This window comes from Aulonocara stuartgranti (assembly GCF_965226115.1).
Source record: "Aulonocara stuartgranti genome assembly, chromosome: 7".
Lineage (NCBI taxonomy): Eukaryota > Metazoa > Chordata > Actinopteri > Cichliformes > Cichlidae > Aulonocara > Aulonocara stuartgranti.
In genome coordinates this window covers 59,012,124-59,295,888 of record NC_138945.1, presented here as the reverse complement: position 1 = coordinate 59,295,888, position 283,765 = coordinate 59,012,124, and the positions used below count along the sequence as shown (strand labels likewise).

The window sequence follows — 283,765 nt, the reverse complement described above, 5'->3', positions numbered from 1 at the left end:
ATACCTAGTTTGTTTCACACATTTACTTTAACAGTATTAGCAATTATTTAAAGTTGTTTATCATGCAGGTTACATTTTTAGCACTGTGCAATGTCTGACTGTTCATACAGGAAGCCATATAATCTCAGGTAATCTTTTCCTTCTCCATTTTATAAATAAAAGTTTCACTAATATTTCTGTTGTTTCTTTTTCTGTGTTCAGAGACAAACTTCATGTTGATATTTAATCACCCATTTGGCATCACTGTCCTTTCTGCACACATTGTATTTATTTGAGTAGAGTGTATTTTAGTGAGTACACATCAGGTCAGCTACACATATGAAAATGTGTGAAATAGCTTTACAATTCAACAAATATGGTAAGCAGTTTTCAATAATAAATCAGCTTATTTCAGGGTGATTCTCAATGATCAACTGCTTATAGACCTAACCACCTCATTATTATTACCTTTATTTGACCAAGAAATCCCACTGAGGTCTCTCTTTTTTTTTTTAGGGAGAGCTGGCCAGACATGTTTACATTCACTTCTTTCTCTAAATTGTCCATGGTCCAGGGTGCTTTGTAAGAAAACACTGGTGTCCCTAGATATGTCATAACTTTAAGCAAATCAAAAAAAGAAACCGGCTCATATCCCTTTGTTTTCCTCTTAACAGTGATGTTTTTCTACAATAAGACAAAGAAACACAGCCACTTTACAACACTATAGTCTGTATATAAAAGTTGTATGTAGCCACCATGATATCATCTATTATTTTCTGGACTCTGGACAATTTGAAGTTTCAACAGGTGAAATGGTTAAGTGCTAAGCTATCAGATAACTAGTAAGCTTGTTAAACAAGATATATAAGGTATATGGGTTCATCACATGGAAGCAGATTCCTTTTAATTATTGATAATCATGCAAATAGTATAGCAGTATCATACAGATAAAATACTAGAATTCTACACAACAAAACTGGAGCATAAACTTCTGCAAACAGAGGTGAGACCCAGGCAACGCATACCTGTCAATCACAGCACCCACACCCCTACATTTAAGGCTTAATAAAACCCAAAATGGTTAGTTTTTTTTTTTTTTAAGTTGATCCACCATACAGCTTTTGAAGAGAACAGAAGCCTAAATCACATACTAGGACTTTGTATGCCTTAAAAATAAAGTAAATAAATCATTTGACACCACAGACTTTAAAATAAAGACAACACAACACTAAAAGGCATGGAGCCACTGACTTTCACTACGTGTTAAATGTTACAGAGCACTACACTCAGGTGTAAAGCATCACGTGGTCATGTATCACCTTTCACTCTCTGACAGATACACTGTCACTTTTTGTTGCTGGTAAGCTGATCCAGCTGTTTCCCAGAGGACTGCCGTAACCATAGTAATATGCTGCATAATTTATCAACCTGAAAACATGGAGCAGGTAGGATACTTTGCTGTGGCTGTGTGAGAAATGCATTTGTTTTCCTTTTGTATGTACAAGGTTGAATTGAATGAACTGAAAATAAATGTAATTACAACCATGTGCTTTGCTTCAGGATTACATTGCTGGTCTTTACCAGTCTCTAGGTATGTCTGTTGGCGCAGAGTTTACCCCTGAGGATGTGAGTCTCCTTTACAGCAAAGTGTTTCATTTTTCTTCCAACATCACTGAAGCACATACAGCTATGAGGAAGGTACCAGCTCACACATAATTAGACACAAACACAAACAAACAAATAGTAACAGAATACTACAATGGGGCTGTTTGTGCTTCAGATTGCAGGAGGAGACAGTAGCTGGACCTGTATTGGTGAAAATGTTTTGGATGTTCTCTTAGAAATGGAAAGGGAAAGGGAAAAGAAGGAAATGGTACAATTTTTCTTCTTTAATATGATAATATCGTAGCTTAACTCCATAATCAAAATATTATTACTACTGCTCTTATAAATACTCTTATCTTCAGCTATACTGGGACCTCCTGCTACTAAATACTGGAAATCCCAATGCTTTTCATCACACGATGGATTCCCTGCTCCAGAATACAGACTTTAATACTTTCGAAAAGGCATACACCTCAGATTTAGGATCCCTACAGCAGGTTGGTACAGGTATGTACTTGCAGAACTGTACACTTTCTCCTGCATTAATGCAGTTCATTATTTGCCCTCTTTTGCTTTCCGCAGATCGGAAGATGGGGAGGGGGGAAAGAGTTCTCTGGGAAAAAGACATGTGTGAAAAGGCTCAAAAAAGCAGCCAGGCAGTACTGGGCTAGGTGAGCATCTTTTATTGAGGGTGAGAAGTTACTCAGTTTATAGCAAAATGTGTTATTTTAATATTAAATTTGTACATGTATTGATTTTTATTGTGTGTATGTATGAACCACATAGTACACCGTTGTTAGACTTACAGCCACATCACCCAGATTACTGTGTTGCATGTGTGAAAAGCCAAAGATTAAAGAACCTAAAAGGAGCAAAATTCGTAACTGCTTTTTCTTTAATACCCTAGTCCTTGTGGCAAATCTGTGCATTATTCAATAATATTAAATTGTGGTTTGCATGTAGCACATCAAATCGCTAAAGCAAGTAGAAAACAACTCGGTGACTGCAGCTTAACTGGGTGTACTGATGTGAGCAACAATTGTATTGCCAGTTAACACAGCTTTTTACTAAGGAGGATGTTTTATCTTTCAGAGGTTATTCAATATTACTTAACCTGAGTATTAAGGAGCAACTGAGCATTTCAGAGATATACAGTTTTCTAATATTACAAACCACCCCTTTATAGTGAAGTGCTTACTTGCAATAGCTATGTTGTTAATGTGTCTGCTTCTACTAAGATTGGCATCACAGGGTGTGTGGAGCATACTGCCCTCTACATGGCAGAACCAAAGTCAAAGGATTACAGGCCAGGCGTGGGGCCATGTCTCCTTGTCAGACGTCCTCCTCTTGGTGGATGTCAAGTATGATGTGGTCACTCAATTGCTGTATACAGAAATGCTTCAGGAGCACCATAGTAAGGAAATGTTCCTCTACACTGTCACCTAAGTACACCTTAATCACAATGAAGGAGTCTGCTTTGGATGCTTCATGTTTCTGTCATTACTTCTTTGTTGATCCACAGCTAAGAGCGTCTGGGAGATGATGCCGACATGGCAACAGCATCAGGAAGTAGAACAGTTGGAGGATCGTGCAGATGAAGCTTTGGCATCTGTTGATATGCTCAGCTTAGCTGAGCTGCCAGGAGCTTTCAGGATGTACAAGTAACACACATAGATCATGTTTTTGCTACTTTGCTTGAGTGTTTGAACTTGGCTACACTGCCACTGGTCGGGGATATAAAGAGTCAGTGTGTTATCCAAAAACTAAAAAAGGATGTGCATAAACAACTTTGTTAAATAGCACACGTAACGGCAAAGAAAATGGTTTATCAAAACAGATGGGTTAATTTGTAGATCCATCAATTTTCCTGACTGCTTATTTAACTAAAGGGTTGAAAAGGGATAGATCCCATCTCAGGTGGCATAGGCCAACAGGCAGGATACACTTTGGACAAGTTCAGCACAGGGAGAACAAAAAGCAACAGACGATTCACACTCACATTCATACGTACTGGCACTTTAGGGTCTACTATTAAGATGGCATTCATATATTTGTATTATGTCTGTATTATGGATGGAAAGCATTTAGTTTGATTCATGTTAAGCCAAAGCACCATGGTAAAGCTTATTTCCCTTCAGGGCCTGTATGAGTGCATCTTTTAGAAGTTGTCCTGAGCAGTCCTGGTCTGCCGTTTCTCTTCTGAATGAGTTGCACAAATTTTGTCAACAAGAACATGATGCACTTACAGTCCTGCATGAGAGGTAAATTATTTCAAGTAGTTTCATACATTTGACTTAAGAGAGTTTTTTGGGGGGAAATACCACCATGAAACCCTGAGAGGGAAAGGGTTGATTCATCAATCTTTTATCTTCCAGGCTCCATGGGGAGAGCCTGAAACTGTTGTGTCTGTACGTCAGGTTGGCAACTATTAGAGCTCAGAGAGAGAAACTTTCCTATACAGCTCTTCTGGCTGCTCACCAGTCCTGGGAGACATGGTGAGCCAAAACAACACTCAGAGTATACAACAGTTTGTATTCACAATCATCAAGTTTTCATATCCTTTGTGTACTGTCTGTCCATTCAGGCCACATGTTAACGGTCCACGTAGAGCAGAGCAGGCCTCCTTGTGGCTACATGGAAAAGCACAAGAGAAAGAGTATGACTTTGAGACAATAGAGCAGGTATTACAAATCAGACTGTGGACAGCAAACTCCTGTTATAATATTGCTCTCAGATTATATACATGATCTTTTTTAGTGGGTTAACATTACTTTTATAAGTAATAGAGCTACATTTTTGGTCCACTTATAGCAGTCAGTGCTGCAGCTGCTGGTGCTGACTCAAGAGGAGGAGAGGAAGCAACTTATCACATTAATACATGGAATCTCCATAAAGGATGTGCAGGCACCAGCATTCACAGTGCCTCCAAAATATGGTAATAAATAGTTTTATTTTTCCCAGCAGAATTTATTTAGAATTTACTTCTTTTTGATTTCCATCATTTCTCCACTTCATTATCTTCTTTCCTGTTTCCTCGACAGACAATCATCATCAAGTTCCTTTGAGGAATGGCTGTATTAAAAGGCTGCATCAAATTCATGCTTGGTTGCAGGCACACAGTGGTACTCAGAGCCCTCTACAGCAAACTAACCCTGAACCACAACCGATGGCCCAGCTCAAAGTGCAGGCCTACAGAGAATGGTCCCAACTTCTCCTGGAAGACTGTGCCCTGCTTCTTCTAACCCATCTAACAGAACTTCAGGAAGTCCAAGCTTCTGCTTTACTGCAAGCGATGATGGATGGGGTGAGTCGAGGCAATCACAACATACAAGTCAAAGCAAGAAAACCTACAAAAGGCTGTAATGTTAATAGTGGTGCATCTTGTCTCTTTGTTTAGAATGCACAGCTTCTCCAGGCTTTGCAGGATAAATATAAATCTGAATTTCAAGCTCAGTGCTTTAGCAACCTGCTCCACCTCCTGATCTCAGATGCTCCCCTTAGTTCAGGCTCTGTGTTAAATCCTTATCCAAACTTTACTGAAACCAGCAGCAGCAAGCAAATCATAGTTCAGTCCTCTTACACTGGACAGGCAGAAGTCCAAAACATGAGTGGGGGATCAGCTGAAGCTGAGACGGTTGATTCAAGCAAAAGTAGCAACGGTGTAGTGAATGAAGTCCAAAATGCGGATGGGACTTACAAACACGATTTCTGTTCAGGTATTAAAAACATTTAATAACTAATTATCCTAATAAAATAACATTTTCCTAAAACTGTGGGAATAATATGCTTTGAACTCCAACAGGTTGTGGAGCAGTCATGGAGGACCTGCCCTACTTGGAGATCCTGTGTGTGTCAGATGCTTGTGAGGGTCTTGCTGCAGATGGAGGAGCCAAAGAGGAAGCAGAGGGCAGTGAATTAAAGAGCCCCCAGAGCTGTGAGAAACAGGGCTCTTTAATCACCCTCGCCTGGAGCAAACCACCAGAGGATGACATAGACAGCGCAGCAGAGCCTGCAGATGGGTGTACAGGACAGATTCAGGATGGTGCAAGAAGTCTGAAGACGCAAGCACGGCCTACACAATGTGATGTGTCAGATCAAGAGAGAGGTGGAGAAGAGCTGAAACCTACTGGGTTGAAGTCTGGTACTCCAGATCACTGTGACACACAGTCTGCAAACCAGCAGTGCAGCACAGTAGAAGAGGTACTTCATAAGAGTGTAGCAGAACGTAATTCACTGTGACTGTCACTGAACTCATGTGTTCACTTTCTGAATTCTTATTAGCTGGCCTTCAGTAACAGACAAACAGCCGATCAACCAAATGAAGGAGAAGCTGTATTTGAATGTGGCTTACAAACACATGCTTTGGTGGCAGAGAGCAAGGAAGCCGCACAGCCACACCCTATGGCTGATTCCTCTGAAGCTAACCCACATGCAGACGACTTCTGCTATGGGACATGCAAGGACATAACTAATGCTGACAGGGTTGTGACTGAGGTGGAAACAGAGTCCAAGCAGTGGGACATGACAGACCCTGAACTTGATTGCTATAAGGAGCAGAAATACTGTCCAGAAGAAACAGTAAGAGTAGTCTTGACATATTCTGGTTAGATCGGTTCTCATTTAAAACATACAACCAGCTATTTTCCCACCATGTTCCAGGTAGACTATAGCCTGTCAGAGTGTAAGGCAAAGAAGGAAGCTTCTCTGATGGAGAGAGAACGAGTGAGCGAACCGGTGTCTGCAATGGAGAGAGAGAGGACAATGCGCAACCTAGTGGACATGCAAAGAAAAGTTGAACAAAGGCAACAGAGAGACAGAGAGAGGCAACTGCTCAGGGTGAGACAAGGTGTAGAGAGGGACACTGCATGCTCATGACTCAGAAATGAAAGCAGAATTGATGTTACATTGTTAGCATGTCTTTCAGGTTCAGGAGCGCCTGTCAATCATCCAGAACAGAAAGGCAGAGGAAGACCTGCTTGGCCTGAAACACACAGACAGGATAAAGCACCTTACTCAAGATCTACCACTGGTAACTACATATTGAGGAACTGTATACTTAAAAAAACCCTCAAAAACAATGAATTAGCATGCTATCTTATCATCATATTGGCTACTTTTTAGGAAGATAAGAACAAGCAGAAGACTGTTGTGAAAGAGCGTCTGGAGCAACTCAGAAGAGAGCGCTCTTATGTCATGCAGTCTAAAAGAGATAGGTAAATGACACCCTCTTGAATCTGCCAGTCAACACCAAATTAATATTGACCGCATTTATTTCAACACTATTTTTTAATCCTTTAGAAATACCACAGGGTTTAAAGAACTCCTGGGTCCAGTTGCCCTCCAGAGCAGAGACACGGAGGATGCAGAAGACTGAGTCACAACACAATCACAAAAATACCAACAAATGTACGCTTTTCTTATTTTGAATATATTGAGGCACCAATTGTCTAATGTGTTTAGGTTTAATGGTGCAGATTTTCTATCAGCAGTATTTCCTTTTGTTCGGGGTTGTAACAAAACTTATACAGAATGCTCAGAAACCAGTACAGGTTGTACATATGAAAACAGAACAGCTCAATGAACTTGCAGTCATTTATTGTACAGTTTAATCATAATCTCGACAACCATAAGCATCAACAATAATGTAATTTACCAATGACCCTTGTGTACAGACTATCCCGTGGGCTAAATTAAATACACAATGAGTCACAGAGGTGCGTGATAACAGTCTACAGTGGCTCCATTAACTTCTCTTCATCTGAACATAACATTTATTACCATTATGTAAGAAAAAAAGTTGTGGCTAAAGAAAGACACTGCTGTTGACTCTGAATGCACCTGTGGAGTAGGACTGTATTTATTTACAGGTATATGGGGGTGGGACTCTTATAACATGTTGAGGGACAAAGGTTTGGCTAACAAGAATAGGGAGATATGTATAACATAGAGGGTTTGGTGCAGGCTCAGTGGTTTTCCTGCAAGCCAGGAGAACTTCTCAGTCCTGGTGAGAATAAAACTGTCCATGTGGGGAAGATTCTCAGCAAATAAACATTTTTTCTCCTTCCCTAACTTTATATAATATCCACTCGCACTGCAGTCCAATATAAAGCAGGAATACCTACCACCCTAATAAGCCGGAACATTCCACAGCAGCTCCCACACACTGAGCCACTGCATAACACACATACAAGTAGTATACAAGTTTGACCTCCACTCAAATGAACACAAAACTTCAAGTTCAGAGGTCTCAAACACACTAACCCCCCGCTTCAGACATGCAATTGTTTCCATTAATCAACTGAACTTGTCGGCTTCATGTCTGAACATTGATCGTCTCTCTTCAATAATGGCAAGACTGTGAATGTGCATGTGTCTTGAATCAGTAACGACTATAATTTGAAGAGTTGTATATGATGCTTTTTTCCTGATCCAGAAGAGAAATGTTTGTCCCTGGGTGGATGTGTTAGGGGAAGGGTACAGCTCTCCAAGGAGCACCATGCAGTACAAATACAGAACCTGCCCCTTTTTACACTATTGGAGAGAACTAAACATTCGAAAATTTACTTGTCTTCAATTAAAGAACCTTAACTAAAGTGCTATACATCTGCACAGCATAATTTTCTCACTTTAAAGATTAATGAATGTTATCTCTGTCTGAATGTCTGAAAAGGGGCTTATCATTCACACCTACATAGACAAAAACAGCTTACATATGAGAAAAAAACAAAACAAAAAACAAATGTGCCTGGCAGGCAGGTAACTTTAGTCAGGCCTTTAATATGTGTGTGTGGCAGCTAGGAACTGAACAGAACCAGCAAATCCCATTTTCAAAATATGACACGTATAATCAGGTTAGCGCTGATGGGAGCAGGGCACTTTAATAGTGGTGACACACTGAAATCGAAACACCTGTGGTGCCAGATGTTTATGTAATGTCTGGACCCTAGTTTTACACGGGCAAGCTCTTTAGCAAACGGCAGCATGCGCTTGTGTGTAAAAGATTTTAAACTATATTTTTTACAAGACAGTCAACAAAAATTGAATTTTATACATTACCTTTCATTATAGGAAAGACGAGTCTAAACATTTAGGATGAAAACAAAGGGATCTAAATCATGTTAATTCAATAAACCTCTGAAAATGGGGCCACCTTCCTGCTGCTGGCTTTGAAGAGCACTACTGTTCATAAACATAAAATGATCATAACACATCCAGGATCACTGTCTTATGGGCACCATGGAGCTGAACGAAGGGGGGGGAATTTTGTGTGAGACTAAAAAACAAAAAACAAAAAAGAAATTATATATATATATATATTCTCTTTTTCATGTGAGTCTTGAGAGGAGGAAAATGTATGAGTCGCAAATCTTGAATGGTGTTAGCAATGGGACTTTTGTGTTTTTATGCTTCTATGTGTGTGCAAGTCTGTAGTCTTTCTATTGGTGTGCGCACTGCACTCCTGGGCCATGATGACCGCCTTCCTCATCAGAACTATCATTGTAGGCCTCTCTCCTGGCTCCGCTTCCTGAACCTTGACTTCTGTCAAAATCTGTTAGGTCAACTTCCTCGGCATCTGCTGCAATAACGGGAGTCTCCGCACGGGCAGGCAGCAAGCACTCGAGTTCCTGAAAGAAGACAAACATCCATCACGACATTGTATTCACTCTAACATTTTGCGAGTTGTGATTTTTGTTTTCTCTATTGCAACTCACATTCAGCTTTTCAGGGTTAATCCAATTGTTTTCAGGGAACTGGACCTCAAACTTAATGTAAAGATCTCCCTTCTCAAATGGATTTCTGTACTGAGGCATCCCCTCTCCTTTCACCACTCGAATGCAGCCTGCCACAAACACACAAAGGAGAAACGGCACACAGATTCAACAACAATTGTACACTAGAGTGCGAGGTCTATGTGCTCTCCAACAGAGTCTAAATATAAGATGGATCTAGCCACAGTGATATCATCCACTGACATCATCTCTCGCACTGAGCATTATCACAGTTGCTGTGTTAGTGAGGTATTGATCCGACAGTGAAACCAGGGGACACAGTAAACTATAGGGAACCACAAGGTAGGCTTGCCCTAAACCATACTGTGATTTATGGTCCTTTCAAATCTGATAGGTAGGGGTGCAACGATACACAAAATTCACGGTTCGGTTCGATACTTTGGTGTCACGGTTCGATATTTTTTCGATACAAAAAAATGTTCATGCTTTTTTAATTTGTCATTTATTAAAATTATAAATATATATTTGAACTCAAACGTACAGTTTTTTAATTTAATGTTGCTGAAACAACAAAGGGATAAAATAATAAATCTGATCGAGAAATCACTCATCTTTGGAAAAGAGAGTTTATTACAGAGAAATGGCTCTTTCCAAAATAAAAGCTATACTATACGCTTCTTCTGGGCTATATTCTCAGCAGCATATTAAACATATCAGGTCCCCATAAGGAGAATCACGTGCTAACGGCTGTCTAAATGACTCGGGTAAAGTTTGTAGCATGTGTGCTTGTTGTTTTTGTCTGCTTCCACTTGTCTTTGCACTATGGTGATGTCGGCGTAAATGTGCAGTCATATTCATTTTGTTCCCACTAGTGCTGTCAGCGTTAATCTGAAATGACGTTAACGCCACAACACGGCAAATCTCCGTTAATGAGCAAACTGCGCTAACGCAGTAGTTCCCACCCATGTAATTGAGCATTGCGTGGCACATCCGACATACTGTTTTACTTTTGTCCATGACGCGCTTGCCTTCAGGGTCATACTTCACATGAAGACCAAAATAGTTCCAAAGGCCAGATCTGAATGAGGGTGGGGGAGGTTCAATTTGCCATGTTGTAACGAGCTTAGCTTCTGTCTTGCTAGCTTGCGCTGCACTCAGTGGATCTGCGCTCGACAGTGCAGCCTAGGCGGAGTAGTCGAACGCAGATCCACTGAGCTGTCAACACAGACAGCATCGTCAGAAGAAAAGTTGATAAAATAAATTAAAAATTTTGCATTGTTCGATACATATGCGTACCAAACGGAAAGCACTGTATCGAACAGTTCAATATCGATACGAGTATCGTTGCACCCCTACTGATAGGGTCTAATATTTTCACATTTAAAATTTTTTAAAAATAATGAATGGTTAAAAGTAAGATTTGAAACTAGAGACACCAAAAGAAAACCCAAAACAAAACAACTTTATCACAAATTTCATAGCTCAACTTCGCTAATTGGTTGATTTCCTAATATAAACAGGCTTCTTTTTGGGAACAAGTGACGTCGCCCCCTGCTGCCCATTAGACAAAATTAGTTATACTATACATCAGCATTTCGACTTTTCTGACATGGAAGCTACATCTATCTTTTATATACAGCCTGTGGTTTCCATATTTATTCTGAACCTGGAATTTATAATATAATATAATATAAACTATGGTGCAAGTTGTCAAAATTGTCATGCAAACGATATTTTAAGACTTAGATTATACATGTGTCTGTGCTTATCATACATGCTAATGCCACAGTTTTAACTCAAATGCAGTTTTATAGTTACATGTTTATTTAGAAAACTAGTGTTAGATTTTACATTGTTAAGTTTGAAATGTCCCAAAAAAGTATATGTATTCTCAACAACTTGAAACAATGACAGCTTTTTCACAAGACAGTTAATTATATAGCACAACCTTGAGAAATTACCAGAAAATTCTACAACACCAAGGTGACTTGTTAAAACAATCTAATTTTGTTTTCAATTTGGTTCACATTAGATGTTTATATTCTCTCTTTTATGCTGTCCTAAAAATAAATGCTGGCACCAACACTTGCAGTAAAACATAAGTATTCATCCAATAAATTTCCTTCTGTCCAACCAAAAAAGAAAGAATGTCATAACAGAAAAAATAAATTAAAGTAAAGGGAAGATGTTTACCTGGCTCAATGACCTTTCCAGGTGGGTATTTAACAAGCAACTGACGTCCGTCGAGGTGTGTGACTGTGAACTGGAAGCCGCACAGAGCCTCAACCAGGCCGATACGATGAACCATGTGAAGATCGCTGCCATCACGGCGGAAATCCTATTTGAGATATAAAACCCATATTTGTTGCTTAGGTTCATTACATCAAATCGCTTGGATAAATGTAGACTTTATTCATTATCCAAGTTATTCTATTATTAAAAACAGTTTTGTAATCAATAGGAGCTGTCTGTTTTGGGGTACCTCATGTTCTTTCTCTTGCAGCACCAGAACTATATCTCCTGGTTCCATGCCTGGTGCTTGGTCAGCTTCTCCAGTGAATGTGATCTTCTGTCCATGTCTCATGCCTTTGTCCACGTGAACTTCAAGAACCTTAGTCTCCTTACAGACTTTATGACCCTCACACTTTCTGCAGCGGTCCTTTTCATTTATCACTTCACCTGGACAACAACCACACACACAGAATAGAAGACCTCAGAGAGCTGTTTTGCTGCGGTTTGTACATTAACTTTGTTTTTAATGTCAGTTTGCAGGTGTGTGGGGATACATTACCCTCCCCATTGCAATCTGTGCAGACTGACTGCATCTGCTGAACCATTCCTGGGGCCAGCTGTCTAATCATGATTCTCATGCCCCGTCCTCTGCATGCTACACACTTCTGCACAGCTCCTGCCTTACCACCCTGACTAAAAGCCAACAGTAAAGTATCAGCATTATTATCCATTTAGAGCAACTGCAAATCATTCATCAGACAGCCTTAAAACTACAAATCAATATAATTTTAACAAAAAGGAAACTCACCCATTACAGGCACTACACAGCACATTCTTACTGAGCTGCAGTTTTGTGGTTTTACCATTGTACAAGTCTTCAAGAGAAACCCTGTAACAACACGATTTGTAAGTACACATACTGCATTACATATGCACCATCCACTGAAGCATCCATCAAACAACAACACTTACTTCAGCGGGTGTACCATATCATCTCCTCTCCTCCTGCCTCCATTGCGTCCTCTTCCTTGTCCCCCCATGAACCCAAACAGTCCTCCACCAAAAATGTGAGAGAAGATATCCTCCATGCCAGGTCCTCCTCCTCCTCCCTCCCGTAAGCCTTGCTCTCCATAGCGGTCATAAAGCTCCTTTTTTTCTGGGTTTGTCAATACCTCATATGCAAAACTTATTTCTTTAAACTGGAAAATGAACAAAGCACAATCAGACAGGTTGAACTGGTGCATGAAGAAAATAAATTCAGTGCACCTCAACAACAGTTCCCTTTTACAAAGCACAAAGGACTTAAAAGAGGCTTTAAGATTTGAGTCATAGAGAAATAAATATATTTTTAAAAAGCATTCTTCTCTAGTGGAAAGCCTGTGTCACATTTTGTACTCTAATCTGTGCCTAGGAGTAATCCTCAAAGCACTGGGCTATGTGATCATTATAAATGGAGGCGACATCATTTCTGCATGCCCAATTGTTGATCAACTGAGCATCCTTTGGTGCTGTTGCTAACACTACTGTTTTGGTGCATCATACCTTGTCTCCAGCTTCAGGGTTCTTGTCAGGGTGGTACTCTTTGGCCAATTTGCGGTAGGCCTGTAATAAACCAAAAAAAATAAAAAATATCAGCGTGAAGAAAGCTGGGTCACAGACCTAAGCTCATGTGCCTGTAGCAAGACGCTTCAATTAGCTTGCTGTCTAAAACAACAGGATATAGTCAAGATCATGGTTGCATGTAACATGTCAGAAACTCAACAACACTGCTTCCAAATAGTCAGCTTTTGACTTGCCAGCGTTATTTTGAATCCCGATAGACGGAAATACAAGGTCTTTATTACGAGACAAAAATAAGATGAATACACAAGCTGTATAAGTTGTGTTATGTCGGGTTTTGCAGAGGACGCAGCAGTTGTCAAATATGAGCCATTAGCATCTGCTTGATGTTTGAATGGATTTTAAAGGGAATAACGCCTGGACGTTGGCTAATGTAGCTGCACGAATGGTGGCATGAACGTTAGCTTGTGACCATCACACACGTTGTTTATAGCGTTGCCTAACATCAATACTGATAAGCATGATCAAGTATTACACTGGGGTTGGCAGTTTATTAAGCTAAGTGTCTCGTTTAGCGAGTGTTGTTTCGTTACTGAGTTGGTGGAGACTATTTGCTGGAATTTAGCATTAGTAGCCGGCAAGCTATCACACTCGTGTTTACCAGTGTTATCTCTGTTTTCAAAGAGACTAACTTCATCCTTATCACGTATTTAGAAACACTTATAAGCAATCATTTAATGCCAATGTGTCGCTTAAATTATGTTTAAAAGTCCGGTGATGTATCCCGCTGTTATCCAGCTCATTTTACTGGCTAAGCTAGCTAAACATCCATTAGCTTGTTTGTAGGCCACATTTGCTCTGGTGACCTCTCTTCCTCTTTTTTCAATTTTGTTTGAACTCCAAGACATTCATTTCACTGTAGCATTTACGTACCTTTTTAAGTTCATTTTCAGACGCAGACGGCGAAACTCCGAGGATGTCGTACAATTTAGTATCCACAACGCCCGACATGACGCTAACCGGCAACTACAGAGAGACCTTCTCCGGAGGAGGTTCAGCTGTGCGACGATACGCGGATCTACCGGCTGGGACTGTCCGGACTTTTGCCAGAAGCAGCACAGACAAACACCCCATGACAAAAAGATGCTGAAACATGGCACATACTTATTATTCCAAAACAAATACATTTTCGTTTAATTTGTATGATATACGTGTAATTAATGACCGATTTTGTGTGTGTTTACAAAAAAAAAAAATACATTAGGGACTGTGTTAATCTGTTACAAAACATTGTTTAAAGCATGAAAGTCACACTTTCCACATTGGTAATCTGGTTAAAAATATGTCCCAGAAGATACATTTTCCGGACTTATTATATGTTATGGTTATTTTCTTTTAGAACTTTGAGTGTACCATAATACCACCACGCTCAACAGCTCTAAGCCTTGCAGTCTTTATTTAAGCTGAGCCTATCCTTAATAGCTGTTAGGCTGACACAACATAAATGTAATTTTAACAAGATCACTGATCAAATATCAGTCAGTGTGAAGATTTTCCATCCTTTCATGCATTTTCTTCTGCTTTTACTAGACTTAAATCTTAATAACTACAAGTGGCTCTAAGCCTGATAACGTTTTCTTCTTCTTCTTTTAAAAAAGAAGCCAGTAAACAAACAACGAAAGTCCAGACTATATATACAAGAAACCACGAGCAAAAAGAACTTATGGAGCATACTGCACAAAGGAACCGAAAACATGAGCTTTGGCACAGGAATGACTACCTGCACAACACAAGAAGGAAACCATAACACATGCTGACCAAGTACTCTTGCATTTGACACAATGCAGACTATCCCTCTCCTTTCTTCTGTATATTTATCTCATTCTATATGCACACATAAACCAGTCCATGCAATGGTATGATAAATATAAAAGAAACTGAGTTACTAGACAGATTGGTGTGCAGCATATTTCCTCAACCGTGGCTTTTAAATTGCCTTAAGAGCAGAATAAAGAAAGCTTGTATGAGAGTAACTCGTTCATTCATAATAAACTAAAGCAAAACTAAACATTTTTCAGCAATAAAACCTAAACTGAAACAAGCATACTGAAACAAGTGACTCCACCCTGTGATACAGCTCCACGGTGCAGCTTAAGACAAAATATAATTAATGAATATTCAGACCCGTAACCCTACACAGTGGGAATTCATGTGCAGGTAGAACAGGGACATGTTCAGGTGTGAGTTTTCGTAAAAAAATCAAGCCGGAAAAGACAGTCCCTGCACTTGTCGCTTACTTTACGTGCACAACTAAATAATTTTCCTGCAATATTAAATAAATGCTCATGTATGCATTATTGCATTCTTCACCCCAGTTTTAAACTTAAAGTGTTTAATTTCATAAAGAAAAAAAATGTTTGAGAGCATGGATGTGAATGTTAAATGTTGCTGCAGTGCTTGATGACAGCAGATAAATATGGACTTACTGGATGTTTACACAGTTGATGGACAGCCGAACTTTTTGATTACGTTTAGGTTTTAGGTAGTCGCCATTTTGATTTCCAAACCTGACTATTTTTATGTATTTTTTTTCCCCATTTGGTCCTTTGGACTCCTGAATAATAATTTACACCGTGTCAACACAGCCCTCCCAGCAGCAGCAGAGCTAGCCGCTGAGTAACACGGCTGTGTAAATGACATTGCAGCCGGTGGAAAGGGTAGTATCGTTAAGCTAACAGCGCAGCCCTGAATAGGCTGCGATGGGCCTCCGAGTGACCTGACAACCAAAGTCGCCGAGTTGCAGTTCAGCTTCCAGATGTCCACAGATTAAACAATGGCTCAAAGGTAACGGTGGTATGTCTTTTTGGGAGGTAAACATGTGTAGCCCAACGTAAAGCCTGTGCAAGCGATCAGAAGACGGTGACTTCAAGCTAGGTCTGAATCAGGAGCACGTCGTCCGACCACCTAGCTCACCAGCGGCGATAAATACTGACCTATATTAGCTTTAATCTGAATGTGGTTTGTCTCCAGTAAGAAATAATAATAATTTTTTTTTTTTTTGGGGGGGGGGGGGTTGTTAGCAACTCGACTGTGGCACTGCTTGCTTTGCTAGCGGGCTGCTTTACGATCTGCAGTCAAGGTACGGTAAGTGAAAGTGGTTAAGGGAGACAGTGATAAAGGAGATAAGTTAACGTGGAGTTAAATGCACGGATTCGCTATCTAACACGGCTCCACGCTGACTTGACTGTTACCCTGTTATAACTAAAATCCGCTAACAGCTCAGAGTAACCGTTTACAGCTGCTCTTAGGACGCCTTGGCAGGCCTGTCACGGTTATGCTGTTGTATTAAATTTTAAAATCCACAGATGGCAATGACGAATCTGTAAACCCAGATTCCCGAGACACTTGTTTATCCCCTGCGTGTTTGTTCAAGGGATGTGTGCACAAGGGTGGCGTACTCCGACACCGTTCAATGTTATGCAACTACTTTTAATGGTCTCTAGATATGTGTAAGTTATTTCCAGCCATATTTTGTGCTGTAAAACGATACGCTACCCTCTTGTTTTCTCGCGTTGACGAGAGTTTGTTTGTAAACATGTGTTTGCATCTAAGAGATAATGGACTCATGATGGATGCTTCGTACAAAGTGTGGTCTGATTTGGTTTAGTTTGCGGGGTGGGGTGGCTTTAGGTGAATATTTAAAGCCTTAACAAAGCAAGCAACATTTCCTGCCTCTTACAATATTCAGCTGTCATCACCACCACACCTAGACTCAAGTTTGCTAGCTCCCAGAAACCTCCCATACTCAGGCATTTCTGTCACCGAAGGGTCAGTGTGTGCATCTTTCTTATCTCCAGTCATTCTTTGCTGATGCAAGTGCATGTGTGAGTCCCTTCCCTAAGCAAAGTGGTTAATGTTAATACACGAATGAGCAGCAGTAACTCAATTACAGATGCATTGCTTCCTGTTCTTTCCAGAGAGGAGTCCAAGCCTCTTAGCCTGAGTTCAGCCCTTCATCTAGCTCTGAAGAAGGCAGAGGCAATATTACTGTAAATGATTCTCCAACATTTGTTGTTCATTTTGCTGCTTCCCTTTTTTGGGTTGAAGGCAACTCTGCTGGGTTGGTGTGTCTGGTGTTTAGAATGAGTAAAGTGGGTGTGTTTCCACCTTCGCTATACTCAAATGAATATTGTCTCTGATGTACAGGTTGCACAGTGTCTGTGAGGCAAATGGCTCTTTAGCAAGATCCAACTGAGTATACTTCTCCTTGTCCAAATGTAAGCATTCATAAATAAATTAAACTAAATCAAAAATTAACTTTTGCGTGCATTCTACACCATCCTGTTGCTTATCTCCGCACCACATCCTCTTTTGCTCAACAGCAGAGTGTATGCTACGGTGACGTCAGTCATGTTTTGGAAGTTTGATTTACACACATCTTCTCATCTGGAGGCTTTACTGGACAAGGAGGATGTCACTCTCGCTGAGCTCATGGATGAGGAGGATGTGCTGCAGGAGTGCAAGGCCCAAAACAGGAGGTCTGTTTAATGTCTACTTTGGTGTAGCTGCAAATTATTACCACATTTCGCATAATCAATCACCTTTGCTGTAATGCTTACTAAATTAATAAGTTGTGCATCTTATGTCACCGTTGTGGTTTTGCAGGCTTCTTGTGCTCTTGTGCCAAGACCAGAGCATGCAGGAGCTGGTTCGACTGATTACTACAGAGCCTCCTACTGGTGTAGAGGAGACAAAGCGCTTCAAGTAGGTGCTGTTGTGTAGAATATTCTAATGTAGTTTATTATATTCAGGGTAAAAATATATTCCTGGTGCTGCACTACATTATATCTGTTACCAGCCACTTTGTAGATGAGCCTGGATTTTAAGAGGATTCAGATTTGCTTAAACAATGTTTTTAATCCGACTAAAAGAACAGAAATGATTCCCCTAAATTAGCAAAACTATTTAATTGCCCGGTTGCCAGCAAACCAATGAAAGTCCTGTCCAGATAATTTTATCTTGTTTTGTTTTTCTTTGAAGTGGAAAATATAGCAATAATTTTGTTCCTCCATCATTTTACTGCAATATATGTCCATGCCATTTACAACAGGTATCCAAATATAGCATGTGAGCTGCTGACAAGTGATGTGGGAGTGATCAATGATAAGCTGGGTAATGAGGAGCCACTCCTGGAAAGCCTGTATGCCTTCCTGGAGCAGCCATCCCCACTTAACCCCCTCCTGGCATCCTTCTTTAGCAAAACTATTGGGAACCTCATCACACGGAAGACTGAGCAGGTAACACACACGTACACCGCTACATCAAAAGGGCATGCTTAATAAAGATGACGGTTACATTTTTGTGATGTTGTTTTCAGTTAATAAGTCTGAGGCAAGTTAATGGAAAATACTCACAAAAAATGTACTTTCACCCAAAATTGTTTTAAAATTCTGTTTCTTTTGAGGTGCCAACATGCATGGTTTATTTTACCCTTTTAGTGTCCGAGTTGATGATTTTAGTGTAAGATTGCTTGTTTATGAAACAACACATAATCAAAACTGTCCCGTATCAGAAGGGAATTATTTTAGTGAACCATTATTGTCCAAAACAACTTAACTCAAAAATGAATGGCTGGACTGCAGCTTATATAGTCTTCCATTTAAGGCTAACATTCCTGCTTGTATTAAGCCAACTAAAACATAAAGAAAGCTTATTACCTCTACATTTCATTTGCTCTGAACTTTGTATATATTTGTGTGTGTGAATAGAAGCTCATTTGATTCTGATGTGGGGTTTCAGATTTTTTAGAGTAGCTTTTTAAGACTTTAAGTAAGGCAACTATCTCACCTATATCATGACCATAAGGGACAGTCACTGGGGCAGCTGTCACCGGGTGAAACAGAGTACAACCCGAACAGTTGCTCATGATGAATTGAATCATAATTGAACTGAATCTGAATCAGAATACTTGAAATTATGTGGTTATAGTTGCTCCAACGAAGTTAAACAAATATTGCACAGGGAAGATGGCGTAATAGAAGCATTTGTTATGTGTGTGTGTGTGTGTGTGTGTGTGTGTGTGTGTGTGTGTGTGTGTGTGTGTGTGTGTGTGTATAATGGTTTATCTGTCTTTGTACTACGGTGTCACCCACAGTGTTAGATTTTATTGCATTTCAAGTTGTATTGCTCAAATAGCAGTATATCGTTTGGGAAATAGTGTCACATTTATGCAGCGCGAGTCAGTCTTGAGAAATAATACCACTTGTTTGACAGCAAGCTCCTTATCCCATTCTTCAGTTTCCTGTTTTGTATAATCATTATTTTCTCTGCTTTCTGTACTGTTTAGGTGATTAGTTTCCTGCAGAAGAAGGATGGATTTCTTTCCTTGGTCCTGAAGCATATTGACACGTCAGCCATGATGGATGTGCTCCTACGCCTTATCAGCTGTGTGGAGCCACCGCCTCTACGACTGGAGACACTTACTGTACGAGACAAATAGACCCACATTCAGAATTTCACATAAATCTGATTTTTTTTTTTTAATTATTATTATTTTTGTCTAGTTGTAAAGCAATATTTTTCTCAACAGTGGCTGAATGAACAAAAACTGGCCCAGAGACTCATAGAGCTCATTCACCCTGAGAGGGATGAAGAGGTAGTGGAGAATTTCATAATTTTTAAATTTAACAAATATTTTATTTTGGTCTTTAAAAGTGTGCCATTGCTTTTATTCACAACGAAACCATTCATAAGACTGAGTGTCCAGATGTGATTGTTGTTTGTTTGATTTTTGCCCAACACAGAGGCAGTCAAATGCATCGCAGACTTTGTGTGATATCATTCGTCTGAGCAGAGACCAGGCCAGCCAGCTCCAAGAGATTTCACAGCCTGACCCACTGCTGACTGTGCTTGAATCGTAAGTTGGAAAGACTCACATGCACGCAGGTTTATGCTCTCTAAACAGGATGCAGCGATACTAACGTACTCCGTTTTGTTTATACAGGCAGGAGTGCGTGGAGCAGTTATTGCAGAATATGTTCTCAGGAGAGAGAACTGAGAGCTGTATCGTCAACGGGATTCAGGTTCTTCTGACCTTACTGGAGATCAGGAGGCCTGTGTAAGTGAGAAACCTCAAACAATTTCTAACAGTGTGAAGCTATTCCAGCTAAGTTTCTCTTTACAAAGCTCTCTGACAAGCCTTCTCATTTAAAATTTGGGCATTTTAATCTCTTTTTAAACATTTGTTAAAGTTTATTTTATATCCCTATTTATTAAGCCTTCCCAACATCTATTTTGAGTTTTCTGTTTTTGTTCCTCTGTCTTTATGGCAGGGTGGATGGTGTAATGGATGCTCAGGGATTTGAGAGAAGCTACACTGTTAACAGCAGTATTTTGTTGGCCATCCAGCCACACTTGATACACTTCCACCAGCTACTTCTGGAGCCACCCAAGGTACATAAACAAGTCTTTCTATGATGAATGATAATGTAGCCGCTTGAGGGTATTTAAGATTGTTGTGTGAGCGTTTCCCTAGGTGAGAACGGGCTTTTAGGAAATCAGGTATCAATAAATTCAGTCTGTCCACATACATTCCATTTTGTATGGAAAATCAGGAATCCCCTGTGTATTTCATCAAGGTGTTAGTGCTCAGTTTCAAAAATGATGAAATTGCCCAGTATAAAAGTGCAAGCTCTTTTAGCTCAAGTCATGCTGCATGACGCAGGCTTTCTTTTGCTTGCTCCACCAGCCTCTTTCTTTATCAGGTATGTTTGAGTCTCTGCTGTTTACATGCCGTTGTTGTACAGTAGTCAGACCTGTATAACAAAACAAAAACCTCTAGATCGTGTTTCCCCAAATTCCTCTGCCTTTTATCCATGTAGCGAGAGCCTATGCTGACGACTTTGGGTGTGCTGGAGGAACCGCTGGGGAACACGCGTCTGCACGTAGCCAGACTAGTGGCTTCTCTGCTTTATACCAGCTCTGCTAGCCACGCAGTCGTAGCACAGGAACTCTGCAGACTCAATACACTGAACCTCCTTCTGGTGAGAAAATCTGCTGCACTTTTGACAATTTATTTATGTTGAGAAAACATTACGTGTTAAATACCCCTTTGAAAAATACAGGACCTGTTCTTCAAGTACACCTGGAACAACTTTCTGCATCTCCAAGTGGAGCTTTGTGTTGCTGCTATCGTCCGGCCCTGTGCCCACGAAATGAGACTTCAGCCTGGCTTGGTTACCCAGGAAAAAGTCAAGCCTCATCCAGATGCAGCACCAGAACAGGAGTTGAACGAGACCCCGACTTCTGAACTATCAGACAGATCTGAAAACTCTGCTCATAACCTAATGGTGACTCATGTGAGTGTCTCTGCTTGTATTTGTGAAGTAGAAGGGTTGATCTACAAGAATGGGCAATGTGGCATCTCTTTCGGAATAAATAAATAACTGATTGACTCAATGTTTTTGTTTCTCAAGTTGTTTCAGCACTGCCACCTCGTCCAAAGGATTCTAGAGGCTTGGGAAGGAAATGATAAAATTCAGTAAGTAACTTTGAGATCTTTACATGAATTTGTGGCAATTGGCGGTAATCTCTGGGTTTCTCCAAGTGTCATATCTATTTGTTCAGGTCAGATCGTGGTATGCGACGAGGCTACATGGGGCATCTGACCAGGATCGCCAACACAGTGGTGCACAATCTGGAGAAAGGCCCGGTTCACACCCAGATCAGTAGCCTCATTGCAGGTGTGTATGTGTTTGTGGACACATGGACTCATTTCTGTGTGGAAGAAAGCAGTAACTACCACGAATCACACCAAACTGGCTTATGGCTTTCATAATGCTGCTGTTGTGTGTTTGCATGTAGAGCTGCCAGAGGACTACAGAGGGCGCTGGGAAACCTTTGTAGATCAAACGCTGTCTGAGACCAACAGAAAGAACACCATAGACCTGGTAAATCCTAATTCGTGCACATCTGTAGAATTAAGAACCTGTTTTTCATTACACACACATTCAGAGTTTTAAGCACTGCACAAGTGTTGATCTTTCCATGTTAAGGTTGGCACTGGCAACCCTCGTCCTTCCTCAGAGGATGATATGGAGAGCCCCTTCCCCAAAGAACTGACAATACAGCAGGTATGCGTACACACACACACACATAAGCACATATTTAAAATATTTCTTGCTTCTCTTATGGGCTTTTGTGCTGTAATTATATTTGTTATGATCTGTTTTTAGGCCTTTTCAGACTACCAGATCCAGCAGATGACAGCTAACTTTGTGGATCAGTTTGGCTTTAATGATGAGGAGTTCACTGATCATGATGACAGCATTGGGTAAATTAGCTGACATTTTTCTCAAGTAATGGTTTATTCTTATTTCACTCGTGTGTGCGGAGGGTGTGAATCCTGGTTCTTTTTGCAGGGCAACTTTTGATCGGATTGCAGAGATTAATATCAATATTGATGCTGGCCATGACAGTGTAAGTTGATTTTAAAGGGGTTTTCTTTCTTTCCTTAGGCTGTAAATATTTTTGTTCATTCTTAACTATACATTGTTTTTTGTTTTTAGGCACTGAAGCTCAGAAAACAAACCTGACAGCTAATTATTTTGTTTGTTTTTTGTGCAGGCTAACACAGCTGTATTTGAGGCTTGTTCCAAAGAGAGGATTCAGCCCTTTGATGATGAGGAGGAGGACATCTGGGAGGAGAAGGAGATTAACTATGCAACACAAGCCAAGTCCCGGAACAGGTAACTACATGGCTTTAAATAAAGATGCTCTCAACATCTTTATTATTATCATTATTTTTGCTTCAAAATGATGGTTTTGTATTCCGTGCAAATTTCATATGTTTCAAGGTTTGGTGGGTCACAGTCCTCCCAAAGCCAAGCAACCAGTAAGACCTGTGACATGACAGAAACTTGTGAGAGCTCCAGCAGAGCAGCAGACTCAGACTCTGACGAGGGAGAAGACCCTAAATATGATCTGGACCCTTTTGCAAGTCCGGACCAGACCGAGGCAACAACGAGTGAGATATGATATATCGTGTAATCGTGTATAATTGTTTTGCCGTAGTTGTATTTTAGGTCTAAAGCAGGTTTTAAGTGTCACATGTCATGTATGTATGCTCTTGTTTGTTTGTTTTTTCAGGCACTGGATGGGTAGCAGACTTTGGAGAAGTGAATTCAAAGGCTCCTGCAGCAGGAGCGGGCTTCTCAGCCTGGGACGCTCCAGTGTCTCAGCCAGCTGCAACAGAGGCCGAGGAGAAGGGATGGGCCAAGTTCACAGACTTTCAGCCTTTTTGCTGGTGAGTTTGGGTGCATTATATGTAAGGAGAGTTCATTGTCTAAAAAGCATCTAATTAATATTATAAGACTATATATCTCGTGATGATTAATATTTTATTTAAAGGAAATGCTCATTTGGCATAATTTTTTCTATGATAGAAAGACGTACTTTTCAGAGGAAACTCGAAGTAAAACTAAAAAAAAAGGTGCAAAAATGTCTAAAAACCATGAGTTTTTCTTTTTTAAAAACATTACAAAATTTCCTCCCTGCCCAGTGACACGTTTTTTGAAGTGGTAGTGCAAAGGAGAACATTTGTGTTCAAAACTAACGACAAACCATTTTAGTCACATGACCAGTATTGTTAGGATATGTTCACCAACACTGAACACTGTGCATAATTTTTCTATTTGAAACTATTTAGATCGGCTCTTAAAAAAAAAACAAAGATATGGACTTCTCCATATCTTTTCCATATCAAGGTTTTTTCCATACAGTGCACATTCTGTTGTAGGCTATTCCAATCACTATAAACAGCAAGTCCAAGGCAGAGCTTTGCTTTACAGATGTTATATCTTCTTGAGACTTTATTACTTTTCTCTGGATTTTTGATCTGGATTGGTGGATTCTTTAAGAGGTGAAGTAGACAAGGTATTCATTATCAAAGGTGATAGCTAATAAGCCTTTCAACATTGATGCATCTGTCATTAGTGGCAGGGTCACTGTTTACAGCATAGTGGGGCAGTACAGATTAATAACATTAAAACTTTTGTTAGATTAACATTAGGGCTGTGCAATATGACCAAAATCTCATATCCCAATATAAAACATCTATTGTCCCGATAATGATATAACTCACTTTTCTGTAAATTCTGTGAATCTCGTGTAGGTGAAGTGTCTCCAGCTGGGCGTCATGTACCTGGAGTCGAGTGCTTTAACCGATGCATGAAGCTATACATTTTTAGACATAAGTTGTAACGGCCGCCGTTTTCTTTGTGAGTATTTATTGCACGGCGTGCTGCAGGGAAAGCCTGTTCTAACATTTGAGTCTAAGGTTTATTTTTTAGCACCTTTTTTTTTTTTTTTGCTTCTCATCCGTCAATACTCTGCATACTTTTTCACGTGATTCAGTTTCTTTTGAAAATTCTCAACAGGATCTTGAGCTTTATTGTGAAAGGTTTATGTGGAAAATAAACAAGCGGACATGCGATGGCATTACCGTCGTTGTTGGTAAGGACAACCCATAAAAACAGGCGCTTGTCTGTCTGTAGTGTGGTTATATTAAATATAAGAGAAAGAGAGAACTTTAAGAAATTAATATAGCCACTACAGTGACCACCAAAACGATGAAAAAATATTGCCCTAAACAGTTTATTTTGCGACACCACGAAACAAATGATAGCGTAAAATTAAACGATAGACGTTTTTATATCGTCATCCGATATATATCGTTATATCGAACAGCCCTAATTAACATGTTAACTTGTGTTAGTTTAAATCATTGAAAGCTTGAGCTGTTGTGGGGAACACAAATCGTTTATGCGATTTGGCTTCTACTCTACATTCGCATGCAGTGCCATACTGTGTTCTTTGCTAGCTGTTGTGAACAAACTGAGTGCCTTTTCCTAGTCATTGATTTTGCATCTGATTTTACAAGTATCACAGGTAAACAAATACAACCTCCACATACAAAGGGTGTGTGTAGTTTATTAGATGCAGTGCATTTTCTCTCTGTTTTATTATTTGTGTGACTTATGTCCAGCAGCTCTGAAACAGGCCCGAGATGCAGCTCACCTGTGGACTCAGAGCTCAGTGGATCAGACATCCCCAAACCAAACCAAAACCGTAAGTAGCCTCAGAATGACTGACTGAATATTTTGTAACACTTCACTCAAACATAAAAAAAACTACAGAAATGGTAAAAAGTCTCCACTGTATTTCTATTCAACTCCATATATCATGGTCCACAGGAAGGATATCTAAATGACAAGGCCTCTAACATCTCTATCAGTCAGTTGGTTAACTTTATGGCAGGTAGGGCTGCTCGATTATGGCAAAAATGATAATCACGATTATTTTCACTGAAATTGAGATCGCGATTATTTGACGATATTTATTTAACCCTTTAAGACCTACTATAGAACCAAGTCCGCCAGAGCTTATATTATTTTTTTACATGTTGTAGTGCCATTTGTGGGAGCATTTCAAGTTGCTAAATAACTGTTATAGCCCATATTTTAATAATATGTATGCATTAAGTCCATAGTAACTACATTAATTGCAAAAAAGTGCAATAAACTACAAAAAAATTTATATCGTTTTTGTTTTGTTTTTTTACATATATTTCTACTTGGAGAAATTTAAGAGGTTTATCCCTCAAAACTTTAAATACAATAAAGTTGCAAAAAATAGTTTACAACAACAGGAAATTTATTTTGAGTGTCTTCATAGTTTTATTTTGGAGATACACCAATTTTTATATACTGCAGGAAAAACAAAAAAAACAATCCTATGATGCAAATTTGCAAAGAAAACAGCATGCGCATCAAAATAAACTATTTCCAGCAGTGCAAGCATCCCAGAAACTATTCAGAAAAGTCAAACATGACCAGTAGATGTTTTTAAGGCCTACAAGTAAAAAAACTACATTTCTGCGAAAATGACGTCACTTCCGGTTTCGGCCAGGAAATGGCGGACATGCGACAGTTCGCGCTGACGTCTGTTTCACTGTGGGAAGTGTTACGAACAGCTGATCGGATCGGCAAAGCGTGTTTCTGGAATATTATGTTTTTGTTCCTGCAAGCGCTTTTTATGCAATTATTGCAAAGCTTTATGTGGAAGGAAACTCATCCGGTTTCATATGCAAAACAAATTATTGCGCTAGCTTACGTGGTTCAGGTTCTACAGGGATTTAAAAATAGTTACACAAAACGGAGCATGCTGCTCTGACCGGATTTAAAGGGTTAACAATGACTTTAAAAAATAATATAAAATAGTGTGCAACACCACTGAAGTTTTTTTTTTGTTTTTTTTTTACCTCTCTTTTCAACCAACAGCAGTCACTCTCCTCTCCAAATAACTTCTGCTTAGCTTTCCGAGCTTTCCGAGCTTCCCTCGGGTCCTCTTAATCAGCGGTCTCCAACCTTTTTTGCGCCACAGACCGGTTTATGCCTGACAATATTTTCACGGACCGGCCTTTAAGGTGTCGCGGATAAATGAGGGAGGGGCTAATAATCGGCTCCGTCATTTTTAATGATCGTTGAAAGCCCAGATCGTAATCGTGATTAAAATTCGATTAATTGAGCAGCCCTAATGGCAGGTAAGCTTTTCAGATAACCATGCATCAATTTTACAAACTGTTTCTTTCCTGTTAATCTCAACAGCGTGTGTGTGGAGTGTTTGCGTGGCAAGGAAAGCACCACTAGTGGCATCAGACAGCTCCTCCTCCAGCAGCTCCGACAGCGATGAGGAAGAAAGAAAGACAGAATCCACATCCAGTGAGACGGTCACCACAGAGACCATCACCACAGGTGCTGGCAAGGAGACCATCCGGCTCACCGTTGACGCCAAAAATGAGAGGGCAGTCTTCAGCAGGTGCACATTCTCTCACACAAATAGGGAGCTCCTGTTCTGTCTGGTCCAGTGTGCCAGGCTTTGATAAAGCCCTCCTTTCCCTTTGCTCTCCTGTACAATTTTGCTTCCCCTTCTCTGCTTTTTTTCTGATTATCCTCCTCCCCCTGTTTGTTCCCTCCTTTCTCATCTCCCCTTGACTCCAGAGTATTCAGACCTGCAGTCAGACGGTATGTTGTGCTTGAGGTCCTGTGCTCTGAAGTGTGGAATGCTTCCTGGAGTTGTGTTAAGGATTTAAGATGCGTTTTGCTTGTTGCCTTTAACAGGATGAGGAGTAATGATTCCTTATGGCATAATTCAGGCCAAGCCTAATTCATAAAAAAGAAAATCCACTAACTCCAACCTGGTGACTTGTAGAGTCTCTGTATTCTCTGTGATTCTCAAATATAACAGAAATTCACTGTGCATTTATGAAAGAAAAGATGGTTGACTATTTGTTACCTTACTTGTTTTATACAGTATAATGATGAGAGAAGAGTAGCATATTAGTGCTGATTGTAATGATGTGATATTTTGGTTTTATTTTTAATCATAACATTATGGCTCGATATGATTTTTCATTCAGAGAACCCTCACCACTAACGGTCTGTTGGATAGCATGCTATGAATAAAGGTTGCCACCTATCCAATTTATCAACATCCTAACAAACCAGTACATTAGCAAATTACTAACAGTGCACCAACGAGCATGCTGGAGTTAAAGTCCAATCTGAACTCAGTGGACAGCGGGGACAGAGGCCACAGATCAGAGCAGATGGAGACAATTTAGCAAGCAGCAGAAAGGAGCATCTACAGTACTCAGTTCAGCTGTCACTTGTTTTCGTAGCTAAAGCTGTAATTCTTGTTTTGTTTTGTTTTTTTCAGCGACGTGCCAGTGGAAGGGCTCGCTAACGATAAAGAAAGTGGCAAAGGTGAAAAAGGAAAGCAACATGAGAACAGTTCCAGCCCAGTTACTGCTGATTCGGCTAACCAGGCAGCTGCTGTTACACAGTAAGTTTGCATTTGTGTGTTTTGTATAGAGATGAATAGAGGGATGAGATCACCAAACATTGCATCAGTGATTCATCCCTGTCAAAGCACCTCTTTATGTGAGAGCTCTTTGACGAGTCACCGCACAACCTACGCACATTTCTGACCTCAAGAACAGAGGTGTAACCTGTCATATCTAATTGGCTGCATTTCTTAGAAGCTTTAAGGAGTATTAAATCATGAATGTTTTATCTACGTCCAGGGCAGCCAAAAATAAACAATTTTACATCACTTACAGGACTGTTGTGGTGATTTACAATTCCAGAAATGGGAGATTTTTGGCCTCTTTGTTGAATAATTTAGTTTCTGTCATACAACAACATACAGCATCATTGCATAGGCTGTAGATGGATACTCTGCTGTAGTTGAGCAGTTTTTCTTTCTTTAGTAAAAGTTACTGAACCCCAAATTACAGTTGGAACAAATGAAAGTTTATGAAGTATGTAAATGGTACAAATTTTTCTTTTTAAAGATCTATTCTTTAGAGACACGTGTCACATGTGACACAAGTGCAATATAGATTACATGCTGAAGGAATATGTTGTACACATGCAACCTGCTGAGCACTGAATAAATCCCAGTTGCAAAGTTATTACATGTATTCACCATGCGATGCAGAAAATATATAAATTAATTTAAATTTTTTAATTAAAGATTTGTAAAATATATAAGCATAAGTTAAATTATACTTGGTTCTAATCTTTTGTAATAACCCCTTTGCACAGCTGGAAAATCAATTAATAGAATACAGGTTAGTTAAGAATACGTATTCAACAAATCAAATTTATTTCACTTTGATCTCGCAAAAAAACTACAGTGAGGCCATAAGAGGATGTGTGGAACAATGTAAGAACTGTTTGTAAGGTTATATTTGTAAAGGTTTATAATGTTCAGCTGCCATGTTAGAAACAAACAGCAGCACATATTGTAGAGTCCAAGGAATGGTGCATTTGTGATGGTCATGAATTCACAAGATTAAGATTTTTCTGCAGCTTTACAATTGAATTTTCTTTGCAGCCACAGTGCATATTATAGTCCATTTTCCTACTCTCTTGTCAGTTTTTAAAAAAATATTTTTTATTAGATCATCTCTCCTTCCTTTAGGTGAAAATATGGGCTAGTGAACAAATAGACTGTACATAAAAGATGTACACACCCATCATGATATTACCTGTTGGTTTTGGATCTAAAGCCTTGGTGTTGTGCTAAGGTAATGATAACAAGCTGGATTTCCAAACTTGAATGGGCCAGTGTCGTTTGACATGCATAGCAACAGTAGCCACAAGGAAACCAACTCGTCTGAATTCTCTCTTTTTTTTTCTTTCTTTTTTTTAACTGACAGAGAGATGCAGTCCCCCGCTAATGGACCGGCCTAACGAAGTGGTGCAGGAACACACTTCATACCTGATCATTCAACACACAGCCACGCCACCTTTGCTTCCTGTTAGCAGTCCATCAATACCCTCGTTTGTGTCTAAAAGACGTGTAAGTGAATGGAAGATCCTTAGTGCAGAGCTCGAGCAGTATTTATAATGGATACCAGAAATCAACACATGGGTACTAGTGATGTCTCTAATGCGCCTTCATGACATCATTATAAATGAACCGCTTCAAAAAGAATTGTGTGTTTTATGAAAAACATTTCATTGTGCCAGGCACACCAAAGGCAAACTGTGTTACATACGAACTTTTTCAAGATGAATTTCTTTCCCGTTAAACTTGGAAATGTAAACACCTTTATCTGTCGGGATCTACTGATGTGCCAGCTGCACTTTTAATGTTAAGAAAACACCCTATTCTGAAATTTGACATTTTATTAAATTAAGCACCGGGATTTCAGATTATTTGGGTCTGTCTGCTCTCCAGGTATAAATATGGTCCAGTGGATTTTTTTCTGTTTTCTAGGAGAGCATTTGACTGTTTACACTTTAGTAACAAAAAGCATTCAAATAATCAGCCAAGATTACAGACGCCAAGATGCTTGCAAAGCGCTAGCTAGCTGCCATTTTGTGTACAACATTTCAGTCTTCGTGCCGGGCAGACAGGTCATTATAGCAAATATGCGACTTATCTGATCATTTCTCAGTCAAGTAAGTTTTTATCTCCTTTGATCACATGACGCGCAAGTGCTCTCTATTTGTTAGTTTGGAGCATTGGATTTGGGGGCCTCGCGTGTGTCACTTCCTCCTCCTGAAAGATTCAAGTAGTTTAGGGGTACGTGTGTGCACGCGTGTGTGTACTGTTGTGTCCATGTGTATAGACGTGTGTGCCGGCGTGTGTGTTTGAGCTCTGTCTGAGGTACAGAGTACGTTTCTCAGGTCAAAGGAGAGGTATGCAGATAGAAAGAAAGCACACCTGTGTAACACACACGCAGACACACAGTGCCATACACACACAAGTGTACACAACCATATCTAGATGCAAAAAAAAAGGAAAAAAATGGCAGCCCACGTATAAGTTCATACCACCCTCAGAGCTGTTTAAATGTAATATTGTGAAATTTGAACCTGTATTAGGTTGTGGCTCTTCTTGGTAATCTGTAAACGTAATATAAATGTAAACAGTATATATATAAACATCATATCTATTTTTGGAATAAATCCAGTGTACGGCAAGGCGGTTGTTTTGCAGGTTGCGATGTGTGTATCGTATGTGTGTCGTACTGTCGAAATGAGGCAATAATGATGTCTGTGTTTCGGTTAATAGGCCAGCATCAGTTCATGTTTCTTTGCTACATGCTTCCTACATGGCAGTTTAGGAGTGTTGTGAATACGAGTTGGTCGTCTACGGTACGTCTTCCATTTTGTTTATTTTGAGGATGATTCTTGTTAATGACAACTTGGGTCTTTTTTTTTTTCTTTTATTTCCACCCTGTATCAATTTTAAACCCATTTTGCATAATTTAAATAGTCAAATTCAGGGGGAAAATTATGATAAACAATAAAATAGTCCATGTACTGCTTTTTGATCATATCGTTTGTGTACGCATGTGTTTCCACTGTAACAACGGTGATTAATTTAAACTGGATCTGAACAAATGTGTTTGTTAGAGCAATAATAAATCAACAGAAGCACATTAGGCACAGGTTTTTATAATCGGTAAATTAATGTTGCCTAATTTAGCTGCTCCATTTCCTGCTTTAACTTCATTTTGGATTTTCAAAAGACCGGTCAGATCAAAACGCTTAAATTTACTTGGCAGATTAGAGGTGCCCAGTGGAGTTTACTTACAAAGGAAATATTGTGACCTCAGGTGTCATTCACCAAAACCCATTGTTCTCTAAGAAACGTCTGGAGTGCATTTCCTTTTGCAATGCTAATTCATTGGTAGATATTTCAAATCCAGCATTGTTTACGTTCTTGCTTACTTGGTAGCAGTCTTGTTCTTCCTGTCGATCAGTGTAGTGTCTGCAGCCACTTGCAGGAATGTGTAACATTACTCACATTCTTGCACAAGTGGAGCAATGGCAAGACGCAGAAAAAGGTGCGATAGAACTGCTAGAGGCCGAGAATTCCGGGGGGGGGGGGAACTTGAGTCGGTAATGAAAGTCAACATTAGTTGCAGCAACACCATCAGTGCTCACTGAGGTGGCACGCCATTAAGTTAGCTGTCTGATCTTTCCTGCTTCATCAAATCTATGCTTGTTATAAACAGTTAACCGGTTTAATCCAGTCTGGTCATAATCAGATTACATTAAACAACACAATACGTAAGAAAACGTGACCCAAGTTGTACTGAATTATCCTTTAAAATCTGTGTGTGCCAGACAGTCATCCTTTACGTCATCTTTCTCCTCGTCTCTCTCTTTCTCAGGGTAGGAGTCGAATTAAATTGCATTTACCTATGGAACGATTCTCTGAGATTGTTGTATTTATTTTAAAAGCACTTTTTCAAGAAGCACTTTTTGGTTTTTGGTTTTTTAATTTGGTGGCGCTAAGCGCCCCTACGTAATTCCCTCCCTCAGAGCGATGGGAATGTTTGACTTGACGAGTGAATCACGTAGACACTTTAGAATATCTTTTTGTTGTTGTTTTTTCTTCAATGCTTTCTGCCAAAGTGTGTCTTCCCACCAGTGTACAACTGGGTTTCATATCTGTGAAGTAGCCTCTTTTCTTGCAGTGGTCTTAGAGGTGTAGACTTATCTGAAGCAGCCTTTGTTTGATCCATTGCTCATGTTTTTTTTTTTTCTTTGTGAATCATGTGATGGAGTTATTAGCTGGAGAAGAGAATGCCACAAGTCAAAGAAAGACTTTGAAGATTCGTCTTAGATCACAGCTCTTTCTTCCTCCTCTGCTTTCATCTGTTCACCGCTTTGAGCCGTTTGAAGTGAAACTGCACAGAGCTAGCACCGCTTCGTTGTCAGGGTTAAAAGAGGAAAAATAGGGCTGCGTTTGTCAGGGTTGTTCACATGGTCAGAATATGGCATCCCACCCGTCACTAAGCCTAAGCAGTGCTTCTGGCCTATACCATTTGTGTGTATGTGTATTTAATGCGTGTTTGTGTGCCCCCTTCAGTTTGAGTGTTTTAGCTACGGGTATGTTGTCACATTATGCATAATGGTACGTTGCATTCATCTCTAAGTGCCATTAAGTTTGCACATTAGCCTCGTTCACCTCTTTTTGGGCATTCGCTGTATTGCACAGTGTGTGCCCCGAACTTTATTGAGAAACAATGGGTGTGAAGTTGTTACTTACCAATTACTTATTATTTACACTGAGACCATTTCAAAGTTTTTTCTCACATTATAGCTTATTATTATATTAGGGCATGTGTGTGCAGATGTGTGGGGGAGTGGTGGGAAAAACAGCCGTGTGGTTAAATGCCTTTTTTTGTAAAGCGGACTGATGCTGGTGTCTTTGTTTTTGGGTTCTTTTTTTCATTTAGAGTAATGTGTCTGTTACCTGTTGTCAATTTAGCTTGTACATTCAGATATGAACCTAATAAATATGTCAAAGATAAATACGCCTCTGTTTGTGTGACGCTTACTGTAAAACACACACACACCACACAGTACACAGAGAGAGAAAGAGTCAACAGGACATGGTCTTTGGAATATGTTTACCTTAAGGGAAGTTGAACAGGTGGATTATGTTGGGTCCCCGTCTCCCACACATACAATCAGTGCTACACCCTCACAGTGTCTCCCCTGCTGCAAACATAAACCTGCCTGTCAGTTAGATGTCAGTGTGCTGCAGGCATCAAGTAAAGTTGGTTCCCATAACAGCTGAGAAGGACCTGAAGAGCCTTCATTTGTGCTCATTCGCTTCACTTACATTTCAGTTTTTCAGCCTGTGGTCCTCTCTATATGTAGCTACCGTTTTACCCGTGGGTGTATGGCTTCTTTCCTGAGCTTAGATGTTTGTCATACTAATCCTGGAGCACAGATACTGTTAAGTCTTAAGAGGTAAGACTCTTTTCTACCATTCTCCCTGCCTTCTTCCCTTCTTACTTACTTTTGCACCAGGGAAAAAAAAACAAACACCTTTTTAGGTTTTGATCCACACCTGCCTGCTCTCTCTGCGCAGAGTGCATGAAGGAGAGTCTGTTTGCAGTGGGTGGAAAAGGGAAGAAGGCGGAGTTGTGTTTTTGTACTTTTAATGGGTTGTGGAGAAACCTGCCTGTCTGCTTGGAGCTGGGAGAGGAGGAGCCTGTGGGGTGTGGGACTTCAGACAAAGGAGACATAAACACACTGACACTGGATCACTGGAGCAAAAAAAGAGTAGGAGACGACTAAGGGAGACGATTCCCAACTCTTGGACTACTTTTTCGCTATATTTTGGAGAAAACAAACTTTATGTAGAGGAGATTTTTGAGGGGGGGTGTGATACCTTGGATCGGTTTGTGAGCTGAGACATGTTTGTGTTGGAGCAGTGGTGGCCATATGTTGCCCAGACTGTGTAGAAGTGTGTGTGTTTGGGATGGAAAAGTGGAGCTGGCACGATCAACATTTCTGCTCTTAGCTTCACGCCATGGGGGGGTGCCATAGTTACCCCTCGGCTAAAGAAGCAGACGGGAAGACCCTTCAGCCCTCTGACATCAGCAGTGACAAATTGTAAGTTATATCTCTTTTTCTCCTTGTTTTTTTTTTTAATTTTATTGCATTTCTTTGTTTGTCCTGTCAATCTTTTACTACTTCTGTATTTTTGATAGAACAAACACTCATGTTAAAAAGAGGACAATACTTATATCTGTTAATGGTGTGTAAGAAATGTGACTAGAAAGCTGGTTGCACATGGTTTACTCAGGAATGTTCTCCAGATAAGACTGTGTGCGTGTGTGTGTGTGTGCGTGTGTGTGTGCGTGTGCGTGTGTGTTACATATTTGCCTGATGCCATCAGTGACGGTGGATTCCTCTAACAGCGGGAACACATTATGAGCAGCAGTTAAAACTAATATGAGGAAAGGCACTGGGAAAATGTGTTTTATCTGAGTTACTAGGCAAATGTTTTGCTCCAGGTTGAATCTTTTACAGCCAGCTCGCTGTAGCGAAGAGAAACCCGCTCATGGACAAAGTAAAAGTGGACAGATGGCTGAGTGCAGGAGAGCAGGGTCACAGAGGAGAGTGTTTACACAAAAAACACAACATGACAACTAGCTTTGGGTTCTTTGTTTTTGTGTGCTGACAACCTGTAGCCAAGAGAGGAGGTGACTGAGTTAATGTCAGTGAGCTGTAACAGAGCAGGATGTGAGCAGCTGATGTTCCTGTGGACATTAGGAAAGTTTGTCATGGCTTGGCAAAGCTTTGCTCTACTGTACCTTTGCACAGCTAATGTTTACATTGATTTCTGACACTCTTCCTCCCTTTCTGACTGCTCTGACCTTTCACGTTTGACAAAAGACCTCCTGTTTAAACCTTTACACAAATGATCCCTGGCAGCCACTCTCTCTCACACACACTAACACATTTATACAGGGGGGAGTGAAACCCCATGGAGAGTACTGTGTTTTCCTTATCACAGCAGGCAAGGTCATACTAAGTAAACCCTCAGCTGTTGCGTGTGTGTGTGTGTGTGTGTGTGTGTGTGTGTGTGTGTGTGTGTGTGTGTGTGTGTGTGTGTAAGAAAGCTGAGCGTGACAGCTGCCTGATCCACTACACTTTTAATATTGCAAAGTCTTGACTAAAAGTCTGAGTTAGCCTGCTCTGATCAGGAGCAACTATCCTGCATCCCTGCTTTGAATAAAGTCAAATTCTGCTGCCAGGTTTGACTCTCCATCACACTGTAAACATCATACATTCCCAGTATTCTCTATCTATATTGTCACACCTTCCTGATTAATAAGCCCTGTCTGTAGCTTATCAGTAGGTGCAGTATATAAACCGATGTAGGAAAAAGAGATGTTTTCCCAAAGAGGGTTGGCCTCAGCACTCGGCTCTACATTATCCTGCACAATCTTGCTCAGTTATTTGCTTTCCAGCATTGACCGCTGCAGCAGTCTGCTTCATTAACAGTAATTACGCTGGCTCTGAATTGACTGCCTTCATTACATTAACTGCTGCTGTATTGGATGTTTAGGTCTGCAGTCACAGCAGTGCTCGTATGTTTCAATGTGTGTGTGTCAGCCAACACAGAGCAAGATAGATGAAAGAACTTAAAACATCATATCTACTGAGTGCAGCAGCAGTCATTAATCCACTGACCCGTTGGTCGTTAGACACAGCGATATTTTTCGGTCTCCCACTCTTTCTCTTTCTGTGTCGGCTTCATTAACTCTGAACTGTCTTCTCAAGGGGGATTAATAACAATAACCAGGAAGCGCGTCCATATCTGCAGCAGCAGTATGTGTGTCAGCGGATCACACATGCAGACATGTATGCCCTCATAGCTCTGCCGCCTGGCGTCGACAAGGCAGAGTGGCTTGCCAGCAACAGTAAGTAGTAACAGATTTGTGTTTGGACTCATTTCTCTGCAGCTCTTTAACTCCCAACACTTTTCTTCTTTCTGCAAAAACAAAGAAGAAGAGAGAACAGCAACGTGCGCAAGATATAATGTTGCTGTGCTTATTTATTTTCTTTCCAGCTGTGGCATTTTTCAAGCATATAAACCTGTTCTCCAGTGCCCTATCAGAGTTCTGCACTCCCAGCACATGCCCAACTGCCTGTGGACCAGGCAACGTGTAAGTTACTCAGTATTATACTGCAAATTGTGGCACCGTATGCAGATACAAAAGCTGTTCTTGATGTATAATATAATATTATATTCATATTATATATGGGTAACCTTGCACACTATATCTGTTGCAGTCATTGGGGTAAAGTGCAAGCAATCAGCATGTGCTGAAGTAAAATGTCCAAGCTCCTAAATTATGTTTATGTGAATTGTTTTAAAAGTTCGTTTTTCCCTTTTTCCCAACACTACTGCCAGCAAACGGCCTTTTTGCTAACAGCATTAGGAGAGCTTGCATGAGGTTGACCTAAATGTACTATAATCAGTCTTTAAGCTGAGCTCTGAGCAGCTTCTCAGTCTTTATCAGCCCAGGAGTGCCATCACAATATTTACCCTTTAAAAAACATCAAGTACGGATTCTGTTGTTTCCATGTTGTGTAAACTTTTAGTACGCTTTCGTCCTCAGGGTTTATGTTTGGACTGATGACCATGGCAGGAAGCTTAAGTGCTCTGCTCCACTTTACTTTGACTACGCCATGTCATACATTCAGGACCTACTGACTGATGAAGACGTGTTCCCTACAAAAGCAGGTAGAGTGCATTTACATCGTGTGTTACCTAATTGCACGGCACGTTTCAGTTTCAGTTTTAGTTTTAAACTGTCATCTCTTCCTTGTTTCTCCAGGTGCAAAATTTCCGACAGGCTTCGTGTTTATGGTCCAGAAGGTGTTTCTGTTGTTGTTCAGGACAATGGCTCACATTTATTGGTCTCACTACACACAGGCCCAGCAGGTGGGTCTGCACCCGCACCTCAACACGCTTTTCATGCACCTGACGCTCTTCTGCCGGCACCATGAGCTGCTGGATCCAGAAGACACTGAGCCACTGCAGGACCTCATCACAGCTTTGGGACGACAAGGGTGAACTTAAAGGGCAGCCGCAGATATTGTACAATCACATCATTGCACGCTTATTTATTTCTTAAATCTGATTGTCTCTCACCACTCTGGGCCAAATTTAAACGTATTCCCCAGTATAGATTTTTAAAGAAAGCTCTATAAGGAGAGCAATGCAAAGAAACAATGCTCCTGTTCTGTAGAATTGGACTGAAGTGTATGACTATTGCATGCTTTGTTTTGTTGTTGTTGGTTTTTTTTTTGCTTTTTTAACATAATGGTGCACTATTTTACTTTGATAAGGTCAAGATCTTCAAGGTCACTTAACCAAACAAACCCAGTTTGTGCCATTTTTGTATTTTGTGCACCGTGCAAAAATGCTGCATCTGCATCTTCATGTATTTTAGAGTACTTTGTAATAAATATTTGTGAGCCATTATCTGTACAGTGGAACTGAAAAGCATGCATACTTTATTTTGGAGAAATTAGTGAATGCAAAAAAGTGGGAAGAATTGGTTAAAGACAGGGAGGTACTTTGTGTTTGATCCTGAAGTGGGTGCTGGTGCTGTTTTATTTAGCATATTTTCAGGTCTTTGGTTTATAATCAGCGCCACCTGCTGCTAGTAAAGGAATCCAGCACGTATCACATTTTCCCTGCACCATCTGTAAATATTTGTTTACATACTGGATTTATGATTAAACTGACTTATGAGAGTTAAATGGTGGTTTTTCTGTTTTAATGTAAGGATGTTGACAAAACATCTGGCTGCACTGGTTCTCTCATTTCAGATGTGAACGCCGTTTGAGGCCCACAAAGCCAAGGGATCACATACTGTAAACACTGAATTGTATGAAAATTTTTGTTTCTTTTCAGAGTCGTCTTTTTTCTTTTTAGTGCTGCAAAACAAATAGAAAATGTGCCTCTTCAACATACAAACTCTACTGTACATTGTTCTTGGTTAACAGCGTTGTTTCTGGGAAGTGTCAGGCCACTCGAGCCACACTGCATTAAATGAGCCTAACGGGCCCTGTGCCATATGCAGTCTTGATCAAATGTTTAAGTTTAAAAATATCAAAAATTCATATTTTGCATATTTGTATCTTAACAAGGTTCCAGGTAGAGTTTCAACATGCAACAAGAAGAAATAAGAGTGAGACAAAACATTTTTTTAAGCATGCAATTTATTGAAAACAAAGCTTAAACTGAATCAAGCTGTTTGATTTCTGTTTTGGGGGAGTTTACAGGTTTTTTTTAAGGTGTGGTCTTAAACTTTTGATCAGCCGTAAAAGTTCTAAACATTAACTCAGTAATGAGTAGCTCCACTGTTATTGTTGATCAATTCAAAAAATTGTTGCGGCATGCTTGATGCAAGCGTTTCCATGAGGTAAGTGGGAACATTTCTCCAAGTGGTGAAGAGAGCCGCAAGAAGGGCATCTACTGTCTGGAACTGTTGCCCATTTTTGTAAACTTCCCTAGCCATCCATCCCAAAGGTTCACAGGGAACATGCAGGATGGTCCAAAAGAGTGATGTTATTGTCCTGGAAGAAGTCCCTTGTCCTGCGGGCATTGTGTACTGTAGTGTTGTCCTGTTGAAAAACCTAGTTGTTACCACACAGACTATGGCCCTGTCATGAGGGATGCTTTCTGCAACATGTGGACAAACCCAGCTCCCGTTTGATGCCCCTGCACCACCTGAAGCTCCTACTATTACTAATTATACGTAAGGATAATTAGTAATTTAAAGATTATGTGCTTACCCCTGATGGCATATATGTCAGCTATGCTTCCATTAAACAATAAGCTCTCACCTCACTGCCCCCCCTCTTCTATTTATTAACACTATTTATTTACATATTTCTATTTTTACCCGATTGTATATTTGTACATTTTATATTTTTTTTTCTCAAAATACTGTTCATATGTATATAGTGCTGCAGAAACTCTGCACCCCCCACCACGTTTGCACCGAGTAGGAGGTGCTCTGTAGCTCTGTATAGTGACAATAAAGGTATTCTATTCTGTAGCTTCCAGGTCATATGAAAATCTGTTTTCATCTCTTTTTCTCGCATCTCATGCCCCAGATACAAACATAATCAGGATATATTATTGCTTGGCTATTTTTATTTAAAACATTTTTTCTTTGCCCAATATGAGCATGTAGTCCTATATTTCTCCACAAAGAGGCAGCAAAAACCCCTACATTTTACCGACAGACTTAAAAATACAAAGAAATTTGAAAAATGATTAACCTAAAAGAAATGTATTTATTCATTTCATAACTTCATTACTGAACAACACTGTTGCAAAAAATGATTGATCTCTCATTTCAACTGCAAATTCTTTTCAAATTAAAATGAAAACATGCCTCTTTCATTATACAGGGTGGGCCATTTATATGGATACACCGTAATAACACGGGAATGGTTGGTAATATTAAAGTCCTGTTTGTGGAACATTAGTATATGTGAGGGGGAAAACTCCTCAAGATGGGTGGTGACTATGGTGGCCATTTAGAAGTCGGCCATCTTGGATACAACCTTTGTTTTTTTCAATAGGAAGAGGGCCCCTAGTTACGCCCCTAGTCTAGGCGGGTAGGGACGCACATAAGGTTGGAGGAGAGAGAGACAAATCCCCGCCCTGGTTCCCAAGCCAAACATCCAAACCAGTTGTGAGTAAAAAAAAGTGATTTTATTTAAGGACAAGAAGCATAGCTCCAGGGTGAGCCCAGGCCAAAATAATAAACAAAACCAACTAAGTCCCACCAGAAAAGACTAACTAAACCCTAAGAAAGAAAAAAGAACAAACAAATGACAGAGCTATCCCTCGCTCCCTGACCAAGAAAACAGGAGAAAACGATTCCAAAAGAAAAGGCAGCTCACCCCTTCCGCTTCAGCCCACGAGTGCCTAAGCTCTCAGCTAATGCACTAGGAGCGGCTTTTACAATTCACACTCCCACAAATACACAAGATAAACACAGGCTGGGAAAACCAGGGTCAGGACTGCGACGGCTGTCAGGCTACTCGCTCGTTCCACACACTCTCTCTCTCTCTCTCTCTCTCCCTGGAGCTGTCAGAGCGGCTTTTTGAATGTGGTCACCTGTTCCATGGTCCAATCAGCTGCTCACTACTCTTCATTAGGGGAGGGACCTGTAAAGAGTCTTAAACACAGTAAAGAGACACAGAACAAACAGCCCACACAGTGTTCTTATGGCCACAGCCGTAACACCCCCCTTCCCAAAATCAAAGACATCTCCTTTGTAGATGTTTTGGACAGTCATGTTTAAGGGAAAACACGGGATAGGGCATCCGCTAACACATTCTCTGTGCCCTTTTTATGACGGATTTCCAAATTGAAGTCCTGCACCAGGAGGGACCACCTCATCAGCCTTTGGTTCGAGTTCCGCATCCGCATTAGGAATACCAAGGGATTGTGGTCGGTATAAACAATCACAGGCGAGGGACTGCCACCGACATACACCTCGAAATGCTGCAATGCAAACAGCAGAGAGAGGGCCTCTTTCTCAATCGTGCTGTACCCTCGCTGATGGACATTGAATTTCTTTGAGAAATAGCCGATTGGGTGATCCACACCATGATGGTCTTCCTGCAGCAATACGGCACCTGCCCCGTTTGCACTGGCGTCCACTTCCAACTTAAAAGGGCGTGCAAAATCAGGGGCGGCCAGCACTGGCGCACTGCACAGGAGAGTCTTAACAGCCCGGAACGCACTCTGACACGCAGAGGTCCACACAAAAGGTCTCAACACACTAGTGAGGCTAGTGAGAGGTGCGACCACGTCCGCGAAGTTTTGACAGAAACTCCGGTAGTAGCCCACCATGCCGAGGAAACGGCGAAGCTCACGCCTAGTCTGAGGGGCAGGAAAATCCAGTATGGCCTGGATTTTGGCCGAGATAGGGCGCACTTGCCCCTGACCCACCTGCTTTCCTAAGTACGTTACCATGGCTTTACCAAAATCACACTTGGCGAGGTTGAGGGTGAGGGATGCCCTTTCCAAGCGATGGAACACATCAGTGAGTGTCTCCATATGCTCTGACCAGGTGTCTGAATAGACGACAATGTCATCCAAATACACTTCACACTTGCAGACGCCGCCCAGCACGATATTCATGAGCCGTTGAAATGTGGCGGGAGCGTTGCGCAACCCGAAAGGCATGACAGTGTACTGGAGAAAATGGTCAGGAGTAACAAAAGCAGAGATTTCGGCCGCACGTGATGTTAGGGGAACTTGCCAATAGCCCTTTAACAAGTCCAGCTTGGTAACGAAGGTCGCAGAACCGACCCTATCAACACAATCCTCCATTCTGGGCAGAGGATAGGAGTCAGGCTTGGTCACACTGTTCACCTTCCGAAAATCTGTACAAAACCGTGGGGTCTTATCCGCTTTAGGCACTAGGAGACATGGGGAACTCCACGCACTAGAGCTAGGGACAGCAAGACAATTCTCCAACAGATAAGAGACTTCTGTCTGGAAAAGAGCACGCTTAGTGGGATTCACCCGGTAGGCATGCTGTTTGATTGGAGGATGGTCCCCCACATCGATATCATGCTCCAACACTGTGGTACAGGATGGAGTGTCCGAGAAAAGATTAGGATGATTTTCAATCAACCGACACACGTCATTTCGGACATCATCGTCTACCCCAGTTAAATGTGACCTTAAATCACGTAGGATTTCAGAATTCCTAAGTCGTGCGCAGCCCACAGCACAACCGAAAACCAAATCGTCACCTACTGGGTCATACCGAGTTTCGGAAACCGGCACCCCCACAGTCGCAACTGTTGACACACCACCAGCAAAGTAGGGCTTCATCATATTAATATGACACACACGGCACTTTTTCCTTCGCTCTGGGGTGTCGATGACATAATCCGTGTCACTCAATTTCGCCTGCACTGTATACGGACCACTGAACTTGGCCTGGAGGGAAGATCCAGGGACCGGTAAAAGTGTTAAAACTTTATCACCAACCTCAAATTTTCGCTGCACAGCCTTCACATCAAACTTCCTCTTCATCCTACCTTGTGTTGCACTGAGAGCATCCCGTGCAATTGCGCACGCTTTATGCAAACGCTCCCTGAAAGAGCTCACATAGTCTAACACATTTTCCTTAGGGGCAACAGTGTCGGACAGGAAGTTCTCCTTAAGCAATCGCAAGGGGCCACGCACTGTGTGACCGAACACCAGCTCAGCAGGGCTAAATCCTAACGACTCCTGCACACTTTCTCTCACTGCTAAAAGAAGCAGCGGCAACCCCTCATCCCACTCCTTTTGAGACTCAAGGCAAAATTTCCGCATCATCGATTTCAATGTCTGATGAAACCGCTCGAGCGCACCTTGCGACTCCGGATGATAGGCACTAGATTTCCGATGTTTAATGCCAAGTGACTGCAAAACCTGAGCAAAAATCCTAGACATGAAATTAGAGCCTTGGTCAGTTTGAACAGCTTTTGGTAAACCAAAAATAGAGAAAAAGTTCACCAATGCCTTAACAACTGGTTTAACCTTAAGGGTGCCCAACGGAATTGCCTCGGGAAAACGGGTAGCAACACACATCAGAGTCAAGAGGTACTGGTGACCCGATTTTGTTTTAGGGAGCGGACCAACGCAGTCGATGAGGATGTGTTCAAAAGGTTCCCCTAAAACTGGAATAGGGTGTAATGGAGCGGGTGGAATGACTTGGTTAGGCTTACCACTAATCTGACAGGTGTGACAAGAACGACAATACTGAGCAACGTCATTCTTCAATCCTGGCCAAAAGAAATGACGCAGAATGCGGTGATAGGTTTTCCTAATACCTAAATGTCCAGAAAAACTGTCATGGGCAAGACCAAGAACTTTGGGTCGGTACTGTTGAGGCACCAGAACCTGTTTAAACACATTCCAACCCAAATCACCAGCTGTAGGCGGATACCAAGTACGCATCAACACGTCATCCTCGACACTATAAACACGAGGGTACTGGTCGCTAGAGTTGGCAGCGGAAAAACAACTCACAAGAGTTGGGTCACTCTGCTGTGCCGAAACCAACTCCTTTTTGTTGATTTCCAAAGACAGTTGAGGTGTCACTGATGGGCTAATAGGCAGCATCGCCTCAGAGTCGCCCGTCAGTGGAACACGGGTTTCAGATTCAGACTCCGGCCCACCACCAGCACAGAGAAAAGAATCAGATAAATCCACGTCACCGTACTTGCGCCTATGCGCACGAGTTACCGCGCAAGCAGGAAAAACAGAGGAGGAATGCTCCTCAGCGACAGGGTTAGGTAATGAAATATCAGGCACCGGTATCTCAACCACTCTCGGGGTAGAAAACACTTTTCCGTTAGCCAAATCATTCCCCAGAATCATCGCAACTCCGGGCACTGGCAACTGGTCGCGCACGCCAACCGGTACCGAACCCGAAACGAGCGGCGATTGAAGAAACACATTGTGCAGTGGCACACGCAGTACATCCATTTTTACACCCCAGACAAGAGCATCCGAACCACAAAAAGAGTCATCAGAAAAAGGTAGAATACCCTTCAAAATAAGAGTCTGCGCGGCCCCAGTGTCACGCAGAATCATGATCGGCACCCGATCCTCCTCTTTTTCATTCAACGAAACAAACCCCTCCGACACAAAAGGGCGGTAGCTCTCATCAAAGCCTTCACTTCCCACTCCATTGCTAGGTGAAGTGGAAGCTGACATAGAACGAACGAAACCCACACTTTTCGGCTTCCTCCCCGTGTTGGCCTGCTCCCTGCGCTGTAGTGATGGGCAAGCAGCAACGAGGTGCCCGATTTCATGACAATAAAAACATTTGCGATCTGACATAGGAATAGCAGCAGAACGTGTCTGGCGCTTAGGGGAAACCCTATAACTTCTGACAGGACGAGGTGAGGAAGTGTACTCACGGCGCTCTGTCGAAAGTGCAGCACGATGAGTTAACAAACTCGTCGGCAAGGACCGCGGCTTTAGACAGTAACCCCACCTTCTGCTCATTAAGATACACGACAATGTTTTCAGGGAGACATGTCTTGAACTCTTCCAGCAGGATCAACTCCTTTAGCTGAGTAAAGTCCTCCGCGTGACTGGCAGCCACCCACTTGTCAAATAAGACAGTTTTCTCACGTGCAAATTCCACAAACGTTTGACTATCAAACTTGCGACAGGCACGAAACTTCTGTCGATACGCCTCTGGGACAAGTTCATAAGCCCGCAAAATAGTGGATTTGACAACCTCATAATCCAAGCTGTCCGCAATAGAAAGACTCGCACAGACCTCCTGCGCTCTTCCTATTAATTTGCATTGCAGCAACAGACTCCAGACGTCCTTTGGCCATTTTAAAGTGGTTGCGATGCGCTCAAAAGCAGTGAAATATGAGTCAACCTCTCCTTCCCTAAAAGGAGGTACCAAAACAATCTGTTTGCTAGCGTTAAACTGGTCTATGGTGGGAGTGTCGGGGAGTGTACTTACAGGAACGGGAGCAGCGTCACTCGCTCGAGAACGATCAAGCTCCATAGCTCGAATGTGGAGATGCATGAGCTCGACTTCCTTAGCCTTAGCCGCCAACTCCACCTCCTTCAAGCGAAGGGCAAGCCTGAGATCCTCCGTCACCAAACCCGCCCCAACCTGGCCAGCCGGGTCAAATACAGGAGACTGAATGGCGACAGGAGCTTCCGCCCCCGACGGCATCCGCCCCTTGGAAGGCTTCGGGACGGCCCCAGCAGCTTCCGCCCCCACTGCCGTCTCCAAACTCCCAGACCCACTCGGCGAGGTTTTCTGCCCCCCAAACACCCCCCTGTCCACCAGTCTCTCCACCAAACAGTGTTTAATTTCCGCCTTCTTAGCATTCAACGGGACATCCACCGTGAATAAGTTAGCCACTACCAACAAATCTGCTTTTGTGCACCGCTCCAACTTTTCAATGGAGGGACGTTGCGCAAAATCATCCATGTCAAACGACATCACGAGCAAAGCGAAAAAGGAAAACACAACTCCGCAGACACCCAACCGCATCCGCGCACTCCAGAGCCGCAAAACTCGCGCACGACGTTTCCCCCCCCCCCCCCCACCACAAACGCAAAAAGGAAACGAACCAACCACACGAACGAAAAGGGACGAGCCCCCATTTAGAACAAACAAATGACAGAGCTATCCCTCGCTCCCTGACCAAGAAAACAGGAGAAAACGATTCCAAAAGAAAAGGCAGCTCACCCCTTCCGCTTCAGCCCACGAGTGCCTAAGCTCTCAGCTAATGCACTAGGAGCGGCTTTTACAATTCACACTCCCACAAATACACAAGATAAACACAGGCTGGGAAAACCAGGGTCAGGACTGCGACGGCTGTCAGGCTACTCGCTCGTTCCACCCTCGTTCCACGCTCGTTACACGCTCGTTACACGCTCGTTACACGCTCGTTACACGCTCGTTACACGCTCGTTACACGCTCGTTACGCTCTCTCTCTCTCTCTCTCTCTCTCTCTCCCTGGAGCTGTCAGAGCGGCTTTTTGAATGTGGTCACCTGTTCCATGGTCCAATCAGCTGCTCACTACTCTTCATTAGGGGAGGGACCTGTAAAGAGTCTTAAACACAGTAAAGAGACACAGAACAAACAGCCCACACAGTGTTCTTATGGCCACAGCCGTAACAGTGACACATCAAACTTATTGATAATGTCACAAGAAAAACAATGGTGTGCTCGGTTTCAACGTAACTTTATTCTTTCATGAGTTATTTACCAACATATTACTACAGCACATCTTGTGGTCACACCCACCCTTAAAAATAAATGTTTATTCAGCACATAAGCAAGCCTTATATGGAGTGCTGCAGATGCATTAAAATACTTACGACTGACTTACTTGGGACGTAAACTGAGGAGGAGAGACAGGCCCTTTGGCCTACATACTTCAGACACCCTTAGTACTCGTGTTTCAGACCAAATAAAGGGTTTTTGTTTTTAAATCTTTATCTTGTTTGATTGTAGTGATATATATATGACATTTAGACACATAAAAACTTGCAAATGTAGACACAAAAGCCTTGGTGGAAGTTCCTTCCATGATTTTTACTGTGATGAACCTACTGTGTGCCATAGTTTTGTGGTAATCATTCCACAGTGAAAAGAGAGCTCAACAGAAAATGGAAGTTCTGTATTGCAAGTGTGTATGCGATGTGAATTCTGATTGATTTGAGTTAGATTACAGCTCATAACTGCAGCCAGATGGCTGATTTCCACTCAGATTTCAACCTGAGGTGTTCAGCAGACACAAAAGACTGAAACTGAAACCCTTCAGAGAGGAGGCAGGATAAGTCTGGATACATGCACACACTCCCTCACACACGCATACACACAAAGGTTTGTTCTTTGGGTAGATAGGAGATGTGTTAATGCACATGTGGGACTGAGGTAAGGCTCACCGTATTGGAAACTGAGCTTACAAGGTAATACTGCAAACTGCTGAGTCACAGACAAGCACAGCCATGGCGCTTTAATTAAGACCTGAAGCCACCTCCACATACAGAGCATTCTTTTAATCAGGTTCAGACTCTGAGCTGCTCATCTGTGTCCTCCTTCACAGTAAAGAAGAGTTGTTCTTTTACAAGAAAACTGAAGGGAACAGTATCTGACAGCCTCTGGCCAACACAGAGACTGATTCTCTCTAGTTTTCCTTACTTTTTTGAACTTTCATAATCAGGGGATGACATAACAGTAGCCAATCTGTCTTAGCTGAACTTGTTACATGATGTTAATTTGAACATAAAAACATTGGGTTTGCATGCGTTTAACTGGCTCGTGCATCATGTCACAGCTGTTCAGATTAACTCCATGCGAGAGTTCTGACCCCCATGTGGGAAACATGTGGGTACAATTTGCACAATGTCATCTCTTTACAGGTCAAAAATATGAGCAGCCATAAAGCCAGGCACTGGGGTGCAATATGAGTTCATATACTGCTGTTGTACTCAGGTTTCTTCAACAAAACACATCTTTAATGGAGATGGTGGAGGTGTCATTTTTCAGGCAATGTTTTTTTTTCTCCTTAGATTGGACCATATTCGGCTGTAAAGACAAATGTCAGTTTTTGTTGATAACTTTATAAATGTCACAACAACCTGCTCTACACTGCAGGGAGAGTGATTTAAATTGGCATGTTGGGATAAAAACACTCACTAACCACTTTATTAGGTATGTCTTGCTAGTATCTGTTTAGACCCCCTTTTGCTTTTAGACCTACCTTTGTTCTTCGTGGCACAAGATTCAAGAAGGTGCTGGAAACATTCCTCTGAGATTTTGGTCCATATTAACACGACAGCATCACACAGTTGCTGCAGACTTGTTGGCTGAGACTCTCCTATTCGACCACAGGTCAAAGGTGCTCTATTAGATTGCAATCTGGTGACTTTGAAGGTCATCTGAGTACAGTCAACTTATTGTCATGTTCAAGAAACCAGTTTGAGATGATGTGAGATTTGTGGCATGGCACGCTATCCTGATGGAAACAGCCAGAAGATGGGTTCCCTCTGGACACGAAGGGATAAACATAATCCGCAGCAATACACAGGCAGGCTGTGGGGTTTAAATCATCTTCAGTTGGTGCTAAGAGACCCAAAGTGTACCATTACCATTATGCCATATTCTAATACTACAATCCAAATATTGCAGCAGAAATCAGGTTGCATTTGAAGTATAGTCTCAGATTTCTGTTCTTATTTGACAGAAGTAAGTTGCATCCAGTAGTCTTCTGCTGCTGCAGGCAGTCAGCTTCAAGGTTCAACATGACATATTTTTCTGCAAACTTTGGTAGAAATGAGTGGTTGTTTGAATTACAGCTCAAGCCAGTCTGGCCATTCTCCTCTGACCTCTCCCAGCAGTGAGGCATCTTCACCCAGAGAACTGGGCTCACTGGAGATTTTTTGCTTTTTTGAACCATGCTCTATAAATCAGCATTTTCTGGAATACTCAAAACAACAATGCCACTTTCTAAGTCACTTAAAATCAACTTTCTTCTGCATTCTGATTCTCATTTTGAACTTCAGCAGGTCATCTTGACCACATCTACTTGCCTGTGTATCTAATAAAATGTCCTCCGAGAGCTTACACTAACAAAGTTTTTATTGTATGTATACCAGAGGTGAGCAGTTAATTTTCCCAAGGGGTCACATCTGCCAGTTTTTCCCATTTCATCCCAAGCGTGTGGTTACCTCCATGAACAAATATTGTTCCTTGCAATCTCAAACACTTTAGTTTTCCCATCCATAAAGATGAGTAACTTGGCTGTGTCACAGACATCACGTCCAGTTCAAAGTGTCCACTTTGTCAGCGTAAGTTGCAGATTTCCCACAGTGTCCTTGATCAGTCTTGTTATGCTTCGCCTGGATAGAGACACATTCTCAAATGCTTCTTTTTTTCTCATGGGCATAATAACAGTTCACCAAATAAACTTCCCATCGGAGAATAGTTTACCTTTGTTACTGCTATTTGTGCAATTTTATGGGAAAAGACAAAGCTGGTCTTGACTGCTTCTTCCTTGGATGTGTAATGCTTGGTAAAAAAAAAGTTCTTCTGTCTTCACATATTAGTTTGCGCTCTCCATCATTCAAGTTCTTGTATTTTTATGTAGGTGCTTAGTCTCATAATGGCAATTCAAACTGTAATCCTTCAACATAGCAATCTTCTCACCACAAACTAAGCACACTGCTTTATCTCTAACACCATCTCTTGTTCAAAACGCTACATTCTGCATCAATCTGTACTCACATAGCAAGCAGGTCTGGCCCGGATCTGGTATCAAGCCGGCACTGCTGGCGGACTTCTGGCATGATAAGACGCATGTCATCCAGATATGGGCCAGGCCTGACATAGATGGCACTGTCTACGTGATGGCATGCCATATCTGGCTCGATTGTGGTTTGGTTTATGTGGCCCAGGCCCACAGAAAACAGGTCTGGCCCAGATCTGGAATCAAGCTGGCACTTCTGACTGACTGGTGTTTTGGCAGAGTGTATGTCAACCAGATGTGGGCCACGTCTGGCAATGATGGCACTATTTATGTTCCTATTTTCCTATTTTAGTTAGAAGACCCAAATGCCACTCTACTGCTATGGTAGCCAATGTTTCAAATGCAGGTTTGACAGGTTTGTGAGTGTACACTTTATCCAAAACCTAGTGAGGGCTTACTCATCTTTGCCAGTGGGAGGCTGTAGCTCAGGTGGTAGAGCAGGTCACAAACTGATTGGAAGGTTAGTGGTTTGATCCCTGGCTCCTCCAATCTGCATGTCAAGAGTGTGAAAGTAGTTAGGAAGCCTCAGTTAAGCAAAAGTATGTGATTGGGTGAATGTGGCATGTTGTATTGAGCACTTTGAGTAATCTGGGAGAGTAGAAAAGTGCTATATAATAATCAGTCCACTCACTGTCTGAACAGAGTTTTGGCATGTTACTTCTGCATGTTCTGGTGTTACGCCCCAGTCTAGGGGTACAGGAACGCAACATAAGTTTGAAAAGATTGCCCCGCCCTGGTCCCCAAAACCATACACAGAGGGAAAACCAATTTCTTAGTGAATGGTGGTTTATTTATCTACACTGCAAAATGAAGCTCCGGGGTGAACAAAGGCCAAAATAACAAACAAAACAAGCTAAGTCAGGAGGAGGTGTTATCTAAAACCCTATGTGAAATCAAACATCAAACAAAAGACAAGCGCTACACCTAACTCCCTAACTGAAATAAACAGGAGAAAACAGTGCAAGGAAAACGATAAGGCAGCTCACCCCTTCTGTTCCAGTGCTATTTACAAGGTGCTATTTACAATGAAAACTAATGTACACACTATATACAGAACTCAGAAAGTGGCACAAATGTCTCAGGTTTTAGAGGCCAGGGTCAGGTCTGCTGCTGCTGTCAGTGGCTGCCTGGGACAACTGCTGGTGATGGATTTTGAATGCGACCACATGATCAGCGGACCAATCGGCAGCCGTCAGCTCATCCAATCCGGGACCTGCAAAGACTTAAAGGCACAGACAAAGAAAACAACTACTAAAGCAGATTATGGCCAGGGCCATAACATCTGGTACATGTTGTTATTGCATGGCTTGTTTAAAGTATACATTAGGCTGACATCTGGGGCCAGAGCTGAAATTGTTCTGGGCCAGCAGTGTGTCTACAACTGGCCCGTGGCTGCACACCACCTACAGATGGCCCACATACCGCAAAGAATGACTGCCCTTTGGTGGCCCAGATCAGGTTTGCCAGAGGTAATCCACGCATGGGCCAGCACAGGACCACCAGTGTGTATGCAACTGGCCTTGTGCTGGCCCATGTGTGGGCAACCTTGGGCAAACCAGGTCTGGGCCACCAAAGGGCCGTCGTTCTTTGCGGTATGTTAGCCATATGTAAGCACATTGTGTGGGCCTGATCCGGGCCATACCAATTTTGCTATGTGGGTATGTGTATCAACTGAACACACACACGTCTAATAGCAGTCACCTTCAAAATAAAAGCAACAAAGTTGCATTGTGATTTCCCCAACCCACAAAACCCCCAGAAATCTCCGTTTTCAAAGACCTAAAATGGTGCTAATATGTGGGCAAGAGGCAAAAAGGCTATGTTTTCCAAAATACCTGTGTAGGTGCTGACCTGAAGCTATAATGTTAGCTTTTTGGCTTCTGCCATGTTGGTTTTTGAAGCAGATATTATATTATATGAACAAAAGAACAGACTGCTAATTTATTAGCTAATGCTAGCTAGATTCATAGCAAGCTATATTCATAAACTGTATGAGTGCAATGCAGCTAATCAGTGGTAACAAACAGAAAACACAAACACAAAAAAGTTACTCACCAAAACCGAAGTACGAACCACACAGCAAGCCATAACAGTAGCCAGTCTATTAAAGATAACACAAAAAGGATCCAGTTTAACAACTTGAGGTAGTGGATGAGGCCTAGCAGAAACTGTAGCTGCCCTTGTCAAGACAGCTATCAGCCAATGCAGACATGTACCTAGTTCAATTATCCAGTTAAGAAAGTCATTTAAGAAAAAATTTCTTAAAAAATTACCCTACTCATAGTTGTTATTAAGGGGGGAATTGTCCATAGACATTCATATTAATGTGTGTTAAGCTTTAAATATGCTTTTTAATGATGGTAAGTCGGACATTCTAACATGGGACTCTAACATGGGATAGCTGGTGAGACAGCTTTGACAGGTTTCGACAGCGAAACCTGGTTTCGACAAAGGATGTTGAAGATGGAGCTGCCAGGCCGGAGGATAAGAGCAAGACTTCAGAGAAGGTTAATGGATGTATTGAAGGAGGACATGGAGCAGGTTGGTATGACGGAGGAGGATACCAGCGATGAGGTGAGATGGAGGCAGATGATCCACTAATGCCAGCAGGTAGAAGAAGAAATAGAAGATTTATGCAAAGTAGAAAGCATTAGACTAATAAAATGCAATACCTTTTCAAAGTAAATTTTTTTTTTTTATAATGACTTTATTTCAGGTTTTATAGGAAGTTATTTGTTAGTTTTCCAGGCATGCATTGAGTAGGCTACTGTATGAAAACCCGTGGTTGTCATATAAGTGAAGTCCTGTTACTAAAAATAACATTTTCTTTGTATTCCAGGGGGTTTAATACGACTTCACTGTGTTAATAATAATCGGTTCAGCAGTTATTTCTAAGTGGGTCAGCCTAGGCTCATTGGCCACAAGGACACTGCTTAATGGGAAATGAAATCCAAAAATATAAGTTACCTTACCTAAAGCACAAAACAAATATGGCAGATCCACTTCATACCCAGGATTAGTGAGAGGACTGAAGCTCTTGAGGTTTAATTAGGTTGCGAGGTTCATTGGAGGTGAGGTTGGTGAGCAGGACACGCAATAAAACTTCCTCCTCCCTCCTCCTCCTCCTCCTTCGGACTTTATAAACCAGAACACTCCATTCGCTCCTGCTTTGCGCCCCAGTGAGCATCACATTGGATTACACCGCGGAGGTCAGTGTGCCGAAGATGCAGGAAACAGAGATGATGCTGACCGTGTCGTTCATGAATACGCGACATTTTACATGTTAGAGATCATTTTGTAAAAACAAAACAACAACAAAAAGACAGACCATATTCTCGGATTTTTTTCTAATCGATTCTTTTTAACATTTCCGGTAATATCAATAATATTTTGGTTTACTGCTCCCGGACAGTGTGCCTCCGCTACCCTGTCATGTGCACCCTCCGTCCGGCGTGGCTGTGCGTGCTGCTCGGGCTCTTGCCTTTGGAGATCCAGTCCCAAGCACTGACTCCGCAGAGAACTCACAGACCCAGGTACCCGAACCCCGAAACTTTTAGGGGGATTTATTTGTTTTTAAGTAAATTGTTAAATTCAGAATATCTTCTTAACTAATAACCTTAATGGAAAACAACTTTAATTTTGCTGCTTTACTTTGATGCACATTTTGTATTTTTCCTCTTTTCCCCCCATACAAGATAAAGTATAAAGCAATGTTAAAAGGTTTTGCGAGTAATTGTGAATAAATTTGCACCACATAACACCCTTTAAACTCTCTCTTTAGAAATAAAAAGCCTTTGTAAAAAGGTAACTTTGGCAAAACAATGACTACACATCACAGCATTTGAAGAAAAGAAAGAAAGAAATAAAAACATAAAAGAGAAGAAAAAGGGTCTAGTGACAGAGTAAGGTAATTCCTCTCAGTAGCAGCAGGAGGTGAGACAGAGGTGAAGGTGATTTAGTGGGATTTGGGACAAGGATACATGCGCATACCGAGGGGCCAAGCAGCAAGCAAGCAGTCTGAATAAGACACCAGCAGCTTGTAGGTTCCTTAAGAACATGTTATGATGTGGCTGCTTCAAGGCCAGCAGCACGCCGTTTAAAATTACCGTCACATGCAAACCCACAGGTCGTTACTTTGTTTTCTGCTACCTTGGTAGATCTAATCAGAGAAAACTTCTTACGCTGTTTTGTGTGTGTGAGAAAGAAAGCGTAAGAGAGGGAGAGGGGTTATGCTCCCTGAGTCTAAGTTATATAAGAGGGATTTCTCCCCTTATTTGCAGCTTTTATAAAGCTTTAATCCCACATTAGTGTTAATACACCTTATCTATTGTTCGAGAGCTAAATTAGTGCAATAACAGTGTAAGATAAAAAGGCATCAAGGCAATGCATTTCATACAATTATTTTTATTTTTATTTTTTCAGAACTATTCCTGCTTGTTTATTTGATTGTTTTTCCTCAACAACACCAATAAGAATTATCAATTTGATTAAGTTGTGTAGCATTATATACTAAACATCTCTGGCTAATGGGGGTGGGGGTTGTGGGGAACCCCATCTCAAACGTCTCAGTGTGATTCAGTGCTGTTGGATGTAACGTAATATTGCTGCTGGCTCTCAGCAAAGTGAGCCTAAAGAAATAAAAGAGGAGAGAAAGAAAAATGAAAGCATCCTGCTGTAATTTTAAAAAGACAGAGCCAAAAGGAGGGAGGGGGTCGTGCTGTTAGTGAAGCTGTGGGCAACCCATAGGGACAAAAGGGTGTGTGTGTCTGTGTACACGTATGTGTCTGCATGTGTGTTCAGTCTCTCTGTGAACAGCCCCATGCTGAGCTCTAACTGGGGAAGAATGTTGGAGACGCTCCTTTTGGTCTCTCAGATTCAGGTTCACATCCTGAATCACACATGAGAGGTGAGGGAATGGGGGTTGCAATAGAAAGAAAAACACAAAAGGGGGTTCAGCTTATTACATACTGCTATCATGGAGTGTTAATTGCTACCAGATATTATAGGCAACAATCGTTTCTGTTTTCCTTCCTGTGAGTTATGACCAAATTTCATTTTAAAGCATCTCAGCTGCTCAAAAAATAACTTTTTTACAACTTTACAGTAAGTTTCATTGACGATAAGCAATCCCTCTCTGTTCTCCAGCTAGTACCGCCATTAAACAGACCAGGTGGGCAAAGAAAACTGTGACTGGGAAATGGATATCACTATCATCAGATCTTGTCAACTCATAATAAAGTCGTACTTTTAATGTAACTGGCTGTAACAAAGCCAGGGTGAGATGCTGTCTAAAGCTATCCCTTCTCACATGTAGCACACAGCAGGCGATGTGAGGTGTGTTCTCACTTCTGAAGGAAGAAGGTGAGGTTGGTGCCTAAGAAGGCAGGACACATGAGGTCCTCTCACTCTCTGTTACATATATCTAACTGCGTCTGACATTTTTGTGCTCGCATGCACCTCTGGTGGGCAGTTTCTCATCTACAAGAACTCAGGATGCAGTGAATTCATGTTCACAGCTATAAATCTACAGCCAGTGGAGACTAAGGATGCACTTTAAAGAATGCAAGATGGTTTTTCACTGCACTCTGACCCATCCACTGCTAAACAGAAAAGAAAGAGTGGTATTTATGCAAATGTCTGAATGAGGCAAGGGAATGTGCTATGAAGACGATGAAACATGGAAAGCTGATTTGTCCAGATGGCATACCTGTGGAGGTATCGCCATACCTCCACAGGTCTGGAGTCTAGGAGAGAAGACAGGAGAGTTTGCTTATTTTTGCCAGATTGTTTAACATAATCTTGAAAAATGAGAAGATGGAAAAGTTGTGTACTGAATTTCAAGAACAAGGGTGATGTTCAGAGCTATAATAACTACAGAGCCACTCACAAAGATATGAGAAAGAGCTGTTGAAGCTTGACCGAAGCTAGTAATGATTAATGAGCAGCAGTACAGCTGAAAAGGAGCAATACGGAGAAGGTCAGGAGGAGTTGCACTGTGTCCTTGTAGGTCTATAGAAAGCATGCGGAAGGGTGCCAACAGAGGAACTGTGGTACTGCATGAGGAATTTAGGAGTGACAGAGAAGTGTGTGAGAGTGTTGCAGGACATGCATGAGGACAACGAGACAGAGGTGAGGTGCGCAGTGGGAGTTCAAGGTGGGGTTGAGCCCCGTCTATTTTGCAAAGGTGATGGAGAGGCTGACAGATGAGGTCAGGCAGGAGTCTCCGTGGACTAGGATGTTCACACATGGCATTGTGATCCATAGTGAGAGTATGGAGCTGGTGGAAAAGAGTCTAGAGTGATGTAGGTATGCTCTGGAGAGAAGAGGGAGGAAAGCCAGAGGAAGCAAGACAGAACATTTGTGTGCATGTAAAGGAGACAGGTGGAAAGGTGAAGAAGAACACCCATCCCCGTATCTTGTAGTACAGTGGATAAGCAAAACCTTTTCACCACAATGAAAATGCAGACACTAAAAATTACTGGAAGTAAAATAAAAAATAGGCATATGTGTTTACTGTATTGGTTCCTTGCTGTATATTAGCTTACCTGTATTAGATGTGTTAGAAACTAGCAAGTAGCTCAGTGGCCCAGATTTCTTGTTACTGGGAGGCAGTTTGGTGCCAAGTGCCTTTCCCTTCAGTGGCAGTTGATTTTAAACCTCACCACAGGGGGCCATTTAACCATGTATGTGTGTGAGTAAATGCACAAATGTGTGTTTTTTTGTGCAGAAAGAAAAAGAGACAGGCAACTACAGATGTCAGCACACGCATGTAAAGATGAATAAAGCCAAGAGTTTTCTTACGCTGTGTACCGCATGCATGCAAAAGTCTGCATCTCAGTTTGACAGTCACGTGTCACAGTCACGTGTTTTGACTAATTCTCCACCATGCAACATTATGCCAGTGTGTGTGTGTCTAAGTGTGCACGCTTCATTCACCATCCATTAAAACCAGTTCAGTTCACCTAGCCTAAAGTCAATGGTATAACACACAATGAATGTGTGTTCTCGTGTGTGTTGGCAGTGAGAGCTAAAGGTGTCCAGCCAGAAGAGTGATCAGAATACCAGTCAGGATTAGTTACAGGATAAAATGGTAATCTGGCCCACTTTTCACAACAAACAAACAAACATTATCTTACTTCATCCATCCCTCTGCCTTTATTCTTTGTTCCTTACATACTGAATATACAATATCATTTTTTGCAGTACAGAATTATAAGTCATGCGTAAGGCAGTGTTGTGTTTGACAAAACTATAAAAGTATTAAAGAGAATTAGGGACGATGAGGGTTTGCAGTCATTTGACTTAACCACTTGCTCCTGTCAGCAGTATAAAAGGGCTGGAATAAACAGACAATTGCTTTATTGCAAACCTTTAATTTACCTGTGCAGTATTATGTCATCGCTGGTTGCTTACATGACAAAACATACCCCCTCTTTGCACTTGAACTTTTGAGCATCTGGGAGAAAGTGGGAATTATTTTTTTCTTTTTTAAATAGAAAAGGTATTGTGATGATGTGAGGGGAAAAAAACGTGTGCAGACAGCAGGAGACTGAGAAATAAAGTACTTAAAACCCACTCAAGGGGAGTGGAGGAGGTGTAGGAGCCCCTCACCACCAATCTACATTGTGCTTTGTCACTTCCCGGAACTGTTGTGAGATTTGCCGACTTGCATACTGTTATTGATTAACCATGTCTTTTTTTTTTTTTGACTGAGCGGATGTCAGTGTCTTGGTTCTCGACTCTGTTGGTTTAAACCACTTTGGTCCGGTTGGGAGCTGGAAACAGAGCAGCCTTTAGATGTCGCTAGCAGAAATTTTAGACCGACTGGTTGCATTCTTTTTTAATTATTGACTAAAATGAACTTATCACCCTTTTAACTGTGTTTTGAAGATTAATGGGGGAAAGCAGTGCTTTAATGTTTAAGCAATGCACATAGACGGTTAGATAGCCACAGGCAGAACTACTACCTGTGCACCACTCTGTCTTTCTTTATCATCTCTTCTCAAAAATGAGACCTCAGACTGAGCACAGCAGACATTCCTGCAGTGCAACCGTGAATCCTGTAAGGCGTTTATCCAGTTTCACTGTGAAACTCAAGCAGGTGACATGCATGACTGCCAATCATCACATTTGAACAGGTATTGCTAATGTTGCGCGTTTACACAGTCACCCTTTCATATCCACACAGTTGTTCAATTTTAAATTGCTGCGTTAGGCGGGGATGAGGTTAATTGAAGTTATACTAAAGGATTCACTAAGTCTTCAGGAAATGAATCTGCACCAACGTAATGTACCCTAAAGTCATGGGGGCTCCATAGTAGAGTCAGAGATCCTTAGTTTGATCCTGAGAGGCGACATATATCCCTTTGGGGTTGCATCAATAAGGGAACCTGCCAAGTCAAACATGCAACAAACCCACTGTGACAACCCTTTGTGAATAAGGCAGCAGCTGAAAGTAGTATTATTACCCTAAAGTCACGTTTATATGACGTATGTGAATGTGATTCCCTGGAAATATTTTCTGTCTTTCTGTCTGTTTTTCTCAGGCTGAGTTTTCCCAGAACCTCTAAATTCCCAAAGTCCTTTCACCCCAGCATCGTGCCAACTGTGTCTGATCTCTCTGTCGCTGCTCCCAACCAAATTACAGAGGAAGACGGACAGATCATCTGGAGGGCCTTGCTCCCACACAAAGATCCCCCGCCAAAGCCCTTTGACCTGTTGGTCGACCAAAGCCACAACGTGCTACCGGAGGTGCCAGTCTGGCAGCACGGGTCACGGGGTCGTCGCCATGCTGGTAGAGGCAGGGGCCACCCCCACCTGATGAGGGTGGGGTGTGTCCTAGGCACCTGTCAGGTTCAGAACCTCAGCCACCGTCTGTACCAGCTGATTGGACAGAGTGGGAGGGAAGACTCCTCCCCAATTAACCCCCGCAGTCCTCACAGCTATGGATAAGGCCACACCCACTCACCCACACTCAAGACAACTTCATCAACACCTGCTGGCAAATTACCCAGGTCCACTGTTACACTAACTATATGTTCAGGCTCAAAAATATCGCTACTGCTGTCATTCCTTAACAGAGCAGTTGTGGGGTTTTTTACAGCTTGGGTCTTATTTTTATAGTTTTGACTAAAACTCTCATCAGTAATAAGAACAAGGTACTCACAGAGTAAACTGTTGAACGCTTTGAATGAGGCAACATCATGAAAAAGACAACAGCAAAGACTAAGAGGCCATTTGGAAAGGTCAGAGTCCCTTGACTGGAAACAGCAGACTGCTTTTTTTTTATGTCAGAGTGCTTTGGTCACTCAGGAGTCTTTCCCAAGACAACTTCCTGCTTCAACTCATTATCACCAATTTGAGATTGAATCTATCAATTATTCTGACGAGTACATTGCTATTGTAAGCTACAGATACGATTGTCAAATCTGTAAAAATAACACTTTTTAAAGATTATTACCTGTAGTGTGGGCTACAGCATTATACCGAGCTAAAACTAGAGTCCTATATGTTTTGGCATTTACAGCACGACTATCTTTGTAACCAGACAAGCCTCTCTCAACCAATCCCTACCTGACTAATGTCTGCTGATGAATGGTTATCCTCCTCCTCTTAACTTACCTGAGCTCAGTGTTAATCCACAATGTGTCTTGAAAGCACATTTATCCCTCTCTGCTTCAGTGCAGACAGAACCCGAGAATAACCCCCAATCAAACCCAATTAACCCTTCACCCAAAAACCCACAGTGCATATGATCAGCCAAAATAACCACTAACCCTAATCCGTAATCTGTCTGTACACTTAACAGACACCGTAGCAGGTCTCAACTCTATTAAACCAGAGGGAGGACAGCCGCACTCGATATTCTCTGCATCAGTTTGAGCCTTAATTGATCATTTATAAGGGCTTACAGTGTTTTGCCTTTCACCAGCGCAGATTAAGCATGCCAGTGAATTTAGACCATCATTTTTTAAGCTTTATAGTTTGTTTTATTCTTTTCTCTCTGTGTGCACATCAGCTCATTATAACTCCCGTTTTGGTAGTTCACACAGGCTATTATTAGGAATGCATGAAAGCACTTTATTATCCTTTACATTCAATATGACTTGAATTTTAAAGGTGTGTTATTTAACTTTAAATGAATGGGTCAGTTTTGCTGTAAATATCACACTTTAGTAAATCTTTGTTTTCATATACACTCCATTCAAAGACACAAGTGTCCTTTTGTAAACCATTGTGCTGTTTTCTTCTAACACTGATGTTAAATAAAACCTTTATAGTTATTTCACCTGTCAACAGCAAATCGAGGCGTCAGTGTGAAGTTTTTTGTGAACATTTCATGCTGTATTATACTGACAATATTTTACAAATGAAGTAAAGTTACAAACCAGCATCATTTTACCCTTTTCATATCCATGTTGCCTCCTTTATTCTTTCACTATGAAACACTTTTTTGTCCATTCCTAAAAGGTGAGTGTGACTTACATTCACGTTTCATTTCCTGTACATGCACAGAACAAAGCAGGTAGAGTTCAAATGTTCAGAAAAAACACACATTGTAAGTCACGTTCATAAACAAAGAGCAGAGGCAGGGGCTAATGAGGCTACCAGACTTGATCCAGCTCCTTCTACAGCCACAAATAGCTTTAGATATAAAACATATTTTACACAAGTATAATAAACCCCACGGTTTGCAACATTTACATCAGATGTGCCATGCTTGATCGCATGCAGGCTGTTGTTTCTCAACAGTTTTGGGAGGCATTTAATGTGGCCAATTAGATTTAAGAGTGGGCCAAGCCTCTACCACCCCCAGATACACCCCTTAAACGCAAATCAGAACTAGAAATATTTAAGCTTTTCTGAGAAGTTATCTTGTTTGTGTCCAAAAAATTATGCCCAAAAATGTTTTTTTATGCCGTACAGTATTATTAACACATAAAACAAAATGTAAAGATCTGTTGTACTCCGTGTCCTCTCCGAGGGAATGTAAAGGTTGCAAATCAAAATTCAAATCCAAATATCTCATCACAGCAAAGCGGAAAAATATGAAGGTTTTCCTGTCGTCTGTTCAGTCTTTACAATGTTCACCTTGTGACCTGGTAAAGAGGCAGGCATTTGGTTTATGTGACAGACAGCAATCAATAAAAAAAATAGAAGTCACGAAGTAACGCTTGTTTGGACATCTTTGTCAACTTTACCTCTGTTAATCTGCGTTTGAACCAGCTGATACTTGAAAGACAGGACCGTTGATACTGAAAAATCCCAAGTCAGAGCCTGCCTTCATGAGGACCAGTACCCATAGATTACAAGAAAGCAGAATTGTTTTGCTATTTAAATAGTTTGTGATATAGTTCGCAGACATGTAAATATGACAAATCTACTGTATGTAATGCATACATAGTATTAAAAACAGATCTACATATGTGTAAAAACTTTTTTCCCCCGATAATTATAAAAAAAATAAAAACAACTTAACTGTGAAAAGAAGTACTGAGTCATTCTACATAAGCCCAAACATGCAATCTGCTGATCACTGAAAAGCTCTTCCTGGAACGGACAGACACTCTGACATACAAAAACACACAAACAAGGCCAACGTGCAACACAGGGTACCCCATTACATAAAATTTGGTTAAAGTGTGACAGGACATTGCTGTAAACCTAGCCCCCAATGCACGTCAAAAAGGTTACAGTTTGAACCAGGAGGATATATATGGGCAGGCGGACAGTGACCACCAGAGCATCGACGCATCACAACCCATCACAACCCAACAGTAACTGTGATTTCACCTATCAGCCATGAGGATCATTAACATTGTAAGTGTAATTTTTGCCCATTCACACCATTCATTTGAAAGCAGAGTTGCTGCATAGCTTTGTAAAATCTGAAAATGTACTTTTTACTGCTCAAAGGGTCCGGACCCGTCTCTGGCATATCGGCCAAATTTGGAGACAAGTAAGGCGAAAGACAAGGAAGACTACAGAAACTTTGAGGTAATTAAACAAACCAGCTTAATTCCACATTAATTTATGAGTTGAAGGAAAAAACTGAGGTTATAATTACAGGCAGACATAACTGCTTTAAGTTAAAAAAAAAAAAAAAGCTGAGCTTCAGAGTGAGCCAAAACTTAAGCAAAATATCAAAATGTGCCTAACACTAACCCAAGGCTGACCACAAGGGGAGTTCAGGTTCTTATTTTCTACTCAATAGAGTCTGACTTCTGGCTAATTTGATCAGTTCTGTAACAGCAGATCATTCACTCAGTTCATTTAGTCATTCACTGAGTTTAAGCTTCCACAGTGGGGTCAACTCACTGAAAGATAGTTGAGTTTTTATCAGCAGAGGCTGACACAGTTCTGCATATGTCATCAGATTTTTAACTAATCAAACATTACAGTCTAATGCAGATTTTCCGAGAAGCTCATTGATTTGATGGTCTGATCTAACTAAACAACTATGTAACCCAGTGTTAAAAACGGGATTAAAAGTATAAATATTCATACTCTCACAATGGGAATAAATATTGATAAAAACAAAGTTAATTATAATAAATACTGATAAAAAAGCATGTAAATATAAGTTTAATTAATATGTACATATGTATATGTAATATATAAATGGTGTGGGGGCAGAACTTAGTCCTTTAGAGTGTGTTTGTTAGATCCACTGAGCGACCAATCATTGGCCGGTGTTGTGCCAAAAACTGATTGCTTGTATTTAAACTGCTATAAATAACTTGTTGATCTACAATATGTGAAACATATGTCAAATATATCTCTCGTGAATTATATCAAGTCCTCTTAACCAACAAACAACATTCCTGTAACAAGGTAGAAGCCGCAATCACTTTTTGGCAGGGACTTTTATGTATCCTTTATTTATGCAGTTAAAAAAATTATTGTTTATTGTAAGTGGACAAAAGGAAGCTGATTGATTACAATTAAGTACAATAACACAGCTACAAAGATAATTGAGAAACAGGTAATTTTTTTAAATTTTGTATATAACCCCTTTGCAATACCTGTTCACCGAAGTCTATTTAGCAACATACGTAACGATATTACACATAAAAAAACACACGGAAACATTGGAAATCAGTTTTTGCTTTTGAGAATCTGTTGGTGTTGGTCTGTGTTTTCAGAGCGGAAACCTAATTGACCGTGTCTTCAACACGTACAGCCTGATGCACACCTATCAAACAGTGGAGTTTGTAAACCAAAAGGTGAGAAAATTAGAAGGAAAAAAAAAACAGTGAGTAAAACCTGGTACAAAGAGAACATTTTAAAAAAGAGACCTGGATATTAAAAATAAGGTCTGTCACTATGTGAAATGATCAGTTACAGATTCATGAATGGCAGCTTTTAGTCAATCACACTGAACTTGTGCGACCTCTGGATTTGCCTCTGGATGAGCAAACTTGACTCAGACTGAGCAAACAAAAAAGAAAGAGGTCTGAATCACAGACCAGTCTCTGGCCTTAACATTGTTTACTTAACCTAATTCTCCTCACAAAGTTATACATTGAATATATTGTCATATATTTGACAACATGATGTGCTTTTGCTTTATTATAAACGGCAGAATATTAGTGTTAACTGCTGAATAGCATCGTGTCTGTGAAGGTTCTCAGTCATCCAGGTCATCGTAGTCAAAGGAGCTTGCAAAGAAAAGCGTCTGGACTTCTTTAAGTTGCTTGAAGACGTTTCACCTCTCATCCGAGAAGCTTCTTCAGTTCTAAGGTCAAATGGTGGAGAGTCCCAGATTTAAACCTAGTGGGAGTATCCCCCCACAGAGGGAAAAAAGGACCCCCTGATGATCCTCTAATCGCCTGAGCCAAGGTGTGGAACTGGGTGTGGGTCCCAATCAGCCAGGGTTTCGGGTGAGCTCATTGTGAAACCTGGCCCCACCTTATCATGAGAATTCCTGAGGTCAGATGGCCCAGGATGTGCGTGGTCGTTAAGGCGTCTAGGGGAGGGAACTCAAAACTGGATTATAGATGGCAGACAGTTGGTGTCGTAAACCCCCGCCTCTGTTCAAAGATGGTCGCTCACAGTGGACATAGATGGCTTCTTTCAAACCATCTGTCCTCTCTGTCCAAAATGTGAACATTGGCATCCTCGAAAGAGTGACCTTTGTCCTTTAGATGCAGATGGACTGCTGAGTCTTGTCCTGTGGAGGTGGCTCTTCTGTGTTGTGCCATGCGCTTGTGAAGTGGCTGTTTGGTCTCTCCAATGTAGAGGTCTGGGCATTCCTCGCTGCACTGTACAGCATACACCACATTGTTAAGTCTGTGTTTTGGAGTTTTGTCTTTTGGGTGAACCAGTTTCTGTCTGAGTGTGTTGCTGGGTCTGAAATGCACCGGGATGTCATGCTTGGAGAAAACTCTCCTGAGTTTTTCTGATACACAGGCAACCTTTACATGCGTGTGTTCCTTCACACGCATGTGCAAGGAACACACGCATGTAAAGGAAGCACTCAAAACGTGCAGCTATCCTAAATGGGCGTTCTTAAAGTCAGCAAAGAGGCACAGAAAAGAAGATCAGACACCAGCGAGGGAGGATAAGAAAGACAGACGCAACAACATTGTCATCCCCTATGTAGCCGGTGTATCAGAAAAACTCAGGAGAGTTTTCTCCAAGCATGACATCCCAGTGTATTTCAGACCCAGCAACATGCTGTGGGGAGACACTCCCACTAGGTTTAAATCTGGGACTCCCCACCATTTGACCTTAGAACTGAAGAAGCTTCTCGGATGAGAGGTGAAACGTCTTCAAGCAACTTAAAGAAGTCCAGACGCTTTTCTTTGCAAGCTCCTTTGACCGCTGAATAGCATCACTTCTATCTGTTCACCAGAGCATTTTTCACACACCGCTTGGAGTTATTTAACTGTCTAATATTGATGCAGCACACTGAATGGAACGGTTGTAACCACACCCGGATGGGGATGATGGATGCCATCATGTCTCTAGACCAGCTTGTGGATGAGTCTGATCCCGATGTGGACTTCCCCAACTCCTTCCACGCTTTCCAGACTGCTGAAGGCATCCGCCAAGAACACCCAGACAAAGGTAAAGTGCAGAGAGAGAATCAGAAATGCACCGAGACTGTGGAAAAGCTCATGCTATAGAGTAAATATCTTGTACTTACTGTACCTCTCAGAATGGTTCCAGCTGGTTGGTCTGATCCATGATGTCGGAAAGATCATGGCTCTCTGGGATGAACCGCAGGTGAGGGATAGGTCCAAGATAGGTAAAGCTGGCACAGCAGATTCATCTGTTCAAAGTTTTCAGAGCTGCTTTTCCTCAAACGGAAGTTTTAACACAGTTGTGTTCATTTAGTTTATTGCTCATTATTGTTATTATTACTATATAAATCCCATTTGTTTCATGTTTAATTTTAATAGGTTTCTAAGGTAACTGTCTGTGTCTCTGTGTCCTGTAGTGGGCTGTAGTGGGCGACACTTTTCCTGTTGGCTGCAAATTTCAAAACTCCATTGTGTTCAGAAACAACACCTTCCTGAAAAATCCAGATGACAATAATCCCAAATACAAGTTGGTATTCTGACGTTGACTCTGCGAATTTCACAAAATAATTGCACATATTTTACAGATGAGAACATTGGAAAAAAAAGTTAACGAAGTGTGCTTGAAAGCAAACTGCTCAGTGGACATAAAAACACACATCTGCATCTGTTCAGTCCACAGTCGGTGTTAATCAGCTGACCAAAAATATTTTTTTTATTTGTGCTATTGAAAATATGCTCCTTGTAAAATTATGACTGCTGACAGTAAATTGTAGTCTAATTATTAAAAGTGCAGGGAGTTGATCCTGTTATGTTTTTTCCCCCTTTAGCACTGAGTTTGGGATCTACGAACCAAACTGTGGCCTTGACAATGTCCTCATGTCCTGGGGCCACGATGGTAAGAAGCATCATCAGCCACGCATGACTTAAATTATTTTTAAAAGTTCTACTACTATAGAAGAGCATTTATCTATTACACTGTGATCTACACCCTTGCGTTCTTGTCTTCAGAGTATCTCTATAGAGTTATGAAGTTCAACAAGTGCCTCATCCCAGAGGAGGTGAGTTAATTATTACCTTAAATTGTTTTTATCGGGGACAATTAGCTTTATAGTTGGCACAAAAGTGTTAGGCAACAGGAAAGTCTTGGCTCTGAATTAACAGCTTAAACACTAATTCCTCTTTTCCTCTGACATGGTGCCAGTTCTGCTTGGTGCTCTTTGAGAACCAGGGTAGATTTCAGCAGGTTTAAGAACCAAACATTTAATTGGATTAATTTGTGGGGAAAGACTGATTGCAACTCCAACACAACCGGAGTAAAGGTCAAAGATTAGGCATCAGAACAAAAGGGGTAGAATAGAAGAATTAGTGGATAAATCCCGATTATAGTGGAAAAAATACATTTGTTTTTTCCATGCATACAGTGACTGGAGACACCTCTAATTTGTGTCTCCCTCCAGGGCTTATACATGATTCGCTTCCATTCCTTCTACCCCTGGCACTCCCATGGAGATTACATGCATCTGTGCAACGATAAAGACTTGAAGATGCTGCCCTGGGTCAAAGAGTTCAAGTGAGTATCTTAAACACACATGTAAAATGTGTTCAGTCAAGTTTTGTACCCAGGACTTAACTCTGATTCATCTACAGCAAATTTGACCTGTACACAAAAACCACTGATCTGCCTGACGTCAACAACCTGAAGGTGTACTACCGGTCTCTGATTGACAAGTACTGTCCTGGAGTACTGCAGTGGTAAAACGGACCAAAAGGAACGCTTAAAAAGAAAAATCAACGACAACACTGTTAGAAATCGGTTAGTGGAATGATTTTACATACCTATATTGTGACACTCTGACTAAATGTATAGCTGGACTTGGTGTCTTTCTGTATATAGTTTAGTTTTTACTGGATAAATCAATCTTATTTTGTATATTCTAATCATTATAATAATGCCTATTTTATACAATAAAGCATGTACAAATCAAAATTTCACTTTTATTGTACTGTTACATATATATAAAAAGATTTCAAAACACTACAGTGTTCCATGTGTTTAATTTGAAATCTTAAACAAAAACAAAACCCAAAACACACGTTTGTAGAAAAGGGGAAAAGTGCTTGTGTGATTTAGTTCTGTACATACAGCAAGACGCAAACAGCACAGGCGGGAGACAAACTGTGCCGAACAGTAGCGTCAACGCTAGACAAACCAGAGCCCACATCATCGTTTCTCGTTTCATTCTACATGATTTGTTTGTTTTTTTTAAACTGGGTTTCTCCAGGTGTTCAGCTGTATATGTCAGAACTGACAAGGAAGGCATTAAAATGTTTAAAAAACTTCTGCAAAGTGATGAAGCAGAAATACAGAGAGATACAGTGTGGTGCAGTGAAGTGTTGGTGAAACAAGGCAGGCATGTTGTTAACGAGTGGCTGATCGGGAAACACAAAAATACAGAAAACATCTTCTTTGGTCATCTTGGTAACATTTTATAAAGGCAGACGTGATAACAGTCTACGATGGATTACCAGTAGCTTTTTCAAGGCCCTCATCTTTTTTCTATCCTTTCTTCATCCTCATCTTCTTCATCAACTTCGTTCTCCTCTTCTCCCTCCTCTTCCACCTCGTCTTCACTGTCTGCTTCTTTGTCAGCCTCCTCATCTGCCTGCTGTTCATCAGACTTCTCATGATGGTCTGAAGAAGAGCCGTCGGCCGCATTTTCAGTACGATCGGTCGCTGTGGCCTTGTGAGCGTCTGAAGGCTTCTCTGCATCTTTGCTTTTATGTCGCAATCCCTGAAGTAGACAGAAGGTGGCACTGCAGGCAATCAGGGTCCAGATAAGTGTGTGCGCAGGGACACCTCTGACCTGAGAGCGCACCCACCTCACCGCTTGGGCAACAGTGGTGTTGGACAAACGGCGCGGAGGAGACTTGTCCTATAAACAGAAATCAGTGTGGATCAGTGGTGGTGCTAACACTGGATCTTTTGAGCTGGAAAACTAAGGCTTGTGTTTTTATTACATCACATCACCAATCATGTTAGTTTTGTTTTCACACTGAAATTATGAAACCGACTGCTTCCTATACTGGCATACGTCATGGACATGTAGTCTAATTCATGCAGGAAAATAGAACTGCATGCCGCATCTCATTTTCACCCTCCCCCACACTTTTGACCACTTGTAATATTCTCTACAACTCATCTGAAAAGGATGACACACTGGTGTACAGTGGGTCCTCTTTTCTCTTCTGACTGGTCTGCCTTTTTTGTCCCAGGGAGGGCTTCAAACACAAAAATCTGGTTCTGTGGAACAACTATCCAGAAGCCTAAATCTAATCAGGAGCGAACATTAAGCTCTTCGAATACAGGAAAGCATTTTCGAGAGTTACCTTAAGTCCATATTGGTTGAGCATGCCCTCTAGGAAACTGTTTCCCAGATGCACTATGGGATAGAACTCCTCATCATAGACCCTCCTCCACCAGCGCTCTGGGAAAGAGCTGCAAACAAAGAGTCGGTGAGGTCTAGTTTTAGGATAAAATAAGTAAACCTGCATTAAATTTAGTATGCATGTCTAAAGTCACTTTTTTTTTTTTTTTTTTTAAACACCAGAAAATGAAATAAAGGAATAAATCAAGCCGTGAAATGTTTCCAGTGAAGTTTCTTCAATGCATGCAAACACAATGAAGCACGAGAAGAACCAGAGAGCACTGACCCGTCAGCCTTTGATTCGGTAAACCAGTATCTGTAGCGGTGAGCTCGCAGATAGGCAGGCGGCTGCTGGTGAAATGGATACTGGGATACATCCGACTGGATCAGTTCAACAACTGCAGAACACAAAGCAAACTTTAAGAGAACTGTTTGTTCCTGACCAAGGTAATTGAGCACTGTAGAATAGTCTAAGTCAAGACTAAGGTAGAACATGGATCTCTGGTGGATTTTTATTTGCCTCCTGCTACTTTTTCTTTTGATTGCACCACCTTTGAAAATACCATAAAATGTGGCTTTCAAATAAAACCGTATAAACAAACAACATGGGATTTTTTCCCCCTAATTTGATTAACTGAACTTCCCATTAAGCAGCTGCACAAGGAAAATGCAGCTCTCCGCTCTACGTGTTCATACCGTCTCTTTTTCCTTGCAGGAGTCTGTACATCAGGCTGGTGAACCATGGAGATTGCGTATTGGGCCCAAGAGCAGCAAACCACATTTGCCAGTCCAGCCTGGGCTGATGGGGTGTCAGCACAGGAGGAGGTGCACTCAGATTCCCTGGCTTATACATGAACTCAATCTCCTATAAAGAAAAAAAGATTTAAATGAAAATAAGTTAATGTTATGAAATACGCAGTTTTCCTAATTTACAAATTAGAGAATTTTACATCTTGTTTAAGTTCTCACCGTCCATGTGACCCCATCACTGCTTCCCTCAATGACAACCTCGGGTCGCCCGCCAACTCCGGTCATCCTTCTGAACAAACCGTACGAGTTGACTACCTGATAGCGATCAACCATCTCATAGGCTTGGCGCACTCCTGGCCACAACCTGGAGTTGGAATCGTACTCTATGAAGGTAAACGGCACCTGAAAGAGAATCAGGCGATTTACAGCTGATCGCTTATGAGCTTTATCAGTTCCCATGTTTCCAACAGAACTCACCAGGCTGACAGCGAACATTGAAGCTGCAGCCCCTGCGAACACCGTCCACTGGACCGTTCCCCAAAACCTCTTAAAGAAACCAGACACACACGCACACCTAGAAATAAAAGTTAGATGTTAAGTTGCACAACATCTAAAAGGCAACTGCTCAACAAGCAACACATCACAACCATTTATAGGTCAATCTTACCTGAAGAGAGAGGTAACCATCTCCCAGGTGAGTGAGAGGACACCGATCCAGATACAGGGAATAGTGACGGTCTTCAGAAACAGGTTAAACTGGTGGTATGTAAATGCTGCCAAGGACATTTTAAGGAACATGAAAAAAGAGAAGCAAAATTGGTTACAGGCACATAAAAAGAAAAAAAAAAGAAACACTCACCTGTCCGCGAGGAGATGCCTTTCTTAGCTGTATCCAGCTGCAGGTCAAAGCAGATGATTGTTCCAACAATCAGCAGAGCCCAGACCACCAGCTCCAGCAGGTAACACAGCCACGACCACAGCTTTGAGTCTAAATACAGTGGAGAGAGAGAGTGAGCAAAGTTTGTCCTCAATATTTCTTTTAGTCTGAAGGAAGTTGAGATAAAACAAAATGTGCATTCTTCGTGACAAACAGCTACGCCTTAGCCTACGAAACATCGCCTGGGCTGCAGCTGTGCAATGAAGTTTCATACCATCATTCCCGTTATCAGTCTTGTATGCCTTGCGCAACCAGAAATAGACATGGCGATCATCCAGAAGTGACAGACAGAGGGTCACAGTCAGCAGGTTGAAGAAGTTGTAGTTGCCAGACAAAATGATGAAGACTTGAAGCAGCACCTACACGAGGAGAGAAAACAGACTGATTTCATTTTAGAGCTAACATTGAAGTTGATAATACTGCAGGTGAAACTAAAGCAAAACGTGAAAAAATTCATTTCTTTTCACCTGCAAGTAAAAAGCTCCAAGTCGGAGCCTCCGCAGTGGACTGAAGAACAGGAACGGAACAGCGATCTCGATAACGAAGGCTCCCACCACGCTCAGCTTCTGCCAGCACACCGGCAACTGGTGGGCAAACCAGGCCAGAGGGGTTGGGATACACTGAGTCTCGTAGTGATACGTGAGGGCTGCTCAACACACAGCAAAAAGAGGGAGAGAGTAATCAGATGGAGGAAAATGACAGAATGAAATGGGAAAAGAAAACATGACACCACTGTGTAAAGACAGCATAAATGGCATCCATACAGTCACTCATCCGTACCTGTGAGGCCCCACCAGGTGGGACAACGTGAGGTTAGCTTCACCACCCCGGATGCAAACATGAGTCTGAAGAGCAGCCAGCGAGTAAGCCAGAAGGTGACACGATCGTGCTCTCTGACCCCTCGTGACCCTCCGATTAAAGTCAGGGGAGCAACAAGGATACAGAGGAACCCCGTCTCTAGGAGCAGGTTGTCCCTGAAAAGCAAGCAATCAAAGCAAGAGGAGAGACTAGTAAGAAATTGCATCTACAACAGTGTTGCACAGCAGCAGAGACCTTGCAGCACACTGATAAAATGATCTCCTTTAAGCAGCTGCTGTTTTAGAAGCTGTGTGGTATTCAGGAAAAAAATGAACTGCATTGCACTCACCACTGGAAGTAGAGGAAAACCTGGCCTACCTGTAACAGACAAAAGTTTAGTGAGAAATACTGTGACAGGAAAGAACAGAAGAGCGCATTACCACCGTGCAAAATCACCTCATACATAGACAGGTACAAGACCCAGAGGCAGAAGAACACCACACTGTCTCGAAAAGCCTCCACCAGCGTGGCAGCAAGGCTCAGTGCCGCACCGATAAGACACAGCAGCTCCATGGCAGTGTGAGTGTCCAGGCCAAGCCGAGGTCCCAGCCACAACAGCGTGGGAGAGGAGAGCAGCTGCTCCACCAGAGGCTTCCCGCTGTATCGCAGCTGCCAGCGGGCAGGGAGCAGCCCCTCATTTCCATACAGACCTGCACACAAACACGGAAAGCAACAGTACTGATTATGCTGGTGGTGAGCAGTGGATTCATTATGTTACTCTTTTTAATGAATTTTACTTCTCAGTGCTGGAGATTATAATCTGAGTCATTATAATCTGGTGACCTGCTGGGTGGAATCGAAAAATAACAACACTGGTCATACATATGTGATGCAGTTCTATAAGTAAAATGAATGAAAATATTTTATTATAACCACCAGTTCTTAACAAGTTTAACAATGTTGCAAATATATGTACTATGGCGTAAAAATTAACGAAAATAAACAGTAGTAACCTTTGCAGTGGAAAGTCATGTTGCCATTGCGACTAAATTAAAAAATAGCCCAAATACATTTCCTTTCAAATATGGGCGGAGGAAATTTTTTTTTTTTTTTTTAACTTAACTGGGCTGCAGAGATACCCCTTACATTAAAAACATAGTTCGGGTGTGCTGTGACTCAAAATGCCACCGTATGTCTTTTTTTTTTACAACAGGTTGCTTGTAAATTTGGCCCAGTTGCAGGCTGACCGTGCCCGGGATGAAGAAACTTCCAGGCGGTTCTTCACCACGTCTAACGGCGTGGAAAGCAGAGGAACGGACACACAGGAAGCGCCAAGTTCCCAGCTAACAGGCTAACACATAACGCTTCTTGGGCTGCAGAGTTGAGAGGCTCACCTGGTATCTGCACGTAGAGGGAAACAAAAGCAGTCAAGTAGATGACCGCCATGCACCAGAGGAACATGCGGCGTGGCAGAACAACTTCCCCCATGTTTGACCGACTCCCGTTCTGCTTTTTTACCCCTTCACCTATCGCTGCTACTCCTGTGGAAGCTGGGAGCGGGATTTCACGTAGCTGGGGGACACGTAGAAACGAGCTGCTTACGCTAAATTCACCCGAATGGTCGCTAGGTGCCGCTGCAGGTGGCTTGAACGGTGTGGTGCGTTAAAGGTACACGGGAATTTAGATATTTAACCCGATTTAAGGATTAGCTTGTTTCTGACGATCAGATCATAATTAATAAAATACATTTTACAAGAACAAATCAATGTCGTATACATTTATTTTTTATATTTTCATATAGCTGATATTTTTCATCACTTATTTCGAGGGATACCTCACGTTTATTCTATGAAGCTGAATGCAAAATAAACAAAACGATACAAACAGAAGAATAAACTTTGAAAATGTTTAAAATAAAATAAAACGCAGGGTCACGACTTCAGAAGGTTGTTTCTACGGCTACAAAAAATAAATAAATACATTATTTATTGAAATTCTAATGAAATTTTTTTTAAAAAAAATTATGGTTTGGGGAGGGGTTTTTTTGTTTTTGTATTGGCAGAAATAATCTTTAAAAAGACAACTACAGATCCCGTTCTATTTTTATAGCTCATCAAATTAAACAAATAACAATAAAAACAAGAAACCAATAGCTGTCACTTTGACTCAGGTTTATTGTGCAAGACCTATCAGGCAAGCATACAGGGTCATGGCAATAAAAAAAAAATGGGTCTGCATGCTGCTAGTCAAAGAGCCAAAGCTTCCAAGTATTTACATTCAAGTTTTAGACACAAACATATGAAACTAATCACAAACAGCTGATCACACACAAAACAGAGTACCACTAATCCTCTGACACAGTGACACAAAAACATCATGAAACTCATTGCACAGCTGAATTAAGTAGTAGGACTCTTTAACTTACAAAAATACTAGAAATCTGATTTTTTTCTCCTTTTTTTTGGAGAACATTTACAGTCTGTTTTCAGGTGGCACAGACACTTGTAGCTGCTCCCCCCCCACCCCCCACAATAGACAGAAGACCAGCAGCAAGACTCTAAACATAAACACGAGTGCCCACGAAACAGCGATTAAGCTTGGCGAAGGTATGTGAAATTTGACACACACAGATAAATGCATCAAGAGGACGTCAGTTGCTTCGATACCCAGAGATCAAGGTTTAAATACTTCAAAACAACCTCATTTTTTATATTCTATTAAAGATCCCTGCTACGACATCCCAAAGACCCGCTTTATATCAACTCACCAGTTTTGTTTGTATTCATCTGACATCACACCTGTCACCATTTCCCTGCTCACTCCAGTTGCATGTGAATAAAAAGCATACCTGCTATGCCACTTGAATTTAAGATAAAGCAATATAATCTAATAGTTTTAAATAGCTTTATACTGAATATATGGTAATGGCTATTCTAAAGGGAGTTATTGCTCTACAAAAATATGTGCATATAACACCTGTAATTTTGGCTTGTGTTATCTATATGCATGTAACATGAGTTTCCTCCCAGAAATACAGCTGTTACACCATCGTTCCACACTTGCAGAACAATTTTGGACTTCCTCTGAGAAACACTTTAAAACTAATTAGCAAGATTCTCAAAAATTCAACATGAGCCCAGTTTAGACATAAAACATTAAAATTGGACAACAGTGAACGGATCACATGTCCACCTGGATTCTTTGGAATTAGCTTCAAAATTTTCCACTTCAGGCTATTTTTTCTATAGTTTAAGAAAGAGCACCACTCAGTTGAAATTTAAACACTTGCCTTGCCTGATGCATAATCTGTTCACTTGGTGCTCAACACATGGGATGAAAATAACTGAGTAAGAATTTGACTGTGTTTTAAAATCATTAGCTTGTATCCCTTTTACTTCAGTCATTGAGCGACATCTGTGATCCGTGGATGGACAAATCAGTCATAGCTGCCTTACTCATACCCGACTGGATGACCAATATACTGTGGCTGCGAGTGACCCCAGCATGGATGGCTTTAATATGAAGGTTAGGTGTAAGGAGTCGGTGACTGGTTTTAAATTAAATGTTTTTAAATACTTTGAAATTCCATAATATGTCCTGCAAAATATGTTCTCTTTAAACAAAAAAGAAACATCCCACACTCCTATATTAATATAGATTGCTTTGCATGCTTGAGCAATGGTTCTTTATTCGCTGTGTCCAAGCCTTTGGATCTTTTATAGAGTTTTAAGGCAAACATAAGTCAGTCAGATTTGGACGGCTAGACTTAAAGTGTGTTAACTTAGTGTGTGTTTCTTGGAGCCAGAATTGGGGACCAGTGTCATTGTCATGTAGCCCCATCAGTTTCACTGCCACCGGTCTGTCCAGTATTTGCCGTAGATGCTGAGGACTCCTGGTCTGTTTCGCTGATGCAGATAACCGCATCACCGCTTACATTTATGAGACACTGAGCCTAAGAGAAGAACAAGTACACAAAATTTAATCAATTGAACAGCCAGTATTGAGATAAACCGCCTGTTAGTAATGTGCAGTTTATATCACCTGATTTTTATTCGGATTTTCCATGAACACACATTCTTTCATGCTGTAAGACACAACTGCATTGCCGCCGAGGGCCGCTACATGGGCTCGAACCATCGCAAACACCTCTGCGATGAATGAGTGAAGGAAGCCGCTGACACCGCCTTCCTGCACAGAACAAAAACACACTTTACGTTTAAAACTGCGCAAAATGACCGCGGGACTTTGGATATTTTACTGACGTCGCTCGTACCTCCCGTAATGATGTCGTCTCTCTGATAAAAAACATGTTGATAATGCCAAGGTATTTAATGATGCGTGTCCCGGGAAGGAAGGAGAGCGGCGTCATCTTCACCACCGTTACCGAGCTGCCTCCAAACGAGCGACTGGAGCGCAGCGAGCGGGAACGTCCCTCTTGAAGCGGACTGCAGCGCTCCAAAGATGAGACTGCAGGTTCAGAGAGAGTGTAGGCAGAAGCAAGTGGGAGACGTGAAGAGAAAAATAAGAAGAGAGGAGAGGGGATATAAAGAAAAAGAAGAGATAAAACGGGAATGGAGATACCAGAAAAAACTCAAAACTAGTGGAAAGATTAAAAGCAGACATGAGCCTTGAAGCAGAAAGAAATGTCATAGTGGAATGAAAATGCAGAAACTCAGCTGTTAGGGTTTGCACAGCAAGAGTAAAATGTGCACTTACATGTGCTTAGGCATGTGTGTATGTTTGTTAGATTTACATGCAGCATTGAGAATGCAATAGACAATCACTTGGCGCGTGTGCGCTGCCATGCATATCATGCAGTTGATGCAAACAAACAATTACACATGTCTGCAGACAGAGAGACAGACCTGGGCACAGCTGTTTACAAGTGTGAATAGAGTGCTTACAGCAAAGTACATGAGAGATTTTATTCTATATGTTGGCATTTGTGAGGAAGGCTTCAGACATGGAGACAGACAGAAACAGCTGTGAGGCTGAGGCTGGGCACATGTACACAAGCCAGAGTGTGAAAGATGCTCCAATATCTTATTGCAAATTTACCTGATGTGGCTTACATCCATCAAACCAGGAACCTTCAGAGCCACATATTAGACTGTAGTTTACTTAACATGCACAGATCTGAAAAGTCACACGAGCTCTTGCAGAAAAGCTTTGACCCCCGCCCCACCGTGATTATCAGTGTGTTCCCAAACAAATCAGACATGAAATCCTTTAGCATTCATACAGTGTCTCCTCCTATCTTCCAAGCATAAGAAGAATCAGTGATGCAAAAGCAGGGGAGGGGAATAAAAGGAACCCTCCGGAGGTTCTCATGAAATTGCTGCAACCAACAAGCTATTTGAGAAAAATGCTGCACACAAAATGCAAAAACCTTTCTAATGTGACACACTGTTTTTGGCAAGCTGCAAATTGTGGATCCCTCTGAGGGGCGGGGCGTCAACTTTCACACTCTAGCCAAAAAAACAAAAACAAAGCTGGTGCTTGATTTACAATGCTCCGCCCCCCAGTGGCATGCATGGAGGGGTGTGTGCGCGTATGTGTGACCGCTTGTGAACCGTGTTCTGTATTTGTGGGTATGATCACCAGAGTGTGCTAGAGACTGTGTCCTCCTACTTGTCTTAACTGATCCTCGTCTTATGGTGTGAGCTTTCAGCCTAAGCAGCTCTAGCCAGGTGCTGCATCTGTCTGCAAAGGAACCGTAATCAACGGAGGCAGCTGGAGAGAACACACACGCACGCACGCACACACACACACACGCGCACACACACACACACACACACACGTGCATTCACAAACGCAACAGCAACAACAAGAAAAGAAAACGAAAAGACAAAACAGAACACAAAACAAACGAACAGAAAAGAACAAAACTGGATGAGGGTTGGGAGCTGTGCAGGATAACTCTGTCCGAGACTAAAGGATGAAAAGTCAAAACAGGGCAGTGTAGTAGTTTCGGTAGCGGGAGAAGGGGCTGGGAAAATAAAAGACAAGAAGGTAGCTTACCTCTGGGTGACATGTTGGTACTTTCTCCGACACCTGTCTCACACACACACACACACACACACACACACACACACACACACACACACACACACCATCACAGTCTAACTTTGTCCTTGTCGGAAGGTGAGAAAAGTTCAGTAACAACCGATTACTGCCACAAGGCGAACACAGCAGGCGCTGCCTAGCTTTAACCATCACCCCCACCCCATTATCCCATGGCTGTGTTAGCCTAATGCAAATGGGGGTCACCAACACAAAGTCTCTTCTAGACAGCGTCACAGACTGTTATCTAAGTTCACGGCAAAACAAACTCTCACTTGTCTACTACAGTTCATTTACCTGCTGATCGGACTATAAGCAGCTGGTTTTGGCGGAGCTTTGCAGCTGGGGTGAATAAAGAGACTGTATCTGATGTGTTAGTGGACGAGATGGGTGATACCTGTTTAGTGAAGCAGGGTAACGGAGGTAAGGGAGGTAAAAATACAGTTAAAGATACCTGAGATTTTGGATGCTGTCTGAATGTTGGAAGAGGACGAGTCTGCACACAATTCCAGGGGAAACTGCAGCTGCTCTTCAGCCTCAAGGCTCCCTAAAAAGATACACACAAAAACCACACTCAACTTTACACACAGCACTAGCAGGGATGTTTCTAAAAAGCAATACACTATTTAGAGCAGGGGTGTCAAACATAAGACCTCAGGGGCCAGAATCAGCCAAAGTGGGTTGTATGTGGCCTATCGTGTAAAATGAGTTTGACATCCTGGCTTAGATCCTAAAAGAATATTTGTTTTCCTACTTCACTAATAATCATGCAATAATTCTCAGCTTTGCTCAATATTGATATCAACTTACCTAAGCTGAGTTATTGCATTATTTGGAGTCAAGTAGTGGCTCACTTCATAGATACAGCTTGAATTTTTTTTTCCTTGACTGATGAGTACTGAGTGTATTAAACTGGACGTGAAAGCTTTCCTTCATCTGAGCAGAGCTTTAACTGAAGTAAAATTAACAGAGAGACTGACCTTTGTTGACGGGCTTCTCAGCTGTCTTCTCCTGAGTCTGTTCCTTGTCATAGGTCATGGCAACGGCTGTCACTGTGACCTGCGCAGGGAGACGAGCAGAGGAACAGCAGTAGATAAAAATTTTTCTCTCAATTACATTCACTGCTCTGGCAGCTTGGCAAATGAGTGATAGCCTGAATTGTCTCACCTGTATGAGCTCTTCTTCTGGCACTGCTACGGTGAAGTTGAGATGACAAAGACAGCAGGGGATCATAGAGCGCAGCTTGAAGTAAAAACTCTGAAACAAACATGATGAATTGTAGACTTGTAAAACCCAAAACTAAACACAGACAACCATAGCAAGTTCAACTAAGAAAAAAACCCCCAAAAAACAGTGCCAGTGTGAAACCTGCTCCATGATGGTTTCTTACCTTCAGCAGGTTCTCACAGAGGTCAGTAAAGATCTTGTTTAAGCCTTGGTTAGTAAGATTGGCATTGCTCAACCTCAAAACCCTCACTGATGTAAACATCTGTCAACATAAAGGATGACACAGATCTAAATTAATACTTAATTGTATTTATTTCTAAAATAATTATTCTGCAATAATGGTTAGTATTGCTACAACTACGTTCAGTACGTACCTGTACTCCTGAAGTCCAGTTAGAAATCCCAGGCATATTTTCAGTGTTGCAGCTGTAGAAACCTGAAGACATTGAAGCAGATGCAATGAAGCACAGAAACAATGGCACCTGCTAGAGCTTGGACTGAATTATTAACTTGTGTGCAGTGCATAACGATCCATTGTAACTGAACCAGAGTGAGTGTGCAGCATGTACCTGTGGGGGGAGGTGCATCGATCAGGAGGGAGTGGATATCCTCCACGGCATCGGTGTCATCAATCTATAGGAGTGATCAAACATTGTCACCATTTAAACTGGCATTTACAACTGGCGTGTACTGATTTGATTTGTACAGATACACACCTCCAGGACGAAGGCATCCTTTTTGCCGTGGGACAGATCCAGTTCTGATAGCTCGTCTGAGCTTTCCGAGTGGGAGCGAAAAAGTCTGGATCGATGCCTTGGCTCAGGGATTGGAGAGCCCACCCCTTCCTCTGCAAGCTCCTGCAAGCAAAACAGACGCAGCGTCCGAGCAGACGGGACGTCAGAGAGAAAACCAGAACACCGCAGAAGATCACATCTGTATCTAACATCTGTACATCTGTACTGTAACTAGTAGAATGACTGTGTTAGTAACAATCCACATGCTCTCACTCACCCAGTCAACTTTACTGACACACACTCATGGTTGGTGTTAATTTGGGAAAACGCACACTCGCACACACACAAATATATATGCAGGGGAGAGTGTGATTGGTCAGGGGAGATGGACATAATCAAAGTACGTTAACAACTTATAAAATGACTTTGCAGTGAGTCATCTGAAGAGGTGACTCTGGTGTGGGTTATGTATTATCCCCACACACAAAAAAAGTCCCCAGTTAAGAGCTGCAATTAATAGTGTGAGATTAATAGTGTGAAACACTTGTCATGCTTTGCTGCGTCTCACAGCTAAAGGTTGGCATGCTCAGTACCATGTTTATGCCGCAGAACACCTCAGGGTCCAGGGCAAATAATTTCTTTAATGATCAGAGAGAGACAAGAGGGGTAAGTTTATCACGATTCACAAAGAACAGAATATACAGCCCAGGCATATATGGACAGTTAGAAGTTGTTCAGCTTCAGCACAGAGGATTTAAATAAGATGACATGTACTACATTAAAGTGTCAAGTCTTAGATTTCACTTGAGAAGGTGTGCATCAGTATGGAAAGGACTGCTTCCTATGCACGGCAGACAACGTTTAGGGACTCTTTCTTTAATCTGACCTTCAGCAAGTTGAATAGGTCTCAAACAGATTTGGCTCAAGTGATTAACACAGCGATTGAAAGACAGCTCACTTCTTCACCCTGGAAGGCTCTTTGGTTGCTTCGGCTATGTGCCTGATGACCATTTTTAATGCATCTAGAGAATTCACCTACAGTGCACACCTGCACACTCGTCCCTATGCTTTTTTTCAGCAGTGAATTAATTAACAACTAGCAATATGACATTAGCAAACACAGCCATATGGGCTGAAACAATAACAGAGAGGGGGCTTTAAGTCAAAAGATCTATCTATCTAGCTATCTAGATCAGGGGTGGGCAATCTCAGTCCACGAGGGCCGGTGTCCCTGCAGGTTTTAGATGTGTCCTCGAACCAACACAGCTGATTTAAATGGCTAAATTAGCTTCTCAACATGTCCTGAAGTTCTCCAGAGGCCTGGTAATGAACTAATCATGTGATTCAGGTGTGTTGACCCAAGGTGAGATCTAAAACCTGCAGGGACACCGGCCCTCGTGGATTGCCCACCCCTGATCTAGATATATATACACATATGACTTGGCCCCTTTGTTCTTCTGATCCTTTAATCATGAATTAATCTGGTCACGAATTCTTCCTTTAAAAGGTGAGAACAAGTTATGTACTTGTGAAGCATTTCTGGCTTGCTTTTCAGCAAGTTTTTTTTTTTTCCTTCACCATGATTTTCAGATTTTCTGGAAAACAAATACCAACATGGAGTTCTTTCTCTTTCATGTTCAATTCCTCTCTTCTCATTTAATGACACATAACTTCTACTTGTAACTGAAGGTTAAGTGTTGATAGTCAGCTCTGAGCCATGACACACAGCCACCCAGGAAACAGTTTCCAGTTGGCCGGGCACTTTGAATCTTTGTAAATCTTGACCCTTTAATGTTGTATCCAATCAACAAAGCTTGGAGAACAAAATAAAAAGGTAACTGTCCACATAACTATAGTCTGGACTGTATAGTATGTCTCATAAAATGTTTTTTAACACTGTAAAATATCACCAAAATAATGGAAAACACTAGTATTGTCCATACAATGTAAAAGCCTGATGACAATGCACTAGTCTTTAATATTCTTGGTCATAGACCGTAGATATTTTTTCTTTCAAAGTAGAAACAAATGTGAAAACTGTTCCCACTTGTTGCAGTATAAAATGACCACAAACAGTGATGTTATAGCGTATTCATCAGGGTAAGTTTTTACCATGTCTGAACATCATAAATTTTAACTTTTTTAGTTCTGTTGTGCTAAAAGGCTTCATACATGACACCACAGCTACTGCAGTTGGAAACAAACCTACATTACCACAAACCTGCCCTGAAAGGTGAGACTTTTCAGGCTTTATCACAAAGATCAGCTTCCATAAGTTCACTGTATCAGCAAGTGTTGACTGTCTCACCGGAGGATTTATTTGATAGAGCTCTTTGTTCACAGCTATGGTGTCATTAATCCTTTTCTGAATGGATGATATATGCTCGCTGCTCAAGTCTCCTGGAGTCTTCCCTGCTATCTGGATACCCCCTGGAGCAGGCAGAGCTGTCAGGTACACACCTGTAGCAGACTGAACACACACACGTTTTCTTCGATTAAGATCCACCACACATAAAAGCGACATAATCACTTGTTAGCATGAAAGGTTAACCTACAGCCAGACCCAGGAGCATGTTCTCGCCAACACTGATCTGTATGTGCAGGCCAAACAGCGCGTTCATGCTCCGCAGTTTCAGCTTATTCATCAGCTGAGTGTGTAGCTCATATTCCATGAAAGGCAGCAGGTTAGAGATGGCCGTTGCATTCGCTTCTCCCTGGGCTTTCTTCTTTAGACGGCACAGCCTGACAGATAAGAGGCACTGGCATTGAAGGTGCATTGATTCACTCATAGAAAACCTGCTTGACTGAACCCAATTGAGGTCTAAAATTGACCTTGATTGGTCAAAATTGCTCACTTTGATAACTTCCTTTGATGTCAAAATGCATCGTCTGAGGTGTATTGTTTAGTCCACATGATACCACTGAAGAATATTGGGTCTTATAAATTATGTTATCTGAAATATCTACTGTAAAAGTTATAATTTATAGCTAGATTATAGAGTGAAATGCTTGTAATATTCTTTACTTTTATAGATTTGATTTGTGTGTTTTTTCCCTAAGTAATATTTTTTTAAAGCCTTTTAACTCCTTTTCTGCTAATATCAAGAAGGGTTTGTGGGTTTGTGAGGTGTTATACCTGGCCTGGATAAGGCAGCCCTTTCCTGCAACAGCTGCTTCTGATGGCAGGTCAATTGTTGTGAAGAGCACATCAGGAACCTTACAAAAAAAGGCAGTAGTTATTGATATTTTTAAAGAGCAGAAACCTTTTATTTAACCTAAAAAGAAATTAACTGTATTTGATACCTTTTGTCGTCTACAGTGGTAACAATAGGTGAGCTGTGCAGGGAAGGGCATGTTGAGCTCATCGTACGGGATGTGACAGAAGCCACAGTTCGGTGGCGATGGCTCCTCAAACCTGGAGAACAACAAAAACCAAAAAGGTGCATTGTCATAAACACGTGATGACTGACATTCAGACTGTCCGAGACTTTGAGCTGAACAATAAGAAAAAAAGAAACCAACCTGTGGTCGGTGCAGCCGATGTCCAGGCAGCCTTCACGCATGTACCGAGGATTCAAGATGGCTGCTGTGCCAGATGCGGACAGAATACACACCTCCTCGCTGTTTTGAGCCAATGGGAGAAATGAAAAGAGAAAAACAAAAAGGCGCAATGAGAGCAGGACACAAAGAGAGAAATCACAAGGATCCAAGTGTTTTGTACCAAACTCGGGATTAAAGTGCATCACTTTTCTGTGTGTTTACGCAGTACATACCAGATGCTTGTGCTCTCACTGTACCCTACAACCGCATGGCAACCGAGAGCTCTGGCATGAGATTTGATCTCCTGGCGAATCTCCTCCCACCAGGCATCGCGAGTCTCGGGCTCATCTGCGAAACACACAATTCTAAATCAAACAGCCTTCACGAGGCATTTCTAACTGAATTATTTATCAAAACACCTCACTGAACACTAAAATATAGGTTAAAAATGCAGTACCCTCACAAATCCAAACAACACTAACAGGAAATCTGTGCATAATCCGGTGCCTAATCTGACTGCTTTGACTTACCAGAAAATCAACAAACAGCCAACATTACAGTTTGTATTTTCTGATGTTTTATGGGTTAATCAGTGTATCAAAGCAGGCCAAAACCAACCGTGAGTTTGTAAAACAAACTGACACTGAAAATGGTTTGTGAGAATTTCAGAGAGATGATGATGATGAAGGCAGAGTCAATGGTCAGACAAGATTAGTTCATTAGTGGACATCATATAAATGTTCATGTCTCCCTTCTCTTTGTCTCCTTTCAGCCAGCTGCACTAACCGAAAGGACACAGCCACCAGCCATTATGTGGCTCTGCTAGTATAGATAGAAAATCTGGTATAAGAGAAGACACTACGCCTAATTTTAAACGTGCTTTCCTATCCTGGTGACAAAGCTAGTAATTTTAAAGCGATCGAGCCTTCATCATACTTATGCTAAACCATGGGTGTGTTTCAATATTCTCATGAGGCTTTGCTCCAAACATCTTTTTCTTTAAAGCCAAATCATTGCAAGTTGAGAGCTTAATCATAGAGCTGGGCGATATGAGATTTTTTCATATCACGATATGTTTTTTTCATTTCAGGCGATAACGATATCTATCACGATATAAGCCAAATAACTATATTTGTAAGATTTAAATGTGCCGTTGCTCACAAGTAAAATGTGAAATAATCAGCAGCTTGTTTTTAAATATTTATTTCCCATAATAAGTTCAACAGGGTAGATGTACTTAAGGAACATGAGACTTTTTCAGATAAATAAAGGCAAATATTGCAAACTACACAAAAGGCAGCCGCTAAAGCGTTTAAGTTTCAAAATAGAACAAATGAAACAGACTAAATTGTCAATTCCACTTAGAAACAAAATATTAATTCTAAAAATAAATCTTAGTTTGTTTTACAGAAGAACAGACAAAACTGACTAACTTTTGTCAGTATCAAATAAACTGAGAACTAAAAGGAAATTCTCAATCTCTCCTTGTTGTATAGCTTAGCTTTTCAAACAGTTTTAACAGTTACTTTAGTCTGACAAAAGCCGAATGACGAATTAGCGCTTCCAGTCAGAGACTGAGGCTACGTCCACACGTACACGGGTATTTTTGAAAACTGAGATTTTCCGTTTTCGTTTTAAAAAATAATCCCGTCCACACATAAAGGCAGAAATGAAGGAAAACGCTGCTATGAACATGCCAAAGCAGCAGGTGGCGCTAGATTCCTAACCGTGCAGAAATGTTGGCCAATCAGAAGTCTAGAAGCCTCGGTGGGAAAAAGTAAACAAAGCTGGGGCATAGAAGCAGAACCGAGTCGTATGTGTGGAGGGACAGTAACTGTGTGTATATGTAAGCATTTAAACACTGCAGAGAGTAGAATTAACAGTATTGTAGAAATTCATTTCACCGAAACAATAACGTGGCGCACAGTGTGACGCATGCACCAGTTTATTGTATTTCCAGACTTGCTTTCGGCACAATTTACAGTGCACGCTACTCTGTTTTTTGTCAGACTTGAAATAGCCGAAATACCTTCACACTACGGAACTTCTATGGCTCTTCCGTTCGACAATCTCTCCGGCATTGGAACCATCATCTGTTTTCTCTTCGGTCACGCTCGGTTGATTTTTCTAGTCGGCACACTCATTTCCTCCATTACGTGCTGGCTCCATTACCCGCTGGCTGCTTCCCAAACAAACACACGTGCGGCTTGGCACTTGTGCTGTACGTAACAAGTCACGCGACGTGACGCTGCGGCTGTGATTGGTTCGGCTCTGCGCTACTGAATTTGGATCGGCTGACCTTTTTTTTTTTTTTTTTAAGAGAACAAGAGCGGCGAGGTCTATCGCGATAGCTTAATTTCTCTATCGAGTAAAAGTTATATCGCGATACATATCGTTATCGTTCTATCGCCCAGCTCTAGCTTAATCTGACTCATATGGTTGTTTTAGGCTGTTGAACAAAGAGGACATGACCAAAAAAAAGCTACATTAGAGTATTGAGCTTCACCCCATGATTCCCTGGGAGCGCTACATGCTGACAGAGCCTCCCAAATACAGAGAGAAACTCAAATGGTAGGTGAGACAGGGGAGAGGAATGAATGAGGGGGTGAGAAGAATGGGCTGTGAAACTGAAGAGATGAAGAACAATGACTGATGGTCAGGCATTAGGCCCACGAGGTGGGTTTCTTTAAACCAGAAGCAGTTATGTCAAACAGGCACAGGCTCACCAACGTGCACACTCATGACCACGTGCACAGTCATGGGCAGAGAAGGGCCATATTCATTCACTAGAGTCCATCAAATCTACTCCATTATTTAAGTCAGCTCACCTCTTTCCCTCCATCCCCACCGTAAAGTCCCAGATCCAGTTAATTTTCCTCAACTGCACCCCCCCAACGACTTCTTTCCATGCATCCATTCATCACTTTTCTCTCTCTTTCGCTTTCTTTCTCTCAGTATGAATACGGCCCAGTGAGTTAAGGATGCACATGCCTCAGTGGCTCTTTGTGACAGAGTAAACCTCCTAAACCTCCTCTGGTCTAGACAGGTTTGACCACAATGTTCATTCAGGAAGCGTTAGAAACAGCGCTGGGACAACGTTAGTGAAGAGCAGGAGCTCTTCTGTGCAGCAGGATGAGCTGGGTGTGGGGTAGCCAGGCCAGGCTGGATGGGGTGGGGACGCAGGGCATGCTCAACTAAACTCAGCACACACACACGCAAACACACAGATTAGAGAGAGGAAGATGGCAGCTCACTGAAGTCAGAAGTTTTCAGCAATATGAGGCTATGCTGAATTCTACTTAAGCTTTCTATGGGGGCGTTATAGTTTAACACTAAGCAGACATGGGTTTAATTTCATTGAGCTGCCATCATTCCTGTGGGTGAGAGCATTAAAAGGGGGGAAAATACCTGCAGTGACACTATTCCAGTCTAGCAGTTTGTATGAGCGCGTGTTACCCAAGGCTGGGCCAGAACACACCGTTAGTACAGAAAAGAGAGAAAAAGAAAAGAAGAGACAGTCTAACAAACCGACACAGCACAACGGAAGCACTCCACAATCACTATGCAAAGACAGACACCACTTCACAGTCACTAATGCGACGACAAACTAAGTTAGGTCCTATTGAAACAATCTGACAGAGAAGAAAAAGACTGATGAGGAAGAGAGGAGAACTGAGATGAGTAAAAGCGTCAGGCTATATTTACTTATTTTGTTTTTAACATAGGAGAAGAGAAGCTCTACAACACAAAAAGGAGCATGCGGCGACTGTAAGTACATGTAGGCGCACTGTGGAGTTTTCACGTAAACAAAAACGAATGCGTCTCATCATAATGCACCGGGCATGTTCTTACTGTAAATGCCCCCCTGCTCCGATTTTAAATCATCAGTCAACAGGTTCAAACGGTGCCAGTCTGGAGCAGGCCGACCAACCTGAGTGAGTGATAGAAGTCATCTGGGTTGCCAACATTTAGCTGCAGTGATTCAACAACGACGGCCTTGGATGCATTTATAAAACATTACATGAAGTGCTTTTACATGCATTAGCTAATGTATTTTGCTAATAACCAGCAGATCAAGCCTGAGTTAAGCAGAGCATAACTGTTAAGTTATTGTTGTTATTGTCGAAGTAAAAACAAGCTAAAAAAGTAATGCACTTGTAAAAATATCGCTCCCCGGTGCTATTTTTGAAGAAAAACTCCACAGGGTACCTTTGATGTTTTTCTGTAGTAGAAAGGCAACAGTGAACAGGGCTCTTTTCAGACTGCTTTCCAAGTTAATCCTGGAGTTTCAATCAGGGTCATTGAGTCTAATTTAAACAAGACTACAGGTTTAATCACAGCACCTTTTTTTACAGTCTTATTTTAGTTCCCCTGTCCACTTCTGACAAGAGCCCTGCTTATCCTAACCCAGCCCACATTCATCAACACTCCCCTTTGATTAGATTCTCAGACATCCTTCATTCATATTGGTAGGCTATTAGTAAACTGAGCTAAAAGGTAAAACTACTAAGTCTATAAACTGGACTCAGGCATTTCAACACTGTTAACAGGCAGGTGATCACCTGACGAGCAAATGTCTGTAAATCTCATTTGAAGGTGTATTTATTATGCCCCTCTTAACACAAGAACAGATTCAACACACTGAGTTCAATAAAGACAGAGAAAGGCTGGCAGAGCTTAATCAAGACACCACAGCACCCCGATATGTTGCCACCTACAGCCAACCACACACACAACAGAAGTAGCAGGCAAAACACTGGAGCCATGCGCCACTACTGCAATTCAGCCGCAGGGGGCAGCACTGCACGACAACAACACAGCAACCACAGCACAGGCACACACACAGAGCCACCACATGACCAGCACAGACTATTAATTACATAAAGCCAGTGAGTCAAACGACAAGGTGAAAGTTGCCCCTATCCATAAAAATGTTTAACACATGTGATGATAGCCCATCCTAAAGTTTAGAACAAACTGCAGACGCAGCCTATCGGCGTGACCAGGAACAGCTTTCACCTGCTACCTACAGGACTTGCAGATAAACTTAAGTCTGACCGTCAACTTATTGTTTTTTTTTTCCTTTGCAAACAAATTGGGAGTAGGACCATACACTGGAAAAATTTGGCAACACAAGAGGATAATGGGTAGCATTGACTAACAGCCATTTGCAACGAGATCAAACACACACAACACTGTAGGGTCAATGGAAAAAGCTCACTCTTATCTTTTCATGGCACGATGGACGAGCTACGTTAGGAACTTGTGTGCTTTTGTGTGTTGAACTCACCGGGGTTGTGTATCCGATCCAGTAATTTGACAGATCGAGCGCTGACCACTCCACCAACATGAAGCAGAAAACCAGGCGGGAACGACGTCAAGGTGAAGAAGGGGAACTCCTACACATTTAATTAAAAAAAAAAAAAAAACACACACACTGGTCACTTACAGAAAGGGCCTTTCCAGTATTTTTGTGTCTCATGTTTACTTATACATTGGTGAATATTAGGTTCTCAACTCAAAACTGAGTTCAAATATTTACTTTTTGCTGTCAAGGCTAATTTGTTCTGCGTTAGGTAGGTGGTTAAAACACCACTATAAGATACAACACCTACAGTAGTGGGCAAAAGTCTTGAGTCAGCCTATATTTCTTTATATTTTACCAAGAAAATGGGAATTCTACAAACATAAATGAAATACAGTACATAAGGCAAAAACTGTTTTTACAATTCTAACTAGCCTGAAAGGTCAATAGGACCCCTTTTAATCTTCACTAAAGTGTGAAGTCTTTCAGCCAAGCGTCCTTCTCAGTAGTCTTCAGGAAAAGTTCTCCAGGCTTCTTAAAGAACATTCACGTGTTAATGTTTCACTTCATGTGTTTTTTTTAGCGATGTATGCTTTTAACTCTTTTGTGTTTGGAATCACTGTTGTGCTGAAAAATTAAGCCACAGCGAGGTCCTGTGTCAGGTCTTTGCTGGATTTTATTTCCTTTTTTTAATATATGAATTTCAATTACTGTTCATCTGGTTCTCAGCTAATAGCTCTTTAAAAATCACCTTGTTGGTGCAAAAATACATCTATCTAATCATGTTACATTTGCAATTTTTCATAGAGTCAACTAAATAAAAGTGAACAAAGTGTTTTTTTTCTCATGGTCTGCTAGTAAAAAAGTCCCTAAAGATACAACTTAAAAATGTTTCTTTGCCAAGTTGACTGTAATGTGCAGACATATGTGGGTTAAATTCCTTTTTATGTTTGCATGATTAAGACATCAGTTTTTAGTGGCTTGACAAAAACAATAAGAAAAACTATCACGTACAAGGACTGGACTGAAAATGAATGAAAAAGCAGCCAACATGCAAATCAAAAAACCTAGAAAGACTTTCAGAACACTGGAGAACTACTGCTCAAAACCACCTACTTCCTGCTTGGAGGTAATTTAGTTTAAAAAAAACACACAAAAAACCCCCAGAAAAAAACAAGGGCTAGCTCAAGACCTTTGCACACTACTAATAAGATCTTTATATTGCATAACAAAAAAAATTAATTTGTAAATACTTTGAATAGAGATCATCCTATATTTTTAATATTTTTCAACCCCAGAAACCTCACAGTATCAATTCTATGCAAAAACTGAGAAATTGGAAAATCCTAAAGCAGAACCAGATATCAAACTTCACATTTTTTCCTCTTCCAATACACACTGAAGCAGGTGATTATCAATCAAAACTGTTTTTAAAGTCTAAAACATGATGCATGTAGACTTAAGTTACAGCAGGTATAGGATAAGTGGAAACATGCACCAAGGACAGAGTGTGATGAGCCCCCCATGCAGGTTTTGTCCACTGAGATTCCCCACTACAGCCTACCCATGTAGGAATAAAACTCAAAAGCATTTCAAATACAGCTGGAAATGATTGAGAAAAACATCTATGAAAGCCTAGGTATTTAGTGTCACTGATGTAGTGATTGAATTCTTTTGAGTCTACTGTATACACATGCATTCATTAGGTCTGGAGCTGAAAGTGAAGGACAAAGACAGACAAAGTAGTTTGCGGCTGTGAATCATTACTCTGATTTACATGCTTGTCTCTGCCCACTAAGAACACAGCTGGTCTTCTGTCTCTAGCCAAGTAATGTGATGCAAATCCATGCATTCACTCACACGAGGAGCAGGAAACAAAGCCTGCTGGTATTCATTCTTAGTTGAAGAGACAACACTCTTACAGAAAAGCAGAGGGACGTAGTGATTCCCAGCCATGCAGGACCAGTATGTGATGGATGGCTTCAGTGATCAGAAATCAGGTGGGAATGCCACAAATTTCAATCGTATCCACTACTCCACAAAAGGAAGATGTCTTCCAATTTGTCTGACAGCTCCTCCCACTCTGAGCCAGGTCACAAGAATGAGCTGATGAGATGAGTATGCTCATTCCTGTTTTTGATACGGGAAACCAAAAGTCAAACTCGGGAAATTTTTCTGGAAGGAGGGAGGCACTTGAGATGAATATCCAGACGAAACACGAACAGTCTCAAACACACCCCTTCGAACAAGAAGGGAGCCCAACTCCTAACCTCAGGCACTCTGCCTTACATGTTTGTCAATCTTTTAGGGTTTGGAGGGTGCAGAGCAATAAAAAAAAAATTAAAAAAAAGAGCTAGGTTAGGAGTTGACTCAGGCTAGGTGGTGGTCATCCGCTTGGTTAGGGTTTCAAGGGAAAGGTGGAGAGTGAGAAGGTGTCACACTGATGGGACATACCCTGGCGTTTAACAATAACCCAGAGGAAGACGCTCCCTGAATAGCATAAGTGGTCGAGACACAAAAAATGGAACATTACTTGGTCTTACACAGACCGATCCCCATTAAACACCTCTCCAATGTCAGTTATGAATTTGTCACAAAGAATGCACCTGTGTTAAAACTCACCATTTGCACAGAGATCTGAGGCTGATATGCAACGCCAACACAAATGTCAAACCCTCAACTCTCCAAAATGGCTCGTCAGCTGTGACATTGCATTTCAGTCTCAGGTGTCTGCACCAGTAGTGAGCTAGTAATTAATTGTTTGTAAGCGTGGACGATGAGTGACACCATTGTCACCGTACCCGCTGCTCAAGAGCTGTCTGCGTCTGTTGTCTGAGGAGGGTCCTCAGAGGTCCCGCCTCCTTCCCGGCGCTGCCTCCACTGCCCATTCCTGATCACAGAGGAGAGCCTGGCTTCAGTTTTGTCATTTTAAACACAAAAGTCAGCCGAACACAAAGACAAACAAACTGTCAGGTGATTATTACATTGCAGCATTCATGTTAAAACAAATCAAGAGAAAGTTGAACTTGGATGAAAAAAAACCTAATGATCTTCAGCCTCATGAACCTCAGACTAACTTATTCTGATCATTTAGTGCACTAGAAAATACATCAAACCACATGCTGGGAGTTAAGGTATTCAGAATAGGACTCTCACAGTAGTTTTGTGGACTGTGAGCAGTTAGTGTTTCTGACAAAACCAGTCAAGACAATTTGGGTGTGAACAGTCCTGCTGTTGACCCATCAAATGAGTGAGATGCCAACACTTCACTGTTATAAGGTTCTGGCACTCGGTGACACACAGCAGGCCTACTATACCGGAGGCTGCCAGCAGCAGGTCCTCAGTGAAGGACACGCTCTTTCTCAGCAAGGCAGAGTCTGACTGGATGGAGGAGAGTGGGGCTGAGGTGGTTGCCCTGGGATTAGAGCCACGACCACAGCCCACTGAGCCAGAACCAGGAAGGGACAGAGTGTCTGTGGAAAGGATGGGGGAGCTGGGGCAGAGGAAGATCCCAGGTCTGCATCTCACTGAATGGGGCTCCTCTATCCAACAGCAGAGAAAAAGATGGAGGGTGCATAAAGAAAACAGATATATTGAGAATGGATAGGCAGAGAGCAATGAAGAGAGTAGGTAGAAGCACAACAACTGAGAAGATGGAGAAGAGCACGATGAGGAGGAAAGTGGACACAAGCATAGAGAAATGAACTATGCAAAGTAGGTAGCTAGTATTAAGTAAGCTGGGCATTGTACTGATACTGACCTTGGTGAGCGGATCAGCTGTCAATACATTACATGGCTGGTCCACATTTTAATTAAATTAGCATGCTAACTACAAACTGATGACTTTCAGTGTTGCAGAACCCAAAATATACTTTCGATTCAAATAATTTAATGACATTTATCAAATGTGCACTGTATGTACTGGTTGTAAGGAGAGAGAAAAAGGAAAAATGCTGAAGAATGATGGGAAGCAAAAGCCATTTTCACACATGAACTCCAGACAATCAATGCTTCTGATCATGAGTCATTTCTCTTGCTCTCCATAATTTTATCTTCCCATCATTATGGTACAAGTTGATCTTGGTTTCAATCTGTCCAAAGATTTTTCTAGAACTGTGAAGGCTCTTCTAGATGTTTCCCGGCGGTCTGATCTGGCCTTCCTGTCACGACCTGTGAAAACCTCAGTTCAGGCATCTCGTTGATTGTTCCAACTTTACCAAAAGTGCTCTTCACTCGGTTAGATGTGAAGCTGTTTTTCCTAAACATGGAAATAATTCTGTTATAGTGGACTTTACTTGTCTTCTGTGGTTTTTCAAGCCTTTCGATGTTGCTGAACTGGCTAGTTCATTTCTTCTTTTTAAGAATACACCAGAATGTTGTTCCTTAAAGCTGATGCTCTCTGTTTTCTTTTGGTCTTTCAGCCAAATGATGAGCACTTTAACTTGTATTTATACATCTCTTGATCTCATATTGAGGTCAGCTACTAAATGCAAGCTCTAAACTTGGAATCAGCCCTAGATTTTTTTATCTGCTTTTAAATTATCACGGAATAACAAAAGAACATTCCTCTGAAATTGGATGTAATGGACTATGTAAACAATTGGCTGTAATTCCTAACAAGTTAATGCAATAACTTTGTCAAATGCCTCGAATTAAAGCTTAAAAGTCTACAACTCAGTCAAATCTTATTGAAAAAGTGTTAAATCCTAAAGACTTAGCTATACAGTGCACCCAAAAAGTATTCACAGCTGTAGCAGTTTGCCATGTTACAGCCTTATTCCAAAAATTGATTAAATTCATTTTTCTCTGCAAAACTTTGAGTATGATGCCACAAGCTTGGAACACCTATTTTTGGGAAGTTTCTATCATTCTTCTTTGCAGAATCTCTCAAGCTCCATCAGAATGGACGGGGAGCGTTGGTGCATAGCCATTTTTCGATCTCTCCAGAGATTCAATCAGATTCAAGTCTGGACTCCTGCAATCTACATGTGAAAATGGCTTAAGAGGAAAAGAAAGGAGGCACAGAAGAGGAAACATGAGCAAGAAAGATAATGAAGTGGAAAGAAAGGAGGAATGTGGATTAGGGGAAAATGTAGGTCCAATCCTGAGGGCTCGGGAGGGCAGCTGTGGTGAAAAGTTCCTCAGTTTTTGTGGCATTTATTAGTGGCCTGCGTTAAAATGTGCTTAAGTTGTCCTTAGGGCAGAGTTCTACCAAAATTATCTCTTGCTCAATGATTAACCATAATGATTACTAATGGAGAAGTGACCTTCAATCAACAACAGCCCCCATGAGACACAGTGCTTCTAAAGCTACAACAACAAGGGGACGGAACAAATACAGAGATCTGGTGTGCCTTCAGGCTATGAAGCACATGTTTCATATTACAAATATTAAAAATGTTTTTGGTTTTTTTTGTTTTGTTTTTCAAAGTGTGAAACAAGAAGACACACCAGGCCACTGAGGACAAGTGGGAGACAAGGCAAGGCTTAATAAATATTTATAATAAAACTTACAACAGAAAATAATGTTAAAATATTCTTAAAAAATGAACTGAATAAACTGAATTTGAAAAACAAAACCACACAGCAGCACCAATATGAAGTGTAGGAGAAGGGAGGGATGAGAATGGGAAAGAGGGACGGGGCCAAGTATTCTTACCCGTCTTGGGCGTCAAACTGAGGTCTGTGTCTGATGATGAGGACTGGCGGCTGCATGGCTTGGAGGGAGAGAAGGGGGGAGGAGAGGAGGAGGTGGGAAGGGCTCTGAAAGGGGTTGGCGGGCCGGAGGACGAGGGCAGATCCTCAACAAATACCGGCCTGCCAGGAGAACATGACACACACACACACGTCAGTCACCACTGCACCCCTCTGAGCGTTTGTATGTGTGCGCATATGTGGGTGAGAGTGAACCGAGGTTGTTAAGTGGAAGGGTGACTTTTTAATGTGACACTTGTTTGCTTTGGGTGAGGTGTGTTGTCAGGTGCTACGCATGGCTGGAAAACAAAAAAACAAAAGCAAGCGTGAAAAGCAAAAAGTAAGGACGAAGAACAGCACACGCACACACACATAAATGAAACTAAAGAAAGCAATATGGCAAAACAGACAAAAAAAGATCAGATTAACAGAGGATGACGAGCTGAAGCATGTGTCCCAGTAGAGTGAAGCAAAGGTCAGGTGACTGTAGGGTGATTACAGGCCCTTCCTCAGAAATGCTGATGCAACTGCAAACCCGACTGCCCACCCCGCAGTAATTAGAAAATGAGAAGTGGAGGGATTCCAGACTAAAATCATTTTTAAGGACATAAGGGTCTGTCTACCTTCTTTGCCTTGATGCTTCTATCTTATAGCTTTATTGCTACACTGCATTTCTGATTTCCTGCCTTTCTCCTGCACCTATTTCCTTTCCTGCCTCTGCGTACCAGTGAAGATGAGTGTGGGTACAGAGACTGAGAAGTTCTGGGACAGTCTCTGGGAGCTGCAGACCGAATGCACTGGGCTGTTGTGGGTGGAGCGGCATCCGTGGGCAAGGGGAGACCTGGGCCAATCAGCAGAAAGAATGAGAGTGAGAGAGAGAGAGAGAGAAAGACAAAGAAAAAGAGAGAGAGGAAGACGAAGGGCCGATATGGACACGAGCGGTGAGAAACGTCCAAATCCAAATGTTGGCAGAAAGGAAGAAAGAGGTGCACACAAGAACCAACACAACACAACATTGCAGTAGAGTGAAAAAGGGAGACAAAAAAGGAAAAGAACAGCAAAAAGAGGTTGTTGGGTTTTTTTTGTTAAAACTCCCACTTTTTGCACTGTTATTCAATTTAAAGTCATGTGAAAGAAGCACAAAAACAACACGCAGCTCTCAGTTTGAAATCTCAGTCTCACACATATACAGAGCAGGGATGCAAACACGAGGGGAAAAAAAGGTAACGAAAGCTCTACAGCAGTACAGATAAGTAACCAAAAATAAGCTAGCCTGGAAAGAATTTCTTTTTATATGGCTCCCTGGGAAACCTTAAAATTCTCCATTATGGCTGAAATATTAAAAAAAGAAGTAAAAGAAAATAATCGGCAATCATTTTAATACATGGAGTAACTGTGGATATCAATTTTAAGCAAACTGATTAAGAAAGGTCCTTTATTTTATAATAGTGTAAAATATCCAACCGCTACATCTTGAACTGTTGGTCAAAAAAAAAGCAATCTGATGACCTTGTTTTCCACTTTGGCACCATTTTGTTCTCATTATGTCTTTTTTGTTTGTTTGTTTTTACTGAAAAGTAAGTAAAGGAGGCCTAAGCAAAGATAGATAGACAATTAAATAAAAAAGTGACTGTATTTTTTTGTAGTAACTAAAAGTGCATTTATTGAAGAGAAGGAATTGAGACTGTAAATGACTGGCAACTGCCAGCGCTACCCCTCAACCTCCTAGTGTTTGATATAAGATATATATCGGATGACGACATAAAAACGTCTATAGTTTCATTTTATGCTATCGTTTGTTTCGTGGTGTCGCAAAATAAACTGTTTACGGCAATATTTTTTCATTATTTTGATGGTCACTGTAGTGGCTATATTAATTTCTTAAAGTTCTCTCTTTCTCTTATATTTAATATAACCACACTACAGACAGACAAGCGTTTGATTTTAATGCATTGTGGTTAGCAACAACGACGGTAAATCCACCGCGTGTCCGCTTGTTCCACATAAACCTTTCACAATAAAGCTCAAGATCCTGTAGAGACTTTTCAAAATAAACTGAATCACGTGAAAGATGCAGAGTGTTTACGGATGAGAAGCAAAAAAGAGCAGTCAGGTGCTAAAAAATAAACCTTAGACTCAAACGTTAGAACAGGCTTTTCCTCGCAGCACGCTGTGTAATAAATACTCACAAAGAAAACGGCGGCCGTTACAACTTATGTCTAAAAATGTATAGTTTCATGCATCAGTTAAAACACTGCACTCCAGGTACGATGCCCAGCTGGAAACGCTTCAGGCAAGTCGAGCTGCCCGAGATTCACAGAATTTACAGAAAATGTTACATTTTTGTGATTTACATCGTTATCGGACGATACATGTCTTAATATCGGAATATGAGATTTTGGTCATATCGCACAGCCCTAGATACACCTATGGGGAAATTAAAAATCTGTTATTATAACCTTATCAAGTTATTGAATTCACAAGACTTGACCTCTGACCTTGAGGTCAAACCCAAAATTACTAAATGGATTTAATTTAGTGGAATTTCGCTTTATACTCACTACTGCTGAACAGTGTCAGTAAATTAAACAACAATAAATACCCGAAAGAGATTAAACGACAAGAATCCCGAATCATGGCAGCTTTAGCTCATTGAATAACCAGTTTAAAAACAATCAAGAATGTGTGTAATCACAGATAGCTGTTTAGATTCTGATAACATAGAAGAAATAGGGGTTTCTTTTACAACACTTTCTTAATTGCAAGAAAAACCAAAATGCAGGTAAGTCTTAAAGGAAAGATGAAGAAAGACAATCATAACAGAAAGAAGAAAATGAACTCCGGTACAATAATTACGCTCGCTTCGATTCATCACTTTGTCCTATTTTTAGTGGACATTCATGACTGTTCTCCTCACCGAAAAAAAAAGTTTTCCAATTAAATTCACACATTTCATCTCACCACCAGCAGATGTTTACATCCCCGTTACACAAAATCTCACACGCCGACACACAGATGTAAAGTTTGAAGAGAATAAGAGGCACACAAGCGCACCAAGTCGTTAAGGTTACAGGAACTGGATGTAAACCACAAAACAAATCACTTATGATGGGAAAAGCAGAAAAAAGTGAGTAACCACATAGTTAGAGGCACAGCAGAACATGTGTACTAGATACACACTAAAAAGATGCAGCACTAGAACATGCAGAGGCAGAGCAGAAAGCCATGCAAGAGGAGTCTAAAAGAGCAGACACAGACAAGGGAGGAGGAGGGGGTTGAGGATGGCTGTGTGTGTACTGTACATGTGTGTGTCTCAGGTTATGTCGTGTGCTGTTAGTTTTATGATGCACTATACGTGATACAATGGACACACCAAGTGCAAAGGGGAATCAAGAGATACTGAGACACACACAGGAGTGTGCACATAAACCTTTATACAGTACACGCTTTAATCCACACACTCTCCCTCTCGTGCACACACAATCATCTTTCCCAAAACTCACAGTCTTGCACATAAAAGAGGTAGTAGTGTGCATGCTCGTGATGTTGGTTCATACTCACTCCTTTCCATCTTTAGAGGGGGAATTGCAGGCATTGGAAGCAGGAGCTGTGTTTGGGTGCATGTGTGTATTGGTGTTAGGGGCACTTCCAGAGCTGAGTTTGTCCAGCGTGCAGGCGGTACCTATGGCCCGGACCACCAGGCCCGACTCTCCTTCCAGGTCGAAACACTGCAAGTAGCCCACTACTGCATTCCCACCCATCTCCAGCACTTTAAGCCCTATTTTTCTCTGTAGTTCTCCTGGACGGGGGGGGTAACACACGGCCATGTTAACAAAACAGGGAAAATTGGGGCACTCATTCCTCCACACCTGAATTTCCTTACCAGACATGAGAGAGATGAGCCTCTGTCGCGCTTCATTGGAGGCCCTGGGAGTTCTGATACGGTCAATCCACTGGTACTCTGGATCTTCATTTACCACGAGTTCCTCAACAAAGCCGTGCACCAAAGTTGCCCTGTAGCACTGTGGAATACATGTGGCTGCCATACAAAAACAGAGGGGAAGGAACTTAGATTTCACTAGAAAGGTTTGTTATAGCTGATATTCCATCTTTATTGCACAGTTTTAAGTGGTATTTCCTTGTTTACAGATGTGCTGATGGCACTGACACGGCTTATAATTTTGCTGATTAAGGAATAACCCCTTTTTTTGTTGGCAAGATCATTATGACACAAAAAACTTGATTACAATGCCATCTAATGAACTGCTCTCCCTCACATAAATCTGAAAATTGTGTCTTATGATGCATTTAGAATCAAAAATCCACCCAAACTTACTGCAGAAAAACTTGACCCCGCATGAAGACTGTCTGAAACGGTTCAAATCGTTGAAGAGTTCCACTTTAACAATGACGTTTATTTCCCCTCGAATTCCTGATGACAAACAATAGAAATATAGATAAGGCCATGAAGAAAACAAAATAAAATTAGTGATCATTGTGGATGGATTAGCTGATTCTTATACCATGGATGGTATCATAGATGGGAAACCAGCCAGAGATGACAGAAGCAGCCTCACTGTAAAGCAGTGGATCAATGTCAATGTAAACTTTCCCTATGGCATCATTAGCACTGTAAGTGTCGTGGTCCAATACTGTGATCTGCAATGGCTCATCCTGCAAGTCCTCATCATCGACCTACAGACAGCAAGGCATGAAGAGGAACAAGAGGCAAAAGCGAGGAGGAGAGTTTAGAAATCTACAGAATCTGATTGCAATTTAATGTAGTAATAACATCGGTCCCTCATGTTCAAAGAGAGGCATTTTACCTCAAATTTGAACCACTCCGAGTTCCATTGTGGATTGAGGGATTTGGGACAGACATCAGTTTTGAAGGTTGTGTTTCCAAACTTGACCTGGAATGTAATCAGACACCTTTTTAAAATGCCTAATTGCTTTTCTTGGCTCATTTTAGAGGGGAAGTGACTATCAGCATTAGGACAAACAGTTCATGTACAGCCACACTGCTGTAAACAAATTAAGTACATAAATTCTTCTCTTACCTCTACGAAAGCATCAGTAAGGTCACTGGCTCTGTCCATCACAGGCAAGTGGCGCCCTGCCACAATTTTGGCCTTCAGTTTCCCAGGCATGATTCAATTTTACGCTGATCTGTCAACATATATAATTAAATCTGTCAACACTGCCCTTAGCAACAGGAAACATCGAGGCGTCGGTAAACATGTTTTGGTGATAACGTGCAGAGCCCCTTCCTCTGTTTACAAGCTCACTAGCTAATTAGCTAAAAGCTAAACTAGAATTTGTATTTCTTGTTTTTCAAAAAGGTTGATCCACTCGGTTTGAGGTTGTCTACAGGATTGCCGTTTATCAAAACAAAACAAAAAACAAACTATCAGTGTGCTAGATTAAGTTAGCAACACGAGGCTAACACGAAAAGCCACTTAGGTTAACTGCATTGCAGTCAGAATCTCTTTAGCTCTAGTTACCTGATCGGCCATGTTTTTACAGTCACACGGCAAAGCCTCCACCTATGCAGCTACAAAATAAGCATGTTGTCTTCAGTGCAGACTGTAGCATCCTTACCAGTGCTAGAAGATTAACATACAGCTGGCCAAGCAGCAGCAGTCTCGTTTTACTCGGACATTATTGTTGACAGTCCACCGTTCGTCTGACCTCCGTGTCTCTCCCATAACACGAGACGTGAGTTCCCAGTACACCACACAGGAAAGTGTCGCTCAACTTAGAAATCATCCAGCCGCAGATATTGCGGCTTTACAGATACTGGCGATGCTCTACAAATGGCATTACTGTTCACTAACTATTTATTACACACGTCCCGCGTAAATACAACGGCTAGCTTGACAGCATGAAGCCCATGATGAATGAATTCTCACTTGGGGTTGTTGTGTGCTGCGTTTGTGTGTACCTCGTAAAGATGTACTTTAACATGCGAACGTTACGTCGACGCGCCCCTGCTTCAAATAAAAATAATAATATAAGAAATAATATAATATCTTTTTCCACTAGGATGATTAAAACGTGCTTATATGCAGTCAAATTAAGTTTAGCTTTTCAGTAGTTCAATTTCGCTTAATTTTATCTATTTCAATAGCAGCTCCCCCGTTAAGTGTATCCCTTAAAGGCATCTTAGAGATTTGGTTTGAACATGCGCAACTTTGACAACTTCGTTTACCTTCCATGTGACCGTAGCACGAGGAAGCAAACACTCCCAGTATTATTAAAATAAATGCAAAATGTTTTGCGTGCATGGGTACTGTAAGAGGTTACGTGATAGATTTTTTTTTTAACAATCCTGCTGTTGTATTTTTTATTTTATTTTTTTTGCGCACGTTGAATACTTTATCCGGAAAAAAATATATATCTTTGCAGAAATGACAACAGGAAAACCTATAATAGGAGGAGGCTTTCCTAATAATCAGGAAAACCCAACAAAAGACCTAAACTAGAAGTAGCCTACTGCCTGAACCGTAGTCCTCCAAACATCTCAACAAGAAACTGTTGCACTGTTGCAGGTGCTTTGAGTACTTAGAAATATTGACTGAAAATAAACCCTCAGCATGTTCTCCATTTGCTCAAGCTTGAATGTTATATGTTTTAAAACTACAGCCCCCGTGAATTTCAGGGAAGGAGTTGTGCCCGTTTTTTGTTTTGTTTTTCTAAATTAAAATTATACATTTTTTGTTTCATTTTTTAAAAGATTTACCATTACATCTCAACCTGAGAGCCTTTTATATATGTATATGTAATATGTTATGTGTAAGAACTGTAAAAATGTTCTGCAAAACAAAGCAAGAAAAGACATCAGGAAAACATTACACAGTGTTCTTTTGTAGTACACGTAACTCTTGTGCCAGGTGGATTAGTCTATATCAAACACAGCTTGTCACCTTTGTCTACTGAGGGGAGTCAAATGGTATTTTTAGTATGTATGATATGTGTGAAGACAAACACCTGTCACATAAAAAGAGATTTAGTTACACATGTATGACTACCTATATTTGTGGACCAAGGTTTAAAATTAAATCTCCCTTACACTAATAGATTTTAATCACAATACATGAAATAATCTGAAAAGGACAACAAAATAACTTAACAAAGTAGGGAAAACTAAACCAAGGGCACCAGAAGGCAGGAGCTATGGTTCACTAGGTTCATGGCTCTTTCTAACATTTATGGCTCAAAGAAGAAAAGTCCTGCAGGGTTTGATCGTGCCCTTATTATGTCTCCAACACAACAAAGTGGGTACTTGTGTTTTTTTAGTGGAACCTCTCAACATTTATTATAAGTCATAATGGAAGAGCACAGTTTCACAGTTATAGTTTTAAATCATAATTAATTTATATAGTCTGGACATACTGCTTATGAAATTATGTCTAACCAACTGCAACACAAATATGCAGTTTGGGTTGCGATTTGTCTATATTCTATTCCTGCAGAGCTGGCACAGTTGACGTTGAGCACACACAACTTTGTTGTAAAGGGCTATTCTATTCTATTCTATTCTATTCTATTCTATTCTATTCTATTCTTTTCTATATGAATTACTGCCTTGCCGTTTTATCTCTATCTGTCTAGACTCAGATACCATATCTAGTAAGGATTAAGTACATATATATAAATATAGTAAGGGATTTAATATGTTGTGGTCACATCTCTTTCATATTTTGACTTTTGGGTTGAATAGTGGCCAGAAATCTTTTGTAGAACTTTATGAACTTTGACACCTTTTTGTTGATAAAATCTCATCAACTTCTCATTTTATCTTACAAAATATATTTTTCCCCATAAATTATGACTTTATATAAGTAACCTGCATTTCATTGTAATATTGTTACACGAGTACAATGTAAAACATTGAATTTGATTGAATCAGGTTCAATTTCATTTATTTAATTGAATTTAAATAAACCTTTGATTTTACATATTTCAATTGCATTACATTTACTTATTGGATCATGATGTGTTGATGTCCAAAACATTTGGTGACAGTGATCTTGACAGTTGATCACTTAATAAAAAAAATAACTTTAACCACTTAACATAAAACCTTATTATTGAGCAATACAAAAAAGCAAAACAAAACAAAAAACAGTTATGTACTGGGAACTCTGTTCTCTGCACCCATGGGCCACTAACAGGTTAATCCAACCATGTGTTAATGTCTGAGCGGGTTTAACACATTGTGCGGATAGCTGAAATAGTTGGAGAAAGGGCACCAAGTTTTTAGTGTGCACAAGAATAAAGGACGTTTAAACTATGCATACATCTTACCCTGAAGAATACAGTTTCATAGTTGTGCAGCATTCACACAATGAAGAATATTGTATCTTTCATTCAGATCAGATTCTGGTTCTTATTCCAGACACCTAATAGTATGCTTTAGTAGGTGGAAATCCTTTTGGTTTATTGGTAGGCCAGGAACTTTTTGCCTTTAATAAATAACATTATAATACCGACGCACTGTAAACCTCTCTGGAGATGCCATCACTGTACCACAAATATGAAGATGAAAGCTACCAACGACCACAGAAAGTCACGCATTTCAGGCTGAAAACGTTCCCCACTCAGTCTTCCTCCCTTTGCCACGAATTTCTTTTATTTATTTATTTTATTATTTTATTTTTATGTAGAGTCTTATCTTAACAGTTTTTTGTTTAGTTTTGTTTTTAGCTAGGTGGCCAAAAATAAAGTGCTGAATTTGTATCTTGGTGAGAAACCTCTGTTCTAAAACAAAAAGAAGAAAAGGGGAGATTTATTCGTCACAATAGACGATCTTCGATCTACAGGCGCTGCTGTTTCCCGCTTGTAAAGTAACTCGTTCCTGACGTGAGAAGTGAGAACTTCAATTAGGCATCATAGTTTCTTTCTTTCTTTCTTTCTTTCTTTCTTTCTTTCTTTCTTTCTTTCTTTCTTTCTTTCTGTCCATTTTCCAATTTAATAGCATCCAAATTGTGTAAAGGAAAAACAATGTCTGGCGAGAATAATAATCTCATGCCTTTTTTTCGTTTGTGCATCTTTGATTTTGCTGAACAACAAATTGGGCACTCAAAGCGGTGTAAGTTACAGCCTGCATGACCATATACTTTCTCAGCTAACAATTATACAGATTTGTGTTTAACATAGTTTGAATTTCTTGTGCATCCCTTTCTCCTCAGTATACAGGGAGTGCAGAATTATTAGGCAAATGAGTATTTTGTCATGCATGTTGTCTCACTCCAAGCTGTATAGGCTCGAAAGCCTACTACCAATTAAGCATATTATGTGCATCTCTGTAATGAGAAGGGGTGTGGTCTAATGACATCAACACCCTATATCAGGTGTGCATAATTATTAGGCAACGTCCTTTCCTTTGGGAAAATGGGTCAAAAGAAGGACTTGACAGGCTCAGAAAAGTCAAAAATAGTGAGATATCTTGCAGAGGGATGCAGCAGTCTCAAAATTGCAAAGCTTCTGAAGCGTGATCATCGAACAATCAAGCGTTTCATTCAAAATAGTCAACAGGGTCGCAAGAAGCGTGTGGAAAAACCAAGGCGCAAAATAACTGCCCATGAACTGAGAAAAGTCAAGCGTGCAGCTGCCAAGATGCCACTTGCCACCAGTTTGGCCATATTTCAGAGCTGCAACATCACTGGAGTGCCCAAAAGCACAAGGTGTGCAATACTCAGAGACAGGGCCAAGGTAAGAAAGGCTGAAAGACGACCACCACTGAACAAATCACACAAGCTGACACGTCAAGACTGGGCCAAGAAATATCTCAAGACTGGTTTTTCTAAGGTTTTATGGACTGATGAAATGAGAGTGAGTCTTGATGGGCCAGATGGATGGGCCCGTGGCTGGATTGGTAAAGGGCAGAGAGCTCCAGTCCGACTCAGACGCCAGCAAGGTGGAGGTGGAGTACTGGTTTGGGCTGGTATCATCAAAGATGAGCTTGTGGGGCCTTTTTGGGTTGAGGATGGAGTCAAGCTCAACTCCCAGTTCTACTGCCAGTTCCTGGAAGACACCTTCTTCAAGCAGTGGTACAGGAAGAAGTCTGCATCCTTCAAGAAAAACATGATTTTCATGCAGGACAATGCTCCATCACACGCATCCAAGTACTCCACAGCGTGGCTGGCAAGAAAGGGTATAAAAGAAGAAAAACTAATGACATGGCCACCTTGTTCACCTGATCTGAACCCCATTGAGAACCTGTGGTCCATCATCAAATGTGAGATTTACAAGGAGGGAAAACAGTACACCTCTCTGAACAGTGTCTGGGAGGCTGTGGTTGCTGCTGCACGCAATGTTGATGGTGAACAGATCAAAACACTGACAGAATCCATGGATGGCAGGCTTTTGAGTGTCCTTGCAAAGAAAGGTGGCTATATTGGTCGCTGATTTGTTTTTGTTTTGTTTTTGAATGTCAGAAATGTATATTTGTGAATGTGGAGATGTTATATTGGTTTCACTGGTAAAAATAAATAATTGAAATGGGTATATATTTGTTTTTTGTTAAGTTGCCTAATAACTATGCACAGTAATAGTCACCTGCACACACAGATATCCCCCTAAAATAGCTACAACTAAAAACAAACTAAAAACTACTTCCAAAAACATTCAGCTTTGATATTAATGAGTTTTTTGGGTTCATTGAGAACATGGTTGTTGTTCAATAATAACATTATTCCTCAAAAATACAACTTGCCTAATAATTCTGCACTCCCTGTACATCATCCATTGCCCCCAAGGGAGAGGCGAAGGTATTTATATTTTTATATTATCATATGATTATTAAATTAAGTCTTATATTTCTAACCTGTCAAGAATGTGTTTTTATATTTGCAGACTGTATACTTTCATGCAGCAGAAAAAAGAAATAATTTCAGTGTCATTGTGAAATATTTATGTCAGTTTTATTTGATATGATCTGACATTTAGTTTCTCATTATAGAAAAAAAAAGGTAATCATTTAAATGGTTGATGAGCACTTAATTAAGCAATGTGGCATTTCAAGTCATCAATAATATGTAAGATTTGTATTGTTTCCAGCCTAAATGCAAGATTTCTGCGTCACGCAAGCTATCACTAAAGGTAAATAATTTGGCAAAAAATGCACGAGCCATAATAACTCCTGAATATATAATAAATAGAATGTCATTATTAGAATGTTCTTTCCTATAACAACCAATATTAAAATTATAAGCGATAACCAGATGACACAAATGAAAACCTCTTTGACTTTTTCGAGATCCTTCTCCTGACTCGTGCAACGGAAGACTTGGAGGCAGAGAAAACTGCAAATGAGGAAGCGAAGGTTCGATACCTGAGGGAGAAGCTTCCACCGCTGCAGCTCAGAGGGTTAAACATTGATGATCTGCAGGTGTGAGCTTATGATACTCTGAGTAAGCATATGGGCTTGACAATGTTTTTAAAGCCCATTAAGTGTCATGAATTGAAACTTATTTTTTTCTGTGTAGAAAGTCTGTAAGGAGATTCATGAAAAGATTCATGTGGTGGACGAGGATCGCTATGACTGTGAAGCAAAGGTTCTCAAGAACTACAGAGATGTATGAGCTCAGCAAACATCATAATACACCTAGTTAAACTAAAATATGTTGACACGCTTCCCCCCCCCCCCCCCCCCCCCCCCCCCCCCCTTTAACAATAAGCCACCAATAAAGCTTTTCCCTCTATTGCTAGATCAACAAGTTGAAGCTAAAGGTACAGGACCTTGGAGGAAAGTTTAAGAAACCAGCTCTCAGGAAGGTGAGAGTGTCAGCAGATGAGATGTTGAAAGCTCTGTTTGGATCGAAAACTAAGGGCTCCATGGATCTGAGGGCCAATCTCAAGTCTGTAAAGAAAGAAGACATCAAACAAGAGAAGGTTTGCTCTAGCAACACACATAATTGGTATCTAGGTACATTCAAATAAGCAGCCAAATAAAACTGCAGAATCTGATGGTCTGAATGCGGCTTTACTTTAGGAGCTGACGATGGAGGTGGGTGACTGGCGTAAAAATGTGGAGGCCATGTCTGGTATGCAGGGCAGGAAGAAGATGTTTGATGCTAGAGTATTTAAAAGTAGAATGGGAGGGAGAGCCTTCAGTTTTCAGGCCCCTCTTCTGTGGAACCAGCTTCCAGTTTGGATTCGGGAGACAGACACTATCTCTACTTTCAAGATTAGGCTTAAAACTTTCCTTTTTGCTAAAGCATATAGTTAGGGCTGGACCAGGTGATCCTGAATCCTCCCTTAGTTATGCTGCAATAGACTTAGGCTGCCGGGGGATTCCCATGATGCATTGAGTTTTTCCTTTCCAGTCACCTTTCTCACTCACTATGTATTAATAGACCTCTCTGCATTGAATCATATCTGTTATTAACCTCTGTCTCTCTTCCACAGCATGTCTTTTATCCTGTCTTCCTTCTCTCACCCCAACCGGTCGCAGCAGATGGCCGCCCCTCCCTGAGCCTGGTTCTGCCGGAGGTTTCTTCCTGTTAAAAGGGAGTTTTTCCTTCCCACTGTCGCCAAAGTGCTTGCTCATAGGGGGTCATATGATTGTTGGGTTTTTCTCTGTATCTATGAAGCGCCTTGAGGCGACTTTTGTTGTGATTTGGTGCTATATAAATAAAATTGAATTGAATTGAATTGAATGCTGCTGGTGGGGCCCAGTGAACAAATTCCTTCATGTGCTGACGCTGCAGGATGGATGGAGGAAGATTTAATGAAAGAACTTTAATTGAAAGTGAAAAAAAATTAACCAAAATTTAACATAACATTTATAAAATCAAACTAAAATGAGTCAAAAATAAAATGGGATAGTCAAAAACTGAAAATTACAAACCTAAAAGTAAATGAATTCATAAATTACTAGTGGAGACTAATACGCGATGAAGTTCAGAGCTTGACCATTACAATAAGATATACTCCATGGACAACTGGATTGGTTGGACTTAGATTTTAGGCATATTATCATATGGTGATAATACTGTATTTCATTTGTGAGTGTAGCAGATTTACATTGCTTGGCATTGTCCTTGTACACGGTAATGGAGCTGTATTTCTTCTGTCTCCACTAAGGAATGCCATAAACTTGCAGTGCCACCTGAGATATTTAGAGCAAGGATATACTTAGCCTTTCTTCTTCTATGGAATGAATTCCTCTCCGGTTAAAAACAGCAAATATTGTCACACATACTGATACTTGTCCTTGAACTAGCGTCAAACACTGTCAGCAAGACAGGGGGTTGAATAATCAAGGGTGTTGTGGATGGAGTCAGCAGCCTTTAAGGACTCTAAGGGTGATGGAAAGAATTTGTGTATGACTGACAATGCTATTTTTACTGCGTGAAGTTATTTCATTTAGTATAACAGTGGCCTATATGCACTACAATAGTACAGCTTCTGTCTATATGAGCTATGAAATAATCTGCCATAACCCAGAAATATCAGTCTAGCCTCAAGAATAAGAAAATCACAGAAACTGGCCTGCTAGTCTCTATTTTTACTTTTACAAGAATCAGGATGTATGTATAGATATGTACCTAATGCCCAAATCAGAGATTTTGGCCCAAAGTTTCTGCAGATTTGTCAGCTGTATATCCATAATGCGAATACCCCAAAGGTGCTCTGTTGGACTGAAATTTGGTGACAGTAGCAACGACAGTACCCTATTTATTTCCTATCCTATTCATAGTCTTTTATTTTAGGTCACAAGCAGTTGTCTAAGCATTTCACTGCATATCGTACTGTGTATGACTGTGTTTGTGACAAATAAAATTTGAATTTGAATTTGATTTGAGTACAGTGAACTCATTGTCATGTACAAATATCATGTAACATGATATTCTATTCTGATTGAAATAAGCAGAAGATTGGTAAAGTGTGGTCATAAAGGATGGACATTATTAGCAACAATACTCAGGTAGGCTGTGGCATTTAAACAATGCTTAGATGATAAAAAGGGGCCCAAAGTGTGGTAAGAAAAGAACTCCCATAACATCACACCACCTACAGCAGCCTGAACTGTTGATACAAGGCAGGATTTAATTCGTGCATGAATTAAATTACGACTTGTCAGACCAGGTAATGTTTTTATAGTCTTCTGTTGTCTAATTTTGATCCGCCTGTGTCAACTGTAGCCACAGTTTCCTGTTTCGAATTGATAGGAAGTGACACCCGTTGCAGTCTTCTGCTGTTTTAAGGTTTGACATGTTGTGCCTTTGAGGAAAAAAAAGCAGGACATGTTTTCTGCATACCTTGGTTGTGATGAGTGGTTATTTGAGCTACATTTGCCTACCTATCAGATCGACGCACCCTGACTATTCTCATGTCACCTCTGACATCAAGAAGGGATTTCCACCTAGAGAACTACTGTTCACTGGATAGTTTATATTTTTCATACCATTGTCTGTAAACCCTAGAGATAGAGATGGAAATTTTGTGTAGATGAACACATCCCATCCTTCACCAGGTTTTAACTTCAGCTAGTTAACTATGCCTAAATTCATTAGATTGGCTGATAAGATTGCCGACCGGCAGGAACACAAATGTCTTTCAAGTTTATCTGAATGAGTTTAAGAATAATTACTACTTACCAATTAGATTATTGTGAAAATGTGCAGAGATGTACCAAGGAGGAAAACAGTGATGATGCACCTATAAAGCTTGTTTCTCTCCAAAGGTAATTTAATCAATAACTAGAATACCTCTCTTTTTTTTAATTAAAGGTTGTCTCAGTTCATTACTTGCATCCTGGGGCAGTTGTGGCTGAAGAGGCAGAGCAGTTTATCTTCTAGTTGGAAAGTTGATGGTTTGATCCCAAATTTCTACAGCCTACATGTTGAAGTATCCTTTGGCAAGACACTAAACTCAGAGACTATTCTGATGCACCTATATGAGTGTGTGTGGGAATGTTAGGAAAACTCTTAGGCAGATAAAAGTGCTATATGAATAAGTGTGACTGGGTGAATCAAGCTTCCAGTAAAAAGTTCTTTGAGTGCTCAACTGAGGTACAAGTCCACAGTATACCTCAGTATATATCAGCTATGTAAAACAACACGGTAATCAAACGAACACATTTAAGAGGACTTTATTTGCCAGATTTGTCAAGGCAGCGTAACATGGAATAACCTGTCCCTGAGAGAAAACGCTTCAGAACATTAATGGAGAACCTATTCCCAGCATAAAGACAGTGCTGAGGTATTTTAAAAGTAAACCAAGAGCACTTTAAGTCATGTGAAGGAGTGTAAAGGAGGAAAGGGGGAAGTATCCATTATTCCAGCAAACTCACAAACCAAATTTAGAAAGAGGCAATGCTCATAAAAGGAAAAAACAAAAAACAAACACAACACACTACTCTTAGCAGTGTTATAAATTATAAATATCACTTTCAACTCGTCTTCTGTCTTCATTGCCCTGAATGACAAGTGAAAGAGTTCAGCACCTGTCAGTCATTTTTACAGGTTACGCTAAAAGACAACTCATTTGCTGACATGGAATGTTAATGAGAAAATGCTGCCATTACTCCAACATTAACTAACAACATAACAATGCGACAAAGCGACAAGAATTTTCACTCATTAATCACATTTTGAGGAATTTCTCTGCTGTCAGAAATGACAACCTAAGGAGAAGCATGATCCATTGATGAAAAAGTAGAGCAAAGGGACCATCAAACACAGGACTTAATGCTATGATTAAAGGTTATTTTGGTTATTTTTGGTTAGTGGCAGTGTAAGGAGAACTGGCAAAAGTGGAAAATGTACTTCCACAGTGGATATGATATGGTCATTAATTGCCTGTGCATTGACAAAAACAAATCTGTCTAAATTAAAGCCATTATTTTTTGTTTCCTTAAAAACAACTTAATGCTACAATTAAACATCACTTTAACATTAACTTATTATTTTCAGCTTTTTTGGATTTGCCTGTAAAACAGTTCTCATTACTTCGAGTCACAGCAGAGTAAGGACACTTAAACATAATGAGAACAAACAGGGAAGAGCACTGAGGTAAGTTCAACATTTCTAGCATTAAATATAAAAGGGGGAAAAAAGAACACCACAAATATTTATTCAATAAATAAAATGCTTTCTCTAATTTACAACAAGACAAGTAAGGCTGTGTTTTTATCATATAAACAATCTACAGTAAAAAGAAATTTTGGGACACAAATAAAATCCCCCCTCCCCCCCTCCCCCTCCCACTAGTTAAGACCTATGTGCAAGAGTGATGTTTATAATAAGGGACACTTGTGAGCTTACATATATGGAATCCAGCTTTGTCTTCAGGAAATGTTAGGAAATGTCTTAGGAAATGTCTTAGGAAATGTTCTTCCTGCCAGTAGTGCAGATCATGATCTTGGTCAGCATCATTGTGCACGGCGGTATCCTCATACATTGAATTTTATAGTCACTGGCACTCAGTAGCCAGTACCCTCTTTGGAGTCCACAGCATATTCAATGAAATAAACTCTGAGCATATCAGTAGTATCTCCTAAGCAATGACCTTCAGTGCTGCCACCTGCTTCCCAAAGCCTGAGTGAGCAAATACAGCACCGGCTCATGTGCTACTCTCTAACCGTCAGCAGGTATTACCATTACATAGCAGGAATCACCCTCCGGCTTTAAAGTGCTCGCGTTGCCTTGGTTGTAACCGTGGTGATGTCATTGTGCAAATGCAGGTGACAAGGTCACCTGGGACTTGTTGACATTCGCCGGTTCCACATGCCACGTTTGGAGTGATAGTGGTGGAAAAAGTTCCTCAAGTAGATCCTCTCCACTTCCAGACCTGCCTCAAGGATTCTAGATGAGAAAACAAGAGGAAGAGTGCTTACTCAACCTGGATCACAAACAGGAAAGAAACGATTTTTCGCCAATTAAGAGCTCCAACATGCTTTGTTGTCATTTCTTAGACACAAATCATGATTGGCTGAAAAAAACCCTTGCACTAATAAATCAAAATTTTTTTGAGAGTATGTCCATCTGTTCTTTGCCTTTACCAGCAACCTTTTAACCAGTCTGCGTCTTACTTGGAAGGTGTATTGCTTCCAAGTATTGCTATCTAATTTCTTTCAATGGATGAAATGGATGGAAAAACTCTAAACATATCTATCCATTTAGAAAAGATAGAAAGTGTGAGACAAACCTGTCGAGAAGCTCCCAGTCTTCTCCTCCCCAGCGATCAGTAAATTCCTTGGTGTTCATACCTCCCACTGTGTCAAGATCTGACTTATAGATACCCAGCAAGCCAAAGCCATTGATCTCCCAGTAACCTACAACACAGACAATCACATAGCCCAAGACATAAATACTTGTCATTTTAGTGGCTAAAAAAATAAAAAACAAAAGGAAGTGAATCTGGTCCCATTTCCCACCTCTGGCCTCTAAAGGTGTATTACCACAGCCCAGCCTCATGACAATGGGAGCAAAGGCCATGTATCCCTCTACACAGTGCATCCTGATGGTATCAATGATTGAAGGAGGGAAGTGGATGTGGAGGTCGCAAAGAAACACGATGCTGTGGTCATCCTAAGGAACAGCGAGATGGGAAACATTAAATTCATGAAATTTACTATTGACATCTATCGGTACACTTTTATGCTTCCTTGCCGAGTGATGCCGCAGTACTCACAGTTATCAGGTCGATACCTGCTTGCAGACCAGCAGAGCGCTCAAAGTTCCCATCCATCTTCACATACTGGTACCTGATCATTTCCACAAGCATACATACAGCTCAGTTACACCATGAATGTTTACAATAGGCTTGTATTGCCTGTAAAATTAACTCACAAACACAAACCTGGGCAGTGAGGACTTCTCAAGAGCCTTCCTCACATCCATGTCAGTGCTTTTGTAGTCAGTGATTATGAGGTTGAAGTTACTATCTCCAGTTATTTTGAACAGTTCCTCCATGTCAGTAATCAGCTGCTGCACCCATCTAGCCTGGTTTTTTACTGAAAAAGACATACAGGCCAATTATATGACAGATAAGTGACTTATCTCTATCTTTTATCTGGCAGAGGTGTTTTGACCTTTGCATTTTTTTTAAAGCTATTAATTCTCAAAGGGAACACAGGTCATTCCCACAGACAGTATAATAACAGGCTTGCCATGCCCATGCGGTGCTCGACAGTTAAACTGCATTAATAAAGGGAAGCTCTGTTATGTGCTTTACATACCAGTATTAATGCATTACTGCCAAATTTACATTAATATTATATTATGCTGAATTCATAATGTGATTCAATTTCTGTCTTCAGGTGATAAGAGTTTTACATTTTACCGTTAAGGACCTTGTCTCAGAGAGATTATCCTTTATTTCTGCATAGTTTAGAGACATGGAGCCATTATTTAATCCCACTGAAGGGTTTTCTTTTTCCTCTAAAAAGGTCCACTTACATCTCACCATGTTTTTTAATATGACACTGTCAGGCTGTAAGAACTTCTATCTTTGAAAAATGAAATATTAACAAACAAGAAAATGAACATGTAAATCAGTTGATTTTGAGCAGGTGTGGGAACTTTTTTTTTAGATTTGGCTGATTTTATGTGCAATCACCAAGTAAGTGTCAGGTGTACAGTACCTGGCACTATGAAGTGGACCATGGCAACAGGATTCCAGCGGAAGCCCACCGGGTTGCAGAGCAAAGTCTTAGATTTTGACTGTTGGAAGTCTGAGTCCCAGCCGTTGGACCAGCTATTGGTTACCAGAGCATAGATGTAGTGTGATACACGCAGCAGCTGGCCATTCACATCTTTCAGTTCCAGTTCAAGAAGGTAGCGGCTGCCCTGGAAGTCATCCACACGCTTCACCATGTTAACCACACGTACCAACTTAAACCGCCTGCAAGAGCAACCACAAAAATAAAAGTGCAATGTGCTGTAAAGGAAGTACAAAGGTTTTTGAATATTTTATCACCTAATTGAAAATGGCATGAGCTTACAATAAGAGTCTTATATCATACGTTGACTTGTTACAATTAATCTGAAAAACTTAATTTACTACACCAAGTATAAAATAACTACTAAAAAAGTAGCAAAAGTTCTCATGTTGCTACAAAGTGGCTCTTGTCAGTGTAATATTTTTGCATACTACAATCAACAGCCACGTTATTACATAGCCCTGTCCAACTGCTGGTTAACGCATACATCTAAGCAGCTAATCATATGAAAGCAGCTCAAAGTATTTAGGCAAGTTATAGCTTTAAAAATATAGTAGCAAATGAAGCAATTTAAAAAAAAATAAAAACACTTTACCTGAGGAGGTATACATAAATTAACCACTGACTTTCAAGATGAGAAAAGTTAAAATCACCTAAAATACTTATTTTAACAAATTCTAGAGGATATAGCAAAATCCAATCAAATTAACATTTTCCACACACACACATCACTAGATGCACAACTTACCCATGATGCTTTTTATTCAGTTGGTCCATGAACATCTTGACTATTGGCAAAGCATCATTGGAGTGAAGCAACAAGTTTCCAGAAATGTTGCACTGCAGGTCGATCCAATCTGAACGCTGGGCCTGAAGATCCAGGTGGTTGACATGGAAGGTCTGGTTCCAGTTGACTTGAGTGTCAAAAACTGGTGCAGGTGTAAGATCTTCATCATCAGTACCTTCAAAGTCTTCTTGTCTTTCCCAGAAGTAGCGTTTCTCACCCTCTGTGGTGTCTTTCCTTTTCTCAGCCCTGTTGGAGAGCTCATCTTCCTCCCCTTCTTTCCTATCTGACCACCTTTTGTCAATATTCCCTTTAGCAATCTTCTTACCTCTAACAATGCTGTTTTCTAAATCTTGTTGTTGTGGCATAGTCAGTTCCATATCCTTATCATTGGGGCTTTTTTTGCCATCCAAGTCCCTTTGATTTGATCTTTTTAATGGGTGGTTGAAATCTCTTTTGGGAGGGGTAAAACGCTTGCTGTTTGGCAGCTGAAGTTCCTTCTGTTTGGTTACAAACCTCCGCTGCTTGGCCACTGGTGGTTTTTCAGGCTGTGAGTTGTTGAGTCGCTGGATTTCGGTATTATTCGTTTTACCAAATTTCTGGATTTGATCCTGTTTAGAGCCAAGTTGCTCTGATTGGACAACTGGTTGCTGATTTGCTTTAAGGTCTTTTTTATTACCCAGTATTGGTAGATTATTCTGTCCTGGTCTCTGAGCTGCTTTTACCCTTTTTCTTTTTACTCGTTTTCTGCTTTTCTGCTGTTCTGCTTTTACAATTTGCCCCTCCTCTTTTTGTAACTTTGTCTGATTCAGTTGCAGGTTATGTTTTAAGCCTTGCTTTAGCACTGACTGGGGCTGAGACAAATTTTCTTTATGTTCCCTCTTCCCCAACTCGCCTCTGTGCAGTCCTGAAGAGTTGCCCAATGTGTTGTTTGATTTTGGGACAACCAAGGAGAAGAGTTTGCGCCTACGTTTTTGTACATAATCATCATAATCATCTCCATAGTCTTGATAATGGGCTTTATCCTCATGAGCAGGCTTGGTTTCCGTTTCTTTTTTATGAAAGTCATTGTCCTCCTGGTTAAAATTCCTCATCTGGAAATTAAAATCTAATATACACCAGATATAAAAAAAGGACAGTTAAATGGACTGAAACCGCAAGCAGCTTATGTTTGCTTATGGGGAAAAACAAAGGCAAAATACCTCTGTCTGGATTTACTTTTTCCTCTGTAGCTGGACGGTCAAATCTCATGTATCTAGAGAAGCCGAACCTAGATATGACATTTAAAAAAAGAAAAAAGGACGGAAGTTATAGCAGCCTTGCTTGGTGATACTCTAAAACTAATTATAGTTCAACTTGTCACACTTTTCCAGCATTATTGTTATTAGTCCTTTATTTATCCAGGTAGAAAATCCCATTGAGATTAAAAATCTCATTTCCAAGAGAGACATCATGACAACAAAAGTCAAAATACATGTACCACATAAGTATATAACATTTTAAACAAATACAATATCCTGTACAAACATGTGAAAAATATACATATAGATCAAATTAATCTTAGGAGACGTAGATAACAATTCTTTGCCATTTGAGAATAACATGAACTTGGATTTCTCTGGATTTAACATCAACTTAAGTTGAGTTGAGTGGGACAGTAAACGTATTTGTAACAATTAGCTCACCTCTTTAGGTAGTAAGAGCTCTCAGAGTAGAAACAGCTGGTCTGCGTCTCCATGTGTGTTAGTCGAGTGTAGTCATTGGGGTAGATGTAGGACAAGTGGACCTGAGGATATGAAATGAAATGACATGGTGTAAAATATATGACATCTTATTGAAAAAAGTTGAATATTTTGAGGTATGTAATTATTGTCCTTTGTATTGAAAGTTGGATAAAAATCTATTTGGTAAATATGAAGGTACAATTAGAGGCTTAACTCAGCAGACTGGAAACAAAGAGAAGGTAAAGCTACCAGTGGCTTTCTTTAAAGATTAAAAAACATCTACTTTAGAGCTCTTCCAAATCTCACTAACGCATTTCAGCTGAAGCGTGAAAGAGACATTGAAGACTATTTCTTGGCCAGTAAATGACGTCCTGGAGGCAACCATTAGAGATTCCAGGAAGTCACTGCAAATAACTCGACTTCAGCAACAGTAGTAAAATCAATACGAGAAAAATCTCAAGCTATTTTACTGTTTTTTTTTTCTTCCTAATGGATGCAATTAGCACTAATTTATTTTATATGGTCCTCGGAAGACATTAAGAATGTGGGTGCAATTTAAAGGCCTCAAATAGATAGCATAACTCAGTATACCAGGGATACCATTAGAAGACTGACATAAAAGCCATAAAAGATTGAAAAAGCTTCCCAGCGTTTCTTGCTGGCATGCCTTTCTTTATCTCTTGAACAAACAAAAGATTTTAAAAATGCACCTGTAACCTTCTGAGAATAATGGTATAAGGTGATTAAATATCAGAAAAGTAGTGTAAGTGACGTAAACAAATTATCAGTACAACAGATACGTACAAACTGCAGTCCTTGATAACGAAGCAAAGGGAAGTCTTTGATTGTGTAAGAGGGGTTATATGAGCAGTCAGGCAGAACACCTTGTAGGTACTTGCTGTTTAACATGCGCACTGCAAAAAAGCGAAACAGATAAGAGGCGAGATTACTTTGTGCATTCAGTAAGAGGAAATAACTTGCACAGTACTTGCATCCGGGATGGTAGGAAACAGACAGCTGATGTATCTGCTTTGTGTTGAAACAATCGAGCGACGTAGCTGACCTTTGTAGAATGAATCTCGACGGTCTTCAATTAACATATCTGCATCAGCACTGCGCTGCTTTGTGGGGGTTTGCCGGTGGCTTGCAGCTGTCTGTGGTATGTGGGCGACATCATTCATTGACAGTGCTGACTCATCTGAAGACACGGAGCGTCAGAAGAAGATACAAGCTTTTTACTTACTGTGCTTTTTAGCATCTATGCAGAATAAAAGGCAAATGTTTCATTGCGATCTAGACTCATGAACATTCATTCTGAGGGATATATTTTGAGGCATAATGTGTGTACTCACTAGTATAGAGGGAGATGTACTTGGAGTCAATAACCTTAAACAGACTGCTATAGTCCAATTGCAGCCACTGTGTGAAAACAAAACAAACTTTAAAAACTGCACATCTTTTCCACTTTATTACTCACATAATACAAGAGCGCATACTCGGCGCGGGAGTTTGGAAACAAGGAATGAGATAAGAAAACAGAGAGGGATCCAGCTACTTACTGCCACCTCCACGTGGTCAGTCCCTTCGTCGTTTTGCTTGTGAATAACTTCAAAAAAGTATCTCCTCTGAGCAGACAGCCTGTCAGACAGTAAAGGTACTCAGTATCATGTTATAGTCATAAAAAAGACAATATAAACTACTTACCCAAAGATAATCTCAAACCCTTATTTGCTGAATCTACATAATAAATTATTTAAGACTTCAATATATACAATCATGGTAATGTTTTTACATATCAGGACATAATAAAACCATACTGTCCTTAATAGGTCTTAAAATTAGGTAATTACAACCTCAGATGAAAAACAGAAGTTACACATGTTCAATAATTATTTATTGGAAATTAAAGGAAAAATGTGGAAGTTTATACCATCTTCCTGTACCCTTGGATGAACCTTTCTTAAATAAATAATGACACACACACACACACACACACACACATATATATATATATATATATATATATATATATATATATATATATATATATATATATATATATATATATAAAACTATGAGTAGACATTAACATTATTTAAATATTTGCATTAATGTGGATTTAGGCCGGTTCTGTATATCTTGGCACGAGCATACACGCCACTCCTATGGCAACTCACTAAACTGCTTTAATAAAGCAACTAATTTTATACGCACAGGGTGTAAAAGGGTGTGCTTTCCAGCATGCCATTAATTATAATTCAACTGTTAAGAAGAGTCATTTGTGCTTTTGAAACAGGTTTGATGCCTCAAACCTAATTTCTTATCCTCAAGTACAACAAGTACAACTTGTAAAGTTTTTTAAATTTAAAGAAATATTTGTGACTTGAAAGAGCTGAAATTTCACCTTTCTGCCTCATTTAATATACACAGAAAAATCAGTACACAAACAAATCCCTAACTGCTACTTCCCCACTGCAACATGCAAAATATTTATTAAAAACTGACTCTGACAAATTGGTTAATATATTCATGTCAGACAGGTTAGACTACTCTAACGCTCTATATGCAGGTTCTTATCGTCAGGTTGACTTCAACTTGTTCTGAGTGCAGAGCCCAGGGTCCTTACACATACGTGGAAATAGGAACATATGACCCCAGACCTGAAATCACTAAAGAATTACTTTCTTTTAATTTTAAAATTTGCATAGCTTTGAACCTGCTTAATATAGAAGAATTGTTGAGACATATTTCAGCACGTCAGGGCCCTATGACTGTTCACAATCGTTTTCTTTTTTGTGTCCAGAAAATACCACGATTCTGACCTTGTAGCCTTCAACATTGTCTCTCCTCAGCCCATCAGGCTGGATGCTTTAGTGCTTTAGTGCTCACGAGTAACTGTGTTTTAAAAAGCTCCATACACAGAAAGTTGTTATTATGAGGGAACTGCTTTGTTAATATAAGGAGAAAGAATGAGGACACCCAGGAAAACAGTAAGGGTACCAGATGGGGGGAAAGAAAGTAGCGTAAGTCTTTGACTGCTAACGATGCTTTACCAGTGTTAGATAAGCCTTGTTCTTGTTCTCCAGTTAGGTCAGTTCCACAAGTTCAAAGCATTTGTTCGTTATTTGTTAAATGAGAAACCCTGGCAGTTGGTGGTAATGCTTTTGAGACTCTTATCAGTTTGAACTGTTTGTGTAAGATGTCAAACCAACCAATGCAAGTACGTCCCCAACTTCACTCACCAAACTGGTCTGGAGGTCTGACTGGAATACTTCTCAAACTCACCCGGGGCCGTCCATTCTTTTCCCGTCTAGGAAATGAAAATTAAACACTGAAGGAAATGTTACAAAGACTAGTATGAGAAATTTACCCCGGAACACTTGAGATGACAAAATGCATACCATTCCAACCCACGCAATTAACTTCAAATTAAGGGGAGAGTCATCTGTGCTCAGCCAGAATTCAGAGTTGTCGTCAGAGCTCACAGCAAACACAAAATCGCCTGAGACAAAAGAAGAGGAAATGAGATAAAGGAATGAAGAGACAGACTGAGTCTGTATAGCATAACATACACGTATTACATGCTGAAAATACACAAAGTGAAAAAGTACCATCAGTATGTGGATGAAGATAGCCAAATATTCTGAGCCCATAGTTGGTCCACTGAGGAGAGACGGCTAGCTTCTCCACTGTGGTTCTGGACTAAAGGAGTAATGAAAGACAAAGAAAATCAGCCATGATTTGATGTCAAAGTGATGGTGCATTCCCGAATAAGTCAGAATTTCTGAGTTCCCAGTCGACTTTGAATCTGGAACGCTTCCTTACCTCGGTTTTAACACTCAGACCAGTCAGAGTCGGAACAGCCTAACCAACCCCAAGTTAACAATCCAAGTAGTAAAATCCAGTAGTAAAACTGTAAAACTTCATTTGTACTGCCACTGCTGTGTATCTGTGACTTATTAAATCACTTAGTACTGACTAGACTCTGCATGAACGTGCAGCAGACATGTTTTTAAGCATGAAAAGTATTGCTCTGGTGTGCTAGTGAGTCCCGAATGTCGCTTTTCCTGTAATGCACTAACCTGAGATTGACATTACTCCCGAGTTCCGAGGTATCTGAACCATGGCGTGAACTCAGGAACGTGAAAATCTGGCATGAAGACGTATAATGTACCACTGAGTAAAACCAACTGTGCGTGTGTGAGAGTGTGTGCACGAGTGTCTTCTTTCACATCCAACCACAAATACTTACATGCAAGAGGAGGTGATATCTATGGGTTATCTGAGTTTGGTGGTATTCTCTGGTGACAATCTTCTGCCTATGCTTCTACTACTTTTATACTTTTACACATAAAACGTGAAAGAAATAAAAAAACTTTTTTTTAATGAAGTTTTACTAGGAATATAACATCACACATACTGGGCAGTTTTCTGCAAAACCAGTATAATATGACAATGAGAAAGGACTCAGTACTAACATAATTATATATAGCAGGAATAATGTTTACTATGTTTACCTGTTACATTTGGCATGTTAGCATCCTAGTACAGTTTTTGCAAATTACCATTTTTAGCCTGGCTGGAATGCTATTTGGTTTTCATATATTTGGTCACACAATGGCCACAGTGGCTAAAAATGTAAATCATCAGTTAAGCAAGATTAATGAATAACCATATTCTAACCATTAATAAAACGAGTTTTATTAAGAAATGGGTTTTTTTCACCAACATGTTTAATGATTCCTTGTAAACTGTGCTTGTGCTCTTGTGAATGTTTCCTCTTCTGAGGTTTGTCAAATCTAGTTTAAGATTGTCTGACTCAGTGAAGGTTTACATTTGACTGTGACAACTGAGAAGTTGGGCATTGTGTATTTTGTTGTACAGTTATTTTATTTTCAACTTTAATTTATATATTTATCTTTATCTTATTCTTCCCAGTTAAATTTACCCTTCATTCTAATTTGTGTTGTACAGTTATTTCATTTTTAACCTTAATTTATATTCTATTCCTTCCTAGTTAAATTTACCCTTTTTAATTTTTCATATTTATTTCCTATCTTATTCATAGCCTTTTCCTTTTTTGTTTTCTTTAGGTCACGAGCAGTTGTCCAAGCATTTCACTACATATCGTACTGTGTATGACTGTGTACGTGACAAATAAAATTTGAATTTGAATTTGAATTTGACTCACATGAGGGTAAAGCGGATAATGCAGGTTTTTGCGAAGATCGGCCGTTGAACTGCCACACCAGTCCTCAAACACATGCAGATTGGCCTGTCCCTTATACTGCAACACAGGAGAGTGACAGTGACTTTAACACAGAACTTGTATGTTTACTGTATTTAAAGGCACAGAAGTTGGAGCAACAGTCTAAATCACTTTTCTCATTTGCAGTTCAAATGCTCAGTGAAAGTCAATAAGAAACACTGGAACACGAACACGTAAATGAAGAAGCAGCTGAGTTTCAGTAGATGCACAGATGTCCTGTAAACATATACCTCTGTGATATCTGCCAAAGAGGCCATGTTATCTGATCTGTGTGTGCGTGTGTGTTTGAGTGTGTGAGTGAGTGTGTGTTGGTTTCGCCAAAGGGACATAACAGTGCAGATCGGAGCCAAATGTAGCCAAGCAGCTCATCAGATTTCAGTAGTGGTCAGGCTAGTTAGTTAAATATTAGCATGACTGAAGCTCACAAGTTTACACAAAATGCCGTAAAATGATGACTGAGAGTGTAGCTTGTAATCATTTAAGGAGATTCTTACTCAAAATCAAAAGGCGGTGAGTTTAAGGAGCCCTTTTGTTGTAAAGCTCAATTTGCTTCTGCTAAAACTCTATTTTTCAATAACTAGCCTGCTACGTGTGGCGCTTCATCAAAGCATTTTTGAGCTTTGTTAATTCTCCGAGACATTAGCCTAGTTTTACATCGTTTTTCACAGCAATATTACTTATAACTCAATAATAACATTTTGTAAAAAACTTATCAACCTCTTCCTTGACAAAAAACACAAAACTATAGACAAATCTACTACAGGGGCATACAGTGTGCACAAAATCATGTAAAACTGAGGAATACTGACTGTAGAACTAATAAAGACATTGATATCAAAAGGGTTTTTTTCTCAAAGCAGATACGTGACACTTGTTTGTTGTTGGGTACATGTGGCTTTCCTTTCACTTGACTGTACATTAAAAACCCCAAAGTGAGTCAGTTTATCAAGAAAGATTTCAGCAAATTAACAGGAAAGTAAGTCATAGTTAGATGGAATAAAATTACAGGTATTTCATCAAAACTAACAAAAAATGTTTTATGGATAAATATATTTTATATGCAGTGGTTAGTATTTGCATTTCATCTACAAAACTGAAAATTAAGGTTCTTTTTTTGTTTTTCTCTTTGCATGATTTCTGCGACTTTTGTTCTTGCTCTTTATCAGTGCACCTGATCAGGACCCAAAGAAGATGTATACTAATATTGTGCTGTAAATTGTGTGTAAATCCTTGACGTCTTAAAAGGGTGCAGCTATGTAGCAATCTATGCATGTCTGCAGACTTTTCTGTTGGTTGTTTTTTACATTTCAATATCTGCTTAGGCTGGTTTCCTCTTATCCTCCTATGTTCCTCGCCTGTGCTGTCTCAACCCTTGTGATATTTTCCAAATGTTTGTCCCCAGAGTGACAATAGAAGTGAGAAAAACACTTTAAAATATGTGGCCAACCCCCCGATTACCAGTGAGACATTAAGTTGATAATAAAGAAGAAAAATGTACCCTTGGTCAGTGTGAATGCTCTTAAATTTGTTAGAAACCGCACCTTTTTTGTTCCTGATTTGTTATTGTGGATGATTTGTAAACTGTGTATCTATAATAGAATCTCTGATGCCCTGTTTGCCAGGTCTGTCTGTTTAATCATGCAATACTGCTGTTGAAATAGGCAACACTGGCTCAAAACAAAAACATAAACAGGAACCGGTTACACCTGACATGAAATATTCGAAACATTAACACAAAGCAGGGAAGCTTCTGAAATTGAGTCACACTATAAACGGAGGGACTGAGGGAGGCCACTGGGCCACTAGGTATGGGCAAGCGCACACACCTCTGGTTTCCAAGGTTGTGGAGCATAACTGGAGACCCAAGCACTGCTGTCCCCAACAGTGTTTGGCTGATGGTCCTTTTTTGCCTGTAAAAACAAATATTAAACTTGGTTTAGTTTTGGTTTCCTTTCTGAAAAAACAAACACTCTCGGGTGCCATCCTTACCCTATTTTCAAACACATCTCTCCTCCAGCTGACGTGGTCAGCGTCAGTAATTGGACCTGAGGATATAGGTGAAGACAATAGTCAACATGGTCACATCATCTCTGTGAAAGTTGTTATTTTAAAGCGACTTGAGGCTTCCCCAGTAGGTGCACATCCAATCAAAATGCATTCTAAACAAAAAAATCCCAATCTGCTTCTTACAACTTGTGACATAAAAGAAACTCTATCTGGGTTGCATGTGAGGAGCGGTAGGCACGCTACACGTCCATGCATAAATGATAAACTCTGCCCATGCATTGCACACAACAATCAGGCCCGGTGTCTAAGCAGAGACTCACTGCTCATAGTCCCTGAACATAGCTCATCTCAGTGACAGGCTTCAAAGAGCTGCTATGGCATAGGGCTCCCGCGTTGGCAAACATCTCTGGCGCTCTGGCAGAGCAGATGCTCCAATATTATTCCTGCTGACTTCTTCCATCATCCTTCAAATTACAGGACAGGGTGTATTTTAAAACAGGACCTATTTGTCTGTCTTTCTTTTCTTTTTTTACGACCATGTGGTGTCAGCAGTGAACTGGAGTTACTGCAGTGATGGTCTGTCATTATCGCCAGGGTGGAGATCTCCTAACACACACCCTTGTGACATACGTTCCAATTTTAGCAGCACAAGTAATTCTAGAGCTGTGGATAAGGAAAGCAACAGTGGAGTACTTTTCATCTCTATGTGCACTCCTCTCCTCTTCTTACTAAACCTTCCCTGTCATGTTTTTTTCTACTTTCCGTGGAATGTATTGCGAAATTTACTGTCAGGGTGGACACTTCAGGTGATAAGAAGGATGCAGCAGGGTTTCACTAGCTTTCTGCGTCCATATATGGCAGGAAAACAAATTTTTTTTTTAAAATCTCTTGTCACATTGTTGCTGTTTTAGTGTTTTTTTTTCTGTCCACTTTGGACACAACATACCAGTTTAGCAGTCCTACTCTTCTTATTCTGTCAAAAAAATGTTGCTAACAGACATTTAGTTAAAGTGTTGAATAAAAGGGAGAGGCTGTGTGATAACATGTAAAACAGAATATAATCAAATATATCATTTACAACATTTTAAAAAAAAAGCTTCATTTGCATGTTTTAGCATGCAAATTAAGTGTCCACAGTATTCTTTGGATTATGTGCTTGAAGTTTTAGTGTTAAGAAGGTTTACAACAGGATTTTTTTTTAAACTGTTTGTGAGATGCATAAATTTTTATACAGCAAGTTTTAAAAGCAATGTGTCAAATGGATGCATAATATTTCTTGAGCTTCTGTGTTGTTTCAGCTTGAACTCATACACCGAGAGTTAAACGTTGCCTTTTTAACTGAAGTGGAACTGGCTCTGAAAATGAGAGGTAAATTTCCAGGATGTAGGCGTACATTTTTCTTTGCAAAGAGGAAAAAAAACCTTCATTACCAAAGCCTCAGACAACTCACCACAAGAGACAAACCGCTGGTAAGCCTCAAAAAGCATGAAAGCTTACTTGCAGTTGTTTTAAAAAAAAGTGGAAACAAGCGGAGGTGTAACGCTGTGTTCTATGTTAACTATGCAGAAAACTGGAATCAACCAAACGTGGTAACTGAGCAGTTATGGTTTACTGAAAGTAGTACCTTTGCACACGAGATGATTTGTCTCCTGATAGATGCCCTGAATGCACAATATATAAAAACCAAAATCCTATAAGCAAACAAAGAGTTTCTGTAAAGTGTTGCAATGTCCCCAAGCTGCCAAATATATCTCCTGACCCCAATTAAGCTCAGCATACGGTTCACTTTCTGTAAACCATAGTCAAAGGCAGATCAAGAAGTGAAGGTGGCGGCAACAATAGCCTGGGACAGCGTCTCCAAGGTGGAGATGGTGTGTGTCGATGAGTATGGATCAAAGATCAAAGATCAGGAAGTCATATCTTGAGATGGATGTTTCTTGACCTCTGGGTCACATCTTTTAATCTTTTAATTCAGGGTTTTTAGTCCCATTACTACATGTGTATAAAACCAAGCATCCAGCTATGCTTTCTGCCTTTTGCAAACATTTGTGATACAGTAGGCCTTTCTAGTGCTCAGTGAATTTAAGCTTGGTCTTGTAATAAGATGCCTCCACTGCCCCAACTCAGCTTATGACATGTTTTACCTCTCAGATCTTCCACCATCAGCTGTGAGTGGTATTGCTGCAAAGTGGAAGTGTTTAAGAACCACAGAAACTCAACCATGAAGTAGCAGACTACATAAACTTACAGAATGGGATCACCGAGGTGTATAGAGCCACCGACGCTTTGCTGACTCATTAACTGCTGAGTATCAAAGCTCCTCTGGCATTAACATCAGCAAATAAAATCTGTGCCACGAGCTTCGTACGTAGAATGTGTTTGCATGGCTGAACAGCTACTGTAGGTGTAATGTGTAAGTGCCCCAGTACTTTTGTCTATATTGTGTATTTACCTCAAATAAGAAAGCTTGAAACCTTTGAACAACGTGCACAATTTTCACAGAGGAAATCCAACAGAATGTCTTTGATCCACTTGTGCCTGACATCTTGGATTTTATGACAAAGATTTTTTTTTTCCTGGTAACATTTCTAAAAACGTGCCTCAGAAAGGTTTTTGTAAGGACCTTTGTGGCGTAGTTTTACAGAATAATAAAGCCAAATGGTAGCTACCAAAGTGGCTGTGAGGTCATGTCTTTGTACTCCCGCAAAGGGGCTTCCATATAAAGTTGGACAGGTGGACAGATCGATCTAAATATCGATACTAACCCTGGTATTGGTATTGGATCAATACTAGCACGACAGGATCGATACTATGTGTCTAGCCTCTAAGTTCAATATGCAGCCCACTGAATTGTGTTAATAATTTTTTGGGAAACGAAAAATATACCTCCCACATGCACGATGAAAGAGGAACCTTTTTGTGTTGACTGTCATGTCTATTTTATTTGTAGCCTCTTGCAAAAAGTAAAGTGCCATTCAAATCTCAAAAAGTACCAATATTTACTTTAGGGGCACATTCACATTCCGGGTCTCAAAACACAAACAAACCCCAAAAACCAACCCAGTTTCAAAATACATGAAAATCTGAAATGTGTGTGCTGTTGTGTTAAATTATTGTGGACAGTAAAAATCATAGTGATTTAAGGGCTCATTAAAATGTGTTCAGAATTCGGCAAGTGACGATGATTCGTCTTATAAATCATGACACACTGCTCCCCCTTACACAAGCTGTCTTTAGAAGTTAAAAATATCAGTGTCGGTATTGGTATCGGCAGTACTGTGTTTACTTGGTATTGGATTGATGCCACAATTTGCATTATCACACAGCACTTCTTCCCCAGTCCAAGCATACAATGCATAAATCAAACAATTTTGTAGTATTTCCCAATAAGGGCTCCTGCTGTGTGGAAAAATGCCATTTTTAAAGATATTGTTTTGTTTTCGCTTACAGATATATATCACACAAAGCTGGACTAGAAGCCTTAACTGAGGCCTATGCTCTTCAAGCTATTTAATTAAATAAGTCACTTGACCTTGCATGTGGCCATTGGATCTTTGTCTGCATCACAATTTTTTTTCTGTGTGTGTAGATGTCAACCAAATTAATTGGATAATAAATTGCACATTATGAGTTTAACTACTAGTTCTCGACTTTTACCAAAGGGTTATTAAAAATCTAGGCCACGTGTCCATTGCATGGAATTATCACATATAAGTCATGCACACAATGGCCATCTTTATTCTGCTGGGCCAGTTATTAACTGCTTTACTGCAGCAAACATTATCTACGTTGTTAGTTGTAGTGCTCATATGATCTCAGAAAAAAAAGCCCGTCCCATAAAAACTGCACATCTCAAGTTCTGTTTGTCTAGTTTAAAGGTGATTAACCTGAGTGAGTGAGTAACCTGCTGCACAAATAAAAGATCTGCATGTGAAGTTTCCTGATGACTTACGCACTTCCTTTAATTCACCTTGATGCACGTTTCTCCACCAAGGTGATCTCTGCAAAAACTGCAAAAGCAAATTTCACAAATGCAGTGGTGATGGGTGAGGGGGGAGAATACATTAATTGCAGGTGTAGATCGGGCATGCATTCCTAAAAAGGTGGGAAATAAAACGGAACTTGGGTGATTATATTTTCCCAAAAGGTAGAAAAAAACCAGAGTTGTGGGGGAGTCGTAAACCGCATTTAGGGTAAAAAGAAATTGGACTTGTGAGAAGTCGTTCTTAATGAAAGTGTGTGTGAACAGATTATGACCCATTAAAGATATAAAGTGCTGCTCTGACCCACAAAGTGTACTCTAGGATAGCACATTTTAAACCTCAGTGAATTCCACATGAAGAAGACATTTCTGCATAGCTCCAAAAGTGCAATTCAAGCTGCTGGCGAGCCATGCAAATCACTCAACAAGCATACTTTAAAACAGCAGCCACATGGCATCACGAATAGGCACAACATCCCCATAGTGGACCTCATTTTGACCCTCAATACAAGGTTCTAAAAACTCTTAATAAATATCATTTTTAATTGCTGTTGGTTCTTTCTCTTGTAATTATGTAACAGACTGACTTGAATTATGTGTTTTGGGCTTTTTTTATGTGAGCCATGACACATTTTGTTCACTCAAAGTCATGTACATGTATGTTATAACAATCAAGTTACAACATTTTTAAAAACGTCTGTCTTGTCTTATGAACTGTGTAAAAAAAGGGGGGGAAAGAAACCTCATACTGACCACTTGCAACTGAAGTCATGTGCTTAACTGCACCTGCCAATTATTTATCCATGTTAGGATTTTAATACAGCTCTGTTTGAAGAGCTTTGTGGAGTCCTTCTCTCAATAGAAGCCCCACTGTGGCCGGGGGGCTTCAGCCCAGGAATGTGTGCACATATAGGCGAGCCCTCTAATGTAGATCTAGGCATGTGTTTACATGCTGATGCTGTGCTCAGACTGAGCGTGTCATATGTTTCTGTTTCTCTCAACAACCCCACTGTTGTTTCCTTTCATCTGTTTTGTGCTGTGTGTGTGTGTATGTGTGCTGCGACAGACGGTAAGGCAACGTGTGAGGGTAGAAAGCAGGAAATCTGGTTACCCAGTGTGAGACTAGATTTCCTTCTGAGTGTAAACCTACTATGTGACCTCCTGACCTCCCCAACCCCCTTCTTACTGTCTTTCTTTCCCTAAATCAACCTGCTGTTTCACCTGCTGAAGGCTCAAGTTTCCTGAGGAAATGCATCCAACATCATGAAAGCTAAAGCAGATGTTAGATGTGAAAACTTGTTTAAAATGCACATGCATTCAAATCTTTCATGCAAATAAACAAATCTTTTGCGACTTCGTTTTCTGACTTCCAACTTCACATAATAAAAAATGTCACCAAACAACTCCATACATTGTTTTTGGTGATGACTCATTTTTACAGTGGCCTTAGCAGTATTTCATGTTTGTGTTTCCTTATTTTTGTAAATGATGTGGACTGTTCAACACCACAGTGCCATGGAAATGTGTGATACGTGACAAATAGCTTATATCATGCACGCTCAAATGCGTAATACAGTCCAAACCTTTTTACTTTTGTTCGGCTATATTTCTCTCCCCCCCCTCCCTCCCGCATGCGCATGTTCACTTGCTATCGCTACTGCATAATTATCATAAATAGAAACTCCGTCTGATTGGTGCATCAGCAAAGGTTTGAGTGACACTCTGTGAGTAGCAGTGCGCGTACTGGAAATCATAAACCATAAACTTACTCATATCACTCCTCCATTCTTTTGCAGCAACCATCTCGTGGTACACGGCCACCAATCCCGCCAGCAGGATCGCACCGAACAGGAGATATTTGCCATTTCGCCGCAGTTTCTTCAAGGGGAAAAACGACGTGATCATTTTGACTCCCGGGGGAAACTTGCTCCCGAGTTCCTCACCCGCTTTGTCATGAGTAGGGGACGGAACGCGCCCTGAGCACGTCCGCCTGCCGCCCACCGCTGCTCCCGGTGGATGCGCACTATCACCGGCACCCTGGATATCCCCGGCGCTCGGGTCCCCTGGTGCCTCTCATCCGGAGAAAAATCCCACCTTGCCCTGGGCCAGCCGGTGACCTACACTGGGCACTCTCGATCATCTAAAACTTTTAATAGGTCTCCTATTGCTCCTTGAGCGCCCGGCTTGAGACCTGACCTCTGTTCCTGCTAGTACCACATGAAGCGCACGCAGCTCGGTACAAAGAACTCAGCAAGGAATGAAATCTTCACCTCCCCTCCCCTCACCATCCTCCACACAATTTAAAGAAGCCAGATGGAAGGAGCTAGTAAGCGGCCAGAATAGGACCAGCTTTGCCGTCAACGTAAAAGCACGATCGTGATCATGTGAAAGAAAAAATAATACTTGATCTGCGAATACTCGCACAAATATGGCAAAATTACTTCAGCGCAAAGTTTCATCAACGTGAAATATAATGATATATTTTATTTCCTGTAGCGAAACGTTTCCCTTCTTTCCGAGCTCCTCAGGTCACAACTTTTGCACGCTTGTGATTTATTTTGAAATCTGAAACAGGAAACACTCTTTAGTATTCTAGCTAGCTCGACGTTACACACCGCTGAGATTAAAGGGAGGAGTAAACACGTTCAGCGAACACACACACACACACACACACACACACCCTTTACCCTGGGATTTACCTGCAACAGGTATAGCAACAAATGCTTCCTGGATTTTGTTGCCTTTCGAGATTTTTCCTACGTTTCACACGTAACATGTATTCGTATGTTACAATTACACATTTGTAATAAAGTTAGACAACGTAAAAATTGTCTTCAAATCTAAAAAGCAAAACAAAAAAATTGTTGCCAGACTTTGAGGGTGCGTGTGACTTTTCTGAATAACAAACACGCCTAAGAAACAATATTACCAATGCTTTAACAGCCACCATGACTAATCCAAAGTGCTATTCAGTGGATGCATGGGATCATTAAGGGATAATGGTTAAGACTATAAACAAATAAAAAGTAAAAGGGTTTTTTCCCTATTGAATTAAAATTGTTTATTTTTTTTACATTTATTTATATCCAGTGTTGCCTCCATCTGTTCATAATCGTAGACATGATCAAAAATGCCAGTGGCTATATGGATTATATAACCACTCTGATACTGTATGTCTAAAATCAAGAGCAGCAAATAAAAGAACAAAGGGCTCATGGCATAGGGAACACAAAAGAAAGCAGACCCTCCCAGGTAAGCGCGATCCCCACACCTGTCTGCCTTTAAAATGCTGAGTCACTAAAAGGAGATCTTCTCAGAAGAAATGTCTGTAAAAAGTTAAACACTGTAAAGAAAAGATTTTTTTTAATACTTTTGACTTCTGTGGAGAATAAGCAGTACTGGGTCATAACTACCCCAGAGGGAGAGAAAGCACATCTGTAAGCTGAGTGAGAGAGCTTGAGGATCAGATAAACACCTCTTCCTCCTCAAGACAAGGCCTCCTGACTGTCACAGGTGCAAGCTCGGTAGTTTTAATTTTCAAAATACACACAACACTGGTATTTTTGCACAGAGATTTTAATATTCCTCCCATAAAGATGGAGAGTAAACAGCTTAGTTAACCTTATGTTTCATTAAAGCACAATATGAAACAATAATAATTAAAAAAAAAAAAAAATGCATTTACCGTCCCACCCCATCACATCTTTTTGCAGTAGCTTACTTTATGTGACAGACAGTGCAAACACCAAATTCAGTTAACTTGCAATGCAAATATTACAAATCAAACTTATTACAGGTTAAATGGCTATCATCAACTCGTACAACCTTTAAACATTTAAAATCAGGTCAATTTAATTTTGCTTAACGTATAAACAAATTCCTCATCATAGAGCACAAGTCCAGCTGAGGAGTCGCCCTCCTCGTGTGACACTGTCAGCAGATTCTTTATTTTGCACACTTTGTGTCGATGGATACATCACAGGTTCTCAAGTTCCTCACGTGACCAACGAAAAGTGGGAGGAAATGCATGTACAAGTCAAAAATATCACACGCAGCTGAGTTGTATCCATTTGTTTATTAAATCCTTCTGTCAGGACAGAACAAGCAGTGACTTTTCCCCCCCCAACAAAGATGAGCTGTACATACAACCCACAGCCATGTTTTTAAAAAACCGGGCCTCTCATTTGGTTTTTCATCCCTTTCCTGCAGGCACTGCTGACTAAAATGAATAAAGGTTCATTTAATCCTCTCGTGTGCAGTCTAAACCTGAATCTGACAAGCCAAATATGTACACTTTCATACAAGTACTTTTTTACAGTAAATTAAGACTTAACTGCTTAATACTCGAGGGCGTCCAGGAGAAGCTAATTCAGGTAGTTTCTACTGTAGCTGCTTTAAAAATGCACATATTCCAGTTAAGTAAACTGTTGTATTTGTAGTTTTGAGAACAATACAGAATCACAAGCACAACACTAGGAAATAAAAAGTACAAAAAAATCATTTCCAAAGCAGAAGGTGAACAGTCCTGTACCCTAGGGGTTAAAAGTGAACTCCATTTTAAACTGAGAGAAAAGCTCCAAGTCTGACAGCTATTTCACACCAACATCTTATTACTCCACCTATCCACAGTGCTGCTACATACATACTTTGGGACATAGGCACTAACATTGAAAACACAGTGGATCTATGCACACAGCCATCACAACTCTAGGAATTGATCAGTAGGCCCATGAGGAGGCTCGGATGGACAGCAAAAAACATAGGGTGGGTCATACAGAAGGTAGTGCAAGGTGGGGGATGGTCTAGCCCTTGACGGGTGAAGGTTCTGAAATTCAGCACTTAACATTTTGGATGCAATTCCCCCCCACACTTCCCAAATTCTTTTGAAACCACATGCACAGTTCAGAGTTGAGGGGGAGGGGTTGGGGGGGGGGGTAGGACTGTAGCATACAATTCATTTAAATCCACGTCCCACGGTGCCTGACGACACCCCACCCCACAGTCGGCTAGCTGCCACAGCAAAAAGCCCAACAAGAAGAAAGCCAGCGAGGACGTGCCCAAGGTCAGTGTTGTCGATGACATACTCATTCTCACACACAAACAATCACACCTTAAACACAAATGGCCAGAGTTACAAAAGTCTGAAGTACAGATGAACCGCAGGAGAGAATAGGAAAGGGGAAAAAAAAAAAAGAAGACAAAAAATAAAAAAAGCTGCGTCTTCATCTACGCTTTTGCTTCACCCCCAGCTTCCTTTTCTCCGTTTTCAACCTCCATCGCATCTTCTCCGTTCTCCACGCTCTCACTCTTCCCCTTCTCTGCTTCTTTCTGTTCACGAGACACAAACCAGTTCAGCACACCTTCACTTTTTGCCAAACCTAAAATCGTGCTTATCACACCCTCTTGTGGCTGTTTTAGTAAACAGATCCATCACCTTTGAATCCCTCTCTGCAAATTTCTGGAACATGTTGGCATAGATGCGTTTGTCCTTCTCGTGCTGCTCCTTTATACGTTTCTGACAAAGTAGCACCTGGAAGAACATAAAGCAGACGTCACCCTGCTGTATTTCCAGATATGTTATGGGTACAACAACAACTAAAAGACTGGATATGCAGAACAGTTGTTTTATGACCAGTGACCTAAAAAAACAGCGTTTTCAATCCCAGAAGCACAGTCATATTTGTTCACCCATCCTGGTTTGTTACTAAATGAATCCAGTATAAACTTTCGTTTACACCATGAAAATAAATTAAACATTCACCTGTCTCATTTTGGATGGTAGTACAATAAAATTAGACACATTAACCAAACTGAATTGTAACTGCCATAACAGAGAGAGACAGATTTTTTTTTAAATTAAATATCATCTTAGATTGATTAAATTTCAACATTGAAAGCTGCTTGAATTACACATCAAAGGCACACTGTGTTATACCTGGTTCTTGGCAGCTTTGTTGGCAGGATACAGCTGAACCACTTTTTGGAAATCATCTCTTGCCTTCTCAAACTCGTTCATTCCAAACAGTGCCTCTCCCCTTCGGAATAACGCCTTTTCATTGGATGCATCCAACTCCATCGACTATAACATAATTAAATATAATTACATAAATATAATTAAATGTTTTCAGTATTTAAGCAAAAACCAAGACAAACCACTGATCACACACACACACGTGCTGCTTTAAGACAAAGAACAGTTACCAGATACCTTGTCACAGTGTTCCAGGGCTTTGTTTGGCTCCTGTAGTTTAAGGAAGCACATGGCCAAATTCAGGTGTGCAGCGAGCTGCAGTGCTTTCGCCTTCTTATCGTCCTCTTCTGACAAACCAGATTCATGTTCCAGCCATGACACAATCCTTTTGTACTGCACTGATGCATGCTTATATTTTCCCTCCTGAAGCATATAAACCATTGCATCACAAAACATCTTGAAATCCAAGACAGGATCACTTCTTAAATTTAAAACAAAAAACAAAACAAACCTTAAAATACTGTGTTCCCTTCTCTTTGACAATGCTGCTCTGCTCCAGCTTTTCTGAGGTGTTCATTTCCCATGATTCCTTAGCCTAAAATAGAAAGAACACATTTTCCTTTTTAGATGAAAATATTGTAAATGAGCATCTAAAGTGCTGCTGTGTTTGCCACACACTCCCACCTTACCTTCTCAAAAGCTGTTAGTTTAATCTTGTACTGCAATGTCGCTCCACCAGGAATGTTAAACTTTGCGTTTCCTGCATTCCCGAAACCATATCTAACAAATCAGACAAACATATCATTAGTCATGAGTAAAGGGCACAAAAATCACTGCTGGTGTGCAACTTAAAAACCATTTAAGTTAAGGTATTGGATACTGCAAAAAAAGAGATAATTCTGCAGCCATTTTCCTGTTTAATCACATTGCAAAGCTTAACCGTTATAGTTGATTATATTAGTCATTACTCATGCTGTCACTTAGCTTAAAACCAAAGACTGCACAACTATCCAGTTAAAAATTCATGTAGCTAATTCTTGCAGGAATTAATGTTTATTTACTGTTACAGCAGCATCTTTAAACTGTGGAAATATTCTGTAAAGAGATGCTTGAGAGCTGCAGAAAAAGCAGTTCAAGAGTCTAAAATTGGACTGACTTCATATGAACATAAAATGTCACCACTATGAAGTTAGTGGTAAGAATTTGCACATGTGAACATACTTAGGTTTAATTGTGAAGACCGCCTCCTCTCCCTGTTCCATAGCCATGATAGCCTTCTCGACTCCAGCTGGCAAACCGAAACTCTCACCATCTCCAATTTCAAACTTTAATTCCCTCTCGTCAAATACACTGTCATCGCAGGTCCCTATCACGGTTACTGAAGAAGACAGAAAATGTTCAGGTTAGTTCATGTCCCACTCAGTCTTGATTTCTTGGCAGACTGCCACGTTACAAAGTCAGCCATTTCTAAAGTGTCAGTGAAGTTCTTTTCCATCATTCGGTCTCATTTTTAGGAACCTTAAGAATTCCGTGTAATAGTACTTGTATGATTACAGACTCAGTTTCTTAAAGAAACCAAAACTGTCTTACAGTCATCTTTGAGCATTTACAGTCACACTGATGAGCTGGAGACCCGAGTAGACATTCCTGTTATACTTGTGTGCATATTCGGTGGGCTGAAATGTAAATTCTCCCCGAACTCCCAAAAAGTTGATTTTGTTCATCTAGACGTAGCGGTTTCAGTTGGAGAAACATTTCGTCACTCATCCATGTGAGCTCTTCAGTCTCAGCTGATTGCAGGTTTAACCACGCTTATAAACAGTACCTTTGCACAATGATTGAAAGTAGCCCACTGAGTGATCATTAATATGCAAAATGTCATGACCATTGATCAAAGACCATTGATTAATGGCCATAAGTACCATTCATAGAGAGTTGTGGAATGGCTGCAACCACAGCATTGTAACACAGTTGGTCCAAAGGGGGGGGGAACAAAACAAAAGTGAATGCCACTCAAGCTCGCAGACTTGGAAAGTATAATCGAGGTTTTAATCAAGCCCAATACATCACCTGGACCATTGCTGAAAGTGGATATCTGCAGGTTTACCTTTGAATAGCTCTATATTGTAGTGGTTTAGACAGTGACTTGGCAAGTAAAATGCTGCTCGTTTAACTCCAGCTGGAGTCACAAATCGCCTAGAAGTGTAAAACTCACAAATCAAACATGCAAAGCTACTTGCTCTAGCGACCCCTTGTGACAAGGGCGCAGGAGAAAGTAGTTTCTTCGTTATGTCTGCAAGTCCACTCTTGGTGACAAAACCAATCGGTTACTGAATTATTATTCAGTGGGTTTGTTAAAACATAATAAGGGACATATAAGACCATAACCAAAGGCAACGCTGTTTGAAAAGATTATTATCCTCAATATGCTCTTACTTAAACACATTTAACCAGGGACTCTACTTTCCAAGGATGGAAATATAAAACATGAAATTAATTGTATCAAACACATTTCTGGATGAATTACCTTCAACAGCTGCTCCTTCATTAGGTTTAGAATATCCCTCTCCTTTAGTGATAATGCGTCGGATGATTCCTCCATCCTCTTCTTCCGTTATGTCTTCCCCTCTAAATTCAAACAGTTCCACCTATAAGCATGTAGACATGTGACAAAAAATGTATATCTTTTCATTAAAAAAACAACAAAAAACAACAACTTTTTCAATATAAGTTCCAAAGTTCCCAATTTTTTCCTCAAAAGATTAGTTCTTTTAGGGGCAGGGGGTGGGGGGAGCAGTCATTCAGGTTTGTATTTTTTTCCTTTTCTTTTACTGTAGTCTTTAAACAAAAGGTTACAACAGTTATCCTAAATGTATGAAAAGGTAACAACTGGTTTTATACAAAACAATAAAAACAGAAGGCTGTATAACAATTTTTAACACCATCAGAAGCAACAACTATAAGCACAGTGGAGATTCAAATTGTGAAACTGCTTATCATGATTTGCTTTTTTGCAAGTCTGGCCACAGAGATACCACTTAAAGAGATAAGCATTATCAGAAAAATTATTTAAGTTATCCTAAATGCTAAATTTAAGCATTTTATGATCCACAGCTGAAATTCACTGCAAAGATAACTGAGACAGACTGACTGAAATATGCAATGTGTAACCTGAACTGTAAAGGTAATTTATAAACTTGGAAGCAAAAAGATTGTAAAGTATTTTGTACTTGCTGAATTGAAGCCACTTCTCAATTTCTATCTTATCATGGGAGCCCAGATATATAGTATCTCAAACTACACAGTTAAAAGTACTTAATGGACAATGAAAACTGGCATCCTTACCTCAAAAACAAGAGTGGCACTGGGTGGTATCTTGGGTGGGCTGCCTGCAGAGCCATAGGCATACTCTGGCTTACAGATGAGCTGGCACAACTCTCCAATTTTCATTGTGGCTACACCGATGTCCCAAGCCTTTATTACTTGTCCTATGGGGGGGAAAGGTAGATTACATGGTAAATGGCCTGTATTTATATAGCACTTTACTAGTCCCTAACGACCCCAAAGCGCTTTACACATCCAGTCATCCACCCATTCACACACTGGTGATGGCAAGCTACATTGTAGCCACAGCCACCCTGGGGCGCACTGACAGAGGCGAGGCTGCCGAACACTGGCACACCCTTGTCTCAAGGGGCAGCAACCCCCTTTGTGGTTATGTGGGGTCATGTGGTTATGTGTTACCTTAAATGCATTCTGGTTCATTTCCTTTATTAAAAGGTCATTTTTTAAAACGTAGAGAAAATCCTGCACTGGTTGTGCAGCTATAACAAATATGAAACTAACCTTTGCCCAACTCAAAGGAAAACTTCTCTCCTCTGTCTCTACTGGAGTCAAAATGAGTCCCGTCCAGAAGTGTGCCCACATAATGTACAAACACTTTGTCGCCGGACATAGGCAGTTCTGTGCTTGTACCTTCCCTTTTGATCACCTGGAGAAAAAGGTAAGACGAGAATTTATCAAAGAACATCAGAAAGCAATTTCTTGAACATGCTTGTGATCGCTGCCTTGCACGCGCACCACGCACTTCGCTTAGTGAACGACTAAATTGCAAACTTGTTTATTATGAATGAAGGCCTATATATTTAAAGCCCTCAGTATGTGTTTAATTGTGGGATGAAATATAGAATGTGTCCATCAATAAAATGACAGTTGTTTCTTCAAGGCTCCAGATCCTTCTAGAAATGCAGACCGTTTCATTGACAGCTAGTCTTGTTTCTGACATTCTGGTACTGAGTTAGTTCTCATAACTGTGACGCTGCATACCATTATAAGGTGTTCCTAGCATTAAAGTTAGCTTTCGTTGAATTTTTTTTTTTAAAATCAGTGTATGCGACAGCATAGCTATCGATAGCTAACGTTAACCTAGCCGAACAGTAAACAAGCTGTCAGCTAACCACTCAGCTAGCTAGGTGCTGAGTACCAAATCAAGCACCATTTTTTACCTTTAAAACACCCCCATCTTTCTTTGGTGTGATGTCCTCTCCTTCCAGGGGGATTGTATGTTGTACTTCACTTGTTTGTTCCTCTGCAGTCATCGTCATGAAGCTGATCTGTCCCTTCTCTGCCTTGCACAACAATCCAAACTAACACTGGCTAATAGTGACGGTGGCTAAAGCCCCTACTACTCCTCAGATCAAGTGCTGCAAGCAACAACCTGATCAACGTTTACTAGCTGGCTTAACTTCCTCGAGAATACAGCACAACTAGCAACAGAGGTCCTTTGCTATAGTTCACCAGTCACGCTGCTATCGGCTTATAATACGAGGTTTACGCAATGTTGCCTTCAGTCCACGTTATCCTGCAATCTGGCATCTCACAGACGCTTAAAGAAGGGCAGAGAACTTTCCAGACAGTCTAGGAGGTACCGGGGGGGGAGGGACCAGCGTAGGTGACGTTAAATATAGTTTAAAGGATCTACCTGGAAGGCGGCAGCAAATCCAACGAGCAATACTCATGCTTATTTTACGAATGTTTTAGGTCAGTACTCAAATTGCTAATATCAAGGCTATCTGACATTCTCTGTCATCAAACAGTGTTACAGTAAATGACAAAATCGTGGATAAATACACACAACCCCGTCCGGACAAACGTTACTGTACATTAAAACATGCACTCCTTCTCGTAGCTCGTTTCCTATTGGCCAGACTCTGTGACCACTTCTGTTTTTTGGCGCGGTTGTTGAATAGCCGGGAATTGACAACTAAAAACAGACATTATTTTACATGATATACACGGTAAGAAACGGCAGTCCTATTTTCTCAGATTTTGATTGACGTTCGATAAAAGATACGATTGTAAGGAGAAAGATTGCTAGCTAGCAGAACGCTTCACTTTAAAGATAGCTGAAAAGCTGTCGGTTTTAAATGTTAGCTGCTTGACGCAACGTATTGGTGAACAGGTAAGGTCTTTAGTTAATGAAGATTTAGTTATTGTAGTAAAATGAGCCCTGCCGAAAAAGGAATTTGTCGTCGATTGAAAAGGTGCTATAATCGGTTGTTTGTAGAGGCAAGTCAAAGGTCCATATCAGAAATGAAAAGTTGAAACTAACCTTTGCTTTTGTGTTTCCTTCCAGGAAGGTTTAGGAGCATGGAAAATAGTAGGGCACAGTTTCCATTTCCCTACCAGCCCTATAACATCCAGGAGGAGTTCATGCAAGCCCTGTACAGCGCACTTGACAAAGGCAAAGTTGGCATCTTTGAAAGTCCCACTGGAACGGTGTGTACTAATGCATGGGGAAAAGCATATCTGTGCAGAAGCTGTTGGACTTCATTAATAAGTGTTTTTGTCTATTTATGTCAATCTAGGGCAAGTCACTGAGTCTGATATGTGGAGCACTGAGCTGGCTCACAGATTATGAGGAGAGAAAGAGGCAGGAGGCAGCTGCTCTGTTGCAGGAAGGAGAAGCAGCTCTTTCCACTAATGCTGCTCAGTCCTCTGCAGTCAGTTCCTCAGCAGAGCTGGACTGGATCACTGACTTTGTACAAAAAAAAGCAGAACGTGATTTAGTGTCAAAGTTGAAGGTGAGGAAAACTTTGATGTGAAGTGTATGTGAAGTCTGAATTTTAACTTGCTCAACATTTGCTTATTGTTGATTGGTTTGGTGTCAGGAGGAAGAATTGAAGAGGAAGAAGAGAGAAGAACGGTTAGAAATGATCCGAAACAATGTCCAGCTAAAGTATGCGGTTAAGCGAAAGGTGAGCCATCATGCACATGAGCATTTAATGGAACTTTACTTGGATATTAAAATTATTCCAAGTCATTTAATACAAGTGAATGAAATGGTTTCGTCTGTTCATAGAGCTATGAAGAGGATGAGGCATTCAAGCTGCTTCAGCTCAGTAAGGAGGAGCAGGTCGAGGCAACAGGAGATCAAGAAGACGAGGAGCTGATCATTGCAGAATATGAGAGCGATGATGAATCAAAGATTAAGAGCAGGTGAGGAAGACTGATTGTTATAGTTTCATATTTTCTAATTAGTTTGAATTCATCTTGAGTTTTTGGTTACAGTTCAGTTTAGTCTTTGTTAGTTTCCAGAGTGGATTTGCTTGTTCGTTGGCGCAACTGTTGCAAAGCAGCAGTCCTAGTACATGTTATTGTCATTGGCTATTTTTCTTCTTCTTTGCCTGCTAACTAGTCTCGCACCATGTGTCATAGACAGAGTGTTCATATGCCAAAACGAGCAGCTCAGTTATGCATTGCGTGCTTCTATTTAGATTTTCAAAATTTTGTTTCTGAAATATTAAACTTTTCTCTGACAATACAGTCCCATTGATTTTGAATGGTGCACCAGTCCTCTCTCAGTATGCTAAAGGTTGCTAGTTCAAATACAACGTGGTACAATTTTCAATTTTTTTTATTTATTTTTTTTGTGTATCATACATCAGTTATCGTTATTTTGAGTTTATCTCTAGTTATATATTAATAAACTAAGTGAGGACATGAATTAATGGGTAAAATTAATAAATAATCCAAATGAGAGTCTGAAATTGACAAAGGATTTCTTTGCTTGCATCCTCAGATTCTTTGGAGCTGAAAAAGATGAGGATGATGAACTGGTTGAAGAACATGTTACTAAGGTATGAAATTTCACGTTGTAGCTGTAAGAGTTAAATGGGTTGGATGGAATTAATATATTTATAACAAGAACATTATTATAATTATGAGCATCGGACATTCTCCTGATGTGGAACTGTGTTCATATGCATATCTGTAGATTTACTACTGCAGCCGCACTCATTCCCAGTTGGCCCAGTTTGTCCACGAGGTACAAAAGAGCCCCTTTAGCAAGGACATCAGTGTGGTCACACTGGGTTCACGGCAGGTATGTACCCAGCAGTGACTGGAAAAAAATAAAAATCTTTTCTACTGTAGAAAAAAAATGTTTATACAGTCATTGGTACACACACACAGAAACACACAAATGGCATAATTGGTTGAGTACATAAACATCTTATCTCATTAAAGTAACACAAACAATATATGAACATAAGCTGGTAAATTTTTGCATGGATCTCTTCATCCTGTACACTTATTCATTCAATAGATGTGATTATACTTTTTTCTTGAAGTTGCTTTTGACTGTTTCTCCATGGTGCTTTTTTTGTCAGCTCGAGTACTTGAGAGATTTCCTTTAATTCCTCAAAGTAACTGACTGGTATAATTTGTCTCTATTATTATTATTTTTTGTCAGTAAAAGTACAGATTGTTCATAAAGCACGCCACCAAGTCTTTCTGTTTGTTTACCTACTGGCAGTTTTTCCTTCATAGACGAATTTTTACTGCTCCCACCCAAAGAGGTTTTAAGCATAGCTAAAGGAATCTCACCAACGTGCTTTGTTAACTAGGTTTTATTACACAGGTGTAATAACTAAATTTCGTTTATCAAATGGTCAGAAATAACAAATAAGTTAACAAAGGTTCATTGCCTTTGACATATGCAGACTCTTATGTGTGTAATCAGCCCGTTAGAGGCTTTTTCAAATGTAGGAAAAAACCTGATCTTGATTTTCAGAGGATAATAAAGCCAAGAAGACATTTGCAGAACAGGATATGATGGGGAACAGTTATGAAACAGTCTAATTCTGAAAGAGTCCTTTTAGATTCTGACAGAACTATCAAGTAGCACCTAACAACAGCCAGCGCTGGGAAGATTGGCCTGTTAAATCCTCTACATGATAGAAAAAATGGAGAAACAAATGCAAGATAAATGGTGTTATGTTCTCTTCTATAGCACATTGAACAATCTAGTTTGTGTCTATGTAGAAGGAGGGTATTTCCTTTATGAAATACACAGTATTCAAAGACGCTGTACTTGAGACTTTACTTGGGATTGCACACAAACTATTACATTTATTCAATCAATAAAACTGTGACTCTTGACACTGACATCTGACATTGTCCTGTTATAAAATTCTGCAGAATCTGTGCATCAATGAAGAAGTGCTGCAGCTGGGCAGCATCCAGCGCATAAATGACCGCTGCATGGAGATGCAGAAAAACAAGCACGGTGAGAGGCATTTTGTGGAAGAATTGCTCTTCTTCCAGAAATTATTTTAACCTCAGGCTTTATTGATTTTTCTCGAGAAAGCCTCTTTCATCTCTCCTTCCATTTTGTAGAGAAGCATCATCACGAAGAGGGTGTAAAACGTAAGCGAGGCCCAGCAAAGAGCGTGTGTCCCTATTATAAGGCTTCAGCACTGCAGCAGATGCGAGATGTAGTTCTGGGGGCTGTTCATGACATAGAGCAGCTTTTGAAGCTGGGCAGAGAAACACACTCGTGTCCTTATTACTCTACACGTCTCGCTATTCCCCCTGCACAGGTAACTGAGTCGCCAGTCGATTTGTCAACAAGAGCTACTTGGTTACTGTATTTCTCCCACAAGATCTGGTTTTCATTTAATGTCTTTGTGGTTTGTTTATGTTGGTGTAGCTGGTTGTGTTACCTTATCAAATGGTGCTTCATGAAGCTACAAGACGAGCAGCAGGTGTCCAGCTAAAGGGACAGGTACAATTATATGTCTGGTATTCTTCTTCCTCTCTTAAAAATATAGAAAAATAAGTGTTTAAAATATCTTGGCAGTATTAAGAAATATATTTTTTCTCTTTTCAATTGTAATATCTGAAAATAACGATACAAATATGACCAAATGACTGAGTGATAAAGGGATATTTAAAAAAAGTTGTTGGGGTATCTTTTACAGGTGTTGATCATAGATGAAGCTCATAACCTTAGTGACACTCTCTCCTGTATACACAGTGCAGAGCTCAGTGGAGCACAGGTGAATACATTATTCTATAACATGCACAAAATACAGATTTCTGAGACGATTCTTCCTTGTGATGTTCTAATGTTTCAATTTTCTGCAGCTTTGTTGTGCTCACTCCCAGCTCAGTCAGTATGCTGACCGCTATAAGTGAGTCTCAGAAAATTCGCTTATTCGGAAATTGATCGCAGTCTCTCCTTCTTTGTATTGATATTTTTGTTTCTTAAATGCCAGGAGCAGATTGAAGGCAAAGAACCTGATGTACATTAAGCAGATCCTGTTTGTGATTGAGGGACTTGTTCGGGTGCTGGGAGGTGAGTGTCTGCAACAAGCTTAGCGAGGGTAATAGCTGGACAGTAAAATCAAATTTTGCAATGCACCTCATTTTGATATTTGTTCCTATTTGTTCTTCCAGGTAAGGTGGGGCAGAGTCCACAGAGCCAGACTACACAACCAGGTCAGTCAATGATAAACACATAAAGTTATGGTCTAAAGTTTGCATGCACTCATCATGGTCATGAATATCAAGGTAATGTGAGGCTTTTAATGATTTCTTTGAGCTTTCCTTTTTCCAAGATGGAGTGATTGTATAGCATGCATCTTTAGTGTCTTTAAAAAATGAATTAGTTGTGCAAGTTTGAATTTATTTTGGAATTTCTCTAAGGAACACAGGGCCAAAAATTATACATGCATACTCAAATGTGTACATACTGTATAATCACTTAAAACTTTTAATAAGTAGTGGTGAAGGTTCTACGGTTTCTTTTAATTTAACAAAGCTAAAGTCCATAAACCTCTTGTTACTGATTATCATTGATTTACTGCCAGCAGGTCTGTGTCTGTATATTAACAGGAAACCAACCATTTTAAATGAACTGTACCAATTCTGCCAAGAGTCGTCAAATATTCAACCAGAGTTATACCAGAAGCTTGTTGATTGCTACCAAATCAACTGGTGAAGATGCAACTTGCTAAGGAACATTTAACATTTAACCGAAGGTCTTGCACAGTATCTTAGCTGTTCCTAGAACTGCGCTCTTCTGGACCACTGTTACCATCACCTTCCACATTTTCTCCAGCTCTTCTCTGAGCCCTTGGTATTTCTTAAGCTTCTCATGATCCTTCTTTCTGATGTTGCTGTCATTGGGAGCCGCTACATCTATCACTACGGATATCTTCTTCTGTTTGTCTATCACCACTATGTCCGGTTGTTAGTCACCACCATTTTGTCCGTCTGCATTTGGAAGTCCCACAGGATCTTAGCTCGGTCGTTCTCTACCACCCTACCTCGGGACTTCCAGGCCGTATTCGGCACAGGTGTTTCTGTACACTATGCCACCCACTTGGTTATGGCGTTCCATGTATGCCCTGCTTGTTAGCGTCTTACACCCTGCACCTGGGGTCTTGCCTGGTGTGAGATATATATCCCAAATAAATTCAAACTTGTGCACCCAAAGATGTATGCTGTATAATCATTCCATCCTCAAACGAGTGAATGACTTCTAATAAATTATTAAAAGCCCTAAATTACCATGACATTTACATATGATGAGTGTAAACTTCTGACCACAAACTGTAAACACGCAGTCATACATATCAAGGCACAAATCTGGTTTTTTTGTTCTTCTAGGAACAGAGATGCTCACCATCAATAACTTTCTCTTCAAGGCTCAGATTGACAATATAAATTTGTTTAAGGTAGTTGGTAATTCTATTAGGAATCACAATCATTTTAATTGCACACCTCATCGAAACTACAAGCTCTCATTGTCATTCTTGCTGTAGTTACAAAGATACTTTGAGAAGAGCATGATCAACAGGAAGGTAAGTGTGATTTATCTCATACATACAAAGACGGTAAACGTCTGAGAGTTCACTTATGTAAAATTACATTTTTACCACCCTGGTTTTCTCTCTGCAGCTGGGGGGTTTTGTGGAGAAGTACGCAGGCTCAGGTGTGACTCTGCACACACACTGCAACAACAAGGAGAACCGGCGCACAGAAGGCTTAAACCGCTACCTTCAGACCCTACAGAGCAACCAGAACCCTGGAACAGGTCGGCTGTGTATTTTGTTACCCACAAAAATAATATTTAAATAATTTTCAGGACAAAATAATATTTCTGAGAATTGCATCATTATTGGAGGCATAGTGTATATACTGAAAGAACGCCTCACTGTACATAGTTTTTTTTTTTTTAATCAGTCACAAAAGTACTTTTGAAGATCTAAGATGTTCTGAAAGTTTTTTACACTTGGCTTTTTGCACGATGTTGTATCAGAAAAGTGTAAAAAGAGACAATACAAGAAAATGCAATTAATCTCACATGATTTTTACCATATTTAGCTACTACCTAATTTCCATTTGTAGCCCCTCAGCAGGAGAACAGAACTGTGAAATAAAAAAAAATCATTTAATAATATTCAATGTAGTAGATACACAATGGATGATATATTCAAGCATAGATATAAATCACAAAGACACAAATAGTCCCTGCTTCAGGGGTTATACTAACCATCCCAATATCATATAAAGATTAGAGTTTTATAGAAATAATTATTCTGATTGTTTAACACTAATTTTTATCATCACATCTTCAGACTTTTGAGGAGCTTGTTCAATTCCTTGATGCTGTTAAATGAAAGGCAGATTGTGTAAAAGCTCTTTTTAGGTATTCTATACTAAGTTTTACAAATTATTTCAACAGTTCAGTACGAGAATCAATTTCTAAAACAAACTGCTGGCGGAGAAAGGCGGAGCACACTCTGGATTTGTCTCCAGTCTGAAATGAATCGAGTATATCACAATCAGAATTTTGTTGTGGTTTCTTAATTATAATGTTTATGGCTCATTTATAAAGTCCATCTATCCATCTTCTTCCGCTTACTGGGGGCAGCAGCCCAAGCAGAGAGGCCCAGACCTCCCTCTCCCCAGCCACCTCCTCCAGCTTGTCCGGGGGAACACCAAGGCGTTCCCAGGCCAGCCGAGAGATATAATCTCTCCAGCGTGTCCTGGGTCTGCCCCGGGGCCTCCTCATTTATAAAGTCACCTGATTACTTTAAGGTGGTCAGACTCACTTGAGACGAAGAAGAGCTAAAGTAGATGATAGCAGAAAGTTTCACAGTATTCAGATGCACACTCAGCTTTTGCAGTGAATCAGTTTCTAAAGCACAGAAATAATTACTGTTTTAATTCAGTGCATTAAAAATGTATAAGGATTTGTAAAACTGCACTTGAGTTGCACGGGTAGACATTTTTAAATGGAAAAATAAAAAAATATGTCTCTGATTCCAACATGCAAACAAACTGGAATCCAGCCCAACATAAAACATCAGGCTGAACAGTATTTCTCTGCTTTTAGTGAGTTTTACCAGCCAATATACCCGACTGGTATTGTTTTTAACCTTATGACTCTGAGTATATGTTATAAGGGAGCAAAAACTGCCACAAAGAGGCCTTTGAGTAGCTTGGCAGGCATGTCTCTCTGTCTGTGGACAGATTTTGTCAGTGCAATAATGTCATAACTGTGCGGGATGAAGTCATAATATGTGATGATACCTTATGGTTAGGTTATTGTTTTTCTTTTTGTTTGTTTTTGGGGGGGGTTTCAGCATTCTTAGAAATTTATTTTGTATTCTTGTTTTGTGTGCAGTTCCTGCAGCTGACCAGCAGGAGTCCGTAGAGACGGAAAAAGTCCTGTCTGCATCTCCAATGATGCAAGTGGAGGGTTTCTTCATGGCTCTCACTAACAGCAACACTGACGGCAGAGTGGTGGTGCACAAACAAGGTGCCATTTTAAACACACAGCACAAAATAAAGAACAGTTATGACATCAACGCATTACAGTGTAAAGTACACCCTTTGCTTGTTTTACAGGGTCTTTGTCGGAGAGCAGCGTCAAGTTCCTTCTGTTGAATCCGGCAGTCCACTTTGCCCAGGTGCTGGAGGAGTGCAGAGCAGTCATCATTGCAGGAGGAACTATGCAGCCTGTGAGTTGTGTTAAATCCTCTAAAAATAAACTGAGCTCTTGCTGCGTATCTTTTATCTTTCCACTCTAAAGGATGTTATATGTAGGTTTCAGACTTCAAACAAGAGCTTCTGTTTTCTGCTGGGGTGGGAGAGGAGCGCATCACTGAGTTTTCCTGTGGTGAGTGGCCCATTTTATAACACAACAGTACTTTGCGGAGCTCCCCCTTTTGTGTTTTTATTATGCACTCTCGCTAAGTGACGAGATTATCAAGATTTCTGTTTGTGGGAAATTTTGATAAAGGGAATAATTAGACTGCTTGACAAAAGTGATGACAGACATTTAGATGGAGTTCTAATTTTCCAGTGAGGTTACCCAGACTGTTATAGGAATAAGTTCCTGAAGTCAGGTGATGTCACACGAAGGTGGTTGTCAGCACAATACGTTAACCCAGGCTTTCCCAATCTACCTACGAGCATGTTTACAAGAAGGTGGTGTCAGCTTATAGCCAATCACAGCAGAGAGACTAATTTTACAAAAGAACATAAAACTATACTATGTGGAAAATACAAAGAGGTTTCACATATAATAGAGTCTGAAAGGGACACAGCTGCTGCAGACAAATCAGTGGTGTCACTGTCTATAACAGGAAAAGTGGAATGTGAATCTGCTTACATATTAAGCACTTTGTTCAGCAACCTGGAAAAGATCTATTATATTAATAAAGTTTAAGTAGAAATAGGTGCCCTGTTTTAGGCTCACATATTAATGCTTAATAAAATGAAATAATTTAAATTGTTTGTAGCCGACAAGCAAAAAAGTTGTCTAAGAATATATATTTATTATTCATCATCATTATTTATGTCCATTAGGAAATAAACTAAATGTTTAGATTCTTTGAATCTAAACTATTCCCTCAGACAAAAGTCTGAGGGAATAGTGACTTTTTCTAGAGAAATAGCTGATCAGCATGCAGTGATTTATTTATTTATTATAATTTTTGATCTCTTACCTCAAACATGGTCTGCTCTGGAGCTGGTTAGATCTGCTGCACAAGTTACCATGGAGATGTCCCGCAGTACGTGGCAAACTGCCTTCATGATACTGAAAACTCAGGATTTACTCCGAAGTTACCTGGACAAGCACAAATCCTGCTTATCCCATCACGATAGTTATGTTATTTACTTATATTGTATTGTTACATTATTATTGTTCAGTTACAGACTTAGGGTAAGATCTACAGAAATAGCCTTTGTAATTTTTGAAGACTCCCAAAAATTGATGTGTTTAGATGGATGATTGTTTACAGGCAAAGCAGAGGAGGAAATACAAGACATCTCATGAACTAAACCATAAATTAATCCACTGTACACAAACTTTAGCCCAACCTATAACAAGTTAAGTTTTGTGCTCTGTGACTCATTTTGTGACATTTGAACATGATCTTAATTCACAACACATGCAAGCCTTAGTGGTAGTGGTTGTGCATAGGTTGACTGAAGTGTATTAGTGCACGAAAATAACATAAGAATATTAGTTTGCATTAATGCATTTAACATGATAAATAACAGAAATTTTGCCCTCTAGGTCACGTAATTCCTCCGGAGAACATCCTTCCCCTCGTGTTGTGTAGTGGCCCGTCTGGTCAGGAGCTCGAGTTCACTTTCCAAAACAGAGACACGCCTCGAATGGTAACTCACACATGCAGAATACTGAATGAAGTTTGCGTTGTTATTCATTGGTTACAGTGGTGTCATTTGACTGATGCACATTTGTTTGTTTGCAGATGGATGAGACCGGGCGCATTCTCTCCAACATTTGCAACGTGGTTCCCGGGGGCGTGGTGTGCTTCTTCCCTTCTTACGACTACTCGAAGAGGATCATTTCTCACTGGGAGGCCAGCGGTACACTTACTCGATTGGCTAATAAGAAGAAGGTACATTAGCTTTATATATTACTGGAAACTACTTAGTAAATACTCAAGTCACTAAAAAGAGTCAAAAGACATCTTGTCCTATAGTCTCTTAATTATCTAATCACACCTCTTCAGATCTTTCAGGAGCCAAAGAAGGCCAACCAGGTAGAGCAGGTGCTGAATGAGTTTTCCCGTTGTATCCAGGTAAAACTGCACTCTTGACACAACCGATCTCATAACTAAACTGATGATCATTAGGATTGTGTTTTACCACTGCCAAGCAATGATTGTCTTTTTTACTTTAGAGGTGTTCTGCGGACTGCAGTGGACTCACAGGAGCATTGTTGTTCTCTGTGGTTGGGGGAAAGATGAGTGAGGGAATCAATTTCTCCGATGATTTGGGCAGGTAATTGAAGGGCGCCGAACAAGCAGTTGTACACCGTTTTAAAGCAGGGAAAGTCAAAGTCATTTTACATCATGGGCCACATTCAGCCCATTTTGATCTCAAGTGGGCTGGACCATTGAAACTGGCCTTTCAGTCAGTGAAAAGAACTACACTTTTAGCTGAGATGTGTTAATATAAGAAAAAGACAGAATTATTTCCATTACCCAGACTGTGCTGTAATTATAAAACATGAAGTTTCTGTTCTCAGAAAAAATTTCCTATTTTTTTAAATTTTATTTTATTTAAAAAAAAAAGACATTTCTAGCTGATAGTGGGGAAAAAAACAAGAACTTTTATGTCATTTAATTGTTTGTCTATTACTTAATTACTTCAATGTAGTTTGAATGGCCATGGGGGGAGGTCTTTATCAGCAAGAGAAGCAGGAAAATGTATTAAAATACAGTTAAAATATAAAATGTATTCCCTCCTTCACATTTTCTAAAACCGTGCAGTGAGCCAGATTGGAGTTTGGCCACTGGGTCTTAAATTTGAAACCCCTGGTTTAAAGTATATCACACTAATCAGTGTGGGTTTGTGCTTTTGATAACAGGTGTGTAGTGATGGTGGGAATGCCCTATCCAAACATCAAGTCCCCAGAGCTGCAAGAAAAGATGTCATATCTGGACAAACACCTGGTGAGACTCTTTACCAGCAGCTTCTACTGTGACTTCATTGTAAATAGAAGATTAGAGGGAAGGCGACATGCAGCTTAGTATCAAATCTCATCTTTTTTTCTATTTCAGCCTCACAGTCAGGGGAGGAGTCCAGGACAAGCTCTAATAGAAAACATCTGCATGAAGGCTGTCAATCAGTCTATAGGTACAGATAATGAAGTCATATTAATACATATCAATATCAAAATACAGTTTTATTAACTTGTGCGTGATATCCTCTGTTCAAAGGAAGAGCTATTCGTCATCGGGGCGATTATTCCTCCGTTGTGCTGTGTGACAGGCGTTACTCCCGGCCTGCTACGCTCTCTAAACTTCCCACATGGATTAAAGATCGCACTACCACGCACACGACGTTTGGGCCTGCTTTTGCTGCCTTACGAAAGGTGAGGAACATTACAGGGAGTGCAGAATTATTAGGCAAGTTGTATTTTTGAGGAATAATTTTATTATTGAACAACAACCATGTTCTCAATGAACCCAAAAAACTCATTAATATCAAATCTGAATGTTTTTGGAAGTAGTTTTTAGTTTGTTTTTAGTTTTAGCTATTTTAGGGGGATATCTGTGCGTGCAGGTGACTATTACTGTGCATAATTATTAGGCAACTTAACAAAAAACAAATATATACCCATTTCAATTAGTTATTTTTACCAGTGAAACCAATATAACATCTCCACATTCACAAATATACATTTCTGACATTCAAAAACAAAACAAAAACAAAGCAGCGACCAATATAGCCACCTTTCTTTGCAAGGACACTCAAAAGCCTGCCATCCATGGATTCTGTCAGTGTTTTGATCTGTTCACCATCAACATTGCGTGCAGCAGCAACCACAGCCTCCCAGACACTGTTCAGAGAGGTGTACTGTTTTCCCTCCTTGGAAATCTCACATTTGATGATGGACCACAGGTTCTCAATGGGGTTCAGATCAGGTGAACAAGGAGGCCATGTCATTAGTTTTTCTTCTTTTATACCCTTTCTTGCCAGCCACGCTGTGGAGTACTTGGACGCGTGTGATGGAGCATTGTCCTGCATGAAAATCATGTTTTTCTTGAAGCATGCAGACTTCTTCCTGTACCACTGCTTGAAGAAGGTGTCTTCCAGAAACTGGCAGTAGGACTGGGAGTTGAGCTTGACTCCATCCTCAACCCGAAAAGGCCCCACAAGCTCATCTTTGATGGTACCAGCCCAAACCAGTACTCCACCTCCACCTTGCTGGCGTCTGAGTCGGACTGGAGCTCTCTGCCCTTTACCAATCCAGCCACGGGCCCATCCATCTGGCCCATCAAGACTCACTCGCATTTCATCAGTCCATAAAACCTTAGAAAAATCAGTCTTGAGATATTTCTTGGCCCAGTCTTGACGTTTCAGCTTGTGTGTCTTGTTCAGTGGTGGTCGTCTTTCAGCCTTTCTTACCTTGGCCATGTCTCTGAGTATTGCACACCTTGTGCTTTTGGGCACTCCAGTGATGTTGCAGCTCTGAAATATGGCCAAACTGGTGGCAAGTGGCATCTTGGCAGCTGCACGCTTGACTTTTCTCAGTTCATGGGCAGTTATTTTGCGCCTTGGTTTTTCCACACGCTTCTTGCGACCCTGTTGACTATTTTGAATGAAACGCTTGATTGTTCGATGATCACGCTTCAGAAGCTTTGCAATTTTGAGACTGCTGCATCCCTCTGCAAGATATCTCACTATTTTTTTTACTTTTCTGTGCCTGTCAAGTCCTTCTTTTGACCCATTTTGCCAAAGGAAAGGACGTTGCCTAATAATTATGCACACCTGATATAGGGTGTTGATGTCATTAGACCACACCCCTTCTCATTACAGAGATGCACATCACCTAATATGCTTAATTGGTAGTAGGCTTTCGAGCCTATACAGCTTGGAGTAAGACAACATGCATGAAGAGGATGATGTGGACAAAATACTCATTTGCCTAATAATTCTGCGCTCCCTGTATTGTTAAAAACGTCCCCTTCATGATTGACATTTTAAATTTTCATATTGTGTCTGTATGTTCTTCTTTCCTAGTTCTTCCTGGAAAAGAAGCAGAAAAAAGCATAGTTCCTCTCCCAAAGGACCCAACTAACATCTCCCTAATATTCACGGAGACTTGTGTTAGGATGATAAGAAAATGATGTGCAACTGCAAGAGGGGAGGGGGGGGAAGAGACACAAAGTTCAATATCACACCACAGGCTTTTGAACATCTTGCACCCTTGTGAGTGCTGCTGGTTAAAAAAAAAAAAATCAGTCAGGCAGTTTTTCAGTTTTCATATTTATTATATATTTCATTTTTTGTACACTCTCTACATCTCGTTTTATTTAATGGCTGGAGAATGATGAATTTGATGGCACGATGCAAACAAAGGCTAACGGGGCAATTAACACTTCTAGTCAGGGTTATCCGTCTGAATCTCATAAAAGAAAATAACTTCTCTATTTTTAAGTTTGGCTTGTTAAAAACTACTTACTGAACAGCTACCACACATATCAGGCACAGCGCTGGCATAGCAAATACATGTGACTGATTTACTCCTGAAGTTTGAAATATTCGTAGAATTCAAAGCAATGTGTTATGTAATGCAAAGCCTGCAGATCCGTTCCATCATCATCGTTTAACATGTTCTGCTTAAATTAAACATCAGTAAATTGTTTGATCATTTGCATTTTCCTTTTTTTTTTTTTAATAGTATTTCTGTGTTAGAAGGAAATTAAATCATTTTAAATAACTGTATCAAAGGGCATCGAATGTGGTGTTTGTCCATTACGCTTCCCAGTCGTCATCGTCTGTTGTCGCTGTATGTGGGGCAGGAAGTGGAGGGATGACATCTGACATCCTCGCAAATGCCCCAGAAGGACCGGCCGGAGCATCACCTGACTCTCCACCAGCTGGACCCTTACCAGATATTCCTGAACAGAGGATAGAAGACATTATGCAAATTCAATCACTAATATCAGTATTTTCAATTTCATTTGACATAAAACGGGCCTCTAACCTTTTCGTCGCATAGCAAGTTTGTTGAAGAGATCAGACATAAAGTCTCCACCACCGGCGGCCGCTCCCACTGCTATTTTAGAAGGAAAAAAAAGAGTAAATAAATAATCATGCTACCAGTATTTTTTTAAATTTGCAATTGGAAGAGATTATGGTCTCACTAATTCCCCAGTGCTGCACTTCAAAGTGAAGCATATAATTACAAGACTTTTTTTTTCTTAATCTAGTTATTCAGTCAAGGCAGTTCTCTTGAAAAAAGAAAGAAATGTAAGGTCATGACCTGGCGAGAAAATGAAAGGGCCAGAGATATGCTGTCTAATATTAGGTAAAACAGTTTTTAAGTACAATCGTTGGTTGGTATGAAACTGAAGTCACACAGTTAAGCATATGTGATAGTCAAAAACGATCTCATCTTAACATTCAGTGTGAAATACTGTATAAACTCCTGGTTGAATACGAATTAGGGGCTGGTCACGCTCCACTTTGCCTGGATGACTGCCGTGTGCTCATTAATAAAACATGGGCAGAACCACATCCACGCTCAAACCATCTGACACCTTGTTCTTGCTCCTTTTGTTTCTTCTTCTCCAGCTTGCGTTCCTTAACGTTGCGTAACTTGGCTTTGCCGATGCCCCCGGCGTTGCGGATAGACTCCAGCAGGCTGGCACGGCCATCTGACGGCTGGACCACCTCGCTGGGTGCACCCGACACAGGACCTGTATTTAGAGGAGCCAGTGAGTCAGTGTGGTCTGGGTTTACATCACTGAGGTCAATCTAATTTATGAGGACAAACATCATTTAGTCCGTGTGTGCGTGTGCATAACTGAGGGAACAGGCTTTAAGACACTGTCAGGTTCGCTCCAAGTCAGCAGTGTAGAGCCTGTACGAGACTACTGACGTGCATAAATGTGACAAACCTGAACTTGGCACTTGGGAAACTTCTGCGGAGCTGTCTGCAGGAGGGGGTGGTGGAGGTGGCGGAGGAGGAGCTGACGCCGGAGCTGCGGGAGGGAGGGAAGGCTCCGGAGGAGGGGGCGGGGGAGGTGGCGGAGGTGGTGTGCCATCAAGCTGGAGCTGAGTTCCTGAAACAAGCAGATGAAATACTGTATAACACTGGAAGAAAATTTGATCTATTTATGTAGCATCTTTTCAGATATCACAAAAAGCTTCACAGTAAAAGACAAATGGGCACAAAATGATTGAGGTTCACAACATAAGACATCTACCTGGTGCACTGCTCTCCTCAGAGAAGCAGGGCAGCTCGGGGATGTTGTGTGTGGGTCCCGAGGGGGCAAATCCAGGTCCGAGGTCTGCGCTGTAAGACAGGTCGTCTGCAATACCTGGCAGGTCTGGCAGGTAGGACGGCACATCTATCTCAGGCACTTGACCCAGGTCTGGCACATAGAAATAACTCTCTGCTATCTGTTAAGAGAAAAAGAAAACCATGATTAAGTTTTAACAGATCTGATCCTTCACAGAAAAAAAAAGGAAAAGTCAGAAGGTACCTGTCTCTCCAGTTGCTCTCTCTTTGTAATGGACAGAGGAGCATCGAATGGTTTATCTTCTTTTTCCGTCTCTAGTGTTGTGTGCGTTTTTGTCACTGCTCCCGCCAAAGGATCAAGAAACACATATTTCTTATATCTTTAAAAAAATAAGACACAAATTAAAACATACGAGAGAACATTGAAATCAGTCAGTGTTTACAATAAACATCTGTGTCTGTGCTGGCGTGTGCAGACTCACAGATTTTCTGTGGTATTAAAGAGCAAAAGAGAGCTGACAGATGAGATGTTACGCGGCAGACTGCCCAATCCTTCTTCTGTCTCATCCTCAGTCTTCTTCTTATTTCTCACGCACACAGGGAAATACATTAACTTCTCCTGAAAGGAAGAAAGCAGGACTTGGAGTGAGAAGGAGATCAAGAAAATGTTAACGAAATCTTTAGCAACGCATATCGTAAATGTCATCAAAGTGCTCCTGCGCATAGATGCACACAAACTACAACACCAAGTTATATGTTAGGGGGTATTGCTTCTATTGAGGGGGGTACTGAATAATGCATTTCTGCATCAGAGACAAATGCCAGCTCTATTTTCTTTTTTGTTCCCTTCCCAAGCCGACAAATACACACAGATACACAAACACGTGCAAGCACAGGCAGGAAAAAATATTATTTTTATATTTTTTCCTGTTAAGTTTTCTGTAACGGTGAAGGAAAAACAGTGGTGTTTGCTATAAATAATGCAGGAACTTGTGCTGAGCAGAGCACGTACACACAAGAACCACTTGGGGGGAAAAAAAACACATCTCTTGTCACTGTGCGGTGACACAAATACAGCTGGGTTCTGATATCCCATTTACATACATCACATACAGTATGTGACAACTTCAACTGTGACTCATGTGTAGTTAAATCTACAGAAAAGAAGGGACATGCCTGTTGCGGCTTTCGATAGATGATTGACAAGCTGCATTTTTCTACAAGTCTATGTTGTTTTCACCTCCATTTTACCTCCTAAATAAGTACTAAATTGCAAGTAAAAGCAACAGAGTGCACATACAATTGGCTGCTGTGTACTACTTTGCAGTATTTTTTAAACAGACAACATAACCTACTTGGCCTGAAAATGTTTACTTAGCAAAACAGGAAATACGCAGGCCGAGTGGAGATTTATGCATAAACATGTTTCACAAGGTTTACAGGGCATTCACATCCAGTCAAGCATTCACTTGAAATATCAAAGTTTTAAATCAGGTCAAAATAAAATGTGTGTAATTTAAGGTATTACCCACATCACTATGGATATATCCAAGACCAAGACTCCTGCAAATGCTCTAAAGCTTTAAAGTGGTTTGCCCAGCAGTCTGCATAAATATGACCAGTGTGCGCAGAGTCCCCATGCCCTCATTTGACTAGAACGTGAGGTGTGGATAAAAGCTATGTAAATAAAGTTAACCGTGTCCATATTCCTGTTTTCTACCTGCTGTTTTAGCAGCATGAGCTGAACAAAGAAGCAGCAACACTAACTAGTCAGCAAACTCTTTTAAGACATCAGCTTTGCGAAAATAAAATATGCAATGTGGCTCTTAGCAAGTCACAGTCATCATTTTCATAATTTTGAAAATTGCTTTTCAAAACCTTTGCTCTTTTCCCCCCCAACATTTTAATGTGTTGATCTCACCTGCAAAGCCTTTTCATCAAAGGGTCGCAGTTTATTCTGTATTCTGTGTCGGGGCCGTGTTTGTGAAGAGGGGTCTGTAGCTCCAGCGAAGATAGACAAGTAGTCCTGAAGTTGATCTGGGGCTGGGTACTTGGCACTGGAGAAAACCTATATGCACATAAAATAACATTTTTACTCTTTTTTTCTCCTATATTCTGTATCAGAACTTAAAAAGCTGCCTTCTAGGGTGAAGATTCAGTGTTACCTTGGTGGCTTTCTTGCTGCCTTTAATCTTGTCGACACGGGCCTGAGCTAGTCTGATCCGGTCGGTGATGCTCTTGAGCTGGTGACGGTTTTTCTCGACACTGTCTGACACCCTGCAAGCAACAACAACTGAATATGGGCATATGCACATCTACACACAAAGGATAACCGTATGTCAAGGATACTGCACAATCCAGTTCTTTATTATATATCCTGCAGAGTCCCGAAACCCCCCAAAAGGAACTGAAGACTCCTACAATTCATTGAGATTATGTATAAGTATCAAATGCCACTCTCATGTTTTATCAGTGATCTACTTATAAAAAGCTCATGTTTCAAAAGTTTACATGGCCAAAACTGTTCTGTTCATAAATGTTATTGTTTCCATGCTGTCACAGGCAACACCTCCTCTGTTTTCAGGGTGCCAGACAGGACCATCTGTCCTCAAGCAGCTGCTGTTTGTTAACGGTGCAATCTATTAAATATGACAAAGCTTTTTGGCCCATGAGCAAACTTGCAACAGCTGCTGTTATATCTGCTACCAATTCATTTTGTGCGTTATTAAAACCTGTTCTTTTGTTGTTAAACACTCTTTGCTACCTAGCCTGAGCAAATGCAGAGATCACTACTGTTGAGTTTTTTTAAAAACTCTGTAGCTTTAAAACTTTTTGCTATTTTGAAAATCTGATAAGCTAAAATTGATCAAAGTAACCTTTAAATAAATGACACTAAAAATGAAACAATCCCTGAAACAGGCTCTGGAATAACATCTGGCTCACTCCTACCCTGAATAAAATGTAGTGGTATAAACTGAAGGAATAAAACAATATCAATAATAATGAATTTGTATAATACTTTGTATTACTACAATGTAACCACAAACAACAATGTAATTTCCCTATTAATTTCATATTCATCCCGTATTTGCAACCATGAAAATGTAAACAAAGAAAAAGACTGCAGACCCAGTGATTCAGTTTACAACCAAGAGTCAAACACTGCGAGACCAACCTGGAAACTGTAAACTGTGTGTGTGTGTGTGTGTGTGTGTGTGTGTGTGTGTGTGTGTGTGTGTGGTGGGCTTGCCTTCTGAAGATGTCTGTAGAAATGTTCTCCAAGTACATCAGTGCGTCTGCTATCTGATGAACAGCCTCCTCCCTCCTCAGGTCGGGCTGGATGAGAGGCACAGAGTACACCTGGCCCTCCAGGCAGTGCTTCTGTGTCATCCTGCAAAGCAAGAGAGCAACAAAGTTGAATCAAACTGTACCACTGTGTTGTAATGGCATATTCTCATAGTAAGGATTGCATTCCTGACAAACAATATTGTTAAAAATACCATGCTGAGTATCAAATTTATGAGGGCTTATGTCATATGGCAATCTCTCTCGCTGTCTCTGACTGACACTGACACACACACACACACACACACACACACACACACACACACACACACACACTTCACGTCTGACTCTCACATGACGGCGCAGGAATATTATATCATTTCTTTAACCACAGCACTATGTGGACTCTTTTTATCGTCTTCAGCTGGTCAGAATTTTCTAAAAGCTAATAGCTCGAACGGTAAATAAATCTGCACCCAAATTGCTGAAGATATTATATTTCAAACAGCTGATCTCCGTAATGAAATAACCCGACATCTGACACCTCTTAATCCTAAATGCAGAATATCCGTGAGCATAGCCATACCCGTTTAAAGACTTGTTTTACTAGAAAGACAGTCTCACCTGACCATGAGTGTTGTTTACGACCACAAAAACAGTATAATGGAAAAAAAAAATGTGTCGACGATAGCCACTCGTTTAGCAAAACAACAGTTTCGCACTTCCGCATCCGTGTAGCACGTGACGACTCAGCAATTATTGTGTTGCTTTCAGGAACACTCGGAAATCTCTCGTTTAGTGCAGCCTACGCTTGAACTACGTCAGTAAACCGGAATGTGTAGGCTTTCCTGCAGAATTCTAGAAAGAATTCTGGACGATTCTAGCACCAGTTTTTTACAGAACGTTGTTGGAAATCAAAGAAAAGGGCAGACTTCCATCAAATATGAATTCTGCAAACATTAATCTCCTGCTAAAACCAGGCAAAGACCCTGTATATCCCTCAAGCTATCGTCCAATATCCCTTATAAATGTAGACCTTAAAAATAATCTGCAAAGCTCTCTCAAAGAGATTAGAGAAAATAACCCCCCTCTTAATTCATCCTGACCAAACTGGTTTCATAAAAGGTAGGCACTCATCAACAAATACACGTAGATTACTTAATTTGATGGACTACTTATACAGTAAAAACCTTGAAACGACAATATTTTCTTTAGATGCAGAAAAAGCATTTGACAGAGTAAATTGGAAATTTCTATTTGCAACTTTACACAAATTTGGTTTTGGAACCTCTTTCATTAACTGGTTAAAAATATTATACAATTTCCCAACAGCTTGTGTCAAAACAAATGACCAAACATCCTCCAGCTTCTGTCTCCTGAGGGGCACCAGGCAAGATGCCCACTCTCCCACTGTTTGCAATTTTTATTGAACCACTAGCAGCAGCAGTTAGACAGAATTCAGTAATTAAGGGCATAAAATGCAAGAACGTGGAACATAAAATCAGCCTTTATGCGGATGATGTGTTACTTTTTCTCCAAAACTCACAAACCAATATCTCTGGGGTGATTGAATTGATAAACTCTTTTGCAAGAATATCAGATTACTCAATTAACTGATCAAAATCTACAGTCCTCCCGATTAATTGCTCCTTCCATAATTCTTCTTCTACACCACTGCAATTGGGAAATATAAAATATTTAGGTATTAATGTTTCTCCCAAGCTTGTAGATCTGACTAAATTAAACCATATCCCACTTTTAAAGACAGTAGAAGGCGATCTGGCTAGATGGAAATGTTTACCCATATTACTCATGGGAAGGGTTGCCGCTATAAAAATGATGGTCTTACCAAAAATAAATTATTTCTTCTCAATGATCACAACTACCAACTTTCAGCACTACTAGCCAAAAGGCTTCAGTTTATCTCAGGATGGCTAAAACATACCCTCTTAGATGAACCTTGGCTAGATGTAGAACAAGCACTTCGCAATAATCTAGAGATCTCAGACCTACCATTTATCAGCTCAAACATCCAACGACATCAATGCTTCAAAAGCATCAGCATCAGCTCTTCTCTGACAGCATGGTGGGAGTTTCTAAAATTGACGGAGTCTTCATTAATCCCATGCAAACGTACACCTATCTGGAACAACCCTGACATATTACAAAACAATAATATGATAAACTTTCCAGATTGGAGTGGTTAGAACATATATTAGAAGGATCAGAATTTATTCCATTTGATAGACCAAAACTTCTGGACTCAGATTTGCTTAAAAACCTTTCATTTAATTAGAAATCCCAGTCTTCAATTAATTCAATACAAAATATTACATAGAGTGCACTATACAGGTCATTGGATGTTCAAGATGGGCTTTACGTCTACCAACAACTGCTCACACTGCCAAACCAATTCACCGGACAATTATATCCATGCTCTTTGGTTCTGTCCACCAGTTCAGAAGTTTTGGCGCGAGATATGTGAAGACTTATCGAAGTGTCTGAAATGTAACATTCCAACTTCCCCTTTAGTGAGTTTGTTGGGCAGCTTAGATAATGTCACTACAGAAAAGAATATAGCCCATATGGTTTTCACTGCCCTATGCATAGCCAAGAAAACAGTCCTCATGAACTGGAAAAATAAAAATAATCTTAATAATAATATAGAAATGATCTATTAGATTACATTAGTCTTGATACAGCCTCTGCCACCACATCAGATCAATTACTCTAGGCTCCTTTGATCAGCTCCATCACCTAGTGGGGGTGGGGGGTCATAGTTTGGTCCCACCTTTGCTGTTGTGATTGGTGTGGGGGCAGGGATAGGCTTGGGGCGTCGGGGGATTCCCCAGGAGCATCTTCCTTGGAGGGCTCAACCCGGGGTTGCGGTCATGGCCTATTAAGGGCTCTGTTGGCTCTTAGGTGACGGTTTCCTCGTGGTTGCGTGCAGCGGGGCTAGGGGAGGGTCTGTGCTGATGGACGCGGGTTACTGACTGGTAGCCTGGCTGCCCCTGGGTGGGTCCGGGACGGGCGTGGGGTTCTGGGGGTGCTCCGTCTTTGGGCTGGGGCCCTGGCTGGGCCTTGAGGGCTTGGGTCCTGGTTGGTGTGTTGCTGGGGTTGTGGGCGGGTGGGTGTATGGGGGCCAGTGCATCGAGCCACCTGGGGGGCTCTTCAACTGGTGGGGGAGGCTGTTACATCTTGCAGGAGGTCTCCTCTCTTCAGGAACTCACTCTGCAGGAGGGGGAGATACAGGAGAGGTGGAGGAAGATCTCAGCCTGGGCGTCTATTATCCTGTGTAGTCTGGAAGATGAGTGGATGACGGGGTGGGAGGAGGAGTTGGCCGTCTGATTGGGGTCTGGAATGTGGGGCCTCCCTGCTGCTGCCGAGTCGGGGCAGTCTGCTTCTCTCCACCCCAGGGAAAAGGGTAACACTACCTGGGTCTGGGTGCAGTTTCCCCCTCCAGGGGCAAGGGTACCTATGTCTGTCTCCACGTTGGATGAGTGTTGAGTAATTGCATATGAGAGCATGAGGGTGGGAATGGATGTCTGTATCTGTGTGTGCCTGTATGGCTGTGTCTATATGTCAGGTTGGGTATCAGACGCCACCTCTCTGGGGACATCTCAGGCCCTCCAAGGTATGGAGGCCTATCTCCCCCCACCACTTCCCCTGCCAGTGGCAGACGCCCTCAGACATCGGTGCGTTGGTGGTTCTTTGTGTCCGGGGGTGGGCGTCCAGGACACAAAGAACCTCACTTCTTGGTGGCTGCTTGTCGGGGCCTGGAGCCTGGGGCTCGCTCGGGCCACTTCGGGGGTGGGGTGCCCTCAGCCTCTCGGCCTGGGGCTCGGTCACTCTGGCACAGCTGGCTGCCGACGGAGCTCACGGGCGCGTCACTGCAACCCCCCCCCCCGGCTTCTGGCTGCCCCTCTGTTGGTCTTCCTTGGTCTCTTGTGTTCTGAGGGCCTCTGGATGTCTGGAGTTTTGATCTCTTCCATACCTGCTTCATGCCCTGGAGGACGGGGCTGTGGCCCCCCACACCCTCTTGCACTTCATTACATGAAGGAACCTTTTAAAAACAAGCGCGACCATGCTCACAGGTGTACACACGGGTGCTCACACACACACACTACACCCTTTTTGGCTCCTACCTCAAAGCACACTGTGTGCTGTCGATCTTACGTGCTGCACAATAATGTTTAATATTTAGTATTTACTGTTATATTCCCATAGATCATCGTGATGTTGTTTATTATGTTGCTCTTTTTTTTTCTTCTGCTTGTTTTCTCTTTTTTCTTTCTCAACAGGTGATCCAGGTGATTGATACATGTATTTTTTGTCTGCTTAATTCGTTGGTTTTTGTTTTTTGCCCTTTATCCCCGTCCCTCTTCCCCGCTGTTTTTCTTTCCCTCTTTTTTTCTCCCCTTTCTTTTCCCCAGTCAAGTCTGTCCCATATTTAGCAAGTGAAAATAAAATAAAATAAACAATAAAAGGTGAATCAAATAGACCATTACAGCAAGGCTGGGATGGTCCATTTGGCAAAGTAAATCCGTTGGGCATCTTTCTTCGCCTTTAGACAACAATTCTGATGGCAAAGAGACAAACGGGACAGGCCAAAAAAAAAAAGTATAGGCAACGCAAACATAAATAAGCAAACAATAATATAAAAGTCTCTAAGTTTTGTATTATTTGACTTTTGTGAATGAGTGTTTAGGTCAAGGCACCATGAGACGTTCAATTGTCTTTGCATGTAATACATCCCCCCCCCCCTTTTTTTTTGTTCCGTATTGTTTATTTCTATATAGACAATTTCGTACGAACTAATTTCACATTCTGGAGCATTTATAGTTTTAACTTAGTTTTTATGGGCCTTTAAATTACATACAAAGCTCAGGGGCAAGATGCATCGTAAGATGCACATGCTACACAAATACACCGCCTTGCGATTGTTTAACCAAATTCTTAGATTTAAAAGAAAAAAGGATTTTGTGTGCAATAAATCAGCTTCACATACTAGTCCACAAACTAAAGATGCTCCGTAGAACTCCTTGTAGCTACCTATAGGGCGCGTGCTAGGACCGTGCTCGTGTCTGTGCGTGCAGTGACGCATCCATCCTCGAGCACCTCCCCTCCTCCCTGCTGTCACATCTGGAGCTGGCTGCTCTCATCAGCACCACTCAGCGCAGTGTATGTGTGTGTTTGAGAGAGAGCGAGAGCGAGTGAGAGAGAGTGAGGGAGGGAGTAAACGACTGGAGAAGTGGAGACTGACTTGGTCGGCGTAGCCTCATCCACAGCCGAACAGAATCAAGGAGAGGAGAGCGGAAGGACATCCCACGCCACCTTCTCATCCGCACTCACAAATAGGCTGTTTTGCATCTCCTCTGTCCTCCATCCGCGCGTCCAGGTTCTTTCCCCCCTCTCTCTCTTTCTCTTCCTTCCTCTTGCTGTGGGTAGCGTATGATGAGCTCCAGCCTGCTAGAAAACCCGGTGCAGGCGATTCTGTACCTGCGGGAGCTTACCACCATCGTCCAGAATCAGCAGAGTCTCATCCAGACCCAGCGTGCAAGAATAGAAGAGCTGGACCGGAGGGTAGATGAGCTGATCGGCGAGAACAGACACCTGCGGGACGTCAGGATACAACAACAGCATCCTTATCACCACCATCACCACCATCACCACCCCGACCCCAGCTGCCTTCATCATCACCACCACCATCCCCAGGACCCCCCGCTCAAGACTAGTCCGGGGTCTTTGCCAGATGCGGCTTCACCAGCACAAGTCGAGGCGGCTCCGGCTGTCCAGTCCTCGCCCACCCAACCTATGGACCCAGGAGACATGCAGCTGGTCCCAGCCGAGCCATCCACAATTTCGCCGGTTGAAAGTGAGTCCGAAAACGGTGGAAGTTGCCACAGCTGCCGCTCTTTGGTTCCGATGACCCCGACAACCCTTTGTCGGTCTCTGGCCCTGGCCAGGAAATCCGAGTGAGTAGAAAATATTAGAGCCTTTGATTGTTTGCATGTATGCGTGTGCGCCAAAACGCTCCAGATGCCTATATACATAGCCTAGTGGCTTTTCAAAAAGTAGCTCTATAGCCCATAATTTCAAACCTCTCGCGTTAACCTGACTTATTCGGCTGTATCAACTTCAAGCCAAAACAAATTTCATATCTTCCATATTACGGGCTAGCCTGTTGTCGAATCCAGCTTTTGTCTGAAACTGTGTAATTAGGCGCATCCACGTGTGCGTGCGCGTGCTCTGCAGATTGAGAGGCGTTTAATTAAAGAAGAGGGCGCTTGCAAATTTCCAATTTTCAGCTCTGTGTATGTGTGTGCCGACCAAGGACCGTGCCAGGAGAGGAAGAGGTGGATTATTTAAATGAGAAACTGGATCACGATCACTGGATCATTACATAACAAACAGCTGGAGGCCTGTACGTGTGTTCGTGCGCGGGCGCGCGTGTGTGAGCGAGAAACACACTCAGCGCAGCGGTCAGAGTCAGCAGGAGACAGAAGCAGCTTCACGTGTGACGATGACACACCTCGAGCCGCTGTCCGTGTTTGCTGGCTTTCCTTGTCAATTACCACCAGGGATCTACAAGCTCCCACGGGATCTCAATTCCTCTGATGTTCCCCTGGTAGATGAGATACACAGCTACACACACACACACACACACACACACACACACACAGTACCGCCTCCTGCTTGTCACCAGAGCTTCATAGAATATCACCCTAATGAGGGAAGACCCATGTTTCTCTCTTTGCCAGAGTGTGTGTGGTGTTCTTTCTGTTCATAAGTTTTCTATCAGCAGGAGCCCTTATTGGTCTCTCTGGGACTCCACCCCCACTGAGGGGAGCAACACAGAATGAAGTTGTGATGAGAGGTGCAGAGGAGCACATATTAACATTAGTGATATTAATCCAAAAGTGCACATGATCATGCATCTTACAGTCGCAGCTCCATGTGCACGAGTGTGTGTGTGCAGAGTCCCTGTTGCTCCTCTGGACCCTGTTGCACTGCGTTGACCCCAAGTTGTTCCTGAACGTCTTACTCTGCAACGACAATTTATTGCTCAAGAAACAGTATTACACAGATTCTTAATTATAATTAAGAAGAGGGGAAGAAATTACAATAACAATAATTTTTTGTTATTAAAAGAGCTCAGAGCTTGGAGCAGAACATCCCCCAGATGAGCAGGCTGCTGCAGAGCAGTTGGCTAAATAGCCCTCTTGCTCCTGTGGGTACTGATGTATGTCCTTGAATGCAACCTTACGCCTCTGCTCCCTCAGTGATTTTAAGTCTTTTGGATTAGACCAGTAGCCTAACACCTAATGTCTACTTTTGCTTTTGGCAAGCCAAGCAGGAGAGGAGGAGAAAAGCTTTTCACCTCCCTGCTCCATCCTGTCTGCAGCTAACTGGAAATCAGATCTCTGCTCCATTAGTCCTGTTGCCAGCTAATTAACCTGTATAAGTTGTGTGATTGTGCATATGCATATGTGCTGGCATGCCTTCGTTCACACATCCCACTCTATCAGTTAATTTGAAGATTTATTTTAACTCACTATCGACTTTTGTGACAAACAGAGACATGTGGACTAGAGTTCTACATTGGGTTGGCTGTGAGTGTATTTATGTTTGCATTGTCACAGAAACCAATGGATATGCCTATGGGGGAGAGGCAGGATCCTCTCCTCCACTCATTCTCAGTCTTTCTTTCCAGCTGAGCCTTCTATCTGCCCCACTTAGCCCATGGAGCGAACAGTAATCAGCCATTCTCAGGAGAGGGAAAGGCAGAGAGCTATAAAGAGAAAGAGAGACATGCATGCCCAGTTGTTGTCTTTGATGGAGCCCTTGGAGGTGTCTAGAGGAAGGAGCTTGAGGCTGACACTGTGAATGGACCGCTGAAAGAGAGGGGAGTTGAGAGAGATGGGAGGGTGGTTAAAAGAGGAAGAGGAGGCAAAGAGAAGCACATTCATTGTACAAAAATTGAGACAGGTACAAAGAGAGAGTAAAACACACACAGAAAAAAAGAGCTGTCTCCACGATCTATCCGTCTGGCAAACAAATGCAAAGGCTGAACAACACTTTGCTATCCTGTGGCGGCATGAAATGTGCATACAAAGAACTAGTAATGTTTTTGAGTCCAAATGGAGCTGATCTTGTTGCATGCCAACCCTCCTCCATCGCTCCTCTCGCCTTACACTTTGTACTGGGTACTGGCTGATGAAAGGCATTGCGTTTTAAGTGCTCTTACAAAACAGGGAAGAGGAGAGGGGAGGTGCAAGAGAGAGGACAGAGCTCACAGAGAGAGAAAGAGAGAGAGCCAGAGAGAACATAGGCCAACAGCAGGAGGCATGTCCTGTTAAAATATTCACCTGTTCTCTTTGTAAGTGTTGTTGCAGACGAATGGCCGTTACGTGTGTGCCTTGTACAGACAGATGGACCCGCTGAGTGTTTGTGTGCGAGTGTGTATATGAGTAGCCTATGTGTGTCTGCTCAGGCTGGCCTCTTCTTCCCTGTATGACCAAATAAAACTGAGCAGAGCTGAACTGTTTTATATTAGCCTGACAAAAACTTCCAACTCTCATCATGATGGACAAACTGGAGTTGACTTTGGGAGTTGAGGTCTTACAACAACTGCCTGAACAGTCAGCTCCTATTTAAACCAGTATAGTTAAAAATAGGCTATATTGTATTTGCTTTCCTTTGGAGAGTTAGAGGATGAATGATCTTTATCTTATCATTTTGATACGTTAAACACGAAGCTATAGCCTAGCAGGAGTAGATGAAAAATAAAAGTGAAAAAGCAAACCCACCCCCCTGCATATTTTAAAGTTCCTAAATTAAAATGTCATATTGCTTTATTTAATCTGTGCAAACCCCAAAGTGCAAGCAAGAAAATTTGTAGTTTTACACTGTAGTATTTCTCGGCCAGATTAATTAATTCACTGGACTCAAAGCAAGTAGTCTGGGACAAAAAAATACCATGGTCAGCAACCCCTCTGCAATCTAGTCGTAACTTTAAACTCTTCTCGAGATGTGGCTTCGTGCTGTGCGTCTCCTCTTCTAAACTTGATGAAAGCGAATTAATTTACTTTCCAAAATGTAAAAAGTGTTCCATGTTTTCTTTCAATTGCTGATGTGGTAACAGTATCAGTCATATGGCTCTCCATTTCATCGAGGTTGTGGCCTCAGAAATAGTTTCACCCTGCAATTTAGTGTAAAGACACTCTTTTATATTTGATGACAAAGATCCGTGACTGAGCTGTATCTTCCATAAACTCTGAGCTTTCACACAATTTCATTTTTCTGCTCACCTGTCAGTCAGATGTGCATTAGACAAAGTATATTTTGGCATCATCTCATCCAAAACCAAAATAGACGGTGAATGGCACAGGGAATGTAGTTTACAGGCTTACGGGGATGTTTAAACTCCTTCAGTTGTTGAGCCAGCGATCGATTCCTGGCTCCTCCAGTTCACGCACTGAAGAGCCTTTGAGCAAGACACTAAATCCCACATACGACCCGTTTACATCCATAACTGATAAAGCATCGTACCCGCAGAATAATACAGTCTACAGTATAAACAGATTTGAATCAGATTTTTAATGCAAAGCATTTTGAGTGCTTACTAAGATTAAGAAATACTAAGAAATTGGCTTTTTAAATGACAATTTACAGCATCAAAACCTCATCAAGTGTAAAATTAATAAAAAGCAGATCAAATTACTTTAAAAACATGGAAACGTCTCAAACTACAAAAAGGTTTGTGGCTATATAGAGTAGATCAGGTGTTAAAAAGTAAGATTTATTCAAGTGTGTAGACTTGTTTTAACCTGCAGGAAAACTAGAGGGGGACCGTGTTACTGTTTATTAAACATCTATCTGCGTACTAAAAAAAAGGGGGGAAAGGGAATATTCTTTGACAAGCATGTTTGAAAATTACTTGTTTCAGATGTATGACAGAGCAGTTTATGTTTTTAGCTCCAGTGATTTCAGAAAGTCCTCTTAGCTTGATATATTCCCTTTTTTGCCCCGCTTTACCTGATGTTTAAAGCGGATCAACGGCACAACAAAGACAACAACTACAATGGAAAAATTAATATTCAGATCTAACATGATTGTTTTGGAAATTTTTTGAACCTCCTGGGATCAAGCTGTTAACAGAAGAGTGTGAAAATTACTGCAAAACCTGCAAAACAAAACCCAAAAAAGATGAATCCAGGTATAATAACTAGTCTATAAATTCCACAAAAAGCAGTTCTTTGTGTCAGAGGTGTCACTGGGGGGCTTAGGTGTTACAACAGATGAAGCAGTATTATTCATACCAAATAAATATGAATAATTTTTGCCATGCATCTTTTAAAAAAATGAAGACAAAAAACCCCACAGTGTCCCTTTAAGTCTGTGGAAGTTGCTGTGAAACGATAGCTTTTTATAGCTCAGACTGTCATTCCTAGTCTTGCACTGACTCTGACTGCCTGTCACTGTGGGTCTGTGTCATGAGCAATATGCTGCGCCCAGGTCAGAAGACTTGCTGTAGCGTAGCCAAGAAATTCACTGTCAGCCGAATCCTTTCAGCTCAGCATGAAAAGACCAATACTACACCAAGACCTCACAAAAACTTAGCTGGATGGACAGTGATGATCATGCTAATTTTCAAGCCTCTGGTAGTGGAAGGTGTCCAGCATTCGGAAGGTGAAAAGGTCGAACGGCAACAGCTTCCACGTGATGCATGGGATTTTTTTGTCCGTTGTTCTCCTTGGTTGTAATCTGCCCCAGATAAAAGGACTAGCAAAGTGCTTAAAATATGAATGTAAATGCAAAATGTATGAGAGAGAAATGAAAATGAGAACTTAAGAAAAACACAGGAAGCAGAGCCAGAATAACCATCTGTCCAGATTGGGTTAGGGGAATTCTGCTAAATCACCACTGATCTGCTGAATTGGAGAGGAGGGGAGAGGACGAGCACATCCGGATACACAAACACATAAGTGCTCCCACTCTATCTAAGCTTTCTCAGCCTTGAATTGACCTACATAGGGTATTTACCCCGGGATCAGTGGCAAGTTGTGTAATGCAATGTTACAATAATCCAGCATCCAAGAAGCACTTCTTCAGGATCTTTTGTGATGTCGGGAATGGGCGCAGAGAAGCGTATTAGCACAAGGCAATCCAACAACTGAACCAATAACAACCTGAAAGACATGCTTTCCCTTCAAGTCTATCCACCCCACTGCTTTCCTCACCTGTCTCTTCTGCTGCAGGAGCGAGACTGTGCTGCATCAGTTTTGCTGCCCCGCCCCTGAGCATCCAGAGACTGAGACCACTAGCTCGTCCAGGTAAGCCAAAGATACTTTAATGGACTTTTTTTTTCTCTCACAGTGTGCTCTTGCAACAATGTAAAACATCCAGTCTGCATACATACACTCTGTGCATTAGTGCCAGCTGAGCCATTTCAACACCCAGGCCTTTAAGCATGCCTGATAGCCTGCTTGCTCTTTATTGAACCACATGTGAGTGTGAATTGGTGCATTTATAGACCTATTGTGCATGGATTTCATAAAGATAGTTAAATGTTCTGTGACTAAACTACACCTCTGACAGCCTCAAGGGTAACTCACATATTCATAGGCATATAAATGGGAAGTGTGGGTAACCGAACTGATATTCCCACTATGAAAGCGCCTATGGCAACTCTGACGCAACCCTCGCCACTACCATAGTAACTGGAGAATCTACTGTAGTGACTTTTACCGTGTGACTGTGCGTGGGCAGTGCTGTCTGTTTGTGATGTGAGTTGTTTGTGAGTATGTAGAAAGTATTGTGTATGAGGATGTGTGGGAATGCATGACATTTCACTTGGATTTTTGAATGAGCCGTTAAAACTGTGAAAAGCTGATTTTGTCATGTTTCTCAATGATTATTGTTTTTCCACCCTCCTCCCGAATGTCTCCCATCTTCTAATCCTCTGTGCTCTGTTTCTAAATCCAGTCGTTCCCGGTCTATTTCTTTTCCTCCAGTCTCTTCATCTGCTATGGCGTAGTTTTCCTCCCTGTGTTGTTTATTTCTTCTCATTATTTATCTGTCTGTTGGAAGATTCTTCTAATCAGCTCACTGCAATTATTTCTATCTCATCCCTCCTTATCAAGTCTCTCACTTATTCTGCTTTTATTAATATCACCATCTGTCTGTCTGGAATCCCTCTCTTCTCTCTGATCTGATGACTTTACTCCTACACCCACATATCCCTGATTGGATGGGCTAATGGCACAGCGGCAGTGGACAGCCAGCTGAGATGATGATGAGATGTAGCGGAGATGTGTAACACCGTAGCTCATTATTATCATCGTTACACAAAGTTTTGTGCTCTCGGTGGCTGCTAACCTGCACCCACGTCTACGCGCTGATGTTCGCTGAATCCATCAGAACACACAAACCTCCCAAGAGATGCTACGAGATCTGCCTCTAGCTTAAACTGGTGTGCCTTTTCTCCTTTACTCAGCCTTTTCGCGTGTGAGCGAGTTCTCCCCTGGCTGTACAGTACTTTAGGTCTCCGTGGGACTGTGAGCAATGCGTTTTGACAGATGTTCAAATCTTGCCACCTTGTCACACAAAAGCAAAGGCAGGAGTCTATGTTTGCGAGCGTGTACGAGAGGAAGAGAGGGTGCCCATATCATTACAGAGGCTTTTGCTGTCCAGATGCATTAATAGCTGACTCTTGCTTTTAAATCCTCTAATGTATTCTAATGTACTCTAATGTATTCTGATGCAGTACTGGGGCATGGCAGTGTTTTAATAGAGTTTTTGATATAGACAGCCTCCAGCATGCACACCCCAACACACAGTCTCAACCTTCCTGTTTCCTCTCTATTTTCCTATCGCACTCTTTCCTCTGGTCCCACGCTCTCTTTTTCCATCTATTTTCGCTAACTTTATCTCATTTAATGATAAGAGCAAGCGTCTCTGGCCCTATCTGTGACTTTTAGCTCGGTACTCAGAATAGTTGCTTTCACAGCAATCAAAGAAAACAAAGAGGAAATTTAGTGATGCAGTCATTATTTAACCATGAGCGGGCTTTTTGTTCTCCCTGGTCCCGTTTAGCACTGGTCCTCTTCGTGTAAAAATTATTAGAGTAAGCCTTATCTGGGAGGAAGAAAGAGTGAACAAGCACACAACGTCATGCGCACACATTCAAGGAGGTTTCTGGTTTTGACTATGAGAAAAAAATTATTATAAAGAAATGGTGCTGCTAAATTCCAAACAGTATTTTCCATGAATATGTAGACAAAGTGTCTTAAAATGCCTGTTTGTGTATTTTGGACATTTTCTCATGACTTGTCTGGAAAAAGACATCTTATGGAAATAAAATAACCCAAAATTTCAAAATTGACCTCCGTATGAAAAAAAAAACATGCCTTCACCTGTAGTTTCTTTTCATAATCAATACACATACTCACCTGCTACTTTATTAGTTTTAGTAATTATCTAATCAGTCAATTACAATGCAGCAATTTAATGCATGTAAACATGGTGAAGATAACGTGCTGAAGTTTAACCTGAGCATCGTGGTTGTTTGTAGCAGACTGGCCTGATTATGTCAAAAAACAGACAACGATCTGAAAAAGAGAAAACATTCCATGACAAAAATGCCTTGTTGTAATCAGAGGTCAGATGATAATTACAAGAGGCATCAGTAACTCAGAGAATGCAGAAGAGCATCTCTGGACAGGCTTATAGCAGCAGAAGACCACACCAGACTCCTCTCCTGTCAGCTTGGAACAGAAAATGGAGACAATTGTTCACACTGGCACAAAAAAAAAAATTGTTTGGTCTGATGAGTTTCATTTTCTGCTGCAATATTTGGCTCTAGGCTCTAAATTTGGCATAAACAACAGGAAAGTTTGGATCCACCCTGCCTTTTATTAACAGTTCAGGTTGTCGTTGGTGGAATAATCAATCATTTCTTGGTACACTGAGCCTCTTAGTGCCACTTGAGCATTGTTTAAATGTCACAGTATTGAGTATTGTTGCTGTCCATGTCCATCCCTTTATGACCAAACTGTATCCATCTTCAGGATGGATAGGATGGAGCAGGTCAGCCACTAATCAGAAGGTCGGTGGTTCGATCCCAGGCTGCCTCCTGGCTGCATGCCAAATATCCTTGGGCAAGATACTAACCTCATGTTTGCCTACTGGTGGCGGTCAGAGGGCTCGGTGGCGCCAGTGTCTGGCAGCCTCGCCTCTGTCAGTGCGCCCCAGGGCAGCTGTGGCTACAATGTAGCTTGCCATCGCCAGTGTGTGAATGTGTGTGTGAATGGGTGAATGACTGAATGTAGTGTGAAGCGCTTTGGGGTCCTTAGGGACTAGAAAAGCGCTATACAAATGCAGGCCATTTACCATTCCAGCAGGATAATGTACCATGTCACAAAACTCAACATGACAATGGTCTCCAGAGTCCTCGGATCTCAATCTGATAGAGGATGTGCAGCCAACGAATCTGAAACGGGCGTGTGATGCTGTCATGTCAATATGGACCAAAATCTCAGAGGAATGTTTCCAGCACCTTTTTGAAGCTATGCCACAAATAATTAAGACAGTTCTGAAGGGAAAAGGGAAGTGAAGTGGTGGTGTCAGTCTGTTCATGCAATACTCTGGAACAAATCTGAGCAAACTTGACAAAATATGTCCCTCAGATCTCAGTACACAACATGTAATGAACATCAACAAATAAAAAGAAACATTCAAACTTCTCACATAGTAATAGAAGGAGGCCTGGAGAGATCGACAGATGTTTGGTAAATATGCATGAGCGGAGAATTGCTGAATATTTTGTCAGATGGTCATCAAGAAGACTTATAAGGAGGGCAAATATGAGAGTGGCTGCATGTCTAAACTAAACTAAACAATCTTCCATTTATATAACACTACAGTGCGAGCTAACCGCAAAGAGGTGATCATTTATGCTTTATATATAACATTTTAATTTACCGATTGAATAGGAGGAACAATCTATTGATAAACCAGTTACTGGTCAAGTGTGAGCTAGTCACCACTGAGGAATATAGGAAAACGTTCACTTCTATTACAGCTGATTCTTACCTCCTTAAGAGAGAGTCAGAGAATAAAGAATCAGTCTTTGACTGCTCACAGTTTATAGACATGCATCCTGCGATGATGGATCACAAGAAGATATTGATTCACATTACCGGCTCACAAGCAAAAAGGGTTGGGAACAACTGGATCAGCACACTAAAGGGAAATGAATCAATATTAACTGAATAGTAATTTAGGTTATTTTGGCTATTAATGGAAAAATAAAATGCTTTCACTGTTTGTCATAGTGTGAGGACTTGTGCATTTTCTCTATGTTGTATTATTGTGATAGAAATGAATATTGCTTGTGGATTGTTCATTTAATGAGTCATTTTTGGGTCCAAGAAATTATGATTTTTAAAAACATTTTTTTTTCATCACATTGACAAACAGCTGATGTGCTGTTTCTTTTCTGCAGAACACAATAAGAAAAAGCTGAGTTTTATGTTTGAAACAGCAAATAAGAGGTGGAGATTATAATTTTTACATAGTTTTACACTGTTACATATTCAGAGTTGCACACTTGCAACTTGCACTCGAGCCACAAATCTGACCAAATAGGACTGGGCACATAAAGCCAGTCAACCTCACCCTGGGCCGCCACAGCTACACATCACTGTCTGCGTGCTGCTCCCCTTATAAGTCTCTTCACATTTCACATACTTGATGACCAGCCACTGACATCAGAGTTTTACTCCGTCAGAAGGACTGATATCTTTCCGCTCTTATTTCTGTGTCAGTGGACAGATGCTGAGCCTGGAGGATGGCACCTCCTCTGGGGACAGACAGGAAACAGAGGGTACCAAAAGGGAGGGACCCAGTGAGTACGAGAGCACCCTGGAGAATAAAAACAAACAGGTATGTCTTTTAGCAGGTGTATGTGGGCTCATGAGCATATTTTGGGTGCTGAGGCAGAGCTGGTTGTTCTACCTGTCTTTGCACGAGAAGGTGTGCATGTGAAGGTTGCTCACTTGACACAGAGTTGGGTGACAAAAAAATAAAAACAGATTCCCATTCAGATCTATTTCTGTCTATGTTCACATGAAAAAAGAGCACCCAGGATACCACTGCCACAGAGACAGGAGCATGAACGATGCTAAGTTGTCATGGTAACAGCTAATAACTGCTTCTGGCGGCTGGAGATGTCTTTATTCCTCATAGGAAACTGCTGAAGGGTCCGCTGTTACTGCTAGCGCTGTTGCATGGATTCACTTATATGAGCGTGTCTGTGTGTACTTTTGGTATGATCAAATCCACGCACACACAGAAACACACACAAATGAGTGGCTGTCCTCCTTTTTCCCTCCCTTTTTGTCTCTTCTCCCCCTGCCTCCCACTTCTCCTTCGATTCCCTCTCGCCGAAAATGTAAGAGAGCAAAAAATTGTGGAGGACAGTGAGATTTTAAGCTGAGCTGCTCTGCCAACAAATGGAACAGAAATAAGCTTGTGCGGGTGTTTACTTTTCTATTCATTTTCTCAACAGCACCTTTGTCACAGCCCATCCATCCTCTTTTTCATGCCCCTTCAGCCAGTATTAGCAGCTGAATGATGATAGATGATGTTTACTTTGGTTCTAATAACACAAACACCCACCAGTTTTAAAAAGAGTGGACTGATAAGTAAGACCCAAGCGGGCGCTAGCAGACTCATGGACTAGTGGAAAGTATAATCAAGGCTTAAGAAGGGTGTGAGTGGGAATTTCATGATTCAAGTCAGCTCTTTTGATCTTTTGCAGGCATTGGCGCAAAATTGTAACATGTTTGCTTACTGCTGGATGAATAAGTATCTTTCATTAGATTTTGTGTGCTTTGCAGTACTATTCCTGAAATGTCTTAAAGTCTCAGAATCCTGTCAACAAATTTAATATACTCGCTCTCTCCCTTTTCCCAGATAGAAGAGTTGGAGCAGAAGTATGGAGGCCATCTCATAGCAAGGCGGGCAGCCCGTCGTATCCAGACAGCCTTCCGTCAGTACCAGCTCAGCAAAAACTTCCAGAAGATCCGCAACTCATTGTCAGAAAGTAAGCTTCCTCGTCGGATCTCTCTACGGCATCCCAGCCCTTCGGGCAGAAACCGGAACGCAGCTCAGAGACACAGCTACACTCTGCATCCTGGAGGAGGACAGATACCTTTACGCTCTAAAACCCCCCCTCCACCCCCTTGCCGCTCCACGTCTCTGCCCCCATCGTCTCCTGCGTCAGCCTCGGCACCTCCCCCAACTCCTGCCCCAGGCTCAGGCTCAGGCCCAGGACCTGGACCAGGCCCAGCACCACCCACACCTCAAACCCCAGGACCCTCACTCACACAACTGGAAGACTGCTTCTCTGAACAAGTGAGGTTTTTGTTTTTTGTTTTAATCTTGTGTTGTAGGAATGCAAAACTGTATGATTTTATAAATGTTTTATAAACTTTTTATAAACTCCAGATAGAAATATCTGGAAAACCACTGAATGAATTATAACAATTTTTGGTACATTTTAGACATTGACCTTTCCATGACTGTGAATCCCAGTGACTTCTTTAACCCTCTAGTCAAATATTTTGACAGGTACAGAGCATATTACTATTAAATTCGATAGATACACCATGTCCTTCATCATTCAGAAGATACATTTTTAACAACGTCTTGACTTTTGTGTCATTTTCTAGTAAATGTATTGGCAGAAAATTTGGTGTAGACATTCATAATCTCCTCGGGATCTTTTATAACTTTGATCATTCTTTGATGTCCTCAGGTCAAGATGTGAATGTGTCTGATACTGAGGTTTATGATGAAACATCTGCAAAACTGATGACATTCTTATTATTCTCTGACTTACTTTGTGTTTTAATGCAAATCAGCAAATGTCTGCATGGCATTATGACTTCATTAAAGCCAAGGAGCCCTACGAGCGTGTAGTCATGTTAAATAAGATTTTACCATATTCGTGAGGCACGCTGTCAGTATCAGTCTGTCCCATCATAAATCTACTGATCTCCGTGACAATATTCTCTTACCCTGACTGAACTTATCTTTAAATTCTCTTTAAATCTTGCACTACTTATCCAAGAACAGAGCTGACCCTCAGTGTCCTTGCATCTACACTTTATCTTACTTAGCTAAACTAAACTGACTGGCTCTAGTGACTTGATAGAAATGAGTTTAATCTTAATGCCAGTGGCCCACTCAGTAGTCCAGCTGCTGTCATTGTTAATTTAGTTCCACTAGTCTTACTAAAAGCCACTAATGAGCAACCCTGCGACTATCATAAGCTTTTACATACATGAATCATGGCCCTTGACCTGATTAAATCACGAGTTGTGATGTGAATTTTTATATTTTTTTGTGATCATACTTTCAGCTGCACTCCTTGGCGCAGTCAATTGATGAGGCCCTTCGTGGCTGGAGCTTGTCTGAGGGTGGAGAGGGCAAGGGACTGCTAATGGACCCCGGGGCGCTTCGTGCAGCTGCTGAGAGTGCTTGTCTGCCACGTAGTGCCAGCTCGCTGCTCATGGCGTTCAGGGATGTTACAGTTCATATTGACAGCAATAGCTCCTATACCATCTCCTCTGCCACCACCACAACCACCACCACCTCTTTGGGCAATGCAGGTGGGGGACAACCAGGTAGCAGGAAGACTTCTGTGAGTGGAATGGCTGGGGGAGGAGACAACCAGTCAGTGGAGGAGCCAGAGTTTCCTGCACCTCCGCCTAGTGAAGAGCTGGAAATGGTTGATCTAGGATCCAGGAGGGGTTCAGCAGTGCCAACTGCAGGGGGAGGAGGAATGGAAGGGGAGAACAGCACAGACAGACTGGGATCCTCCTCCACTTCTACCTCTACTTCCACTTCCATCTCCACCTCAGCCCAGACTAACCAACAGCCTGCCCAGATTTATACCCAGTACCAGCAGTACCACTACACTCATCCCCAGCAGATCTCCGGGGGGCCGAGCCCCGAGGCCCTGCAGGCTCTGGTCGTCTCTCTGCCGAGGGACCGCTGCCAGGATCCAGCCTCTTGCCGCTCACCCACCCTGTCTACTGACACACACCGCAAACGCCTCTATCGTATAGGACTCAACCTCTTCAATGTGTGAGTAGACCACCACACACACACACACACACACACACACACACACACACACACACACACACACACACACACACACACACACACACACACACACACCGAGCACTCTCTCAGAAAATATATAATAAATATTTCTGCACCCTCTGGCTCAGGGTTCAAAGTACTCTTACTGCTGTTTGTGTCTCCAACACATCTCCAACAGCCATGCAAAACCGCTTTAGGCAGCTGCTCATTAGCGTTTGTGATTGTTGGGAGGAGCTGCCTGTTCAGTGTTATCTTCTGATGATCTGATGTCCATGGCAAAAAAAAGACATCAAGAGGAAGGCAGGGATGGGAATGAGAGAGAGAGACAGATGCAAAGAGAATAAATGCGGTGGAACATTAGAGGCAGTCAAGGAGGTCATGAACAATGCGAGAGCCACAGAGTTCCTATAAATAGTGTCCACGGTTGGACTGCACTTATTATTAGCTAATACAAATTAATGTAAATTAACCCATATGCATCAGTAACACTTGGTCTCTTTCTAAAGTCCACAGCTAACAGCTTTTGCGCACGGATGCGCCTCTCTTTTCCCTCTTTTTCCTAGTGCCTCCTCTGACACACACACACACACACACACACACACACACACACACACACACACACACACACACACACACACACACACACACACACACACACACACATATTAGGCACCCTTTCTCTTAAATATAGTGTAAGAGATTTTGTTTCGCGCTCAGCTCAACACACCTCTCTGCTTGAATGCACAAAACTTCTTACACGCACCATTCCCTCTAACGCTATGTGCTTTTCTCTATTTGTTATGTGCGGACAGGAATCCAGAGAGAGGCATCCACTTCCTGATTACGCGTGGTTTCGTCCCAGACACGGCCATCGGAGTGGCTCACTTTCTGCTGCAGAGGAAGGGCCTAAGTCGGCAGATGATTGGGGAGTTTCTGGGGAACAGCAAACTGCAGTTCAACAGAGATGTCCTTGAGTGAGTTCATGTCATTTCTCTGTCATCAGTCATCATTTAGGTTTATTTGATTAGGAAAAGATATAACTGACTTTATGGTGATAATAAGGCACCCCTTTTCTTATATTCTGATCATTCAAACGTTGTACTTCCAGTTAGAAATATAGGCTTCTTACAAATTTATAGCGTCAGTGCACAAACTTGTATGAACATGATGACATTTTGGGGGTTATTTTGTCAGATTTGACAAAGGTAATCCCCATAGTAATGAACTAATGACATTTATAAAACTGGTTTAAGTGCACCTCACTTTTTGAGTTTCCGATCATAAAATATTCTCTCACTCACTTTGACACTTTTTTCTTATCTTATGTCAAGCACCTTAGATCAGTGAAACAGAAACTGCGCTGCAGTCCAGCATCTGGACTGACAGCAATAGATCTTATTAACATTTACAGCTACATTGTTTAGGAGCGGATGTGAGTTAAGAGGTACAGTGGGTCATCTACCAACTGTAGGGTCAGTAGCTCAGCTACTGCTGTCTGCCTATTGAAGTACCCTTGGGCAAGATACTGAACCCCAAGCTGCTCCTGAAGGATCCATGGGAGTATGAACATGTCCATGAATGTTAGACGAGGTGCTTAGGTATAGAAAAAAGTGCTTGTATGTCTGGGTGATTGAGGCTCGTAGAGCTTTGAGTGTTTAGTACCAGTCTATTTAGCATTTACTCATTATAAAGTGAAAAAGTTTTTTTTGCTATTTGCCTATTTAATTTTCTCAATTTGAGTTAATAATCTTAACACAGTATTCATTTTGAAAATTTAAACCTTATTACACGGTTCTCTCCACCAGATTTAGATTGCTTCGTTGCTGCAAAACTGTAAATGCTCACATTTTCAGTCGTTTCACTTCTCATTGAATCGGGCTTTAAGATTAGAATTCCTTCCTGACCTTGGAAAAAAACAAACTCATTCACATGTAGCTGAGGAGCTGACCCCGCTATTTGTGAGGGTGCCCCTATTTTGAGGAGACCTGAAAGAATCAGGCTGTATAGAGGCTTTTTTAGGCACTGAGTTCTTTGTGGTTTCTTTTTTTTCTGCCTCTACAAAGGTTTCAAGGACAAACTGGCTGCTTGTTGATATTGCAGAAAATCACTGTGATACCTTATTTGAGAAATGTCTGCAAATGATAACAATTTAATGATGATCAAAGCTCCTGCACATGTGTGCTTATCTCTCTTCTCCTTGCCAGTATTCTCACAGGAAAAGTCATTTCTATACATACTTTGCATCCATATGGACCTCTTTAAAGACTTTTTCTTTTTAAGGAAAACCTAATCTCACTAATATTCTCATTTAGGTCCTTTAGTAGAGTTTCAATCATACATCATAGTACAAAGTCCGATGGTACTGTTGCTTTATATGGCTAAGAAACTGAGGTAAATAAAGTAAAACATCTGTTAAATTTGGACTTTCAAACTTCAGTTATTTTAAAAGCTATCTCAAACTGAGCTGGTTTTCGAAAGCAATTACCTTATAAATGAGCGTACGCGCAAAACTCACTTGACATGTGGCACCAGTTTGCGGAAATGGAAGACATCCATGAAAACATGCTTTTTCTTAATGCTTTGACACTCACCCCTTTTTGCATCCTCCCAGTGTAGGCTGCAGACTGAGAACCAGCGTAGCGAGGTTTTCTGCTGATGTTGTTGTACAGACTGTAGAAATAGGTCACTGCACTGAACACACACTTAAGCACACACCCTCACTTTCTTTCAAAGAGACACACTTGTATGGACACAAATACACCCATGCACCTAAATGTACATGCGCAATCTTGTACGTACTACTCCCATTACCGCAGTCTGTCCTCAGCCTTTCATGTTACCTCTCTCTTTCCCATTCCCTCTTTTCTTTTCATTTTTTGCCATCTCATCCCTCTTTTCCCACTATTTTCGGACTCTTTCTTCTCCACTGATATTTGCACAGCACGTGGGTATATGTGTGTGCACGTGCAAGCATGTTGTCTCTATGTGCATCATTCAGGTCAGTGGTTCTGTAATGGAACTATGACTGTAATGACGAGATTTGCCGTCAGCACTTGGGTACAGATAGTTTGTCTCAGATCCACTCGCACACTCACTCTGTTACCTTCTCACTACAGTGAAGTACTGAAACTAAACCCAGCTTCATTTTGCCTTTTTTTCTTGTCTTTCCCCCCCTCCCTCTCTGTCTCTTTATAGCTGTGTTGTGGACGAGATGGATTTCTCAGGCATGGAGCTTGACGAAGCCCTGAGAAAGTTCCAGGCCCATGTCCGTGTTCAGGGAGAAGCACAGAAAGTGGAGAGACTCATCGAAGCCTTTAGGTGAGACTGTCAGCTTGATCACAACCCAACCTCACTGACTAACGGGCTCTGGCTTTGATTTTTAACAATGTGCAACACAAAAACAGTGCATCATGTGACCGAGCAGGGCTGGGTAGTGCACTCTGAAGATTTTAACAGGAATGGGCCTTTTGCTTGTGGCCACCAATACAAATCAGAAAAACAATGGCACACAACCAAGAACACACACTTTGGAATAAAATTGAAGCAAAAAGCTTTTTCTGATCTCGCAGCCTTGGGGTAGCAGAATGCGTCCAAGATGGCATACTAATCAGCTCACTGTATAGACATAGAAGAATCGGCTGTTTTTGCTGGCTTACTGCGACAGGCTGTGATGACAGCAAAGCTCTGTGTCATTAATAAGTTACACTGATTTCCTGTAACCTTTGAATAAACTCAACAGTGTTTGATCATCAGCCAATCACAATAGGGATTTACACTGCAGCAAAATCAGCGTGTGTTCCATCAGGACAAGAATAGATGCTTTGTTTCGCAGCTCTCTTTTCACCAGATGACACTTCCCTGGCCAAATCATTTTCTTTTTAGGCTGCTGGTGCATGCTGGGTAGTTGCGTGTCCATCCCATTCAAAATCACACATGAATATGTAGAAGTTTGTTACTCACCAAGATCTGCCTCAGTTGGTTTTGTCCTCATTTTGTGTTGAATCCAGCCCTGAAGTCACGCTAGTGTATGCTGCTGATAAAGGTCTTGAAATGCCAAGTGGAACTTGTTAGACTTACTGCAGTTTGCAGACTACACTTATACCTTTCCTGCAAACTGTCTAGCTTTGCTTCTAACAAATACCTGGATGGAAACTGTTTTATTTTAAAATCATGCTATTTAACCTTTAACTAAGGCAATAAACAGATAGAAGCAACCAGACAAATAAAAGCTGCAACTTTGGTCCCCTGGCTGGCCATGTCCTTGATAAGTCCTAAAGATATCCAAAGCGTCCCCTCAGGACTAAAAATGCAATAAAAATGCCCTTCATTGTTTTCTATTACAGAGAAATTGCTTGAATTGCTCTATACATTTAATGTCTTTCCCTTGATGTACTGCTCTTTCCCTCAGGAATGCCCACACTGTCACCAGCATGACACGGCTTGAGTCAGTGGCCTCTTTGAACTCATTAACCAAGACGTCATTTTCCCTGTTCACACCATAACAAATGTTCAGCTTGTTAGTAGGCTGCCAACAAATTTCTGCATCCTCATTCTGACAAATCTTATGACTGTTAATACAGTTTCCTCCTTCTTCTGTGACAAGGGCGGTTTGTCCCTCTGAAGACATTGAACAGCCCACAGGCCTGCTGCTTTAAGCTGAATACTATTGTCAGCATTCAAACATGTTCACAAAACCATTGTGTTTAGCAGGTAATGATCACCATGTTTACCATATCAGTTTGCATTGCTAAACAGCACGCAAGGCAAACAGCAGATGGAAGTACAGATGGTAGGAATGTCATTAGTTTTGCAGGTATTTGAGTTAAACCAAAATAATGGACAGATTAAAATGCTGCCTGACTGCACTACAAGTTTTGTCAGAGGCTCATCATCGACATTACAATTTAAATGTGAGGACCACACTGTTAAAAAAAACATCTTAAAACAACAGTAATATTCCGGCAGCTGGGGCGCCAAAATACTACCGTAAAATAACAGAAAATAACTTTCTCATGAAAATACAGTTATTTTCAGTAATGAAAATAGAGTTTATTGCGCTAATTTTACATGGGATTCTGCCTTTTCCAGTAAAATACTTTTATATTAGGATTTTTTCCTACAGTGCAGCCATACCCGCGACCTTGTGGTTGTTAGTTCACATTCATTGGCCGATGTTTAGCGTCATGTTATTATGTGTCCCAACATCCATCCTAGATGACATGAAATTTTCAGCAAAATTATAATTCAAATACTCCTTTAATTATTATTGTTCTCATTAATTTTCAATTTTTCCATAGTATTACATTTGAATTTAACAGATCATTCTTTCACATAACAGACAAATATTTGTGAAATTATGATACATTTCTGAATGTATTTTTACAATCTAAATATGCATACAGTAGGGCAAAAAAGTATTTAGTCAGCCACCGATTGTGCAAGTTCCCCCACTTAAAATGATGACAGAGGTCAGTAATTTGCACCAGAGGTACACTTCAACTGTGAGAGACAGAATGTGAAAAAAAAATCCATGAATTCACATGGTAGGATTTGTAAAGAATTTATTCGTAAATCAGGGTGGAAAATAAGTATTTGGTCACCTCAAACAAGGAAAATCTCTGGCTCTCACAGACCTGTAACGTCTTCTGTAAGACGCTTTTCTGTCCCCCACTCGTTACCTGTATGAATGGCACCTGTTTGAATTCATCATCTGTATAAAAGACACCTGTCCACAGCCTCAAACAGTCAGACTCCAAACTCCGCACGGGGGGACCTGGTGAATGACCTGCAGAGAGCTGGGACCAAAGTAACAAAGGTCACCATCAGTAACACACTACAACGGCAGGGAATCAAATCCCGCAGTGCCAGACGTGTTCCGCTGCTGAAGCCAGTGCATGTCCAGGCCCGTCTGAAGTTTGCCAGAGAGCACATGGATGATACAGCAGAGGATTGGGAGAATGTCATGTGGTCAGATGAAACCAAAGTAGAACTTTTTGGTATCAACTCAACTCGTCGTGTTTGGAGGAAGAAGAATACTGAGTTGCATCCCAAGAACACCATACCTACTGTGAAGCATGGGGGTGGAAACATCATGCTATGGGGCTGTTTTTCTGCCAAGGGGACAGGACGACTGATCCGTGTTAAGGACAGAATGAATGGGGCCATGTATCGTGAGATTTTGAGCCAAAACCTCCTTCCATCAGTGAGAACTTTGAAGATGAAACGAGGCTGGGTCTTCCAACATGACAATGGTCCAAAACACACCGCCCGGGCAACAAAGGAGTGGCTCCGTAAGAAGCATTTGAAAGTCCTGGAGTGGCCTAGCCAGTCTCCAGACCTCAAGCCCATAGAAAATCTGTGGCGGGAGTTGAAAGTCCGTGTTGCTCGGCGACAGCCCCAAAACATCACTGCTCTCGAGAAGATCTGCATGGAGGAATGGGCCAAAATACCAGCTACTGTGTGTGCAAACCTGGTAAAGACCTATAGTAAACGTTTGACCTCTGTTATTGCCAACAAAGGTTATGTTACAAAGTATTGAGTTGTATTTTTGTTATTGACCAAATACTTATTTTCCACCCTGATTTACGAATAAATTCTTTACAAATCCTACCATGTGGATTCATGGATTTTTTTTTCACATTCTGTCTCTCACAGTTGAAGTGTACCTCTGGTGCAAATTACTGACCTCTGTCATCATTTTAGGTGGGGGAACTTGCACAATCGGTGGCTGACTAAATACTTTTTTGCCCCACTGTATGTACAAAAAAATATATTTAAAAAAACAAGTAAATTATGTTTTACTATATTTACAGTTATTTTACCTTTGACATGTAAAATCACAGTGTACTTATGTAAATTTAATGATATTCTAGAAAGACAGTACAAAACTGTAAAATATACAGTAAGACACTTTGACATTACTATTTTTTGGAACAGCGCAGTTTCATGAAAACTGCTGATATACAATACTGCTAGCATGGCTAATGTAAGCATGCCAGAAATACAGCATGTCTTTCAGTGCAAGAACAAGTAAGTACAACTTCAATTAGTGATTTCTTTTCTTTCTTTCTTTTTTTAAAAAATATATTTTCTATCTGCCTGTTGTATAACATTTGTGCTGACAGATTCATTCCTCCTGGACACGGAGGATACCATTCTGTCCCAAATCTGTAGAGAACTGTTCTGCCATTTCTCACAAGTTATTTTTTTCAGCTCTCGTTGCTGGAGGGATTTTGCTGTGCTGCTATCCTTTGCAAAATATTCCAAATGAGTTATCCTACATTCAAGTTAGGGAAATATATATATATATATATATATATATATATATATAGCCATGCATTCACTTCTTCCTTTTAAAACTGATCGTTTTTTCTCTGACCTGTCCTTTCAAGACTGCGAGTCGTCTTTTCTTTCAGTCTTTGGGTATATAAAGATGCATTCATAGAGCCATCTGTAAATGTCATCTCCCCTACAAGCTTGTGCACTCATGCATTCCCATATCAGCCTACGCCTACATCCATGTTTCACTGTTGGTGCTCTTCAGCCACTGTGGTATTTCTTGCCTTATTGACATCAGGCATGCAGGATCTATCTGTATCATCTACAAATGCATTTATTTTGCTTTTCTTTTAACCAAAGAATGTGCTAGAATTCATTGATGTTATTTTCTCAGTTTTGCTGTTTTTGTGCCATGTTGTCGACAGTGGTTTTCTTCTTCGAAACCATTCCTGTCTTGTATGTACTGTTTGGGCATTTTTGAAGAAGAGTTTTCCATAAATAGTGTTCTGGTTCAGAGCATATACACATGATCTTGACCCCATTGAAAAGATTTTAATATTCATTTAATACAGAAGTGACTCCTGAGATTTAGAGCATCCTTTAAAGAGTGTTCTAGGCAGCATTTTTCAAAGAAAAGCTCTAACCGGATGCTCTGCTGTGAGGGGTAATATTTCTAACCTCATGTTGCACGAGACACAACCAAGGACAGAGCTGAGTCAGTTCCGGTTTTTACAGGGTAATTTGTGGGTGTGTTATTCAGTTAACCTGGAAATGAGATGAGTAATCACGTTTTTGATTTCTGTTTTTCAGTTTGTAATTTAAACGTACGCCTTCTTTTCTGTTTGTCTTTAATTATTTATACAAATTAACATCACATCAATGAAGAATATCATATTGTAAGTAGAAAAAATAGTACAGTTAACATAAGATGACTCACTGTTGAATTAATGCCCACGATTGTAAGTGAAGGAACATTTGATCCAGTGCAAAAATGTGGCTTGATCAAAGTGTCTTTAGCACATCTAGGGAAACACTGCATGTCTATGACACTGATTAAGACACTACTGTTTATGGGGGGTTTGGCTACACTGACAGCAAGCACCACTTATTTATTTATTTATTTTGGATTGAGACGTTTTTTAGATTCTAGATTTTAGATAATGTGAAAAGTACAGAATCCCCGGCCTATCCATTAAGAAAAGTGTTCTTATTCCAAACTAGAGGTGGTGAGGGAAGAGAGGAAAGGGAGCAGTCATGACACTTCCCCTCTCTGATTCTGATTTGAGGGCCAATCAGAACACCCACTGCGGTCATCAGTTAATCACAGAAACACTCAATCATACATACTGAGCCTCTGGGTGCAGATTATAAAGTCATCAGTGATCTGAGACCACACTTTCTGGAGCTGGGAGTTTAGGTCAGAAATGAGCGGGCTTTATCGGGACTGCCAGACATCCACTACCATATCTGTTATGTAACACTTGTTATGTCATCTGTTTGAAGCGTGTTGTACTCTTGTCGAAAGCAGTTCTTTTATACAAAGTGGTATTTGTGCCAGCTGGCATGCAACTTTTATATGCAGATATGAAGATAAGCGATCAGAGCTAGTGTTTAAATAAACTGGTTACATAAGACGGAGATGTGTGGTTGAAAATGTGTGAATGAAACAGAAATACACGCTCATGCTTACCACTACCAATTTAGTCAACTGTTTGCTCACTCACTGAGAAAACATGCACACATATGCACTTTCACATCCATGCACATGCCCATTTGCATGCATACGCTCACAGATACAGCAGAGCTTGCCTTGAATTCAGTCTTTGATTAATTTTTTGCAGAAGTTGGCAAGTCTGCTGATACAGATTCATCTGTGAGTCTGTGGTTTTGTATCTATGTGCGGGTGCCTGTTCTATCTGCAAAGGAGTTTGAGACGAGCAGGATCTAGTCTCTCTCAAACAAAGGCATTTCTTCTGAACTGTACAGCGTGATTAATACTCACTGACTCCTCTGACTTCAGTTCTGGTTTGGAATGTGAGAAATGGCTTTCTGGTTGCACCGGTCTCAGATGTGACCTCTTGATTGCATACGCTCTTCCAAGTGCATAGTCCTCTAGAGCAGAGCAGCCCCTCTCCGTGTCTGCATCGTGCCTGACTGCAAAGATAAAAGCCTCCCGCCACTGAAATGGCCCACTGTGTAAGTGTAAGTGACAGTAAGAAAGAGAAGGAAAGAGCTGTGGAAGAAGGAGGGGTGGAAGTGAGAGTTTGTGAAGGCTATGGGCACCAATGGGTCAAAGCAAGTCCAAATGCAGCATCTCTGGTTCCTAAACAAAATGGGGAGAATTTTCTTAGCTGTATTGCACTGTCAAATTTCTCTGCTGTCCTGTCTTTCATATATGGTGGAGTGACGGCTTTCACATTTGAGCTAAAGTTAATTAGTGAGATTAGAAAGAGAATTATCTATCTTCAAATTACAGCAGGAATCTAATGTCTTTACAACTAGATCAGTATGCAAGCATCTCTCTTAAAGATGTCCTGATTTTTTTTATATAGCATGAACTCACCAATCAGTTGTATGCGTGTGTGTGTGTGTGCGTGTGTGTGTGTGTGTGTGTGTTTGTGTGTTAGTGTGTGTGTAAATAACTGTGCCAAAGTCTCAAGCCACCTTTTCCTTCTTCATATTTTGCTGCCAGGGAACCCAACCGCTTTTTAAATTTTTTTAAAGTGGTCTCGAGCTAGTCAATAGTTCCCCATGTTTTTAGAAGGTCTTTCAAAGTTTTTCTTTGAATATGAGTACTGCTTTTTCACTCATTTTCAGTTCAGTCCTTGTAAATGACCACTTTCATTTTCAGTCATTAAGCCATAAAAATGCACCTCAAGCACAAAACTCAAGGGATGAATCGGTTTTCTGTCTTCACATCACAGGTGACCTATCAAAGAACCAATTGATCAGTCTACAGCAACTGAACACTATCTGAAAGTTTTTTTTCCAGGAAATAGGAAAAATTCAGAAAAGAACTGACACAAGCCCTGAGCGGTGAACCTGACTGCTGAGCATCATTAGAAATGGTCTCAGTGGAAGGATGGCTGTCAAGAAGCCATTCTTAAGGAAGGAAAACAGGAAGAAAAGTTTGAGGTGTGGCAAATTACCCAAGAACTGGACTGAAAATCAGTGGCTGCAGGCCTTGTAGAGTGATGAATCCAAATTTGACATTTGGTTCATATTATTGTTAATTGTACAGAGGTCAGGAGAGAGATACAACTGCGAGCGTCTACAGCCATCTGTAAAACACGGTGGAGGCTCTGTCATGGTTTGTTTAGGATCTTCTAAAACTTGATGAAATTATAAACATAGAAAAGTACAATTAGATTTTCATCCACCATAAAATACTGTCTGGAAAGCATCTGACATACAACGTGTACTTTTCAGCCTGGCAGTGTTTCCAATTTCAATGCAATAAAAACATACCTGGGTAGAAAAACACAACATGTAACACTACCAGTCATGAATTAACAGCCTGCCCAGAGTGTGGTTCTCAACATTACTAAAGCAGTGTGGGATCATCTTGACAGAGAACAAAACAAGAGGCAGACAAAATCTAAAGAAGAGCTTCGAATATCCTTCAAGAAGCATGAAGCACTAATCTTGAAGACTACTTAAAGAAATTACAAGAAAGCTTGCCAAAGAGAGTGCGGCAATTTTGAAGAATAAAGGCGATTATTCTAAATATTGACCTTCAAGCTTGTCAGAAACCCTGTTTTTGAATCATGTGCTGTTTTTGCATTCATGCTTGCCCATTTCACCTACACATATTTCCCATTTTCTTTGCACCAAAAGAAGAAATGAGGGGTGGCTCAAGACTTTTGCACAGCACCGTATTTGTAAGAAATCCACATACACAAATATATAAACACAGAGCATATATTTCTTATGTTGTTTGTTAATTTTACACTTGACGAGTGCACGATAGGCTCACCAAATCAAAAAGCCATGCATCGTATTACATTGCATGAATGCAAGTTAAAAATAGCCATAACAGGACTTTGACGTCATGCTGCATGAATATTATCCATGTGTATGTAATAACTTGGCATCTGAGTGTGATTTCACGTCATCATCATTATCATCTTGTTTTTTCATTTAGTTTTTCCATGTATTTCTGTGCTGCTAGGACATTTTTAACACACTGCAGTGAACACAAGTATTAAAATCTGGCATTACATTTTTGTGATGTTTTTGTTATGACAACAAAATTGTGGTGTCTTCCAAACACGTAGCAATGCCATTCTGTTAGAAAAAATTCACCTCAATCTATCCCGTCAAAAGAAATAATACTCCTCAGGATTCTGTCTGACTAATAAACAGGATTTCAGTATTGTTGCGTCAGCAATGCTTAATGTTCTCTGCTTTCAAATACATAACAGAGAAGTGTGTGACCTCCACTGAAAAAAATATAAAAATATAACTCCTTTTTGTCCTCCACAGTCAGAGGTACTGTATGTGTAATCCTGACGTGGTGCAGCAGTTTCACAATCCAGACACCATATTTATTCTGGCCTTTGCTGTCGTCCTCCTCAACACTGATATGTACTCGCCCAACATCAAACCCCAGCGAAAAATGGGCCTTGATGACTTCATACGCAACCTAAGAGGTAAGAATGTGCTCAAACTGCGAGGCAGAGAGTATTTTTCTACAGGTTTTACTCTACGTGCCATGCGAGAGCTAACTGTCCCTGTGGGCAGAGCTGGCATAATGAGCTGCAGACATGTTTCAACATTTATAGCAAGTGGTTTTATCAGAAGGGCACGAGCACTGGTTATAAATAGTAAACTTGTTTATACATACGTGCCCCTCTACTGTAGATCACTCACAGTGGATTGGTGTGGTGGAAAGAATGACGGTGAAGATGAAAAAGAGAGCAGATGGCAGGGGAAGTCAAAATTTTACAGCAGGCACTCTCTTATCGACCTCACTTCAACCTCACTATCAGGCCCGTGAGTGACAGCTTCTTGAACTGAAGTAAATTACTCAAAGAGGCTGTGGTTGGCTGCCTATGCTCGGTACCATCAAGGAAACCATCATCAGTGCGGGAAGAGATTCCTGATATCCTTGACTCGGAGCGCTGCCCCAGAGGCCGTGGCGGCGGCCCATTTAATTGAGGCTCACTTAGCGTGAGATTTAATGATTTGAGCTTGGTTTTCCAGAAGCAACTCATCGCCGCGGCTGAGCTTCCCATAGCTCTGAATGTTGTCTCCATCCAAAGGTTCAGCAGATTCATATATTAACGGCAACAATGGCCTAAGGAAAAAGGATTTCACTGTTATTTGTGCCTTTAGTTAACAGAAAAATCTATTTCTCAGTCATTACATATTTTTCCTTCATATTATCTTCTACAGCTGAGTGTGCTGCTCCACAGTGATAGTGGAACAACTGCCAGGATACAATGTCAGCACACACACGCTGCGATAACGGCACATTTTCTGATTTCACAGCTTCAGATCCTACAAAGGAATAAAACTAATTTGGCATTAAAATGTTGGGTAAAAGTGATACAGTCACACAGTTTGAAATTCAGATTGTTAAGTTTACACTCAATCTCAAGACACCCATTAACTTCCTCTGTGTGTTTTTCCCTCTAATACTTCCATTAATTTGCACATTAGAATGAGTCACAGTCAAGTCTGTGAGTAATTAAAACTTTTGAGATGCTTATTTAATTTCCAGCCTAAAGAACTGTTATCTGGTATCTGATTTCAAGTATTGACTTCACTGTCTGAAATCAACCCAAAAATCAAAAAATGGATTTTTTCCCCCCCATTCTCTGACTTTCTCTGTGCTCTTGATACTATTCCTGTGTTATCTCCTCTCGTACCATTTGTGGATATCTCCTCTTCAATCTGGATATCAAAGGTGATGTCACCTTTCTAATGTAATTTATTTTGTCACATTGACCAAGGACAATGTTCAGTTTTGCAGGAATAAACAAGGACTGTGTATATATTGTTTTAAACTATGGCCTTGAATGTACAAATGTGCAAAGCTGCATGCACAGTGCATGCAACAGTCAATAACTGTTGCAACGGTGGTGAGATATTTTACATATGATGTAAGTGTGCAAAAAAAGGGGGTAGAGAACGGCCAACCAAATTAACCCTTTCATACATGAGTTATGACAACCTCAGTGAGGGTTTTTTCTTAAGTATTTTTAGGCATGAAAAAAGATTTTTGAACTTCATTTTTTAAACATGTAATTTTCAAAGAGTTTTCTTTTACACATCCACTTAGTCAGCCCACTGGGTGACCAGTGGGTGGCAGGGTATGGAATGACACATCAGTGTCCAATGTAGTGGTTTATGTGCAAGCATACCATAAACATTGATACAAATACAAGAAAACAGCCTTTGAATAGCTGTCCACTGTAGTGGCCACAATGCATGAAAGGGTTATATATTCATCTTTGGCCATCACATAAGCCAACCAACAAGTAAAGACAGTTTATAATAAAGACAGGTTATAATTTAGTCAGATTTGATGTTGTGTCTGAATCTGTTTTGCTGGCGGTGGTTGTGGGGGGAGGGGTTAAACCTATCTGTTAAAATGTGTATGGTGGCTACTCATGCATTGCATGAACCCTTCATTTCTTTCAGGTGTGGATGATGGAGCGGACATCCCCAGAGAGATGGTTGCAGGTATTTATGAAAGGATCCAGCAGAGAGAGCTCCGCTCAAATGAAGACCATGTCACCTATGTGAGCCGTGTGGAGCAGTCAATCCTGGGCCTAAAAACTGTGAGTAATAGCCACGTTTTTGTGCAAGTCCTGCATTTCCTTTTGTCTTTTGAGAGAGCTGTCTGCCCTTTTTTTGTACAATCTTCTTTATCTTATATCACGGATTATTTTGCTGCAGCCCATCCCCTGCTCTGTGCTAGCTGTCATCTTCATCTCTTTAACCTTGTCCAGATTCTCGCCGTGCCCCACAGACGTCTAGTGTGCTGCTGTCGTCTGTTTGAGGTGCCTGATGCCAACAAACCTCACAAACAGAAACTGTCTCAGCTCCAGAGAGAGGTCTTCCTTTTCAATGACCTACTGTTGGTAAGATTTTAACATTTAAAAACCATTAAAAAGCACTAGAAACCATTTCAGAACATGTAGTATGTGCCCAAATGCAACCAACCATATTTCCGTGTTGTATGTCTCTAGATCCTGAAGCTATGTCCCAAGAAGAAAAGCTCTGCTTCATACACCTTCTGTAAAGCTATGGGTCTCCTAGGAATGCAGTTTCACCTCTTCAGCAATGAATGTAAGCTGCCATTTTACACTGCAGCAATTTATTGCCAGTGCAGTTTCACCCTGTGCTGAAAAATGCTGAGCCATCCACAGCACTGTTGTCTGTCAATGTCAGTGTCAGGATCCATACTTTAATTAAGGAACTGCCAAGCACTCACCAGTATACCAGTGTTAACACGCTGTTGTCAGTGTTACAGCAGATATCCTGAAGGATATATTTTTATTCTTTTTAAGATTTAGTCTTTTTAAGTTTTTAAAGAAAGAGCATTTTGCTTGTACATTCATCAAGATGTTGTCTATGTTCTACAAGAGCATCTTACTGTCAATCTCTTATGTGTGCTGTCAATCTCCTATCAACATTTGAGTCCTCGGGTGCATCATCGAGTAAGGTTTGTGAACTTGGTGAAGCTCTGAGAATCTATAAACACAAATAATTCACTAAATCCATCTGGAAAGATAATAGAAAAGGTGTGTGAACTGAGAGAGCTTATGGGTTACTGGAAGGAAGAAAGAAAGGCTGAGATTATCTGTGTTAGGTATTGATTATTGGATTATCCATTCGTTTTTCCAGTCACAGTTATGGTAAAAACACTTCTGTTTCTCTTTGTTGGGGTTTCTCATCAGTCTATGCCCATGGTGTCACCATGATGAGCCCGTTTACTTCAGAGAAGAAGCAGCTGGTGAGTTTCTGCTCTCCAAGTGGAGAAGAGCTCAGGAAGTTTGCGGAAGAGCTCAGAGAGTCAATCGCAGAGGTCAACGAGATGGAACAGATTCACATCCAGTGTAAGGAGGAAAATCCTCAAAATCTGCAAAATCTATGTAAACAAATACTGATCAACCTGTGTACGGCTCACTGAACTTTCCCTTTCTCATGCTGTAGGGGAACTAGAGAGGCAACAAGGCATCCAGCCACATGGCTTACACACTAACGGTGGGCAAATGGATGCACATACAGGACACGGCTCTCCCTCAGGTGCTGGTTTTGCTTGTGCAGCATAACACAGAATATATTACTCATAATAATGCAAACATTGCTCAGGGGAATATAGGAAATAGAACAAGTTCTTGGAGAAAAGGTACATGAAAAAGCTGGTGAGAAAGCCATCACTGTCACTTTTGAAATATTAAAGAAAGACAGAGAAATAGCTTCAAAAAGATTGTCCAGTTGTCATTTTTACATTGTACACAGGTGTTAGAGACTTTCAGATCTGATACAGTCTCTAATTCAATAAATAATTATAATACACGGCCCTTTTTCAGAGAGAGGATGGATACCAATGTCATATGTTAATGATGAGGCTAGAGTGCCAATTACAGTTGTGGAAAAAATTTTCAGATGATCTGCAGTCATATGAAAAACTTAGTACACCCCATGATTCATTATCTTGAAGAACTATATTTTACAGAAATATGTTAAAGTTATGTGTTATCTGCAGTCTGGAATTTGACTGGGTTAGCCAATGTGTTGTAGATTTGCTGACGTGCTTTCTTTTGCATGTCCCAGTTTTGGCTGTTGGAGAGATGGCCTCATAGCAACTCTAGAAACTTTGGTATACAGAGAAGTTCATGCTTTACTCAGTGACGGCAAGGTCCCAGATCCTGTGGCTGCAAAACAAGCCCACATCATAACATGTCCACTGCTGTGATTGAGCACAAATGCCTCAGACGTTTGTGCTGATACGGTGTATTTGGATATTACCAGTTATGAGAAAACTGTAGTATTAAAATATGAAAACATGACATGTTCAGTTGATTCTGTGCAAAATGTATTTTAAAAAAAATATTCAAGAACCATTTTTTAACTGAATGACAGTTGCCTGAGTCTGTTTCTGACATTTTCGAAATTCTGTATGTGAAGCTGAAATCTGCCTGTTTTTCCCCCACAGGCCAGGATGCGTACGATAAAACCGGCAACAACAACACAGTAGAGGTGAGTGCCAAAGCTACTCTTGTCTCCCTCAGGTAAGTATCTGCGTCTGTAGCTCTGTGGGTGTGGTTTTTATATGTGTGTGTGCGTGTGTGTGGTTGGACAAGGGCTGTGCCTCATCCTGACAAGAAAGTGTGCTTTATGCTTTGCTTTAAAAGAGCTCCACCTGAGGCACATCCTGACTATGCAGCCATAGATACAAAGGATGCTGAGAGGACTCTGGTGTAGTGGTGCTACAAACTGTCTCTCACTGTGCCTCATGAGTAGATGAGCAGCCACTCTACTCGCTATATAGCATTCCTTCTCTCATCAATTGCTGCTTGCCAGCCTTACTGTATAAGCCACTGCAAGCCACCATAAGCCTGGCTGGCTCCAAGAATACATCTACAAAGCCAGATAAGCTTGATACTGTTAAAGGTCTGTTGTGTGTGTGGGTACGTGTGTGCATGTCTGTACAACCAGCCCTTCCTGTAAGTAGGCGAAGTGAAAGAAGATGTTTTCTCTGTTTTATTCCTTTGCCCGTACTCCCAGCCCCCTTCTCCTCCCTTTCAATCAGTCCCTTAGATTTGTAAGTCACTGTGTTAGGGAGACACCACGCCCTCGGTGTCACCTCTTTCCTCGTCTGGCACTCCCTTATCTTTCAGCCTATCAGTCTGCCACTCAATGACCACTCCCTGTGTCGCACTCCGACACTCATAAAATCCAAAGGGTTCCCACCATAATTCCTTAAGAAAATCTCGTCTTACCCAGCAACCCTCTTCTCTTCCTAGGCTGGTGCGTGTAAATATGTGAACTCAAGTTTAAATCATCGAAGAGATGATCAAGAGAAAATGAGAGTGTGTGTTTTGCATGCGCTCGCTCTACATACTACCTACCTGCATGCCTGCATGCCCATGTGCGTAACACACCAGAGGGCTGCGTAGAGGCTGCGTTCAGGCTGGTAACTCCTCATGCGTTCTCTGACTGTTCCTAAACTAGGTGTCAATTCACAACAGGCTGCAGACCTATCAGCTGAGCCAGCCCAGCATTGAGTCAACGCCACTGGCTCTGGCTGCGCCACCTGCCCTGCTCAGCCCAGTCCAGGCCGGAGATCTCCGCCCAGAAACACTCATCCAGTGCCAGCAGATTGTCAAGGTGATTGTCATGGACCAGAGTGGGCGAGGACGGATGGAGGCATTCCTCAGCCAAGGCCCGGCCACCCATCAGCTCATCCAGTCGGCCCTGTCAACACCTGCGCGTGTCAGAGAGGGAGATGGGCCTCAACCCCCTTTGCCACCACCTCCTCCACCTTACAACCATCCCCACCAATTCTGTCCACCCGACTCACCCATGCCCCTTCACCACACCATGCCTCTTACCCGCAGGCGCAACTCCAGCGGCTCCCGCAGCATCGTTTAGGTCATCAGCTGCGTAACAAACTCCCTGCGCCAGACAAGATCCGCACACTCACACTCAACAAACACATGCTGGAGCACAAGTTAGCTTACTTTGAATAGTAAGACAAAAGAAGTGCAAAAAAAAGTAAAGTAAAGATTATATTGTGTGACTTAAATGCATTCCTCAGAATTTATTTATAGTCTTAACTTGGCTGTGTGCTTTTTAAACATGGAGTAGCTTTGATGGTATTTCTGAAAGACTTTTCTTCTTTCTTTTCTCTTCAGCCTGTCACCTGGTAGCAGCTGTTGTTGTCTGTCTGGATTTCACGCTGTTGGGTGTATGGTGACTTAGCATTTTTAAATGTCGCCTATCCAACAAGTGTACGTGAGCTTGGAGTGTCAGAAAAAAGCACCCTGAAAAGACATGACATATCTTAAAAAAAAGGGGAAGATTCTGTTTTCTTTGAGGATATTGATGTTCATGGCATCTCCCTGTTTTCAGTATTACCACACTCAGTGAGGGATCGTTTTGCAGCTAATCTAACTACTTTATACCATAATCATTTTCCTTCATCTCTGCATAATGTGAAGAAACAAGAGCACCAGCTTATTTGTTTCTCCATTTTCTAGGGAACTCATAATCAGTGTGTGTGAAAAAAGGCAAAGGAGATAAATTGCCGTACCGTCTCTACCACCTACGAGTTAGTGTAGTAAGCAAGGATGCTGCTACTAACTAAACTATCCTAAATTAATATCCTGATGACAATCATGATTCGGTGCTTCACTGTTGCATGATTTTCTAAAATTGAACAGATAGCAGATATCCTCACAGTATCTGTATGCTGTGATTCTGAAGTTGTGCTCTCACACAGCTCAGGAAAGAGTCTGCTGCATTGCAACATGTAACACTTTATCTGCACCTCTGAGTTGTACTGAGGGGAGAGTGCTTCTGTACTGTTTGTTCAGCCTGCTTACCCATGGGCAACAGGGAGCCAGGCTGGTAATTTATCCTAACCAAGGCTAAAAGAAGCCTTTCTCCTCCTGTCTATTTACTCCAAACAGGTTGCCTTGTGCATAGGGATGTTACCTTTGGATTTAGGGAAACCTAAAAAGAAAACGTTATCCAAAAATCAAATATACATGTTTTTCTTATGCTTTGTAGTGCTGTTTTTACATCTAGATTTTTTTTTCTTCTGGTTTGAGTTGCTCAGTTGTGGACATGCCTGCCTTCTTTTGAATGTAATGGAGTTACTGTAGATAGCACTTGCCTTGCACTGCTAAAAGTAGAAAAAATGGCAGAAGGAAGCATCTATGACAAGAGGCATAACCATGATAGGATGTAAATAAGAGGTCCCGGTGCTGAGCTGTAATGTTTTGTACCTGAACACCTTTTTGGTTGGATGTACAACTCAATCCCCCCCCCAAAAATTAATAAAAACATAATGCAACAGTTTGCAGATCACACAATCCCATATGATTATCTACAACATAACATAGAAAACATACTAAATGTTCAAATTGAGGGAACCCCCCCCCCGATAATGTAAAGATAAGGAATTCAATGGCAGCAATCCATCTAAAAAAAATGTTGTGACATGGCCGTGTTTACCTCCGTGTCAGCAAAGCCGTGTTGTTGTAATATTTCTGCAGTTTAGTGCACCTGCTGTAGCACTGTCTTGTTGATAGACGTGGTGGTGTCCTATCCTCTTTAAACCAGAGGATGCAGCGTCACTGTGCCTTAGTCCATTTTAAATGATCCAGAGAAGACTACACATTTTCTAGATCATCTTTACATTATGGTTGTTTAACCTGCATTTGTGGATGGCAATTTGTGTTCACAGAGAGTGATTTCTGGAAGTATTTGTGAGCCCATGCAGTGATATTTACTGTATGTCAGAATCATGCCTGTTTTCAAAGCAGTGCTGCGTGAAGGCCCATTGTGCTGTTAATGATGAGATATTGACAATCTTTACAATTTTACATTAAGGAACAATATTCTGAAAGTGTTCCACAATTTGTAGATGTTGTTTTTTGCAGGTCGGTGAACCTCTGCCATCGTTGCTTCTTAGAAACTCCGCCTCACTAAGATGCCAGCCATGTTACTGACCAATTAACCTTTATTTAGTATTATATTTACACGCTGTTCCTCCCCTTTTGTTGATCCCATCCTAACTTTTTTGAGATGGGTTGCTGCCATCAAATTATAAATAAGCGTAATATTGTTCCTAGAATAATAAAATATCTCAGATTAAACATTTGTTTACACGTTTTTTTAATGTGCTTATGAGATTTTCAAATCACTGCATTGTGTTTTTATTGACATTTTCCACATTGTCCGAACTTTCCTGGAGTTTGAGTTGTAGGCATCCATCCATTATTATATTCAGGATCAAGGGTGAGAGGCAGGGCACACCGCACAGGCAGCCAGTCCATTAAAGGGTGGACACATTAAAACTGCTCACAACAAGATTTGAATCGATCCGAAGTGAATTTTTTATTTACTTTATTTATTTATTTTTTGATAAATTGGATTTTGATTTCTAGAAATCACATTGCTACTAATTTTCTGATGTGTATTTTTTGGTGCTTTGAGCACCACAAGACAAAGTGCCATCTGCTACCATCATACTCAAGAGAAGGCTTGATTTCCTACAGCTATACCTCCAAAACTATATTAAAATGAAGTAAAATGCTCTACACAGGGTTGACCCAAATCACCTCACTAGACCACGTCTCCCCTCTCACCTATTTATATTCTCCTTACGCAATGAAAATATTATATAAGCAGACATGCACATGTGTACTGAATGTTAAATCAGGGGGAAAACTGAAGATGTCCGTGGAATAATAACTGATTTCCTCACGTGTCGTCTGTCTTGATGGTTTCGAGCCAGTTTGTACAGCACATCACGAATCATCCGACTGAGACATACCAAACACGTCTTGTACCTTTTTGCACCACAGAATATACTGGATATATTGTAAATAGATAATATAGATTTATTCTGAAAAAAGTGATTGCTTTGCCCAGTGTGTGTATCTACGTATGTATTTGTACAGAGAAAATCTAGTTTAAAAGAAAAAAAGAATATTATAGTTATTATAGTTACTATTATTCACATTTAATATCGGGGGGAGTCCTATATGTGATAAGAGACAGAAAACAGGCAGCTTTTATAGAATACGTGACATTATTACAGATCTACACTTGCCATTAAATTACCATGTCATGTTACTACAGGATTATTAAGAGATGGCTGCGTGTCATCTGTAAAGGTATGCAAAGGGCTATGCTGTATTGGTGAATACGTACAGTACACCACAAGTCACGCCACACACACACACACACACACATGCACGCACTAGCATAACAAACAGCTGCACATGTGATCACACAAACACGCAAACATGCACATGGCTGCCAAAGCAACAACAAATTTAAGCTTAGACTTACCTTTGAAACTGCTTGATTTCTCAAGTCAGTAACCCCACTTTGTTTACTGTAAACTCTGACTTGTACTATACCGCATGACACATTTTTTTGTTTGCTTTTTTTGTTCGCTTTGTTTTTTTCATTTACAGTACACAGGAGGAGTTTGAGTCTACGTTTTCGTTATTATTGTCAGGGCATGTTTGCTTTGTTGATGTCATTTTCTCCTTTCTCTCTCTTGCTCTACTCCCTCTCCCCCCTTCTCTTTTCTACCCTTACCCCTTGCCTTCTCCGTGGTTGTCATGGAGATGCACCAATCTGCATCCTCACTGTGGAGCACTGTCATTAATCTCTGCACCGTCACAATATTTCTATAAAGGAGATTTCTTAAAGATCAACATGTTTACTAAAAGAATTTCTAATTTTTCTGTTTGAAGAGAATGAAAGAATAAAGTAGTTTTTACTCTCAGTCTTGCGTCTCCACGGTGTCTGTGTATGAAGCACTCTCTGCCTTTCTAATGAATTAATTTGCAGCAGGTGTGCAGGGAGGATGGTGGAATGAAGGAGCTTATGGGAAATCAGTCTGACCGGTGTTTCGCTGTCATTCCAGCACACCTGGTCTGAACTCATTCATTAGAGGTCCTTCCACCAAACCCCCTGCCCCCAAAGTAACACTGAATCTGAGGTGTCTGAATGTCATATGCGTCTGCTGTAGTGGTTCTCAAAGATGGGTCCAATGACTTGTGCAGGTACCTGATCCATATGCACAAACCTGTCCATAAAAACTGCTCTAAATTGTGCTGTAGTAATAAAAGACGCATATCTACAGATGGGGACCATTTACAGAAATAATGCTATCATTTGGCCAATAGTAATCTCTTAAAAGCGTCCTTTTGCATTCCTCAGACATCATGGTTCATATTGACATGATATCATTGCATAGTCGCTGCAGATTTGTCAGTTGAAGATCCATGATAAGAATCACCAAACCCCAAATGAGCTCTACACGATTGAAATCTGATGACTGTGGAGGCCATCTGAGTAGAGTGAACTCATTGTCATTGTCAAGAAAGCAGTTTGAGATGATATGAGCTTTGTGACACACACATACACATGGTGCTCAGCTGATACTAAGAGGCTGAAAGTGTCCCAAGAAAATATCCCTCATACCATTACGAGACACGAACTTGAGCTGTAAATACAATACAGGATGGACCAATGTTTTCAAGTTGTTTTTGCTAAATTTGAACTCTACAGCAGGAGAAGCGGACACTCATTAAACAAAGTATTTTCCAGTTTTCTATTGCCCAGTCTTTGTGAGCATGTGCCCTCAGTTTCTGCTGCTGTAGCCTCAAGGCTTGACATCAAGATTTGACATGTGGTGCATTCATAGATGCTCCACTGCACACTTTGATTGTTAAGAGTGGCTATTTGAGTTATTCTCCTGAACGCCTGGTAACAGCAAGGCCTTTTCTCCCAAAGAACTGCTGCTCAGTGGATATTTCTTCTTTTTCAGACCATCCTCTGCAAACCCACAGAGATGGGCTGTGCAGAAAAATTCAAGCAGATCAGCAGTTTTTATCAGACAGGCCCGTCTGGCACCAACAATTATGCCACATTCAAAGTCATTAAAACCATCCCTCTTCCCCGTTCTGATGTTCAGTTTGAACCTCCGCAGGTCGTCTCAAGCCGAATGCTTAAATGTTTCTGATGTGTGTGCTAATATGCAGCTGAAATGATGCATCCAACAAAGTGCTTAGTGAATATATAACCACAGCCTTGGATTTAACGGTTATGTTAGCTATTAAGCTACTGCAGACTTCCCTTGTTGAAACAGCAAGACTCACTAATTTGTAACTCCCTACTGCAACGTCAAAGTGCAGACATTTGATGAAACAGTCAAGTAGAGAAAGTCTTGATTGTTTCTTTTATTTTGCAAATCACTCTTGAGAAAGGATAACGAACATCTCAACACAGTTATAAAGAGACTGAAAAGCCCCAACACTACTTTGGCTGAAAACAATTACCTTAAAAAAACACAGATGATATGAACATAATACATAATAATAATAAGACAGTGAAATCGATTTGTGCAAATACCTGTAGGCTTACACTTGTGATAGAGCTCTCACGATCAGCTCACAATGTCTCATTTATTCCTGTCCTTTCTGAACTTCTTTGTCCCTGCTCTTCACTTTTTTCCCTCGCAGTGTCTTTGGAAACAAGTGTTCAAAAGGTTCAATATAAAGACGACTGTGCTCGGAACAGATTTTGAAGTGGACTGAGTGGAGTTCTTCAGACAGATCGTTGAGTGTAGATATTCATCTCCTGTTGCTCTTACTTTGGTTTGTGGGGATGGACCTCTCCATCTCCAGGATCTGCCCACAGGTCATGTGACAGTGACGCACAAAACCCCCCAAAGAAATCTCACAGATGTTCCTTAGTCAGTTTTTTTTACATAGTGGTCTCCTCCCATTCCAGTTCAACATCACCTGAAGAGCAATACAACCTTGTGAGGTGAGCACTGAGCTGCATGTTTGTTTGTTTTTTTAAGTATGACCTCATATATTTACCTTCCATGGCATCCAGGGAGTCCATCTTCTCCAGAGCAGAGTAGCTAACAAACCATATCGACTGGCTGTTGCCTTTGTTGTTTAGAAGTTCCAGCGTACTTTGGTGCAGGAAGATGTACTGGGCCTGACAGCACACATATGCATAGACATATTTCTGCTTATTCAGACCATATGTTCTTTTGCATTAATCACACAAAGAACAGATGTTGATATGAACAATGATATAGTCCTAACAAAAGAGTGGGAAAAGCAGATTAAGTTTGAATTGCTGTGGTACGAAGATTGTACCACTTGATTTATTTTTCAGAACTAAAACTTAACAGAGGTGATTTAAAGCCAGAGACATGTAAATTGGCTGCGCGTGAAAGGCTTTGCATCTCTGTGAGAAGCCATATAATGAACTGGTGACCTGTCCGGCCAACCCTCCTCAAAATTTCTTGCTGCTTTACGTGGCGATTAAGTGGTTAAAATAATGAATGAATAGATGGATGATTTGAGATGTGCAAAAATACTTTGGTATCTTAATGGCTGTGACGACAACACCTCTTGGTGGTTTTTGCTTTGGACGTTTTATTTAGTTTCATTACTTCCAAATAAAGGATTTTGAAAGAAAACTTCAAGCACTCAGCAGTGCAGAAAAACTGGTTCTGGGTTGTCGCTCTGTCTTCCAAGATGACAACCAAAAACATGGTGAAAAACTACGTCCAGAAGATCAAAGTGAACTGGCCTGAAATTGAATCCATCGAAAATCTTTGGGGTGAACTGAAATATGAGAGATTAGTCAAAGCAAAGCTGGCTGGGATTGCTCAGGGAACATGATTGTAAATGACTGTAAGCTGTTATCCAGCACAAAACACAGCTGTCTATTAGCAATAGTCAAACTAGGATGTTTGGAAATGTGTTAAAAACTCCTTATTCTGTTTAACAGGACTTGAAATACTTCCCAACTATATTTCCAAATAATTCTATCCTTATCTCTATAGTTTGAACTAACAGCAGTTGTGTAATTCATGAATACTGAACTAAAGGCACCAGAATGATTGAGCCTATTAGCCAGTACAGGCCCAGTCTTTGACATTTCAAGTGTATTGTTTAGTCCTATGTGTGGTTTGAGTACTTGTGGCTTGTGTAATTAATAATAATTGTCATTCATGGTCTTTTTATTTCAGTAGGAAACTGGAACTACGTTTGCAAAATCTGATGGACTTTTACAACAACATCAACCCTTTGATGCCATAAACACATAAGTAGCTCAAATCAATGACTGTAGAAAACATTTAAAGTGTCTTTTTAAAGCCGTCTGAAAAAGGCACTCTGCTTCAGAGTCTCAGCAAGGACATTTATGAGTTTGTAAAAATAATCAATATGAATGATGTCCTCAGGCATTGCACTAATAGCTAGCCTGGCACACTGAAAACTGAACTCTCAAAGAATCATGCCTTCAGCAAGCACAGCTCTCGTAGCTGCAGACACTACAGGCTCAAATCCCACAGCCAGATAATGTTCACAAAGACGTGGAGAAAGTCTAGCAACAAGAAAACAATTACACAGAAAAAGCACAGTAACCACAGCAGGCAGAGAGTCTATACAGGCACTGACAGACAAATCAGCAGTCCAAAAGTAAACACTAGGGTAAATATAGGAAAGGTTCAAGCTGTTTCAAAAGAGGGAATCCTGCTCAGCGCTTGCTTTTAATCCACCGCCAGATCATTCCCTTTGTCAATACTAAAATTTTCCGAATATCTTCTGATGGGGATGAGATCACAGCAGGGTACAAAGTAAAAAGTAGGGCAGCTGCATTTCCATTTGTCAGTCTTTGATGATTCTTAAGTTTATTGGAAGAACTTAGGATAAATAAATTTAAAAAAATCATATTTATTCTATTTACCATGAAGCTCACATGCAAAAGGATAACATACTGCTGCACTTATGGTAAACTTACCAGATTCTGTACCATACACATCCGCTCGCTGCGCAGTTCAGCCACCAGCCCATAAATATCGACAAAGTCATGATCTCTGACATGCTGAATAAGATGATCCAAAGCAATAAACACACCTGTTCTTCCTACGCCAGCGCTAAAGAAAATACAAGAGAGCAAATGCCATTATACTTTCAGCTGCACTGTTATACCACACAAAAGGATTTAGGTCTTATTTGTAGGTGTAATACAAAAGAGGATATGAAATTACTGACAGTGAAGCATTTATTGATAATCTGTTGATATGAGACTCAATTTTAATGACCAAAAATTAAATATTTTGCTACAGTTCATGCAATGTTAGTCTCCCTTACACGAAGCTGATAGCGTACCTGCAGTGGACAACAATAGTGCTATTGTCCTGCCTGTGCATTCGGACAGCTTTGACAAACTTAATGAGCGTACTGCAAGACTCTGGAACGCCGTGCTCAGGCCACGATGTATAATTGAAGTGGCGGACCAAAATGTAGTGCCCATGCTGCAGGACAGGAACACACATAACAGGAAGTCAATTATAAACTCTGTTTTTATGGCAGATGTTTTTCAGTGATAACAGAGATAACATTTATTATTTTTCTAACAATAAACAAATTTAATTAAAAGGATGTAGGCTCTCTCAAGCCATCAAACTACTGATGGAGAAACGTCAAAACAAAACTTTCTTAATGTAATCAGAAATGTAATTCCAAACTAAAAGGTTGTGTGACCATCCTCAATATGCCTGCACGTCTTACTACCAAAACAAGATGGTTAGTAGGCCTACCCTCTGTTTCCTATGAAACACATGTAGTTCTACAAAGATGTAAAGCCTCCCCTATCATTCAGCTTTATTACATAGAGTTTACAAGATTTTTTTTATTTTTATATTTTCTTATATAACATAAAATTCTGATAATTGTGATAATTTATCACCCCAAAATTGGGCAGTGCCACCATTACTTTTAAAATTCATATTACGGGTTCTACTAAGAAACCAGTGCTTTTGACACCAAGAGTCTCAAAAGACAAGTCTGAACTTAGTCTGAGCTCTCCTTATTGGCTGTAGGAAAAATTATTTACTGCTCCCAAATTCCAATAAAACTGGAAGAGCTCGACATAAATACCAGTTTAGCTTGAAAAGGGTAGCCGGACAGCCTAGAGTCCCAACATTACTTTACATTCAACAGTGTCTTCTGATGGCTACCTTATGCACATCACTGAATCACTTTTTCCACCTGCACCCCTTAATAAAGCAAACATATTGTCTTTGCAGTCAGTGGATGATGCTGTTTCATCCATACTTAATCAGTTTAATGCCTTTTTGTTCTTCATCAAGTTTTTCCATGTTATTCGCTCATCAATAATCCAGTAAACCTGTACTTTAGTTTGCCAGAAGTGTAAATTGTTCAGCCTGTTTTAATAAACCAAACTATATTCTTTGAAAAGGTTTTTTAAAGCAAACCTTTTCAAAGGTTCATTCATTAGAGGAGCTGGAGAAGTGGGGGCATATTAGCAGATGTTTTTTTGTTTTTTTTATTCTTTTAAATCTTATTAGTTATTTTTGAAGAAAAGAGAAGTTGCTTTTTCTTTTTTAATTGTAAAAAATAAAAGAACTAAACTAAACAAAAAAAGCCAATTTATCCTCATAAAATAATAATAATAAAATGGCACCATGTTGCCTAGCAACCACTTATCAAAGAATTAAAATAACACTGATATAGTAGAGCAGAACCTGAGCATTGCAGGTGACTTGTAAAAACATGCAATTTTTTAAAGTATCTCCACTTTCCAGGTGCACAAATAGACCAAACAATACTGTATCATTGACATGAACTAATATTACTATTGCATGCACACATATATTTCAAGTCATGTGTGCACTGTAAGTGTGCATGTGTGCGTGGTAGCCGGTGAATGCTCACTTGACGGAGGTTATTAGCGCCATACCTTTTCTACTTTCAGAGTTCTGATAGTCCAGTCAGGAAAGACTTCCTCTGACACCTTTGAGATGAGAATGTCACTAAACACTGACATCGGCTTGTTGTCTTCAGGCCAGTACTTGTGACATCGAATCTGAAATGTCACACACACCCACACACACATACATCAGCTCTTTAGAGCAGACATAAGCATCCAGGGAATGAAGCCCAAATACTGGCTTGTACTCTGAATGCTAATAGCGGTGATGTTTTTTTTCTAACAGTGACAAATCTCTCATACGCACTCTGCCTTTCTCATAACACTGAGTGAGCATGGCGATAGTGCGGGTTCCCGTTTCCCAGATCATCCTCCAAAAATCAGCCACAGTGCCCGGCAGAGGGCCCTGGGTGGCTATGAACTCATTGGGACACAAATAACCCTACAGACACAGAAAAAAGGAGACGGGGAGGCTTACATCTACCCTTATGTATGTGGATGTCTATCTGACAGAATCGTGACTAACTGGTACTCACTGAGACAAAGCTGGCATTGATGTAGTCTGAGCCTGCAGTGCCAGGTTCAGACAGCAGTTTCACTCGGTTGTTATTATCTAAAAACAGTACAGGGATAATAATACAGCTGAATTTAAATATATGAAATGCGACCACAGTGAAGCAAACAGCAATGAGAGATAGGAACAATTCTGGTACGTTGTAGGCGCAACGGCCTTGAAAAACTAATTTCAGCCTGGCAACATACAAGGTTTGATGTTTGGGAAACGATTTTTGGACTTGTTCCACGGCAGGTCAGCGTCTGTAGTGGCCAGGTCCTGCAGCAGCTTTGGGAGTTCCTGGATGGACAAAATATAACACATCAGTATTCACAGAAACACACAAAGGTCAAGGCTACAATTTTTGCCAAAGTAAAATCAAGGGCCACGAGTGAGTGAAAGATAAAAGTAAAAACAGGTGACTACTCACCCAGTTCCTGCTGGCAAACTCAAAAATAAAACTCACAGTCCTTTTGACTTCAGAAAATATTATCTAGTATGTATGTAAATGGTAGAACAGGTTTAGTTTTAAAATTATGCATTACTGAAACATCTAAGGTCAAACATTAGTGAATTATCTAATGTATTAAATGTAATATAAACCACTAGTTTTTCATTTTCTTCTGTATTTATTTATCATTGTATTCATTCATTTTCCATGTATATCTTAAGATTTTCATCTACTGTATTAACACTGCTTTACAAATCTACTATCGAAATCATTTTGTATGTTTCTGTATGGTTAAAACAACCAGTACCCCCAAGTTCTTTTAAAAAAATTATATTTTAATGCTAAAATATAATTATTGTTATTATCATTGAAAAGCTGAATAAAAATAAAGCAAGTTTGATTAGAGTGACAAATTACAGTTATTTATTTGCATTCCTAAAGAGAGAAAAATTGTTCTAGTGGTTGAATATTATGATTCTCTGAGAGATCAAACTTAGAATAAAAACCTGAGTTTGTTATTTTGTTGCTTTGCCTTTGTATTTCTCGACAAATACATCAAATCCTGTAACCCAGTAACCCAGAGATATCACATACATACTCATTTTATGTATTCACGTGAAGATGTAAACAGAATTATTGACCAACTATTATTAAAAAAACAGTATTTTTAAAGTATTTAAAGTATCAGCAGCATTTCTGAAGAACCTAGGCATTTACCATCTAGCTGGTGTTGATCAACTAATAGGTGAAATCTGGATCTAATTACAGAATGACATATTTGCATGAAGAAGCACAGATGTATAAAAAAAATGCAAAAAGACTTGTAATTAATAAGGACAACTTAATTGAAGGCAAAATTGGGGTAACTTTATAAAATGTTCTCTATATTAATTTTTTAATAATCTGTTAATAATCTACATTTAATGGCATATGAATGTATATACAGTGGGGCAAAAAAGTATTTAGTCAGCCACCGATTGTGCAAGTTCCCCCACTTAAAATGATGACAGAGGTCAGTAATTTGCACCAGAGGTACACTTCAACTGTGAGAGACAGAATGTGAAAAAAAAAAATCCATGAATTCACATGGTAGGATTTGTAAAGAATTTATTCGTAAATTAGGGTGGAAAATAAGTATTTGGTCACCTCAAACAAGGAAAATCTCTGGCTCTCACAGACCTGTAACGTCTTCTGTAAGAAGCTTTTCTGTCCCCCACTCGTTACCTGTATGAATGGCACCTGTTTGAACTCATCATCTGTATAAAAGACACCTGTCCACAGCCTCAAACAGTCAGACTCCAAACTCCGCCATGGCCAAGACCAAAGAGCTTTCGAAGGACACCAGGAAAAGTATTGTAGACGTGCACCAGACTGGGAAGAGTGAATCTACAATAGGCAAGCAGCTTGGTGTGAAAAAATCAACTGTGGGAGCAATCATCAGAAAATGGAAGACATACAAGACCACTGATAATCTCCCTCGATCTGGGGCTCCACGCAAGATCTCATCCCGTGGGGTCAAAATGATCATGAGAACGGTGAGCAAAGATCCCAGAACCACACGGGGGGACCTGGTGAATGACCTGCAGAGAGCTGGGACCAAAGTAACAAAGGTCACCATCAGTAACACACTACAACGGCAGGGAATCAAATCCCGCAGTGCCAGACGTGTTCCGCTGCTGAAGCCAGTGCATGTCCAGGCCCGTCTGAAGTTTGCCAGAGAGCACATGGATGATACAGCAGAGGATTGGGAGAATGTCATGTGGTCAGATGAAACCAAAGTAGAACTTTTTGGTATCAACTCAACTCGTCGTGTTTGGAGGAAGAAGAATACTGAGTTGCATCCCAAGAACACCATACCTACTGTGAAGCATGGGGGTGGAAACATCATGCTATGGGGCTGTTTTTCTGCCAAGGGGACAGGACGACTGATCCGTGTTAAGGACAGAATGAATGGGGCCATGTATCGTGAGATTTTGAGCTAAAACCTCCTTCCATCAGTGAGAACTTTGAAGATGAAACGAGGCTGGGTCTTCCAACATGACAATGATCCAAAACACACCGCCCGGGCAACAAAGGAGTGGCTCCGTAAGAAGCATTTGAAAGTCCTGGAGTGGCCTAGCCAGTCTCCAGACCTCAACCCCATAGAAAATCTGTGGCGGGAGTTGAAAGTCCGTGTTGCTCGGCGACAGCCCCAAAACATCACTGCTCTCGAGAAGATCTGCATGGAGGAATGGGCCAAAATACCAGCTACTGTGTGTGCAAACCTGGTAAAGACCTATAGTAAACGTTTGACCTCTGTTATTGCCAACAAAGGTTATGTTACAAAGTATTGAGTTGTATTTTTGTTATTGACCAAATACTTATTTTCCACCCTGATTTACGAATAAATTCTTTACAAATCCTACCATGTGAATTCATGGATTTGTTTTTCACATTCTGTCTCTCACAGTTGAAGTGTACCTCTGGTGCAAATTACTGACCTCTGTCATCATTTTAGGTGGGGGAACTTGCACAATCGGTGGCTGACTAAATACTTTTTTGCCCCACTGTATTTAACTTTATCTAATTTACCTCTGTTTTTGTATTTATAGTTTATTTATTGGTGTGGTATGCACAGGGGAAGGTTGTAAAGAAAAACGTACAGAAAACTCCTCCTGGAACTTGGAATTGTCATTGGCACACAGATCCTCTACATGCTGCAGAAAAGACTTCTTGTTGACAGGCCTGTCGGTGAGGGCGGGGGAGAAATGCACTGAATGTGAGAAGCAGAAGAGGATGCACAGTAACTCTATGCCTATATGTGATTTTCTTTAAACACATTCAAGGATACAAGCAAGACTAAGCAGTACAGGGCAGACTCTTTCATGCTGCACTGTGTGCATATTTGAAATATTTACACAGGACGACTTACTTGAGTGATTTCCTGTAGCTGAGCAGCCTGGATAAAAATAGACAGTAAAAATCAACCAATATAAACAAATTAACTCAGTAATCACAGCCCACACGACAGCATTTTCTGTCCACGACAGAACTGAACTGATCCCCGCTTCAGACAGAATATGGCGATGTGTTGAAGGCAGGGACGGTTAACCATTTTTTAATCGCTTTGGTTAAACATCGACACAGACTTTGATGTTTTGTTCTAAAGGAATATGTGAACATCAGTAGCATCAATTGAATGCAGCTATTCCCCCGAGGAAGCCTTCTTGTTGCAGCGCTGTGACATGCAGCTACGCAGATCCTCAGCCATCGATAAAGCTTACACATTAGTACCCTACAAGAGTGCTAAGCCTTCCGAGCAATTTTTAGATAACAAGTTGGCAAACAAATTAAAATGGTCTTAAGCAGAGGTCTGTCAGCAACTCTCCAGCTTCCCTGACATTGATGGAGAATAGGGAGCAGTTTGTAGGTAATACATTGATGTCACTGATTTGTTCAACTTTTGATCTCCACTGAAGGTTTACTAAGCAGCACAGATGGATTATTTAATGAAAGCTTAATGAGTAACACTGTGATGACACACATGCACGCAAAGCAGACTACAGCTTACAAACAGATATATGCAACAAAATGTGCCACACACATGCTAAAAGCCCAACTTACTGGATCACATAAATCTCTTTCCGTCGAAAGAAGAATGAAGAATACCTGGTGGGAGAGAAGTGCTCAGTGAGAGAAAAACAAAAGCCTAAGCGAGCAAATGCAGGTGCTTAAGTTGTGCGGAAGAAATCTGGCTAAATACAATGGAATGTGTGTTATTTTAATATGAAACTCAGCAAAGCATTAGTGCAGGCATACCACAGAGTCAAGGACAGTCCTCATTTAATGTAGATCTGCTGAAAATAGATGACCTCAGTGCAAGGGCACATCAGCTAAGGACTTAGCTGGTACCCTTCTATGCATCTAACTGGAAAATATATTTTAAGTTGCTTGAACTTGTCTCCTGTTGCTGCTGCACCTGCAGCTCCCTTTGCAACCCATCTCCAGTCTATCTCCTCCCTTTAATGCTCTGCCTGACCATATTGCCAAATATAAATTGTTGTAAACTGCAAATAATGTTGAAAATTAAGCTGCCAGGCAAGAGGAAAAAAAGAAGTTTGTGGATGTAGTGATGGAGGACATACAGAGGTTGGAAGTGACAGAGGAGAGGATGCTATGGATAGAGTGACATGGAGGCATTGAGCAGCCAAAAGAAGAAGATGGATATTCTTGTGAGAGAGGTAGCGTGTATAGAGACCTCGTTTCATCACCTAACTTGGGAAGAGAGTCTGGTTACAACAAAGCATGGAAAAGAATCTGTCCTAATGACCGCAATGTGAACTGCGTATGGATATTTTGGTTCACATTTTTTTGCTTGTTTGAAACTTAAAAAGAGTGGTTGACAAACTGTCCTCAGGAACTGCATCCTTTATCAATTGCCTAATTAGAAGAGATAAGTAGCAATTATCCTCTGCAGGGAAGAACTTGTATTTATCTTCTTGTAATTAGGTTCTGTGTTTTAATACTCGTACACGGTCAACTTTTCCTGAAGACAGACACATTTACTCACCTACATGAACCTCTTTATTTTTGTTTTCTGTTGTGTTTTGTCAGTGTGTGGCTGACAGTATTCTTTAAATGTTGTGGAAGGAAGGGGTTCACTTAGAGGTTGTTTAAATGTTATTTTCAGTAATGAAAATAGAGTTTGTTGCGCTAATTTTACATGGGATTCTGCCTTTTCCAAGTGCTTTTAGACATTAAATTAGGAACATTTTAACGTGATGAAATAATGAAATTACCTATAAACAAGGTCACTGAATGAGGCAATATGAATCATAATACGTAAATGTACAGAAATATACGGTTAACAGTTGGTTTAAATAATAATGGATTGCATGCCCTGGGACAGACTGACAGAGGCGAGGCTGCCATATCGCACCATCGACCCCTCTGGCCATCACCAGTAGGCAAAGAGTCTTGACCACGGACACAATACCGAGAGTGTCCGAGCCGGGGCTCGAACTGGCAACCTTCTGATTACAAGGCGAACTGCCAACTCTTGAGCCACGATCGCCCTAAACAGCAATGATAATAATACTTGTGTGATGTAACACAAGCTTATAGGAATCATGTTATATACTTTTCCATAGCATTAAATTTGAATTCAACAGTTCAATCTTTCAAATAACAGACAGATATTTGTGAGATCATGATACATTTGTGAATGTATTTTAACAATCTAAATATGCATATGTACAAACAGATACATTTAATAATCATGAAAATTATGTTTTATTACATTACAGTGAAATGTGAAATTTAAAATGTGAAAGAACAAAACTGTAAAATGCACAGTAAAAAAATTTTATATTAGGATTTTTTCCTACAGTGCAGCCATACCCGCGACCTTGTGGTTGTTAGTTCACATTCATTGGCCGATGCGTCATGTTATTATGTGTCCCAACATCCAATGGCATGTCACATTGTTTTCATGGCCACACCCTCACCCCAGGTGCAGAGGCCTATTTCTGTTCAGGAATGTTGTGAATACTTTGAGATTCATATTAATTGCAATTCCTACCTCTACATTTATTTTTTAAAATATATAATTAGCACAGCGTGGCCGTGCAATGTTTTATATGTTTTTTTTTAGTTTTTATTCCTATTAATTATATTTTCACTTGTTACCTCTGAATTATTGAATCAGACCTAGATGACATGAAATTTTCAGCAACATTATAATTCAAATACTCCTTTAATTATTGATTATTCTCATTAATTTTCGATCATTTTATATATTTTCCCATAGTATTACATTTGAATTTAACAGATCATTCTCTCACGTGACAGACAAATATTTGTGAAATTATGATACATTTCTGAATGTATTTTTACAATCTAAATATGCATATGTACAAAAAAATATATTTAAAAAACAAGTAAAGTGTGTTTTTAGTATTTAATACTAAATACTAAATACTAAGTAAAGTGTGTTTTACTATGTTTACAGTGATGTTATGTTATTTTACCTTTGACATGTAAAATCACAGTCTACTTATGTAAATTTCATGATATTCTAGAAAGACAGTACAAAACTGTAAAATATACAGTAAGATACTTTGACATTACTATTTTTTGGAACAGTGTAGATATATATATAGAGGATCTACTATTACAAAGCATTTGGCAGTATAGTATATACAGTAACATTTCTGCTTAGTGGACAATCTGCTCTACCTATTAGCTGCTGATTAATGAATCAGATTATAAACCAGTGTTTATACTGACGTACATATTTTTTTTCCTCAAGTTTACTGCTATAGTCGAACCATCGGTGGCACTCATAAATCATAAACAACAACTAAACCTGAGTTTGATTCTCACCAGATTCAAAATTGCAGCTTGTAAAGGAAGAGCAGCTTGCACCACTTAGTGTCTGCACTCTTGTTTGTGCCAAAGACAAAAAAAAACCCAGTAAAGCTAGATGCTAAATTTGTCTGTGAGGATGGTGGGAGAAAGGAGACAGGAAGACTTGTCTGTTCTGCAGAGAACTGAAGATAAATTATAAAGCCACTTTAGTGCTGCATTGTGTCTCTGTGCTGCTGCTATTTTCTGCACAAACTCTACAACACTAGAAGATTTTGTGCTGACAGGAGCGCACATCAAGTTGGCTGCAGCAAAGGCATTTTTTGTCTTGTTGACTGAGATTTAAGATCGTGTTTGGAGAAGCTAAATTAAGCCTGAAGTCATGTAGTACGCACCCTAATTCAGTTGCCTGAAATGTGCATGTTATATTCGTCAAAGTGACGCTTTTAGATTAAAACTAGCACAAACTTACTGGTTGAGTTTTTCTTGTTTTAGCTCCATATCTGCTACGGCGATCAGCTGATCCAGCTTACACTTAGTCTCTATGATCTCTGCCTCTCTGGGCGAATACGTCCCACCTTCCTTTTTACGCTGGTGGATCCTGACATGTCAATAAATCAAACAGGTAAATAATGATACAAATACATGTGTAAAATGAGTGAAGTTTTGTTTTCAAATGATGTAATGCTCAACTAGCCACGATTAAGACTATTAATATATGCAAATGAGTGAGTGTCTATCGCCATTTTACTTGACTGAGCCACAGATGATGATGATGAGTAACACAGCCAAGAAGAAGGAGAGCAGAACGCCCAGAATTATCTGCTCTTCTCTGGTCAACAGCCCATCGCCTGGAGCTGGAGGGTCACAGAAATGGCAATAAAGCAACCCATGCATTGGTAATTAATTTGACAATAAAATGATGCATTAGTAAATTTCCCCATACTCCTTAACAGAGAAGAATTCACAGAATGATAAACATTAATTCAAAAAAAGAAGAGGGCTTTGCCACACAGGTTACCCCTTTCCTTAGTACAGCAGTACCTGTTTTGATATGCTCTGAGTATTCAGAGTCTGTGTATTCCCCATTGACGTTAGTGGCTCTGAACTTAAACCTGGTAAATATAAGACAACACACAAGACTTTGCATTAGCTTTTACCAAAAATAAACATAAAAAAAAGTTGTTTTGTTTTTTTTATTTGACTGTGTCTGTGGCGCACTCACACATAGACAGAGTTAGGCTTCAAAGGTCCATTGCAGAAATACTCAGTGTTGTTGCCCGTGCAGTCATTGCTCTTGCCGATCACATATTCTGCAGCAGTTTGGTTGTACCTCTGTGACCAACCATCTCTAAACACACCTCTGAGATGTGCATTCATCCTTGAGTCACTGCACGGGGGGTTGGGGAACCCTGAGTCAGTAAAGTAAGGGGCGGGATGATCATAGTACGCGCTCTTCCAGTTGGTCACGTTCTTGTTGTCCTTCACTGTGGCAAGATAAAAGTTAGAGAGGAGAAGAAGTGCAAAGAGGCCAAGTCAAATTTCAGCTGCTTAAGTTTTGACTTGTTTTTTTCTTTGAGGTAGGGACAAAGTAACATAGTGTAAACTCTGATTTAAAACACACACACATACAAAGACAGACACCCGAGTCGAGTGTATCCAACTAAAAGTGATGGCTGTCAATGTTTTTTAAGAGTCATACCCCCTGACTCGGCCACGATGACCTGAATTTTTGTGATTGGTCCATTGTCGTCACTATAGAAACATGCAGGCATGTGGATGGTGATACTCCTGTGGGTAACCATGGCAACCCCTCCATAGCTCAGCATTGCCTGAGGTTTTTGGGTTGGCTTGGATGGGGCTGAAACACACACACACACACAACCACACACATGAGCACACCCAGAAACACACGCACACGTGTGTGCGTAGAAGTTGCGTCTGTGTGAGAAGATGTACTTTTAATCTGCCACATTTACATATGTAACACGACAAACAGGCTGGAATAAATGCATAATTAGCACCCATCTAATAATACTACCAAGATACATTTACTGTATCAGAGCGGCCCTGAATGCCGAGCAATAATACTGTGCAGTGGTAGTTTTCTGTCTCACACTATGCTGCACTGCTGCATCAAGAAAGAAAGACTCTGGAGCATTGCAGAGCACAGACAAGACAGACAGGCTTGTACCTTTGATCCCTGTAGTAATCAGGACACGTGAGCTGAGTGGGCTCTTGCCAGCCCCGTTCTTTGCTGAAATCTGCAGTCAGACAAGCACAAGAGAGAAGGGAATACAAAAGTAAGAAAGACCAGCACAGAAAGGAACTAAAGCATTGAAAAGTTTAACAAGTCCAAGCTTTTGGTTGATGGTAGGCTTGGTTGTTTGGCTAGTATAGGTGCGCTGGTGTTGTGTAAAAGGAGATGAGATCATAAAGTTCTATAACTGAAGTTTCCCCTTCAGTTGTCTCCTTGTGCAGCTTTGAACTACTCTTAAAGCTTTAAGTTGCTCCATGGAAGCCTTGTTCTGGCCAATTGTGCTTTTACTTCACCTACAACCTCAAACTTACAGAGCAAGAACCAACTTCTATCTCAAGCTGATCCAAATTTCATTTCGAGAATTATCACCAGTGCTCAGAGTTCCAGCTACAATTTAGAGATGAAGCTGCAGTTATTTAGAGACAGAGCCCACAGTTTCATAGCCAGGGAGTACATTATCAGTGAGTTACGAGGCCTGTTACATTTTTCCACTGGGAATTTTCCAGGAATCGGAGGGAAAACTTTTAGAAGAACTGCGGTGTATGCCAACATGAGTCTGCACCTAAGGGAATGAAAAGACACTTTTGGTCGCAAGTATACTTACTTCACTACAACCATGATGTTGGATAATCTGAGCCATCTGATGAACCATTTGCACAATACTGTATATTTGTTTTATAATTTTTTGGGGACATTGTTTTTCTTACATGGAGAACTTACACACCGAATCTCAAGTTTGCAATGAAAAGAAAAGAATTCACTTCACACAGCGGTGTGTTTTTTACCTGTAAACTGTAGGTCCGTCCTCCCTTTAGCCCTTCTATTACAGCATCCATCGTGTTATTCTCTTTTTGGATGATGTTAAGGCTAATGTTTCTGACCAGCTGGTCCTTCTCATAGATGTATACAATGTATTCTGTGATGTTTCCATTGGGCTCCTCTGGAGGGTTAAAGGTCAACTTCACAGCACGCACTTCCTCTGGGATTACTGAAACTGTCACATTCTTTGGAGGGTCTTTAGGTTCTGGGGTCAGATACAAGACAACAGTATTAATTTGGTCAACTCTAAAGGTGGGCAGAAGGTGGTGCAGACACTACAATGTGAAGACGTACCCTCCTCCTTTGTTTGAAAGTAAATGGGTCCAATGGCTTTCCCATCACTGCTAGCATGCTCCAAGTCACCAGTGAAGGCAGTGATAGTCACAGAGTAACGACTGAAAGCCGTCAAGTTAGTAACAACAATGGTCATCAACTCCCCTGGAGCCCTGACTATTGAGATATTCACCCCGGGACCATCCACCTGGCATTACAGGACATTATGTAGAAAAGTTATTAAGTTATACTGGATTGCTTTTATAGCCTTGTACTTAAATTGCTACTGCTTTTTGAGAAAGCCTGAACAACATAATAGCCTGTTGAGCTGTTCTAAGAATAGCCAACTTTGTTCTACAGTTCATTGGTGACATGCTCATATTTGTGACAAACACAGTCTAACGAGATGACCTGCACAAGATAAGAAGTCAGTCCAGAGAGAACAGCTGGAGCGTCCCACGCAATGTGAAAGCTGTTGGAGGTGGAAGTCACTTTCAGGTCACGGGGAGGAGCATCGGGGTCTGAGGAAGGAAATGAGAGAAACACTGAAAACTGAGTGGCTCCGGTTATATGAATCAAACAAGACTAAACAAGATAAGGTAATTAATCTTTTCTTTGTTCTAAATACTGAATTAATGAGCTGAAGACTTTCCTGCATACATTAGTTGTACTTGGCAGGGGAGGTCGAGTATTTAATTTGGCCGGAACATATTAGATAATAAAATTACTGCAGCAATGCAGGACATGTCATTGCAAATGTATTAGGTATTATAGATTATTGGCATGACTAACAATTTTAATACTTTAATTGCTAAATCTTAACATGTTTACATGAATAAAAAGGTACTTTTGTTGCATTAGTGTTAACTGATCATTCTTTGGGATTAGCAGGGATCACTTGGTCCACCTCACTTTAAATGCCTTTCCTGTAGTTTTGCAGTTGTTAGATGTCATCATATGTTGTCTTTTAGATTGGCATATAGATTCATTACATGTGCAGTCCAATAAATATCAGTATAATTTCTTATTCAGCTTCTATTTCTTTTTTCACTTTCATTTGTCAAACACGTGTAATAATGATGTTACAACAGCCTTAGTATTTTGGTAATTACTACTTAATTACGCACTGCTAAACTATAATGATATAACATCTAAAGACATCTTTCAGAATAAAACAACTGACCATGCCTGTGTTTGCTCAAGTTGCTAATGAAACATCAGACAAGCTGTGTAATTTTGCTGGTATGTCTGAAAACAAATAAGTAATTATTTGTCAAATATTGGTCATGAAGGTCTGACTAAGCGGGAAATCTCTCTGGCTATCTGGCAACACAAAAAGGTCACGTCGTCAGTGTCATTCCTACTTCCTGCCATGGTGCGTTTATATTTCCACTGTGTATAGTCTCCGACTCCAGCGTTGGTCACAGCAGCAACTTTGAAGCGGTAGTGTCTGTATTTAGCCACGGGATGGATTGTGAAGCTTTGTTTCTGTTCTGCATCTGAAGCATTTATCGACACTGTCACATTATGTTCAATGCAATGCAGGGCCAGGTCGTCCTTCGGGGTTGACTGAGCTTTAACTGATATGCTTGGTTCACAGTTAGCTGAAATCAGCTGTGCAACGATGTGATACTCTTTAAGCAGGCCTGGAACAGAATGTGGTGGAGCCCACCGAAGTGTCACATTGTTAGGTGTGACCTGAGAGATGGTGAGGAATCGAGGGGCAGCAGGAACTGTCAGGAGACAACAAGGTTTAATCAATTATTCACTTGTGGTGGTTATGTAAAATGCAGTACAAGAAGATTTGACTACCTGATTCTGAAAGGGTGGAAGCTGTACAGTTTAATCTGTCTCCTGGTCCTGCAGAGTTTACAGCAGCTACAGAGAGAGCATATTCCTGGTCTGGCGACAGCCCAGTCACTGTGTGCTCTGGTGTATGGGCCTCATGTTTATAGGATTGCTGGTCTACCTCCAATTGAATCTCATAAAAAATGATCTGCCCATTAGGATTGGCAGGAATTTCCCAAGACAAAAGAATTGAATCCCAGCTCACTCCTGAGCAAGACAGATTCCCTACAGCGTCAGACACTGCAGACAGAGAAAGACACGAGACAGTGATGTTGTTAACCCAAATCTTAGCTTTCGGTTGATTTTCTTACTAAAGAACTCACAAAATTAACTGTTTATTATTTAATTGAACTTAAAAAGGTTGCAGGTTTTTGGACAGAACACTGAATTATTACTAACGTGCAAATATCTGTATTGACTAACTGCGTCTTTTTTCTTCACTATTAAAGATCTAGAAACATACTCGGTCCAAAAAAAGTGACACTACACGACACAACACAACAAATCAAACCTGTCTAATTATCACATTTCATTTATTATTTTAGTTTCTGTTTGGTAGAATAGCCAGAATTCTTGTTCCAGCTTAACCCATTAACTTCATTAGACGTAGGTTCTGGTCTAGAGACCCCAAAGATCCATAACCAGGGGTCTTGGAAATGTTTTCTTCCCCGTAAGTGGTCCTTGGCCCCAAAAAGTAAAGAAAATCCTACAGATTTAAAGCCCGAAAGCTGTTCTTAAGATGCCATCTGATGAATCCAGGGCTTTATTCTTTTGTTCACTACCCAGAGCTCATGACCATAAGTAATGGTAGGAATGTAGATCAACTATACACTCTCTCCTCACTTGTGAACAGGACCCTGAGATACTTAAACTCCGCCACTTGGGGTGGAGTCCCAGACTCGCTAGGCACTCCACCCTTTTCCAGCTAACTACCACGGTCTCAGACATAGAGTTGCTGATTCTCATTAGAGCTGCTTCACACTTGGCTTCAAACCATCTTACAGCATGCTGGAGGGGCCCACATGATGAGCCCCAAAGAACCACATCATCTGCAAAGAGCAGAGATGCAAGTCTGAGGCCAATAAAGTGGAAACCCTTTGCAATTTGGCCATTTCCAGAATTTCTATCCATCCCTTTCATGAAAGTTATAAACAGAATTGGTAAGAAAGAGGAGTCCTGGTTGTAAAGGCAATGAGCTACTGGACAGAGTCTCCTCTTCAGCTCTCTGACTTAGACCTTTGGTGAGAGACTGAGGAATGTATTCCTTTTGAAACTAAGGACCACCACCCTGATCTGCCAATCCAGAGGCACTGTGTCTAACATCCATGTGATGCTGCAGAGGCAATGTCAACCAAGACAGCCTTACAACATCCAGGACGAATTACATCCATCCAGGGGCTGAAGTAGTCAAAAACTGTCCAGTGGCCACACTGGACAGTTTTTGAATACTTCAGTGGCCTCAGCCACAGTGATGGGCAAGTCACTAGACTCTGCTTCCACTACAGTGTGTCACTGAGATTGAGAAGGTCCTTAAAGCATTCTTTCTACTTCCTGACTATCCGCAGGCAAGGTTAGCAGCACTCCATCACCACTGTATACAAGAAGCTGGGTCCCCTTCCTGAGTCGCCTAACGGGTTGCCAGAATTGCCCCAAGGCCTACTGAAAGCCTTGCTGTATGGCCTCATTTTCTTTTTGCTACTTCTACAGTCACACTCCACTTGGCATCCTGATACAAATCTTATCATCCCAAAAAAACATTCCAAAGTTTTAATTGAGAAAGGAAACCTATATCTGTGTTTACATGTGTCCCTTGTTTGTATACAGTGTATATTTTACCTGACTCATTGGTTGTGAAGGACACAGGGCTGCTGAACTGATTCCCATGGCCCACTCTGGTGAAACTGTTCACACTGATTTCATAGGAGCTGTGGGGCTTGAAGCCTGAGAGATACTCTGTGGTTGATGAACCAGAGGAATTCTGCATTTGTTCCCAGACAAACAAACAAACAAACAGGAAATACATACAATATTAAATCTGACTGCTGGAGTGGATAATATGTCTATATCAGCACATATGTGATGGTGAGTTTAAGTATCATGTTATTGCTCAGTAGCATCTGGAGTGTGAAATTAGCTCCCGCCCATGTGTACTCTTACTGAGTGGGTCCTTGGAGTATGTGTAGGTGTGTGTTATTGTTGTTGTGAGGCTGCTTTCAGTGTGTGAAATTAACAGTACCCGATGTGTGACGGTTTGTGTGATGAGGTCTTGGATCCGAAATCCGTACTTTATCACCACTCCGTTGGGCTCTAGAGGAGGCTCCCAGCTCAGCCACACAGAGACTGCCGTGTGGTTATATATAGTCAGGTTACGGGGAGGAGAGGTGGGACCTGGATCATAAAGTTGGGCAGATAGAAAAGAGAATATTAAGTTTCTGCCATCCCACTATAATCATTTAAACTCTTCTTTCAAACTAACCACTTTCATCGCTGTGCAGCTGCAGCAGCAGACTAGGCCCCGAGCCTTTACGAGTTGCGGCCGTAATCGTGAGATTGTAAGCTGTGTATGGAAGTAGGTTAGTGAGGACGAACGAGGTGTTGGGGGTATGTGTTGTGTTGGTGCCCTCCAGGCCAACAAGAATCAGGGTATACTCTGTTATCTCCCCATTGGCCTCCAGAGGGCGTTGCCAGACCACACCGATGGAAGACGAAGACAGGTTCTTGGTGGACACCAACAACGGAGCAGAACTAGGAACTAAGGGGAAACAAGCCCGCACATATGTCAGTGCCACAACAAATGCATAAAGACATATTGCATGGGTGAATATCTGTGAATAAACTCACTGTCATCATCCGTTCTCAGGTACATTGTGCTTGTATGGTTGTAGGCAGGGCCAGCAGTAGTTGCTGGGGTAACAGTCAGCACATAAGGGAAATATTTCCTGAGTTTGGTGAACAGGAAGATGTTGTCAGTTGTGGTGTGCTTTATGGTCTTGTTGACAGCTGGAGCCCTTTGGTTGGAGATGTTTGGAACGATGCCTGCCTCCTGTAAGGTGAGCAGGTAGTAGGGGCGTCCGTTTGGCTCCAGAGGAGGGTCCCAGCTCACTATGATTACCGTGGAGCTGAAGATCTGTGCCGTCAAGTTTTGGACCGAGTCACCTGGCACTAAAGAATGAGACAAGAAGAATAGTGTTACTATTATTAATCTCCACTGGCACGAGTGATTGAAACTCTATGCCCTTACTGTGAGTTTACGTTTGAGTGCGGAATCAAATTGGGCATCAATCAATGCCCTGAGACTTAAAAATGAAGTCATCACAATGATCATCATCATCATCAACTTTCAGGGTGATTGTAATTAGCAAAGAAATAGCACATCAAGAACAATACAGCATAACATTAATTTGGCAGCACAGGAAAACAGGAACAAAGCAAAATCAAACAGTAAACATACACAAAACAATGCACGATTAACAAGACTTCATTTTGAAATACAGAGGCTCTTAGAAAAGAAATTTACAAACTGAAAATTAAGGAATGAAAGGGAGAGAGATGAAGTGATACTCATCCTGCTTATGGTGTCAGGTCCTCTAGAAAGAGTAAAAAGAAAAAAGGGGTGGGGAGACAGAGGACAGAAAAAAAACAGAGAGATCTGCAAGATGAATGAGTGGATGTTAGGGGCCGGATGTGTGTGAGGGTCTGAGCCCAGGGGAGTAAACCCCTGCTGGGCTTAGCTGTGCGGGACAGACAAGGTGCCCTGGAGGTCCGGCGACTGGCTGAGAGTGGAGCAGCTAGAGCATAGGCAGAGATACAGAGTCAGTGTGAGCAGTGATTATTCAGAGGCACAGAATACACGACAAGCAAAATTGAACAAAACAAAAAGTGCCAAAATGCAGTCAGTTTGTGAATAAGTCTGTAGTTGCTGTCTGCACCGTTTTTTTTGAAAATCACATAAAAACAAAGAGCTTTAAAAGGCTAAAATGCTAAAATGCAACAAAATATTTGCATATGCATAAATGCAAATTCAAGGACTGTAGTGTGAATTAATATGAACTTCCTCAAAGCTCATCAAACTCAGTTGAATCTCTGTGCCAACAAATTTTAAGTGTTTCTGCGTTCCTCCCTTTTTATAATCCCTAACATTTTTCATCATGCTGTCATAACTGGCTGTCTTCAAAGCGCAGTGTCACAGGTGGTCATTTTTTTTTTATCTCCTTTCACGGATACTGAAAGCTATTTTCAATCACAGCGTTTTTATGTAATTTTTTTTCAAGTTGAAGAGCTCTGAAAAAAAGAGTGCAGACCTGCCCTCCGGTGAGACTCTTAATCATCGCATGCAATTATTATCCAGCTTCCCGAGTAGTATTTTATGTGTATGTGTATTTACTTTATCCTCGTTTGTACTGCGTTTGTGTGTGCGTGTGTCTGACTGACCGTCCTCTGGTAATAACAGGATTAAGGGCTCGGAATGGACCCCTCCATCACCCTGCACAGTGCTGGATGCCATCCAGAAGGTGTAGTTATTGCCCCCAATCAGCCCAGTCAGAGTGTAGGAGAGACGTGAGTCAGGAGAGGTGTGGGAATATAAGTCTGAAACAGGAACTGTCTGTGGAGAAAAAGATGTGTCAGGCTTAATTTCACAGCCTGAAAAATGCATTTCAGCGAGAGCAAAATATATACTGTTACAAATCAGGTGCAATACATTGCATCAGGAAGCAAGTTTCTCTTTCCTTATCATTCAATCTGTCCTTATCAGGGTCGTGCGGGGGGAGTGTGTGTGTGTGTGTGTGCTGGAGCTAAAATGCTATAAAGGAATCTGGGACTTTGCCGTGATTACTACATTCAGCACCTTTCATCCGACTTATTGACTCAATTAATCTGTCTTCAGTATTTTTGTCTCACCTTCGCAGTCACAGTGTTGTTAAATGAGTAGTAAATAGTGTAGTGTACAATGATCCCGTTGGGTTCAGTGGGTGGATACCACATCAAGGTAACAGAGGAGGCGTCTGTATTAACAACAGTCACATTCTGCGGGGGGTCAAATGGCTCTGAAAGGAGACAGTTTAAAAGGACAAAAACTCAAGTTGTGCGATAAAACATCACTTAAGAGGAAATGTTATTTTTTATGTGAGGATAACACGATAATGTTTAAAGATTGCATAACATGTATCCAGCACCTGCATCAGTTGTGGTAAAGCTGATGTAGATCAGCACTCCTCCATCCCCCAGTCTGGTCCAGCTGGAGACAGAGGCATTGTAGTGACTCTCTGAGTCCACGTTAATAACCACCGAAGTCTTTGTCACATTCTGCCGCAGGTCAGTCGTTTCATTCCTAACACATAGATGCTGAATTATTTGTGTTTTCTTTTAAGGTTATTACATGGAAGTAGAGTTCAAAACCTTACCAGACTCTGACAATGTAGTAGAGTATGTCTGAATTGGCCTCGAGTGGTGGCTGCCATGATAACTCTACCTCATAGTCTGACAACTTCCTGGCATGGAGAAACTGAGGAGGTGTGCCTGGAGCTGAGACGCACGAGAAAGACTTTCCAATAACGTAGCACAAACCTGCATTGGTGGTGAACTTACAAGTAAACGGAAATTAATTTCTAAAATATTTATCGTTGTGGAAATCAGGGACTCAAAAGGCACACAGGAAGACACTAGAAAAAATAGAACATTTCCCTGAAAAGAAAAAAACAGATTAGTTGTAATGAATCTGTTGTTTGTGCTTCCCAGTCGTGGTGGAAAACACGAGTGTCACGTGGCATCGGATATCTGTGATGTAACATCATTAGCATGAGCTGAAACAGAGACGTGAGGAGGAAAAGACTAGAGGAAAGTCAGATTTAATCAGATGCCCTTCGAACTTGTCAGCCTGTGATGATGTAATGGTGGAGTGTCCTGGAACTGAAAAGAACCCCCACACCACCCCCATTTTTTCCTCTTGTCACTCACGCCCCTCTCACCATCCTCAAGTGTTGTGATGTTGAGCGGCTCGCTGCTGTAGTTTCCCGCTCCGACTCTTGTGTGTGCTTGAACTACGATGCGGTAGTGTGCGTACTTCCTCAGATGCGTGATGTGGATGTAGTTGGTTCGCGAGGTCAGGTTCAGGTAGTGACTGGAGTTCCAAATCTCTAAGCTGTAGTGAATAATGACGCCGTTAGGCAGCAGAGGAGGCATCCACGTCACATTCACCTCACTGGGACTAACTGATTCATAGGAGAGCCCATATGGAGGACTGCCCGGGACTGGAGAAGGAATAAAACATCATAACGTGTTGGTTAAACAGTTGGTATTCACTCTAAAGCCTTTCATATGAATGTATCTGTGAAGGTGGGCACATCCTTCAACGCACCATCTTCTCCAGATAACAGGTATAAAGTGTCTGATGTCTGGTTGCCATTTCCGTAACGCGTGTACGCGCTCACAGACACATTGTAAAAGGAGAATGGTTTCAGACTGAACAGGGTGACTTTGTTAGAAGACGTGTTCACCAGCGCAGAGTAGGATTCATTCTCATACAGGACCTCATACTGCTGGATCGCCCCATTAGCTTTCTCTGGTGCAGACCAGGCTATTGTGGCAGTAGAGGGGGTGGTGTTTACCACAGTGAGGTTTACAGGAGGGGAGTCGGGCTCTAAGAGGGAGAAGAAAAAAAACAGAGAACTTGTCAGTATTTGCAGTAGGTAGTTAATAAAAAAGTTACATTTTCAAGCAATTTATAAAGAATACAGTAATAGTTATTATGCAAAGCTCATGATTAATTAATTTAAAAAACTTAACACTGGATATTCATTAATCATTGATAACATATAGTTGATCCAAGCATTATAAACAGAATTCAGACAAAGTTTAGATTTTTGCATTTGCACATACAGGCAGCACGATCCTAAAGTTTTGCAACCAGCAAAAATAATAAATTCTTGACTTAAATTTGGCCGACCCTCCATTCAAGCTCATTTCCTTGTGCACCTCCTGAATGCTTCCAGTTCGGCTGCATTCACACGTCTGCCTCAAACTTGCTGTGAGAGCAGGAATGAGCTTCTGCATCAAACTGAATGAGCAGTTAATGAGAGTTCAGAAGCACAAGCAAGAGAAATCTGTTGTTGTTTTTTTTATTCTACATTCATCGCACATTTTATTTTTTAAAATGCAGTTTTGTTTTGTTTTTTCAATTTATGCCAAGTGGTCAGGAACGGGCCCTCGAGGGACTGACTGAAAAGTAGCAGATCTACAGGAAGACCTTGAAGGAGATATCGGCCAAATTGTATTCAGGTAAGGATTTTTATTTTTATGGGAAAAGTTACAGAAATGTATGATGGCATCTTGTATTTGTGAATGTATAAATTCAAAAGTCCAACACGTACCATCCTCTAAAGTGAAAACAAAAATGTCATCTTCCTCAGAAAGTGAGCTCTCCCCCACAACTGTGGATGCAGCTACACGAAGCTTATAAGGAGTGTACTTGTCCAGATCTATACATAACAAGAGGGAAAAGTGATACTTTACATTGTAGTGGCAGTTATACTTAACGGCTTAAGAAAATGTCAGCTGAAGAGAATGAAGACGCTACCTGTTATCAATATGCTGGTAGTGTTAGTAACCCATTTCAGGCCTTGATTACTGGGCAGTTTGAGACCATAAACAGTGTAATGTGTGATCCGCCCATTGGGATTGATGGGTGGGGTCCAGCTCACTAGAATGGAGGTAGAGCTGATATTCTGATAGGATACCTCAAGCACGGAGCTAGGAACTAAAAGATACAGACGCACAAGATGTTAAAATTGGGCACCTTTAACAGCTCTATTAACATTTTTTCTTGTTAATATTTATTACAATTATTAAACGTGTACCATAAGCACCCACCCTGCTCCCTGGTCTTCTCTGTGATATTTGCAGCAGGGCCCTCTCCTACAGTGGTGGAAGCAGTGACCCTGAATGTATACTCAGTGAAGGGAACTAGATCTGACACCAAGTAGGACAACTCCTCAGACAGAACGTCCATTACCTCCTGTCTCACTGTTACCCCTGCAGATTCATGCAGACACATGCACAGAGGATTTATGAATAGTCAAGGGTTTTTTTTAATAATAATTCTGGTTAAAGCGAAGCAAAGCAAAGCAAAGTTAAAAAAATGCAGTGTTTACAGTTAGCTCTCCCACCTGTGGTACCAGACACAGCACCGCTGCGTGTTGAAAAGTGTTCTGTAATTGAAGCATCAAGTGTAGACAAGCGAAGCTGGCCTGGGGTCAGGGCCAAGGGGGCAGAGCCTGAGGTCACTTCCCCGGCATGTAATTGCTTCGTAAGCCAGGGTGGAAGTGTAACAGATGGCACAGAGGTAAGAGAAAGTGCAGACGTTCCAGAGACTGCAGAGTCAGAAGACTGCATATTTGGGTTGTCAGAGCGTGAGGCAGTGTCATAATCAGGGCTGGGCCTGTTGGTGGCCATGGGGTAAGTGGTTGGCTGAGCATTCGTGTTAGTGATGTAATCAGTGCTTCTAAGTCCAGAGTGTGTGAAACTGGAAGCAGTAGCACTAGTGTGCAGCGTGCGGTCTGAAATAGTAGCTGTAAAAGTTGGTGGAGATGTGATCAGACCAAGCTCAGCAGTTCTTTTATGCCTCTTTGAACTGTTATGGACATCAGGTGGACGTGTTTCATTTTCATAAAAACCAGTTGTATTCTGAAAGGAGACAATAAAAACACCTTATATATGGATATATGAGACTCATCATCCCTTAATGTGATTTCTAATAAAATCAGTAAGCATCAGTAGATAGCACTCATTATTAAAGGGGCTCCGATATAAAGTAGGTGTTTTTTTTTTTAATTATTCCTATAATAGGATACAGCAGCACACAGTCCATTGTAATCCACCAGACTAGTGGTTTAAAAAAGCCGATAATCCACTGTAGACTATTGCAGAGTGTTGCTGAACCATATTGATCTTTGAGAGTGTAGTGGTCTTACATCCGATCGTAAAACGACGACAGTGTATCATCAGCTGTAATGGATTGTACAAGTATTCATGACACAGCAACATATCACATGTCTTTAACTGTGTTTTTTAAGCTGGAAGCATAGAGCGGTAGAGATAATATCATCTGGCTTACTGCTGTCATCGTGATGTTCTGGAGCAGAGTTTCCTCAAACAGCACCAGAAGTCTGTATTGGATTATGGGACCGTTGGGCTGGGCAGGGCTTTTCCAACTTACACGAATTGAAACTGAATCCTCAGCAATTGCCATCAGGTGCTGCACTGCACTGGGTGCTATCCTCACAAACACACACACGCACATAGATAAACAGAAGCACAAAAACTAAATTTGCTCTTGTATTTTGTATGTATTTATTTTATTTGCTACCAATGTGTGCGTCTGTATTAAAAGTGAAACTACACTAAACTAACTAAACTGAACTTTTTCATTTATACTTCAATCTTGTAACTGCCTCACCTTCCGCAGGTGTAACGATGTCTCCCGTCGCTGCAGGACCCACCTCACCAGCTGCTTTTGCTCGGACGTCTACTATGTACCTCGTGTAGGGTTTCAAACCGGTAAAAGCAAAACGGGTATCTCCTGTGCTGTTCTCATACATAAAACCTTTAAAAAAAAACAGAACAAAATTTAAAACTGCATTGATTTTTGCGTGTATTATGTGTGCATGTAGCTGTGTTTGCTCTGAGTCAACATTTATCCACCTGTGGGTCCATGAAGGTAGAGTACGTAGGAGAACTTTCCTGTCGTGATGCTGGGAGGGCTCCAGGACACAGAGAATGATCGAGACGTCATGCTGAATACAGAGAAGTTTTGTGGCGGGTCTTCTGGAGCTGCACAAGCAGGAATATTTGTTTTCATACCTCAGTGCTAATATGAATACGAGCTTAATTAGTGCTAAAGTGTTTGCACGCTTCTTTTTCCACACCTGATTCTGGCATGCGAACCATAGTGGAGGCTACCTGTCCCTCTCCTTCAGAGGTGAAGGCGGACACCTCAAATAGATAGGCAATATAAGGTCGTAGCTGATCAACTCCTACTGATATGGGTACGTTCCAAGAGGCTGCAGGGGGCACAGCAGAGAGGGTGATGGGTGGCGATGATGCTGTTATCTCCAAGGGACTGAGAGTCGCACTGGACAGGATATCGGCTGCATCCTAGACACATGAAATCATGCGGGATAAAAAGAGAGAGTGCATTTAAGAAAAAAAGGAAAGAGAAAAGACGGTCGGCCTTGTGCATTTGAGCTATTTATCATCTTGACAGGAAAGTAGTATAGAACAAAAACACTTGGCAATAACAGCACAGTTTAGAAGGAGGGTGAAGGAAAAACACAGTACATTGCAGTGAGGCAGGGCTACAGTCATGATGTCCACTGCATTGACCTCCAGCAAACGGACAATCTGCCCAGTACGAGCAAATTTGGCCTTGACGGCGAACTTTGTGATGAGGCCATTGATGCGGTGTGGCAAGAACCAGGTAAGGACGACGAAGGTGTGGTTATGAGCATACGCTGTGAGATTGGTCACCAGGCCAGGGGCTGCAGGATGTGAATACACATGCAAATTCAGTGAAATATACATGCACATGTTATTTTTTTATGATGTTGAGACGCTTGGATCGGAGTGCAAGGCTGTGTGCTTGTGCATGAATACCCACGGGACTCTGCTGTCTTTATGTATAAAGATTTGCTGAATGCTCCTACTCCAAATGGAGATATAGCTGCTACCTAAAGAGAAACAGAGAGAGAGAGAGGAAGTGTTGGTAGGCATAATGATTAATTCATGTTCCTGTCAGTTATCATCTCCCAGTCATGTGCTAATCTCAGGCTGCTGGAACAAGCTGCCGTAGCAGAGTTTATTCAGAGATCCCAGAGATATATATTCTACAAAAATATATCTCATTATATAGCGTAGATGTAAACAGATCACAACACAGTCTCAAGTCTTTGAATTTTTTCCAGTAATTTAAGGTTGGATCAAAATTAAATAGCAATTTATCAGGTCAACTGTGGAGTCACTTAAATGGATTTTAGTTTTGTACTGGAGTAGTATGGGAACTGACATGTTATCTTAAAAAAGAACAAAGAAAAAATGTATTTCGTTCCTGCCTGAGATCAGAAAACAGCGCGCGCCGTTCAGCTATTTGTTTCTACCTTGTTGCCACGAAACGGTTAGCAGTGGGGTGCTGCAGGCGTTTCTCTGGTTCGTGTCAGTGTCATCCAATCAGCAGCCAAGCACATACAGGGTAACCCCAGAATAATTAAACAAGCAATGGACATAATGGATCAGTTGATCTAGGTGCAACACTACAATACAGGTGAGCTAAACATAACCCTCATGTCCTCAGATTTTCTCAGTGTTTCCTGTCACCTAACTCTCACACCTGCTTCACCTGTTCTTGACTAAACCTTCCTCCTTTATTCATATCTGAAATCACGCCGTTGTTCTCTGTCAGTTCCTTACACATCAAATGGGTTCCAGTTGTTTTTTGTTTTTTTTCACTTTTTCTGTTTACCACTTGCCTACATGCAAGATTGTTCTTTATTATTCGACTTCCATTCTTTATGCCAACATGACAAATGGCTGTATCCGTGCCTTTCTAAACTGAATGCTTTCAGCTTCACATCAGAAATAGGTAAGCTGAGGAAAAACTATCTCATATTCAGCTTTAGAGAAAAACTCAATGGGCTTTACTTTGAGGAATTACTGTTGAAAAAAGACAGAGCAGAAGAGATTTTTGCCCTTGTAAAAATACAGTGCAACAATGCAGCTTTCATTAAAACGCTAATCTGTGGCACAAATGCTTTTTCTATTTGTTTATTGAGAAATCTGTGGGGAAATAATAGCCCTTATACACTTGGTGACAAGAGTATAAGGGCTATTACAGGCTGAGGAAGAAATACGAATTTGCTTATGGGCTCAGCTGTGCGTAGGGTCTAGAGGTCTAGCAAACTCAGAGGTAAAATTTAGTAACATTATACGTGCAAACACACACAGATAAATGCAGTATGTGCAGCTATAATCTGTAAGTGTGTCACATCCATTTGTGTGAAGGTCATAGCGGGTTAATGAATTCTGAAAACCTTTAAGCATGATCGCATTCAAGCTCACTGACAACAGATAGTGGAAAGAGCCAAGACTCATCCATAGATCTGTTTACCTGTTTAATAATGCAATCAGGATCAATTACCAGTATTCAGCCAGATCAACAGAATAATCTGATCCTCTGTCACATAGTTACACACTCACATGCTGGGAGGGGGGCAGTTTCAAGGAGGTCTGTTAAGAGGGACAATGATCACAGTTCCCAGAAGTATATCTATTAATCAATTCATTTTAACATAATAAAAACTCATATTCAAAAGCTCTTTTATGTGCAGTATCCCTGCAGGACAGCTTGTTCTGTTTTGATTCAATCTGGGACTTTTTAAACAAAATTTGCTAGGTCAGCCTTTATTTGATAAGACTCCAGAGACTAGACAGGTAAAGGGGGAAAGAGACGAAAGAAATGGTGTGGAGCAGACTTGAACCCCTGCCACTGTAGCTCCTTTGGGCCACGGCTTTGTAGTCAAAACAGGTAAGTTGGAGCAGTTCCCGAGAATGAGTTTTATTTTGTTTTATTGTTTATAGTGAATTCACCAAACAATCTGACTGTAAACTTAATTTAATTCTGACTATTATATTCTACCTGAATGTGGTAGGTAGATCCTGAAGTAAAGTCAGTGATCAGGGTCTCTGGTATATCCAGGTATTTTGTCACCTGTGTGAAAGCGGGGTCAGGATAAGGACACACCTCCTTGTACCTGCAGTAAGAAACCAGGTAGTTAAGATCATCATATCTCAACTTCACACTTATGAAATTTATGCAACTGAATGAATATACAATATATGGTCAGATGCAAAACTGTCGAACTGTACTCAACTACACTTAATATTTCTTGTTTACTTATCTTATTGACCTTATAGTGCCGTATCAACCCACTTTGCTCTCGCACTGCAGGTTTACCTGTTGTTCCTAGATTATTTAAAAGTACAACAGGAGGCAGAGCCTTCAGTTTTCAGGACCCTCTTCTATGGAACCAGCTATACAGCTGCTTCATGAGGTGAATATTTCACTGATCTACATTAATCCAAAAACTGGTAACTAGCTCTGTGCTGATCTTTGAATTTTTAACATATAGTAATAAGGTCTTGTTGTAATATATTTTTAACATTAAAAATAATCCCTAGGAAAGTATTTCAAACCATTTTTGCACAAAAAAGCCAGGTTGTACTGTAGACATGTATCTCGAACACCTCAAATGCCAATTTCTGGCTATTTGCTGCTAATATTGGCATCTGCATTTATAACGGTCAATAAATGAAAATTGTAAAAGTGAAGAAGTGATCATTGTTGATGTTGTATAGGTTGTCCAGCAGAAGGTATTCTGCGACATCCCTTTTGGCAACATGTGTAAACGTGACAGAAAAACTACATAGAAGATATATAGATAGATCAATAAGTATTTAGCACTTGTTTAGTACATGTTGCTGATTATACTGCACTTTTACATAAGATGTGAGATCAAAACTTTTGACTATACTAAACTATGATAGTGTATGTATCTTAGACAGTTTTCCAAAGAAGATCTTGAAAAACTACCTTATGACATATCCATCTATATCTTTGGCATTAGACAGTATATTCCAGGAAAGCAGGATGCCATTAGAGCCGACAGCTTCTCCCTCTAGGCCTGAAGGTGGACCAGGAACTGATGAAGATGAGGGCAGCCGTGTGAAGGAGATAGATGATGTAAACATAAGCAGAACACAAGTAAAGTAAAAATATCTAAAAATTACACAAATAGCTGTATATTACATGTCTGTTAATCATCTGTACTTGAGCCAACTGGCGCCTCAGTGGGCTCAAATATGTAATCTCTTATCTAATCCCCTCGGCTTCTCCTGTGTAAAACATCACCAACAAAACAAACTCAGTACACTTGTTTTGATTAATAACTTTTGTACTATCTACCCGACAGACTACTGTGTCGTCTGAAGAATGGTGTTGCTATCTGTTGTAGACTGATCCTCTGAGTGTGTGTGGGTGTGTGTGTGTTGGGTCTGCATGAAGGGTGTTTTAGGCTGAACCCTGATGAATAAGGCTTCACACAGCAGTGGCATTTCACTGACATTCACTGCAGACCCATTCATCCTGTGGTTCAAAAACCCAGGCTTAAGTTACCTAAAAGGAATTAAACAGCAAAGTAGGCACACACACACATTTATACACACACCTCCACTGTGCCAATCCCTTTTCCTCAGTGTGTATGTGTGTGTGTAATATATATATATACAGTGAGCAAATACAAAACGAGTTCCTGATGGTGCTTTAACATCTGAAAAAACAAAACGTACACAAACAACACCAAACTGTGTGTGTGTGTCTTACCGCTCCCATTCATGTTGATCATGCGGCTGACTCCACGGCTGATGTTCGAGGAGGAGGCTGCTGTGACTGTTACAGTGTATTGTGTCTTGGGGCTGACATTTACCACATCGGCCTGTGGGAGCAGAAAAATAAATAAATCTACTTGCTCATCAGCAATGTAACGTGCTACTTCCCAATTATTTCTCTTTTAAAACCTAAATGTATTTTTGTTTGATGGATTTTAAACTGGATTTTATGCAAAATCATTATTGCTTAAAATTATAGACAGCTGAAAAATTGCTTAAACATTTTTAGACAACACATGCAGCAGTAATCCCTTTATTGTCTTTTCATTTGTCTTTTATTGTCTTTTTTCTTCAGTTTTTTTGCAGTAATATTCATCTAAATGACAAAATACATGCAATTTTCACTCCATTATTTTACTCCATTATGCTGCCTATGACAGAATTACCAGACCTCTCCTCATCCATCTAAATCAATTTGAAGGTGGGTATTAGTGAATGGATGACAGCTTGTGGTTGCACTTGTTTGCATTTTAACATCTGTGAGACAGACGAGCTCTGCTTCCCGCATCACTGCTTTTTTGCTTCAGTGCATGTTGTAGCATCTGTGACATCAAGGTGTTGGATAGTGTGTTACCTTTCAGAAAAATGACTAAACACTCAGACACGGTAAGAAAGGGTGCTTTAAAATTGATCTTACTGCATGTGCATTCATTTGTAAAGCTAAAACGTGACTCTGAATGGTTAGTGTATTACTGTTACACATACATAACATATCTATGTGCGCAGTTTAGAAATAACTGTGTGCACCAGAGCCATGTAACCATTGTCTAATTCTTACCTGTGAATGCACCTGGCCCAGGCACAGTGTGAGCAGTAGGATGTCTGAGAAGAAGGCCATGCTGGGTTTTCGAGTTAGCTTTAGTTTAGTCACAGCAGGTTAGAGGCCTCACCAGTATACCTGTTTCCAGAATTAGTGCACAAATGTTAGCAGTGGGCTACAGGTAATCCAGTGAGCCGGACAGGGATGACTCCGAGTCTAGAAGCTGCTGGTTAATGGCATTAATGAAGGTTACAGGGTTAGTCATCCAGGCATTAAATACTGAAAGATCCTGCTCTTGAGGTAGTCCAAAATGTTTGGAATTTTACAAGGAAGGGCAGTGGGTCCTTTCATTAGCACAAGGCTAACAGTCTCCCACTGGTCTCTCCCTCCAGGAGAGCTGCTTAAGCAAATGAATGATTCAGGGTTGAGCTCAAGAGGGCAACTTAACAAATAATGAGATCTATTACTCAACTCTCTGTACTGTCTATGTGTGTGGTTTGAGGTGTGTCAGGTTACATTTTGGGGGGTAACTGACACCTGGCTGCCGGTAGAAGCCGGAATGTGACTGGTCAAGAGATCTATGTGTGTATGTGTGTGTACTTTTTTCACTTTAATATTACAACACTACTGCAACTCTGAGTTTGTTCCTTTTACTCAAACACTGCTTTGGTGAAATGACAAAGGCTTTGATGATACTTAGGTGAACTTTTTACACGCTTGTTGTCCCAGCGTCTACAATTATGGTACATTTCTTAACTTAACCTTTAAACAGTATGCGTCTAACTAAGTATGTGTGTACCTGAATGTATCCGTCACGTGCGGGGTGCATGGTGATATTTCCTTGGTTTGGTAGCAGATTTACTTGGTAATGATCCACACACCCTACTGCCTGTTCCCAACGCAACGAGAAGGCACATGCAGATAGGTATGTGATATGTAATCCTTGCACAGGGGCTGGCACTCAAGAAGAACATGAAAGGGAAAAACAATGTTAGCAGAGAGTTTCTAACATTTATGAAGACATGATCAAGGCTGGTGATAAGAACGGGGTGGAGGTGCTGACCAGCATCATTTGTGATATCATTTACCTGTAGTTACAGTCAGAAACGCAGAGCGTCCTGCTGTCACTCCTTTCACTCTTTCAACAGTCACGTTGTAGCTGCAGCCACCCAGCAACCCTGTAACCACAGCAACCTGCTTCTCCTTGGGTATGGTGAGTGTGGACGTGACTAAAGTGTTGGTCACAGTCACTCGGTGGAAGTCAAACTCTCCATGTGTACTGTCCCAGCTCACAGACGCAGAAGAAGAGGTCAGGTGATCTAAATAGAGATGGTGTATTCCTGCTGGGCCTGAAACACAATTTAGAATTTTTGCCTCTTGTTTTGGAAAGTGCTCTTGTTTCGGTGCGTCTCTGTTTCTAGATGCTTTTGCGTCACTCACGTGTGCTGAACCTTTTGTGGACCGCATGACTGGAGTCTGAGCCCAGTACGCTCTGAACGCTAACCCCATAATCTGATCCGGGGATCAGATCCTTCACCTCACAACTTGTGCCTTGGACAAGCACCTCGGTCCATGACTTCCTGTCTACAGACAGCAGGCCAAAAAGAAGCTGAGAAAAAAAACAAAAAACAACTAATATAACAGATTATATTTCTGTCTATTTTTATTCAACATTTTAAATATTGCTCATATTTTCTGCTTTAAATAATAACTCAGTGAGCACTTTTGTTGTGTGTCGGCAATGTGCTTGGTCATTCTTCCTGGATGTAGCTCTGTGGAGGTCATATTTCTCTGAAGTAACCAAATCCGTGGCGTGCCAACAGCAGTTGCTTAGTAACAACGGGTGAGTGTAGAACCTGACCCAGGTGATGTACTTTTATCTATCAATCATATCAATCAATATTTTGGGGGTATGAATCAGTATACCAATATACCATGGCATCTCGTACTGCCTCTACCTCTGGACTTGCGCATTGCTGTGCATGTCTTACCTTGTACTGCATCACCTGTCCTGGTGGCGGTCTCCAGGTGACAGACACAGACGTCACTGCGTTTTCTGAAAGAGTCACTTCCTGTGGCACCTCAGGAACTTGAGACAAGGTGCTTGTTAGCATTTGACACCACATACTCACACCTAAAAAGTTAAACTTTCTGTGTTCTTTACTGGTTCAGTTCATTCTAAACCAGCAGGGGGCGACACTGGATACGACCGAGCACCAGTGGTGGAGGGTGTATTGAGACTCTAGTGCAAGTAGCAATACTGCAGTATAAAAACAGTCTTTTAAAAGTAAAAGTCATGCATTTGAACACAAGGCAATCAAAAGATGGGCTAAATTTACCAAAAGTATCAATTACTTTAATGTTTACTGTAGCTAATAAGCATTATAATGGTTAATTATTACAGACTGGTGATTGAAAAATGGGGACTATGTATAAAAATGTCTGTAATTCCAAAACAATTAATGCAGTGCTTTTGTTAAACCTCTTGAATGAAAGCTCAGAGTCTGTACTTCAATCACATCTTGACTTTATTTATAATCCACTTTAATGGTATACAGAGACAAAGCTACAAAAAAAATGTATCTTTGTCCAGCAAATTATGGACCTAATTCTATATGCAACATAACTGATTATAGTATTACATTATTAAATATATTTTCTGTACTTTTTTGGATATTTTTATTGGTTTAAGTTCCTTGTTCCATTGCTTAGTATATATTTTTTTACCTTTCCAATATATTTTGTTTTGTATGAATTTATTTTACTTTAATGAGCTAAATCATTTTTGATGCATTGGTTGCTGTAACACAGCGATTTCAAAATGTTTAATTTTTACACAGTTTTACCCAAATTTGCTGTAGAAATGCTGTTATTGTCGTGTGGTTTTGTGATTATTCTGAGTTGCTGTTTTCTGTTGTATTCAGTTTTGATTTTGCGGTTGTTTTAGTAATTTCGAGTTTTTGTGACATTATTAAGTTTATGTTTCCTGCTTCTGCTTTAGGGTTGTTCTAATGATGAATTAGATTGTTGTGATAACGTTTTGTTAAACTGATAATTAACTAACTGAAATTGAGTTTCAGCTCTGGCCCCAGATGTCAGCCTAATGCATACCTTAATCAAGGCATGTAATAACAACATGTGCCAGAACATGCAAAACTAACAGACGAAACTCTGTTCAGACAGTGAACGGATTGATTCTTATATAATGCTTTTCTAGTCTCCCAGATTACTCAAAGTGGTCTATCCAACATGCCACATTCACCCTATCACACACACTCTTCTTAACTGAGTGCTTTCTAAGTACACTGATACACATTCACACTCTTGACATGCAAACTAGAGAAACCAGGGATCGAACCACTAACCTTCCGATCAGTAGGTGACCCACTCTACCTCCTGAGCTACAGCCACCCACTGGCAGAGATGACTAAACCGTTACTAGGTTTTGGATAAAGTGTACACTCACAAACCTGTCAAATCTGTATTTGAAACATTGGCTACCATAGCAGTATAGTATTGCAACATGGCATTTGGGTCTTCTAACTAAAATAGGAACATAAATAGTTCCATTATTTCCAGATCTGGCCTACATCTGGTTGACATACACTCTGCCATGAAACCAGACAGTCAGAAGTGCCAGCTTGGTGCCAGATCTGGGCCAGACCTGTTTTCTATGGGCCTGGGCCACATAAACCAAACCACAATCGAGCCAGATATGGCATGCCATCACGTAGACAGTGCCATCTATGTCAGGCCTGGCCCATATCTGGATGACATATGTCTTATCATGCCAGAAGTCCGCCAGCAGTGCCGGCTTGATACCAGATCTGGGCCGGGCCTGCTTGCTATGTGGGTTTAGTTTCTGTGTTTACGCCTTTATGTTAGTCTGAGTCTTGTTGTCTCCATCTCTTTTGGATTGTTTCCTGCTTTACTTTGATAGTTGGTTTTCTATGGTGTCTTGTTTTGTGTTTTACTTCCAGTCTGACTGTCTTGATTACTTGCCTGTGCTTCATTCCTCTTCCATCGGCGATGCCCTGTTAGTCTTCAGTGTAAATATAGTCCGGCCTTCTGCTCTGTTTGGCTGTCTATTGTGTGTTTTGCTGTTTTTATAGACTCTGATGATCAGTTTTTAGATAAAGTTCACTCTTGATTTTACTCTGTCTGCATTCAGGTCTACCTTTGAAGTGAACCTTAACAAATGCAGATAGAAGTAATTTTGCTTCTCTTCTTTATCTAATACGTGCTATTTCTGAATACATTTGAATTTATTTGCGCTCATCTATTTTGTACTTCATCAACATTATTCGATTGAACACTTACTAGTACAGAGGGTCATAGTAGCAGGTTTACTTCTTCTGTCCCCACTGATGGTAATAACTTCAACTGTGTACTGGCTTCCAGAAGCGAGGCACTTGAAGCAGAATAATCTGTGTACACACACTCAGCTTTAGCACTCTGTGTTTTTAAGTAGTTTCGATCTGATGATTGAAACGCCAGGCTCATAAACCCGCAGTAATTTGTGTACTGACTGAGAAGAACGGAGACTGACCTGGGCTCCTGATAAGATGTGATCCGCTCCTGAGTGCTTGTTCTGTTTTTGATCGACAGGATGAGTGTAGTCACCAATCCCCTCAACATACTCCAACTAATGCATATGGATGATGTGGTTTTATTGACAAGAGAGACCTCCACTGGGCTGGAAGCTGGCACAGCAGAAAGTGATAGTTATTAGGAAAGAGAGACAGAGACGTGCTTGTACTTGTGTGTCTGTATTTACCTGCAGTGATATTAATCGTAACTGGTGAACTGTCAGTAAAGGACTGCTTCTCTGTCCGTACTTCGAATCGGTAAAGCGAGCCTGGAGTAAGACCTGAAAATACTGCACTCTGACTCAACACCTTCTGCACCTGCAGCACACAAATCAGATAACCAGCAAAGCTGACCAAGACCCTTATTATAATTGTATATATTTATACTGAATACATTAAAAACATGCCAATTATTGTTTACCATAAGTCTCCCCTGAAGCTACTTCTGATTAGTGAAACACTTGAGGAAATTTATTTCAGTGGGTGTGAAAACTTCTGATTTAATTATCAAACCAGACACTGAAAAGTTGTCGGGGAAATCAAATAAAGGCTTCTGTTGATATGCTTCCTAAACAGGTGAATTTTTGGGAGCTTTTTTAGTTGTTGTATTTTTACCTTCTGTGAGCTTTCACATTTGAGACAGATGACCTCGTAGCTGTGATCCTGGCCTGGTGCAGGATCCCAAAGCAGCTCAATGGATGTATCTGTCACCTGACCCTCCCTTACTCTGCTAGGAGGAGCCAGACCTAAAGTTACAAAGCATATATCACATCCCATTAAGTGTAACGATTATTAAAAGTTCTAATAATTTATGCAAACAATGTTTTAGAAACAGATTTAAAGATTTTATTCATTTAGAAAATCCAAACTCCACAGAAAATTTGTGTTATAGTTTGATATGAAGTTTCAAACAAAGGGATCAAAATACAGTATCTATCATACAGTTCTGAGCACGGCCTCTGTGATCTGTGATGCATCTTTTTAAAACATTAAATGTTATCACTAAAAATAAAAAAAAAAAAGAGAGAGAAACAGTGAAGTCGTGCCAAGATTAGGATGGATTACATTTGAAATTGAATTACTGCTATCTCCATGACATGATGAAGATGCACAATCTGCTTTTAAGTGAAGCCAAATGAGCAGCGCAAAAGAAAATAAGCCCTCTCCAGATTACGGTAACGCAACCACCATCCACAAACAGTAAACAAGAAAAGAGATTGGGGAATACATCTGCTACCGCCTCAGGAATACTTAGATGGCTAACCTCTATCATGGGCCATTCAACAATTTGTTACAGAGCGAGGATACACAGCAAGTAGTAGCTTGACTTTTTTTGCACGACTCTCATCATACAATCCATCTGTAAGAATTAGGACAGTTACAATAAATGAATAGAAATAGTGTTCAGAATATCGGCAGTCATACATTAATTTTGTTTTCTTGCGTTTCTGATGTGTAATGTGGCTTTTCTGTCATTTGGGTTGGACAGCAGTTTCTTGTGTTTCGGGGGGGTCTTATGATGAGGTCTTCTCTTAACCTTTGACAAAGGTATTTGAGAGCATTTGTGATGTTTTGTACAGACATAGAGTGTTTGGGCGTTTTTTTTACATGTATTTACAATTGCCTGAAAAATGTTTTTCAGATCATCCATAACACATTTTTCTTTGTGTTTCTCCAGTTTTGTGCACATGCATTAAAAAAAAAAGCATAATTTCTTTTGTCTTTGTTTGAGCTTCATTGCTCGCTTAATCACTTTCCTCATCATATTTACAGACTACTCCACCTCTGCCTGAGGGGCAGCTCTCTCAGTCAGCCCTGACCTACTTTGGTCATCATCTGTTAATACTGCAGTTTCAACTTAACCCACTAATAAAACAGGAACTTTTGATCAAAGAGATGCACTGTAGCTCACTGAGTTCTTTTTATACTTGAATAAGCTTTCTCAAATTAAATCTGTGACTTGACATTTTAGTGGCCTTATCCATTATTTGATTCAAATTGAATTTGCTGAAGCATAGAGCTCGAAGAACAAAACATGTATATCTACCCAATTACTTACCATCTGGACTCTATGTGCCTATCTTAGTTATGTGAAATAGGATGATATGATCAGCTCCACTGCAGTCAAGGGTTGCACTAAGCTATCTTAATTAAAGTGGCCTTAAATCTCTGTGTTTGTGTTGGCACCTCTCAGTTAGGAGCAGTTTAAGTGCAGCTGTTACGCGCACTCTGAAGAGTGCATGCATTTGTATGTGCTGGTAGTGACAGAGGTAACTCACTTGTTCTAAAGAGGCGGCTGTAGTATGGTGGTCCCAACTGCTCTCGGCTCGTGCTGTGCACTCTGAGCTGGTACGGTGACCCCGGACTGAGGTTGCTGAGTTTTATGAGATGAACTTGAGCAGTGAGGGAGTACCAGTCACACAGATAGTTGCCCAAACCCTTGCAAACAGTATCCCAGTCTCCAGGACACGCACACACTTTTACGCCATCCATCACACCCAGTTGTGGATGCTGGATGTACAGTTGTGCATAGTTTGTACCCACCGAGACAGGCACTGCTACCTGCACTGGCATAGGAGCTATATACACAAAGACAAACAAAACGAGTCAAAGACAGATAGTGGAGTATCTTAGATAATAAAAAATTGCAATACATCTATTTGGACACTTTTATTATTTCTCTTACCTGTGGTGTGTATGACGCTAGACCTCTTGCTCCTGTCATTTCCCTTCAGAGCAACAACTCCAACTTCATACGTCTGACCAGGAGTAAATGTGCCCAAATTAAAACACATGGATCCATTTATCAAGTGTCCATATGCGCTGGAGTGGTTTAGCCACAACAAAGGAGCAGTAGGATTGTCAAGAGGTTGGGATGTGATAAAGTAACCGTCTGGAGGATCGCTGGGTGGTTGGGTGCCACAGACAGTCAGATTTCTGCTCCTAGTGCTTATCACTACCAGACCACTGAGAGCCTTCACCACTAAGAAGTACAAACCAGCATTATTTGAAAGTCAGAGGTTAAAAAGCTACATGATTACTTATGCATACCTGCACATAACCATTTCATTTAATATTGTACTGAAAAAAAATCTATACTGCCCATATTATTTAGGAGAGCATTGCAAAGCAGTCAGAAACACATCTATGAAATCATATTTGCCAACAGGATCATCAGTGAATACTGATGAGTAGATGTAAACACATGCAAAAAATTAATAACCTCTCAAGTAATGTTGGAATGGCAGTAAAAATCAAACTGAAACTAGCCCACTTGGATGTGAAGCGATTTAGCTGCTTAATAAGATGCATATTTTGAGAAGGTAATAGTCTGCGTTCATGCCATCTGCACTTGTGACACTTTGCGCCTTTTACTCTGGTGAAATGAATCACCCTGGCATCACAATACTGTCTTCCACTTCACAGCAATGCTTAAGTGCACTGGACAGACTTAAAGGTTGCTTACATGAGCAACTAATGTGTAGAATAACTTCAATTTTCTGTAAAGTTTCCATTTGCATTTACCTTATCTTGTCAGTATTTGCAGAGATTTCAAATAAGCCATGCGATTGTTAAAAAGTACAAGATAATTACTAGAATATAATTTAAAAATAGGTAGAGCATAGCACCAGACAGTACTTACTGGACAACAAGCTTTTAGAAATTGTTCATGAATCTAACATTTACATGCTTACCAGTTTTTACAGTTAGAGTTGCCTGTCCACAGCTCCCTATCCCATGCTCGGTAACTGTGTATACTTCAATCCTGTATTTCCTGTGAGATTCCAGCCCTCCAATTACTGCAGTATAGGACCTCAACCCAGATGACCTGGAGATGTTTGCCATGCCAACTACACCATCCTGTTTCGAAGACATGTCTTCATATAGTACAACAAAAGTCCAACCAGCCACAAATGACGCATCTGGCAGCATCCAATGAACGCTAATGTGACTGGCTGTAATGGGACCAACAGTGATATTTTGAGCAGGGTGAGGTCCTGTAAGAAAGGCAGTGTAAATATTAAAAGTCAGCCTCTATTAATATAATGTCCTTTGAATTGTGTAAGTGGTTATCAATACACTCACTAGTATATGCAATTTGTGTTTGTCCCAAGCTCCAAGCGAAGCCAGGAGGGTGAGACGCTTGAAGGGTGAAGGAGTAGATGCTTCCTGGAGATAAACCTGCTAAAGTTACGCCTCTAGAAGAGATCGAAATGGGGACCCTTACAATTTTTTTAGGCGTGCTCTGGTTCTTTGTGCCCATTTGGTCCTCTTGCTTCCTTTCTTCTTCACTTGGATCCCACTCTCCGTATTCTTCCTCTTGGTACTGCAGGAATACCTCAAATGATGAAAGAGCAGGTGAGTTACAGAGTGAGAGATCACTCCAACGAAGCTCTACCAGGTCCTCTGTCACCTGAACCAGGTCGAATGAGAATGAGGCAGGAACTAAACGTGCTGTAAAGAAGGAAAAAAGCAATATCTTAGCACCCTGAAAAGATAAATAAGTGGCAGAAGTGCTCACAAATTGCATGGTTTGAATCTGTAAGTGCTGTGCAATATCACAAACGAAATGTGGTGATACTCCCAAATTATATATTGCATATGACTTATACATTACAACTACTGTTAAATATTATATGCTGGCTAATAAACAGCTCGTGCACAAGTTATTTACTTTGATATTGGCAGATAAAGGGTAAGGGGATGTTACAGAAGAATGAAGTGAGAAAGAATCCCGGCCCCGTGGCATTCCTCTGGAAAGCGAAGCAGTCCGTCTGGTTGGCTGGTAGCAGAGTCTTCATAGTGTTTGTTCGGTTATATGATGAGCCATCAGACCAGAGAGGTCGGCCCTCTTCCTGTAGGGCAAGAAAGAGGCAGACATCACGAGTCGAATGCCATTTAAGTATGAAAAACAAACTTTCCCTCTGAAGGTTACGTGCTGCGGTGAAGCATTGTCAAAGTGAACAACGTTTTGTGAAAAACCTCCCCTTGCGATATCCAGCACTTCAGCGATGGCTTGCAGAGTTTTTCTAACTAAATTATTTTAACAAAACTTTAGAAAAATCCTACCAGGAATATTTTTGAACAGTTTGGACCTCCCTTGTTAGGCATATTTTGCTTTTTGTCATAAAAACATATTCATAATTACCTAAATGCAAAACCTGTTTTTTTCCTCACAAGGTTTGTGTTTGATTTCAAGTGTGAAAAACTTTTATGCAAAGAAATTGTATTTATGCAGAAAAAAAAGTTTAAATATAATGTCATGCAGCACACGTTCCACAACCACCTAACCCCGGAGGATATTTAAGTGCATGTTTTTCAATATATTTAATCAAAATGTTGTTTTGTTTTTAGAAAATCCTCTCTAAAGTACTAAGTGCTCAGTTATTCATGACAAAAATGAAAAATTAAAGTCATTATAAATGCTGCTTTTTAGAATTAAAGTGATTTAAAATATGTTTGTGCATACCTGCTGGTCATTAAGTCCCGTCCATAGCAGCAGCAAGTTGTTCTGGGACAGGAGGTAAGAAGATATAAAAAACAGATCTTCCAGGCTCTTCAGGTTAGCCAGATGACTTCCTGCTGCAAGGTCTGAACATCTGTGCAGTGCATCACTCCAGGTCAACCCTGTTCTTCTCACAATGTAGCAGCTTCCCCCAATGGCAATCCAGCCAGGTGGGCACTGAGCTGCAGAAACATATTACAATCAGCTTACAGTACAAATTCCTGACTGCAGTCACTAAAAGGTTAATAATTGAGCTGTGGTCATGCGATCACAGGATTACTAATGTTCACAATACCTGTTTCCAGACGAATTCTGAGTCTCTGCTTCAAGGTCATATTAAACTGTTTGATGTATGTAGTCACTGTGACTTTGGCCTTGAAGCGTGTGCCCGGCTGCAAACCTTTCATTGTATACTGGGATTTTACTTCTGAAGAGTTTATGTTGAAGATGTGCACGACAGTTTCTGTGTGTGTGTTGTACAGGCTTATGGAGGACAGGGTCTGCAGCCTGTGAAGTTTCCATGTCAGAAGGGCGGTGGTGGTTGTGCTGTATACATTAAAGGAGGACGTGGACACTGGAACTGTTGAGACACAAAAAGGGGATGAGGTGTTAACGTTATTAAACATGATAGAAATACAACATGTGGTGTTTGGATTCAGACTTCACAGACACTCACGGAAGTGAAAGGTCTTTGTCTCGAGCACCGCATCACACCTGCTGGCTCTCAGCGTGATGTTATACCCCTTCTGATCCTCAACCATTCTCAATAATATCCTGCAGTGATGGGAGCATGCTGAGTTATTGAAGCTCTTCACATATACCTGCAAAGATGTGACAGAAAGTGAGAACAGAGTAAACTTTATAAAAACGAACAAAACTTAATAAGACTTTCACAGCTTTTTTTCACCATTACTAATGTTCTTACCAGATGGTTACTTGCAGGTCTGCAGGTGACCCTGTAGCTGTCTGGATCTTGACTAAAGGGCTGAAAAAGAACTTCAACCTCAACAGTGTTTGAATGTTTTTCACAGGTTAGCAAGACCACCTGTGGAAAGAGAAAGGGATTAAATGTCTGCTGAATAATTGAATGTGCCCCAAATCGCTATGTAATATTTAAATCTTACTGATACAGGAAAATAACTGAGCCTAAAAGACCCAGAATGCAGTTTTACCTTATTTACAGATAACTGCTACGTGCAGGGTTACCTTACCTGACATAAACTTGCTAGTAGCCACAGGCGCTGTGTTTGACCCATTGGGAATCTTAATCCATCTCATTTAGCACACCTTCCAGGAGTGTCACTGATCCACATGGGTACATGCAGTCACTTCCACGCCCAGACACAACAGATCCTTCCTCTCGTCAGCCATTGGTCGCACAAAAAGAAAATCCAAGCCAGCTGTGCGTAAACATCAGTTGTGGAAAGTCCCAAACTATTTTGGTCGCTGACGTAAAACTGAAGAACAAGAAAAGTGAACGGGTTGAAACTTTTTCATTTTTTTCGTGAAACCTTTCAGCTTTTACTTAGTTCAGTTACAGCTGCCTCGACGTGTTAATGCCTGGGGGGAGTCTCTTAGTTTTACTTCACATTTACGCAGAGCCAAGACTTTGAATTTAGCGCGCACTCGAAGCCAAAGTTCCCTCGAGAAGCAAGCCTCAAGTGAAGAAGGAGGCAGTCTTCCTGGGTTTGTAGGAGGAGAGAGAGATTGCGTGTGCATTAGTTCAACCCAATTTGTTCTGCCTCCTTGTCGGGATAAGAGCACTTTACCATGACAACCATGGGCACACGGCCACTCCAGTGCTGGGCTCCTGAGGAGGGGGATAAGTAGAGAGAGATGGACATGTGGGGCATACTGAGGGGAAAAGATGTGGTGGGATTTTATGAGCAATTGAGATGTCCTCACTGGGCAAAGCCGCCCGCCATGCTTCACACCTCTAGAGTAACGGTCAACCACTCGGTTAGAGCAGACAGTTCATGACTGTTTTCACGACTTTATTTAACCTCTAAAATAAGCATGTGCTGCAAATTGCTCCGAGCATTGCAGTGGTAAGAATGGTTTGGCTCTGAGGTGGGGTGTGGTGGGAGCGCTGGCCCATGTGGAATGACAGGAATGTGAAAGGGAGAAATGATTGACAGGCAAAGAGCTGACTTTACTAAGGGCGTCTGTTGTCAAGAGGTGACTCCCACTCAGCAATAACCTCTGAAAAGTGAGACATAAATATGTGTCAGCACTATTAATGCTGAACCAGAATGAGTATGTGTGTAATAAAGGTTTAATGAAAGAGAAAGTGGAGGGAGTATAAAAACATCGCAGGTCATGAGGACACAGTTTTAGACAACAGCACTGTTAAATCTTTTATTAAACTACTGTAAAAACTAAAAGGAAGACAAAATAACATTTGAGAAAGAAATTCAACTTTTCTAAGACAACAAAGCATAAAGGCTAAATGAATCTTATAAGACAAACCAAAATTCATATACAGTGTTTAAACACAACTGCTATTTAAAAACGCAACAACGTGTTCATATACTGTAGGCTCAAAAGCTTAGGGTACCATCAGCTGAAAGCACTAGAAGCTGAATGGGTTGGCACTGCAGGACTTACAGAAAATAAGGCTAAAGTGCGAGAAAACTATCTGGAAAACAATCTGCCTCTTAAATCGGTTATTCTCATATCTTTTAGTTACAACTATGACTCAAAGTCAGTGTTGTAAAGTGTATTAAGACAACGACAACAAAAAAAAAGACATGGCTGGTTTTCATGTTTGTCCATTAGTAAAACAATATTCAGATATCCCCCTACCCCACCCTGTTATTTAGACGTTCTCTTCACTTGTCTTGCTCTCATTCAGCCGTTTTTAGTTCCACTGGCACGAACAGTCCAGAGGCTCTTGGAAGTTGTACTCCACGACTGTGGCATTGCGAGAGCAGTAGAGTGCGACGGAGCGGGTCTGCAGTCCACTCTCACGGCAGCATTTACAGAATCTGGCGTGACTGTTGATGTTAAAGTTGAATATGGTGGCTGATGGACATTTCCCGTCGCAGGAATATACTGTAACCTGCCAAATGAAAAACATATATTTACTAAACAAAACACAACCACAACTACTAAATGTGTTTAAAATTCTGCTTTCACAGACTCCTCATTTTCACAAGTGAATGTCTCTTTTCTCTCTCACCGGTGCATTGCTCCTGCAATCATCTTTTCTAATGGTAGTCCGGATGGCCACCCGCTTACATGTCTTGCCGTCCTCTTTACCTGCAGAGATTTTCACACAGACTAACACTCAGGAAGAAATATAGGATCCTCCGAGTAATCATAGATCCTTAACACACCAGATATTTTTAGAGAAGCCTATATACACCAAACTGATGTTTGGTGTTTGGCACACAGTAATGATAATATGCTCACTTTCAAATGCACTTTAATCATTACACTACAGAGACTTCACATACACACTGAAATGCCTATTCACTTTGGCTCTTTGTTGCTGAGCAGTAGGCGCTTACTTTGATTGACAGCTGGGTGATGGGTGGGGGTGTGGGATACAGGTCCCCCAGCACAGTTCCACTGAATGGCTACTGACCTAAATTTAACCTTACTTTTAAACCAATCAAAGTTTCAAAGAATTCTGTGTGGGCCTGAAATTCATGAAAAAAAACAGAAGTGCTTCTTCTAAACATTTGTGTGTGCATTACTGAAGCTTATATTATTTCACAAGAAGTGCAATTTTTATTTTATTAAGGTCTTTCTGTTACAAATAACCTAAAATGCTTTGCAGGTTATATTGTGTTTTAAGGATCTGACCAAAAGTGGAGAGAGGAAATGAAACGATAAGACATACAGACACTGAAAAAGACATAAAAAACCGCATTTACACCGTACACATTCAGAATTTGAAAACACAAGGGAATGAGTCACTGAGAGCAAGGATGCCAAAGAAGTCGGAATAGTGCAAGATGGTGGTACCTGTGTCACAGTTTGTACTACCAGTAGGCGTTACAGGATTAACGGTAAATGGTAAAACACCCACTCCAGAACCTGGAAACATCGTTGGCACCGCAGCCGTCCGGTTCAAAGAACGTCAGGAGAACACAAGGTTATGTTTTGTTCAGAAAGCACAGTTTAATGTCACACACAAACACACAGCGGATGGAATCATTGCGGCCTGCATGCACATGGATGTCGCATCTTTTTTGGGTCACTCCAGGCAGCCAGCCAAGGAACGCAGTCATTTGATGTACTACAAAGCTCAGCAGGGCGAATGCTAACCCCTGCACCATCTCACATCTTCACTGTGAACACCTCAACTGGCCAAACAGCAAGAACAACTGCTTAAGCAGGCAAGCGGGCAAGGCTGCAATGCTGAATCCAAAGAGAGAGGAAATCTCACCACTGTATGTTTATTACAAATTTCATCCACATAGCTCAGAAGATACTTTAACTCAAACTTTTTCCAAACATCAAGATAGTTCAGTTATGTTCACCCTTAAAGTACAGTTTCAGGAGGTTGTGAGTGTAGTGTAGTATATCCCTTTGAATGTATTGGTTAGTTAATTACTTGAGGTTTTCAGCAAGTATTTCTTCAGTTTATGCTGTGGTAGCTCTTAAATATGTCAACAGAAGGTTTTGGGGACACCAGGGAAAGCAAGGGACTGTGAAATGTACTCATAGGCCAACAGGCTTTATGTTCACCGTCTACAAAAGGCCACACCCCCAACCAGTCAGCCAATAAGCCCATCCACTGCCAAGCAACAAGGCGCTCACCCCTCTAATTGACTGCTCAAAGCGACACCAGAAGCCCTGAATAAATTTAAAGACTCACATGTCCTGCAACAGCCATCCACATAGCTCTGAACAACACCGCCATTCTGCAAAGAAGATAGGAAAGAAATACTAAAAGTTTAATATATAAGAAAAAATATCAAACTGAGCAACTTTAGATAAAAAATTAGGCATCGTTAAACTCATACTTAGATATAGATTATAAGTAGCGGTCCTAACCTGAATACATTCTGTATCATTGAAAGGTGGGCAAACCACCCCAGAGGCAAGTATCACCGCTCCCACTGCAGTTTCCATGCAGTCGTAACGTGTGCAGTTCTCCACCCAGGAACTCCCTGCCTGCACACACAGTCAGAATTAGCACTGTTAAAGATTTGCTTTAATTGCACTTGGATGTGGATCTGTTCATTCTTACAGTGAAAAGCTCCGTTGTCCCGTTTTCATTAGTGAAAGTACAGGAGATATTTTTACAGGAACCACAGCACACCTGAGGGTCTGTAGATGGTACATACACCTGATGCTGAAAGGTTAAAGGAAAGGAGGACCAACAGAAAAAAGAATATAACAGGATGAGATGTGGCGCAAATGCCTCAGTTGAGATAAAACTTCAGGATTTTGCTCACATTTAAATACACTGAATACAGAGACAGTAGTCAAATGAAAATCTTGGTAATCTCCTCTTCAACCAAACTATAAATTGGAGATTGGGAGGGAAAGGAAAGCCTAACTCAAATAAAATATAGCTGTGATATGCAAACTGCTGAAAAGTTTTCACATAACTTCTTTTGCCATCTGTTTTAACTCTATTAGGCCACACATGAGATGCTATTAATTACTTTGGAGCTGACTCTTAGTAAAAGTTCAGTAAATGTAAAGGTTAATTATGGTAGCAATCAACTTCTGGTTTCAGTGAGTTCCCAGCTGAGAGAATAAGGGGCTATTTTTCACAGAGAGTCTGTTACTACCACTGTCAAATCAATACTTACAGGCTTTTCATGTAGTGCTTTTCTCCTTATGAAACTAACACAGGAAATTGCCTGATCAACGATTGATTGGATAAGAGAATATTGACCAATCAAGTGACCAGTCAAACCTGAGATTAAAGCTCCATTGGATACATACTGGTCCACATTTTTGGGAGCAGTTGACAGAGGTGATTTCCATGGCATAATAACCCGAGTCTGGATCTTTATGATGCAGGCACTGGACAGTGTAGCACAGTTCTCCCTCAAAGTACTGAACCAGAGACTGGCCTGGGCCCAGCACTGTCACCCCTTGGAAAAGACACACCTCTGCCTTCTCTGCACACACACAAACATAGAAGAAAAGATTACGCCGCATGCAAAAAGGTAACTATTAAAGCTGCTGAGCATTTTGGAAATAAAGTAGTGTTAAACAGAAAGGATTTCTGCAGAGACTCTGTTGTCACACTATTATCAGGTGTCTGTGTGCTTTCAGTCACGTTACACATACGGCATGTACGCTGAGGACAGCCACAGTTGGTGTTGCTGTCTGGAACCTCCATCAGCACCTCCCCCTGAGAGAAAAACAGATTGCTGACTTAACTGAATTTGCTCACTTTTTCCTCTTCCTTGCAGAAAAACCCGATTAGACAGTGACTTCTGATTCAGCTTTTTGCTGACTTACCACCTGACAGATGGGGAAAGAACTGTCCTCACATTGGCATTCTGGACGTGAAAGAAAAAAGTTGAAGAGGAAGGTAGTGTGAGGTTTACGCAAAGGGCATGACAGGCTTAGCAACTTCTGAGTTTACTGCAGTCATCAACACAGCAGTGAATTGACAAGTAATTATTTGGATGAGTGTGCATACGCGGGTGTGCATGTGAATGAATATGTGTGTGTTGTCGATTGTGTACCACAGTGATGCTGGGGGCAGCAATGCCCGGGAATGGCAGTTTGGACAAGAGAGAGACCAGGTGCACAGCTCACAGATGATTCAGGGCACAGATTGACATCACAGACTGCAATAAAAGGAACAAAATATGAATATTACTTGAAAGTCAGACAAAAACATACACACACACACACACATGAGCCTGCTCATGTAGTTTACCACAGTGGTACTGTGGACAGCAGCTGCTGGTGGTGTTCAGATCCACAGCCAGAATTTCTCCGTTCGAGCAAGTTGGAATGGGCTCGATACATGACTCACACACTGCTCAGAGAGAAAACAAACAAGAACATTCACAGATTTACTGCTGTAATTAAAGGGACCTCAAACTAGGCAGGCCTGTACACAGCAATTTAAACTCACCACACAGGTAAGAGTAGCAGCAGGACTTTTGCCCCCTGACCTCAACTAGAAACTGATCTTCCCTGCACTCTGGGGTAGACACAGGAGGGCACGCCATGGGGTCACACTCTGAGGAAGACCATTTAGTGAATGAAACTGTTTAATCCAAATGTTATATCTGACAGAAAGTTTATAAAATGTAATGATGAAAGTTTGTTCTTACCACAGCGGTACTCTGGACAGCAGGAAAGAGCGCTGTAACCGATCACTAGCCTGTTCCCATTATCACAAGGTGGAGCTTCACTATCACAGATGGTCATGTTGCAGTCTAACAAGTAGTGAAGGATTGCTCATTTAATGGGTATTACTTTATACTGATGAAAATGATTTTTGGTCTCTGAAATTGGTGTAAATTATGGTGGTATACTTTGCGAACTATTTGAGGACACACTTTTATTAAGCTAAACTCATTCATTCATTCATTCATTTATTTATTGTCATTGTCAGAGAACAATGAAATTGCGTTTGGGGCTTCCGTACAACCCATAAATAAAACAAAGAAGAAAATAATAAATACCCCTTAAAACCCAAGTGTAAATATTTAACCCAGTGTGACTCCAGTGCAATAAGACAATCCTTAACAACAACATGAGAACATGACAAGTAATGTTCATAAGAAATTCAGACAAAGACCTGAGAAACATGACAAAGTACAACAATGCAACCCGTTCAATATTATTGTACTGTGAGATATGATGTCAGATATGATAGTTATCTAAACATCTGGTGAAACATCATCAATGTCGTATCTCACTATAATAATATGCAAAATCTCTGTCTATGTGTTTGTTTGTTCCTTTGTCCACAAAGTCCTCGTAAAACATATGAAGTTGAGCAACCAGATTTGGCTCAGAGGTGGATTTTAGGCCTCTGGATTGTTTTTTTTATATCAGATATTATGATGTTGTCATATAAAAATGATACATTTTTATTTGTTTATTTATTTATTTTATTTCTGCACTTCTAACACCTTATTAAACACATCATTGAATTTCCATTTAAGAACAATAACAGGTTCAAAAGGAGAATTATGCATGATATGCTATGATGCCATCTCGTTGCCTGGCAACCCTCTAGGCTAAATTTACCGGTACCTGCTTTAGCCTTTCATAATACTTTATGCACCTACTGTTGTAGGTGCATAAAGTATTATGAAAGCATGCTATCCTATCAACAATAATAACTCATTTATATCCACAAAAAGCTTAATTATACGCCTAGCAACCACGTAGCAACTGATAATATTGCCCCATTTTATCATTTATAAAACATCTCCCACAACTAGTTTTTTACTTTTCTCAATGTGATTAAGTATATCTGCTAGCCAACAGTACAACCAGACAAAACAATACTGTAGCATGGTCATGTACTAGTTAGTTACTAGTAAAAAAGAAAAAGGTAAAACCTAAAGATGAATCAAAGATAAAAGATAAACGGGGACAGTTGCAACTCACCACAGATCTTCTTTGGGCAGCAGGCTCCTTCTTCCAGCACATCCAGAACATACTCTCCCTCTCTCTCACACAGTGGAGTAGGCACGGCGCTGCAGTCTGGTTCCACAGCCACCACAGAGCCATTTTCCATACACTTGTAGAGACAGCAGCTCCGAGCAGAGCCATTCCACACCTCGCCTGGGGCCCGGGGGTTACCCTCATTATCTGTGCACACTGGATACAGCAGAACCAAACAAAAACAATAACAAACTTACGCAGCATCTTAGACATTGCAGTGTTCATCACAAGGGCAAGTAATAACTCACCACAACGGTCCTCGGTTACACAGTAAGGTGAATCAGCACGGTGCAGGATAGTTCCACTGCGGCACACACACTCTTCTCTGATGAAGGAACAGGTAGTCTCCTCGTAGTAATCTCTGTTTAGACAAGTGCGGCTGGTGCAAGTGCTCACACATGGCTGATACTCCTTACCAGGGGGACACCGGAGTGCTGCAAGATTACAATGCATGAGAAAACAAAAACCATGAATGAGTTCATCTGAGTGAGTATGTCATTTTTTATGCTGTGTCTCCTTACGGCAGAAGTTGTGTCGTCTCCAGTTGATGCAGACTTGATGTGTGTAGCAGACCGCCACGTAGGCTGCCAAGAAGTCACACTGGTGGTCCTTGTAATGAAGGTCACCTGCCCAAATGATGTCACAGAACTGCTCCGGAGGCACCTGAAAAAAACACAAGCAGGGCATGAAAGGGTGAGTGGGTTTTTAATCAACAAACCACATATCGTGTCACGGCACTGGGTCTGTTGACCCAGTGTTTGGGTTTTTGGTTTAACTTATACTCCTTGAATGGTGGTTTTCTGTTTGTATTGTATTTATAGTTCTTAGTTTTGGGTTTCTGTTCTGTTTCTGTGCCTCCTCTGTGTTCTTGGTGAAGGTTTAATTCTGTTCTCCGTATGTTGTATGTTTAGTATTAGTTATCTGTCTTTATGTCTTCCCTGTGTCCCATGTCTTGTTACTTTTGTCTCTGTTCTTCATGTTCCCTCTGTTCCAGAGTCTGTCATGTTTCCACGTCTGTGTAGTCTGCGTCTTTGGCTCGTGCTTCCTGTTTTACTTTGACAGTCTATGTCCTATGTCAGTGTATTCTTCGTTGTTTCTGTTGTCTGTCTATGTCACATTAGCTCCAGCTTTACTTCCCTCCTGTTTTCCATTCCCTCGTTACTCCCTGGTGTATTTAAGCCCTGTGTTTTCCTCTGTTGGTTGTCGCGTTGTACTCGTACCCTCACAATGCTGTGTGCGGTCTCAGTGCTCCCGGTTTCCTAGTTTTTTCAGTTCCTTGTTTCCATGTTCAGGGTTTTGGTTGGCTTTCATGAGTTTATTTAATGGAGTGTTTTTCCCAGCAATAAAGCTGCCGTTTTAAGTTATGTTTCCATGTTCCAGTCCTGCATTTGTGTCTTCCCTTTTGCCTGCCACAGCACACACCTTGGCATATCCTCACATTTGGTATTTTTGCATGATGAATACTTGAAATAACAAAGCTTTTTCAAAATTGCCTTAGCTTTTCCTTTTGACCAGCAAATCAGCAAATGGACTGGTTCTTACATAGCACTTTTCTACTCCTCATTCAAAGCACAAGAAGTCTCATTCAGCCATTCATACAAGCAGCTTTTTCTAAGTCTAAGTGCTTTCACACTCCAGTGACCGTATCAGAAGCAACTTCAGGTTCACTATCTTGCCAAAAGACACTTTGGGATGCTGACTTGAGCAACCAGGAATCGAACAACCATCTTTCCAATTAGTAGATGACCTGCTCTGCTTCATGGGCCACTGCAACCCCATTTACTCTCCTGCTACCGTTTTTAATGCAAAAGGTAAATGACAAAGTAACTTAGCACATTCACTACAATCAAGGTTTTGAAAGCACTGCTGGTTACCTTGCCGTGGCATGGTGTGAAAGCGCTTTGGTAAAGCATAGAGAGACAGGTGGAGCAGTCGCCAGTGGTGCAGTTGTCTCCGACCCTGCGTGTGTGTTCGGTCTCATCGGTGGTGTGGACTCTCCATGCCTGTAGGAAGATCATCATGTCTCCCAACTCTCTCACCACTGTGCCATTGGGCAGTTTCAGGTCATCTTCTGGGTTCCCATCGCAGCAACCTGGCATAGTGGACAGACAGGTTTGTGTGTGTATGTATGTGTGTGTGTGTACAGCAAATGAGCAATAAAAATGTCAAGTGACATGGTGTCTGCCTAATTAAACCAAATAGTTCTCGACATCTCAAATTGTCATATCCCATAATGATTCAAGTCAAAGTGATGCTGCAGTTTAGACATTAAACCTTAAAGGGCCTAAAGATGGCACTTAGATAAAAGAGGCTGATGTTGGTGCTGATGTAGTCAAAGCCAGTGGGTATGTGTGTGTATGGGTGCATGTATATGACTGCTCACCACACAGGCCTCGAGTGGGCACAGATGTATTATTAGGAGCAATATACTGTAGCACCATAATGCCCGTGCTATGATACCACTGTATACTGATCCCGCCAGGTGTGTGGATAAGGTACATGCTTCCTGTATCTTCCACATAAAGGGACTGACGTGAGAACGGAAGTCTAGCAGGTCTGTAATTTACTGTAACCTAGAGACCAATATAAAGAATGCAAGCATATTATTTATGTAGGCTAAATTGAATATGTCTTGGGATTAAAGCTGGTAAAAATAATCACCTTCCGATCGAGTCGGTTGATTATAATTCTGTAGAAAGAGGTAGTAATGTTCAGCTTCTTAAAACAAAGTCCAGATGTTCCACCTGTAGGGCTCTGCAGGAAACATTAAAGAGTAGTCATAATGAGATAATAATACAACAGCTTTGATGCAAGTATAACTGCAGGGAATAACACGGAAGAATTGAAGCTGTACTCACAGTTCGTCTGATGGAATTCACACTCTGAAAAAACGTCAATGTAAGCCATTAACATCTGCTTTTTAGTATATTAGACTTAATTGCATTTACTTTATATAATACCTGACTAGTTGGACATTTCTCCACAGTGCCAATAATAGTCTCTCTGGGCAGGTTAACCAAGATGTAGGAGCCATTGTCGTACAAGGCTACATTATTACCATCAAATGTGATCACACGCAGGTCTGACATTACAGTGCAGCGACCTGTGAAAGCCAAACAGATTATCAAGGCAAAAGAAAACTTTCATACCATTTCATACCAAGTTATTTTAGTGCATATAGAAAAACTTACACGGGCACTGCCACTGCGGACAGCAGGGGTCTGTGTTAACCAGGATAGGCATGCCCAGCAGACTGCACTGAGGTTGGGTGGTGTTGTAGCGACAGTGAAGAGAAGAGTTGTGAAGCAGCAGCTCTCCATTAAAACAGATCAGCTCAACACACTCATCAATGCGATAGGAGTATGGGGGCTGTGGATGCAAATATACACGTTCTGTTTTTAAAAGCTGAGCTGGCTTAAACTTCATTATCATCATCAAACACACATATTTAATTTCTACATAATGATTTATCTGTTTTTTCTTTCAGCCCAACCCATTATTGCTTAGAATACAGTATGTGTATGCAGATTAACTATGCATTATTCTGCATAGCAGGCAGCACTGTGGCACGGTGGTTAGCACTGTTGCTGCACAGCAAGAAGGTCCTGAGTTCAATTCCACCATCAGGCCAGGGTCTTTCTGTGTGGAGTTTGCATGTTCTCCCTGGGTGCTCTGGCTTCCTCCCACAGTCCAAACACATGCACTTACCATGTCTTAGGTTAATCGATCAATCAAAATTGCTCATAGGTGTGAATGTGAGTGCAAATGGTTGTCTGTCCCTGTGTGTTAGCCCAGCAACAGACTGGGCCTGTGACCCTGAAAAGGGCAGAAGTGAATGGATATTCTGCATAGCAATAATGATGAAAATGAGTTTTCAGTAGTCATTTAAAAGAAATAATGGAGTGAGCCGACCTGACCGACTAAGGAAGACTGTTCCACGGTTGGGCCCAACAACCTCAAAAGCACGATCACCTCCAGTTTTAAAATCAGAGCGAGGGACAGTTAGGAGGCTCTGGTTAGAGGATCAGAGAGGCCGGCAGCTCTGATAAGGTTTCAGAAGCTCTGCTATATAAGCAGGGACTTCTCCATGTAAAGCTTTATATGCTAGTAATAGAATTTTAAAGCTGATTCTGAGTTTCACTGGAAGTCAGTGAAAGGCCACAAGAATAGGTGTGATATGTGACTGGCGCACAGGTAATGCAGAAATGTTGCCTTTATGGTACGAGGACCGATCAAGCCTTTCTGAAATGAAAGGCTCATTGTGAGTCAGAAAGCATTTCTTAATTTTTAATAGTAGGTATAATTTGTTTTGACACATAACGGTATGAACAGTAGCACCAGCATCAATTTAAAAAAACACGACTGAATTTCACTGGTTTTAGAGAGCTAGTATTGTGGATGCTTACTGTGACACTTATTTTACTACAAGATTACAACAGAACTATTAAAGATGTCAACAGCAACCTGGACTCTTCGTAGCATTTTGCTTATATTTTAAAGCCTATTCATACTAAATAATCATGTAAGGAATCTATGATGATTTAAGTAATCATTTAAATTGCTACCATGATTTCTAAAGTTTAACAAGGATGGGTATTTTCATGCACGTTTATATTTGTGCATATATAATAAACTAAAACAAAAGACTTACTGTACAGGGAATAGTGGGCAAAAGGAAAGGGTGAGTGGTTGATGTTTCCTCTGTTACAGGAATGGTTGCAGGACTTGTGACTATCTCTGTAGTTACAGGCTCAGTGGTGGGCTCGATGGTTGTTGGAGGGGGTGCTGTAGTTGTTGGAGTGTCTGTTGGAGTGGTGGCCTCTGTGGCGACAGTCGTATCTGCTGGAGGAGGTTGAGGAGTGGTTGTGGATTTGGTAGTGGTTTCAGGTTCAAAAGTAGCTGAGGTGGAGGTAGTTGTAACAACTGTAGTGGGTGGTAAGGTGGGGGATGTTGGATGAGGCGGGGATGTGGATGGTGCGGTAATGGTGGTGGAGGTAGGAATTGAGGGTGAGGTATGGGAGGGACGAGAAGTAGTGGAGGGGGCTGTAGTGGCTCCAGTGGGTACAGTGGAAGGCGTTGCAGAGGTAACTGTTGTAGTCACCGTAGTAGTTTGCGTTTGAGTGGGGGTTGTTTCAGTTGTCCTGAGAGTGGTGCTTTCTGTCGGGGTTGTGGGAGTGAGAGTAGTTGAAACAATAGTGGTGGGAGTAGCAGATGGAGACGTGGATGAAGTTGGGGTGAGCAGAGTGGTGACACGCTCAGTGGCTAATGTTGTGCTGGGAGTAGTAGCAGGAGTGGTGGTGGTAGAAGTGGCAGTGGTTGTTGTGGACCTGATAGTAGTGGAGGTGGTAGTGGTGGCTCTAGTAGTGGTGGTGGTTGTTGTCGGCCTTGTGGTGGTAGTGGTGGTGGTGGTAGTAGAAGTTGTTGTTGTAGTCGTAGGTATTGGCAGTGGTGCTGTAGTAGTCCTGTTAGACCGCGTCACATATGCAAACGGGGTTGGAGTTGGGGGAAGAGACACACCTGGAGAAGACGTTTATTATAACAGGCAAATATTTTCAATTGAAAATGATTAAAACCATCGTCATATACAGAGCAAACCAAGAAAAAGTATAAACTTGGCACAAAAGTAAGGACATTTATGTCTGATTGATTATTTCTTTGTCATAATCCTGCTTCTTGGCAATAAACCTTACACTGTTGAATTGCTTGTTTATTTCCACTTAAATGGTGCCACAAAATGCATTTTTGAGTTGAGTAGCAGTGTTGAGTATGTCGGTTCAAAAACTTTGGTGTGGTTTATTTTATTGGGTGTTTGAAGTGTGAAGTAATAAGACATATTGGCAATTTAACCATTTTTTCAGTAGCATGTGGAAGAACCATATACAGCCAAGTAATGCTGCAGCTTGGTTGTTGTCTTATGGCATGGGACCAATCCAGATCAGTCAAACATGGCATGCTTGCAGTAGACACCAACTGACAGCTGTAGTACGGTCCATGCTGCTGCTCAATTCACAAATGTATTTTCCTTACAATTAAGAGAAATAAAAAGGCTTTCCAAAATATAAGATTTTTTATAAGTGCTGTTACAGCTAAGCAATAACTTACCAAACATAAATCTCCTTGCTTTTTGTACTAAGTTTATTTTTTGGTATATGAGAAAACCATATCTTTTTTCTTTTTTTTTTTTTACAGCAACTTAAAATAAAAATGGCTGTACTCACAGTCCTCTGTGTAGACACATCTTCTAGTGACTTCATCAAGGACCATGTTCTTTGGACATCGTGGAAAGCAACCTTCTACACTGTAAAATACAAAACTACTTCAATACTTGCGTCGAGCACACATTATGCTGATTTTATTATTGCTTTTTAATTAGCCAAGCCTCTTACGGAGGAAGAAACTGGCAGCGTGTAGCATCTGGGTCACTGCACGTGGGGACACAAGGACTTGCACAGGACTGGTAGCGCCACTCACACATCATACGGTAAGGTATTACAAAAGTGCTCTCTGCAAGAAGAGAGGAAACATACCTTATTAGTCAGCATTTGTATGTACAGCATGCATCTATAAAAGGTATACAGTGGCTCCAAAAAGTTATTTGGACAAGTAAAAAGAGCTAAATTCATACGGAAAATATGGATTTACATCACATTACGGGCTCAGGCAAGTTCAGGTACAGCTGTCTTGATTTTTAGCTTATGAATGGTTTCTATTCATAAGATAATATTTAAGCTGAGTTGTCCTTGCTGCTTTTTATCACCTGTTTCTGATTTGATTTTGCACAGAGCCATGCAGACCAATCTGCAGCTGGTGTTCCTGTGTCTGCTTCTCTTCTCACGGATGTTTAACAATATATATTCAAAGTGTTCCTGTGTGCAAGCAAATGATGCTTGAATTTTTCTTCACATTTTAATTGATGTTCAACCAACAAGTTTCAAGGTGATTTTGAAATGTAACAAATTTATTAAGTCAGTTGCTCATCAGTTCAAACATATGCCTCTAGCAATGCAACCAATGGTGGAGTTTAGCTCATCACATTAGGAATGGGCATGGTCCACTAAGTTTAACAATCAGAACCTGTCCAGCTTGCCATTTAGAGCACTGTGTTCATGCTTTCTCCCTCCTTGTGATTTATTTATTTATTTTAATAGAAACCTTCCCGTTAAATTGTCCTAAATGCATTTTATGGTTTAAATACTAGTTTATCTAACATTTTATAAAAAAAAGAACTGGGTCATTCTGATATGTTTTTGGGGCCACTGTATATATGCGTGTGTTTCTGACCCTCCAGTGTGAAGCTGCTGCTGGCTTTGAAGCCCTGTGAGGTGTCGTATCTCTGGGCTCGTGCAGCAGTGCGTGTGAGTGTCAAAAAAACTCCGGGCTGGGCCACAAGCTCAAATGAAGTGTGACCTGGGAGAATCAGCCCCTGGTGCTGGATAAAGGTTGCTCTACGACTGAACTCCACCCCTCGACTCCACTGCTCCAACTGCAGACGGCTGCGCCCTGACACAACAAGGAAGTAGTTGGGTCTCTCTGCAGACTCCAGCGACACCATGGGAACACCTACAAATAGTCGTAATCATAATCAAAGTAATTTATGCAGAAAATAAACACATATCAATGTATAATAATAATAATAATAATGCAGATGCTCACGTGATGTTCTGTCCTTCTGCAATCCTGCTGTGATCATGAAGTTGAACAGTAGACCTGGGGCAGGCAACTGCCCTGGTCTTTCTCTTACCAGGGGAAAAACAGAGCTGCTGGTACGATTCACTCCAAACATGGTGTCTTTATAGACTGCACTCACCAAGGAAAATGGGCCATCGCCTAGCTCTGTGATGTGAGAGAGCGAAAGAGGAAATGAATGATAAGATGGCAGGGAATAAGACTAAGGTTTACAAATCTGGTAGAAGATTCTCAGTTAAACATACCTTGATTGTAGTACTCGCAATCATAGGCTGAAAGACAGTCCAGAAGAGTAAAATGTAAGATATAACAGAAGAATTATTTAATCTTGTGAAAAATGGCAAAATATTGACTGATGCAAAGAGTGACTACAGAAAATGGGTCAAAGAGGTAAGCAAAGGTCACGTCCCTGACCCACACAGCAGAAGCCTGTATTGTATTTGTCTGTCTGTGTATGTATGTACTCACGACAGACAGAAGGTGATCTCCAGTGAATTGTGACCCCCTGCTGACAGCATTTGTATGCGTATGCAGCGATGGACGTGCAGAGACACTCACAGTCTCCCCCACGGTTACAATTGCAAGTGTCTGTTAGGCAGTTCCTGTAGAACCAGGCCACATCAACCTGAAAGGGTACACACAGGAAGATATCCACACAAACAATCATGAAATGAACGAGGCCAAATCTCGCTGGGAGAAACTGAGGGAGGTCTTATTTTTTGGAGGGGGGGGGGAGAGTTGTTTTAAATAATTCAGACAGGAAAGACCGATGATATCGGGACAGAGAAATGTGGGTCAACCTCTGGTGCAGAAGGTATCAGATGAACTCTATGACAAACTATGCATCAGCAATGAGTTGGTGTGGCCAAAGGGAAGGTTAACTCTGTCTTTGACACTGGCTACTATGATGTACATAAACAGGAGCAAATAATACTTTTCTGTATTACTATAATTTTAGAAAATATAACAAGTAGAGACGTGTGCTGCAACCAGGTTGGAGCAACAAGGTTACAATTAATATTCAGATGTTAGCATTTTACTAGAATGTTATTATGAAACACATTTAATAAGCCCTTTCTGTGCCCCTGATGCATATTATTATTTCTCTTCTTGTAAAATTTTATTTTCAACAACACTAACAACAATAAATTTGTCACTTTTACCCCAGTGCTTGTCAGAGGCTAATAACAAACAGGTACATGTTTAACAGGACATGTGAATCATATTTTGTCCTATAATTTGTAAACATCTGTCACATTATCAGCGTAGACAGAGACAGATTTCAAAGTTGTGAATGGTTATTGTTATATTCTGGAACTGATAAGGTATTGATACCACTGATTGGTATCAAACCTCCAGGAACTGCCTGCATTCTCTAATCACATGATGCCGGGCATGCTTTTGCACCGGAGGAACCCAGGACCCACTGCACCAGCGTAACGTCGGACGATATCAAGGATTTCACCTTGATATCTTATGGCAGTCAGGATGCCATTGCTTAGCCTGTAGAGGTATGTGTGTCTCTCCTAATTCTGGTATTCTATGGCAAATCAGGCTCCACAGTGCCAGGCCGTGAGCACATGGCCAACTAGACAAGGTTAGGGTGTTAGGCATAAAAGTGTTCCTTTTTTCGGAATTTTAAAGAGCAGTATATTTACTTCGTATCTGTCCCAGTGATGAGGGTTTTTTTTGTTTTTGTTTGTATTTTAGTTGTTGTCTATTTTTAGAATTGTTTGTAGAAGTGGTCTCGACAGTGTTTGTGTTATGCATTCCTGTCTTATACCACGTTTATGCTTTGGTCCCTTTTGTCTCCTTGTCTCCTATTATCTCCTATATTGTTTAGTGTTGGTAAGAGCATCTGATTTCCTGTTTTACATTGAACGTTTTTGTTTCCTCTGTGTTTTATCCGCCTTTCCTTGATTCCTTGATTGTTTTCATCCATTGTTAATTGTGTTCACCTGTGTCCCTCTAACCCCTGTTGATTAGATGTCTTTACTCTTTGGGATTGTTATTGTTTGGTTTCTACTTGCATCAGCCAATAAAATGCTCATTTTCATATAATTAGTGGTTTCATGTGTCTACATTTGGGTACTGCACACTACATCAACAGACCAGCTGTGACAGCCTTACTATTAAAGACTGAATGCTAGCTCAACACTAACATGAGTTAAAACTCACTGGGCCTGGATCTAGCTGTACAGAAATATTTCCAAAGTTAGCTCAGTACTGCCTTGGGATATTAATGTTTTTATTTATCCTTGCCTTAATTACTGCAAATCTAGATTTGTATCTTAAAGCATTTACTGAAAATCATTTGGTTCAGAATGAGGCAGTGAGGCACATATATGATACTAAATGAGAAGAACACATTACCCTATTCTTGCTGAATTGCACAGACTGACATGCTTTATATGAATATATGCTTCATAATTTAGTTCAGTTCTGCTTTTAACATTAAAAGCATGCCATGGCATAGCAGAGTCTTGTATATCTGAACTCATCACCCTGTATTCTCCACTACGACCACTCATATCTTTTGACCGACTGCACTTAATTATCCCACCATCGAAACTGAGAACAAAGAGGAACTGTGCTTCTGACATTTTAAATCCTGCTCTGTGGGATTGCCTCCTGCTTATTATCAGGTCTGCTGTGTCTGTACCATATTTAAAAATGTATTGATTTACATTTTTATAGTCTTCTGTCTGCAAGCATGATTCTTTTTCTGTTGAGAATTCGTTGTAATCTATATTTTTTGCTTTTGATGAATTAATACATTAAACTGTTGTTTCCTCAAATAAATCTGTTTTAGTGCAAAAGAATACAAACATACTTTAAATAAGTGCTAAAAAAAAGTAGCAGGAATTCAGAAATATCTCAAAGGAATATACTACTAAATGATGTTCCTCTAAAGGTTGCTTCAAGGGAACGTATTTGTCTTCACTGGACAACTATGGCAAACAGAACATGACAAGAACGTGAATCAGATCAGATCAAAGAGGGCACATTAAGTTTAATAAGAAAAATGAATTTATTGCAAAGAATATAAGACAGAGAGAAATTTGTTTGAATACAGACATGTTCAAAGATTGACTTTTGCTTTATTATGATAATCTCTACTGAACCTCTTAGTTAATTCTAAATGTATGTATTTTCTGAAATGTAGTTTAAGCAATGAAGTGAAATGGACTCTCCACTGGTTGATAGTGATGGCTAAAAAACTGTACATAAAAACATGGCTCCATCTACTGGTCATAAATTGAAATATAACACTATAATAAACACTAGGTGTGCCCTATTTGAATTTGAGTGGCAAGCTTGTGAATCTCTTTAAAGAGTGTGTTTACCAGGATTAGTTAAGAGTTGTTCCTATAACCCCTTATTAATCCCTATAGCTCCCTTTTTCAAATGATATAACCTTTTCATAGCTGCAGTCTCTCTGTACACAGGTTTCTGTGTTTGTGTGTGTTTATATGTGTCACTTGAATGGCACTTACAACATTGTGACAAGGTGCAAAGACATCGCTGTAGAGGAGAGCGCACTCTCTTTTGGCGTACGGCTGTCTCCCTAAGTCCCCTTCACATGGTCGCTCAAGTACATAGTCGCTTTCACACTAAAAGACAGAAAACACACACACACAGAAAGCGATCAAGTGTCTGATTACTCTTAAATATCACGGTGTACTCGAGGGAGACGGGCACAGGGAGCAGGGAGGTAGAGAGGTAGTGAGTTTGAGGGTGATGGACAAAGACAGAAAGAGAAAAGAGGGCAAAAGAAGAATCAATGAAGGGGAGTAGAGGAAATGAGCTGACTCATACCTGTCCCAGGGCCCAGCTATCGCCGAATGTCTGTGCATTACTGACTTCCATGTGGCTGGAGGTGGTCATATCATTCGCTGTCACACTGTCAAAATTTCCACATAACCCACTGAGAAGACCCTGGAGCGAAAAAGCAGACAACTTGTCATATTTTTCTTATAACAACACTTCGAATTTCAGATGTGCTACTAGTACACGCCTTCCACTGAGGTCCAGCTCTGATGTGCACAGTCGTCTTGCGGTCCCAAAGGATGGTCAGGTCCTGATTTGAGAAGTGGATGACAGTGTAGTAGCCGGCTTTCCAGAGCTCAAACTCTGACCCTCGACCAACAACAGTGGAAGGGCTCTAACACAAAATAAACCAGGTAGCGTGACATCAGCAGGATTCACTGGATTTTACTGAAATATTTCAGCTTGTTACTGTGTTTGTATTATCCATACAAGGTTGCCAGAATTGTCAGTGAAGTAGATCTTGGTAAGTCCCACGTGAATGACCAGGATTTTCATGCACACAATGCCGCTCTCATAGCAGTCTTTGTTTTGGGCAACAATGGATACCTCGGTCTCTCCTGCACTCTGATGAGAGGAGAAGGCAAAATATTACTACTGTAAGGAAAGTTGTGTTTTTTTTAGCAAACACAACAAAATACTTTTGTTGTGTTTTTTGTCTGTTCAAAATTTTCCTCACTAAAGCCACAGCAGTCAGAAAGCAAATATCTAAACACCACGTGCTAGACTCAGAGATGGAATCTCATTCTACCTGTTCAGGAAACATCATCATCCTGGACACATGAGAAGTGACAAAAAGAGGAAACAACTGTAGACTATTAAAGTACAGTTTTGACCAACTTCCCCATTCTTTTCAGGTCTGCATGGTGGCAGGCGGCCTGCGAGCTCTGAATGTCTGTTCTGCTAATTCTAATTCTATATCCCTGGGAGCGCAGGAGCCCTGGGGTTTGAAGTGAACACTGGTCTCTTTGTGTCACTACAGCTTTGCGCAGCGTCTGCTAGCATTACAGTGGTCCCAACCCACCGACACAAACACACACATACATGCCTTAATCGGCTCTAATTAAAACCCAAACTCCAAGATTAGAAACCAGCTTGGATCTTCTTTCCCAGATCCATATCAGTGTTGGCTAGGAATTGTTAAGGATGCTCCTCCTTTGCCCTTAAACGCAATCAATCACACAAACTTCTCTGGCACAGGTTAGCACAGTCTCTATCAGACAATCCCCACTGACATTCCAGTGCCAAAAATGAATCCATAAATTTGTCACTGGAAGCAAATTATATAATTTTACACCTTTATTAGTTTTTTTTTGTGCTAACTAGAAAGTTGTTATATAAATCCACACAGCCAGCCTACTCACTTTGAGCAAGTAGACCTGACAGTCAGAGTGGTAGTCATACTCGAGGCCATCAAAGGTGTGGTAGTGCCTGTCGCTGTAAACAGTACACACAGCTGGACACGGGGAGTAGCTGCAGTTAAAATAGCCACGGTGACACACGCTAAAGGGATGGACAGGTGGGTGCATAAGAGAAGAGCAAAAACAAAGCAGAGGTGGGACAAAAGACAAACTTTCTTTTGTAACTGCTTTGAGAATCAGTTGTTTGGAGATGATTGACAACCTTATAAGGAACCTCATTATTACTTTGTAAATAATACAGAGGCAGGAAAGGTGTTTACCATTTGTAGCATGGTGTTTCCACAGTTTCTCCAGGCAGGTACTCAAGTCCAAGCCAGGAACAAGGGCAATTTTCTGGATAATAACATTCCCCCTGGTGCAGCACCAGCCTTCATGGGTAAAACAAAAGTAGGTGGTACAAAGCATGCGAACACTTAAACACTCAAACCCCATATCTGTGTTTGTCTCTGTGTTGCAATTAACACTTTAGCTTTTAGGCCTGGAGATCAAATCTCTTTTTGGAAAAAATGGTGGAGAAAATACATAAACACAAGATTCAACAGTTCAAACACAAACTCAAAACAATCAGTCATCTCCCCACTAATTAAAACAGTCACAATTATTAGAAATATAAACTCTAACAGGAATTAGTGTTCCTAAATTTAAGCTGCATTGAAGGTTTTTTTCCAGTATTATGGTGACAGTACTGAAAACCAGTCTTTCCCTGGACATGAGCTTTCAGAGTACTTTGTGCTCTGGTTGCTGAATATCGGCAAAAATCTTGTAAGTGAAATTAAGACACATATATGCTGATGCCTGCAAGATGCTTCTTTTCACACAGTCCACAGTGGTGAGTGCAACCCATGCCAATGGCAAATGGTCCTGGGGTAGGTGAAAGGTGTTTTAACTACGTTAAGGTACCACTTTTTGTGTTTCAATGTAACTATCCTAACACGGGTAAAGCAGGGATTACAATTAGTATTAAAATTAACAAAAAAAAGTGACTGACTAACAGGTAGGAGGCCACTAAAAACAAACGAACAAATACCTATACATTCTCATGTTATTTTGAAAATAGTCACTAAGTCTTTGTATTACCCAGAAGGGCAGACACAGCCAGGTATGCATGGTGTACTGGGTGGGCACGTCAGGTTCAACATCAGGTTGCGGCAGGTTGGTGCACAGGCCACTCCTCCCCTCTGCTCAGTGCAGCTGTGGTACACTTTCCCCTCTGGACACTCCCCGACTTCTATACTATCTGGCTCTATGATGTTGATGCACGCGCACGCACACACACACACACACACACACACACACACACACACACACACACACACACACACACACACACACACAAGAAAATCGATGCCCTAGTTGCCATAAACACCAATTGCAACATCAAGTCATGGGAAACAAGCCACAGCTACAGACATAAGGCTCTTGATTTCAGCAAGAGGGACATAGCCTGAAATGCCACTTTGTTACTGGAACGGATGAAAGCAGGAACTGAAGGGAGGAGGGGGGAGTGCAGAGAGGTTACCTTTTTCCTCTGGCACACACTCCATCTTCCCATTTCTGCACAGGCTGATGGTGGAGACAGGAAGGGAGAGAAAAAGGGGCGAGTGTTTGGGAAAGAGAATAATGTTATCAAACACAAGGTCAGTTTAAGTGCTCTACATCTCATTTGACAATCACTCAAGCTTAAACTGCTTTCTCAAATGGATCATGGTGTGTGCCAGTATGTTGCACTGTGTGCAGTTTGAAGAGCAAGAAGAGTGGGTTTTCAATTTTCAGTGCAGCTTACGGTCAGCTGTGACTCACCAGGGCCCAGAGGCACTGAAGGTCACCTCTCCTGGTTGTGACACCCCACCCATGGAATAACAGTGACACTGCGACCTGAGGAGAAAGTCATGAGAATATTTTGATTACATTTTTTAATGATGATGCTTTTTGTGTTTAAGTGCTTTGTGTGCCATTGTATGTCCTTTCTGGCCAAATGGCAACTGATACCCATTAGTAAGTAAGGATGATGTATGAGGTGCTTAAGGCTTACAGCTGCACACAGCGCTGGCGCACATCATCATAAAAACTGCCGTCTGGACAGCCGCATCCCTCGGCACAATCATCAGGGGTACATGTCTCATTGCTGGACATTGCCCGACAGGACCGGCCACAAGACGACACACACGAGTGGTACATCATTCCACCAAGACACACCACTCCTGTATATCACACACAGAGAATAGTACAAATTTGTTTTTCTGGGGTAAATTACAGTCTTCTGCAATCCCTTTACAATGCCTACATTTTGGGGCAGTGTACACTTAAATCTCATATCAATAAGAAGAAAAATCACAAAGGCACAAATTAATGTCTAAAAAAAATCCAGACTATGGAAACTTACCACACTCAGAGACTTGTGATCTGAAATTAATGTTGACTCCATGTTTGGAGCAAAGGTAAGCGTAATGAGCCAGTGCAGTGCACAAACAGCTGCTCCCACAGCGGCAGGCCTGATAGCGGCACTGCTGCTGGTAGATGTGTGGACTGATGTAGCCATGGCACGGAGCAAACACAGTGCCCAAAAGCACCTCACACTGGGATGCGTAGAATACTACAAGACACATAAGCCCACACGAAACTTAACACATCCTCATAGTTCCTTTGACAAGATAGATTGCCTGCAGCTAACACTTGAGCAATTCATAATTCAAACCAGAAAGCAGTAATGTTAGAATGCATAGTACAATCTGGGATTCAAACCCCTAAAGTTTTGCCTTAATCCTTTTCTTTCTTCATATTTTTTCATTAAGGCTAAAATGAAAGAATAATAACCAAATCCACAGTAATTGAAACTATTACCGTTGTGCTGATTCATCTCACATGGGTCTGTAATAGGTAGATTAACTGGAGCAACACAGGCAGATGACACCTTCCAAGCACTGGCATGAAGCTGCGGAGTGCCCTCTATCATACCCGCTGGAGACCTACCCCCCACAAAAATATTCTCAGCAAAAGTCACATTTTCAATACTGACGTATAAGTGGGAAGTACATGCTCACAGGAAATCATCTCGTAGATTTCCATTGTAGGTTCCACAGAGTCCCAGCGTCTGTCCGCGCCACTGGCTGTCAAGCTGCACATAGACCCTTCCGCCTCGACCGTCATAATGCAGCCTGAAACCAATCCCAGTCTTCAGCTGTGTGAACACAGAGGTCAGCTTCCGCACCTCGACTGCATCTGTATGTCAGGAAGAAGTTTTAAAATCGAATCAATTGGTTGTTTTTTTTTAACTATTTCTAGCAATGTATTTACATGTACCATTTGATATTGTGTGTGTGTGTGTGTGTGTGTGTGTGTGTGTGTGTGTGTGTGTGTGTGTGCATCGTGTGATTCCTACCATCGACATATGGCAGGGCAGGCGCTGGGTTTACACCAATTATCACCTCCCCCTCTCTTGTCAAAGTGATTTGGCGACTTACATCTTCATCCAGCACTACTGTCACTGACTGAATACACACCTGCTGCTGTTGACACACATTTATACGGAAGGGGCAGTTATATCTGGATTAAAGGAACACTGCAGGCTTGTTAGGTGTGTGCAAAAGTAGTTGTGTGTGCTACCTCTGCACAAGTAGTATATTGTAGTGTGATGGTGAATCTGCTGCTGCTGCGGCTCTTTGCCAGGACATACTGACACGCCCCTGGCTGGAGAAACATCCTTCCGTCAAACGTCGTCACAAACACGTCCCCAACCACTGAACATTCAACTAAGAAGAGACAAAGAGAAGAGTGTTTTTGTTTTTTAAATCTGGATGCATTATTTCTTCTTTGGCTGTCTTCGATGGGATTCTCACCTGTGCAGTTATTCTCAGTGCAGTTCCACACACCACCCATGCACACACTGAAAAAACAAAACAGAAACAGTTAGCAACACGTTGGCTGTGCTATATTCTCACACAGTAACAGTTTTCCACACTCACCAGACACTGCATCCCTGTTGTAGCACCTGTCCTTGTACATATGACGTTCCATGATAAACACATGGACACTGAGAGGCAGCAATGCATGTTCCATTCTGCAGGATGAGACCTGCATGCAAGGATCTGAGATCAGTCAACAATTTCAGAGACATTAAAAAAATTTGGGGGGGTTCTTTGAATACCATCAGGACAGTAGCAGCCATCCAGACAATGCAGGTTGGTTCCCAGGCATTCTTTCTCAAATGTACAGGTAGGTGGACAGCAGCTGATACAGTCTCTATACACAAAACTCTCCTCACAGCCGTCATCTGAGCATAAACACAAACAACTGGCTTAACAATAAAAGTAGAACACAAGTGTGCACTAAATACATTATACAAGTTTTCATGTTTCCGCTGAAATCGTAGAGCAGCAGCCATTACTTACTGCAAGAAGGGAAGCTGTCTCTCCACTCTCTTACGGGATATCCAACATGGGAGCATGCTCGGGTGTACTCCACCAAGGCTCGACAAAAAGTTTCCTCATCATCAGAGCTGAAAACATGCATCAAATGTTTTCGGGGAACTGCTTTCTATGCAAAAAGTTTCAACTCAAGCAAAAGGTTGAATGTATCTACTCGACAGTGTGCTTGCTTTTACTTACACACAAAGGTCAGAGACACAACTGGCAACAAAGGGATTGGGATCGATGTTTTCATGACAGGACAAAAAGGGGAAAAAGAGAAGCGCACTGCATTTCTCTATAGCATCCTGCATACAAATAAAGTATGGTATGAATATATGCAACATAATATACCACCAGAAGTAAACAAAAATTAACACTGCTAAAAAAGGTTTTATTATGGTGCACTTTGGTGGGCCTGATTTGTCTTTGCACATGTTATTAAGTGGAAATATTGCTTCTGTGGTTCTTACATCCATGTCTGACTCAGACTGGCAGGGCCCACTAAAGTCAAGATCCACTGAGGGACAGGCTCGTTCATGAGCAAGGTCCACTGCCCAGCTGTTAGCAAACAGTGCAGGTTCATCAGTCCGAATACCTAAAGTAAACACATATGTGCAGCTGTATGTGGTATACCCAGCATGACGTAGGTACAGACAAAAGATAAAAATGTATAAAAACACATACACAGAGTAAAAATGGAGTAGATTTTCCATTCAAACATACATTAAATTATTTCTTTAATTCATTAAACACAATAACATGAGACATAAAAAAGAGGGCTGATTATAAGAGGCACTAAGAGGAAATATGTGCGTGTAGAAATGCGCTGTAGTTGGTTCCTTTTTGTCTGTTGTCTTTCCTTGGGCTCATCTCCACATTACTGGTCATCTCTCCTCCCAAACAAGCGGGGCACCGTAGTTCATGTTACTAGGTCATATGAGGAAAGTCCATGCTTCTTCCAGCTATTCAAATCAAAACTACCAGTTCTCCCCTGTCCTTCCACTCTAGACTCCCCAGGTCCCACTGCTACTATAATTGGCCAGAATCAGTGTTGAGTGTATAATAACAATAATTATGATGAGTGGGTGCTGAGAGAAGGGATAAGAGGATGAGTCGCCAGTCAGGCCGGTCTTACCGCGAGCAGTGGTGAGGTCATCACCAGCAACATTGTTGAAGTTTCCACACAGGCCACAAGGGGCGCCTTGGTGCTCCTCGCTCATCTTCAGGTAGACGCCCGAGCCTCCATCCCAGGCCAAAGAGAAGCCAAACACGCTCTTCACGAGCAGGTAATCAGCCAGTCGTTCAATAAAGACACCGCCCACGGTCTGTGGTAAACTTAACCTGACATTATACAGAGACAGAAACATCATGAGATCATTGGATGACGTCAGGTCTTTGAAAATCTTACTTATAGTCTTCTATCGATTTTACAGTAGGTTTAGATGGGATGGCGAGCAAATGCTTTCTTTCTTTCTTCCTTTTTAGTTTTTATTTTGACACCTCTGCAGTTAACAAACACACACATACATGCACACACTCATATGCACCTGCGACCTCCCTGGTGGACCCGATATCCCGAGATGTGGATCTCCTCCTCGTTTGGGAAGAACAGACTGAGAGCTCTCGGACATAAATACACACTCCCCTCACACACTCTGCTGTTGTGAACCTGACAAACACCAGAAAATGATAGAAGTGGAATAAGAGCCACAGAGGGAAAAGCATACCGATTTATGAACAAGGGCTCATTAAAGCTACAACTCAAATTTTGCAGACTATCATTATCTAATAATATATGGCTGCAAGGATAAAGACATAATTAGAATGACTTTGGCACCTTTTTTGAAAAGGTTAATCATAATTAAAAACATTTTTTTGTCCTTAGTAAGGCAATTTTTTTGTTGAGTTTTTAGAAAACAATGGCACAAAGAAATATGCCACATCGGTGTTGTGCTGACAGCAGATAGTCATGTGGCAAGGTCTTAAAGTGTCTGTGTTTAGCATACATTATTAACAACTATCTGCTGTCAGCACAACATACAATAACAGGAAATAGGAGATCTGTAAAGGCTATAAAACAGTCATGTGGCAAGGTCTTAAAGTGTCTGTGTTTAGCATACATTATTAACAACTGTTTTATAGCCTTTACAGATCTCCTATTTCCTGTTATTTTATTCAGTACAAGCAGTCAGATGCCACTGCAGTTTAGCTTATTTAAGAAACTTCCGTATTGCTTTGTTTTAACAGCAAACATGGCAATGTAGCAAGAAGCTAATATATAGACATAGAGTAAAGACTGATTACTAGCCTTACCCACACTGTGTACTGCGGTGTAGTTGAGTGACAATCCTGGGCCAAAATGTAAGAGCAGGTTCCAGGGAAGTAGAAATATATTCCATCAAATGTTTCATAGTGGTGCTGACCCCATGACCTGCAGATCCCATCTCTATCCTGGCCCTGGTTAGGTACTGAGAGGAAAAATGGGCACTTCAGTCAGACAAGATTCTTGTAATGATAGTGACACAAATGAACTGACCTATCATCGTTATGCCTTTCATCATGTTCTATTTCATTGCACTTATCAGAGGAAAATGAACTCCTGAATTTTCTAAAAGCTCTTTGTTAGAGGAAATCCCCATAGCAGGATATGCCAAGATGCTGCCGAGGGCCATTCCCAAAAATCTGAGGAGGTGGGTTGCGCTGACAGCAAACACATCTTCTGATTTTAATACTCTGACATGAATGACTCATTTTACATATCTTCAATTTCAGACATTAATGCTTAAAAAATATAATTTTCAAATTTTATTCAGTACTTTTTGAAGAATAGCTCAGTTGCCTCAATTATTATAATCTGTTACGGTGGGAGAGCTTGATATTTCTCTTGGGTGAAGCTTTTATTACCTTCATGACAAACCTGCACTCATGACATTCTTTCATATTTTCTTTCTGTAGTGGTGTTTTATTTTTAAAATTCATATTTTTTATCTTGTCAGTGCCATTTCAGGGTTTCTCCTCAAGTCTCAGCTGAGTCACAGGTGGTCTCTAAAGAACTGCATTGCCTTCGACCATTTGTCAACACTAAATTAGTTTTTATTGAAATGAAAAATGTCTTTACAATCACTGTGACCTCAGATCTCCTGATATGCTGTATAAGGAGCCTGTTCACAATATAGAAACCAGAAACTCCATCACTCAGCCCTTACCCTATTACCTAAGTTCAAGTGACTTTATATCAGCTCCTCTAGGGAGTAAAGTCTTTGTGTGCGTGTGTGTGTATGGGTGGGTGGTTTTAGTAGAGATGGAGGTTGGTGGATTTGTATCAACAAAGGAGAGACAGAGAGAAAGAGATCTGGGAAAATCTGATAATTAATGCTGGAGTGTGTACAGCTAATTAACATTTGTTGAATGATTGTGGAGCACATTCACAAATTCTTGAAGACTGACTATGTTATGTTATTAAAAAAGGGTATTGTTACCAAAGATGCTAGCCAGCTGGTTTATTGCATACCAAAAATGTGTGGTTATAAGACAAATCTGAAGGAAGACATGTAGATGGGTGGATTACTCACTGATCTGGCAGCGGTCTCCCAATGCCTGGAACTGGGCACAGTCACACACCCCACCTTCCTGACACCAGCCGCCATTGAGGCAGCCGCAGTATTCTGGGAAAGACAAAATCAAGGGTAATCATTCCAGCCTGCCCAGGTAAAGAGTGTTAAGTTTCCGTGAATGCATTTGGAATCACTTCACAGGCGGAGTATTTACCTGAAGAGGAATCTCTGGCTGTGTAGTTGTGCAAAATACTCCGTGACAGAGTACCCTCTGACAGCAATGGTCTGTACGTCTTGGAAAAGAGTAAACAACAGATGCTAAGAGTAGTTCCTTAAATTACTCTTAAGCTTTAACAATATCGCTGACACTGATGTTTCTGTACCACTGCTCTAACTGCTCCTGTAAGATAACAGTTGCGTCAAGTTGAGTGGGAGAAAGTGTACAAGTTAGTGAGTGTGTCTCATTCTCTACAAAGACAGCTTTGTGCCGCTTAGGGTGTTGTGCGCAGGTGGATGCCCTGACCTCCTCTGGTTCTCTTAGGTGTAGTGTACAAACCTCCTCCCCGAGGAGATCCCGTTTCCTCCGGAGTGCATTAGCTCTTCTGCACACACACACAAACATGCACATTAGTGGGAAGAAACAGTCAGAGGGGAGACTTAAGTGCACTTTACACCACTTGAATTTAGACTTGAAACCTCTCTGTACTGAACTCTCACACGCACATGTGCAGGCACACACAGACACACACTCTCATACACTATCTCTGTCATATACACCATACAGGAAGTGTAAATGCATTTATCATGTTCACCCTAGAGCAATGTGTAAGAATGACATATGAAAAAAATGACTTTTCATTTGTATCATCTAATGTATTAATACTGTATTAATATTATTAGTAGACAGCAACATGTTTAGTATTCTTTCTTTTATTTACCTCTGTGGTCTTCCTTCTGCCACTGAAAGTCGACTCTGAACTCCTAAATGCAAAGTTATAAAATCAGCATTAAGGTTTCTGCCTTACTCATCTCAGTCAAAGGTATCTTATAGGTGTAAAATCAAAATACATCTCAAAGTGTACATCGTGTTAAGCAGACAGTTGTAAAATTGTATTACCATCTGTCAGTGCTAATACTGATAAAAGAAAGGAGAGATGAGTCGAAAATAACTTGTAAGACCTCAAGGATTTTGTGGCTTATTTATGTAAATATTGTCTCATACTTGTAATACATCATATAATATCAATAACATTAACATCTACAGAAGTCTGGATGTGTCTGACTTACCCTCAAGTAACAGCAAGTGGGAGACTGAAAACGACATAAGAAGAAATCGTTTCACTGTCCACTTTAAGTTCATCTCAGAGTCCGAAAGGAAGTCTCGCCGAAACGTTAACGGTGCATCTCAACTGTCCCGAGAGGAAAGAGTTCAGGGTGTTTGTTGAGCCGGTACGATGCCTGGTTGTACCTCTAAAACGTACCTGGTGGAGACAGCCCCCCCCCCCCCCCCCCCCCCCCTGACCAGCTGACGAGTAGCCTACACCTGTTGCGCAGGTAAGCCTGTTGCTTTGCTCTCTATCACTGCATCTTCAGCCAGCAGGCTGACGTTGGCTTGACCGTTTGCCACCGTGTGAGCCTACAAAGCTGCCCCTCCATAACAGAGGTTTTCACCTGAATGTACCGTAAAATCACTTGTGGGGTGGGACCCTTGTCAGAGACACAAACAGAGAAACAAGCAGGGGGGAAATGAACTAGAGAGCTTCGAATTAAGAGTCCAGTTCACAAAAGTTGGTTATATAGACATTATTAGCCAAAACAAACCATAAAAACAACAAACATATATTTGAAAAAGAAAACAACAGGAGTAAAAGCCCTTCTGGAAGACAGCCCTGAAGTAAACTTAGTCCATTAGCTAACAGAAAAGTATGTTAGCTAGCTAAAAAAGAATACGAACACTGATGCAAAGATGTGTGAAAATCATTAAAGCTACCATATGTAAAGGTAGCAAAGCAAAAAAAAAAAAATAAAATAATAATAATAATAATAAAATGAATACATAAATACAAACAAATAAAAAAAACATTTTCTTTTGTTTCTTGCATGTTTAAGATATTTGAACTAATTTCAATTAGACAAATTAGACAAAGATAACCTAATTAAATGCTAAATGCAGTTTTTAAAAATTATAATTTGATTTATTAACAGGCATAAATTGCCCCTTAAACCTAACAACTGGTTGTGCCACCCTTGGCAGCAAGGATTGCAATCAGGTGTTTGCAGTAACTGGCAATGAGTCTTTCTTATCACTTTGAGAAGTGTTGTTCCACTCTTGTTTGAGGAATTGTTTTAATTCAGCCACACCGGAAGATGTTACACCAGTAAATACTGGTGTATATTACTGCACTGCTTTCTGGACTATTAGTGCAGGAATAACTTTCTCTTGCTACACATAACAAAGAATCTGTGCTTTCACGTTAACTTTATTTCAACCTACACTTAACACAGACAAAGCTATGTTATTGCACAGCACTTGCCACCACACTTCGCCAGTGTCATCTGGTGTCAGCTGTGATCTTTTTACTACATTTAGTAAGTATGCATGTTTTTGGACTGTGGAAGGAAGCTATAAAGACCCAGATGGAGCCAGAGCAGAACATGTAAACAAAAAGTCCCAGCCTGCCTTGCTGTGGGGTGACAGTCATAATCTGCGCCATTGTTCCATTCTCAACATGGACCTGTGAATCATTCAAGAAAAAAAATATTATTAAGTCATTAACATGGGATGGACCATTGTTGTTTGTACACATAGCAGACAATTAAGCAAATAACCTATTTTAAATTGTATCTTTCAGCACTTTGTTGCTTGCTGCCTGTAAAAAAAAACCATATCATGTCACCATTACATAGTTGACTCCATGAAAAATGCCAAAGGTAGGCCTGTCCATGATTTTAAGTTCTGATCAAAATGCCTCTACAGCGACATCTGCAGTTTACAGAGTTAGTGTGAGGACAAAAAGGAGGACGTCGCAAGTCTCAGCACCTCCAAATGGGATCTCTCACAATAATTTAATACACTTCAGCTTTTTTCATGCTGATGCATGTTGTAGCAGCCCCAAAGGACTGTTAAATGAGGAGAGAAAGGATTTAGAAGGAGGGGATTCAGCAGTGATGGAGCCCTGCTGGGGACAGGATAGAAAGTTTTGCTTCGCTGGCACACTTACAGGTCTCTCTGCCACACCACTAGCACTGGATGGACTGCTTCATAAGCTATAGCCTTACAGAATCCAAACAAAACTTGCTCTTAATGCACTGGCTGCAAAATCACTCATTACAGCTATGAAATCACCAAACATTAGTGTAAATCTCCTACAGGGAACAGAACTGATAACACACTAAATGTTTTATTAATTTCAGGTAACATCCTGTGGGTTTTGCACATGGTAAAACTTAATTATCCAGTTAGTTCTGCATAGACAGGATAAGTCAGGGTCTCCTCAGGCAGCTGAGATGTCGAACTCAGAGTTTTACACTTGAATCTTTTGTTATACAGAAGCAGTCTTATCAAAGCAATCTGAACATTTTTTTTTATTATTACTTTTAAAGTCAGATCCCTAAAAACTGAAACCAAAAATAGATTTGTTGTGAGGTTGTCCTGAGCTTTCCCACCTAAAGTCAGTAACTGCAGTAGCGATTATGGTATCATTATTGTTCACATGCCTGTTTACTATAATGGATGTAACCTCTCTAAACACAGCAAAATGCAGCATGGCAATGAATTAATTATTTGAGAAAAAATATTATTTTTCTGTGGGGCTTTAGGCTTTGTAGCATACACAGAGGCCTTTCCCTCTGAGCTGTTTAAAGGACCAGTTTATTAAAATAATTAAAGCTGCATATATTAGGATAGCTATTATCTACACTTATAATAATGCACCCTTGTTGTTCCTCAATGAAAATGAACTTCCTCCATAATTTTTTCATGGAATTCCTATTTGTCTGTCTATGTGTACATGAGGACAAAACACTACAGCGCTCACTATGTGCACATTATTACTTTACACGTGCGGCCATCTGCACTTCACAGATATATTTTTTAATCAAAGAAAAAAAAATGTGTGTACACCTATATCCCCAAAATGAGAAAGGATGGGTCATGGTTTAATGCAATTTTATGCACAATTAGGATTAACAAATACTGTTTCCCACCGGTTAAAATTTAGAAATAAAGACCTGTCATTAAAGAGTGAAGTGGGGTTTTTTTGTGTTATTTTGCAGAAATTGCCACTTTGTGGCTTATGCAATTACGAGCTTAAAACAATTTATTTGCTTTAGTTTCTTTTAGCATTCTGCATGGCTATACAAAGTCTGTGTTCATCACTAGTCCCTGTTAGAAATGCCCATGGTTTACTTTTGTGGCAAAACAAGAAAGGCAAATGTGACAAATTCCTATTTTCAAATTCTGTCAAGACAGGAAAAATAAAATATTCCTGTTGAGATTTGGGCCTGTTCCCACTCTCCACTTTGGCTAGAGCAAAGGAACAAGTCTGTAAGTGCCGCCTAGAAATTATCTTGGCTTCTCTTTCTTGGCTCCTCAGTCACAGTGCACTATATTAACCTTTAATGATATTATTTTTCTTGTAAAATGTTACAGTGGAATACAATAGAAATTTAACGTACCTAAATGAATTTCAAAAGAATGAATCAGGCACTTAATAGCAGCCATACAAGTGCCTATTTTCAGCCCTTTGGCTTGTCTATTGCGTAAGTGTAATTTTCTTGGTGGACATCATAGAACAGATGACACTTACAAGTAAAAAAATGTAATTTGCTTTAATAACACTGTACATAGTGATGCATCTTTGATAAGGCAGAAGCAGGAGGAGGGAATGAAAAGCTTGCAGCCTGTTTTAAAGACTTGGATATTGTCATGGCTAAAGCAAGTTATCATTGAGTAGAATTAGTCAGTTAAGCTGCTTAACATTCTAAAGGAACAAAAATTAGAAGTATTTGAGGTAAATGCTGAGTTTTATATCCCTCCAGGCTTTCATTTCTTGTTGGAAATTAGTGCATTGACTTCATCTTCTGGTTGAAGGCTATGCCACTGGGCTATTGGCCGCCGGGGGTTGGCCAGCATGTCTGACCAATGGCGTTGCTCAGTTCCAGTGCTGTTCCCGCCCAGCAACACCTTCCCAATAGCGTCGTTCTTCCCAATCTTGTCATAGTCGAGCACAGTCACTGCTACCTGCACCTTCTACAAATGAAAATACAGATGCACAAATATCAGTGCTGATTATTGTATTTGTGTGCTTGTATTTGCAATTAAAAATGTGTACCTCTATCTGTTCACAAGGTACTTCAAAGCTGAAGGATTCATTGTAGTAAGGGTTCAAAGTGTTTTTCTTAATTGTTGTTTTCTTTTTCTTGAGTCTTTTCCCATTCTGCATTAAGTGGATCTTCACATATGGGTCTGGAAATGAGAACAGGGAGTTTTTATGTCACAGAGCAGACCAACGGCCTGGCATGGATGCAGTAACTCCATCAATGAAGCACAACATCAATTGTCCTCTTTTTGAAAGTGGGCACAGTACTAAAAAGGCATTTAGAAGACCAAAACTGAGCCAGCACTACCAAATCTGGAGTTTGAAGAGAGCACCTGGTGAAATCATCAATTACACAGAGAGACATATGTTTAGATGTTTAGATTTTGTATTAATTGGTTTGCATTGAATCATGAAAATTATCAGTACTAAAAAAAGGTCAAAAAGATTATTGCCAAAGGCTTTAAATCTGAGATGATTTCAAAGTTTTTGCTGCTTAACTCACCTGATAATCCACCCACATCCATTTTCTTCAGATTTTTGGCCTCCAAAATCACCACTGTCAGCTTCCCTGCCGTAGGGACATACCTCAAGGACAAACATATGTCTCCAAGCCGTTCACTCTAATACACACAAGGAGTAGTGAAAAAGAAGAGTATCACATTCGATGAATGTTTAATAAATTTTAATGCATAAATTATTAATTAGTAAAAGAAGCTGGAGTTCCTAAGACTGAAATGCTTTGTGTAGTATTTAAAAAGCTAAACGCATTCATCTTCTGTGCTCCTCCCTTCTTCACCCTCCCCCTGTCATAATATTCTCCTACCTCCTCCTTCTCTGCCTTCTGCAGGTCCCTCCACTCTTGCAGAGACTGGCTGAAGTCCACACTGCTCATGGGTATCTTCACAGCTCCAATAGCATCATGTTTTGAGAAACGGTCAAAGTCATACACAGTCATCACAAGGCTCTTCCCGCCCAGCTCAGTGTATGGTACCTGCAGAGCAGAGAACATGATTAAAGGCAGTCATTTTGCACATATATTAACAGAGCTGCTAGTCAGGGGAAATGACCTTTATTTATGTTGGTGTATTACAATTTACCTTAAATGTGAAAGTCTCATTGAAGTTGGGTTCTAAGGTCTTTCTATGAACTTTGGTTTCAAACTTTTTCTTTTTGTCTGGTAGCAGATAGAGTTTAACGTAAGGGTCAGAACTTCCTCCCACATCCATCACAGGTAGCTCTGCAGCCTGCAAGATGCCTACCACCAGCTGGAACATGATAACAGGGGAATGTAAGGGGGAGAAAAGAGACTCTGGCTAATTGACAGGGAGAAGAAAAGTATTCAAATGTGACATTTTGAGAGCTGGCAGATGGTGGGCAAAACGCATCATAGTGAATAGCTGGGACTCACCGTATTATCTGTGAAATTGTAGTCTAATGTGAAATGTAGTCTGCCCAGCTTCTCGTCTTCCTCGGGCTCGTTATCTGACAGCTCTGTTTCTTTGTCACATTCATCTTTCAGGGACTGCATGCAGACAGACATGCATCACATCAGGTAATCTGTGCTACAACTTGTGAGGATGTTCCTTCTGTATGTTGTGTACCCTCACACAACCAGACACAGAAATAGATGATACATGAGCAATGTGTGACACACAGCTTTGATTAAAGTCCAGAACAAGTTATCTCACACCATAGTTCAACTCTTATTACAACATGAAGGAGTACAAAACATCCATATGTCTGAACACACACTGACAGTTTTAGTAGTCCTGGATGACCCGGATGTCAGGACTGTGATACATTGCAAGGACAATGCGTCTGCAGGCGGGAGAGGGGGGGAGACAGACTGTGTGTTTTTACAGCTTACCTCATTGTAACCTCCATCCATTTCAGTGTCACAACCTCCCTTACTCTTCTCTTTCCCCTTTTTCTTGTCCTTTTCTTTGCCCTTGTCCCCCTTTTTTAGGAACTTCTTCCATACGCACACAGCGCAGGACAGCACCATACACAGGCTCACAATACAAAGGGCAGCGACAGCCCATGATGGCACTGCAAATCCACAAAGCACAGAGATTAATCATACATAAATGTTTGACAAAAAATTTAGTTCTTGTTGTTTTCTCTTAAAATCGTTTTAAGGCAAAATGAAATAAAACAAATTTCTACATTGTCTGAATTAAGAGTACATAAAGTGAACACTGGGAAATAGTGCAATGAACCCTAATGTTCCTGTATTATTTGTTGAATAGCTGATAATTCAAGTCTTTATGGAATTTTGCATTTATTGTAAATCAACTGTACAGCTCTACAGTGTTATCTATGAGGGCACAATCCATGGAAATTTTAGACCATAATTTGGAGTTATGTTAATCCAGATTAAAACATATTGCAAGGTGTTGTCATCTGTCATGTCATGGTATTATCACAGCATAGTTCAAGTGCTTGTTCTGAAGTGTCGTTTCAAGGGACATCACCATCTCCAAGATTACATTTTTGTCATTTGGCATGCAATTTTAAATTTTCCAAAAAACGTGCATGCATATGGCTGTCCAAGCGGTACGCATGTATAACTCAAGTTAGTTTCTTTCATTTAAGGAACATTTCTAAATTGCAAGCTATAATCTTCTCTGAACTAGAGAAAATTGTTCATGTGTTTGTGTCATTGCGCCTACATTATTCTAATGCCTTATTTACTGGCTTAGATCAATCATTTCTGTCACGCCTCCAAGCAATACAAAACGCTGCAGCTAGACTCCTAATGCACTCTGGCAAGTGATCTTACATCACCCTTGTTTTATCCTCTTTACATTGGCTCCCAGTTGATTTTAGAATTTGTTTTAAAATTCTCACACTTCCCTACAGAGCACTAAATGGAAAAGCTCCAGACTACATATCTCAAAATCTATTATTTGTCCCTCATACAAGACTGAAGAATAGGGGGGGCAGAGTCTTTCAGTCTGTGGCACCAAGGCTCTGGAACAGTTTATCTCTGTGAAATCTTTTTTTGAAAAGAATACTGTTAAATTGGGCGTTCAGTTGACATTCTTCTTCTTTTTAAGTTTTTATTCTGTTTTAATGTTGTTGTCTATTGGTATTGTCTCTTAATTGTTGTAGCATAATGCAACATATATCTGTAAACAGTGCTATATAAATACATTTGACTTACTTAATCTGAAGTACAACAACAAAAATATAAAAAGAATGATTTCCAACTATGATTGTCACACAAACTTGTAATGCACTACTACCAGGGAGGGTATTTTAAAATTAAATATATATCATTTAAAATATGTCTATATGTTTAATGTGGGATATTTGCTCCATAAAAGCAAATGTGTCAAATATGGCATTTTAGATGTTGTTCTGTGCTTTGGCCTTCAAAAATATTTGTTGAAATTATATCACTTGCATTACTGTTTGCTGTTAGGGGATAATATCTGACTGAATCATTGCAGCTATCCGATCCCAGTCCTCCAGTTGACTGGGAAAACACCGATAATACTAATAAGAAATGTGAGATGTTCAAATTTCTTAATAGTGCACAAGTTTCTTAATTTCTTCATATACTTTACCAAATCCCCGTAGCAGCTAGAAAAAAATGTAACTTGCTCACATTCATAATTTTTATAATCCTTTTTCCTAATTTTCCTGGTTACAAATGTTAATTCATACATTTTATCATTAAGTCATTTCTCGAACTCACTGTGGATGCTGTGAAGTTCACTCATGAACTTATTAAGACTGTGGCCTCCAGATTTTTGGTCTGGCGTGGTAGTTGCATTTGGCAGATGGGTAGGGGTAGCTGAGGTGCTTGGTTCAACTCGGTGGTTCCCAGTCATTATTAGAAGAGTGACGACAGAAACTGGTGAGATGAAGAAAAAAGATTGCTCAGCCCTAAAAACATCACAGCACGTGCAATAAAGCGAACATTATACTTCCATAAAATAGAAGACTGTTGCAAACTTTCCGTAGAACCATCCAAACAAACAATATCAACACGGATACACACAAAGGAGAGTTTCCATATTTGTTATTGATCAGATAGCAGTAATGTGCTTATAGATGCTGTACCATCAGTGAGAAATGACTTCTCTTGTTTCTGCTGGCCTGGCAAAAACACTTGAAAACAGGATGTGAAAGCTGCTCTCTCTCTCTCTCTCTTTCTGCCAAACTGCTGACATGGAGGTGTTTGGTGAGGTGGGAGGTTGAAGCGTCATGCGTGGACCTCTGCTGTTCCACAATGAGCTGCCAAAGGTGAAAATCATGTGCCAAGGTGATGTTTAACAAAGGCAAACAAACTAAGTGAGGGGAAGTTAATTTGCCAAAAGTTGGCTCCCAAATGCAAAACTGTTTTGGTACGTTATATTCTATTCTGCAGACATCGCGAGGATTGAGTATCTGAGGCTGAATCAGCAGATGGGATCACACACAGATACTGATCTCATTTTATGTCTGCATTTTCAGGATCATACACCAATTTTGTCTGAAAAGATACACCACTGTTACTAAGAGTTGCAGGAGCAAGCAGAATTAAAGGGATACCCAAAGGAATCAGGAGTTCTTCCAAACACTATATCTACAATATTACAGAGCTCTGACACTGGTGATATTATTGTGTATTCTAAACAGCATTGCTCAAAATACATGATAAAATGTTCAGCTGTCCATGTCCTATGACAGATTCTACAACATTTAGAAAAAAGAGCTAATTTGATGCAAGACACTTAATCAACATGTATGACTCTATTCCAAAACAGAAGGTAATATGTAACAATATGTATAAAAGGTGTCAAATTCACCTAAATGTTTAGACAATATACAGCTTAGCATATATATCAACCTCCAAAGGTTTGTTCCTTCAGAGGAAGTTCCCTTTGCTAGTTATGATTTTACATATTATTAAATGACCAAGACTGTATCCAGTAGACAATATAATAAATATTTACCATTGTGTATTCATGAGTCTTCACATAGTTAATATTTAGGTTCACCACAGTCAGGACAGAAAAAGACATTTCAACTGATGAAACAACATTTGAAATTAATAGAAAATAGAGACATACCTGTATTAAAGCGTCCCAGCAGCAATATTCGGACTTGCGGGCAATTCTTTTCCTTACACAAAAATGCAGGAGGAAGATAAAAGATGACAGAACACGAGACGCAGATGAGAACGGTGAGGTAAGGACCACCACGCTGGCCGTTGTCCTTTTGTTTTTGTGTCTTGTGCGTTCTTAGACATAAAGAAGAACAGTGCAGGTGTGCGAGAGCTGGATCAGGAGCGAGCGCGAGAGAAAGGGTGGGGTGGGTATAGGTGAAATGGCAGCTCAGTCATCTTGTGTTGCTTCCCTCTGTGTGTGTGTGTGTGTGTGTGTGTGTGTGTGTGTGTGTGTGTGTGTGTGTGTGTGTGTTCTGGTGAATTTGTTCTGTGCATTCAGGTCTCATGGGAGCACTGGTCCTGATTTCTGCCACCCCACCTCTTGTGACCTCTGTCCCATCCCCGCAGGTCACCCTCACCAGGCCACTGATGTATATTCATTAGTGTAGTGACATGGCATTTTAACAGCTCGTTAGCATACTGAGACTTCAGCAATAGAGGACATTTACATTCAGCGTGGACGGCTCGATATGCGTGCGTGTTTGTGTGCATGCGCGCATCTGTACATCTGGCAGTAGCTGCAGAACTGTCTCATACTATCTATGGACGATGTTGCCTGATTTAGAAACTTAGGATGTGGTTTCTGCAGCAACACTGAGATCAGGTTCCTGCTCCGCCTCATTCACCTTGAGGACCTAGAGATACTGTACAGAAGGAGGGATGAGACAGAGGGAAAAGAGAGGGTTTGGGGGATGGGCTGGGAAACATGGAGATCAATGTAAGTTGCTGTTTGTGACATGTAGAAAATAGTAGCACTGTATTTTATTTGGTCACTACAAACTGTTTTAAATGCTTTAAGTGAATTAATTATAGAGAAGGCCTGCAGGCCAGAGATGTGCTGCTAATCCTGCGTTCACCTGTGAGAAATCACAATTATTGGCCTTATTTTAGTAAATAAGCTTAATTTTAGGACAAGAAGCTGTATAATCAACTTTTACCAGAGACACATTACAACAAAATACAAATATCCAACATTTATCATATATAGATTTCATGAGTATGACCTTTGACCTTTTTCAGGTTGAAAACAATATATGTTAAGAGTATAATCATTATTTACTCAGAAATCATTAATTAATCAGTAAATTTATGATCATAACTCATTTATATATAAAAAACTCCCAATGAAACAGTATGTAACACTGAAGAGTGTAATGTTATCTCAAGTTGAACTATAAGTCATGAAGGTTGGCACCATGTGACACTTCGTTACATTTCTCATTTAATGTTTCATGTACTCTATTTTGGAAGTCCTGCATTTATCTAACAACACATAGGGTGGTCTGAGCCCAAGTAATCAATATAGTAAGATTTGTGTTTGGATGCCATGTCTTGCACAGCATCAAAGGTTTTATAGTGCAAGACAGATGGTACCTGTGCCCTAAAGTCTTTCAGGTCAGAGTGACCTGCTAATGGTGGTGAACAAAGGAACTGGAATTTACTGACTTTTCAGAGTTCACCACCTGCCAGAGATGAGATCAAGAATGGAAATTTAGAGAGGATGGGTGTAGTAGACCACTACCTATAAAAGTAGGGGCCCCAGAAGGTCCTGTGGGCTTGCCTTTAGTTGAGCTTAACCTCAGCATGGGGCACTTTTTGTCCATTTTTCATCTATGCTTCAATTAGTATGCTCTTGACACGTCTGGTGAGGGAAAGAAAAACTGACAAATGAACCAAAACTGGGGAAAAGCTAAGGAAAACAAATAACCTGTGGATGGAAACATGGGCAAGAAATGAGGAACCAGCAGACATGGGGAAAAAGGGCAGAAGAAACACAGAGACACACAAGGAACAACATGCAGACAGACCAGCAAGGAGCAGAAGGAAGCACACACTAAATATACACACAAGGTAAAGAGTAGACAACAGGAGGGAGACAGCTGAACCTAATTAGACATGACGACGCAGGGAGGAAGCAAAACAGATACGCTGACAAAGGACAAGGACTATCAAAATAAAACAGGAAGCTTGACAGCAAATTAAAAAAAAAACCTAGAGGTAGGACTCAGGGAACACGTAGTGACAGAGGACACCAACTCTAGACGTATAAGCTAAAGCGCAGTGACTGGGGAGACATAGGCAACAGAGACTTAACACAGGCAAGGATAAATACCAAGGGAAGAAGAACTAAGATCACTAAGACTTAAGAAATAAGGATAACCAAACCCAGGAATACAATACTTAAACATATTAACACAGAACTTGAAACACAACCGTGGCAGCTTTCCCTCCTAAACCACAGCCTTCCCTTACTGTCTTAAATAATCTATTCCTGTAATTCCTGTCATGAAGCTGTGTCTCCATGTTTTTTGCATGTTGTGGCTCAGAAAATACTTGAGTTTATTCTAATGTACTAATATAATTCTATTATTATGATATAGCAAGTTTAGCTTTGCACAAAAATAGCGGGTAGAAATGTCATTGAAATATCAAATTTTACTGTCTTTACTATTTTGAGTATATGGCAGAGCCTGTACTTTTCACCTTTACATAAGTAAACAAGTTGAATCAGTACTTCAGAGTTTACTGGAGTATTTTTAATACTAGTATCTGCAATCTGCTGCTCAGGTAAATAAAAAACTAAAATTGACTTTCCTTTTTTACCTGACCTGTATTCTCTTTTCCACTAAATATTTCTTATTACTTGTTGTAGTGTGTACTAGAAATAAAGGCTGGGTGATGTGAGGAAAATCTATTATCACAATATTTTTTTGGCTATATCATGTCTGATCTCTCTTGTTCTCTTCTTCATCTCTAGGTTGGTGCTCCCTGCTCCGACTTTCTCCTCCTCTTTCTCACACGCTGCTGAATTTATCCTTGTGTGTCAGAGGTGCAAAGCCATAAGAATGAACAATAAATAGAACTGAAACTTTTTGGGTTGTTATTTAATTATTGAATTCTGTGAAGTGGAGGCGTAAAAAGAGCTCAGGTTATTTAATTAAGTGGTACTAGCAAACATAGGGAACATACATACATCTGCAGCCATGCAGCTGCACTGCTTTTTTAAGGTTGAGTGAGGATGGGAAGAACAGACAAAGAAACCACATGCTCAAAAATAAACAATAAATTGACCTCCCCAAAGGGATTAATAAAGTTCTATTCTATGCTCTACGTTAAGAGACCTGTTTTAATTCGGATAAGTCCCTCTGAGAGTAAAGGCAATCTCCAGCAGGCCTGAGCTAAGGAAACAAAGTACACTAATGTAGTTATAACGTAATGAGTCGTTATAGATATATACGTAATTATACACTGTATTGAGCAGGCTACTGCCCACACTAAACTGTGACTATCACCAGGCAATCTGGGGGTGTTTCCTAAATCACTAGCAGGCGCCAAACTTCTGACAGAGTGAACAGGATGTATGCAGGTAAACTCCAGATTGACACGAGCTGATTGGTGGAGTCATGGGGAAAATATTGGCTCGTGATCTACCTTACAGAAAGACAGAGAGAGGTACAACACCAGATGGAAGGTATTTTATTTACACACTAAACTAATCTGATATCCCATTTTCAGCAAATGAAATGAAACAACACAAAATGTATTTTTATTTCATTTTATTTTTTATTTTTTTTATTTATTTTGGTGTGGCACTGTTTCTTAACTTAAAATGTCCTGTTGTAATTGGACATTTTAAGTTAAGAAACGGTGCCAACCACCCCCCTCCACTTCCCTCAAGGTGTATTATTGCAAGGTCAAGACCATGCAATAATACATAGAAACTCCAACCCCCAAGAGCATGCACTTTGGCGACAGTGGGAAGGAAAAACCCCCTTTTACAAGGGGGAAACCTCCAGCAGAACCAGGCTCAGGAATGGGGTGGCCATCTGCCTTGGCCAGTTGGGGATGAGGGAAGGAAGGCAGGAGAAAAAGAGTGGTTATTTTAACCACTCTTTTTTTTTTTTGCCAATTAAAATGGGTCCATCTCATCTAAACTTGGTTTTAAAACTAAGTTTAGATGAGATGGACCAATTTAAATAAATATTTTAAGACAAGCACGTGTGCTTGTCTTAAAATAGCACACCTTTTTCTCATTTGCACTCATTTAGTGTGCACATGAGAAAATCCTAGAGATGATACTTTGTCTCTTCAGCTTGGCATGCTTTTTGAAAGTGTTGACAATTATTTCGTCAACCGTTGGGTTGCTTAACTTCATGAACTGTCCTGGAGAATGCCACTTTTCATGGAGATCATTGTATACTGTCAAGCTGAGTTCTTCAATGTTCTCTAGGGAGATTTTATATTTTTTGGACAAAATTTTGTTCCAGATCTTTTGGCTAAGCCTCTGTACAATGAAGTCAGTTGTTCCTGAATGCCATGTCGTCGTCTCATTTA

At 40.8% G+C, this 283,765-nt stretch overlaps 17 protein-coding genes and 1 long non-coding RNA gene across 32 annotated transcripts in view; 9 read left to right on the top strand and 9 right to left on the bottom strand.

Annotated features, from left to right (window-relative positions):
- The window catches only part of kcp (kielin cysteine rich BMP regulator), a 55,357-nt gene extending 55,184 nt beyond the window's left edge, over window positions 1-173 (top strand). The window contains exon 52 of the mRNA XM_082540857.1: window positions 1-173. This exon is cut by the window's left edge and continues 426 nt beyond it. The gene's annotated coding sequence lies outside the window, so the exon portion shown is untranslated.
- Window positions 174-7,162: 6,989 nt separating this feature from the next.
- On the bottom strand, window positions 7,163-14,206 carry dnaja2b (DnaJ heat shock protein family (Hsp40) member A2b). The gene is made up of 9 exons (XM_082540661.1): window positions 14,040-14,206; window positions 13,089-13,148; window positions 12,519-12,745; window positions 12,355-12,435; window positions 12,106-12,239; window positions 11,797-11,993; window positions 11,508-11,652; window positions 9,297-9,424; window positions 7,163-9,209 (listed from the first exon to the last, which is right to left on the bottom strand). The coding sequence occupies exons 1-9, from the start codon at window positions 14,115-14,117 to the stop codon at window positions 9,021-9,023; spliced, it is 1,239 nt and encodes a 412-aa protein (XP_082396787.1). The 5' UTR covers window positions 14,118-14,206; the 3' UTR covers window positions 7,163-9,020.
- Window positions 14,207-15,548: 1,342 nt separating this feature from the next.
- On the top strand, window positions 15,549-33,007 carry ppp6r2b (protein phosphatase 6, regulatory subunit 2b). 2 transcript variants are annotated; one of them, XM_082540659.1, is made up of 25 exons: window positions 15,549-15,950; window positions 17,313-17,383; window positions 17,489-17,644; window positions 17,772-17,870; window positions 18,217-18,403; window positions 19,453-19,590; window positions 19,696-19,761; window positions 19,910-20,022; window positions 20,110-20,223; window positions 20,438-20,558; window positions 20,987-21,148; window positions 21,230-21,463; window positions 21,581-21,645; window positions 21,732-21,847; window positions 21,969-22,054; window positions 22,160-22,237; window positions 22,340-22,437; window positions 22,526-22,583; window positions 22,731-22,852; window positions 22,961-23,130; window positions 23,253-23,409; window positions 25,150-25,232; window positions 26,771-26,981; window positions 27,882-28,007; window positions 29,389-33,007. In XM_082540659.1, the coding sequence occupies exons 3-25, from the start codon at window positions 17,517-17,519 to the stop codon at window positions 29,420-29,422; spliced, it is 2,766 nt and encodes a 921-aa protein (XP_082396785.1). In that variant the 5' UTR covers window positions 15,549-15,950; window positions 17,313-17,383; window positions 17,489-17,516; the 3' UTR covers window positions 29,423-33,007. The 2 variants fall into 2 exon arrangements, with proteins under 2 accessions (XP_082396785.1, XP_082396786.1); XM_082540660.1 differs by having other exon boundaries at window positions 15,550-15,950; window positions 25,153-25,232.
- A 668-nt stretch (window positions 33,008-33,675) lies between these two features.
- On the top strand, window positions 33,676-37,768 carry LOC309710842 (MOB kinase activator 2). Its single transcript, XM_082540662.1, has 5 exons — window positions 33,676-34,099; window positions 35,777-35,916; window positions 36,066-36,162; window positions 36,619-36,743; window positions 36,838-37,768. Exons 1-5 carry the CDS (start codon window positions 34,017-34,019, stop codon window positions 37,074-37,076), a joined length of 684 nt encoding a protein of 227 aa, XP_082396788.1. The 5' UTR covers window positions 33,676-34,016; the 3' UTR covers window positions 37,077-37,768.
- A 13,478-nt stretch (window positions 37,769-51,246) lies between these two features.
- adm2b (adrenomedullin 2b) lies at window positions 51,247-59,183 on the top strand. The gene is made up of 3 exons (XM_082542147.1): window positions 51,247-51,374; window positions 52,246-52,366; window positions 57,380-59,183. Exons 2-3 carry the CDS (start codon window positions 52,266-52,268, stop codon window positions 57,783-57,785), a joined length of 507 nt encoding a protein of 168 aa, XP_082398273.1. The 5' UTR covers window positions 51,247-51,374; window positions 52,246-52,265; the 3' UTR covers window positions 57,786-59,183.
- A 1,287-nt stretch (window positions 59,184-60,470) lies between these two features.
- miox (myo-inositol oxygenase) lies at window positions 60,471-66,356 on the top strand. Its single transcript, XM_082542146.1, has 10 exons — window positions 60,471-60,653; window positions 60,750-60,830; window positions 61,979-62,059; window positions 63,743-63,905; window positions 63,997-64,064; window positions 64,279-64,388; window positions 64,690-64,757; window positions 64,871-64,920; window positions 65,320-65,432; window positions 65,510-66,356. Exons 1-10 carry the CDS (start codon window positions 60,636-60,638, stop codon window positions 65,616-65,618), a joined length of 861 nt encoding a protein of 286 aa, XP_082398272.1. The 5' UTR covers window positions 60,471-60,635; the 3' UTR covers window positions 65,619-66,356.
- lmf2a (lipase maturation factor 2a) lies at window positions 65,899-71,402 on the bottom strand. Its single transcript, XM_082542145.1, has 14 exons — window positions 71,167-71,402; window positions 70,229-70,482; window positions 70,122-70,150; window positions 69,755-69,948; window positions 69,442-69,620; window positions 69,189-69,333; window positions 68,897-69,025; window positions 68,705-68,810; window positions 68,515-68,611; window positions 68,257-68,439; window positions 67,984-68,152; window positions 67,574-67,685; window positions 67,250-67,358; window positions 65,899-66,795 (listed from the first exon to the last, which is right to left on the bottom strand). The coding sequence occupies exons 1-14, from the start codon at window positions 71,258-71,260 to the stop codon at window positions 66,409-66,411; spliced, it is 2,187 nt and encodes a 728-aa protein (XP_082398271.1). The 5' UTR covers window positions 71,261-71,402; the 3' UTR covers window positions 65,899-66,408.
- A 526-nt stretch (window positions 71,403-71,928) lies between these two features.
- c2cd5 (C2 calcium dependent domain containing 5) lies at window positions 71,929-98,285 on the bottom strand. Of its 4 annotated transcripts, none has more exons than XM_082540438.1 (29): window positions 97,937-98,284; window positions 97,396-97,504; window positions 97,162-97,248; window positions 96,859-97,030; window positions 96,672-96,767; window positions 96,219-96,374; window positions 95,897-96,134; window positions 92,301-92,458; window positions 89,443-89,531; window positions 86,627-86,735; window positions 81,570-81,684; window positions 81,319-81,417; window positions 81,100-81,211; window positions 80,933-81,012; window positions 80,352-80,538; window positions 80,105-80,266; window positions 78,390-78,434; window positions 77,779-77,919; window positions 77,632-77,695; window positions 77,437-77,498; window positions 77,226-77,324; window positions 77,003-77,092; window positions 76,816-76,894; window positions 76,290-76,382; window positions 75,794-75,826; window positions 75,374-75,505; window positions 74,046-74,239; window positions 73,814-73,960; window positions 71,929-73,724 (listed from the first exon to the last, which is right to left on the bottom strand). In XM_082540438.1, the coding sequence occupies exons 2-29, from the start codon at window positions 97,483-97,485 to the stop codon at window positions 73,599-73,601; spliced, it is 3,255 nt and encodes a 1,084-aa protein (XP_082396564.1). In that variant the 5' UTR covers window positions 97,486-97,504; window positions 97,937-98,284; the 3' UTR covers window positions 71,929-73,598. The 4 variants fall into 4 exon arrangements, with proteins under 4 accessions (XP_082396564.1, XP_082396565.1, XP_082396567.1 ...); XM_082540439.1 differs by having other exon boundaries at window positions 75,404-75,505; XM_082540441.1 differs by lacking the exons at window positions 78,390-78,434; window positions 92,301-92,458 and adding an exon at window positions 93,061-93,176 and having other exon boundaries at window positions 97,937-98,285.
- A 4,795-nt stretch (window positions 98,286-103,080) lies between these two features.
- On the top strand, window positions 103,081-104,949 carry tnni1c (troponin I, skeletal, slow c; the record flags this gene model as incomplete). The annotated part of the gene is made up of 6 exons (XM_082538097.1): window positions 103,081-103,110; window positions 103,400-103,441; window positions 103,599-103,730; window positions 103,828-103,917; window positions 104,051-104,233; window positions 104,334-104,949. Coding segments are annotated over 6 exons (714 nt in total), but the record flags the coding sequence as incomplete, so codon positions are not given.
- A 2,473-nt stretch (window positions 104,950-107,422) lies between these two features.
- On the bottom strand, window positions 107,423-127,084 carry b4galnt3b (beta-1,4-N-acetyl-galactosaminyl transferase 3b). The gene is made up of 20 exons (XM_082541097.1): window positions 126,547-127,084; window positions 120,778-120,833; window positions 120,615-120,698; window positions 118,711-118,806; window positions 117,131-117,221; window positions 116,921-117,021; window positions 116,762-116,829; window positions 115,079-115,157; window positions 114,872-114,938; window positions 114,583-114,717; window positions 114,324-114,433; window positions 113,481-113,581; window positions 112,998-113,065; window positions 111,760-112,903; window positions 110,934-111,193; window positions 110,150-110,303; window positions 109,982-110,054; window positions 109,725-109,878; window positions 109,496-109,622; window positions 107,423-109,152 (listed from the first exon to the last, which is right to left on the bottom strand). Exons 1-20 carry the CDS (start codon window positions 126,680-126,682, stop codon window positions 109,041-109,043), a joined length of 3,216 nt encoding a protein of 1,071 aa, XP_082397223.1. The 5' UTR covers window positions 126,683-127,084; the 3' UTR covers window positions 107,423-109,040.
- Window positions 127,085-128,837: 1,753 nt separating this feature from the next.
- On the bottom strand, window positions 128,838-135,628 carry fkbp4 (FKBP prolyl isomerase 4). The gene is made up of 11 exons (XM_082540658.1): window positions 135,254-135,628; window positions 134,595-134,739; window positions 134,094-134,236; window positions 133,276-133,396; window positions 131,970-132,126; window positions 131,438-131,528; window positions 131,260-131,343; window positions 130,986-131,171; window positions 130,713-130,856; window positions 130,212-130,307; window positions 128,838-130,105 (listed from the first exon to the last, which is right to left on the bottom strand). The coding sequence occupies exons 1-11, from the start codon at window positions 135,350-135,352 to the stop codon at window positions 130,004-130,006; spliced, it is 1,368 nt and encodes a 455-aa protein (XP_082396784.1). The 5' UTR covers window positions 135,353-135,628; the 3' UTR covers window positions 128,838-130,003.
- Window positions 135,629-135,740: 112 nt separating this feature from the next.
- Window positions 135,741-149,249, top strand: ddx11 (DEAD/H (Asp-Glu-Ala-Asp/His) box helicase 11). Its single transcript, XM_082540656.1, has 29 exons — window positions 135,741-135,788; window positions 135,937-136,045; window positions 136,384-136,526; window positions 136,616-136,831; window positions 136,919-137,005; window positions 137,110-137,246; window positions 137,830-137,887; window positions 138,025-138,132; window positions 139,230-139,317; window positions 139,428-139,630; window positions 139,741-139,815; window positions 140,012-140,089; window positions 140,178-140,224; window positions 140,309-140,388; window positions 140,490-140,531; window positions 141,705-141,772; window positions 141,860-141,898; window positions 141,996-142,131; window positions 143,728-143,862; window positions 143,952-144,064; window positions 144,150-144,222; window positions 145,630-145,733; window positions 145,829-145,978; window positions 146,093-146,161; window positions 146,263-146,363; window positions 146,953-147,037; window positions 147,146-147,221; window positions 147,305-147,459; window positions 149,112-149,249. The coding sequence occupies exons 3-29, from the start codon at window positions 136,398-136,400 to the stop codon at window positions 149,142-149,144; spliced, it is 2,685 nt and encodes an 894-aa protein (XP_082396782.1). The 5' UTR covers window positions 135,741-135,788; window positions 135,937-136,045; window positions 136,384-136,397; the 3' UTR covers window positions 149,145-149,249.
- Window positions 149,250-149,748: 499 nt separating this feature from the next.
- Window positions 149,749-155,384, bottom strand: wash1 (WAS protein family homolog 1). Its single transcript, XM_082540657.1, has 11 exons — window positions 155,248-155,384; window positions 154,589-154,729; window positions 153,504-153,615; window positions 153,260-153,406; window positions 151,821-151,957; window positions 151,583-151,718; window positions 151,304-151,499; window positions 150,995-151,159; window positions 150,635-150,793; window positions 150,079-150,150; window positions 149,749-149,992 (listed from the first exon to the last, which is right to left on the bottom strand). The coding sequence occupies exons 1-11, from the start codon at window positions 155,253-155,255 to the stop codon at window positions 149,847-149,849; spliced, it is 1,419 nt and encodes a 472-aa protein (XP_082396783.1). The 5' UTR covers window positions 155,256-155,384; the 3' UTR covers window positions 149,749-149,846.
- A 4,241-nt stretch (window positions 155,385-159,625) lies between these two features.
- On the top strand, window positions 159,626-195,547 carry iqsec3b (IQ motif and Sec7 domain ArfGEF 3b). 3 transcript variants are annotated; one of them, XM_082540654.1, is made up of 15 exons: window positions 159,626-160,598; window positions 165,885-165,959; window positions 170,454-170,571; window positions 171,604-172,044; window positions 173,054-173,781; window positions 174,615-174,776; window positions 176,998-177,120; window positions 185,566-185,732; window positions 187,729-187,868; window positions 188,040-188,171; window positions 188,280-188,379; window positions 188,991-189,149; window positions 189,247-189,297; window positions 190,253-190,296; window positions 191,272-195,547. In XM_082540654.1, exons 1-15 carry the CDS (start codon window positions 160,075-160,077, stop codon window positions 191,689-191,691), a joined length of 3,384 nt encoding a protein of 1,127 aa, XP_082396780.1. In that variant the 5' UTR covers window positions 159,626-160,074; the 3' UTR covers window positions 191,692-195,547. The 3 variants fall into 3 exon arrangements, with proteins under 3 accessions (XP_082396780.1, XP_082396779.1, XP_082396781.1); XM_082540653.1 differs by having other exon boundaries at window positions 189,247-189,339; XM_082540655.1 differs by having other exon boundaries at window positions 189,247-189,339; window positions 191,289-191,406.
- A 1,465-nt stretch (window positions 195,548-197,012) lies between these two features.
- Window positions 197,013-241,227, bottom strand: ptprq (protein tyrosine phosphatase receptor type Q). Of its 6 annotated transcripts, none has more exons than XM_082539850.1 (63): window positions 240,655-241,227; window positions 240,369-240,488; window positions 240,120-240,264; window positions 239,739-240,023; window positions 239,408-239,625; window positions 238,613-238,793; window positions 238,024-238,392; window positions 237,633-237,935; window positions 236,624-236,920; window positions 236,217-236,516; window positions 234,553-234,683; window positions 234,126-234,255; window positions 233,898-234,051; window positions 233,669-233,775; window positions 231,340-231,437; window positions 230,789-230,957; window positions 230,437-230,697; window positions 230,148-230,308; window positions 228,524-228,635; window positions 227,735-227,843; window positions 226,781-226,895; window positions 224,750-224,819; window positions 224,431-224,630; window positions 224,019-224,247; window positions 223,795-223,923; window positions 223,550-223,696; window positions 223,208-223,365; window positions 222,261-222,777; window positions 221,965-222,126; window positions 221,672-221,851; window positions 221,466-221,573; window positions 220,454-220,735; window positions 220,065-220,346; window positions 219,501-219,621; window positions 219,273-219,427; window positions 218,998-219,143; window positions 218,530-218,701; window positions 216,940-217,260; window positions 216,575-216,850; window positions 216,335-216,486; window positions 215,935-216,076; window positions 214,063-214,338; window positions 213,615-213,983; window positions 212,662-212,771; window positions 212,272-212,458; window positions 211,944-212,182; window positions 211,093-211,162; window positions 210,601-210,759; window positions 210,124-210,385; window positions 209,943-210,013; window positions 209,650-209,755; window positions 209,371-209,499; window positions 206,157-206,201; window positions 205,465-205,491; window positions 205,196-205,277; window positions 202,312-202,402; window positions 202,086-202,162; window positions 201,857-201,991; window positions 201,580-201,705; window positions 199,986-200,131; window positions 199,615-199,750; window positions 197,673-197,796; window positions 197,013-197,591 (listed from the first exon to the last, which is right to left on the bottom strand). In XM_082539850.1, exons 1-63 carry the CDS (start codon window positions 240,697-240,699, stop codon window positions 197,554-197,556), a joined length of 10,764 nt encoding a protein of 3,587 aa, XP_082395976.1. In that variant the 5' UTR covers window positions 240,700-241,227; the 3' UTR covers window positions 197,013-197,553. The 6 variants fall into 6 exon arrangements, with proteins under 6 accessions (XP_082395976.1, XP_082395977.1, XP_082395979.1 ...); XM_082539851.1 differs by having other exon boundaries at window positions 238,649-238,793; XM_082539853.1 differs by having other exon boundaries at window positions 222,693-222,777; window positions 240,655-241,226.
- A 566-nt stretch (window positions 241,228-241,793) lies between these two features.
- Window positions 241,794-270,890, bottom strand: otogl (otogelin-like). Of its 4 annotated transcripts, XM_082540434.1 has the most exons (58): window positions 270,433-270,890; window positions 270,239-270,360; window positions 269,890-269,932; window positions 269,508-269,553; window positions 269,166-269,244; window positions 268,970-269,062; window positions 267,711-267,865; window positions 266,945-267,066; window positions 266,533-266,738; window positions 265,868-265,992; window positions 265,596-265,702; window positions 265,380-265,486; window positions 265,136-265,261; window positions 264,954-265,062; window positions 264,828-264,874; window positions 264,595-264,740; window positions 264,371-264,497; window positions 264,033-264,210; window positions 263,833-263,957; window positions 263,375-263,584; window positions 263,024-263,192; window positions 262,792-262,866; window positions 262,511-262,554; window positions 262,069-262,234; window positions 261,252-261,359; window positions 260,935-261,073; window positions 260,003-260,137; window positions 259,761-259,907; window positions 259,562-259,681; window positions 259,240-259,356; window positions 256,211-256,367; window positions 255,988-256,014; window positions 255,710-255,889; window positions 255,338-255,616; window positions 254,443-254,560; window positions 254,275-254,354; window positions 252,708-253,573; window positions 251,248-251,425; window positions 251,017-251,159; window positions 250,915-250,938; window positions 250,718-250,810; window positions 250,440-250,629; window positions 249,931-250,148; window positions 248,578-248,719; window positions 248,305-248,490; window positions 248,000-248,212; window positions 246,709-246,813; window positions 246,507-246,614; window positions 246,306-246,407; window positions 246,109-246,213; window positions 245,879-245,919; window positions 245,705-245,768; window positions 245,354-245,532; window positions 244,647-244,751; window positions 244,451-244,570; window positions 244,272-244,317; window positions 242,625-242,704; window positions 241,794-242,504 (listed from the first exon to the last, which is right to left on the bottom strand). In XM_082540434.1, exons 2-58 carry the CDS (start codon window positions 270,309-270,311, stop codon window positions 242,304-242,306), a joined length of 7,794 nt encoding a protein of 2,597 aa, XP_082396560.1. In that variant the 5' UTR covers window positions 270,312-270,360; window positions 270,433-270,890; the 3' UTR covers window positions 241,794-242,303. The 4 variants fall into 4 exon arrangements, 3 of the variants coding, with proteins under 3 accessions (XP_082396560.1, XP_082396561.1, XP_082396562.1); XM_082540435.1 differs by having other exon boundaries at window positions 264,371-264,494; window positions 270,239-270,890; XM_082540436.1 differs by lacking the exons at window positions 263,024-263,192; window positions 263,375-263,584; window positions 263,833-263,957 and having other exon boundaries at window positions 270,239-270,890.
- Window positions 270,409-276,447, top strand: LOC309710723. The gene is made up of 4 exons (XR_014277784.1): window positions 270,409-270,505; window positions 275,120-275,166; window positions 275,792-275,824; window positions 276,239-276,447. It is a non-coding gene; the product is annotated as an uncharacterized lncRNA (long non-coding RNA).
- syt1b (synaptotagmin Ib) lies at window positions 273,909-278,411 on the bottom strand. The gene is made up of 9 exons (XM_082540437.1): window positions 278,344-278,411; window positions 277,976-278,134; window positions 276,140-276,321; window positions 275,681-275,794; window positions 275,370-275,537; window positions 275,096-275,263; window positions 274,775-274,892; window positions 274,285-274,418; window positions 273,909-274,202 (listed from the first exon to the last, which is right to left on the bottom strand). The coding sequence occupies exons 2-9, from the start codon at window positions 278,109-278,111 to the stop codon at window positions 273,996-273,998; spliced, it is 1,227 nt and encodes a 408-aa protein (XP_082396563.1). The 5' UTR covers window positions 278,112-278,134; window positions 278,344-278,411; the 3' UTR covers window positions 273,909-273,995.
- Window positions 278,412-283,765: the final 5,354 nt, after the last annotated feature.

Excerpts from the sequence above, each read along its gene's own strand:
- dnaja2b (XM_082540661.1), bottom strand. The coding sequence starts at position 14,117 with ATGTCGGGCGTTGTGGATACTAAATTGTACGACATCCTCGGAGTTTCG. Across the intron at positions 12,746-13,088 it reads ACCCTGAAGCTGGAGACAAG|TTTAAAGAAATAAGTTTTGC; the intron begins GTATGATGCACC and ends TTCATTTTCCAG. Across the intron at positions 9,210-9,296 it reads TTAACCCTGAAAAGCTGAAT|GAACTCGAGTGCTTGCTGCC; the intron begins GTGAGTTGCAAT and ends GTCTTCTTTCAG.
- ppp6r2b (XM_082540659.1), top strand. The coding sequence starts at position 17,517 with ATGTTTTGGAAGTTTGATTTACACACATCTTCTCATCTGGAGGCTTTA. Across the intron at positions 21,149-21,229 it reads ATACACTGAACCTCCTTCTG|GACCTGTTCTTCAAGTACAC; the intron begins GTGAGAAAATCT and ends TGAAAAATACAG. Across the intron at positions 23,131-23,252 it reads CCAGACCGAGGCAACAACGA|GCACTGGATGGGTAGCAGAC; the intron begins GTGAGATATGAT and ends TTGTTTTTTCAG.
- LOC309710842 (XM_082540662.1), top strand. The coding sequence starts at position 34,017 with ATGGGGGGGTGCCATAGTTACCCCTCGGCTAAAGAAGCAGACGGGAAG. Across the intron at positions 34,100-35,776 it reads GACATCAGCAGTGACAAATT|GGGGATTAATAACAATAACC; the intron begins GTAAGTTATATC and ends TGTCTTCTCAAG. Across the intron at positions 36,744-36,837 it reads CGTGTTCCCTACAAAAGCAG|GTGCAAAATTTCCGACAGGC; the intron begins GTAGAGTGCATT and ends TTGTTTCTCCAG.
- adm2b (XM_082542147.1), top strand. The coding sequence starts at position 52,266 with ATGTGCACCCTCCGTCCGGCGTGGCTGTGCGTGCTGCTCGGGCTCTTG. Across the intron at positions 52,367-57,379 it reads CAGAGAACTCACAGACCCAG|GCTGAGTTTTCCCAGAACCT; the intron begins GTACCCGAACCC and ends TGTTTTTCTCAG.
- miox (XM_082542146.1), top strand. Across the intron at positions 63,906-63,996 it reads CCAAGAACACCCAGACAAAG|AATGGTTCCAGCTGGTTGGT; the intron begins GTAAAGTGCAGA and ends TGTACCTCTCAG. Across the intron at positions 64,065-64,278 it reads CTCTCTGGGATGAACCGCAG|TGGGCTGTAGTGGGCGACAC; the intron begins GTGAGGGATAGG and ends TGTGTCCTGTAG.
- lmf2a (XM_082542145.1), bottom strand. The coding sequence starts at position 71,260 with ATGGGGGAAGTTGTTCTGCCACGCCGCATGTTCCTCTGGTGCATGGCG. Across the intron at positions 70,483-71,166 it reads CCTCTACGTGCAGATACCAG|GTCTGTATGGAAATGAGGGG; the intron begins GTGAGCCTCTCA and ends GTTTGTGTGCAG. Across the intron at positions 68,811-68,896 it reads AGGCATCTCCTCGCGGACAG|CATTTACATACCACCAGTTT; the intron begins GTGAGTGTTTCT and ends TGTCCTTGGCAG.
- c2cd5 (XM_082540438.1), bottom strand. The coding sequence starts at position 97,485 with ATGCCTGGGAAACTGAAGGCCAAAATTGTGGCAGGGCGCCACTTGCCT. Across the intron at positions 96,375-96,671 it reads CGGGGTCAAGTTTTTCTGCA|CCACATGTATTCCACAGTGC; the intron begins GTAAGTTTGGGT and ends TTTGTATGGCAG. Across the intron at positions 78,435-80,104 it reads TCTATCAAATAAATCCTCCG|AAATTATTTGCCCTGGACCC; the intron begins GTGAGACAGTCA and ends TGATCATTAAAG.
- b4galnt3b (XM_082541097.1), bottom strand. The coding sequence starts at position 126,682 with ATGATCACGTCGTTTTTCCCCTTGAAGAAACTGCGGCGAAATGGCAAA. Across the intron at positions 117,222-118,710 it reads ATTATCCGCTTTACCCTCAT|TCCAGAACCACAGTGGAGAA; the intron begins GTGAGTCAAATT and ends TTACTCCTTTAG. Across the intron at positions 114,939-115,078 it reads CTGACCACGTGGAGGTGGCA|TGGCTGCAATTGGACTATAG; the intron begins GTAAGTAGCTGG and ends GTTTTCACACAG.
- fkbp4 (XM_082540658.1), bottom strand. The coding sequence starts at position 135,352 with ATGACGATGACTGCAGAGGAACAAACAAGTGAAGTACAACATACAATC. Across the intron at positions 131,529-131,969 it reads GTCTTCACAATTAAACCTAA|ATATGGTTTCGGGAATGCAG; the intron begins GTATGTTCACAT and ends CTGATTTGTTAG. Across the intron at positions 130,308-130,712 it reads ACAAAGCTGCCAAGAACCAG|GTGCTACTTTGTCAGAAACG; the intron begins GTATAACACAGT and ends ATGTTCTTCCAG.
- ddx11 (XM_082540656.1), top strand. The coding sequence starts at position 136,398 with ATGGAAAATAGTAGGGCACAGTTTCCATTTCCCTACCAGCCCTATAAC. Across the intron at positions 140,225-140,308 it reads CAGTATGCTGACCGCTATAA|GAGCAGATTGAAGGCAAAGA; the intron begins GTGAGTCTCAGA and ends CTTAAATGCCAG. Across the intron at positions 141,899-141,995 it reads AGAGCATGATCAACAGGAAG|CTGGGGGGTTTTGTGGAGAA; the intron begins GTAAGTGTGATT and ends TTCTCTCTGCAG.
- wash1 (XM_082540657.1), bottom strand. Across the intron at positions 151,958-153,259 it reads TTGATGAAAAGGCTTTGCAG|GAGAAGTTAATGTATTTCCC; the intron begins GTGAGATCAACA and ends TCTTCCTTTCAG. Across the intron at positions 151,719-151,820 it reads TTTAATACCACAGAAAATCT|ATATAAGAAATATGTGTTTC; the intron begins GTGAGTCTGCAC and ends ATTTTTTTAAAG.
- iqsec3b (XM_082540653.1), top strand. The coding sequence starts at position 160,075 with ATGATGAGCTCCAGCCTGCTAGAAAACCCGGTGCAGGCGATTCTGTAC. Across the intron at positions 170,572-171,603 it reads TGGAGAATAAAAACAAACAG|ATAGAAGAGTTGGAGCAGAA; the intron begins GTATGTCTTTTA and ends CCCTTTTCCCAG. Across the intron at positions 185,733-187,728 it reads CTTCATACGCAACCTAAGAG|GTGTGGATGATGGAGCGGAC; the intron begins GTAAGAATGTGC and ends CATTTCTTTCAG.
- ptprq (XM_082539850.1), bottom strand. The coding sequence starts at position 240,699 with ATGGGTCAAACACAGCGCCTGTGGCTACTAGCAAGTTTATGTCAG. Across the intron at positions 236,921-237,632 it reads AACTCTAACTGTAAAAACTG|TGGTGAAGGCTCTCAGTGGT; the intron begins GTAAGCATGTAA and ends TGTACTTCTTAG. Across the intron at positions 211,163-211,943 it reads GACGGACCTACAGTTTACAG|ATTTCAGCAAAGAACGGGGC; the intron begins GTAAAAAACACA and ends GTCTGACTGCAG.
- otogl (XM_082540434.1), bottom strand. The coding sequence starts at position 270,311 with ATGAACTTAAAGTGGACAGTGAAACGATTTCTTCTTATGTCGTTTTCA. Across the intron at positions 264,741-264,827 it reads CACTGAGAATAACTGCACAG|TTGAATGTTCAGTGGTTGGG; the intron begins GTGAGAATCCCA and ends GTCTCTTCTTAG. Across the intron at positions 262,555-262,791 it reads TTCAGTGCCTCTGGGCCCTG|CCTGTGCAGAAATGGGAAGA; the intron begins GTGAGTCACAGC and ends CTCCACCATCAG.
- syt1b (XM_082540437.1), bottom strand. The coding sequence starts at position 278,111 with ATGACTGGGAACCACCGAGTTGAACCAAGCACCTCAGCTACCCCTACC. Across the intron at positions 276,322-277,975 it reads TGAACTTCACAGCATCCACA|TGCCATCATGGGCTGTCGCT; the intron begins GTGAGTTCGAGA and ends GTGGATTTGCAG. Across the intron at positions 274,419-274,774 it reads GGATGTGGGTGGATTATCAG|ACCCATATGTGAAGATCCAC; the intron begins GTGAGTTAAGCA and ends TCTCATTTCCAG.